At 38.9% G+C, this 288,358-nt stretch overlaps 2 protein-coding genes across 6 annotated transcripts; one reads left to right on the top strand and one right to left on the bottom strand.

The window, feature by feature from the left end:
- The first annotated feature begins 53,762 nt into the window (after nt 1-53,762).
- Nucleotides 53,763-268,835, top strand: Atp8a1 (ATPase phospholipid transporting 8A1). Of its 5 annotated transcripts, XM_042678098.1 has the most exons (37): nt 53,823-53,958; nt 82,139-82,253; nt 83,341-83,440; nt 84,151-84,249; nt 88,796-88,841; nt 103,271-103,311; nt 111,692-111,765; nt 114,294-114,363; nt 115,919-116,046; nt 121,655-121,766; nt 122,535-122,700; nt 124,345-124,472; nt 127,330-127,407; nt 128,797-128,885; nt 135,759-135,803; nt 143,340-143,412; nt 146,058-146,163; nt 148,164-148,246; nt 150,084-150,133; nt 151,625-151,694; nt 157,767-157,851; nt 160,893-161,032; nt 176,118-176,256; nt 178,568-178,632; nt 201,148-201,320; nt 225,698-225,881; nt 225,976-226,086; nt 232,732-232,806; nt 232,910-233,032; nt 236,704-236,782; nt 239,872-239,933; nt 241,337-241,393; nt 242,356-242,463; nt 258,742-258,830; nt 259,513-259,605; nt 266,665-266,756; nt 268,017-268,835. In XM_042678098.1, the coding sequence occupies exons 1-37, from the start codon at nt 53,910-53,912 to the stop codon at nt 268,112-268,114; spliced, it is 3,495 nt and encodes a 1,164-aa protein (XP_042534032.1). In that variant the 5' UTR covers nt 53,823-53,909; the 3' UTR covers nt 268,115-268,835. The 5 variants fall into 5 exon arrangements, with proteins under 5 accessions (XP_042534028.1, XP_042534032.1, XP_042534031.1 ...); XM_042678094.1 differs by lacking the exons at nt 111,692-111,765; nt 135,759-135,803 and adding an exon at nt 109,004-109,077 and having other exon boundaries at nt 53,763-53,958; XM_042678097.1 differs by lacking the exons at nt 53,823-53,958; nt 111,692-111,765; nt 135,759-135,803 and adding exons at nt 81,011-81,098; nt 109,004-109,077.
- A 9,949-nt stretch (nt 268,836-278,784) lies between these two features.
- Shisa3 (shisa family member 3) lies at nt 278,785-283,366 on the bottom strand. Its single transcript, XM_042678250.1, has 2 exons — nt 282,783-283,366; nt 278,785-280,133 (listed from the first exon to the last, which is right to left on the bottom strand). The coding sequence occupies exons 1-2, from the start codon at nt 283,057-283,059 to the stop codon at nt 279,694-279,696; spliced, it is 717 nt and encodes a 238-aa protein (XP_042534184.1). The 5' UTR covers nt 283,060-283,366; the 3' UTR covers nt 278,785-279,693.
- Nucleotides 283,367-288,358: the final 4,992 nt, after the last annotated feature.

The raw sequence follows: 288,358 nt of genomic DNA, 5'->3' as shown, positions 1-288,358 counted from the left end.
ACCTAGCCATCTTTTCTACCGCCATAGACTCCTACCAGTTTCCCAGGTTCCTGAACAAGTCAGAGCCTTTGTATTATCTGTAAAAAGTCCCCACAGGTTTGTTTTGCTAAGACAACAAAGGAGCTAAGATAACCTCAACTAGTGGGGAGCAGTTTATATTTTCAGTAAATTATTAAGCGAGCTGATCTTGGTGTCCATAGGCCCAGAGACTCACTCTTTTCATTCTCTTTTTGATTCTCATTGGGCCACACCCCACCTGGTATCAGATAAACATTTTCATCTCATGCTTCATGACTCTGATAAGAGTGATAAGAATGAATTATACCTTAGTTACCTATACATTCCTCTTTTGGAAGAAATAAGGGAACACATTGTCCTTTCATGTGGAAATCTCTGAATAAACATGTGTTGGATGAATGAATTAATGACATGGCTAAGATGTCCATCTTAGTCTTCAATCATCAGGTCAAAGTCCTCGAATCACCAGGTCAAAGGTTAAGTTTCCTCTACATTCCAGAAAACACAGACTTGTGCCTGTTTCTCAATTTTTACTTCTACGTCATGAAAAAAAATTGTAATAATCTTGGTTACTCCAAGTCAAGACACCACAATTTATTTTTCCTTCAAGGATCATTAGCTCAGGAAAAGAGAAAAAAAGATCAAAGTCCACAGGAGTCGCCTGAAATATTTAGAGTAGTATGCTTTTCTTTTAATACAATCAAAACCCATAGCACTTTAGAACAAGGTAGAATTATACATCTATAAAGTAAATACAAATAGATTTGGTTCCTCCATTTTTTTTAATTATGTAAGGAGACAGAAGAAAAGTATATTCAGTGAACATGATATACATAGTGTTTGTCTGGTTCAGGAACATAAAGAAAGGCAGATGAAGAAAACAGAGACATATCAGAGGTCTAGAAGATAGAAGGGGAAAAGAGAAAAAGAGAAAGAATAAAGCACAACAAGAAATTCAAAGGTAACAGTGTCTCCTAGTAAAAGCCTTTTAAGCAATTAAAACTATGTGCTATTAAAGTGAAACTCTGGCCTTGCTCTTTATGGGATTAAACAGGAATGCTTAATTTAAAACTATATAAAAAGTGGAATCAAATCCAATTTCCATTATTTTACAGGCATTAGTATAAGTTATGTATTCATACTTCAAAGGAAATCTGCTTTTCCTCTTCTATCCATTGGGAGTTTAGCTATATAGAGAGAAAATATGATTGACAATTATATAAACATATAATTTCCTTTTTCACAGAACAAGATGTGTAGGCTAAGATGACAGTAGCATGAATTCACTCAATGTTGTCACTGGGGATTCATTAATTCTTGTCTTTGTTACAATGCTCTTGCCATAAAGACTTCCTTCTCTAGCTATCTCTAGAAGAAGCTCCCGAGCCTGTAGTGCAAAGAAAGAACAGAACCCGGCACTCATGCATGTAATCTAGCTACTCAGGAGGCTGAGATCTGAGGATCACAGTTCAATCTGCAGGTGGAAAGTCCCTGTGAGACTCTGATCTCAGCCACTCAAAAAAAAAAAAATAGTGGCGCTGTGGCTCAATGTGGTAGAGCACTAACCTTGAGCAAAGGAGCTCCGGGTCAGCAACCAAGCCCATCACTGACCAAAACAAATAAAAAGAGAGAAGAACGGGACTGGAGGAAGGTGAAGAACAAGTGTGAAAAAACATTCTAGCTCAACCGTCCTCAAGAAAGCCAGAGCTTGCACCTGTATATCACTGGCCAGCACTACTGTTATATACAGAGAATGGGCTGTCTGTACATTGAATGACAAAACCAAAGTGTTTTTCTTAGTCATATTTTATTTATTTATTTATTATTTATGTTGTACTGGTACTGGGGCTTGACCTCATGGCCTGGGCACTGTCCCTAAGCTTTGTTGTTCAAGGTTAGTACTCTACCACTTGAGCCAGAGCTCTACTTCCAGCTTCTTGGTGTTTTTAATTGGAGATAAGAGTCTCACAGACTTTCTTACCTGGGCTGGTTTTGAGCATCAAGTCTCAGATCTTAGCCTCTGAGTACTGAGTACAGGCATAATACAGGGGCATGTGTCTTTCTCACTTTGAAAGTCACATCTCCACCTTCTTTAATGAAGAAGACCATAGCCATTCTTCTCTGGCAGTCATGTTCCTTGATCTGTTGACAAGCAGAAGAAGGATTTCCTTCCATGTGAAATTTTGCACGTGTGCAACTATACTAAGTCTTGCATTCATTCAATGCCATAGTCTAACTTACATAACCAAAGTAATAGCAAAGTTTCAAACCTTTAAAATTCCAAAATACAAGTATAATGCACAAAACTTTGTCAAATCTTGCCAGGTCTTTATAATTAAAAAACACCAAGCTGTTTTTGCCAAACAAATTCAGTTCTTAATAGATCCAATTTTTCATTTGGCCTCACAAGAGTAATAAGATAGAAGTATTTTCCTTCATGTATATTCAATGAATATGGCTCAACATGAATATTCTCTGGTTCTGTTATGAAGCCTCGAGAAAACACAGATGGTTTGTGAAGCAAATTATGAATTTTCTTTTCAGATTCTTTGGACAATGATGTATGACTCAAATTTAGGATGCCTTATAATTAGTTTTATTAATTTCATCTGTAAGCTGTCATAGAAAAGGATTTCTGGAAAGTATTCACAAATTTATAGCACTGCATGTATTTTTAACAATATTTTCTTGTATTCTTAATTATATGTGTATGTGTGTGTAAAATATTAGTCTAAAATATGTGACAAATCTAGAAAATTTAATAGATATGCTTTCTAATATTTTATGTATAGGTAGGTATGGCCATGTATATTCACTAAGCACTTTCCTAAAGGGGTATCCATATTTTTATCAGGTTACCTTCCCTTAGAAATGTGTGAATTTCAGTCTCTCCTGTCCGTTATAAGCTATATAAGATTTTCAAAGATTTTTTTGTATTTTATTTCTGTACCTTTATTTTCTAAAATACTGCCTAGATATTAGTAGGTCTTTATTGTTTACAGAATGAACTCATTTAAAAATATGGGTGTATATCAGATTTTTTTATTCAGGTCAGTGTCTATCCATTCTTTCAGATATTCTAACCAAGATTTGATGAGCCATATATGTTTTGGTGTCTGTACCAATAGATTAAAGGTGCTTCTGCTGTATTTTAGAAAGAAGAAAATAATGAATATTCACTGTTTTCAGATGACTCTGATAGCAGAATAAATTCACATTACTACCGCAGCCTTAGGTCTGATGATTATGAAGTATAAAAGGTTGACACAGGATGCTTACCTATCACTACTGTGGAATCAAATCAGAAAGCTACCTCAGAGTAATTCTGCCAGATGCCATTATTAACCTGACTATTGTTGTTTTAATTTCCTGTCCTGGGAGAAAGGTGACATTTTATCAACAGTTCTTACAGTTATTTGGAAGCCAAAGAAATGCTTCAGAAGTATAAAACTATCAGGCCTTGATTTGATTTACAAGCTAATAAATTCGCCTGTTGTTCTTTTCTGAATGCTTGCCAAAGAGATAAAACTCCTGAGTCAGAAACAAAAGGATTTTATTATCCATGTTGCAGCAAGCAGTAGGAACATCAACACTTTTGCCATAGATCCATGGTTTGGAAGCAGGGGTGGGGGAGGTGGGGGAGGGAAAGATAGAAGCTATGCTTGTAAAGTCTTTGTACCCCAGCTGAGGAACATTGAGATTGGGAGAGCCACTGAGTTTATGAGCTAAAGAAAAAAGTTGCTCCATCATCTTTCAAAATTATCAATTGCATAAACAACCATGAAAAATAGCCCCAGTGAAGAGCCATCAGGCCCTCCAACCTTAACATACCCAGCAAAACAAGAATGCAAAGTAGCCTACAAAGGACTCTCTCTCCCAATACAATTATGTAAATTTTAACCATCAACTAAAGTTTTCAAATTTTTTTGTTTTGTCTGGTTTTTCACCATTACTTCCTCTTTGGAGGATAATTTTGTATTCTGTAGGGAACGTGAAACAAACCTATTTCTTTCAAGTCCAATGATTGAATGCCACTTGATGTCTATCATTATTTTCTATACTGGGAGCTAAGAATAGGTGAAAGAAATATCAAGGAAAGTGCTTGTAGCAGAAGGCAGGGACAGAGGGTGAAGAGCTTTATATACTATGATGATAACTTTGGACTTAAAGAAAACAGGAAGTATTTAAGGGTTTAAGGTGAATGAGTGAACTGCTCTAACTTTATTTTAGATAATGGCTTGGAATTTGCAAAACTAGAGAAAAGGAGGCTAATTAGGGAAGCAGTTGAATGAATGTGGCTCAGCTCAAAATGTAGGTATTAGAGTGCAGACAAGAAAAGGCTTGGGAATACGTGAAAGGAAAACTATCCCTATTAAGAATGTAATTGAATCTAAGATGTAAGGCAGAAGAATTCCAGAAAAGTATGTAAGTTTCTGGCTCGAGCAACTAAGTGATGATAGTATTGTTCACTAACATAGAAAGCCAAAAACGAACTTGGAAGGTGAGAGCCTCAGTTCTTTTGTGGTTATGTGGAAATCTTTGGAATCATTTCTATGGAAGAGAAACTTGGGTTGAATTATTTGCCTCACTCTAGGACAAAAATGTACAAACTAGCATAAAACTGCAGGAAATCTGGAACTTCTAATCCATAATAAACTGTGACCTAAACAAAGTGCATTCTCCTAGATAATCCTAGGGGAGATTAGAAAAACAATAATCCCATATAACAATAAAAGAATATTCTATTCACTCTGGCCTTATTTTCAAGGTTTGAATACTTTTTCTTGATACAGAGTAGTTGATAAGAAGTTGGAGAAGTGAATTGCTAGGATCTTGTCAATAAGCAGCATGTCAATAAAAGATGTTAACTGATTTAATGAACAACCTATTTGCATAATTATGGAGAGAATTGAGAAAACCAAGCCAAAGAGGTAACTCCACAAAGCCTGATAAGGAAAGAGATGGCTGTCAAAAAGAATGGGAAACACTTTTCCAGCTATTTATGAAATAAAAGATTCATATCCAGAATATACAAAGAGCAGAAAAAATATTAAACACCAAAGGGAAAAAATCCATTTCATAAATAGATATATTAGATAGCTCTCAAAAGAAGCACAAATTGTTAATAAATCATATCCTTAACCCTAAAGAAATGCAAATCAAAATGACATTGAGACTCCATCTTACCCAAGTCAGAATAGTTATCATCAATAAAATGAATTTTACGAGCTGGTAAAGAGTGGAAAGGGAGGATCTCCCATACATTGTTGTACAGAAGTCACTGTACAAGTGCTATAACAACAACAAAATAACTTTCCATATGATCTTGCTATACCACTTAGGCATATAACTGAAAGAATGCAAGTCAAACACAACAGAGATGTCTGCACCTCCATGTCTACAGCAGCGCTATTCACAATAGACAAGCTGTGAAATCAACCGATATGTCCATCAACTGATGAATGGATAAAGAAAATGTGGTATAGAAGCACAATAGAGTATTATCCAGCCATAATGAAGAATGACCTTATGTCATTTGCAGAAAAGTGGATGAAACTGGAGATCATGTTAAGTAAAATAAGACTCAAACAAATACTGTGTGTTTTCTTCCTTCTGAAGAGATCTAAAGAAAATAATGAACATGAACATAACATGAACATAAACGGAGGTCTACCGGGAAGAACCAGCAGGCAGTAGAGGGTTAAAAGACAGGGTGAGGGGAGGAGAATGATGAAAAGGTCATAATGAAACCCATGTTAAAAATTTCAATAAAGATCCAAAAAGGGTTGGGAGAAGTAGACAGAGTCATATGATGAAATTATGTTTATTATATATGTATCACAATGAAGCTTCCCACATGACACAATTAATATGTTCTAATAAAAAATGTTTTTCAAGGGAAATCAAAGCATTTTAAAATAAAACTGAAATCTGTAGTTGTAGCAGCCAAATTTATTGGCCTTTTTTCATTTCCTTTTTTTTTTCTTGTGTCAATCATGGGGCTTGATCTCAGGGCCTGGGCACTGTCCCTGAGCTCTTTTTGCTCAAGGCTAGCATTCTACCACTTGGAGCCAAGCGCCACTTCCAGTTTTCTGGTGGTTAATTGGAGATAAAAGTCTTATGGACTTTCCTGCTTGGGTTGTCACCTCCTGAGTAGCTAGGATTATAGGCAGTGCCTGTCTATATTGGCCTTTGATAAAGGAATGCAGTCACTGCCAACCTTCTTGAAGAGGAAGCTGTAAAAAGAGTGAATGTCCTGTGTTCACGCTTGCTCTCCTCTCAGACCAAATGCTCGTGACTGCCAATAACCAAATCCAACCAACAGCCAACAAAACTTTTATGTAGTTCATACAGATCATAGTGCATAGAGAACCAAAGGAGAATGCTGGAAAGTGGACACTGAGAGGCCAGAGAAAGGAATCTAGAGGATAGACGATACACCTTAAAAAAGAAAGATGATTTTTCAATTATAATAGCAGAGAACATAGATAAGTACAGTTAAAGGGCAGTTGTATTCTTAGGAGAGGGGGTTAGGGGCCTTCCATTGAGTGAATTAAATTTTCTTTATAATCCTTAAAGTCATTGTGTGAAAATAAAGATAGAGTTGGTAAAAATGGGATTGACTGAATTGAAGTGTTGAGAAAAAGAAATTTGGACTCGTTCTAGCAGCAAAACGGGAAAACACATCATATAAATCAGTTCGATTTTTTGGCAATGGGAGCAGAGAATTAAGTGGAAAGACAATAGACTCAGAAGAACCCATCTTCAAGGCTGTTGGTTTTTCTCCAAATCATTGAGTAAACTGGATGCTCTTCCTCTAGCATGCACATGTTACTTTCTGAAAGCAGTTGTATACTTGAGAAAACTATTTTTATAGGTCAGGAAGTCTGGGTTTACTTGTAGGGAAGTCCCTGAGGAAGCCAATTCTTCAAAGTGAACTGGTATCCTGACTTGTGGTTTCCCTTGCTATGTAAACTTTCTGGTAAGAAGTATCACACAACCCAAACGAGGCTTCCTCAATACCAGTTACTCAAGTAATTTCTCTATCCAATGATGTTTCTCAACTTCCTCTTTAGCTAAGCTAATGCATTGTCAAGACTCAATTAAAGTCTTACTTCCTTCATGGCTTGTTCTCTGATACCCCCAGGACAAGTGGAAGGATCAATGCTGACTAACCAAAAATATACCAAAAGAATTCTCATTACAAATGAATGTCTTCTAATATTGTTGGTCAGGAAAAAGAATAGAAGGCCAGTGGTTATAATTGGAATGAATCAGCCTCATATGTTATGAATACATTTCATTGTTGGTGTATGTATTGCCATTCATTTTCTTTTTTGGGGGGGGGAAGGGAGGTCCGGTCGTGGAGCTTGACCTCTGGGCCTGGGCACTGTCCCTCAGCTCTTCAGCTCAAGGCTAGCACTCTACCACTTGAGCCACAGCACCACTTCCAGTTTTTTTTTTCTTTTTGCTTATGTGGTGCTGAGGAATCGAACCCAGGGCCTCATGCATGCAAGGCAAGCTCTATACCACTGAGCCACCTTCCCAGCCCCAGTATTGCCATTCATTTTCAAATGAACAAAATTAGTAAACTTGTGCAGTATATCAAATGTTATTAGTTCTGAGAAAAGGAAAGCAAGCATTTGGGAAGAACCAGTGTCAAAAACTAACTAGGAATATTTGTAAAATATCAACTAGTGATATATAATGAGCTGAGAAAATTAATTTCTTTCATTACTTTCTATTTTAGATGCTAATTCTTTTATAAATTTGTTTAGCTGAACTCCTGAATACTTAGGTAGAAATGGAAAAGATATTATAACTGGTTGCCAAAGAGAAATTGATATAAGGATATATTCAAATAAACTAAGCAGAATTGTAACGTTGGTATTCAGTGCCAAAATATCATCACATACTCATATAAGGAACAGATTTTAAGATCTTGTAACTAAACTCTACTAACAGGTCTTGTTGGTAACGTTTATCTACCATTGTGATATGCATTACTCGAAGAGCTACAACAGGCCAGAAATCAGAAAACTGTGAAGTCTTCAAGAATGCTTTAAGTGCAGGTTAGAGAAGCTAGAGGAAAGCTAAGTAAAAATGGAACCTATAGCATGATTAATTTGGGAGCTACATTCAGCTCTTAAGAAAAAAAGAAAAAGAGGTACAACAATGCTTTCTCCCAACAGCTACTACTCCAACTTGAAATCTCTTCAAGTTTTCCAAATTGAAATATGCTTTTCCTAGTTCATCTTAACAAATTCTGATTAAAACTCAAGCAAGAATTTGTGAGATGAACTAAGAAAATAATTTCTTGAAGTACTATTAGTGACCAAAAAATATAATAATCTATAAAATCACTGAGATTGTATCTGAGTCTCATTAAATCTCATTCTTATTTTTACCAGGCATTTAATCGACTTTTATTCATGGTCCCTCTCCTCTATGAGAATATATATGCTTTACATGCAAGATTTTTCAAAGGCCACATAATGTAGGGTTTCATGTATATGAAACATCCAGAACAGACAAATCTATAGTAATAGGAAGTGGCTTTATGGTTGTCAGGTACTGGGAAAATAAGGAATGAGTACTTTCTAAAAAAAATATGGCCTTTCTTTTTGGAACAATGAAGTGAACTGAAATTAGATTATGGTTCTTTTTATACAATTCTGTTAGTATACTATAAAGAGAATTAAATTATAGACTATAAGTGGTTGTTATGGGCTATGAATTACATTTCAATAAGGCTGGCTTTAGAAAGCAAAGAGTACCTTTTTCTAACTCACATGGAGCATCAGAGAAATCAGGACTGGAATCCATATTTTCCCAACCAATACATTCTATCCATCCTGTGCTGTTCTTGTCTCAAAGGTAGAACTGTTGGCTTTTTAAAGCCTTATTTTCTAAAAGTCCTCACTTTTTCCTTAGCATTTGGATGTCTGTGCTCTGTCCTCCTTCTTTCCTTCCATTCCTTAACCTCCTCGTAAGCTCATGTTCCCTTGACCAGCTATTTAATTACCTACTTTTAATATTCTCAACTCAGCTTTATTTCTGGTTTTGGCTGTACTTTAGGGCGACTGCTTATACTATTGATCTAGTTTCTCCACTCAGGAGATTTAGGGAACTATGTGTATGTGAAAGATGGTGGGTGGGAATTACAGGAAGTAGATGGCTTTAGCAGCAGGTGGGAAACCACTGGACAATAGCATGGCTCTGTTGCAGGAGTCTTATTACATTCATAGAAATGAGAGACTGGCAAGGGTTGTTTAACATGATACTCTTACTCAGGAGGTTGACTTACAGCCAGTGTGTAAGAAATGCCATTTTCCAGATGACTTCCACTCCTGTTACAAAGTCTGGCTGTGGTTCCCTGCAAAGTGCTGGATCTTCTCCATGCTCTGGTGTTGGAGACACTTATCTTGCTTTTCCCCTCTGCTGGATTTTTCCACTCATCTTTTTTTAATTTTAGGTTTCCTATTGTTGGAAGATTAATTATTCCTTTATGAGTTCCAGGTTTTGAATATATATATACATATGTATCTATATGTGTGTATATATATCTATACATTACAGTCATTGTGGTAATTCCAACTGAGATCAAAGGCATAAAGTAAATGTTAAAGAAAGTCACAAGGCAACATGTGCTCTCTCTCTGCAGACAAAGATGGAACTTCCTTGTCCATGACTATCAATATCTGAGGGAACCATGTTAATAGTTCTGTTTTCCAAATGAAGAGGTCAAATGTCATTTTCACTTGCATAATTTGTAAATTAGAGTTTTTTTTCCCTTGTTAAAAACATACTCTGGTTTCTTTAAACAGGTTTAAATTCACTTGTTCTCTGTTGTTAATTATGCCGCATTAAGACCAAGTTACTGGGGTAAGCTGTGAACGTCTTATTGAAAAAGATATGCTAATATTGATAATATTGTTCAATTTAGCATTCAATGAAGGACTGATTCCTGCCTTATTTCCCTAGGTCAAGCAGGACACCAGGTGTCCACAAACAGGCATGACCACATGCCTGTCTGGAAGGCAAGTTATTCCAACTTAAGCCTGGCCAAAAGTCCCCAGCACCCCAGGTGGGACATTCCATTCTGGACTTAGCCAAAAGTACCTGCCCTAGTTCCCCAGTAATTACAGCCTGATTTTTACTCCTTTACTGATTTTTACTTCCTTGTTAAGACCCATATAAATCTGGCTCCAAAATCCAGTCGTTGGCACAACCTCCAAGCCCACAGCAAGGTCTGTTCCCCTCGCTGGCAATAAACAGTCCTAGCCTGTTGACGATCGAATCCAGCCCATTCCTTTTCCATTCTCCTCCATTTTCCTAACATCCAATAGTAGTTATATAGTAATATTTGCCCAAATCTCTTGGGTGGTGATGGAGCAGTATCATGAGATCTGAGTTCAAATAATAAGAGAACATCAAAACATTTAAAAGAAATGCTCGCAGTCTGGAGGGTCCTTAGAAAGCTAAAGATTGACCTCCCTTACGACCCAGTCATACCACTTCTAGGCATCTACCCTGAACAACAGGAACCAATATGTTTATTGCAGCACTGTTCACAATAGCTAGGATATGGAAACAACCCAGATGCCCCACCACAGATGAATGGATCCAAAAATTGTGGTATCTATACACAATGGAATATTATGTAGCCATTAGAAATAACAAAATAATGGTATTTGCAGGAAAATGGATGGAGCTAGAAGGAATCATGTTGAGCGAGGTAAGCCAAGAGCAAAGAGACAAACGGTACATGGTCTCCCTGATAAGTGGATGCTAAATCCAAAATGTTAGGTGATACGACAAAATTAACAGGACTTAAGAAACAAAGAACTCCCACTCATCTGGTCGAACCACTACTAAATATCCCCATGCTGCTGATCACATGTATGGTGTATATGTGTACACCGTTATATGTTATAGACTGTGATAGACAATTTGCTCCAGGAAAGTTAGAATGAACTTGTGACTTTAAGGGAGCATCATGATTCTACAATACTATGAAATTCGGGAAATTGTGTAAACACTTAATCACAATCAAAAAAAAAAAAAAAAAGAACCTCGGGGAAGGTAGGGAGGGAAGGGATGGTGGGGGGAAAACAATGGAAGGGGTAACAATGCTCAATAGGAAGTGTACTCATTACCTTGCTCATGTAACTGTAACCCTCTGTATAGTATCTTTACAATAAAAAATAAATAAATAAAATAAAATAAATGCTCACCTCGAACCTTTCTCAATAAATATCTTCGTGGGACACCTAGCCCTCACTAGATAGACATCTATGCATCTTGTTTTGTGGCAGTGGAAGAACTGAGACCTAGTCCGTTTCGTAACTCATCAAAGACTATGCTCCTCATAAAAGGCAGAGACGGGATTCAAAGCCAGCTATGTCTGGTTCTGAACTCCAGGCACTTCCCTACTTGCTTCCCAGCAGGGCTTTGGCTTTGTGCTTCCAGCCTCCTGGACCTCAGCTGCTTTGTTGGCTCTGCATGGCTCAGGAGAAAAAGCAAACAAGAAACAAGTCCCTCGTACTCAACTGCCATTGAGAGTAAGCAAAAGAAAAGGCTTTCATGTATACTTCTCCTCCATCCAAAGGAAATATTTTCTGCTTTAAAAGGAGTAAAATTGAACCTTGCCTTTTTCTCTGTCAAGCTAAACTGGCTATTTAGACTATAATCATATCATTAAACTCTAACCCTGGGGATTTAATTCCCTTACTCTGTTCAGAAGAATTGGTTCATATTCTATTGAGCACACATTTCAAGTGCTGAAAGAAAAAGAAAAACCTGTCAATCTCAAGTTCTATACTTGGCAAACCTATCATTCAGTTAAGAAGGGAAAAATAAAAGTATGCTGGACTAAAGAAAAGCTTAAAGAATCTGTGTGACAGACTTACTCTCAAAAAACAAACAAACAAAAAATTGAATGGAACCCTCCAACAGAAAGAAAAATAAAATGATGAAGCCATGCAGTAAAGAGTAAAATACAATGGCCGATCTTTCTCTTTGTGAAGTTTTTTAAGCATGTTTAATGGTGAGTATATGTATAAATTATGATATCATCTGATGTGTGGCAGGAATTTGTAGAAGAAATAAAGTTTAAATAGAGGAAAACTAAGAGACTTAAAGTAAAATCTCTATACTATACCTGAAGTATAGAAATGTTATTTCCCAGTAGACTCTTAATATGATTACATACATTCACTGTAATACCTAAGCAACCACCAAAGAATCGATGTAACTGAAAAAGTTCATGTAAGGTAGGACCTGTGTGACACCTGTTAGTGTCTATCAGAAAAAACTACCTCAAGGAAGCTAGGAGGAGGACATAGAATCAGAGGGAAACAGGGGAAAACGTACAACAGAAGGGCCCATCAGCTGCACTGGACATTGATGAAAACGAACTAAGCAACTAAAGAGCAGCGATGGGAAGGAGAGAATGAGAGGGAAAGAGGGAACAGCTTACACTAAGCAAAAGGAAAGAAATGTACATACCACCCAATGTGGAAGAAATAATTGTATTGTCAAAGCTCAAGAATTCACAAACTTTATAGACCACAATAGTGACAATTGCCTCATGAAGGTTAAAATGTGTTTAAGACTTTAACTAAATATGACTATCTCACAATACTGTGAAATTTATGTAATCACTTAATCTTAATAAAAAATATAAAAAAAGAAAGACGACCTCAAAGGAAGAGGTGCTCAGCCCCAAAGTAAACAGAACAACTCAGTCTCCAGCCTCTGTCTTTAATCTCTCAGCTGCTCAAAGAGAATGGTCATGACGTACAATAAACATGCTGGTAGGAATGGGCCTCTATATGGACCCTCAACATGGGCTCCCACTCACCACAGCTGTTACCACTGGCCAGTCTAGCCTGTCAGGACTAGAGAACTAGGCTCCTATATGGTCCGTCTTCCACTGGGGCCTACCAGGAACTTGCAAAAGGGTCAGGGTCTCACCTTTCTGTGTTTGACATATATTCCAAAAATGATCTTGCCAGGCCTGTCATACGCATTCCATTAGCATCACTACTGAGCACTCACAGAATGCCCAATTTTCTCTTACAGGAGCTACATAACTTCAGCATGAATTCAACCAGGTACCCACTATACAGCAAATGACCACTGTTCTTACCATATACTGTACTGTCTAAGCTGCATGTAACCCCATAGAAGGTTGAAATGGCCTCTTATATACATATGGCCATATATAGTAGTGTATGGCATCTGCCTTAATCCACTGGCAATCATATGGTGCCATTATAGAGAGAACAAATAGAGCCAGCAATAGAGCCCAGAGATGGGAGGAATTCCACTTATTACCACTCCTGATGATTCACTTACGGAAATCTGCATGAAGGCCCTACGATTTTAGATCCTGTGAAACCTTTCCACTAAGGACACAGTAAAAGTCTCACTAATCTTTAAGCTGAATGCTGCTGCCTATTCAGATCCTTCTGTCAGTAGCGTAGCAAGAAAAGGTTGCTCTACTGAGTGAGCTAAGTGAGCATGGGCATCACAAACACTGACAATGAGGGGTGAGAGGATTGGGGAGGATCATTTGCAGGTACCCCTGCTGCTTCCATTCCAGTTGAAACCAGGAATGGACAAGTAGAGCCATGACATATTAATAGAGGCCCACTCCTTTCAGACATTAGGGTAGGGCCTGGATCACTTCAGTAGGCAACCTGCATGGGTGAGCAAAAGTGCCAGCCAATAGAGAGAGGATGTTAGAATCGGTAGTAGGGGCAGTACATTCATTATGACTGCAGGACAAACTGCCGCAGCAGGTGCTGGATTCATCCAAGTGACCCTCTCCTAAGTTTCCCCAGACCATGTGACCAATATGAAAGCTAGGGAAGCTGTGTCTGGATTCCACTGCATCTGAGCTCTAGAGTAGACCGTAGAAGAGGCTGGTGGTGTCCCATCCACATTGTGTAAACATGGTGGTCACCCTTTTTACCAGCTACTGTGAGGATTGATAACAACAAACGCCCTGAGTTTGGCCTTTGCCCAGATTGAAGCCACCTCACCTGGAAAGCCAGGAGCATTGCCACCACCCACCTTTCCTCTGGGAAGACAGTGGCATTGGCAAATGTCACTCATATGCAGTAGGAGTGGTTTTGTCGTGCAGTTTATTTTCACAACATCCCTTTGAGGGTGGAATCGAAGCTCTCTTAGCTGAAATTACATTCTCCTCTCCTCATCTCTCTTCTTCTCTCTTCTTCCTTTCTTCTTTTTCCCTTTTTCTCCTTGTCTCTTTTCTTCTCCTCTCCTCTTCTCTTTTCTTTTCTCATCTCTTCTCTTCCTCATTCTGTGTCTTTCTTTTTGCCTGTCCTGTTTCCTTCAATTTCTTGTCACCTAATGTTTTCCCAACCAATTGAGTAAGAATTCCTGTTCCATGTTCAAATTTCAGAAATTCATTCTAAGACATTTGTGAATCTTAGAGTTTTGTTCTGCTCTACATGCCCTATGAACCTTGATAGATCTCCATCAGATCTAAAACTCAAAAGTACATTGTTTAATTTAAATCTACGGATAACACCATCTGTATTTCATATTACTTGAGCTGGGAAACTACTGAGTTTATAGTACATGTAATGAAATGCTATTAATTCAGATGGGGCAGCTAGCTTTTGATTTCTGCTTTGATAATGTCTTTCCATAATCATTACTCTCAAGATAGAAAAAACAATCATGTAGAAAGCTGAACTTTCAAAATAGCTGTTTTTATGTTTAAAAATTATAACAGAAGTCATATACAACTGAAATGAATGATTTCTGAAATAATTTTCACTGCGTCACAAAATCTCTTATGCTTACATTAATACAGAAAAGTTTCCACAGAATTCCAATTTCTTTTAAAAAAAAACCTATTTCAAAACAGGTCACAATCCAGTCTTGTTTTGTGAAGGAAAATAATTCTAGAAATGATATATAGTATCATGGGTTCAAATAGACTAAACAAAGGGAGAAAATGCCAATTCATCAAAGGAAACAAATCTTAATTAAAATTACACTAAGTAAACTGATTGCCTTGAGTCTTTTCTATGAAAGCCACAGAACAAATGCACTATTATAGCTTTAAACTGGTTCTCCAAAGCTTTAAGACTAGAGCTTTATCATCTATATGCCAAAATAGAAATACAAGAGCTGAGGCTATAGTTCAAAGGCAGCATGCTTACCCATTGTGTGCAAGGCCCTGCATTTGATCTCCAGCACCACTAATGAAATATTAATAAATTAATTCTAAAATATTATGAGAAAGTTTCTAACCATGTGTTGTGGTACACCTGCAATCCCAGTACTAAGGAAAGAGAATCACAACTTTAAAGTCTATGCAGAGAGTACTAGGCCTAGGCTACATAGCAAGACCCTGGAAGGAAGAAAGGAAGGAGGGAAGGAAGGAAGGAAGGAAGGATGAGAAGAAGGAAGGAAGGAAGGAAGGAAGGAAGGAAGGAAGGGAGGAAGGGAGGAAGGGAGGAAGGGAGAGGCAGAAAGAAGATGAGAAAGAAAGAAAGAAAGAAAGAAAAGAAAGAAAGAAAGAAAGAAAGAAAGAAAGAAAGAAAGAAAGAAAGAAAGAAAGAAAGAAAGAAAGAAAGAAAGAAAGAAAGAAAGAAGAAAGAAAGAAAAAGAAAGGAGGGAAGGAAGGAAAAGAGAAAGGAGAGAAAGGAAGAAAGAGAGAAAAAGGAAGGAAGGAAGGAACAAAGAAAGGAAGAAAGGAAAGAAGAAAGGAAGAAAGTTCTCTAGTCCATCTCATGTCATGGGCAATGGATGAAAAATTCATAAATATGATGTGGGCAATCAGAGAAAGATTTCTTTTCTTCCCTTTTTTCTTTCTGGCAGTACTGAGGGTTGAACTCAGGGCTTCACTCTGACTCTAACACATGAGCCATACCCCTAGGTTTTTTGCTTTATTTTTCAAATAGCAGAACAGGACCCTGATCCTACTACTTACTCCTCCCATGTAGTGAGGATGACAGGTATATGCCACTTGGCAAAATTAATCTTTAATCTCTTTCTGGACCCAGAAAGTACAAAGCCCTATTACAGTCACAAAAGCTTTCCCCTACCTAGCGTTTCAACACAGTGGAAATGTATTGACACATTTTCTTACATATAATCCAATGAAGCCTTGAACAATAATCTTGTAGGAAGGACAAGATGCAACTGTCTTCCAGATTTTCTCCTCCACAGCACATATATTTGGCTGTGTGCCAAGTGTTCATTACCATTGTGTCAGAGAAGTAAGATCTTTCCCCTATTGAAAGAATAAAATCTTGTGTAAAAAACACACAAAGTAAAAGAAAACCCCACTCTAATATTCTTATAAGAGTACAAGTTAAAACTTGCAGGATTCATTGTTAAAGAAATAAAAAAATACATGTGTCTAGGCATCTAAACACCAGAGGGTTGGCTTAAAATCATCTTTGTATTGATCTCCCCGGTTCTCAATCCACTCTGCCTTAAGCTATTTGAACAACTGCAGCGAACATCCATCCTTTAGCCATTTCTGCTCAGTCATTGAGTGCTTCAGCAACATTTTTGCTCCCCTTCTTAACGGATTTCTGGAGATGAAATAGCAACTTTAACCAAAAAAATGCAATAAATTAAATGAAGGGACAGAGCTATTAACAAAATTCTAAGCATCTCTTAGATTCCTAAAACACATTACATTAGCCTGCCTGTAACTGTTAATCTATTCCTAAGATTATAATTTCATTCATTCAGTAGATAGGTTTTTAAGTTTGTCAGATGTTTTTTGCATCAACTTAAATAATCATATTATTCTATCTATTAAGAGGAAATCTATTGGGGGTGGGAAGGTGGCTCAGTGGTAGAGAGCTTGCCTTGCATGCATCAGGCCCTGGGTTTGATTCCTCAGCACCACATAAGCAGGGGAAAAAAGCCAGAAGTGGTGCTGTGGCTCAAGTGGTAGAGTGCTAGCCTTGAGCTGAAGAGCTGAGGGACAGCGCCCAGACCCAGCGTTTAAGCCCCACAACTGACAACAACAACAGCAACAAGGAGGAATCCTACTGATATACTTCTTTATGTTGAAGTCTCAGTGAATGTGTTTGTATGGAAAATAAATTATTGCTTAATAACCACTTGTCTAATCAGCCAGTGTTTCACTCAGAATATGAGAATGTGCATTCACAAGTGAAATTGGCTTGTAATTTTCTTTTATTGCCTTTATCTGATATTAGAATAAGATTCCGTTAATCTCACCAAGTAAACTGATAGCTCTTCTACTTTTACAGAAAAAAAAGTATAGACACAGCAGAAATTTCCTATGAAACAGACTAGGGACAACTGTAAAGTTTTAGTGGCCAAGGTCTTTGAGATCATTCTTATGTTTTCACTGATTACTGACCTTTTTAGCTGGGGTACTTTATATTTTCCTAAACATTTTATAATTCTTACAGTTTTCCAAGTCTATAGTGATTCATAATGTGTTTATTTAAAATCAATTATACCTGTAGTGATTTTTTTCCCTTTTTTCCTTTCCTGTTTCTTTGTGTGTTTTTTAAAGTCATATTATGTTTTCTTTGCTTAGTTTTGTTAGAGACTTATTGACAATCAGATGGGTCATTGTGCTCTGGTACAGTATAGAAATAAAGCCATGAACAGACACAAGAAAAAAGCAAGCAAACAAACAAACACTGGAACAAAAGAGAAAGCAAAAGTTTGCTAGGAAGAACAGACAGTAGGACCAGAAATAGGCAGTTAATTTTGACTGCTGAAGGTACCTCCTTTTATTCCCTTGTACCCTTAAGACCTATTGGTCAGTTTGAATTAGGAGCAAGGACTTGTTTAAGCAAAAGCCTATTGATCCTTTGAAAACAGGGGCAGGAGCTCAAGTAGGCCCAATTTCCCAATTCCTGGTTGGTTCTACTGTCTTCAAAGGGAACTAAAAATGTGACTGAATTAGCTAGAGCTGTGCCTCACCCAGCCACAAAGAAACAGTGAAAATGCCAAAGCATGAAAAAACTCCTTTGTGACTATCCTTTGCCTCTCAGAGGAAGTGCCTATCCAAAGGAACACCAAGTCTCTATTGCTGCTATTTTTCAAATAGCAAAATTGCTTTCTGAGGAAGGGAGAGAAAAACAATGTAACTGTCATAATTACTACCAAACAGGAAAATAGTTCTGGTAGAATTAACTGGGTTAAAACACAAACCCATACAAGCTGGAATAAAAGGGACAATTCTATTGAAGATCTTTTTAACTCCCAGACCCCTGGAGGCGAGTTACAGAACAACAATTGTATGGTTGCATTTTTTCCATCATTATAGTTTTGTTGAATTTTTCATGTTTTAGTTATTTATTTTATGAGCTTTTCTTTTATAGTTACTAATGCCTCTTTTCTTCTTTCTTTCCATTGGTTTCTTTTGATTTGATTTCACCCTCTTTGTGTCCTTGTAAATATATTTTACACTTGTATCAAGACATTTATACATGTCTTACAAATAATGACATGTAAGGTTTATTACTGTATAATTCCTAAACTTCATATCTTTTTCTCTGATTTCTTGTTTAACTGAAGGATTACTTATTCACATAAATCCTCACACTTAAGGTGATATAAATTATATCCTTTCTTTTTCAAACTTCCTAGCATTAATAGGTTATGGTCAAAGAACAGATCTATATGCTTTAGATTCTTTGGACTGTATTGAAGTTTCCTGCCTGGGCTTGTCAATTTCCCATATAAGAGAACATTTTGTAAATATGTGTGAGAATTTCTGCACTTGATTGCTTTGTTGTGTTCATGATTGCGTTGTGTTCATGTACATATCTGAATATCAGTGTTTTTATTTATAGCTTTTAAGGGGATGCAATTCAACTCAGTACACATAGCACAAGAGACAAAAATTTTGCCAGGAGAATATCATTTTGGACTATCTGAGGGATCCAATGTAATCAAGAAGGTAGAAAGTTAAATGGAGGGGAAAAGATATGCACTGGCTTTGGTGATGGAGGGAGAAATTCATTGGCTTAAGGTGCTAAACTTGTTGCCATTTGTTATAGCAGCAATACAAGATATATATAACTCCCTTAACTTTTCACTTCAAAGATCTTTACTGGGTTCCTTATAAATGCTTGATTCATTTGTTTCAACATGGTTCAACACATTACTTCTCTTTTGTGAACTATTTTGAAATCTAATTATTTTGGCTTGTGAACTGTATTCTGGGACAATAAGCCCATCTGTCTTGTAATGTGTACGAAGAAGAGGAATCCCAATTTATGTGACACTTGTTAATCCAAATGTAGAAAGCCTAGATACCACAGACATAATACAGATCTCTCTACCAGGAAATTCCCCCATTTCAAGGAAGGCTGTGAACTTGGAATAAAGCAATATTTGGGAGAGAATCTTCTATGTATATGTGTGAGCCAGTATGGGGGGTGAACTCAGGGCCTTGAGTTCAAGTTTTAGCTTGGCTTTATTACTCAAGGCTGTTGCCCTATCCACTTGAGCCATACTCCTACTTCTAGCTTATTGGTGGTTAATGGATATAAGAGTCTCATGGACTTTTCTGCCTAAGCTAACTTTGAACCACAATCTTCAGATCTCAGTCTCCCGAGTAGGTAGAATTACAGGCATGAGTCATCATCACAAGGCAAAGAAGAGAATCTTCTGATGCTGACTCACCATTCCTGGAGCTTGAAGGAGGAGAATACAGAGAGTAATGAAAACAAAAAGTTACGGTAGTCCATATGTGTTCAAATCAGCTTCCTGCTATTTCTGGTTGATAAGAACCAGTCGTTCCAGGAGACCTCATGTGGTAAGTGCAAATTTCTGAAAATATGAGTCAGGAAGTAGATATCCAGATGCTCCATGAAAAAAGGCAAATGAAAGACTCTTCCCAAGTCTCTTTTTCTATTGCTCTCTGGTCCCGCAGGGCCCAATATCTTCAGTATTCATAGTATTTTGTTTTCTTTTGTTTCATTTTCTGGCATTTCCTTAGAAAAAGTCCTCTCAATACTTAAGAGTAAAGCTTGAAATAAAGATCAAATAATCCCTGAAATTTCCATTTTGTCTGTTTTATTCTCTATTGTATCCTTCAAAACTGACCTAAAGTAGGGACAAGTGAAATGAGGGAAGGAGTGACATTATTCAAAAAGAAATTTCATGACCTTGCTTATGTAACTGTAACCCCTCTGTATATCATCTTTATAATAACAATAAAAATAAAATAAAGCTGACCTACAAAATACAGCTAAGTTATGCTGTCTATAAACCTGCAGGTAGTGATTAATGTGGGTATACAAGACAACATTCAAAGATCAGCGTTGTGTGTGTGTGTGTGTGTGTGTGTGTGTGTGTGTGTGTGTGTGTGTGTTGCAACGCTGAGTAATCACCATGGCCCAGGAAATTTAGTTTTGCTCAAAAAACCTGGATTCCCTCTGTTTATACTCCATTTCACTCCAAGTAGGCTCTTGTTGTGATCTTAAAACATTTTTGTTTGTATAAATTAATAATATTCAGATTTTTACAGGATTTGTTTGGTTGGCTTTTTACTTATGTTTTTATAAGAAGACCTATTATGAGCAATTTCTTCCAAAGGCATAATGCCAAAAATCCAAGCCACTCAGTGTCCAGATATGTGTATGCTATTTGTCTTACAACTCTCCTGTTTATAATCTATGAGTAATGCTATATTCAGAGCTCTGTTAGAATATTAAGCTACCCATAGAGAGCACTAAAAATTTTTAATGTAAATAAAAAGGGTTCTGAGAATATGATTTGTTATCTGAAAAGCTTTTCTTCAGACACTTAACCTAGTGAACAATGTCATTCAAAGAAAAGCAAATTTTTGGAAATGTAATTTTTGTCTTAAAGTATTTACAGTTTGATACAGTATTTATTATTCCAACCTTGTAAAGTTAATGAACATAATTATGTATATACCAACTCACAGAACAAAATAATGAGAGTCCCAAAAGTTTGTAAAATAAGGGTACCAAATAAAGTATATATACAAAGTTCCAATTGAACTATTGTTATTGAAACAAATAAGCCCAGTAAAAAGAATTAGGGAGAAAACCCCACAATGTATGCAAATCCAGTAAAAAGAATTAGGGAGAAAACCCCACAATGTATGCAAATTATCTAAGATTTCCTTCATGGTCTCCTTACTATTGCCACAAAACATAACTCAGGTTTAAGTGTTTACTAGTATGTTTGCTTAATGTACTTGTTATTGTATTTCAATGCAGTTTTATCACCTCCATATTTGAATCCCCAGTCCTTTTTCCCTTGAAAGCCAAGCCCAGAACAGTAAAAGATTTTCTTCCCCAACAAGAAGGCAGTAGAAGGAAGGATCCTACAATCATCCTTTCTATATCTTTTAGGCTTTCTTTACATAGCATGATTTCCTATGTGTTGAATGGTGACCAATTATTAGCACACCAAGAATTTTATAAACATAGAACGGTTCCTTCCTTTGCATATAAAAAGTCATGGTACCTTAGAACTAAGTTAAATATTATTTATTTCTAGTATTGTGCTGAGTAGCAATAATTACATGACACTTGAGATGAAGTTTACAACAGCAGTAATAAATGTGGGGACATAAGCAATGTATCTTTGCAATTTTATTATATATATATTTTCTTTAATAAATATTTGATAAGAATATTTCTTACCAGGCACTTGTGGCTCATTGATATAATCTTGGATACTTGGAAGGCTGAGATCTAGAAGATCAAATATCAAAGCCAGCCCAGGCAGAAAAGTCTGAGAGACTCCATCTCTAATGAGGCAGCAAAACATCAAGCTGGAAGCAAGCTTCAGATGGTAGCATATCAGTTGTGAGCAAGAAAGCCCAGTAAAGTCAATGTCTTGAATACCAAGAATTCATTTTCTTGTCACTCATCAAGAATTTTTTAAAATAATGAAACAAAGAATTATTTGAAGGTTAGTTTCACTTAACTAAATATATTCAGAACTCTAATTCTGGACATTAGGTAATCATTCGCCTTTGACTACTTCCCAGTTGTATATAGTGTAATTTTGTGGTGTTTTCACTTCTATCCTCACTCAAATCCACAAAGATCACCATGTGAGGTAAAGCTTTTCACAGCCATGAACCTAAACTCTGGACAGTCTCTCACTGCTCTGGCTTTTCCTCTTTTTGTCTTTTCTAAGATCATCTTCTTATCTACCCCTTCTTGTCCTGCTAACTATAAAATTGTCTTTGCCTTATTGTGGAGTATTCTACAGAAATCTGGATCTTTATCCTTGTCCTTATCACCAGAATTGCGTCATCATAAATTTGAAGCCTGCTTGGCATTGGTGCTCTCTCAAGTTATTCTTATTTTTCTTATAATCCATTTCAAACTTTAACAAATCCTTCTGACCATCTTGACTCAATTACAACTCTTTCTTTTGGTACCTATTTCCCTAGGGTTTATTTAGCAAAAGCTTAAAATATGGCTGTCAACTGTATTTCTATTGTCAGTCACTTTTCTTCACTGGGAGTGAAACCACTTAAGAGGAGAAAATCTTTATTTTTGGCTCAGGGTTTCAGGTATTCAGCCCATGGTCTTCTGGCATCATTGCTTTTATGCCTGTGTCAAGGCAGAAACATCATGGCAGAAGAGCTGGTAAAAGAAAGCTACTCACCTCATGGCAGCCAGGAAACAGGCAAGCTAAGAAAAATTGGGAACAAAGACATGCCCCCATCCCCCAGTTTTCTCCAACCTAATATGAACTCTTGCATAGATTAACCCATTGATAAAGTCACAATCCAATCACTTCCCAAAAGCTCATTCTTGGCAACCAGGCCTTCAACACAGAAGACTTAAAATTCAAACCATAATATTTATCTTTCTTATGTACTTCCACTTATGACACTCAATAAATTCCCTGAGAGCAGTAATCTGTATTTTTTCATTGTGTCCTCTTCCCCAAACCTCTCACAGTACAGGTTGCAACTTGAAGATATGCAAATATTTAATTGATACTTGATGGCTTAGGGGATAATAGGACCACAGGAAAACAATACTCTTTTGAATCCTCATTTTAACTACATTTTAAGACTATAAATAACCTCTGTACATTAGATGTTCTTTCCTAGTAAGTAAACTCTGAGATGATATCGTAAAATTATAAACATAATAAAGTAAAAGATAACTACCTCTTGTTTTTAAATTTTCAACATTTCATTCTTCCATGAAGTGAATTAACAGTTAATAACTACAAGTGTCATGAATACTACTGTCACAGGATGTAGGTGAAGGCTTGTGAAGTTTCCCTCTGAAAGGAGGGACTCTTCATGTTGGGTCTTTGACTTGGATCACAGAATAAGAATTTTTGAACAAGTCATATGGTAAGAAAACTTGGCAGCACTTTTTTGAGTGAGTAAGCAAGCAGGTAAGCAGACAAGCAGACAAAAAAAAAAACTCCAGACAAGCATAAAGGAAGGGGCATGCTCTAACAGTGTGGGTGCTCTCAACAGGAGAGAGACACACATTTTCATGTCAGAGATATTTATGTGGTAAAGGCAGAGAATTCGGCAAAGACAGATGTTTTATTTTTGCTCTAATCACTCCTGGTGTTACACTTTCTGGGTTTCTGGATATTTGGGCATGTCTTCCAGGTAAGAATGCATCCTGCCACAAAACAGATGCTTATCCTTGAGATACATTTGGGTAGGAGCTAGCTTATATTTAGGGGAGTATTTCTCTCAGGAAGGCATACACTCTGCCAAACAAATGTTAATTCTTGGGCTGAGAAATGCATCTCTCAAGGAATGCATCTGGTTGCTTTTCTTTGGAGCGTAGACTGTGCTTCTATGTTTCTAAAAACCGTATTTCTGAGATGCCTTCGCCAGGGAAGTTGCTTTCCCCAAGGGAAAATGAGTCAGGGATTAAATTAAGGGACCCAATGGCTTTGTTCCCTTAATTTTAAGGGAAGGAAATGAACATCTTCTTTATTTGCCTTAAGCTTAAATGTTTTGAATTCCTGGCAGTCATTTGGCATGCCTCATTTTCCCTATCTTGCCTCACTGCCACAAGTTCTAACAGGAACTGAGAAGTCAAAATGTTCAAAATGTATTTATTTTCAATACTCACTTTTGAGATCTTAAAAAAGTATCAGGCGAAGGATCTCTTTCCCTCGCAGACAGAATGTTTTCAGGAATATCCACTGTTAGGTACGCTCAAGGAAAATGGCCCCCTTCTCTTGTTTTCTCTCCAAAGGAAACTGCACATAGGCCTCTCCCGCTTTGTTCTCCACTGGGGACCTGTAACGCAGGAAACTGTCATACCCGGGGACAGGGGGAGGTCTCCCAGGCTCTGAGGTCACTTCCTCATCGCTCCATTACACCTCCTTCTCACTCTCCCCTATATAACCTCTCTCCACCATTAGTTTTCCCTCCACACCTCCATCTAGTGCAGGCCAGCGATTTGGTTCTCCAAATAAACTCTCTTCTGCCTGAACAACCCTATGAAGGTCTCCTTTCTCCAACCCTTACATCTACATCTTCTCATTTGTTTTGTTTGAAGTAGGCTTGATGCTTTCAATAATTAAAATCTAAAGGACTTTTGAGAGAACTGTGCTCACCTACCATAACCCTTAAAAGTAAAGTGCTTTCAAAGTACTTTGAGCCACTAGTTTGTACTGTTCTATTTGTTCTTCAGGCTCCTCAGACCTTTGACCGTGCATGACCCAAAGACATCTATGGTTTCTTCATTGTCCTGTTAAACTTGAGCATCTATAAAACCAGTTATGCTCATTTAAAACAAAAAGTCCTAAAAGCTAAATTTCCAGGAAGAAAGGTGAAGGCAATTTACTGACCAGCATTTCTATTTTTAGCAAATTAAATAACCATAAGTTAAATACAAGGGACATCAAAGCACCTAGGCTGTATTCATCCTTCCTAGAAAATAATACGAGAACATTTTGGAATAAGTTTTATCTACACATAAAAGCCTTTTAAAACACTTTTAAGCTCAAGCGTCATCAGTAAATAACACCCAATTCTTATAGCCATTTAAAAGCAGATGATGTCCCAGAGAAAAGGAAGATAAAATCTCAGAATCATTTTACCTCAACCCCATGAGTCTATCCTCTTTTCCATAAATGACCAAAAAGATATTGCTTGCTAGGAGCTCCTGTGGTAAAACAGTCACAAATGAAGTCACAAAAACTTATTATTCTTCCGTGTTTGAGGCTATAAACCTGGGGTGTTGGTTTCCTGCTCTCCAATAGCTTGTGAGCAACCTGTAATCTCTGTCTTTGGTGTAACTTACACTTAAGCATTGGGAGAGACAAGGTTGGGAGTTCTCCTTATGTTTCTGATTATATCTGAGTTTTCCCTCTTTGTAAGAGCACCATTGAAAAATGACATTTGGGCTCATCTTGCTTCAGTATGATCTCATTTTAATTAATTACATTTGCAGTGGCAATAAGATCACATGTTGTGGCCCACTAGGTTAAGACTTTAATATAGCATTGTCCCTGAAGGTCTCCCTCTTCTTTTCCTTTACCCTCTCCCTCCCTCTCTCTTGCCCCATTCTCTCTTTGGCCATGCAATCTCTTCTACAGGCTCCCTTAGGACACTATCTGCTCTGCATGTGCCATTGTGACCCTCTAATCTCTTTTGCATGTGCATTAGGTTTCTATAGGCCCCTATAGAGCCAAGTAGAAGTCAGCACCTGTCCCTTGAACCCTTTAGTTAGGTAAACCTCTGCTCTTCACAAAATTACACAGCTTTGGGTATTTTGTTATAGCAATGAAAACTGACTGATAAAACAATTTATAAGCCATCCTAGTTTAGCTGCCCAGTAAATGTGGCATACAGGTTGTTTGTCCGTGGGATTACATGGCTGACTGGGATCTGGGCCTCAGTACCACTGCCACTGCCACCGTCACAAGGTTATAGATTGTGTATATATCTGGCTCCACGAAACATAAAATTCAAAACTTCAAGTAGATGACCTACTGAAGGTATATCGTTCTTATACCATCATAAAATCAGGAATTACTAAGTTGAATGATTATAAGTCAAGAACCATCTGTATTAAAAATTTCTACTTCTAGCCAATATAACTAAAGCACAGAGATAGGTGTAACTTGCTTGAACTCATGCATATAATAACTGGTAGACTTTGTAGTCAAATTTCAAAAATTGGATGACAGGGCTGGAAGGCATGTCCTAACAAGCACAAGCCGTGGGTTCAATCCCTAGTACTACCAAACACACACACACACACACACACACACACACACACACACACACACACACACACACATACTCCTGATACATTTTCTTCCTTTTTTTTAACAAATGACTCTGCATTCCATCCAATAGAATGTCTTTGTCCAAATACTTCATAGTAGTTAAGCAATTCATCTCACTTTTTGTCCCACTTCAATATTTATGTAGAACTCAGCATTATTTTTTTCCTCCAAAAATAATACATTCTCTTGCTTGGTACTGGTGGTTCACACTAGTTCCTGTCTAGTCAGGAGGCTGAGATTTGAGGATAAAGGTTCAAAACTAGCTCTGACAGGAATGTCTGTGACAGTCTTTATTTCCAATTAAACACTCTCCCCCTACCCAAAAAAAAACCCTAAGTGGAACTGTGACTCAAATTGAACATTAGCCTTGATCAAAGAAGCTCAGAGACAGTGTCCAGACCCTAAGGTCAAGCCCCAGGACCAGCACTAACAACAACAACAACAATAATAATAACACATTCTCACCAAAATTGCCATCAAACAATTCAGATTTTATTAAAAATTTCAACTAACTGATTAAAGAAAGGATTTGTATCAAGACCAGAAGACAAGCAACAGTATTTTTATGGCTGTGAATATATTCATGAGGACTCTAATCATTCTACTCTACCTACTGGAAAGAGGATTATCCTATAGGAAATAAACATAAAATTATAATTTAATTTATTTTTTTTGTCAGTCATGGGTCTTGAACTCAGAACCTGGGCACTGTCCCTGAGCTTGTTTTTGCTTAAGGCTAGTACTCTACCACTTTTTCCCACAGCATCATGTCCAGCTGTCTGGTGGTTAATTGAAGATAAGAGTCTCATGGATGTTCCTGCCTGGGCTGGCTTCAAACCATCTTTAGATCTCAGCCTCCTGAGTACTTAGGCTTACAGGTGTGAACCATCAGTGCACAACAATATTTTAATTTTTATTACAGACAAGATTGTTCATATTTTATGCTACATCATAAATCCATATGTCCATCATTGGACCATTTGACTTTACATAAAATAAATGAGATACATGTTTTATTATGGCTTTTGTCTTAGGAATAGGAGAACTATTATTCTCCTTCTTTCTACAAACAGAGCAAGATAACTCTTGCCCCAAAAATCTTAGCACCTTCCTACTCCCACAGGAAAGCTTCTATCCTTTAATACACTCAGCTATTTAGTCCTGCTTGTTCCTTCAACCCTGCTCACCTATACTCACCATGAGGTTAAAGTAGAAAAGGTCTCTCCAGCTACAGAGGGAAAGAGAAAGCAATGGATCAAAGTAATAACATAAACTCAATGTCAGGTTGGAGCCAGGTTAGTCCAATTTGCAAAAGGGAATTGCTATATTATCAGGAAATGTGCAGGTGGTTCTTTAAACATAGTCATTACTAAAAATTGAAGTAAGTAAATTCACAAATAAGTAAGATATAGTGAAATGAAGATCATAAATCATCACAACTGATCATTTTCTAGGTTAGTTACTATATTACAATATTGTCTATGCGTTTGAAATTATTTATATCTACAGCATCCGAATAGTGAAAACATTTTATAAAGTTGCCATTTGGTAATGACTTCTCTGTGCTCAACAATGTTACAATTGAAAGCTTGATATGAGCCATGGTGAGTAATAGAAATTGACTAATAAAAATTGACAAAATTTACAAACTAGAGCTTCATTCTTTCCATAGAGAGCCTATTGTTAAATGTGTGTGAGCAAAAATTAGATTATTAGTAGAGAGATAGTAGATACATACAAAAATGTATTCATATATCATATACATAGATACACAGACACAGGTATATATACATAGAAATGCAGATGCCTATAAGACCACTTTCATATTTTATAAATTATAATTGTCTCTATTTTAACTTGGTCTCTGGCTTAGCCTTGCAACCAGAATTTGCAAATGATTTGAAAACTTTGTAGGTGAATTAATGAAAGTTCAATCATTTACATGGTAGCTGACAGTAAGTTCCAGATCATCATTGTGACAACATCTTAATATGGAGTGAACAAAAAAGGATGCATTGAGTCAGTTGTATTGAAAAGCACTCAAAAACCTCATGAATACCAATTTGCTGTACTGATATATCTATAGCTTCATTTTTGCTCTAAAGAACAAACATAAATGCTTTTAGCATCTTGTACGCTATAATTAGATGAAAGAACAGGCCATGCAGCAAATTTTGCTTACTAAATAACATAAATGGATGTGTGTACACCAAGGTAATTCTGGTGGTAGTTATGGATTCTCTGACTTTCTACCATATGCAGGTACTGCTTTTGCTCTTAATGAAGCACAAAATTCTGACTCCAACATTACTTGCTGCCTTACTGCCTTCTGAGGTTTTTCCAGGTGAAAAGTAATCCAGAAGCTTAGACTTCTAATACTTTGACGAATACAAAAGGAGAAAATTTACTCATAAATTTCTAGCATGTTTTCCAAACCAAGTAATTTCCCCATTAAACTCTATCCCAGTCTTTTCTAAACACTTTTTTGTTGAAGCACTCTCAGGACACTTAACTTAATTGTGACTTTTCTTCAGTATGTACTTAGCCTGCTGGTAATGCTGATTGTCAACTTAAGTGGATTAAGAGCTGCCTGGGAAAGTAGTAAGGCATATTTTTGAGTAGCTCTGAGAGTGTTTCTAGAAACAGCTAGAAATGGAGAAAACCTGAATGTCCAGAATGTAGCCAGCATTATATAATAGCATGGGGGTGGGGGCTTAAGAGCAAAAGCAGAAAGAGGAGGAAGCCTTCTAGCTCCGGCATTCTCCCTTTCTTGTTTCCTGGCTGCCGTAGAGTGTGCGGGTTCCTTCTACCATGTCCTTCCACCATCATGCAATGCTTCACCCAGCCCAGAAATTTGGATCCAGATTACTATGGACTGAAACTATGAGCCAAATTAACTTCACACTCACACACACACACACACACACACACACACATTCCTTTAAAGTGATTTCTCATGAGAAGCTCACTAATACATCTGTCACCTAAAGGTTTCAGAGCTCAGAATCACCTGCTTTTCCTGAAAAGTTAATGAAGTTTTTGTACTGAGTTGCTCTCACAATCTGTAGCAAGGTTGAGTGTGGGGATACCAATATTGCTCCAGATTAAAGCATGATTCTGCCATTCTCAACCTTTGAGTCAGGCACTGGTGGTTCATGCCTGTAATCCTAGCTACTCAGGAAGCTGAGCTCTGAGGATCATGGTTAGAAGCCAACCCAGGCAGGAAAGTCCATAGACACTATGCTATAAGTGGAGCTGTACTGCTACCCTTGAGCACAAAAGCTCAGGGACAGTGCCCAGGCCTTAAGTTCAAGCCTCAGCACCCACACTAAATAAATAAATACTATGGTAGCCCCCAAAATGTGAAGGCCTATGTTATTTTATACAAAAAGAACTATTAAACACAATAAATAATTTACACATTCTTGCCTACCATTATTGTTTTCCTTTTAGATAAATTATAAAGACTGGCTACCCTAGCTTTGATACATTCAAGATAAAATGAGTTTCATTGTTGTTGCTGTTTCTGAAATGTTTATTTGCTCTTGTTTTTGTATTCGTGGTTACCTAAAGATCTAGATAACATTCCACTGTAAACTGCACCCATGTCTGGGCTTATCATTGAGATATATCCTAAACAATCTTACCATAATGCATATGGAAATGTCTAGAAATATTGTCTGTACAAATGAGTAAAAACTCAGGCTGATACTCATTACTGACTAATGAAAGCTATGGCAGCCCTGGCACAGCTTTGATCTTGATCTCAAGAACACTCTCTGTAGAATACTGAAATAATTTCCTAAAGGGTTATTAATTTCATGTTAGACAAAATGCATTGCATGTCCTTTCATTCTCCTAAGCGTCTCAAAGACAGAGAAGAAGCCTGCCTTGATTAAAGCATCTTTTGAAAGTCCCACTGCTTGTTCACTTGATATTCAATAGTTAATGATTACATAATAGTTAAAGTTACATTACATTTGGAAGTGCAATATTGTATGAAGAACTGATACTTTAAGCATCTAAAATGCCCTCATCATTGATAAAACAATGCACTGATTTAAGGTATCCATTTTGAAAACAATGTGACAGTTGTGTTTCTTTTCATGAAAATTCATGCATAGAAATTGTTCTAAGTTTGTCTAAAGTGAAATTTTAGTCAGCAAAAGGAAATAGAATTGACGCCATAGGTTGCATTCTTGGCTACTGGAAGCTCACTCAATGATAATACACAGAATGAGGTAATTTATATACAATTGAGCACATTCCATATTCAAAGAGATTAAATAAATACAAATATTTTCCGTAGCCTTGTATTTTACTTTGAAATTATTTTATGCTCAAATCTTAAAAAAATAAAACCATTCATAGATTGGACTTCTGAACTATTTATAGTATGGTTGGACTAAATCTTTCATGGTCATGGAGTGAAATTCTTTTCTGGTGCTGATGAATTCTAGTTACCAATATTTTGCTAGGGAATTTTTTACATTTATAAGTCAAAATGTTCATAGTTGCATTTTGTACTATTTTGTATTATTTTTGTGTATTTGGGGCATCAGGGTAATAGTGGCTTCATAAAATGCATTGGTTTTACTGATTTTCTTTTTAATTTCAAATGTTATCTGCTTCTCATCTTATCTTCATTATTTCCTTCTTCTACTTAGTTTGATTTTATTTTGTTCTTCTTTTCTCCAGGCTCTCCAAGTGAGACCTTAGATCATTAACTTGAGACAATGCCTCCTCTCTAAATAGGTGCATTTAATGCTATAAATTTCCTTCTCACCATGATTTAGCTGAGTTCCACAAATGGTAACACGTGGTGAGTTTTTTTCCCTTAAGATTTTCTCTGTAATTATTTAGAAATGTGTTGTTTATTTTTAAAATGTTGTTTATTTCCAAGTATTTGGATGTTTCCTTTTCCAAGGCTCTCTGCTCTAAAGAAAATAATCATATTGGATTTGGGCCCATTCTATTCCAGTAAGTCTTACCTTGATTTTATTTTATCTGCAAATAATCTACTTTAAAATAAAATTACATTTATAGATTTCAAAGATTAGGACCTGGATATTTTGGGGAACCCACTATTCCATGTACCTAGGACTTTGTTTTAACTCTAGAACAAAATATTGGCAAAAGAATCGTTCTATTTTTCTTTGTTAAACAAATTCAAGCACTATCCTTTTACTCAGGTTTGTATAAGGGGTATAAAGAGTGATAGTTTGTGACATGCAGTAAATTGACAGCTGGCACAAGACTGATTTTAACTGTAAAGAATTTTTTTTGGTTAACATGGGGATAAATCTAGATAATTCCAAAAATGCACAATTATAACTTTGTGTTTCACACACACACATGTTGTCAATCATGGGGCTTAAACTCAGGGTCTAGTCTCTGTCCCTGAGCTTTTTTGCTCAAGGTTGGAGCTCTACCACTTGAACTACAGCTGCACTTCTGGCTTTTTGTTGACTAATTGGAGATATGCATCTCAGAGACATTTCTGCCCTAGCTGGCTTTGAATTGTGATCCTCAGACCTCAGCCTCCTGAGGAGATAGGATTATAGGCATGAGCTATAAATGCCCAGCACAAGCCTAACTATTTTTGTTTCATAGCATAATGAGATTTTGTGATTTATTAAATGTGTTTGGTGAATATTATTTTAAAAGCTGTCTTTTGCAGTTGAGATTATTGAGAGCAGGCATCTAGACGGCACTGTCAGTTCCCAGTACCCAGATGCTCCTCATAAATCTTAGAGTCAATATATAGTATTTAGATACAAAAGTGCATACCATAATATTTAGATATACTAGGTATCTAGATAGATATAAATATGGATATGGATGATCTTTATCTTAGGGATAAGCACACAGTGCAGTGCCAGTAGCTACTCAAATTCCTTTTACTGGTCCTTTAACTTGATCAGGATCAGTGATGGAGTCTTCAACTAGGAATGACACTAGTGCTGCTTTCACTTTGGTCCTCATCCAAATCATCTGCTCTAATTGGCTAGTGGTCTGCTCCTATTTAGATCCATAATGGAAAAACATTAACTATTGTTAATTCCACTTCAAGTAATAGCTACCCTCAACATGCCCACCTTTGCAAGTTGATGTCTCCAATATAAATGTGCATCATTTATTACTGTCTGTTTTGTAATTTTGCTTAGATAAACCAACCGGACATTTAGTTTGTTTTGTCTATTTGTGGATATTTTAAAAATATCTTCGAATCAAAAAACTCCAGGATCCTTCTTGGTGTCCACTTGCATTCATCCCTCATAGTACTGGAGTTGCTACACAATACCACCACTAAAGCTAGTGAGTTCCTGCTGAGAATCTATCTGCACAGAGATACAAGTTGTCCGCAAAGTTCTGCAAAAACTAATTAGAAGCACCCCCAACTTTACCTCGAAAATAAACTATGGCTAGGAAGTCACACTATCTCACTTTTTTCTAATTCCCTGAAGTCTCTCAACTTTTAGATATTTTTAATAATGTACCTGCCTTAAACTGGAATTATTCTCCCAAAACATAGGATGATTTTGAAAACTAAAATGAAAGTAACTCCTCTATATAGATTATTTATAGTGTATCTTTTTACAAGTTAAATTTTATTGTGAAGGTGATATACAGGGAGGTTACAGATATATAAGTAAGGTAATGAGTACATTGCTGTTTGAACAGTTTTATCCCCTCCCTCATTTTCTCCCACTTTCCCCTCTTTGTTTCCCCAGCCTTGTTTCTTTGGGTCTGGCTTACTTCACTTTTTTCCAAGTCTTTCCATTTCCTTACTAATGGGGCAATGCCATTCTTTCTGATGGAAACATAGAATTCCATTGTGTATATATACCACATTTTCTTGATCTATTCATCTACTGAGGAGCATCTGGAGCTATTCCATATCTAATCTGTGGTAAATAATGCTGCAATGAACATAGTTATACTGGTAGCCTTAGTGAGGCTTTGTTTGTGGTTGCTTGGTAAATGCCCAGGAGTGGGATTGCTGGGTCATAGGAAAGCTCTATGTTTAGTCTTTTGAGGAACCTTCATATTGCTTTCCAGAATGGTTGAACAGGTTTACATTCCCACCAAGAGCGTAGTAGTGTTCCCTTTTGGCCACATCCCAGCCAGCATCTGTTATTATTCATTCTTTGATAATGGCCATTGTAACTGGGGTGAGGTGGAATCTCAATGTTGTTTTGATTTTCATTCCCTCTGCCAACTTCTTCATGGAAGGGTCTTTCCATGGAGACTCAGGACAGAAATATTTGTTTTGTTTCCCTTTCTCTGGGCATTGATAAGAAAGGATGTGATGCCTAGAGCTACTGTGGTCACCAAACAAACAACTATGACGTCGAATTTTGCAAGAATCTTGGTTTCTGATAATTCTACTAAAACATTGAAATGAGCAATAACTAAGTGAAAGTATAGCATATCTCTAATGATTATATTTTTTTTTAAATAAAGTATCTCTTCAGATTGAAGGTTTCTCTGGCTGGAGTTCATCATTCCACATCTGATATGTTTATATATTATTTATTCTGGTTTGCTTGTTTGTTTATTTGTGCTATATTTACATAGATTTATCCAGTGGCATATATTATTTTGCTTTTCTAATCATATAATTCCAAGTTCCTAATACTATATAATTTTAAACCAGCCTTCATTGATTTGAAGTTGCCAGACTTATCATTCATCCTTACCAACCAAAGAAGTTGGCAGATAGCTCTGCTGAGCTTCTGGCTATAGAAATAAATCAGTTTAGGACTGTATTTGATTTAAAGTAATAGAAAATTCAGCTTTCAGGGATTTAAATAAATGCTTCCTTTTCTTTTTTCTTGCAACGCAGTATAGAGATAGGCAAAGAGCAGGCTTAGATAAATAGATAGATAGACAGACAGACAGACAGACAGATACATACATACATGCATGCATGCATACATATATACATACACACATACATTACATACAGGTTTATAATAGAAAACTAACTGAAGAAATGTCAGTTAGTCAGACCACAAAGTTTGGTGTAAACTGATGAATTGAACGACATTTAAGTTTACTTATTTCTGTTTACTATGAAACAGCTAAAAGAGCAAAGGGGAAGATAAACAGGAGATGAAAGGAACCAGAGAATCAGCATAGCTCCTGCTAAAGCCCACATTCTCACAGAAAGGCACCCACAGTGATCTATAATTTAACAGAGTGAAGATTCTATCACATAGGAGGAGGACAGTCTGTGAGCTCTCTGCCTCTGACACTGTTACAACAAGAAGTTCAGGAACTAATGATCTAGACTGTATCCACCAGAACAAAATATTTAGAAAGGTTTTATCAAGACAAAGTATCTTGCTCGGGCTATTTCTGTGAATTGTTATGCCTTCTACTGGACTTTAGAGCTATACAGATAAAACATGGGACTAAATTTGAAGAAATAGATGTAAAACAAGAAGGTAGATACCAAAGCACCAGGTCCCCGGGGCTAACGTGCTGAAGTGCAGTGACCAAGGCCATATCAGCACGGTATGCTTCATTGTTCCTGGCTAGGTTATCAAATAATCTTTGATAGCCCTCAAAATCAGAAAGTAGAGAGAACAGTGTGTGATTAGAGATGTTCTGGGGTTTTTTAATCATTAAGTTTAGTAAACATTCCCCACATTCAAATGAAAAAGCAGCAATATTCAAGGGAACAATTCAGGTGCCTCATTGAGTTACTGAACTAAACGCACCCACAAACTGAGTATGCAATGTCTACATAGTGATCTCTGCCATAAGACCCACAAACTCACTACCACGGGATGAGGGCTAGGCCAGAGGGTTGGAAGTGGCTATGTGTACATATTACAGTGCTGAACACAAAAGAATACTGTGGACTTTCAAGTGGCATCTGACAATAGAAACAATGAAAAACAGAATTGGCATGCAAAGCAGTCTGGAGTCATGTAGGACAGAACAGCAGTCTTCAAAGTGTGATCTCTGGAGCAGGAACATCAGCAACACCTAGAATTAGGATGCCAGCTCTCAGTCTCCACCTGTGGGCTACAGAAAGGGAAACTCTGACACACGTGTGTTCTAGAAATATGTGTTCTAACAAACTTTCTCTCCAGATCCTGATGTCCACTCCTATTTTTGTTTGTTTTGTGCCGGTCTTGGGGCTTGAACTCAGGGCCCGAGTGCTATCACTAAGCATTTTTGCTGAAAGGTAATGCTCTACCACTTGAGCCTCAGGTTCATTTCTGGCTTTTTTGGCAGTTAACTGGAGACAAGATTCTCATGGGCTTTCCTGTCCTGGCTAGCTTTGAACTATGATCCTCAGACATCAGCCTCCTAAGTAGCTAGGATTGTAGGTGTGAGAGCTCGTGTGTGTGTGTGTGTGTGTGTGTGTGTGTGGTTTTTTTCCCCCTTTTTGTCTTCTTTTTATTAATTGTGCAAAGGAGTTGCCATTCAACAAAGCTCACACTCATGTTGAGAGCTACTGCTGTAGGGAAAAGAAGTCCTACTACCAGGCAGTGTGACAAGGTGACCAAGGCCACAGGTAAGACATTACACAAGCCTGAATTTGCATCTCAAATCTATTTCTCGCTAAGTAAAGCTGTAGAGGTACTGATACCCCTAGACCTATGTATAAGTACTCTTCTTAGAGGTTCATTGAAATCTTTACCCAATAACATTCATGGAACCTACTCAGTAACCAATGTTAGCTCTTGTTTCATCAACATCATCATTATAGTGCACCCAAAAGGCACGATGATATTGTTTCTCTGAGACATTGACTATATTCCACGTCGAATATATTCTATAGAAGAAAATTAGAACTCCTGCCGGGTGTGTGATATATCTCTGTAACCCTAGCAATGAAACAGGAGGATTGTAAATCCAAGGTCAGACTGGATAATGAGATCCTGCCTCAAAAACAAAGGGAAAAAAGCAAATATGAAGGTGTATCATGTACTGTTTTATAGTAAGATGTGTATATTTATGGGTAAGTTAAAAGGATTTAACTCGTCTATGACACTATGTGATTAGAATCATTCTACATGTTGTATTGCATCTTCAAGCAACTTATTTGAGGACTTTTATTACTTACTAATAATTATCCTATTATTATTCTAGTTTGCCAGATGAAGAAATTGAGGCAAGAGAAGCTAAATACCCCAGATTACAAAGCTAGAAAGAGACACTGGGAAACTAAGCCAGACAATCTGTCTCAAAGTCTATGTGCTTCATCACTATATCATTTCTTAAAGTTAATAAACAAATTTTGGCCTTTAAGGCAGAGGCTTTGACTGTCTAGAATAATGTACTTAAAACATAAAACATAACATTGTCTAAGGAATCAGAAAAATGAAATTTTCCTGTCATCATTTCTGCTCTGTAAATTTCTCTTCCCTAAGCATGAGGCACAGCCAAAAACAAGCTAGTGGGCTGAGAAGTACAGTGACTGTTCCCACTAATATGGCTGGGAGAAACAGAGCCAGCAAGGGCTAGTGAGCAATGCACACAACGGGAAAATTCATTGTGTTTCCCTGCTTGCAATTGTCTCTGTGCAAGGGCATTCCAGGATAACAGAACAAACCACTGCCCTCCTGCATCGACATTACTACTGCTGTGTCTGAGTCAGATGCTCAGACTGTTGATTGAATGTACCAAGGAAATAAGAGCGCAGGGAAATAGCTGTGGGGGAGTAACAGACTGCGTTGCTGACTCTGAGTTGCCCTCTGTGGGCCTGAACAAAGTGTCTGGCAGCCTACGTGTGCATGAAAGGAGGCTGGCTCCTTGACCTTGCTTGATAGATTTTTACTGGGCATTTGTCAGGGCTATCCAAACTTCTCAGTGTCAAGGCAGGAGCATTCAGACTCCAAGACTGCAACAGAAGGAGCTAGTCTTTTGAATAGAAAGTTCTAAGACAGATCAATTTTACTTTTAACTTGTATTTGTATGCCTGCCAAATTCCTTAGGTCTCTTCAAGGTGACCAGTCCAAATAATTTACTCAAAGTCTTCAACACTCACAATTGCCAGGATTGTTAAGGCATACTCTGTTGAGATTGGGTAAGATGGGTACACTATTTATTTCTACTGCCAAAAAATGCCATGGAGAAAATGCACGATTTGCTTTTCTTCTTATTTATTTAGGATGAAATATTCACTGGAGCAGTTTTCTGGGAGAATGGAAATTTGAATAACTGCTCTTGTTAGCTCTTACTGGAAATGACAACTCATTTTTCACATGATCCCTCCCAAATATCTCATCTACTATGTTACAGTAAAAGATATTCAAAAGGATATGCCTACGTTTCATTCTAATAAAATTTTCCACAATCTAATCTAGAGAGAAAACAATCTAGAGAAAGAAATCTAGAGAGAAAGTAATCTAGAGAGAAGCAATAAAATTTCTAGTAGGTCAGAATAGTATTTCCTTCCACTCTTCTGGTTCATTTAGGTCAGTACTGAATTTTTCTACACTGAGAAAATGTCCTCCTACCTCACATCTAACTGACCTACAATGAATCATTGAGATGGGGAGAATACAGTCAAGAACTCAATGTATATCCTACAAAATTAAGAAACTGAGGGAAGAAGTGGGTAGGGAAGGGACAAAAGGGGTGACATGTATCAAGAGGGAGAATATTCATAAATTCTCTGTTAAATGGCAACTCTTTTGTGCAACTACTTACAAAGAAAATGTTAAATGGCCTAAAATTAAAAATTAAATGGAATTAGGTAAATTGGGGGATTGGGTGGGATTGGGGGAGATTGGGGAGAATGATAAATGGATGACATTTATCAAGATGCATTGTACTCAAAACTGACATGGTGAATTGAAACCCCTTTGTCTAATGACTTGAAGATAAGTAGAAATAAGTCAATTAAAAGTAAACTTACTTCGGAGTTTTTAGAAAATATGTAATGCTACTTACTGATCATGTTAGGTATGATAGCAGAATTTTATCTCATGTAGAAGTGGAGTTTCTCCAATCACAGCAGGAGGAATGTGCATGGTCTCCAAACAGTTGCCTGGATGTCTCTCTTACAAAGATAGTAGGTAAACTGTCTAACAGAAAAGCATGGAGAAATGCTCTATGTATAAAAGGAAATAACCCTGAGAGTTTTTTTCTTCTACCCTATCTAATTCTTGTCAGTAATTTCTGGAACTCTGAATGAAGTTTTGCATAGTTTTATAGTTGTGCATTGTGGGAACTGGAGAGACTGAGAGTAACCGAAACAGACAAGTACCTGCTTCACCATCAACACTGTCATTATCGACAGAGTCATGGAACTGACTCACAGAGCCAGAATGGTAGAGTTAATAACCAAATGGACAAGTGAGCAGTAGATGGAAGGTGGAGAGAGAGAGAAAAGGGTGAAATCACAAAATTTATTTTCCAAATACACGGGATAGAATTACATGTCAAACTGATTCGAAATACAAAACTAATTTCCCCTCCAGAGCCATCAATTTACAAAATGATAAATAGTAGCCTTACAGTGGAGAAATCAGGCAGCCACCACCCTAATTCAAGTGTTCCAAGTTAATAGCCACAGTAATGGGGATACAACAAAGGCCTCCCGGTAGGATGCTCTGACAAGAGCATGCCATTTCTTCTGATTCATTCTTGCTGGAGCCATAAGGAAACAACAGACAAACCCTCACCGGGACAACTGGCCAATCCCCTTCAAAATAATGTCATTGTCATGAAATCTAGGTTAGAGATTACAGAGACATGGCAAACACATGCAACACATGTGATCTGGAGAACATTATTGGAACAAATGATGGATTTTGCATGAGGTTTGTAGATGGGATAATTGCATAGCTTTAATAATAAATTCCTGATTTTAATTATCGTACTGAAGTTGTGGAGAATGCTAAAATATACACTGAAGTATTTACAAATAGGAGACTTCATGCCAGCAGCTTATTCTCAGAGAAAGAATAGAGGAAAGGAGACAAGGATAAAGAAACAAAAGTAAAAGAAATCTTGTTGGTTCTAGCAATTTTAAGTCTGAAATGGTGTCAACATAATGATCACTTTTTAAGATGGATGTGTGTCCCATAGAGGGGAGAGGGAGGTTGATTGAGGAGACCTGGGGGGCTCTCATTGAGAACACGCTCCAGTGTCTAGACTTGTTCCTGCCTTAATTCCTGTTCTTTCCTTCCCCAATAGTTCTTTCCTTCCCCAAATAGTCAAACTTTCTCAGTATCAACTTTCATTTCCTCTTAGAAAGCCATCTCTCCCTAGAGAGACTATAATGCACCAGACTCAGAAATCTTGTTCTGACCAATTCATTCTAGCATGAAATAAACCATCAAAAATGATTTCAGATGTCAGATGCCAGGGGATCATACTTGCAATCCTAGGTACTCAGGGGGTTGAGGCATGGAGGATTGTGGTTCAAAGCCAGCCTGTGCTGGCTCTTTTGAGTCTGTGAGACTCTCTCTCTGATTATCCAGCAACATGCCAGGCTAGAGGAATGTCTCAGTAAAGTGCCAGACATGAGTAAGAAAACAACAAAGGCATGAGACCTTGAGTTCCAACCCTTGTGTCAGCACATCTGCATACACACACACAGCATGCGCATGCACGTGCACGTGCGTGTGTGCGCACACACATACACACACAGGTGCACACACAACTGGTTTCAGATGACCAAAGGACTTGGACATGATAAATAATCATTGTACCAAATGGGTACATCCCTGTTTTTCCACAAGTGATTTTCAATGATAATACAGGATAGATTCATACTGAAGAGATGGTTTGCTAAAGCTTGGATCATCTTTCAAGAAAGGATCAGTCCCTTCTTCAGTTCCCATGAATAATGCCCATCCCATCTACTTCCCTGATACCCTGCTATTCATCTTACAATTTCCATCACGAAGAGAGGCTCACTAGCAGGTAAGTTGGGGGAGGTGAGGAGAGACAAAATCTTGTTTTTCCTCCTTTTTTGTCAGTTGTGGGATCCTGGCACTGTCCCTGAGCCCTTTTTGCTCAAGGCTAGTGCTCTACCACTTTTAGCTACAGCACCACTTTTGGTTTTCTGATGCTTAATTGGAGATAAGAGTTTTGCAGAGGTTTCTACCTGGGCTGACTTCGAACTGCTATCCTCAGATCTCAGCTTCCTGAGTAGCTAGGATTAAAGGTATGAACCACTGTGGAAGAAAGAAAGAAAGAAAGAAAGAAAGAAAGAAAGAAAGAAAGAAAGAAAGAAAGAAAGAAAGAAAGAAGAGAGAAAGAGAGAGAAGAGAGAAAGAGAGAAAGAGAGAAAGAGAGAAAGAGAGAAAGAGAGAAAGAGAGAAAGAAAGAGAGAAAGAGAGAAAGAGAGAGAAAGAGAGAAAGAGAGAGAGAAAGAAAGAAAGAAAGAGAAAGAGAGAGGGGGGAAGGAAGAGAGAAAGAGAGGGGGAAGGAAGGAAGGAATGAAGGAAAGGAAAAGAAAGAAAAAGAAAGAAAAGGAGAAAAAAAGGAAAGAAAAGAAAGCTCTTTTCTTACTTGAAAAATTTTGGACACAAAGAGTTCAGAAAGAAACATCTGAAGCACCAGGTTTTTCTACACTATAGGCAAGATGGGTGTCCCATAGGAGGAGGGTTGCCTCTATTCCTAAGAACTGCCAGGAGCATGCAGCCAGCTGCTCTGTTCACTGGAGGCTTCTTGAATGTGCTCCATGATGTGCTTCTCCCATAAAACAAGAGGGCCACACAGATATAGACCAAGGCCCTCACAACCATGAGCCAAAATATATCTTCTCTTTTTTTTTTTCTGTCAGTCATGGGCCTGAATTCTGGGCTTGTGTGCTGTCCCTTAGCTCTTCAGTTCAAGGCTAGCGCTCTACCTCAGTGCCACTTCTGATTTTTTCTGCTATGTGGTGCTGAGGAATCAAACTCAGGGCCTCATGCATGCAAAAGCAAGCACTCTACCATTCAGCCACCTTCCCAGCCCAGTCTTCTCTTTTTATAATGTTATTGCCTCTGACATTTTTGTTACAGTAAAAGAAAGCTAACTAGTATACCATCCTTCAGAACACAGAAAACTCCTATAGTCAAGACAGCCACCATAGATGATTGTGGAGAAAGGTGGTTTGTAGGGACCGTCTTAGGGAGTTCTTTTCCCATGAGTATTTTCCTTCCCAGTGCAATTTGCATAACTTCACCCTTCAGAAATACCGTTTTGGGGTTTTTCACCTTTCTGTGGTAAAAGGGAAAACGTTGAAAGGGAAAAATCTTGCTGTTTTTTATTTCCTCTATTGCTTATGATTGTCATATTCAAATAAAAGATTCTATTTGTTTTAAACTAGGAAGTCACCTGAATAAATGACTACCTCATTAAAGTATCTTCTGTGTCTGTTTTCTATTCAATACTATATTCAATTAGCACTAATCAGTTATTTGCTAAGTTCCATCAACTTGAAAACTTATTTAATCTAACTTGTATTTTTGGGATGAAGCAAACTTGTTTTTTTTTTTAGATAAACATTTTTAAAACATTATTTGAACAAAACATGGTCTTATTATGACCACAGAGAGTTCTGGGATTTTCCTCATGCAATCCTTACAATGACTTCTGAGATTTATTGGAAATGGTGACAGGGAAAATTGGATGTCTACCTGCAAATCCATTTTCTCCTTCCTTACTGGTATTAGAACCTCAGGATAAAATACCACATATTGCTAGTCACCAGTAGCTCATACCTATTAGCTACTCAGACTTTTATCTCCAATTTACTAACAAAAAAAAGCACTAGTTTTGAGAAAACAATAAAGGTTCAGTGACAGTGCCTATGTCCTGAGTTTTAAGCCTCAGGCCTGGCACACACCAATACACACACCAACACACACACACACACACACACACACACACACACACACATCTATTCTTCTTTTCAGCTAAATGTGGTCATGTGATGGTCACAAAAAAGTGAGCATAACTTTTATATGTGACTTCAAGAGCGGATATTTAAAAGAATTTATAAGGGATATATGCTGGGATCCCTTTTTATCCTTATAACTGTATTCATTTTTCCCTTTTCCATAATGGCTGGTTCATGAGAGGCCAGTTAAGACCATGAGGTAAACTTGAGGATAGATGTAATATGTAGTACATAGAGCAGATAAATAAGACTCCTGGACCTCTAACCCTGAGGTGCATCTTCATACTTTGAACATGAATAAGAAAAAAAGTTCTCCATAGCATATATTTGTAACAAGAGGGGATTTCATTGTAGCACTTCTATATGTACACAGGGTGCACTTTGAACAAATTCATCCCCTATGTAATATTCCAGTTCCTTCATCTTGTTTAAATCACTGCTACTTGAGACTTTTCCATTGTGTGCAGTTTAACACCAAGTGATGCATTTGTTTTAATATTTTAATAAATATTACCATCAAGTGTTCTGGAAACTAGTCTTTTGAAATGAATAGAATCCTGCTTTAAAATTATATATCCTGGCCAGGTACAGGTGGCTATGCCTATAATCCTAGCTAATCAAGAGGCTGAGATCTGAGGATCATAGCTCATAGCCAGCCTAGTAAGAAAGTCCATGAGACTCTTATCTCCAATTAACCACCAGGACACGGGAAGTGGTACTGTTACTCAAAGCCGTAGAGCACTAGCCTTCAGTACAAAATTTCAGGGACAGCACTCAGGCCCTGAGCTCAAGCACCACAAACTACAAACAAACAACAACTACATATATATGTGTGTGTGTGTACATATATATATACACACACAACACTATGCCATTTGTTTAAAATATTATGACTCAAGTAAGTTCATGCTATTAGACTACAAAAGTATTATTATATGCCTGGCATGTTAGTGCATGCCTATATTTCCAGCTACTTGGGAAGCAGAGGCTAGAAGATCTAATGTTTCAGGCCAGCCCAGGCAAAGATAGAGTGAGATCTTATCTCACAAACAAAATAATAACAAAAAAATAAGGCTGTGGGTATGCTCAGTGATAGAATGCTTGTCTAGCATGTGCAAGGCCTTAGGTTCTACTTTCCAGCACTACAAAAAAAAAAAAAAGTGAGTGGTGGAAGGGTAAGAAGAAAGAGGAAAAAGAGGAAAAAAAGAGGGAGGGAGAAGGGAAAGGGATGGGAGGGGATGAAGTAAGGAGAAAGGGAGGAAAGGAGGGAAGAAAAGAAAGAAGGAGAAGGAAGAAGAGGAGAGGGAAGGGGAAATTACTCTAGGACTTAAAACTCATTTAATTCATGAAACCGAATAGGAAAAGATGTTGGTATAGTAATAATGGCAGCTAAAATCTCTGTCACAGATTGCAGTAAACTATCTCCTGTTCTTCCCCACAATATTTTATGCTATAGGCATTTTAATTAGCCCCAGTTTACAAATGAGGAGTTTGAGAATGGAGTCTGTGAAGTGTGAGCTTGGAGATGTTGGTAACTTGCCCACATCTATACAGCTGGTAAGTGCAAACACGGATCCAAATCTGGAAGCTTGATGGCAGAGCCTGTATATTAGTCCACTAAGCAAATCTGAGGTTCAGAAAGGTTTTCTTAAAAATAGTATTCTTAAGATTAAAAAACCAAAAAATAATAATAAAAAGTGCTAGCACTGAGATGCAAATCCAGTTCTTCTGATTCCAAGGTTGTTGTTAAATTAATCTAAAAACCACTGCAATTTTTAGATTATGTAATCATACATATTTTTATGCTATTGAAAGCTCTAGTAAAAAAACTATCCAAACATTTCCAATTATTAAGCATATGCACATTATCATCTTTCAAGGGAAATAAGTAAAATAATCCCTCCTCTTTTACTTCTGATTCAATAGGAATTAAGCCAACATCTGAAAGTTCAAATACAGCCTGATTTACATGTGTAACCATGAGAAGAAGATTATCTGGCTATCCTATAGATGAGCTGATTTTTATTCTCCCGCATCTTAGAAGTAGCATGAGAAATGCCTCAGTGACATTCAAGCTTCATTTTTTTCTTGCCACTTCCTCTGATAACTGAATAACGGCTTCTCATCTCTAACCTGGTGTCCTCACTTGTGATCCATATTCTGTATTCTATTACCCTTGCAAGAATTACTTTAATATGCAATTTTGTTCTGTTTCTCAGCCCCTGAGACGATTCCCTTTCGTTTTGTTCATTCATTCCTATTGCCATTGTTGGTTTGCAGGGTCCTCCATTAACTTGATTCTTGTCTCCTGTATTGCTGGGATGGAACTCAGGGGCCAGGCATCCTAAACACACGTACTTGTCACTGAGCCACACACCCCAGTCTTCAAATTTCTTTCCTAATGTTTTCTAAACTACCGTTTGCCTTCTGTGCAATCATCTTTTAGACTGAAAAAAAAAAAAATCAAGCTGGGTGCTGGAGGCTCACGCCTGGAATCCTAGCTACTTAGGAGGCTGAGATCTGAGGATCATGGTTCAAAGCCAGCTCAGACAGGAAAGTGTGTGAGATGCTTATCTCCAATTAACTACCAGGAAACCGGAAGTGGTGCTCTGGCTCAAAGTGATAGAGTATTAGCCTTGAGTAAAAAAGCTCAGAGAGTGCCCAGGCCCTGAGTTCAAGCCCCATGACTGACAACAAAACAACAACAAAGGAAGCTAAAAGGGAAACAAATTAGATACAGAATCGAACCAATGCACTGAGGTAAACTTGGGGGCCTTTGTGTCCCACAGGTCACAAAGAGAGGGTGTGTGGTTCCCAAAGCCCAAGAGGCAGGCAGGAGAAGGAATCCAGGAGGATTCCAGAAACAGAAAGAAAAGGTATAAAATTAACAGAGGAAGGTCGGTTTTAAAGCCTTCAAGTTAAGTATAAACCAGGCAGGAGGGCACAGGCAGAAAATGGAGCTGCCCCTTGCAGTAGGGAAGAGGCAGGCAGATCTGCATCATATCTATCACCTCTGCACCCACATCTGGCACCACCTCTTCCCTCCAATGCCTCCAGCTTCCACAAACTTCCTTTGGCTTTATGTCTTTGCTTTAAAGTGTCTCCCCTCCTTCCAGCTTCCTTTTCTTTGGAGCAAATACCTGCATGTAATTCTAGATTAAATATTGACTCTCTCCATTTGGTGCATTTCCTTGGAGTTCAAAGTTGGCAAGAATCTACAGTGATAAATGATCCTTCTTTTCAACAAATGTTCTTTCTGGGTTTTGAGGGTTTAGAGGGGAAAAATAACATTATGATTTTCCAATAAATCTACTAAACACTGCAGTGAATTATGAACCTCTGAGCAGAGGAATATGTCATCCAAGTGGCCCAAATACTATTGGCAAATATTTCATATTTGAAAGCTATGGCTTCTTTCAATTAATCAAGAAACCATCTTATTTAGATCTGGCATTCTTTCTGAAGTCATAGAATTACAGAATTTGAATTTGGTAAGTATGTTTATCTCATTTATTGTTTTTAACAAAGGTTTTCTCCATGTTTTTAATCTTCGTTACTGGCGTTTATTTTCTGGAAAGGCACCTGGGGTAACATGGTAAGGGGGAAGGGAGAGGCTTTTCATTTCCAGTATTGCCTTTCTGGCCAACATCAGGGAATAAATCATAGCCATATTCCTTTTTATTGTTTATTGTTCTTCCCATACATCAAACAACTTAGTCTTTTCAAGATTAAAAGCCAAAAGATGCAACTGAAACAAAGTGGTTCGTGTACATGTTCGGACTTATGATAAAAGCCCATTGTATTAGGATTCTCTAGAGGAACAGAACTAAAAGAATAAACAAATAAATGCACTGACTGATTAAACACACAAATAAGTAAATAAATAAATAAGTACAATTGTAAGAGGGATTTATGAGATTGAACAAATATTGGATAGACCCTACCAGAGCTGCCTGCAAGTTCGAGAGCCAGAGAACCGAGCCAGCAGGAAGCCTTAGAACAAGGGGATCATGAATGCCACCCACCCCAGTCCATGACTGAAGGCCAGCAAGCTCCCGGGAGAGTCATGAATATGAGTTTCCATTGGAAGACTAAGCAAGTGGGAGTTTGATGTTCACACACTGTCTGGCTTCTTCCTTCTTCCTTTTTGTTCCATTCAAGCTCCAACCCCCACCTGTAAGATGGGGCTACCCACGCATTTGGAGCTAAGTCTTATCACCATCACCCCTAAATTGCTCTCCCCCAAGCCAACATTCTCTAGAAACTCCTTCACAGACACACCCAGAGTGTGTTTGGGCAATCTCCTATCTGGGACCCAGTTAAGGTGATTATCAGGATTAACTATAACTCCCACAGAAACAACTATGAAATATTCCAGATGTAAGTAAGAAAGCTCAGAAATATTTTGGAAATAAAACCAATGTATACAGATATAAAGAACCTTTCCTATAGCTTGTAATATATAGCCATGTTCTTGTGCTGACTTTTGTAACTCTGGTTTAAAGCTACTATCATGATGTGACAAGAGTTCTATAAAGATTTGGATTCCATCTGCTTTAGCTGTCCACTGAGTTATAGCTCAGTACTAAGAATACAGTAGGCGCAGAGAGACATTTAACAACCATACTGTGGAGTGAGTGGAGATTTTTGGAAGAGATGGGTAGGTGACAATGGCTAAGGGTATCACATATGAAAATTAAAAATTCCCCACTTTAAATATATGATAATTGTAAGTCAATCATGTCTCACTAATGCTGTTTTTTGAAGATGTTAATACTCATGTCAATACTATGCGAATTGAGTTATCCATAATAATGTTTTGCAGAGAAGCCAGTAGAAGTGGAATGCTCTTTGTTAAATTTTGGGGGGGGAAGCAAAACATTAGGTTAAGCATCCATTTTTCACTTCTTGGCTAAACATAGGACACTTCTAAAGTCCATTCACCCCAACCCCATCATACTTTTTAGTAAGTCTTTTATCATCAATTTGATATGATGCTATTCCATTTGAGAACTTGAAATTAGATACTGTGATAGAGTAAATTGCTTTTCCTTGAATGTGTATTTGCTATTAAATAAAATTCACAACAAATGTTTTTTCTCCTAATTTACACAATAATGTGTAAATTGAATCCTATTTGAAATATTGTGGGAGCACTTATTCTTTCCGCATTCTTACCGAGTTCTTTCATATAATAAAGATCTACATTTTAAAACTAGTTTCATTTAAACAAGAATGGAGTATTTTCAATTTAAACCTAAGTAAAAATTATTATACTTTTTTTCTTGGAAATTCCTAGTAGATGAAAAAGATAATAATGTTCCAAGTTTTCAGACTGAGTTAAAACTTTACTAATAATGTTCAGAAAGAGAATTATAGTGCTGGCATGAGAAATGAATCATAGGCATGAGAGAATACTGATTTTTATCATGATGAGTAATAAGTGGCTAAATTATTCATTGACAGCAAATTTAGAACTTTGGGTTGAGATCACATTGTATTTAAATTTTTATTGCTTCATTTTGACATTGTTTTTTGTCTTGTAAGATTTTTCTATCTCTGTAGAGTTACCTGTTTTGGACATGCCATGTAAATGGAATCATAGTGTGTGTGATCCTTGTGGGCTGACTTCTTCAATTGACATAATGTTTGTCATTCATGTTGTAGTACATATTGATGGTGTCTCATTTGTTTTCATTGCTGAATGATATTCCACCATATTTTATTTATCTATCAATCAGTTAATGAATAGTTTCAGTTGCTTTTCTCTCTGCCAAATAAGAATATTACTGCTATGAATGTTGAGATACAAATTTCTGTATGGATGTGAACAATTTTGTTTTCTTTAGGTACATATGGAAGAGTGTAATTGCTAGATCATATGGTAAGCCTATGTTTAAGCACTTACACAATGGTTAGTCTATTCCCTAAAGCCCCTGCTTTGATATCTGTAAATATAATTTACATTCATGTATGAAATACATGAGTACTTCAACTTCTCCACTTTTTCTACATTTGTTACCGCCTCATGTACCCATTAGGGATAAATCTGAAGATTTTTATTTTCTTGGATACAGATGTTGAATATCTTTCCATGAGCTTATTAGCTATTTGTAGGTCCTTACAGAAATGTCTATTCAGATCTTTTGTTAGTTTTTAGTCTTATTTGTCTGCCATACTGGGGCTTGGACACAGGGCTTTCCAGGAGTTCTAGAGAGTGGCTTGCCACAAGCTTGCTTGGCTTTTTCATAAAAGGTTGGTGCTCTACCATTGAGCCACACTTCACTTCTGACTTTTTTCTGGCAAACTGGAGATGAGAGTCTCTTGGATTTGTTTGCCAAGGCTGGCTTTGAACCATGATCCTCATATCTTAAACTCTGGAGCAACTAGGATTACAAGCATGAGTCACTGGTTCCAAGGGACATCTTTTTACTGTTGAGTCATAAAAATTATTTATAACCAGGTGCTAGAGGCTCACACCTGTAATCCTAGCTACTCAGGAGGCTGAGATCTGAGGACCGTGGTTCAAAGCCAGACAGAACAGGAAAGTCTATGGGACTTATTTCATATTAACCACCAGAAAACTGGAAGTGGTACTGTGGCTCAAGTGGTAAAGCACTCGCCTTGAGCTGAAGAGGTTAGGGATATTACCTAGGCCCAGAGTTCAAGCCCCACGACTGACAAAAAAAAGTTTTTTTAAAAATATATATTCAGGTACACTTTGCTTATCAGATATATGGTTTACAAAAATTAATCACTGGGTTTTCAGTTTCTTTTTTGTTATTATTGTTTTGTTTTGAGGAGTTGAGGGTTTTTTTTAACTTTCTTGATGTAAATGTTGGTGATAACCAGCATATCTGTGTTTTATTTTGCTATTTGTGCTTCTGCTGTTGTATATAAAAACTATAAGTAAGTTCACAAGGAGGAGCTTCTATTTTACTTCTAACTGTTTTATAGTTAATGGAACTTTTACATTTCAATCTTGGATCCATTTTATGCTGACTTTGGTATATTATAAAAAGCAACAGTCCAGTTCATTGTATCATTTATTGTAAAGACTTTTCTTCCTCCCAGTAAATTCTCTAGGTATGGAAAGCTAATATCTTTTTTTTTCTTTTTCTGTTTTATTTTCAATTTATTTTTTAACATTTTTATAAGTTTTTTAATAAGTTTTTTATTGTGAAAATACTGTACAGAGGGGTTACAGTTACATGAACAAGGTAATGAGTACATTTCTTATCAAGAATTGTTGCCTCCTCCTTTGTTTTTACCCTATCATCCCTTCCTTCCCACTTCCACAACTATACTTGCCCAACCCCACCCCCCCCAAATTGTAAAGTTTGCTTTTCAACATAGTGTCTTGTACATCTCATTGTTGCAATGAGTAAACTGCCTCTCTCTAATAGTTTGGTCCTTTTGCTGTATATTTCCCTTTGTTATGTTATTTTTTTGTTACAGTCAACTTTCTAAAGCTATAGCAAGATACTTGAGACTGAGTAACTGATAAAGAACAAAAGTTCTGTTTCCTGTATGTCTGAAGGCTGGGGGATCCAGTATCAAGGTTCTAGCCTCTGGTGAAGACCTTCTTGCTGTGTCATTCCATAGCTGAAGGTAGAAGGAAAAAGCACAGGAGAGAATGAGAGCATAGGCAGGAGCTGATCTCAACTTTTTTTTTGGGGGGGTGGTCTGGTCCTGGGGCCTGAACTCTGGGCCTGGGCACTGTCCCTCAGCTCTTCAGCTCAAGGCTAGCGCTCTACCACTTGAGCCACAGCGCCACTTCCGGCTTTTTTCTTTTTGCTTATGTGGTGCTGAGGAATCGAACCCAGGGCCTCAGGCATGCAAGGCAAGCACTCTACCACTGAGCCAACTTTCCAGCCCCCTGATCTCTACTTTTTAGCAAGCACACTTCAAGTTATCAGCATACTATCAAGGCACTGATGAGATCAGAACTCTCATTATCTTCCTCCATCTCATTAAGCTCCACTTCCCACGCTGCTAAATTGGGAATTAGGTATCCAGCAGCACATGAACTTTGGGGACATGTTCCAACCATAGAAACTATCATTCACCTGTGTGAATGGTACTTTAAGTTTCTGAAATTTGAATCTAGGACTTTGGACCAATCAAGTTCTAAGCCTGTCTACATTCTAACAGTAGAGTATGTTTATGTCACTTGGAGTTTCTCCAATTATTCAACAGCACAAACTATCTCCAATGAATCAGCAAAATGCTAGAGTGAAAGTGTGTTTCCCAAGCTATAGAACACCTGCCGTGAATAAGAACAGGGAATGAGAGGATGTTATCATCACAGACACACACACACACACACACACACACACACACACACACACACCTCACACACATAATTATAATAATAAAACTTGAGAAAATGTAGTGAATACTGATTAACATTTTAGGTATAGTTTTGTACAAAGTTAGAACTAGTTTTTATTCCCTATCAGAGCATGACAGTATTTGATTTATAAGTAATCACTTCTTATTCCTAATGACCCCTCAAGTAAGGTTCAGTTTTGGTTACTTACAAATAATAGTTATCTGAACAAAGTTCCAGAAATGGCCAGTTTTCTACAGGACAGCATGTTTATATATGACCCTCCTCACGATGTATCAGCAACACTGAGATCATGGGTCATTCATACAGGAAATGAAACATTTTTTTCATACAGAAAAGACCATATGCATATGATATAGCCATATATTTTCCCTCAAGTTATACTACAGCTCTATCTCTCATTCCTGACTGCTAGAAATCACACCCATTTTTATCATTTCAGAAGCTTGATTGGAGTTAGATAGTGCAGTCATCTGCACCTGCTTGGTTTTAGAGCTTTCAGATCTTCTCACCTTCCATTGTATGAGAAGTACACTCTGCCAACCCCTGGCAGGGAATCCTAGCAACATGACCCTGTCACAGAATCTGCAGAAGTCAGTTGTCAGCAAGATCATTTAAAATTGTTCAGTGCAGCTCCTATGACTACACTACTGATAAATTTACAAGGAAGAGTGCTACTCAAGGACAGCTTCTCCAAGAACTACTTAAAAAAAATCACTATCCACAAAATACAGCCTGAATACCTTACAAGTGCGAAGTGTTAGGCCAGAGTATGTTTTACAAAAGCACCAACTAGAAGCTAGCCAGCAGTGCAACAAGATCGCCAACATCTAAGCCCAATAGATAAGCAGCAACAAGTTCAGGCATTGAAGAGTCATCCCAAAGTCTAGGATGTCCAACATTGTTGAAGTAGATTTTGAATAGAAGTTGGGTCTATAGAAATGAAGACACTTATTTCCAGGTAAGAATGCTTATCACATAATAGATGGAGGAACTGAAAGACTGATTTGATCACAGTAAAGCATCTCATTGAGAATGGGTGCATGGAGACAAGCTATTAGATGTGGGTCTGAAATGTCATGCTAAGGAAATGTTTTCTTTGCCTCCTAAGAAGCCTTCTCCACAAATGGTGTTAAGAGTCTCCATATGCCCACTTCTATAATTAGGTCATTTTCTCTTTAATTTCTTCACAAAATTTATGAACTTTTCTGCACAGGCTGGCTAGGAACTGCAATATTTCGTTTATTTATTTATTTATTTTTTATTGTGAAAATATCGTACAGAGGGGTTACAATTACATGGGCAAGGTAATGAGTACATTTCTTATCAAGCATCGTTGCCTCCTCCTTTGTTTCCCCTTCCCATCCCTTCCAATCCCTTCCCATCTTCCCCCCACCCCCTCCCCCAACCCCCTCCCGCTATTCCCCCATCCCTGCCCAGCCAAAGTTGTAAAGTTCCTTAAGGAACTGCAATATTTCATGTCTCTGCTTCCTGAGCAGTTAGACTTACAAGCATGAACTACCTGTTCCTAGAACCATTTGCCATTATTTTTAAAGCTTCAAAAAATTCTTTGCTGTACTTAGCCTCTTAATTTGTTTTAGACACATGTTCATCAAGTCTTGCAAAGCCTGTTTCATTCCAGGAGCACTTGGGTCTTAGAAGGAATTAAATAGCCAGTAATGGTAGTATAATAAATTCACTTTTTTACTTGGCCATACTTTTAAATCATGATCATCATCTTTGAGTACTCCTCTAACCTGAGATATCCCATGAGCACTAGGAATACATTTCCTTTGTTCTAATCCCAGCCTCTGAATGAAAGCCATGTATAGTGGGCTCCTCATAAATATGTATTTACCGCCTGAGTGGCTATAAATGTAGGACAGTGTTCTGATTAGCAAATGCTACCTGCAGGAAGCAGAGGAAATAGCATAAACAGAGACAAGATGCTATTAGCAGATTTTATTTCATCTTTTTTTCCTGAGGCCTGACTTATAATCAACTCTCTCAGATCAAACCTCTCCAACATCTTTCCCTTCAGGATATGAAAGAAGCACAAATAAAAGGTCTCCATGGTAGCGCTCCTCCACTGGGTGCCAAGAGGAAGAGCTCAAGATGAAGGGAGAAGCTAATATCCTATAATCTAGTTTATTCCTTTCTTGGAAGTTCAGCAGCTCAACAGGATCTACACAAAACCTCACATCCCATCTCAAATGTGCAAATGAGTTACAACCACAATACCGTCCTTGTGCTGTCTACAACTTGTTAGCAGAGATCTAGTTATATAAAACAAAAGGAAAGCAGGCTGCAATAGTCCCTGAGACAGGGCACACTGCATGTACCATCTTTATGGATTTTCATACCAACACTCCACACTCCCTTCAAGAATAAAGCGACTGCAGCCCACAGAAGTCCGTTGGTGAACTACTTGGGCCAATCAGCAGAGAATTTTATTGCAGTCTGAGAGCTTTATCAGGCTGCAGGTTACGCACAAGCAGAACGCACCAGCCCCACGCGGGCAGGCCCAGAGGCACGGCAAGTCCCCCCGGAAGGGAAGGGCATCAGCTCTGGAGACCTCCATCTCCCCGCCTGTTGCTGCTGGCAGCAACCAGGGGGACAAATGCTGGCTCTGGCTTTGAGTCAAGCCGGGCGTTCAAAGGCTAGAACTGCAGGCCGACGGCGAATCAACAGTCCCCTTCCCTTACTCCAGCTAGGACCTAACCCTAAGCCTTGCAGACCCCTACGCCACCACCTTCCCACTCAGCTCCAACACCCCTTTACAGAAGGCAGGCTTCGCCACTGCAGGGGCGGGGGTGGTGCGAGGGGACTCGTGAGCCTACCACCGCCGGCGCACCTCGTTCCCTCTGCTCAACATTTTCAGGGTCGTAGTAGACAGGAAGTGGGCGAAGAGGATCGCTCCCTGAAAGACCGGGAACGAGGGCACCCAGGGCCCAGGAAACTGGAAGCGATTTCTCCCCCCACCTCTCTCTGATGAGTGGTACAGTCCGCAATGGGGCGGGGCCAGGAGCCTCTCCGGGGACTCTTCCCGCCCCTCTCCCGCCGGCCACGCCCCTCGCGGCCCTGGGAGCGAGTGAGCGCGCGCCCCGCAGCCCCCGCCCCCGTGCCCGCGCCCGGCCCCGCCCCTCCGGGCCGCCCCCTCGGAGGCTGCGGGGAGAAGCCGGCCCGGCGCTGCGGACGCTACCGCCTTCGCCCCGGCCGCCGCTTCCTCCTCCTCCCTGCTGCTCGGGTGCTGCTGCCCCGGGTGGGCGGCGGGCGGGGCCCGGGCGGCGGCTGAGCCCTCGGTGCGGGGCGCAGCCAGGTCCCCGAGCCCGCGCGGCGGCGTCGGCGGCGTGACAGGTGCAGAGTCCCCGCCGAGAGCCCCCAGCGGCCGCGGCGGCGATGCCCACCATGCGGAGGACCGTGTCGGAGATCCGCTCCCGCGCGGAGGGTGAGAGGCCGCCCGCGGGGCTCGGGGGGCCGGGCGCGCGCGCGCGCGCGGGGGGCGACGCCGACCCCGCCGGGGTGGGGGGCGCGGCGCGGCGCGTGTCCGTGTCTGCGGCTGGGCTGTGTTCATCCGGGAAGGGGCCATCTCGTCCCTCCGCCTCCTTCCTGGCAGCCGCACTGCCGGGTCTCCGGCAGACCCTCTTCCCCTGCACTGCCGTCTCTGCAACTCGCAAAGCCTTTCGGGGCTCCAGAAGCCCCCCCCCCAAATTCGTGTCCTGGGTGGGAGCCCCGAGACTCCCTGCAGCGTGATCCGTGCGATCCGTACCCCAATGCATATCCCAGGTCCCTCTCCCTCCCTCTCTCCCTGCCCACCAGCGCGCAAACCGGGCTTCCACGCAGCTGCCCCAGCCCGCCCCCTCGCCCCCTGCCCAGCCCGGCTCCCCCTCCTCCCCCCAACAAATCCCAGCCCGAGAGAAACAGGTTTGCCTTTCCCAGAAGGCAAGATCCTTTGATCCACGGTCTCCAGGCTGTCTGGGCGCCAGGAGCATTTCGTTGGGGTTGGGTGCAGCTCTGCCTCCCGCAGTGAGCGCAGCCTCTCCAGGCACTGGGCCGGTTTCGTTTCGCATTTCCTTTCGCCCGGAACCTACACTTTGCCCCGCTGAGCTGACTTGAGGGAGGTGGAAGCTATTTTCTTTGCTCCACCCAGGGCCAGCTGTTGAATGACTGACTGACTACACTTGTAGGCACTGAGCAACAGATGCCCCAAGGTGTCGATCAGGGAGCTTTGGGGAAGGCTGAATACTTCATCCTGGCCCTGCAGCCTTGGGCATCCTGTCTGGTGTGTGGTGTGTGGTGTGTGGCAGACCCTCAATGAATATCTCTTGATTTTTGCTCATGGCCAGAGCCAAGATCATAGAGCTCTGTTTTCTTTCTTTTGGTTTTGCGATCCCATAAATCTTGTCCTTGAACCTTGCCAAGGGTAGGGTGACATGTTTTTGATAAGTAGTCTGTCTTGTCATCAGTGATTCGCACTCTGCCATCCCATCCCCACCCATCCTAAAATGGGAGACAGATGACGCAGTGGTTAAAATTTTTTTTAAAATACATCGAAGTTAGGAGAATAAGATAATGACTATATTAAGACAGGCCATTTTAGTTTTCCTCCATATTATCCACCTGTCAACATCAGGTCTCTGAATTCTGAAGTCTAGGATTTTCTCATTGCAACATGAAAGTGTTATACTGTTTTGGGGAAAAGGCTATACACAAGAGTCAAATTGACCAGGGTTGGCATTTAACACATATTTCTATCTTTGCAAAATACTGAAAATAGAAAATTACAAAGAACAGTACAGGAATTTTGCATATACAGTTGAATAGATAACATTAAAAATACACAATAAAATTAGACTTTTTTCTTGTATTCTGAGTGAAATGAATGAATTTTGATCATCACCATTTGAGCCATGGGAGCAAAGAAAATCAATAGTTGGTGATGTAGAAAATATTATTGTAATAGGATGCTGTTACTTAGTGCTTTCAAGAAACAGTGATTAATGGATCATATGTTGTGGGGAATGGAGACAAGAGAAAAAAACCTAGAAGCAATTCACATGTACTGTATGAGTGGATTTGAAATATTCGAAGGCTGCAGTCTCATTTTTGACTGGAATATATGATTTTTTTCAAAGCACTTTTACAACAATTACCTCATGGGATCTCACATGACTCCTTGAAGTTGGTGAAGATGGCAGAGAAATATCTGATAGTTGAGAAACTGGTTTTCGATGGTTCAGTAATTCACCCAAGGTCAGATGGCCTGTTTGGAGTAAGAACTCTGGGAAAACCAGGGTTGGTTCTTACTTAATTTCTGTGTTGCCTGTATGTCCAACACAGTGTTGTTGGGCATGGTGGTGCTTGACAAATGACCCTTCCTTCCTATATTGCTTGTTTTCAGTTTATGATGTGTTCAGCATTGTGCTTGGGGCTGTGATGGAAACAAAATAAGTAATAACTCTGTGGGCTGGTGATGTGGCTCATTGCCTTTGCTTCCCACATGTTTGTTTGCTAAGGAATATTCTCCTTTGACAGGACCTGCTTCTTTGAAGGCCTTATATTGAACTGCAGTCTCCTAGACCTCAGTTAAGTGGATCAGGATGGGTTCCTGACCCAAAGCCAGTCCATAGGAGACTCATTCATATGTAACCTTGTGGCTTGGCAAAAAAAAAAAATTCTCTGTGCTATTATATCTCTGTTAGGAAGCATGAAGATTAGAGACAGGATGGAAATGGAAACAAAAAGGGGTCAGAGGTGAATGGGCTGGTAATATATTGAGAATGAATGGCTGCAATAGGTCATGTAAATAATGCTGATGTAAGCAAGCAAAAACTGAGTATAAAGATATCCAAGTGAATGAAACAGCTGGACATGAACAGATGCTGAGAGTGGTAGTCAGACCAGGGTCTTCTGACTTCTGTTACAAAGAAACTTTAAAAATAATCTTTTTTTTTTCCTCCTTGAAGTGACGAATGAGTTTCAGTTTCTTAAATCCAGATTGGTTAGATGCATGAATGTCTTGGTTGTAAATTGTTTACCACCAAGTTGGAGAGAAAGGACTTAAATGAAATAAGAAATAAAATAATCTCGCTATTGTTAATTAAACATTGTGCTTGCTATGAATGACAGAGGTTCTGTGGGAGACCAGAACTTTAGTGCCCACATAATAGGGTATGATTTGATGAGTCCTCTTGCAGTTATTTTTCAAACTTTAAGGTCCATAAGAATTACTTGAGGACTTTGAGTAAGGCTGGAGTAGATAATCTCTCACACATTGACAGATGATGCTGGATGCTGGTCTGTTGATAACAGACTCTAAAGGATACTCTTGTCTAATTCAGTAGTCTGGCTTACATCAGAGTTCTTAAGGAAGTTGGCTAGAAGCAGAGGGAAAACCTAGAAGGCGGAGAATATCAGTTTGGGCAGGTAGAGATGGCTAGATTACAGAGAACTTTTGGATGCCAAAATGAGTCATTTGGAGTTGAATATTCGAACAAGATCTTAGAGTTCATTGAATTTCTTACTTGAGTTTCTCAATGCATCAAAAGTGACAGGGCTGGGTTTGGAGCCATTGTCAAGAAGGAACTGCTGAAAAGAACTCAGATTAATTCAAGAAGTGTGTGGAATGGTGTAGAAGAACAGGCACCATAGATAGTTTGGACTAAAGGAGAGAGTGAGACTGGGCAGGCAGGAGTCCCAGAATTCTGGTGCTGATGAGGCATATTTTGAGGACTTCTCCTTTATAGTCTTCAACAGATCTGGGTGAGAAAGTCTGCTAATAAAGGTGAGGAAATTGAGGAGAGTTAATACAATAAGAGATGATCCTTTAAATTGTGAAATTATTGTGGGAAATCCAAATGAACATATCTCAGAGGTACTTAGAAATTATCCATGTGACTGGGTGCTGCCTGTAATCCCCAGCTACTCAGGAGGCTGACATCTGAGATCTGAGGATCGGTTCAAAGCTAGTCCTGGTAGGAAAGTCCATGAGACTCTTATCTCCATTTAACTACCAAAAAGCCAGACGTGGAGCCAGGCTCATGTGGTTAACTCACTAGCTTTGAGCAAAAATGCCCAGAGAACTAGCACAAAAAAGAAAGAAAAAGGGAGAAAGGAAAAAAAAAAGAGAAAGAAAAGTTGTTTCACATTATGGGAGAAATCTAAACTGGGAACCTTAAAGTCAGGGATAATACTTGAAACTCTTAGAGATAAATTTGTCTGAGAGGCAGTGAAGTTAAAACAAGGCTTCAACTTGGGGCATGGCTCAAGTGGTAGAGTGCCCACCTAGCAATCATAAGACCCTGTGTTCAAACCCTACTACTAAGACAAAGCAAAACAACTCCAGAAAGCTAGATGTTTTTGATCTCTTTTTTCATACCCCAGCTAAATCAAGTAGGAGTGAGTACAATGTTAATAATGTAGAAAGAATTGTTTTTCCCACTTCTACACTAGTATCAGCTGTCAGCTACTCCTGCTACACAGAGCCGTCAGGAATAATGGCCCATTATTGCCCTTTGGCTTTACTGTCCTGAGTGGATGACCCATAAAGTTACAATGTGGTTGATAGATGCCAGCTATCTATATCAGATTTCCAGGCAGGAAAAAATGGAAGGGTGAAAGACAAAAGGATTTTTTCCTGAAAGTGCCACGTAAGGCAGGATAGACTCCTATCTGGGGAGAAGCCGGGAAATGGAGTTTTCCAGCTGAACATATTACTTAGTGAATATACAAAAGAAAGAAGGGAAACAATTAATAGGTAAATAACAGCCCCAATCATAACCAGGTACTCATATTTCCAAAAATTCTTGAATAAAATAAGTATTTTAAAGTTCATTCTTTAAAAACTATTTTTGTTGTTGTTGTTTGGTTGTTTTCTTTTTAAACTGTATTTTTTTATCTTTTCTTTTTTTTTTTTTGGTACTGGGGATTGAACCCAGGATATTGCACTTGCTAGGCAAGCACTTTGCCACTGAGCTACATCCCAGCCCTTATTCTTTATAAACTAGTAAGCATTAAATTGTCCAAAATGAAAATGCACTTTAAAAAGTCCACCATGGTTTGTGTTTTCCTCTGCTGAATATTCTGATGTCAGAATGTAACAGTATTCAAGGTTGTTTGAAACATGTTAACTGAGAAATTTAGAACTTGTTATGAGGAACCAAATGCCAACTTAAAATGTTTACAAGTTACAATAAAATAAATTAAAATAAAAAATAAAAAATGTTTACAAGTATGTATCATACTATATTTACTTAAAAGGAAACAAAGGGAGCAGGAAAAGTAATTTCTTGTTAAAGGAAAACAAAAATTAGGAGGTGATTTTAGTTGCCCAGACCAAAGATAATTAAGGACTTTCATTTGACAAGCATGTATTGTGCACCTGCTGTGACCAGCTAACTAGGGGTGAGACCCCAGTGCTGCCATTGAAGATGAGTTCATGGTTTATAACTGAATGAGAATGAGTGTAGTGGTCCCTTATATCATCAATATTTGAAAAATTTCTAGATGCCAGTTCACTTGAGTGATGCTGGATTATTAAGTGCATTAGGACTAAATTCTGTTTTCTAATCCATAGTGCAAAATTCACCCCCCCCCATTCTATTGTTTCGAAAACAATGAAAATTGAAGCCTGTGACGTTATAACATGGGAAAGTTAAGAATTATGAAGCCAATAGTTTTTACTTTCATTTGTACCATAACCTAAATCTTTCAATGGTCTTACCATCTGCATTTTGTGTGTGTGTGTGTGTAGCATGTGCTGGTACTGGGACTTGAACTCAGGGTCTGGGCACTGTCCCTGAGCATTTTTTGCTCAAAGCTAGCATTCTACCACTTGTGCCACAGCTCCAGTTTCAGATTTTTAATGGTTAATTGAAGATAAGGGCCTTTCCTACCTGGGCTAGGTTGGAACTGTGATCCTCAGATGTCAGCTTCCTAAGTAGATAGGATTATAGGTGATTTTGTCTGTTTTGCTCGCTGATAATGTTGCTCCCCTTCCTGAAGCACAGATACCGGGTGAATGAGCAGATGATCCTATGATCCCAGATTGCAGAATACTTAGAACTAAATGCAGACATGGTAAATATAGACATGTACATTCCTGCTGAAACTTAGCACCACACACACACACACACACACACACACACACACACACAAAAACTGTGTCTTCATAATACCTGTTATGCCTACCACATAGTCACCACTCCACGTTGGTTAAAGAAACAACTGTAGGCTTTCTTCTTGATGGAAGAGTTCAACTTTGGGGTTTTTATTTATTTATGTTTAATTGTTGTAGAAGTAGTAGTTGTAGAAGTAGTACTTATTGAGAAAACTCACACCACAAAAATATTTCAAAGGGACAATAAAATCACTACCCAGAGAGGCCAAACAAATATCACCAGATCATAATTATGAAATTATCATTTTAGTGTATCTTTCTGTTTTCCAGAAAAGAAGAAAAACGGTATCATACTATACAATAGAAGTCCTCGTTGGCCATGATTTTTGTCTACTTTTCCTACTTGTATTCTCGGTGCCCAGAGCAGTGACTGGCACATATCAGGGGCTCAATAATACTTGTTGAATGCACAGTTTGATGCCATTCATTTTTGACAGTTGGGAATTTTTATATTAGCATGCAGTTTACTAAGGAATCTCCTGTGGTCAGACCTTTTAAGCCATTGTAGCGTTTTGTATTGTGACTTTATTTTTGAGCTTATGTTAGGTGTAAGAAGGGGAGGGTGGTTTCATTGCGACACATATTGACAGTGAATTCCAATCAGTCACACATTCACTATCACTTGCTCTTCTCCCCCTCACCTTCTCAAAACAATTTCGACATTTTCACTGTTCTATTTGCATAGCTGTACTTCCTCCATATTCAGCCTCTTTCACTCTCCTTGTTGCACAAGTACTAATACTCTCCCAGTCTATTTCTCCTTCCTTGTCCCCCTGAATTGTTTCGTGTTTTTGACTTTTCAAACAAATCCTGAAGAAGAATCTTCATATATCTTTGTTCACTTTTCAGATTATGTTTCTGTGCAAAGTCCTGAGAAGTGAGATGTCTATGTCAAACATGTGTCACTTTGTAAATTTTGGTACCAATTTCACAATGGTTGGAATGAGTTACGTGACTTTACAGTTTTACAGAATTGTAACTCCCTGCTCAACTCTCACTGCTCAGCATTGGGCATTGGGTTGTGTTCTTTTGTTTGTTTTTATCTTAACGATACACAGCACAGAAAATGAAATCTTTACATTTACTTAGCTGCTTTACTGATTGTACACATCTGGTTGTTAAGTTTAGTGATTGACTGTGTCTGACTTGTTCATTCATGTTCTATACAAAGTTGGCTTTATATCGAATGTCTTCTTTTCTATTAGTGTATGTCATACAAAATAATGGAGTTTATTTTGATATTTGTCTTAAGTATAACTCTACCACTTGAATGACTTTCCTAGTCCCATTGTGACATTTCCACACAAATATATAGTGTGCTGTAATTACATTCACCCATTTTCCTTTTATTCCCTTCCTGACCCCCATGTCATCCTTAATATTCCTCTCACATCTGTTGTAGATTTCATAAGAGAAAGTATGTGATACATGAATTTATTTATTTGTTGGTACATGACTTTTTCCTTGAAGTTTTTTCTTTAATGTAATATTTTAAGCTTAATATCTATTTATGTAATACCCAAGTGTTTAGTAAATCATTTTGACATACTAATTTGAACAAAAATCATTTTGCATGATACTTGAGGTTTCTCTGATGTCCCTCCTACTCCTTCTTTTCCATTTTTCTCTATTTAGTCTGTCTCTTTGGTCCTTTAATATCAATTTCTTTATTGTAACTAATTTTTTAAAGTTCTCATGACCTCACTGCTGTTTTTTCTAAATTTTCTGAATTTTCTCACATTTATTTTTCCATTTGAATTTATGAATGCATCATTAGTCAAAGATGTGTTGGAGTATTTACTTTATATTTATATTTATACTTGCGAGAATGAACATATTTCTGATTGTGAGTTATTTATGCTTAGTTTCTCTCTCCATTTATCTTAATTTTCTTTCATATACTAGGGATGTTTTCTTCAAATAAATCTTACTGATTTAATGACCTGTTCCTAGATGGTTTATATTGTATGAAAACACAGTGAGCATTTTTTGTTCTTGCTTGTGACAGCATGTGTAAGGTAAAGCTATTGATTTTGAAGCCAACTATTGGTCTGAATTCTTTCAGACCATTTAAAGTAGCTTTTGAGTTAACACTCATCTCCATAAATTTTCAAAGTGTGTTCTATATCATAAAGCATTTTAAAGTACTTTCAGTTAGTTCTTCTTAACATTCTAGATATTTGCTCATTTTTATCACTAAAAATTTGTAGACTCTGATTTCAATGTACTACAAACTTTCACATAATGGCCCCTATGTCAGAACTGAGAATATTACTATTTCTCATCCTTTTTACTTGGAATAAAGTCAGAATTTTGACTAGCTAGCATTTAACTAATGGTCTCACAAAATCTACTTACGTCAAATTGGCATTTGTATCTCAGATCAGCACTAAGAGAAATAAAATGGGACCCACAAATGCTAGATGCATGCTGGTTAAAATAATCCAGTGGCCACATTAAAAGAAATGTAAAAGGAAGTAGGTTACCATGTGTGTAATAATCTTTCTTATTATAAATCAAATATTAAATATATTAAGTTATGCTATGACATGTAGTATCAGAATAAAATATTAATGCATGATAAGCATGTAACATATTTTCTCTAATCCTATACATCCAAAGTATTCCATTTTTTAGTTGATATAAAAGTTGAAAACGTAGTAGTTGCCATTTGTTATTTGTATTAAGTTTGGTGTGTTTGGCAGGAGTGCTGTATTTACAGAGCACCTGTAGCACATGACCCGTGGCTGCAGTCTTACACAGCCGTAGGTTTTACCTCCAGCATGTGCTAACATGGTAACAGCTAGTGGAATGTTTTAGTCTATAAAATTTTACAATGGAAATCCCAAGTAAGCTCTTGAAAAATACATGCAAAGATATACTTCTCTCAAGTAGCAACTGAAGCCTTTAGCTTCGTTTACAACAGAAGGCAGACAGACACGTGTGTCCTTATAAAACCTTACACGTGACATTAGTGCCTATTGAACACAGATTTTTGACATAGCCCACATAACAATGTAGAGCTTTAATGAGAGTAGATGATAGCTTCTTTTGAGGACTGTTCTGTTTCTGTTTTTTTTTTTTTTGAAAATCTCTTTTTAATAAGCCAAAAAAATCTGCCTGTAGTATTCGTTTTCATTCAAATGTGAACATAAGTGAGAAACAGAACTTTGAGTGGTGTATTTTTATGTACAATGTCCCCATCACTTTTGTGGTCTAAATGGACTTTGGAGCTGAGCTTCATGGATTATTTATGCCTCTAATTGACTTGGCAAAGGGAAGTGTTGGTTTTAAATTCAGCCTCTCTTCATTATATTGTGTGAGATTTCTCTGAAGGATGTGACTGATCTCGACCCATCTGGAGCTCTATTTAATAGCATCAAGTTAATCGGGTGACAGTTCAGGCAGACTGCTACTGAGCAACCTACTTCTTGACTCAGGAAACAATGTTGGTGGCCTAGACCTGTTTAGGCTTTTGTGAGCAAAGCAAATAAATAATAGTATACAGTGTTGAGTTAGGGAAGTGGTTTGTTCTGACATCAGTCTGGAATAGCCGAGCTTCTATTATTGGCTTAGGACTTTCTGATAATTTATCCCTAGAATAAGCTAATTTGGTGTAAAAAAAAAAAAAAAAAAAAAAAGCAATTTCTTTCCAAGTTCTTTTTTCTTTTTTTTGTCCGTTTGTGGGGCCTGAACTCTGGGCCTGGGCGCTGTCCCTCAGCAATTCAGCTCAAGGCTAGCGCTCTACCACTTGAGCCACAGCGCCACTTCCAGTTTTTTTCTTTTTTGCTTATGTGGTGCTGAGGAATCGAACCCAGGGCCTCATGCATACAAGGCAACCGCTGTACCACTGAGCCACCTTCCCAGCCCTTTCTTCCCAACTTCTGCAAGATATTTTCCACCTTTTGCAGCCTCAGCCACATGTAGATAGAGCACTGTCCAACTCCTGAAAATCTTTGATGTAGGGGACATGTAAAGAGCTACGACTTAGCACTCTAAAGACATGGCATGAGCCCCCTGCCACTGCTTGCTTGACCCTCAGTGCCTCTCAAAGCAATTCTTAGCTCTCCGGGACTGGGGGCCCCTGCCTTAATCAGAAGAGATACTGGTTCCTGACCCTGGGGTAGACTCCTGGGCCCTGCTCATATGAGCAGTTCTAATGCTAAATCAGGACAGCGACGGTTTCTGAAGAGCATGAGCTCATGCTTTCTTCATTGTGGCTGTTGACCAGCTTATCCAAACCAGCTTATTGCCCCATGTAGGAGCTCCTGGATTCTGAGAACGTCTATCCTCATGACCACATATCCTGGATCTCTTGCCTGCTGTATTGTCATCCTAATGGTGACTAGTAGATCCTTTCCAGTTCCTTTCTAGTTTATCTTACTCTACTTTTTAATTAATTATTTATTTTTTCCTATCTCAGGTCCCTTCTCTGACCAAATACATAAAACGAATCTTTCTGTATAAATTTCATCCAAAGTTGATGTACTACTCTATATTTCAAGCATCTCTTTGGTGCATCTCTCTGCCAGAATGGTAGTGATAAATATTCTCAGATAGACTCAGTCAATTTTCCTGAACATTTTCCCTGTTTAGGGTCAGAGTTAGAGAAAGGAAGTGAAGATGACTGCCTGCCATCCTTAATGTAAAGCGTGTTCAGTAGAAGCTCTTCTGTAGTGTCAGTACTTGGTTTTCACTAGCTTCCTTATTTTGGGATTTGTAGTGATTAGTACTTTTACTCATCTTGTATTTTGTAGCCCTCAAATTGAGTCTTTTGTAGCTAGGCGTGGGGGTAGCTTAACAACTTGGTGAAAGTCCTTGAAACTTCTTTTTTTGTGTGTGTGTGTGTCAGTTGTGGGCCTGAACTCTGGGCCTGGGCGCTGTCCTCAGCCCTTCAGCTCAAGGCTAGCACTCTACCACTTGAGCCACAGCGCCACTTCCGGCTTTCTCTGCGTATGTGGTGCTGAGGAGTCGAACCCAGGGCCTCATGCATGCAAGGCAAGCACTCTACCACTGAGCCACCTTCCCAGCCCAGTCCTTGAAACTTCTTTGGCAACTTTCTATTTCCATTTTTTCCATTGTTTCTGCAAGTGCAGATTAATCCTACCATGGTATGAAATATTCTTTACTGTAGGTTATTGTGGAAAATGTGAGAACTTACCACAAGTCCCAAATCACTTTACTTCCCTGTTTACTAATTGAAGCTACATTTTGAGACTCTTAGTTTGGTGAGGCTCTTAATCTGGCAAGTGTGGCTTCTGGATGGGTGGTGGACCCTGGCTTCAGGATGTAGGTGAAATGACCATAGCTGGTGGTAAAGATTGTCATTTGATGCACTGAGGAGAAAATGAATGTCACATTGCATGCATCATGTCCAAACAGTGTGATATTTTATAAAAACAGTTCTCATCCACCTTCATTTGTTTCTGCATCTAGACTTTTCTTTGTTAGACAATAACATAACTTGTACTTTTCTTTTTTCTGTAAAAACCAAAGTTTGACCTAGTAAGGAGAAAAAGTTGAACGTTATTGGTTCAGTTTAACCCCCGGTGGTTACTTATCTTTTCTTCAAAGCTCAGCAGAAGGAAGTTGGCTTTTTGTTAACTTCTAAGTGAATATAATTAGTAAAGGAATTTCTTAAAAAAGAAAAGAAAGCCATCTTAATTTCCCCAGATGCCTAGTTGAATTTCCCCTGATCTTATTAAGTGATTGTCCCTGGGGAATTCATCTTTGTTCATAAAGCACTCTCTTACATATTTATTTATCTTTACTAAGCCTGAATGCCAAAGACTCAGTCTGAACTTCATAGTTTTCTTTATAAGTTGTCAGACATCTTTCTATACGTTTAACTGGAATTGTCAGGGTTGTTTTTTTTTTCCATTGAAGCAAGATAATTGAATCACTCTTTACTGTTTGTACCTCATGCACTCTTGGCCAATCTGGTTTCAGAATACTAGACATGGCATCCACCTCACAAGTAGACTGCTTTTCACTCCCATAGGGCTGCCCTCTCTCTCCTTAGTACTTAAGCTAATTCCTTATAGACAACTAATTTGAGAGAAAGTTAAATGAGAGACTCAGAGTTCTATATTGGCCTGGAGTGATGAGTTTCAAGCTGTGTGGCCTTGAGAGTTGTTTAACCTCTGAAAATCCTATTTTCTTTGGTAAAGTGGTCATAATCTATCAGGGACATATTTGCTTATTGGATAGCCAAAGGCAAAGCTGAAATTTCCTAAGGAACTTGAAACACGTGGCCCACCGATTCCCATACCAGGGATTCCACGAGCATTTTGGGAATTAGGGTTGTTTCTTTGAAACAAAGAGAGAATGGTATGTACCAGTGGCAGTGGTGAGAAGTGTCACTCGGGAAAGTCTGAAGGAGGGCCTGAGAGACTTGTTGATGGAGAAAATGTGGAGTGTTAAAGAGGAAGAGGTCTGGAAGTGGAGGTGTGGCTCAACAAGTGGTAGAGTGCCATCCTTGAGTGAAAAAGCTTGGGCCCTGAGTCCAAGCCCTAGTACCAGCACAACAACAATGAAAAGGGGAGTCAGGGAAGAATGGCTAAAGTTTGGGTCCCTGATGCCAATTGATAACCACTGATATAGAAAACGTTATGATGAAATGGTAACCCCTCTGTACAACACCTTAATAATAACGATAGAATTATATTTAAAAAACCTACTGAGATGCTGCCATGATGGCACACACCTGTAAACCCCACTCAAGAGGCAGAGGCAGGAAGATTATACATTCTGACACCACTATGGACTACATAAAAAAAATGGAAGAAAAGAAAGAATGGGAGGATGTGGGGGAGGGAAAGAACACACTAAACTGTAAAAAAGACTGAAACTCTGCTCACATCTTAGAAAAAAAGAGAAAGGAAGCCCTCATTTGACAGCATACATATGATTTTGAACATTTCTTTTATTCTTTATTGCATTAAGGCAGATTTCGGAATTGCTATCCTCTCCTCCAATCTTTTCTCTGAAGATTCTTGTGTGTGTGTGTGTGTGTGTGTGTGTATGTATGTGTGCGCGCGTGCGCACGTGTGTGCGTGAGTGCGTTTCAGTCCTGGGGCCTGAACTCTGGGCCTGGGTGCTGCCCCTCAGCTCTTCAGCTCAAGGCTAGTACCCTACCACTTGAGCCACAATGCCACTTCTGGCTTTTTCTGCTTATGTGGTGTTGAGGAATCAAACCCAAGGCCTCAAGCACTCTACCACTGAGCCACCTTCCCAGCCCTCTCTGAATATTCTTTAAAACTCCAGTAAACATCATTTAATTAGTGTCTGTTTGTTTGTTTGTTTGCCTGCTGTGGTTGTTAGGCTGTAGGATTTGTACAGAATTGTTTGGGCTAGAGAATTCTCTCCCCAGGACTCTTGGCTCTGTAATCAGAGTTGATCAGTGTTTTTCATGTTTTCACTCTATTATTTTGGCCGTTAAAGATGCTTCGGAACCGCAGGGACATTCTCCAAAGTGGAGAGGGCAAATGAAAGCCCTTGCTACAAAATAAGGTCTAAACAAATCCTATTTGAATCTCCTGAGTGATAGTGATATGATCAAGCTGTTCAGATTTTGGAAGCTAAGGTTTGGAAATGCTGGAGCAATTCTGAAATCTAATAGAGTTTCCTTAGTCTCCCACACAGAGGCCCATGGCTCATTGCTAGACAATGGCATAGATGTGGCAGCAGATATAGGAGTCTGACCTCATTCTAATTGGTGAAGGTAGCATCTGGAAGTAATTGCATTAGGAGGTTCTTTCTACTCTAGGTAACTATTATTATGGCTCTTGAAACTCCTCAAAGCCTTTGTTCCGTCTATTTCCATCTCCTATTCTGCCTGTGATTTTTGGGTAGGCTGTGGCAATCTTACACACATGTCCTGGCTTTCAGGACACTGAGCTGGGTCTTTGGAGTTTTTCAGCCCACCAGCTGTCATCCACAAATTTCAATTTAATCTATTTAATAGCACTTGCTGTCATTTTTTTTCTTTCCCTAGTCACATCCAGATAAACTAAAGGATGCTGGCTATTCCTTCCTTGCTTGCATGTACAGGCTCTTAGATCTTCCAGCCTGTCCTGTCTTGTCCAACCAGTCTCGGTAGGTTCTTTAATCTTGCCCATATGGCAAGATTAAAATCATCTTGTGGCAGACCAGCCATCCCAGTGCTGTCCCCTTTCTCAGGGTCACACAGGGTGTGAGGGAGCTCCTCCCAGGGATCATGGTGAGTTTTCTAGTTTTTGAACCTTGTTTAATGGACTTGTTGGGTGCTTTTCCTGCTTGGCTTCAGGAGTGCTGGTCATAAATAGGTCAATGTTGAGCCACACCTCTTCTTATCCTGGGTGGTGTTTATTGGGCAAAAAGCTACTGCTCCAGTGTGCGTGTGGTTTGTTGTGCTATGTGGTCTGTGCTGATGTCCTCACCAAAGTCATAATTGGCAGGTAGGCTTTAGTCAGCTGTTTGGCTTATTGAGGTTGTTAAAAAATAAAAGGTACATTTTAGTTCTCTTTCACACAACGTCACAATGGAAGGAAAAGCAGGTGCCAGTCAAACTCCTCTGACTCACTCTGATAATGATATGGCAACCCAATGATGTTAATTTGGGTATTTCTGCTGCTTTCACTAAAAGTGAGGACTGGTTTGTGGGAACTATTTATATATCTGCCCATTTGTCTGTTATAAAATGCATCAATAGGTCTAAAAACAGAAGGCTGTAGATATAACTACTAGCTTTCACGGTAGCTTGTTAATCATTTTTCTGGGCGCTTTGAAGGGCTAGCTCATTCAGAATTATAGTTCACTCATGTCTTCCTGTGAAGTTCACTCATGTCTTACTGGATGCAAGCTTTTACAGCACGTCAATCATTTTTTCTTTGTGTGAAATGATAAAAAAAAAATTGCCACCTCCATTGCCATTTTACAAGTGGTTCACTGATGACCACTTAAAATTCTTTTTGGTGGGAGGGATGGGGGAGAACAATGAAAGAGGTGACCTTGATCAAGATTCATTGTACTCACAAACTGACATATTAAATTTAAACCCTTCTGCAAAGGACTACTTAAAGATAACTTAAGTAACTTTTTAGAAACTAGCTACCAATAGATCATGCCCACAGTCCTAGTTTCTTAGGAGACTGAGATCTGAGGATCATGGGTAAAAATAGTCTCTCAGACTTTGATCTCCAATTGAACAGTGAAATGCCAGAAGTAGCTGGAGCTCTGGTTCAAGTGGTAGAACATCAGCCTTAGTAAAAACAAAAGCCAAGCAAGAACTACTATCAGGCTCTGAGTTCAAGTACTAACACAGGCATGCACGCACATACAACACAGTGCCTTTTTGAAAGGTTAAGATCATAAAATCCAGGGCTGGGAAGGTGGCTCAGTGGTAGAGCGCTTGCCTTGCATGCATGAGGCCCTGGGTTCCATTCCTCAGCACCACATAAGCAAAAAGAAAAAAGCCAGAAGTGGCGCTGTGGCTCAAGTGGTAGAGTGCTAGCCTTGAGCTGAAGAGCTGAGTGACAGAGCCCAGGCCGAGAGTTCAGGCCCCACGACCGGACCAAAAAAGATCATAAAATCCTAGAGGTAGAAAGGAACTTAGAAATCCTTTCTTGTAATAAAGCGTGTGATACAGATTTGTGACTGATTATCACTTTTCTCCTCAAAATCCTCTGGACAAAGGGATCACACCTCGTAACACAGACAGCTCATTTTATTCTCATCAACTCTAATTTTTAGCAAGTTCTTTCCTGCTAAGAAAGCAACACATTTATTTTCTACACATCTTGTTATGTCGAATGCCCCATTATTTGCTCAGTAAACTAAGGCCTAAATAAAGGACCTTCAATTAATTCAGCTTCTAAAAATCTTGAATTCGGAGTCTTTCGTGTCATCTATCATGTCATATATGTCCTTATCCTGCCACAGGAACTCAGGAGTCTGGCTCCAAAGTCCTCACAACTCCATCTGAGGAACCCTCTTGAATCAAAGCTAAGGCTTATGGATTTGGATCTTTGGGATTTCTCACTGGGTCCAGTATTGCCCTATTTTTAATATGTGTGTCTCCTGCATCCTCATCTTCATATCTTTGACATATGTATTAGTCCATTTTCATTATCATAATGAAACAATGGAAGCTGGGGAAGCTTATAAATAAAAAGGTGGATTTTGGCTCATAGTTCTTGAGGCCCACAGTCAAGTGGCTACATCTCATGATGGCCTTCTCAGCCATCCATGGCATGATAGGGCATCATTTGGCAAGAGACGGAACTCTGTGTGTGTGTGTGTGTGTGTGTGTGTGTGTGTGTGTGTGTGTGTGTTTGCACGCACATGCGCGCGCATGCATGTGTGCGTGTACTGTGTACTCTCCTCCTCTTTTTTTTTTAAGGTCAGTATCTAACCACAAGGGCTCCATCGTAATTATCTGATCCTACCCAGCTTCCACTGGCCTCACATCTTAAACTCCATGATCACATTAAATTTCCTCTTTCCAACCGCCTCATAATGAAAATTAAATTTTAACACATGACTCCTCAGGATACATAATCAAGTCCTGTCCAAACTATACCAGCATGCCTGTGGCTTCAGGTACCCTGACATGCTCCGGCCTGACTCTCCATGGTGGTACCTGTGCAATGCTGGACCATGGATTGCAAGTCCACATTTCCAGGAGTATCTGATTGTCCTGCCTGCTCAGGTGAGGATTAACAGAACCGAACTACAGCTCTGGTATGAGCTTCCCCTGCACATTAGCTAGGCAATCATGGAATTATCTGTTGTTTTAGGATGGGACCTAGCCAAAAACCTCCTTAAAGTCCATTTGTTAGTATTCTTGCCTCATTCTCTTTTCTTGCATCCTATCCTATTTTCTCTTCTCCTTCTTTCCCTTCTTCTCCCCTCCCTCTCTTCATCAGTGCTGGAAATCGAACCTTGAGCCTCATGCATGGTGGACATGCTCTAACACTGAGCTATATTTCCAGCCCTGGATGCTAATGTTTCAAAAAGGTAGGAAAGGAATTTAGTCTGTGGAAGCATGCTGGTGTAGTGGTAACCACTTCTCTTTAAACCATCCTCTTAATCTTCTACACATGATTTCTGAATGGCATTAACGTCACTCTTGTTGGACAATAATGGGAGTGTTTGGATTTAGGGAATGTAAAGAGTCCTTTTAGAAGAGGAACACCTTTTAATCTGAAAATGTATCCTGTGTTCTGTATATATTGAAAAATAACTTTCAAAATAATTAAATCCTTGCTCCATATTAACTGAATTCTCAATGTGGAAAGTAAACAGTCTTTTAACTGCAAGTTAATTATTTTCATAAATTCTCCATAAGTCTTTTAGAAGCAATACATCCCATTGTATAAATCTATGAACTTGGAAATTATGTCTGTATATTTCTATCTTAATAAACAATGGTTTATAATATACAAGATGTGTCTTTCTACAACCCTTGGACAGTGTCTTCTTCATCTTTTCTAGCCTCTTTCATTCACTGTAATTTTATGGTTTGTGACAGATCACTTAGCTATCCTATAGGTACTCAAAAGTTTTGTAGATTGTTATGTGTGCGTGTGTGCGTGTGTGCACCTGTGTGTGTGTGTGTGTGTGTGTGTGTGTGTGTGTTACTGTAAGATGAATTCTTTCAGAGCAGCTAGGTGCTGGCTTTTGGTTTTTCCTTTTTTTAAAAAAAATCATCTCCTCCATTCCATTTTGCTTTAGTTTTTCCAACTAATAGTTGTTCTAGCCTTTTTGATTCTAAGATGCTACTGCTTATTAGATGATGAAATCAACAACAAAGTGTTTGATGATGATGATGATGATTTTTTTAAAATTTGTTAACTTTCGTCTGTTTCCACAACTAGCCCATCTCATCAATTCCTTGCATTCAAGTTGAAAAGAAAATTTGTTTAAATACCTTTGCTCCATTCTCAGATGTCTGTTCATCTGCTATTATTTGCTGCTAAACATCCGAGCCTGTTTCCTGTCTTTCCCATGGCTTAACAACAAATCTCCTCTTACTAATTCAACGACTTACTGTGGGCCTGCAGTGGCCTCTGAGTGCCCTCTCTTTCCCCTGGTCAAGGCCTTGCACAGTGACCATATTGTCTTCCATGGCCATCTGGGCGTCTGCCTTTTTTTTCTTTTGGTCTTAATGATAACTTGAAATGTATCATCCAGAAGTCTGGGATGCATGTCTGTCTTGACCTGTCATCTCCTCGTTGGCTGTCAAAGCTCTTGGATAGAGTTATGTTTCGTAAGTGTATCCTTACTACTTTACCATTTGTGCATTGATTAGAATTCAGGAGTAGTTCTCATCTTGTTCTCAGAGATGACCTGATGCGAGGGCAAGTCGCCAATGTTTTCAGCTGTTCCAGAGTTCTGACTGATGCGTAGTGGATGTTTGGTAGGTGAAACCCCTTACTGCTAGTGCAGTCTGCCGCTGCCATGGTTGTGAAATCTGTATTAAGATCACAGAGTTTCATTCCTCTTATCAGTCCAAGTGATCTATGGGGTGTCTCCAAGGATAAGCCATAATATTCTTCTCTCTCTCATATTTCTTGATTTTCCAGTTAAGCATGATTTAGCATTAGTAAATACTTTATTGTTATTTCCAAGTAACTCAGCATACCCAAGAAAATTATTTTTCTAGGTTAATATCCAAGGCTGCTTGCCAAGGAGATCAAGGACTTACATGTTTGAGGCCCAGCACTAGGCATACCATAGGTTTCTATGGAATATGGCTTTAGATTAGCCTTTTTTCTGAATGTCTGGAATAATCCTGTAATCCTAGCTACTCAGGAGGCTGAGATCTGAGGATCTAGGTTCAAAGCCAGCCAGGGAAGGAAAGTCCATGAGACTCTTTTCTCCAATAAACCACTAGAAAACCACAAGTGGCGTTGTGGCTCAAGTGGTAGAGTGCTCACCTTGAGCTGAAGAGCCACATGGACAGCGTCCAAGCCCAGAGTTCAAGCCCCACAACCAACCAAAAAAAATTATTGTCTTTAAGTGGTTGTTATTATCTTTAAGTTCCCATTCTACAAAACAGTATATCTGGAATACTTTTATTACTGCTTTCCTCTTAGAATTTGTAGTACTACTTCTGGAGCTTGCTGAAGTTCAGCATGACTGCAGGAAGTGGTAAGCCATTATTCCTTTCCTGTTTTAGACAAATGCCATTGATGTGTTTTCACACTTGTTTATTTTTAGATCAGTTTCTACAAAGGCACTTAAAGAAAATACTATTTACCATATATGGTAAGTGACAGATCCCAGTGGGAAAGCATATTAGTAGGTAGCAGAATAGGGCAAGATTATAAACTTGTAGTACATATGGAAGACTTTCCTATAATAATAGGTATTGCATTTCTCTGCATTACAGCAAAATACCTAATAGGTCCTTATGCCTGATCCATTTTGAGTACCCAAGTTATGTTCCTCTGTAACATCTCTTATTCTCCATTGTGATGTACCTGCAATCTAGATACATGTAGGTATTGCTCAGAAGAGTAATATGAGAGATACCACCAATGGTATTTACTCAAAAAATAATGGTCAAGAAACAAAGTTTGGTGTTTAGTAGAGTCTAACAAGCCTGAGAAGTTAGGGGAAGCTCATAATTGGAAAACTGTGTTGAGGTACAATAGAATCAGAAGAGGAGGAATAGACGTTAAGGGAGAGATGATGTCAATTGTTGAATGAATGAACAAATAAACAAATGTGTCTATCTGTCCATGCATCCATCTGTCTGTCTGTCTGTCTATCTAGATAGAAGTTTAGAGATAAGGTGGTCTTTATCAATTTTCTAATAGTGAGCTGACTCTGGTGCTTACTGGCTTTCTGAGCATGAGATGAGCAAGGTTTCTTTGTCTTCATCAATTAAAGAATAATTCCTTTAAAAATCATTTCAGCTTATATAACGGAAAGTAAACAACCCCCTGTTCTTTAGTCAGGCAACCATGTTTTATATTATTGGGGTAATTGTCTCTGTTACAGCATTCTGTCGTAACTTTGAGGGTAATGAGCAAAGGCCACAGTTGCATGAACAAGGAGGTAATTGGAGGAAACCAGGGATGTGGAGAGTCTTGGCTGTTGTGCAAACTCCTTAGAGTGACACCTCACCATCAGCCCAGAACATGCTGGCCTCAGAGTGTCATTAGATCAGCTGTAACATGAGAGGCAATCTAATCGGGCAAGTTGGGCCTGCTAAGGAAGGTTTCAGCAGCCTGGGAATGTCTTGAGCAATAGAGTTGGAGTGTGGTTCCAGGTCTTCATTCCATGCTAAACAGAAAAGCCAGTGGTGGTTGAGGTATAAAACACAGCTGTGTTCTGCATTGTGAATAGGCCAGGAAGCACCAGGTCAGGTGTTAATGTCCACTTATTACTTGATCACTGGGACTGGACTTGGCTTCTAGAAGAGTACTGAAGTGTCTTTTTTCTAGAAGCTGAGCCTATACTTTGAGCAAGTGGAGTCATTCCTAGAATCAGATGAAAAGATTTACAGAAGAGCCAGTGAGGATTCATGGAAGTCTGACCAAGGTTAGATGTCAGAATCAGACTTACTGGCACTCTGCTCTCTCATCTACCTAGATGGCTAATCTGACTGGCTAAGTGTAAGCCCCTGCACCCACCTTCAAGCAAAACAACAACAACAATAACAACAAAAACCCAAATCACAGGAACTTAATGAGAGCAGCCCCCAGGACTTCCTTCAGGGGAAGGGGCTCTCCAAAGGAAAGCCAAGGACCATTTCCAGGAGAAGCATGCATTGAACTGTAAAGAGCACAGATGTCCACTGCACAGAGCCCAAAGCAACACCAGCAGCAGGAATGAGATATTAATGCAACTGAAAATCTCATTTCCCCTGGCTGCTATGTCTATGGTTTAGAAAATTGAGAGGTATGGCCGAACCATTTCTGTTTAATTTCCATACTTTTTAATGGTGTTTCATTTCTGTAATGCCATGTTTGAAAGTATAGTATGTAAGCCTCAACTTTGAAAGCATCCAGCATCATTGTTGGCACTTCTTCTGTGCTATACATCTTTCACTAACGGCTGTTAGGCTAACCATCAAATATTTGAGATGAATGTTCTGCTCTGGCTATGTGGAACATGGGATTGCAAATGTCCTCTGTAGCTGCCTTCCTAACTATGTATCTAGGTGCCTCTTAAGATAACATTAAAAGTAAAATACAAGCATCTAAATTAGTTCGCCAAAGATTGCTTTGGTGAAAGAAGATTGGCTGAGGTGAGGAGGGAGAGAATATATACATATATATGTACATATATACACACATATAGCTGTGTAGGTATGTAGGTATGTATGTATGATGGGGACTTTTAATTATGTTTTCCCAAAGAACTGCCTTTGAAAATCATGATGGATAAGGTTCATCTGTAACTTGAATCACACCTAAACTCTGCTTCTAACGTCTCTGACTTGTCAGTTAAAATTCTTTTATTCGGTTCTGATTCTTGCAAGCCTGACTTTATTTAATGACCTCAATCTAAAACAAGAATCATGAGCAAAAATACTGTGGTCTCTTTAATGCCTAATACTGGAAACCATTTGACTCTGCTGAATATGTTGAGGTGATAATAAAACAGATGTTCTGATTCCAACTGCAGCTTTACTTACAATCGTGAGAAAGTTGAGTCTGCAGAAACTTCATGGCTTTCTATAAGCATATTACCAGGCAACAGAGTGATTTTGTGTCGTGTTCTCTTCTGCCTCCTACCTACCCACCCCTGCATTTCTGTTGCATAACTACACTGATGATGATTTGCGAGAAAAACATGTACTTATTGAATATTACTTACAAAATTGTAGACAAAAGTTCTTTAATTTTCTATCTGTGTTGGTTCATACTGGTCATTGCTTTACTTAAAAATGGTCCCAAATGCCTGTCTTTAAGACTTTTGACTTTTAAGACTTGATTTTTTCCCCTGTATCAAATATTTTGAAAGCGAGATTAATTTTATCCTCTCTGGGGAGGATAGGATAACAGGAGCAGTTTGAATGACAATTACCATAATGGCATTCTTGCATTAATAATATTTATGGGTGAGAAAGCTAAAGTTTGGATGATAATTCATTTGCCTAGTGTTTTATAGAAGTTCCATAAGCAGAATTTGAACACAGAATTGGCTTCAAATTTCCTTCCCTTGCCTTCACAATCTGCTTTATTAATTTGATGATAGAAAGTAGAAGTAGAATGTTTGTATGTATGAGGAGCTGGCACTGTCTTAAGTATAGCTAGATAAGTGATCCCCACAATATCTGTAAGAAGATCAAAGCTAGCTTATTTGTTTCAAGTAATTATAGCTCATAACTGACTGACCGCTCACTCTTAGGTCCTTATAATGTTGTCCTTGGCTATATTCAATATATAGAATATTGTTGATTATTATGTTACAGTGAGAAAAAGATGTATGGTAGCTAAGATGGAATTGTTTGGCTATAAAGAGAAGTGTTTTCATTAAGTATTCAATTACTTGTATTTAAAGTCTGGCATTAAAAGTAATGGGTAAAATTAGGGTGGAGAGTGCATTTTATTTAACCCAATATATCTAAAATGTAAAATTAACATATAATCAAAACAAAATATTTTTTAAAGTCTTATATATCCTGGGCCTTTTACTTGAAGTAATATCCTATAGTAGGGTCAGAATTTTTCTATTTTTTTTCTTTTTTTTTCCCTTCCTCCAACTTCTTCCTTCCTCCTCCTTTTTCTCCTCCTCCTCTTCCTTCTTCTGTCCAGGAGCTTGAACATATGGCCGGGTTGCTGTCCCTGAGTTGTTACTGTTTTGTTTTGTTTTTTCCCTTCAGGGCTAGTACTCTACCTCTTGAGCCACAGCTCCATTTTGGCTTTTTTTTTGGTGGTTAATTGGAGTTAAGACTTGGAGTTCCAGGACTTTCCTGCCTGGGCTGAATTCAAACTGAGATCCTCAAATCTCAGCTAGGATTACAGATGTGTGTCAGCCACTGTTGCCCAGAAGAGCTTTTCATTTTGCTGAAGAGTTCTGACTCCTTACTTGGGCTCACGAATTGACTAAAAGCAGGAGAAAACTTGACCATCTCTTTCTCCATTTTGTATCTCTATTATTCTGCACTACAGTCACTTTGTGATCACCTGGGACTCCAGAAGGACAGGACTGGTCAGTAGCACCTTTTACAGCAAGGAACAGAGGAACTCCCCGCCCCTCCTGGAAAAAAAAAAAAAAGGAACAAAAGCGCCTCTGTGAGGACAGACCACCTGCCAGGCAATAATAACTTTCTTTATCCTGACCACATTGTTCCCTCCATGAAGATAGCAATAACACACTCAGAACCCTATAGCTCCTCAATAATAATCATCCAAGCCATTCTAAACCAGGACTTCAGAATAATTGTGCATTCCTACCCCCCCCCCTTATTCTTTCCCTATTTAAACTTAAAGCTCATATTTGTAATCAGAAGATTGGCTGAAGTGTGCATTTGATCTCTTCTGCAGCATTCAAGCAAAATAAGTCCTCCTAATACATCTTTTTCCCTGCCTTTCACTGTTACTCATTTCTTTATTTGGTGTATTGGAGAGAGTAGCTACCTGACTTGCAGAACTACTAGAATCTGGGTCTCTGGCCCACAACTCTGGTTTAGGAGTATGTGGCACAATACACTGATAAAATGATCATGAGAAGCCAGGAGCAGTGGCTCCCATCTGTAACCCCAAGCTGACTAGGAAAATCACAATTCATTGGCAGCCCAGGCAATAAGTTAGTGAGACCCTATCTCAACCAGTAAGTCAGGCTTGACAGCAAGGGTCATGCTAGACCTACCCTTCCTTGAAATATCGTGTGTACTTCACTTCCTTTCATATCTGTTGCCACAATCTTGCTCAGCCCTTTCCATCTTTTACTTGCATTAGCATATAGTCTGAAATGATCTTTCTGCTCATTCCTAGGGCATAATAGCAAGTTACTTGCTATTCCTCCCAGTCTGGCCCTGTTTCTTTTTACTTCAGGTTTACCTTCTTTATTATTACTGGTCCTTATTCTCCTGGAAATCCAAGAAAAGGGCATTGTTCTGCCTCTCTCTCTATTGAGTCTATTGTCATCAAGAACTGAACTCAGGCTCCTTGAGAAGCCTTTTCTAATCACTTGTATAAATCAGCGGCAGCCATCAGAAAAGCATCCACAGCAGTGAAAATGGCAACTTGCCAGACACTATCTTTTCCCTTTCCCTCATTCTATCTCACAATCACTGAATGATGAAGCTAAAGCATGAAGCGGTCTACCAACCATTCTGCCAATCGCTTGTTTTATTTCTTTCCTCTCCCCGACTCCGATGTGTAAATTATCCTTATTCTTTTTCCAGAAAATCAGCCCCTGAGAGGGACCTTATCTTCTTTTCTGCTGTCTCTATAGCATTTTTTAGAGCATGTTGAATGAATGAGTGAGCAAAGGATTGAACTAAAGAGATCTTACTAATTGGATTGTATGTGTGATGAGAAATGGAAAGCTTTGAGAGATGATGCTTCTGTCATAGTATGAGCAGAACAATAAAGCCTTCCACTTAAATGTTGAGCGTTTTTCTTCTCTGGTGCATTGTACTGTGTGCATACAAGCATGTGCTACATCTGGACAGAGGCTGTCAGGTGATTGCTGGCAGCAGCTTATAACCACTACTAAGCTCTTCACATACAGAGATTTACCACAGTCACAAAGCAGCATTTGACTGTTGAGGTTGAGTCTTGGCTACAGATGAGGGTAAGTGTTGTGAAATGTCTTAATAAAGATTCAAATGAGGGAATTTTTTATTTTATTTTTAAATTTCCTTGCTTGTCTCAACAAACAGGCTCTTGACTTTCTCCTGCCAGGTGTCTAGTGGGTACCAATTTCACTGGATTGTAGCGTTAGAAGCGGATATCTGGTTATCAGCCTTGCTTCTTCCTCTTACAAGGAAATGACGTAACACTCCAGGGACCAAGTGGTCTATGGGGGATGACATCTGTAGTAGCACTTCGTCCTCTCACAGCTGGCATGTGGGTCTGCTGATCCGCACTGTTCCAGGAAGAGGAGCACTTGTTCACTTCAGAGTGACATTGGGATCATCATTTCTTCCTCTCAGCAAACTTCATCTTGAGCATGCCTTTGGAACAAGAGGACTTCTGATGGGACCTGGCCAGGTAGACGAGAGCCAAGGCTTTGTTCATCTCTCTTCTGCTGCTTGAAAAGCAACTCAGGTCTCAGTGGTCCTTAGGAGTCAGGACTGGTGGATTAATGACATATTTGAACAATTTCTATGAATTAGGAAAAAATATCTTAAGGAACTTCACTTCTCCTTAAAGCAAAAACAGAACCATGTAGGTGGGAAGGAATAGTAATAGTGCCTTCTGAAGATTGGCTTCTCAGGAGATTCTCCCTATCCTGCCATCATTATGTAACTAATGAAGTCAGAGCCCCTCATGTGGCCATCGTGGCTGATGACGATGGTAATTTACAGAGAAAATAGTCATTTAAAAAAACAGAGGCCTAAAAAGTTTGTTTCATTCATGTTGAGTAGCTAATTATTTGCAGGCAGGGAATATGTTTTCATGTCTAAGTAAGAAGTTGTCATCAAAATTGTTAGCCACTACTCGCAAGATTGCTAGTCACTGTTCCCAAAAATCAGTTATTAACTTAAATAAAAGGACCTTCCCCCCCCAATGGAATATACATTGATAGATTATCCATACACTCAGGCCTAACTTGCCTGTTTCCACAATGTAAGATCCGTGTTCAACCAGATTACAATAGTTCTTATCTCTTACTTTCCAGCTTAGCAAAAATGCAGGTCTTTCTCCCAGGTTTCTTAATGAGAATAATCCTCAGAACTGATTAGATGGCTCGCTGCTAGAGTTAGGCATTCATCAGGAGATTAGCTGCAGTGAGCTTGGTAAGACATGCAAGCTCTGGTCTCCAGACATCTTGAGCCCGGCCTCATATCCTTGTTGGGTCTCCATGTAACTGCAAGCTCTAAGAGCCTTACTGTGCTTAAGAAGTCAGAGGAAAGGTGCCTGCCATCTCCTACTGGCTAAAGCTTTCACTGTCTGCTTTTGGTACATAGCTCCCTCTCATAATATACATCTGGTCAGGACATTCCACAACTCCACGAACTCGCCATAAATTCAGCTTCATACACCATTTTCCCCATAGTGTCTATGTGTAAGGAAGCTTTCTGCAGCTGCAATATTCTGTGCCTAGAAACATCCAGGTCTTTCATATCACTACTTTGGGTAACAGGTGCCCAGTTTACGCCTATCTTCCCTTTTTGGTATTTTCTTTTTATAAGTCCCTTACTATCTGATCTTGATTGGGACCTTGCTAATCCATTAAGATTAGTTTACCTACTCTAATTCTTATTTAAGAGAAAAGGTTGATTCAAGCTCCTTTTGTTCTAGGAGTAGACATTCATTGGTATGAATTGAGATGAGGGGCAGATGAGATATCCAACTCTCTCTGGCATTGAGACCCAGTATAAATGGATTGCCTGGTGAGGCAAAGATCAACAGAGGGCTCGTGATGTTTTGTGAGCCATACCCTTCACCCCTGAGCTGAGGTCACCAGAGGGCTAGGCTACCCTAGGCCACTCAGAGCAGAGAACAGATCAGAGCAGATTTTCTTGAAGCTCTCTTGTCTAAACTATTAATCACAAATACTACATTCTGGCTTTGTGTTATCATGGAGAATAAAGCATATTTAAAGAATTTCTAAAATTGCTACGCCTCTTTGGATAATCCATTTATGAAATTTTGAAGACACGAAACAAGGGGACAAAAGCTTGTATTTAGTGATAGATCATCACTAACCATGTGACTATGGGTAAAACTGAATGTGTCTAAAAAAACTATAAGATGGGGGTAGCAGGATCTAGTTTGGAGCCATGTGCCCTCCCAGGTGCTGTGAGTGAAATTTGATTCTCATCCTGAAAAATCAGTGGTTCTCACTGTTAGGAATTTGCTCCAGACTTCTTCCCCATCTTGGGAGGTCTTCTTGAGCTGACCTGGTACTTCCTTACATGGTGTCCTGCATTAATCAGCATTAATGCTTTTCATCTCCCTGGCTCTCTGTTCTGGCCTTCAACTTCATAGAATATCTCAGTGATTCTCTGGCTTCCAACAGTGTCTGCATCCCACAGGCATCTTTTCTTGTACCATCTTCTACGAGCTCTTGTCTGTTTAGTGTCTTTATCAGTGGGTGGCAAAGCTTTTGCCTACCCCCAAAATAACGGCCAACTAAAATCTTGTCATTTGGCATGTATTTCTTGGGCAAACATTTGTTGTGTACCTGCTGTTTGACTGGTGTTAGGAAGATGAACAACGTATCGTCCACCGCCCCAGGGAATTCCTATTCTGGTAGGGGGAGACTGACTCATAAATAGGCAGCAGGAAAACCCGGTAAGTCTTTTGCTGGAAGAAAAGGAACTCCAGAAGGTTGTGGGACCAGAAGAGCTTCACTGACTAACATTATGGAGCTAGAGGGGAGACCATACATCAGCAGATCTTATAGGAGGTTCTGAAGAGGAAAAGACAAGAAAAATGGATTTTTCAGGTAGTGTCAGTATCCCTTCTAGCAAAAGTGTAAGAGATCGATTTAGTCCATCCTCACTTAATTTTCACTAGAAAATACAATAAGCAATTTAAACTGCTTTCAGCTCCTTATCAGTTCTTGAAGAACTTAAACATCATTTAAAAAAGTGGTGTGACTATTGCAGCAAAGTGCTCAATTGAATCTATTGCATTGTTCCATTGATTGCATTGAATCTATTGCATTGTTCCAATGAAATGTCTTGAAGTGATCTTAAGAAATGTAAGATTCCTTTAGGGACATAAATCCTAGTTGACAGAATGATGAGACTATGGTAATAGTGCTCTCTTTTATGTTTTCATCCAAAAAGAAAAACAGAAGAATGTTATATGTATATACTTAGATATTTTTAATATATATTTTTTATTGTAAAGATGCTGTACAGAGGGGTTACAGTTACATGAGTAAGGTAATGAGTACATTTCCTGTCGAGCATTGTTACCTCCTCCTACTTATATTTTTAGTATATTTATTAGTTTCATCTATGCTCTCAGTCTAACATTATTTGCTTTTGAGCTTTTTATTTATACGTTAAGATTATTATTTTTAAATTTATCATCTGATAACTTTATATAAGGGATGTTATGTTACAATTTTAGAGATTTAGAGATTATTTTTAAGAGATGTTACTTTTTTAAGTGAGTCCATTTTTATGTGACTATTCAGTATTACAGTGTAAATCTAATTGAAATATTAATTAGAGGGATTTTATGATTTTTGTTGGAAGATGAACAAGACAAAACCAAGCATGTGTTTTTTAAATCAGATTTTACATTGCAGAATAGATATGAGATGAGTGTTTGTTCTGGGTAACATTTCTCATCAACTAAGAAGACTGTCTCTTTTGAAGGTTATGAGAAGACTGATGATGTTTCAGAGAAGACCTCATTGGCTGATCAGGAGGAAGTTAGGACTATATTCATCAACCAACCTCAGCTGACAAAGTTCTGCAATAACCATGTCAGGTAGGAATTGAATGCCACAGGAATACCACCCACCCAGAGTTGGACAAGCAGACCGAAAATGTTTATAAGGAACTTTCAGTTCAGTAATTAATATTTGGTAGCAGTATGACTTCTGCTGTTTCTGCATCTTTTGTCCAGTAAAGAATATTAGGAAGGTATATTCAAATTCCACCAGTAGTATGTAAAGAGACTGTCATGTTTCTGTTAACAGAGCAATGTGTTGGTTTTGGTTAAAAAGTTTTAACATTTTAGAAAACATCTTTGCAATCCTATACCAAGAACTTTTTGCTTTTTTATTTTTTTGACTAAATAGTCTTTAAGTATTCTTGGTGGTTGTGAAATTTAGGGAGTATAATGCTGTGAGACTTACTATATTATTTGTTTGTTTTCTAACAATAGTATAAAATGTATCTATGTAAGCACTAGTCACTAGAGTGGATAGGAACTTCATCATTTCTCTAAGTGGTATAACTTCTATATTGAGGGGTGCCATTTCAAATTAATATTTACAACTTGAAATTCTTGAGCAATACCAGTTTGGAAAGTATGAGGTATGAACTATTGTATCCTCTAGTCTCTCTTCCATTTGACAACTGAGAGGAAGAGCTGTCTGTGGCCATGTCTTACTGACTGTGAGTAGTGTGAAGTCTTTGCTTCATGCCTAAAGTAGCCTTGAGGACAGTTTAAGCTGAACCCTAGGAAATTCTATTTACCTGCAGTTACCCAGGAAGGTAGGGGGTCTGATCTCCTCAAATTGCTGTCATTTTTCTTTTCTTTTAATGTGTTATCTCTTAAAATGTTAGTAACCTCTTACCTAAAGCTGTTAAGCAGAGTAATTGGCCAGAGGATGAAGATCTCAAAACAAACAATAAAACCAGAGAGATTTACTCAGTAGAACTTTATTTTGCTATTTCCTTACACTGCTTCATTTAAGTTAATGATCCCTTGCAATATTCTCCCAGTTTGACACAGTGAACAAAGATTCATCATCTACTTTTTTTATGTAGTGGCTAACAGAACTTTCTAACTGTGGGTGCTAATTGCCTAGTAATTAAGTTTTATGGTACTTTTTATTTCTGTTTTCTAGCACTGCAAAGTACAACATAATCACATTCCTTCCGAGATTTCTCTACTCTCAGTTCAGAAGAGCTGCTAATTCATTTTTTCTCTTTATTGCACTGCTTCAGGTAAAGTCATATCTTAAAACGTTAGTTCAGAGTCAAGTGCTAGGAAAGGTTTTTGTTAAGTCCATGACCCTTCCCTGTGGAAAGCTGGGCTGATTTTGGCCTGTAGTTTTTCTGTGACTGCCACACACAGTGAGGGATTCCACTGTCTCTGCAAGCCTTTGGGATTGTTGGGATGGGCTTTGTTTTGCTTTTTAAATGTAAGAGGAAGGCCCTGGCTTTAATCCTCACTACCACCAAAACAAAAAGGAATTGGTTACAGCAAATGTTTTGGGAAAAAATTTATTTAAATATAGCCTTAATCATTTATAAAAAGAAAAGAAAAAGCTATAAAACTAAGCATAAAGAAAAAAAGTAATTTTTTTTCCTAAGTCTACCATCAAAGGTAATGAAATATAAGATCCCTGTGGTCTTGCTTTCACCCTGGTTAGCACTGTTTATGGATTATCATAGGTACATAGAGCATGTGTTATTTTGTAATCTGCATTGTTCCTATAATGATGAAGAGACATTTTCCTCACTATTCATTGTGTTTCTTAGATATTTCAGTTGTCACGTGTTTTACTATATAGCTAATGATATTTATTTTTAAATTATGTATTTAACCTCCCCTGTTTTAGAAGGTATTAGGATTTTGTTGATTCTAGATTTATAATAAACCTTCTTCTTCTCATCAAATTTCTCTTGATTTTTTTTTTTCCTTCTTCAAATAGCAAATACCTGATGTGTCACCAACAGGTCGTTATACAACACTGGTTCCTCTCTTATTTATTTTAGCTGTGGCAGCTGTTAAAGAGATAATAGAAGATATTGTAAGTATTGAAATTTTCATTAGTATAAGTGTTTCCTACACATAATAATCTTTTCTTATCTTATTCATAGTACAGGCTGTTAAAACTGCCTATTAACTATAAAAATATAGGGACTATGTTCCTACCATCAAAGTTAATTCCTATTAGATTACAATGGTACCAAGAGTCAGTGTTCTCTTGTGTTTGTAGTTTAAGAATCAAAGTTGATTGGAGTGTGGAACCCAGCACCAGTGGCTTATGCCTAGCTACTCAGGATGCTGAGATCTGAGGATTAAAGTTCAAAGCCAGCCCAAGCAGGAGAGTTCATGAGACTCTTCAATGAGCTATCCAAATTGCTAGAAGTAGAGCTGTGGCTCACGTTGTAGAGTACTAGCCTTGAGCAAAAAGCTCAGAGACAGTGCCCAGGGTCTGAGTTCAAGTTCTAGAATTGGCAGAAAAAATAGAAGTTAGTTGTAATGTAATGATTTGCTTAAAGAGGGAGCTATATTCAAACATTACTTTCAAGGAAATTAATTTTTCTTGAAGAATTTTTTTGCATTTTTCATTTTAAACTTTTCTTAAAAAATGACATTACCCCATTTGTTAGGAAATAGAAAGACTTGGAAAAAATTATACTAAGTGAAGTAAGCCAGGCCCAAAGAAACATAGGTCCCATGGTTTCTCTTATTTGCAATAACTAGTACATGTCTAGGACAAACAGAAAAGGTCAAAAGCCATGTACATATGACCATATAAGATGAGGTAAGCGAAATGAACCCCAAGACAGGGACACAAGTGGTTTTTTCTTTCTTGCTATTGTTTTCAATGTACTTATAATGCACTATGTGATTCTTTTGTTTCTTTTAGTATAACCCCTATTTTCACTGTATCTGATTCCGGTGTCCTGCATCTTGTATACACATTTTTTTTCTTTAAATTTGGGGGAGGAATATAACAAAATGCTTAAATAAGGATACAGTTGACCCATTGTAACAATGAGATGTAAAAGACACTATGTGGAAAATGAACTTTACAATTTGGGGCGGGGAGGGAGGAGTTGGGGAGGTGGGGAAGGAAGGGATGGTAGGGGAAAAACAAAGGAGGAGGTAACAATGCTCAATAGGAAATGTACTCATTACCTTACTCATGTAACTGTAACTCCTCTGTACAGTATTTTTACAATAAAAAATATGTAGAAAAAATTTAAGTAGTTGTACAAAGGGGTTCAATTCAGCATGTCAGTTTATGAATATAATCACCCCTTCCATTGCTCTCTGCCCCATTTGTCCCAATTCCAGCCGTCTCCTCGAGTTACCTGGTCATTTATAAACTCGTAGTACCATGATTTTTCACTTTATGAAATGCCTTTAATTTCTTCTCATTTTATTTTAGTAGTTCTGAGTTTCCTTTCCACTTGTTTTAGGAAAAAGGAAGTTATTTTTAATGTTCTCGATTCGTAGAAAAAGAGAAGTTAATTTCCCCTTTATAAGACAAATTCCCCAAAATAAAATGGACCTTCCCCCCGCTCTGTTTTGTCTATTTTAACTGTCTTGCTTGAGGGAGCCAACATTTTCTTTTTTATATCCTTTTAAAGTACTTCTTTATAAACCCTAAATGACCTTCGATCAAACCATAATAAGATGGTGAAATGTGAGGAAAGGCTCATGAAGTGTTTAGGAAACTCTGATTTAAAATTTCATGAAAATTGCTATGGTTTCATTAACAGTACTAACAAAGAGGACATGAGCCAAGCCACCACATTACAAGGCCCCTTAGAAAGGGTCATTAAGCATTTAGATCAGCAGTCTCAAAAGCATCCTAGTGTCTAAGAGTAGCTCTGATGGTTATTCTATATGTATAGATAGGTCCTCTTGCTTGGAAATGATGTACTTCATGGGATCCACTAGCTGAGAAATTTTGACATGGTTTGAGAGGCTCTGGAGACCATCTAAGAGAGATGTCAAAGAGCTTAGATATATAACTATGAAACTCAAATGAACCTCTTGGTCTGAATGCCAGCACTCATATATTGGTAAGAAAGAGTTGAGCTAGGAAGATGATACAGAGTTGGAAGTGTGGAAGACCAGGCAGGAATGAAGCTGTGAGGAATCTCATCATGGCAAGACAGTGGAGCAGAGAAGATAAGAGAGGACCAAAGTACAGGTGGAGAAGCTGGACATTCCGTACTAGTTTTTTTTCTTCTGGTTGTGGAGCTTAAACTCTGGTCTGGGCACTGTACCTGAGCTCTTCAACTCAAGGCTAACACTCTACCACTTGAGCCACAGCTCCACTTCGGGTTTTCTGGTGGTTAATTAGAGATAAGAGGCTCATGGATCTTCCTGCTGGGGCTGGCTTTGAACCACAATCCTCAGATCTCAGCCTCCTGAGTAGCTAGGATTGCAGGTGTGAGCCACCGGTGCCTGGCAAAACTGGACATTTCTGATACGAAATGCCTAAAGAGAAAAGGGCTTCCACTCACTTTATTGGGCAAGTTATATGATCTCTGTAAGACTTAGCATCATTTCTTTTAAATGCAACTCTAAAAGTTATCATGGAAATTAAATTTCTGAAAAATCAACATCACATATGTATCCTGAAGTTCGTGGCACTTTATATGCATTGCAATTCACGGCTACACTCCTCTCAATTGAAAATTTATGGTATTAAAAAAACACTAGCTCTCACTGAGTATTAAATTATTCACTAGCTCTCAGTGATGGTAAATGAATTTTAATTGTAAGACAGTGGAGGTACTTCCATCATAGAATAACCTCTTTTTTTCTGAACTATTAGTATTGGAAGGAATAATGATGCCTTTATGATACAAAATTAGATGTTTTCTCCCTGCAGCCTAGATCTTCTTGTATATCCAACACATGGCTTTTTGACAATTAATTTATTCAGGGGAGTGAGAGAAAGTTAAGGAGAGATGCTTCCAGTGCAGATGGAAAGTAACATCCAAGTCAGCCTGAAGTTCCATCCAGATTAAGTTTCCTGTTCAGAGTGACGGGTTTCACCCATTCGCTTTTATTTGTCCCCTTCAGTTGAAAGTCTTCCCATCACTTCTCCGGAGGTGCCTTACTTTGGAAATATTTGCATCTCCTTTGATATCCAAATTTACCTTGGAATATTATTTTGGGGTCCAACTTTATCTTGAATTACTTTCTTTTCATACGATCTTTGTTACCAAAGAAACAATAAGAGCAAAAACAAAAAATTGACTTTGGGAGTTTTATCATCATTGTCTCTACTGCTGCTACACGCTCAATAGAATTTTTTTTTAATTCATTTAAGATTGTTTGGGGAAAAGTTGTGCTTTGTTTTAGAAGCAAAAAAATAGGCCTAGGAAATGTCTACATTAGTATACATATGTAGTGAGCGTTTTGTACCAAGAAAGAATGATAGCATGTACTTGGGTAGATAGTATAAGAACCACAGATTTTTCTGGTTTCCTTTTCATGCAGTCTAATGGCTTATAATTTGGATGGACTGAATTTACCCTGCCACTCTAATTTTTACTCCATCCGCTGTTAGGTGGTGCATAGTGACTCAGAGGAAGTGCTCATTTACTACTCTGCACATTTCTTTGAGAAATGCACTGAGCTTCTAAACACCATGTCTTTTCTCAATGAAAAACTTAGGTCCTCATTTGTTTTATATTTGTCCCAACTTACTTTATAGTCAGAGACACACAACTAAGTGTGACCTTCGACTTTATATGACAGAATCTTTGAGCAAGGGTGAATTACTTTTATGAAACATTAATGGAGTCTGATGTGTTATACTCGATGCTGTAAGTTTAGACAGAAGCCATGGAATAACCTCCAGATGAACTATACAAGAGAGAGCTTCCCTTGGCCCCTCAAATTCTCACCTTTCCTCTCCCCTTGCTTCATTCTCTTACTCGCTGTTATGCAAACCGTGGCTTATGTAACCCTTCAAACTCACCTGGCTAGACTTAGACAAACTCACCTGTTCACTATTTAATTTTGTAGTCACTTTGAGGAAGGATGCTATGAGTCAGTGGCTTGTGTTTCTAGTGGGGGGGGGGTGGGATTTTGAGGAGCAGTGAAAAGAGGAGTATGAAAATGGTAGGTGTATTTGGTTCTAGTCATTGACAGATATCAGCATGGCGTTAAATTATAGAAGATGTACTCAATTAGATAAAGAATTTATCTGGAAATATTTCAATACCATTTATTAAATGCTTATTATAGATAATTCTCTTGAGCAGTCTTCATCTTACTGAAGCATCAGATTAAAACAGACTTTCCATTTAACTGTTTTTATTCCATTAAATTTTTAATCTTACCTATGTGTTCGTATATGCTCCTTGTGAGGTACACAGCCTGTGCTATTGGAAGAGAAGAAATGTGAAGAAGCTGTGGACAATGCTCTCAGGCTTGAGTGTTCTCTGTTCCTCCCCCCCCCCCCCCCCCCAGCACTCCACCCATGCACACCCATACCAAACACATAACCTAAATGAGAAAAGTCATACTGTTTCTGGGGTCTATTCTTAGTCTGGTCTATTTTTTTATTGTGATTATTTTTTCCTTTTAAACTTCAGAAACGCCATAAAGCTGATAATGCTGTGAACAAGAAGCAGACACAAGGTAGGAATTTTATCTTACTTCTGTTTGTCACATGCTCTCATAATCAGACCTACAAAACTCTTCACTTAAGTAGATGTTGATTGAGAATACTGTGTATCTCTTCCAGGGGAGATTGCTTCTTGCTTTGTAGCACTTATTAGTACAGTACTTAAAATCACATTGGCGTGATATACAATGATAACACTTTGGAAAGACAAGTTTTAATATAATAATAAGTGCCACCTAGCAATGGAATTCCAAGTACTATGCTTGAAGTCTTCAATGTTAGAAGCTGTAAAATATGTCTTTATTATTGTTGTTTTGTAACCCATGGATCTTACTCTTGAAAGGATTCATAGAAAATAACCATTACCTGGCTGAACACTGTATTGTGATTACTCTGAGTTATCAATGCAGATGAAATATATCCTAGGAATTAAAAATAAGATTAAAACAGACCAGCCTCTGGGAAGGACATTGCATGTTGGCATGGCTCTTTTTCTGTGGGTTTCATTTTGATGGAACCCAAACCAAAATCACCTTTAGTGTAAGAGACCACCATACTCTCAGATTTTTTTTTAATACCCAAGAATTTGCAAAGCAGACATCTTACTCCATCCCTGAGCGGGATTCCTCTGAAAGTCTCATTTCCCTCTTAAGTTCTCTCTTGTGACCAGCCATGACTGCCAAGATTACTTGCTGATTAAAAACTGTTTGTAGATGGATAGGTTTTGTGGGTGGTGGTGGTGGTGGTCTTTGTTTTTTGGTGTTGTTGTTGGTGTTGTTGTTGGTCATGCGACTTGAACTCAGGACCTGGGTGCTGTCTCTGAGCTTTTTTACTCAGGCTAGCCCTCTACCACTTTGAGGCACAGCACCTCTTCTGGGTTTTTGTTTGTCTTGTTTTGTTTTCTGGTGGTTAATTGGCAATCCATGGACTTTCAAACCATGGCTTCAAACCACAGTCCTCAAATCCCAGCCTCCTGAGTAGCTAGGATTATAGGCATGAGCCACCAGCGCCCAGCATCACTATTATTTTATGGGACCATATTAATGAGATCGGCATCATTTTTAACACTTCTCACCCAAAGCCTTAAACTTATGAATTTTTGTCTTTACACTGTTGAGGAAGGTACACTTAGTACCCTAAAATTTTTTACAGAATACTTACTTAGAGACTTATTATGGGATATAATCAAAATAATAATTAGAAAGCTTAGAAGAGTTAGGAATATACCCTAAAAAATAATGAGGAATCTTAGATGCTTATTTGTTAACATAAGTATATGGAATAAAAACATAAGGTACTTAACTAAATAAGAGATGTTTTCTGTGGGAGGTGAAGAATTGGGCTACATAGTCTTAACATGACATTTGTGTTAAATCATGTGACCAATGTCCAATGCATTAGAAATTAAAAAGGAGAGAAAATCATGGAAAATCATGGGAGAACTATGAGCTGCAAAGATTATGGGAGAAGCATTTTGCTTGGGGCTGAGAGAAAAAAGGAAGAGAGGAGACTTTGATCAGAGAGGAAGAAAGAAGCCTGTTGGGTTGCTTTATTGAACTGTGAGTAGAATACCATGTTCAAAAAGGAGATTTGTATTAGGGTAAACAAATACAAACAAAGAACCTTCCAACTTTTTTTTTAATGTACTAAGTAATTATTTACAGGTTTATGAGCTCTCAAAAGAGAAAGAGTGAACATTTAGGCTCAGGATGGAGAAACAAAGAATCTAGAGTAGGGGACAAAATTTAGAGACAAAGCTACTCCAGGAGTTGATATGTGCAGGACAATTATGGGAATTAAACGGTGAAAAAAATGTTTCAAGTATAAGTATTTTGGGACAACATACAGATATAACATTTATTGCCATGTTGTTCAGAATATTCAGTAACAGCTTTTTTAAAAATGTGTTTTATTGTAAAGATGCTATTCAGAGGGGTTACAGTTACATGAGTAAAGTAATGAGTACATTTCCTGTTGAGCATTGTTTAGTAACAGCTTTTGAAACAGAAACATGTCAATATTTGTGCAATGCATAATATAGACAGCTCCTATCTTCAGAGACTCACAATTGTTTATTTTCAAACCTCAGCCCAAGAAGTCAACAGATCATCATCAAACGATGGCTTCTATAGCTGGGATGATTGGAGGCCACCGTAAATAACTGGGCATTGACTTCCTCCCCAAAATGTTCCCTTCAGAGAAAATAATTATTCTTGCCTATCAGTCTTAGTTCATTCATCCCCTTTGTACAATGACAGGATTTCTTCTAAGGAAATGAAGAATAAGCAAGTGAGAGGGAAGGCTTCTATATTAAGTGGGTAGAAAACCCACTTCAAAAGTAAAATATGGACTCAGCCATAAAAACCTTTTTCCCGCCAAGCAAAATACTTGGAAATCTCATATATTCTAGAAGTTATGACTTTTAGGTCGGTATTTGTAATTGTTTTCTAAGAGATTGTTTTCTTCCTTTTTTTTTTTTTTTTTTTTTTGATCATTGCCTGTTTGAGCATTGGTATGCTTGGCTTGGCCATAGATGGGAGGTAACAAAAATGTTTGAATAGAATATTGTTTGCTGTCAAGGAAGTCCAATAGCTGAATAGGAAAGCCATCTGTTGTCATTAGGCCAGAAATGAAACTCAATTTACTTTCCTGAACTGAAGCAGTAGTGGGTGTGTGGGAGTAGGAAGGAAGATATTTATGACAGGTAATTGATTTTTTGGAAGAGATTTAAAGAATTAAACTTCAAATTTTATTTTCTAAATGCTTGCCAAGGCTACATAATATGAAAGAGGATTTTTCTCTCAGATTCAGATATTAGCTGTTCTATCTTCTTATGGAAATGAATATTTTCTCTCTGTATTTCGCATTAAGGCACTAAAGACTTTTTCTTTGCACTAGCATTCCTTAGAGACCAGAAATATAAAATGTGTGATTTATTTCCATCATTTTCAACTCTAACTATAGATTGGAGCCTGCCAGGCACCTCATTTTTTACTAACAAAATTGTGGTTGAGGCCTAACTTAAAAATTCAGGTAGACTTTATATTTGAGTTCATCCTTCAAATCTGTTTTTTGTGTGTGTGTGTGGGGGGGGGTGGAGTGGGGAACACTTCTTGTTTTATTGTCTTGGAGACCTCACTGCAGAAGTCCAGGTACCTGAAAGAGCCTGAATGTGCTTGTGGTCTCTTCTACTCAAAAAATGCTATTTTTCTTTGTTCCTGTTGTTGTTGTTGTTGAAGACATGTGATAGTTTGTACATCCTAAATGAAAACATTTCCAAAGATAGGGCCAGCTTCTTAAGTCACCTTTGTGCCTCTTTGTATTTTGGATAGTTCCCAGCCCATGTCCTATCTTAGCAGGTGCTCTTATGCATGTGGCACATGATTCACTTCAGAAATTGATTCCCTAGGGTGAAAACATGGTGAAAAAAAATCAGCATTTTTATAACTGTTTCATAGGCACTAAGAAAACATTAATGCTGTGGAAATTCTTGCCACTTTCACCTTCTGTCAAAGTCATTGTCATTGCCTCTAGGAACAAAAGGCTGTGTCCACTTTTTTTTTTTTTAACTGTCTCTGAGCTTTTGCATTCAAGGCTAGCGCTCTACCACTTGAACCACAGCACCACTTCTGGTTTTTGGATGGTTAATTTCAGTAAGAGTCTCACGGACTTCCCTTGTCTAGCTGGCTTCAAACTGTGATACTCAGTTATCAGCATCCTGATTAGCTAGAGTTATAGGCGTGAGCCACTGGCACCCAGCTTGAGTCCACTTTCTACTTCTATTACTCACAGTCCAGGACCCCTCCATCCTCAGAGCGCCCCAGTTTCCCTTGCTTTTCCTCGGATTTCTTCTCAGTATTTGACCTTAGTTTTTTGTTTGTTTGTTTGTTTTTTAAACATACCTCCTCCACACATATCTCACACACAGACTAACACAGACACACGCGCGTGCGTGCGCACACGCGCGCACACACACACGCACACACAGGGCAGTCTCAGTTTTCCTTGAATTGGGTTTTACCACATTTATCTCTGCAGACATTTTTAGATTCTAAATTTGTAATTGTGATTATAATATGTAAATTGAAGTCAGTCCTCATAGGAATTCGTTGTGGTAGTTGAGCTAGTTCTCTTTTTAAATTGGAAAATGGTGCTTTCAGTTTTAATGAGATGTTCTGAGGGTAGCATGACGGTATTTAAATGAAATGAAAGTTTTTACCTAAAATCATAACACAGAGGCTTGGTTAAGGATGGAGTTCAATTGCAGACTGAGAATGGAAGTGCTTTCTACAAATCCTAGGTTTAAATAATTGTCTGGAAGGATTTAGGGTGCGTGCATGCCTGCGTGTGTGCGTGTGTGCGTGTGTGTGTGTGTGTGTGTGTGTGTGTGTGTGTGTGTGTGTGTGTGTATTCTTTAAGTGACAATATGGGAGATACTCTTGATCACCTGGTTTGATGCTCTATTTGAATGAGGGCCCACATGATCACAATTAGTTTTATTGTGATAGTATTATGTCAGAATAAGTCTCTGTTAATGAAGTAGTTTGGTTGTGTAATTTAGTGCTTTAGAAAAGACTACATGAAATTCTTGTAAATTAGGAACATTGCTAAAAATAACTAATTGTATTCATCTCCAGCTCTAATTTCCTGTCCAGAGCCATACTGACCTTCTTTGGATGTTGGTGATGATTGATGGTCACTTTCCCAAGGCACATGATTGTTCATCTCCTATAAAACCATTCTACCTTTAAGGTCCTGTGAAAAAGATGGTCAGGAGTGTGGGTGAAATGTGTTCCAGGTTATTCAGCCTGAGGTGACCTAATAGTAAGGCCAGTTTTTAGTCTTACTGGCTTAGCTGTGTCAGTGTTATACAAGGGATATGTAACACTCAACATTAAGCACCCTAAAATAGCACCACTTTCCTGGCCTGATGAAAAACAGTACCTCCTTTGTCTGGCCCGACATGTGAACCATGGGCCTGAACATGTACTCTACCTCATGGACATCAGCTGACCTGCAAATAGTTGTACGAAATTGTGTTTCCTAGGGCTTAAGTTTACATGCAGAGTCTAAATAACTTCAAACATCTGAAAGTCTGATAATGTCTTTATATTATTATGCACATCTCAGGATTATATAAATTGATCTGGCTAGAAATCCTCAACCATAGCTCTAGATAGGAAGAAGGTATTTATCTATGGAGAAATACAGTGTATTTCATTTGTGCTAGAAATCAAAGTTGCAAAGAGGGGAAAACCCATGGAAGAAACTGAGGAGTGTAGGATGTCAGGCTGGCTTTTGTTTTTGGCTCCCTTTTCTGTAAGTGTAAACGTTATACACTTTGTATTCTGTTTTTTCACTTATGTTCCTTTTCTATGGGTATGTTCTCCAATCTGTTTTAAGCAAACCCAAATAAAGTTGCATATCCAGAGTTCCTGAGTAAAACAGATGTGATTCAAAGTTAGAGCGTTAGACCATGTTTTAATTGTACAGGTGATATAGAGAGGGATTACTGTTATATAATCAGGTATTGAGTATATTTCTTTGGGGGGGGGGCGGGGGACCAGGGGGCTGGTCATGGGGCCTGAACTCTGGGTCTGGGCGCTGTCCCTCAGCTCTTCAGCTCAAGGCTAGTGCTCTACCACTTGAGCCACAGCGCCACTTCCAGCTTTTTTCTTTTTGCTTATGTGGTGCTGAGGAATCGAACCAGGGCCTCATGCATGCAAGGCAAGCACTCTACCACTGAGCCACCTTCCCAGCCCCCTGAGTACATTTCTTTTTGAACAATGTCACCTCTTCCCTCATTTTCTCCAAGTTTTTCCCCTCGTCAGAGCATTTGTTGAACATCATCCTTGTATAAAACCTTTTACAGGGAAGAAACAACTCTTCTTCATTATTGCCATACAATAAAGTATAATATGGAAGGAAACATAAGATGAAGCAAACTAATACATAAAAGAGAGATAGCGGTGTAAGGTAAATTCAGTGCCAAGATACAGAGAGTCACATTGTGAGAGCTGGAATTGGAAGTTTTTATTAGACAGCCAGCGTCTGCAGGCAGACTCCTGCAGTCCTGTGAATACACTTAGCACTGTTAGAAAACTGAGCCATGAGAGCCAGAGAGGAAAGAAAAAGCAGAAAAATAACACCAACAAACCAGATCAATTCCAATGGCGAGCTGAAGTGGGACACCGTGTTGACCGGAGAAGAACCAGGAGACAGGAGATCGGAGCACGAGGCCTGGTGTGATGGCAGCTGAGCTGGTCTGGCCCTAAATGCGGTCAGGTTCAGAGGGCAGGGTCACAGGAAACGCTAGAGTCTCCCAAGTTTAAGGCACAGGACTGACAGGTCTAATAACCCATCATCCTAATCCCTGCCCCTGCCTCTAGGAATTCAGGCAAGCCCTTCACCTGTGAAGTAGGATTTAACTTCCTCCACCATGAAGACAAGATGGCCCCAATTAAGCCCAATTCCCTATTCACCACATGGCCAAGATGGTGCTGTTTAGACCTAGCATCCCTACTTCAATAGAGGACCCAGAAATGTCATTAGAGAGGTTCATCAAGGATGAGAATTATTTTGGCAGGCAGAGAGATTAAGATGGTAGCTGAGAGCAAGAGACCAATGTGAGCGTAACAGTGGATGTGAGAAGACATGAGCGGGGAATAATAGTCTATTTTGGCAAGAGCATAGACACAAGACAACAAGAACAGGGAGGCAAGTTGGAGCCATATTTAGAAGGCTTTTGCAGACCAAGGTGCAAAATGGAATTAATGCCAAGTGTGGCTAGCATCATAAAGCACAACACAGTGAGACCAGGATGGCAAATAATAGGAGAAGGCAAAGGAAACTATGGCATGGATAGCTTCAGCCTGAGAGCCAGAGAGAAAACCTACGAAATACCCAGTGGTGTGCACTTGAAAGAGGACCAGGACTGAGATACCTACTAAAGCCTGCATCTTAGAAGTAACAATGCTTAATTGTTCTTAAGTAGGGTTCTATTTCTTCACAGGCAAGTTGAGAAGTGAACGTTAAGATCCCATTGTAGGGAATTATGAAATCATTGGTAAGACCAGGGAGGGAGATTCTTCTTTTTTTCTTTCAGGAAAGTTAACTGACAGAAAATTGCATGATTTATGAGTTTGTGAGCAGAGATGAGGGAACGTATGTTGAAAGCAGGAAATTGCTGACCCTTGAGCTCTTACCCATGTAGTATCTTAAATAAGACATTGAGTCTCAAACTCGAGTGGGCCTCAGAATCCTCCAGAGGACCACTTAAAATGTCTAGAGTCCTTCTGGATTCTGGAGGTCTGGTGTAGAAGAAATTCCTAGTGATGTTGGTGTCGATGATGGACACTTGTCAAAAGTTTTATAAATGAATGTCAAGAAATATTATGGAACAATTCCATAGGAATATAAATAATAAAAGAGAGAACTTCCCTTTGCCTTGGTGTCACTGGAAGACAATGATTTGGCCTCTTCTGTGTAGTGATGTAATTTGATCTATGGACAAGTTCACCCAGGATACTCTTGTGTATTGTTGGTTTGCACCACAATAGGACTTTTACCTTGGAACTACCTTTAGAAGTTAAGAGTCTGCATCAAGAATGAATTAATACTTTAATATGAGTATACTGGTTTTCCTTATTGACCCAGGCCAGAAACGTAGTCTCAGCTGCACTCTTCACCTTTGGGATAATTGAAAATCCCACTCTACTGCAGGCTCCCAGAGAGAAAGTTGGAGCATACAACCTTTCCTGTGGTGTTTCTGTCCTCTGTGACATCCTTTCTGATGAATTGCCTTTTCTTAGCCACTTAAGAAGGGACTGATTTCCCAGAAAGGCAAGCCAGTGACTTTCTGTGCTGTCTCCAGAGACAGACCATGTTGATTGGAGAGGTGGCTGGCACATTTACATGCTCCCAGCAGAGCATGTAAATGAGCACCTGCAGCTGTGGTGTTGATTGAGCCCTGGGAGCCTCCTTGGGGGCCTTTGATGAGGAATGTCCCAGGTCCTCTAACAGAATGTTTGCATTGCAGTGTAGAAACCTACTACAACAAAGCTGCTGGCTGGTCTTTTGCTAAGTAAAAACAGGTTCCTCTTGAAGGTGTTTGTTTAAAGTCTGAGCCCTCCCTTGCATACTGTCACACTAATTAGTCTGTGTGTAAACTTTAGCAGGTGTGTTTGGATGGAACTGGAGAGAGGCAGAGGAGTTTGCATTGAAGAGTGAGCTGTTGTGGCACCCAGGGGCCATTCTTGCTTCCGTCCTGCCTCATTCTCACTCCGCTTCTCCAGGCAGCATTAATCATCTCCCTGGAGGAAAGCAGAGTAGGAGCTCTGTTGCTTTTGGCCCAGGAAAGCTAAATAGAATCTTAGCTACCGACCCCACATTATTTCCTTCTTTCTCCAAAGTTGGAACTAGGGCAGAGGAGCTCACTGATTAAAAATAACTAGGTTCTTGTTTCAGTCGCCAGCATAGCAAATGTGATTGTGCTTATTTTAATTGTTCTAAGGATGGGGTATTTGAGAACCAGTTCCAAAAGACAGACACCAATGAATAATATGATTGACAGATATCCTTGGCCAGTCTTCAAGTCTTAATTTGTACACTTCTTTAAAATGCTGTAGCAGATTATTTTTTCCTTCACCAGGATTGCTGGTGTATGGCTCTCTATAGTCTTAAAAAGGGTCCAGCTTTATTGGTAAAAGCTGTGTTCCTTCTTTTCTCTTGCTTTCTTGCTTTCTTTGTTTCTTTCTTTCTTTTCGTTTTGTATTTCAAATACAGAGTAAATGAAGGGAAGGATAGCAGTGTCCAAATCTGTAACACTCTCAGGAAAATGCTATTCTGTTTAGATAGCATTCACCTTGATTCATCAAGGCCCCAGCAGATAACAGAGTAGATACCAGCTACTAGTCACACAGTGACAGAATTATGCATATCTGGACTTTAAGTCAGTGAAACTTCATATGTTCCCTGTGAGTGTGGCTGTACTATCATTGGTGATGGGACAAAACATTGAAAACAGAATCTTATGGAAGAAATGGGTTCTTGCCGGGGACCTGACAGGGTGATGCTGAATGAAGCCCAGGATAAGGACAAGACAGATTCGCTGATGATTTATAATGGAAGGTTTTAAATTCACATGGAGGCACCCAAGACAATGTCTCTGCTTAGTTTAAGGATGTTTGCAGATTAATGGTTTATCTGGTTTAACCAGTTGCAGTCTGGTTTGATTAATGGATTAGAAGATGTAGAAGATCCTCCTGGTAATTGTGACCTCTGTGAAATTAAGATTTCTTGTTCTATCTTTGAGGTTCAAAAATCTATGTGTTGGATGAATGAGAAGGAATCTATGCAGCTGGGGCTCCAACTCTGTCAGGCTCCGGATACCTTTTTGCACTATCATTTTCCCATCATACCACATTCATTTCCTTGATTAGACCTGATTGTGAATGCAGCCTATGTGGCCTTGTGAGTCCATTCCATTGTTCAACCCATTGGAATTGACACATCCATTCAGTGCACTAATTTTTCAATGAAATGCATTGTCTATGCTTTATTCTGAAAGTATAAAATATCAAGTGGAAAAATAAGTTGCAGATAGATAAATTTTAAAAAAGAGGCCCAAAGCAAATATATCCATATATATCCAGATAGAGGAGTGTAATTAGTTATTACCTTGACCAAGGTAAGAACATTGTCTTATTGGAAATGTGTGTTGATTTTTGGGGGGGAGTGGAGAAGGGAAGGATTGGTAGAAAATGTCATCGATTGATTTTGTACTTTTAAACTTTAAAATATTGTGCTGGAAGGCATATTTTCCAATGTATCTCATCAGTCATGAGCTGACCGAAAACATTTGTGTCAGAGTAGAATGTACTGTTTGGGGAGGAGGCAGAGATTTGAGAAAGGTCAGCTGGAGAAAGGAAGTGAGCAGCTTTGGATGGACAGAGAGAAGTAATTAAAATAAGGTGGAAGAAATGAGCATATTTACAAGATGAAGACAGGAAGTAGCCTTAGAGGGATTACTCTTAGTGGTCTTTCAGGAGAGTACCACTGGCCTCCATTCTCTTGAGTGAAGAGACTTCCTGCCATGGTCTGTTGGGCCGAGCAGTCTGTTGTAACATGTTGCATGCAACCAGCAGAGCAGGCCAGGGTTATTTTTGGATGTGAACTAGCAAACAACTGTGAAGTGGCAGCATGTCAAGGAGGACTAGTTTTGATGTCAACCCTGGAAGGGGTGGCCCTGAGCTCACCTCAGAATAGAGTGTATTCATTCATCTGACAGTTATATATAACCATCTCTAACTGCTGCTACAGGAAGTCTCTTTACTAAGATAAAACTGAAAAATCTATTAAAACAATGGTCTAAATACCTCATCGGCATCTTTGTATAGCTATTTTTTAATTTAATTTTAAACTCACACACTGTAAAGTTTACCATTCTAAAATGTGCAGTTTTGTGGCCCATTAGTGAGTCATGAGGTTGCATGCCCATCACTCCTGCCAAATTTCAGAGATTTTTTTGATCACTACAAAAAGAAACACCATGTGTGTAAATAGTCCTTCCTATTCTTCCCTCTCTCTGCTAACCAACTTGCCTACATTCTGTCTTATTTGTCTACTATAGACATGATCATACAATCTGTAGTCTTTTGTGTCTTGGCTTGTATCTTCAGGGTTCATCCATGTCATCTCCTCAGCACTTAATTCCTTTCTGTGGCTGAAGAACATTCCATTCCACTAAAGAACAGTCCAGGTTTTGTTGATCTTTTCATCAATTGATGGACAGTTGGAAGTTTTCCACTTTGGGGAAATTGTGACTATTGCTGCAATGAATATTCATGTGTAAATCTTATGTGAGATGAACTTTCCATTCTCTTAGGTAGTGCTTCCGAGTGGAATTTCTGGATCATAGTGTAATTCTGTGATTAACTCTTTGAGGAACTACCAGCCTATTTCTGCCCCCCATACTAGTGTATTAAATGCTATGTGTACATGGTTTTAAACTACGGAATGGAGTTTTATCCTTAGCAAACCTATGTAACTACTACTGCAGCTTCACATGGTTCCAAATACACAGGAATATTAGTGACGGGAATTCTATCCAGCACATACCTACTTAGTAATCCTCTGCCATATCCCTAGGAACACAGCAGTGACCACAATAGGGGAGTTTCCTGTTGCCATGGCTTTGATAGTCTTAGAGAGGAGGTGGCCCTTAAATGATACCCTCTCAATTAAGTAGATGGTCCAACTGGGATCTGTGCTCCCAAGGAATAGTGCAGATTGCTCTAGCAATCTAACCCAGAGGGAGTGCCAAGAGATCAGGTGTTCATAGACTGTCTCCTGTGAAACTAAGTTCTGGAAGATACGTAGGATGGAAAAAAGACTTCCAGTTATGAAGGTAAGTATAATGGTTCAGAGGCTGGAATGGGTATGATGCTTTGAAGAAGACAAGATCCAGGAGGGTGCTGAAAAAGTGTGAAGATGTGAGGAAGACTTCTTTGCAAACAAGAGTTTTTTTATTTCAACAATGTGAGTTGATTTTTGTTTTTTAATGAGACACATGAATATAATAAACCTACCACAAATTATGGTATGGCTTTTGTTTTAGGTTGTTTTTCCCCTTTTCTGGTCATATTTAGTCACAAACTGATGGATATGGTAAAGACTCAGATCTAGTTAGCTTAGTTCATGGGTTGAAGATATCATTGGAATATTCATAGTTATCCCCATTTACTTTTGTTTTTTAAGACAAAATAATGTATTTACTAACATAAAAAATTACACTGGCCAGAGCATTTTTAATAAATACTATTCTTTATTCTTTATTCTCTAGCAATGCAGTGTAATAGTTGTGAACATAATATTTATAGTATGCTAAGTACTATAGACATGTGGATGAATTGAAGTGTTTGGGAAGATGTGTACAGGTCATATGTAAATAGTGTACCATTTTATTTAAGGAACCTGAGCATCAGCAAATTTTGATATCCTTGTGAAGGGAAGGTCTTGGAATCAGTTAATGGTGAATTGTATTTAGTCACTGTGGAATTATTTTATCCATCTGACTTTATATGTTGTTATTTTGGATAAGAATATTTAACATCTACTCTCCCTTCAACTTTTAAGTGTTTAATGTAGTATTGTCAGCTATAGTCACCATACTTTTCAAGATAACACCAGAATATTCATCCTGTCTGACTGGAAGCCTTTATTCTCATGTTAAATTGCTTGATTAGACATTGATTTTTTAAAAATTTGTATCTATTTATTTATTTGTTTGTTTTGTTGGTCATGGAGCATGAACTCTGGGCCTGCATGCTGTCCCTGAGCTCTTCAGCTCAAGGCTAGCACTCTACCTCTTGAGCCACAGTGCCAATTCTGGCCTTTTCTGTTTATGTGGTGCTGAGGAATTGAACCCAGGGCCTCGTGCATGCAAGGCAAGCACTCTACTGCTGAGCCACCTTCCCAGCCCCTAGACATTGATTTAAAAGAAAAAACAGCTAAATGTTGAAATCAGACTAATGTTAATCAGAAGGAAATAAAGAATTCTAGATATTATTGGAGAATTCTAAATATTTGATGATGAAAATTTTTAGCCTAATCATAATAGTTAATATTGGCTAAGGTGTTTGGATAGTGACAGATTCTGTATACATTTGACTTAGATTCTTGGATCCTATCTATTTGAGTAGTTTTAAAATGTGAATTTTTACTTTACTGATATAGCTATAGATACAGTACTGAAAATAATTTCATTTTAGCCCTTCAACTTGAAATGGTTTGTTTGTTTTTGGTCGTGGGGCTTGAACAGGCACTATCCCTGAGCTCTTTTGCCCAAGGGTAGCACTCCACCACTTTGAGTCACAGTGTGCCACTTCCCTTCTGGTTTTTGAGTGGTTAATTGGAGATAAAGAGTTTCACGGGGACTTTTCTGCCTACGCTGGCTTCAAACTGTGATCCTCAGATCTCAGCCTCCTGAGGAGCTAGGATTATAAGCATGAGCCACTGGCACCCAGCTTGAAATTGTTTTTTAAACTAAGGAAGTTGGCTCACCAAAATGAATTATTCTTCCACTTGATTCTTGCAATTAATAAACACTATTTATTCTTGGATTTGTTTATTTATCTGTAAGCATTTGAATGTCTTATTGCCTGGAATACTGCTCAAGATATTAGAAATAACAAAAGGAATAAGACATACCTCTATATTCACAGAGTTTTGAAACACAATACTATATTTAGATTTAAATTATTTATATTGTAGTATTTGTTTCAAGACCTGTTAGGGGGCTGGGAATGTTGCTTAGTGGTAGAGTGCTTGCCTAGCACATATGAAGCCCTGGGTTCAATTCCTCAGTGCCACACAAACGGAAAAAGCTAGAAGTAGCACTTTGGCTCAAGTGGTAGAATGCTAGCTTTGAGCAAAAAGAAGCTCAGGGACAGTGCCCACGCCCTGAGTTCAAACCCTAGGACTGGCAAATTATAAAGACCTAATAGGGTATAATTACTATCAAATTTGCTATTGAACATTTGCTATCTAACATTTAATAAGAATATTATCATTATAATCTCTTCCCAGTTTAGCTTTTGTTTTTCATAACATTAAAAGATAATTGATATAACATATTTGTACTTGTAACTTACCTGTTTTGTAAAATATTTATCATTTGTGATGTGGTTTTCAGGGAATGTAATGTTAAATAATAACTTTGCCCTTGTGGAATTTTCGGGCTGGATGGTTTATTGATGGGCCCTGTTTGTTTTTAAAGTTCTAAGGCTGTATTATCTACTTCCCATTATGCCTTTGTCCTAGTTTTGTTTTCTATTTTTGGTCTATTGGTATATCTAGTGTTATGTCAGAGACACACAGTGGCAAAGGAAAAGACACTGAGTGACTTTAGTATTGTGTGCAATAAAAAAAAAACAACTCTGGAATACTCTCCCTTCTATCATAACACAATAATAGCCTCTTCTTTCATTGTTTTTCCCCAGTAAGCTACACTGGGAAATGTTTTTGTGCATTTTTATGAGTCTAATGATGCAATTGTTTTTAATGTTGGCTTTATGTGTTAAACTTTTACTAATTGGACAGCTATCATTTTGCTGTTTGAGTTTCTTTTTTATTTTGTTTTGTTGTAGCATCTGAAATAACTGCACCCTTGTTACGTTCCTTTTCACATCACTTTCTTGACTCTCTCCCCCAGTTCAGCCCTCTCCTGTGTCTTGTCACTCTTGAAGCTGAAAGGAACATTGAAAGTTTCTGTTTCTTTACATAATTTTGCATATCCTTGCATTTACAAATACATCTTAAAGCTGTACTATTGCTGCTACCCATTTTGTTTGAAACTATTCATTTATAAACTGATCTGTTTCAACAGAAATAGCCTTCTCATAGTAAAAACAGGTTCTTAAAATAATACCTTTTCTCTTTCCAGTTTTGAGAAATGGCGCTTGGGAAATTGTTCACTGGGAAAAGGTATGCACTGATTTTTATTTTGCTAACAAAGAAGTAGTAAATGTATACTCGGAGATGTGTTTGATATACACAACATAGGAAAAGTCAAGAATTCTTCTAGCATGAAAACTATTTAGTAATAATGTCAACGTTCATGGCATCTTCAGTCACATTCCCTTGAGTATTCTAAAAAGACATCTTTTGAAAAGTAGTATCTACAACTTTTTGTTTCTTTCATAGCATTTTGAGTACTGTTTTCATAGATTTTATTTAACCATGAGCTGTTTTGTGTTGTAAATTTTGCTTTAATCATCTACTGTCCAAGTAAAATAAAAACTAAGAGTTCTGATTTCACATTTATATATATTTACCTCAAATTCATACAGTAAGACTAATCACATTTTCATACTATGAACTTCTATTCTGAAACAGTCTTACAAATGAGAATTTTCATTTCCGAATGGAAGAAAACTCAGTCTTGTATCATTAGAAGTTAATGCACTCAATCGAACTCTGATATGGCAGTGAGTGAACCACGTCGCTTTCACAAATGTTACCCTAGATGTTCATTCTTTTCAGATCCCAATTTTAAAAAGTTAATAGTTATTACTAGCTCTCCCTCAGTTCTGGAAGACTTAATCTGTAGCAACAATTGTTGGCTAGCCTCTGAAACCTGGCCAGGCCAGGCCAGTCCATTCAGGGAATTCTGTGTTTCCTGGGATTTGAAGACACTGGAGGTTGTATTTCATAGAATAGTGTCTTCCTAGGCCAATAAGGATGTCACCTACAGTCACCACTTGTTCTATATTATTGCTCAGTCAATTGAAGTCCATTCATTTGATATTTATGGTATTTATAGTCACCTTATTTACCTGTCGGCATAAGTGTCCCCTGTCAATAAAAAATTAATTGCATTTTTATTTATTTTAAATGAGTGGCTATAATAGAAATTTCCATCTACCAAATGAAAGTTCACCTTCTCTTTTTGTCTTTGACATAAGAGTATCAGCGAGGAAAATACCTTGATTATGTATGTTTTATTTGTATACTGGTCATCTGTTTCAGAAGAGTAAAATAACAGAAAAGGTAAAAGTAATAATTTTCTTTTATGATTTTTTCTGGTACTCATGGACTTAAAACATTTTAAAGAGAAGACAGATAGGATATAATCAAGTAAGATCTAAAGGAATATTTTCATGATGAGATACCTGTGTAGTAAGTATAAATTCATATTATGGCATTTTAACACATTAGTTTCTTGTTACTTAGACCACTTGCTCAGGAACCAAATATTTACAAAGGAGGTACCAGTCTGTTACTTCACTCTAAAATTAACTTTTAATGTTTCTCATTTCCCCAACAGACAACCATTAGTTGTTCAAGATTACACTTATCTCTATGAATTACTTTAAATCTTCTTTTAAAAATTTTTACAGGCAAAAATACCAAATCACCAATTTTGATTAACTATAATAACTGTATTTTCAGTCATCTTGGGAGTCAGAGACATGCTTCAAATGGACATCTTATGTTGAGAAACAGAGAGATAGCATTTAATTTAAAGTGGAAACAGTAGTCACCTAGCTAAGATGAGCTTATATCATGTAGAGTTACAAAGAGATGCTTAATTAGAAAATAAAGTTTGTCTCCATGATGAATTCTGAATATCCAGACATCAAAAGCATTCTTCAGTGAGCAATATCAAGTTAGAAAATGGGAAGAAAGATCATATTGCTGATAACATGCATACAAATAAAATATGCATACAATCTAAAGAAATCATCTATAAACCTGAAGTGTCAAAGATCCACTTAAATGTACATATTTCAAATTATTAATGTAATTATGATTCCCAGGAAATTATCCTTTTTAACCCTCAAGAGTCGATTAAATTACTAGTCTGATTTCTTCAAAATTAAATTGTTGAGAAAATAGAAGACTATGGAAACATGAAGAAGAAAGTACTAGAGTTAATTGTAAGTAAATAAATGGGAAAGTTATTTAAATAGTATGAATATAGTTTAAAAACAGACAATAATGAACAGAAAATCATAAATAAAGATAGCAAAGAATAGAATACAATGTTAAAGAAAAAAACTTTTAAATATTTTATAGACCAGACAAAAATAAGTGGTAAAAACATTAATTTTCTTAAACATTAGTAGAATAATGCTTGAATATTTAGTTTATAGCTAAGTGACAGACTATACCAAAAATAAGTTCAGTTGGCTAAAAGCTTACAACATTGTTTCTGAAACTCATACAAACAGTTTTGCTTGCTTGACTGATATTCTACCACTTGAGCCACTTCTCCAACCCAGCCTGGTGTATCAGTTATTTTGGAAGTAGCCATGGACTTTTCTGCCCTGGCTGGCTTCTAACCTGATCCTCCAGATCTCAGCTTTCTGAGTAGCAAGGATTACAGGTATGAGCCTCTGGCTCCTGGACTATTTCAGAATTTTTATATTTTATTCCTATACCATTGTGGATTGAGAATCATAGAGGAGAGTTCTAGGAATTTATCCAAAGAAAGTAATCATGAAGTGGGAGAAAATCTTTACATATATAAAATATGTGTTCTAGCATTATTTATAATAGATAAATATTAGTGTACATGATATACAGTGAGGAACACATTTTATAAAGAAATTAGTGCATTCTACACTCATGGCAAGTAAGCATTGTCACTTTATGTGCTATGACAACACAGAAAAACTTTATACTCTGTATTCAAAAAGTACTTTTTTACATAAAGGTACCAAGCAGTGAGCTCATCACAAAGAAGAAACACATAATAGAGGTTCTTGTGTTGTAAAATAGAATCATAGATAAACAGAGCAGGACCATGAACCCTGAGATTCCTCCGCAGAAGCAGCATTATATCAAGCAAGTGGTCAGACACAAAGCTGACTTTGGCTGGATTGGGCATATTATGGAGGCAAGTTCTTTCCTTGACTTATGCATTTTGTACAATTAAAAAACAAAACCAGGGCTGGGAAGGGGGCTCAGTGGTAGAATGCTTGCCTTGCATGCACAAGGTCCTGAACTCGATTCCTCAGCACCACATAAGCAGAAAAAAGCCAGAAGTGGCACTGTGGATCAAGTGGTAGAGTGCTAGCCTTGAGCTGAAGTGCTGAGGGACAGCACCTAGGCCCATAGTTAAGGCCCCACCACCAACAAAATAACAACAACAACAACAAAAACATTTCTTTATAAATAAATATTTACATTAGAAACAAAACTTTGTAATCACTTATTATACAGTATTTTTAAACTTTAATTATCAGTACTATTTTCTCAATTAAAGTTATTAATGCCAGGCGCTGGTGGCTCACACCTGTAACCCTAGCTCCTCAGGAGGCTGAGATCTGAAGATTGCTGTTCAAATCCAGCCTCAGCAGGAAAGTCTGTGAGACTCTTATTCCCAATAAAGCACTCAGAAAACTGGAAGTGGCTCTGTGGCTCAAGTGGTAGAGTGTTAACCTTGAGTTGAAGAGCTGAGCAGTCGTGCCCAGGCCCAGAGTTCAAGCCCCATGACCAACAACAACAAAAAAGTTATTATTAATAATGCACTAAATTTTAACTTGAGAATGTAATACCATTTAATAAAAACAAAATGAAATTTCAGATTTAACATTTAATATTTCATGGTTCTAAAAAATCCCTAAATACATTATGTTTTTATTCACAAAAAGAAACTTAAAAAAAAAAAGTAACAGTCAAGTGTAGTAATGTATACACCTATAATCCAAGCACTCAGGAGGCTGAGATAATAGGATCTCCAGTTCAAGGCCAACCTTAACACTGCAAGGCATGGTCTCTAAAGAACATACATGCATACATCATACACACATGATATGTGCATACATACATATGCTCACAACCAACCAGCCCAAACTGAGAATGTCATCTACATGCCAGGATCATGTGAGAGACATCACTTTGGGATGCCTTCTTTGCCATGCATATGCATAGTGATTGTGGTTTCTTTTTTAATGGTCCTCAGAGGACCTACCAATCCCACAGTGTCCACCTAGTCCTTCACAGATGGGAAGATTCACTTCTCAGACGTTAGGTATTCATTCCTCCAGTTGTTGCCCTGAGGCTTTTTTTTTCTGAAATGAATACATTTTTCTGGCTTCATGGGAAGCATGGCTTGTGAGCTACCTACATGTATAAAAGCCACTGTGTACAGCTGCTTTCATGAATGAAGTTTCCGTTATAAAATAGATTATATAGACAAATACAGTCTTGGTTTTATGAAGCGTATAATGTAACCGAAGTAGAAATATCAACACATGGGAAGCAGTTAAAGAACAATTCAATGGTATCTTGGATTACATCCTCTACATGCCATGATCACAAAGAATTTGTATTTTTATAAGATTGTGGTCATTGACTGCTACCGGTACTATTGCAGTCTTTTAAGGGCTGATTTGCATTTACACTTACCATTTTGTTTGTTTGTTGTTGTTTGCTTCATGTTTGCCCTTTTTTGAAGTAGGAAGTCGCTGATTCCAAGGTCTTAGGTGTCATATGTCAGTTTCCAGTAGTCCAAATGTCTTTTTTTTTTGGGGGGGGGGGTCCGGTCATGGGGCCTGAACTCTGAGCCTGGGCGCTGTCCCTCAGCTCTTCAGCTCAAGGCTAGTGCTCTACCACTTGAGCCACAGTGCCACTTCCGGCTTTTTTCTTTTTGCTTCTGTGGTGCTGAGGAATTGAACCCAGGGCCTCAGGCATGCAAGGCAAGCGCTCTACCACTGAGCCACCTTACCAGCCCAAATGTCATATTCTTTAAAAAAAATCAAGGTACCCAAACAAACCTCTACAGTTTCCAGATTATAAAGTAAAAGGGAGCAGCGCCACCTCTGCACAAATTTATTAGATGTATCTATTAGAATACTATCTCTCCTTTCCCCCAGCAAAGTTTTTTTTTATTTTAGAATTCAAGGGAAAGTAGAGAGTATGAAGAATAAAAAGGTTATCTGTCTACTATGAGATAAGGGATCATTCCTGAGGCAGTGGGGGCGGCCGACATCTGAGTTGTCAGATGGTTACTGAGTTAGAGTTGTGTGGTTTGCCAAAAACAGTAAAACATACCACCTAACACAGAAATCACTTCTCACAGCCTCTGATAAGGTCCGAGGGCACCTTTAATTTGTCATGCCATGCTCTGAAAAAATGATAACTGGTAGTAAAATTGAGATTATGCTGTGTTTTTAAATTCTTTTGAGTTACAGCAATAGGTTCAGCAAATTTACTTATGCAAAAATCAAGCTTTGCATAGTCAGATGTGGATTTGAGTCTAAGCTTTTCTACACTGCTCCTGAGCAAATAACTTAGAATCTCAAATTTATTTTCTCCCTTTCCATATTATGAGTAATATTTGTTTCATCAGGGTCAATGATGACATACATATATCATAACATCTCTGGTAATGTTCAGATTTCCTCAAGTTTGATAAAGATCTCAATGGGTGAATTCCTCCTTTTTATTTTTATGTCAAAGAGAGAGAGAATATGAGAAGGTATGTAATTCATTTTTTTGAAGCAATTCCCCATTCCTGTCTTCATCCCTAAACAATTATATGCCATTTTGTGAAGATAAGTGGTTCTTATTTGCCATTCTCCTGTCTTCTGTGCTTTAATGCAATGGTTTGTGTATTTGTAACAATCTTTACATGCAGATAATTAATTGATTCCCAGTTTTCTTTCAGGTAAATGTTGGAGATATAGTTATAATAAAAGGCAAAGAGTATATACCTGCTGACACTGTACTTCTCTCATCAAGGTAGAGATACCTACTGATGCTCAAACAGTGTAGAGGACAATTTCTCTACCCTGCATTGATCTTGTGATTTCTCCAAGGAAATAAGGAATAAACGAAGAATTTCAAACCTCTCTGTTTCTTAATCAAGCATTCAAAAATTCGACTTAAAGGGATCTTTCATGATAGCCATATAGAATAAGTAAATTGGTGTGATGTAATTCAAAATTCAGTCTTCTCTTTCTCTCAATGTGGGCAGATCTGTGTGTGTGGACCCCTAACTGTCTAAGATTTCCTGTCACTTAGTTTCTATCCATGGATTGAGTCCTATTAATTTTTATCTTTCAGTCCGTGTCCATCATAAATTCTTTTATGATGTAATCATCTATCTCTGTAAAGTTTCCTGATCCTTGGGGTGAAATGGTAGAAGAAAATGGATAAGGGATTTATTTTTGTCATCGTACCTTTTCAAATGCCATATTCTTCCAACCGAAAAAAAGTGCTTTGCTCTTTCTTCAGTGCTTTCTGTTACTGAATTTAGATAAATTTTGTTCTGCTCAGATTTAAGAGAGTCGTGAGTTAGTATTCAGAAACATATGGCATAGTTACCCTTTAAAGAATGTGATTTTTCAAATGGTTTTAGGTTTAAAAACTGTAAAACTAGTCCTACTATAAATTACAAAGAAATGTTTTTAATATCTTAGAGGTTGTTTATCATCATTTCCTTGGACAGTTTTATTTGTAAAAATCCACATATAAATATGGACAGTGTCCTTTTTTCAAAACTTATTTAATCAGGTCATGATCTAAAGTGATTGGAATTTTGACAAATTGGTGCAATTTAATGAGAAAACAAGACATTATTTATATATTTTGACAGTACTTGGATTTGGAGAGTTATTTATAGAAATAAATAACAGGTTAATGAAATAACCACAGGTGGTTATATTTTCTATATTTTATAATCGGTACCGTTTGTGCCATATGTAGAAAAGGGTTCTTTTGGGCAGAAAAATGATTTGAGAAACAAATATGGATGGTTTCATACTGGAGCTTGAACTAAAACCTCAATCGCTCACTTGGCTTTTTCTGCTACAAGCCTCTACTTTCAGCTTTATGGTGGTTTATTGGAGATAACAGTCTCACCAACTTTTTTTTTTCTACCTGGGCTGGCTTCAAACTGTGATCCTCAGATCACAGTTGTTAATATTACAGGAGTGAGCCACCAACCAACATGTGGCCCTTAAGGGATTTTCACATTACTTAAGTCTTTGAAAACTACTTTAATCCTAAAAATTAGTTTTTAAATCATTTAACAGAAAGAGAAATTTTGACATTGTTTTCTATTTAGTCACTAAACTGTAGCTAATGATTAAGTCAAGGTTGGAAAACTAAAACTAATTATTTTCATTATGCCACACAGTCTGCTGCCAAGATAATTACACTGTGGTTATCACCTGCAAGCATGAATTAGCAGTAAAAATTTTGAAAAATATTTATTATACTTAATTTCCGTTTTTATTCAATTACTAGTTATTAGTTATATATCTTCAGTAAGGTAGCTTGAAATTAAAGCATGAACATGGTTGGAAGGAAGTTACTATGTCTTACTGATTTTTATGAATACACTGAAATATTAGCATAGAACAACCAATCCAGTAATGTGTTGAGTGATAAAATAAATTACTCAAGCTATTGATTCAAGTCTAGGTGTATTTTTGGCATGTCTATTTTGCACATTCCCTGAAAATTTTTCTGGAGATTCATACTTAGCTCCTGCCCACCAGAAAACCCTCACAGTGTATTACTTGGATTTTATTAATTACTAAATATCTCTTAAGGCTTTAATTATGCCTTCTAATATCCCAACAATCTTCTTTCTTCAGCTTTCCACTTAATCCAATAAGATACTTACACAGTTAACATTGAAAATAATTTAGAATGAGAACGTGTGTGTGTGTGTGTGTGTGTGTGTGTGTGTGTGCTGGAGCTTGACCTCAGGGTTCAGCCACTGTCTCTTAGCTCCATTTCTGACTTTTTACTGATTAAGTGGATATAAGATTCTCACAGACTTACCTGCCCAACTAGGCTTCCAACCCTGATCCTTAGAATTTAGCTTCCTGAGTAGCTAGGATTACAGAAGTGAACCACTGGTGCCCAGTTAGAATCAGAACATTTTCAAGTATCTTAATATTTGGGAGGAGTCTGGTGGAAGCAGGAATCGTTAGTGTAATACACTTCGTTTTCAAGTGTCTAAAAATTAGATGCAACAGTTATTTCTTGGCTTTTTGGTAGAAATGGACATACTGTGCATAGCAGGTTGAAGAATTAGAAAAAGGGAAATCTGCAAGAGAAAGTAGCACTCTTCGTAAAACATATTGAACATAAACATTTGAAGTATTCTCATTAGAAAATGAAAGTTGGTCTTAAAAGCAAAATAAGCAATTCAGTATTTTCTTATACATTTCAGCCTGATCAAAATAAGTTTTGAAAAAATTAACACTAGACATTTTTATTAACATGTATTATTTTCTATAATAATTTCAATCTTCTGTCTCTTTTGTCCATTTGTTTGTTTGTTTTTTCTCTCTGTTATTCATTTTCCCCCATTTTAATTATTTTACACTGGGACATGTAGGTGGCAGTAGGGGAAATAGTCAAAGTGACCAATGGGGAACATCTCCCAGCAGATCTCATCAGTCTGTCCACAAGGTTAGAACCATGGAGCTGTACAGGATGTGTGTATGTGGGTCCTCACCCTAAACCAGAGAGCCATTGCACCCAAATATGCTTGAGACCTGTCTCTGTCACTTTTTATACTTTGTGATAGATCTTTCATAGATGTTTTAAAGGTATTTAATGAATCCCATATGGGTAAAGTTTGTCCCTCAAATGGGTAGATTTCAACTCCTATTGTTTCCAGTGGGAGTCTAAGAGGTGTGCCCAGTAAAGGTAGATGGTATTTCCAATACATCATTGACATGTATATTCATATTTTACAACATGCTTCAGTATAGGCTTAACTTATTACATCTCCAGGGTATTGTTTTGAACAGCTTAAGCTTTTTATGCAATAGTCATTGAAAAGTGATGACGCGTTAAGCCTGTCTTCTTATTCTCATCTAAAAGATGAGTTCTACAGAATCCTTCCCACGATTATAATTGTAATTTGGGCTTGGATAGGGTTTATAGAGGACCCCCTGCACAAAGCTGGCTGTTGTACATTTTTGTACCGCATGCTTCGGGATCACTCCTTATCCCACTTGTAACTCGTGACAAAGTGCACGTTATTGTGATCATTTCCAAACTGTCTACTAGTGTCTGTGTTGTGATTTGCATCTCTCGTTTCATTGTTTCTTTTTCCACTTACTAATCAAAAAGCCTGCTTTGCCTCTCGGACTGTAGTTTGTGTTTTGGATGTCATTGTAATTTGCTGAAACATTTTTGATCTAGCATGATTCTTGACTTCCTGCTACCTTTTTGCAGCTCTGTTAAGTACTGCTTCAGTCACAGCTATCTTCCGTGATATATTAAGAATGTTCTGAGTCTCGATGTCATTTTTATTTGCCCCACTTCAAAAAGTCCCTCCATCGAAAGTTCTAGACAAGTTGTTTTGTGGGGGAAACAAAACAGGAAATGTTACTCTCCATAGGAGACTGGCCTTGGATAAATAGATTTATCAGTAACAATATAATGTATTTTGCTGCAAATATATGGACTTAGTATTGTCATTGTGCATTTTACTTTTCATCATATTATCTGAAAAGAATATTTTTTTGTAAACTACTTCTATTTCATATGTATTTATGCATATATATATATATATATATACATATGAAAATTACAAGTTTGAAACAATTATCACAGTAAAAATTACCACTTGAGAGTGATTTAAAGATTAGGGTTTTTGAGTAATAATTGGCAGGGTGAAATTATTAATATTAGAAGATGACAGTTGAAGGGAAAATTACCAGCCTTTATAAAAGAAAGCTCATGGAGCAAGTGGAAGAACGTACAGTTACTATAAAATGAATCTCAAAAATATTTGATTAATGTTCATGTGTTTAAGTGATTTTCACAAATCTTGGGGGCACAAAATTAAACTAAATACCCATTTCTGAAACCTTAAATAGTCTGTTTTGCACATGTACAAATTGGAAGTTGATTAGAAAATTCCTAGTGTTTCTGTCTTGCCACTGTTTTTCCTTCTAACTCCAAGTGCCCATACTTAGTAGGAATTATATTCAGAGTAACCTATGTGATGTTAGTAAGATAGGATTTAACTGAAGTACTAATGAGATTGGTTTAACCTCAAATTGCTTTTCCATGCAACTGAGAATCAAATTATATAGTAAACTCATAAGTGCAGGGCACATAAAGTCAGCATGGGAAGGAAAAGAATGTCAAACAATTTAGGCTGACATGCTGATGATAAACTAGAAAAAACAGACCAACCTATGATGGAACTGCACACCAAAGTTTGCTTTTCCATTCTGGTAGAGATGCATGGAGTCGATTTTCTATGTTCAGGGCAACCTAGATATTGACCAATTGGGCTAATTTTCATTTGATTTTTTTCCTGCCTCAAGAATCACTCAAGGAGAGCAGGAATGGAACAAAACCAAGGGAAAAACTTGTATATCCAGTTTTACTGTAATATATGTCCATGCAGCTTTTCAAAGTAGCCTTAAATTTTTAATGTTACATGGTCCATATGGCCCTGTTTATTCTCACTAAAAGGGTAGATAGAGGATAGAGGAGTAGGCAAGTTTGTGGCAGTGGCCATCTGGAATTTTCTAATCAACCACTTTCATAACCAATTTACATGTGGGCCAGGAGCATGGAAATCTCATTTGGTATTTCAGAGCTAAAGATAAATTTGGACACAAAACTGCTTTACATTTCAAATACAGTCTGTGTTGTGTCTATATGGATGAGCAATTTAAAAATAATGTGACAGATCTACTCATTTCATTATCTTGAAAACCATTACTAAGTATTGTCAGGAAATTGCTTTTGGGTCCTTCTGGCTGGACAGCTGGTCCATGACTTGTCATGCATGGGTTTTGCCTCACAGCATCTTGCTATTAGAATGAAAATCTTCAAGAAGCTAGGTGACTGTAGCTTTGTTTAGCACAAAAGCTTCAGCTTTGGTGAGTGAGCAATTGAATAAGGTATTGTTATTATTCTGCTGTCCTTCCCCCACTAAATCTCTTTTTCTTCTCAATTCTAAACGACAGTGAGCCCCAGGCCATGTGCTACATTGAGACATCCAACTTAGATGGTGAAACTAACTTGAAAATTAGACAGGTAAGTTTAATAGGAGTTCATATAATCATTGCTGTTTTATTGCATGCAATCAGTAGCTTTGTTAATGGTTTTATTGTCTTGAGTTGAACAAATTCTGCTCAGTTACAACTATTCTCTCATGGAAACACTGTGAAGAGGTCTCGAGAACTGGTCAAGTATTATAGAACTCAGATTTACTTGCCTTAAAAGTGGTCCATCACATAAATACTGTTTATAATATTTTTATTATTTTCTGTAATAGCCAATACCCAGATGATTCTAAGTGCTTTGACACTGGTATGTACGATTAGTAGTCATTCTAAGTGCATTGACAATTGCTAGCTTATTTATTTTTCCTATTTACCTAGCCCAGATTATTATTTGATTTTGCCATATCAGGAAACTCTAGTATACTTTGCTATTCTATAACTCATTGATCTTTAAGGATTTAGATTACTTTAGATTTCTCTACTTCGCAGAAAAGAACTGTAAGGCTTTTATTATTCAAGTTTAAAGGGGGAGTTAAAGTTAAGCCTCAGTGTTTCAAAGTGTAATCATAGCTACTCAGGAGGCTTGAGGTTAGAGGATTATGGTTCCAAACTAGCCTGGGCAGAAAAGTCCATGAGACTCCCTTTCCAAAGAAACCAGCAAAAACCCAGGCCAGAGGCATGGATCAAATGGTAGAATACCAGCCACACAAGCAAACAAGCCAAACAAGAGTGTGAGACCTTAAATTCAAGCTATGGTACTAGCATGAATGAATGAATGAATGAACAAATTTTATGTGTATGCACGTGCGGAAGTGTGCTCACGCGTGTGCGCACACACACACACACACACACACACACGCACACACCTTTGGCATCTTGATGAATGAGTAGAAATGTCATGGAAGGAATGCCCTAGGAAGAGAGGTTGTGTTCAGTGGCAGCCACTCCTAGGGGATGTTTCCCGACAACCCCCCCCCCCCCCCGCCCTGGGAAGGGAGAGGGGAAAAGGAGGGAAGGCAAATAAAACTGCTTCTGAACACAGCCTTTGCCCATACTTTAGCCTTTGTTCAGATTTAGCAGGCAGACTGAGACTGCATAATACCAAGTATTAACTTTTTTTTTTTTTTTTGCTAGTCCTGGGACTTGAACTCAGGGCCTGGGCTTTGTCCCTGAGCCTCTCTGTGCTCAAGGCTAGCTCAAGGCTAGCATTCTACCACTTGAGCCACAATGCCACTTCCAGCTTTTTCTCAGTAATTTATTGAAGATAAGATTCTCATAGACTTTCCTGCCTGGGCTGGCTTTGAACTGGGATCCTCAGATCTCAGCCTCCTGAATAGCTAGGATTATAGGCATGAGCCACTGGTAAAGTTAGGAACCTGTCTAATTTTTTTTTTTTTAAGTAAACTTGTTGATAGTTACTATAGAACTTTCTCAAAAGCTATTACGATTGGACAGAGAGTGGTTGTGTAAGGAGAGCAAATTACTCATGAAATAGTGGGACCCCTTAGAACCTAAGACTTGGATGAATCGACTGCCTCAATGCAACTTACTTAATGTACTCTTCGCTTATTTAAAAATGTGAACAGGGCTTACCAGCAACCTCGGATATCAAAGACATTGACAATTTGATGAGAATTTCTGGCAGAATTGAATGTGAAAGCCCAAACAGACATCTCTACGATTTTGTTGGAAATATAAGGCTTGATGGACATGGGTATGTAAACCATTCATGACATTCACCATGTCATGAATGTCTTGCAAGTCTGGCTGCATACTATATTCTTCTACTCCAAGATGGACCACTCGAAACCCTTGTTTTAACCATGTATATATTCCAACCCGAGTCTTTTTGTGAAAACACTAAATCATAACCCCATTTATGTGGCATAACTGAAGTCTTTCCCAGGGTTCTTGCCAATCTGTCAAGTGGATATTTTTAGGGATATTTTAGGGCTTACAGCAGATTGTTCAGTTTGTAAATAATCTGTGGTTTATTCTTTGACCAAAATACTGCTTATATGCTTTAAGTGTCTAATCTCCATGGCTGGGGGTCCTTTTGTATGGTTTCCAGATGTCCCAATGAGTTTAGGATCTAACCTCAAGAGGTTCATTGTATTGGACAATTTCTTATCTCCTTTGTGTAATTCTATAGGCTGTCTTGTAGCCCATGTTATCATCTGTAGTCACCTTTTGTTCTTACTGATTCCTGTCTTTCTCTCCTTACCTCTTTTCTACCATTTCCCTAACTCTTCCCTCATTCATTCAGTCAGAATTGATTATGTACCTAGTGGGCCAGGCCATTTATAAATGGTAAGGAAGCAACTGTGAACAAAGCAGATAAATATTCCACCTCTGTGTCTTTACTCGTTCAGGTTGCTTTAATAAAATTCCTTAGCTGGAAGTTTTGTGAATACTTTAAATTCATTGTTCACAATGTTGGCAGCTGCAAAGTCCAAGGTCAAGACAGCAGCACACTTGAGCTGGTGACCTTCTGCTCATAGATGGAGCCTGCTTTGTGTTCTTTCATGGCAGAGGCCCTCAGTCCTCCTGTATAAGAAGGACATACATTCCGTTTGTGAGGGCAGAATTTTCATGACTTAGTCACTCCCTAACCTAACCTCTTAATATCACTATATTGAGGACTAGGTTTCAATTTATAAATACAGGATGGGTGGGGAAACTAACATTTAGTCAATGGCATCCTGTGAGCTGTATACAAGGGAAGGGCAAACAAACAACTAAGTGTCCATGAGAAAATTCAACCTTATATTAGAAAACAAAACTTCTTTGGAAAGGAAGATAGAGTAAGCAACATTAGGACTCCTTGGGAGAAAATACATTATTAATTAGACCGTTAGGATAGTTGAAGTGGACTTCATTGAGAAGATGGCATTTGAGCAATGTTGAGTAAGAGGTGAGGAGCTTAACCTTGTGAATGTCTGCAAGAGGATTTCACACAAAGGAAATAGTAAAAGTTATTAATGATTACATAATGCTAAAGTGAGAAAATACCTGGAATAAATTTGCAATGATAGTGATCTGGGTGGAGTAATGTGATCAATAAAAAGAGTAATAGAAGAAAGGCCAGTAGTGGATAACAGTGGACCAGATCGTGTAAGGCCTCGAAGGCCACTGTGAAGGTATACAGTGAGTAAAATGGACATCCATGGGACGGTAATAAGGAAGGACAGTCACTAGTTTAGTTTTGGACTCACTAAATCTACAAAGTCCAGGAGGCAGTTGAATATATAGGTATAGAAGTCTCTTAGCATTGACACATAAATCTATGGAACTAGAAGAAACCATTCAGGATAGAGACAGTAAAGTTAGAAAGCCCAAAGATGGTTCTAAGACTGCCAATATTAAGAAGTTGAGAAAAGAGAAGGGTCTATTAAAAGAAATGAAGACCATGTTTGTGGTAGGGAAACGAAGAGAGAGTGAAGAAACTACCAGGATTGCAGGGGGTGGGGGGTTAGGGGGGTGGGGAGGAGACTACAATGAGTCAGATATTGCAGATAGCCAAGTACAGTGTAGTTGAACATTAATGATAACATTACAAGTAGAAATCTTGTGCCTTGATCAGAACAGGTGGAGCTTGATGAGCTTATTCAAGGAGTTTTGTTTCAAAGAGTAAAGAAATGAGGTATAACCTAGCAGAAAGAGTAGGACCTTTCTTGCCTCCTGCCTTGTTTTCTCTCTTCCAACTTTCCCTTCATTGCCAGCATGCTCTCCAATATATCCATCTACCAGACATTTATAATGACTAGCTAAATGTTATCTAGATAGGTGCATTAGTTCAACCAGCCTTGGAGAATGTCATTGGTGCTTTCATTATTTCGTGATTGCTTTATTGGACATTTGAAGGTTACTCTGAACTGTTGTCTTTATTTGAATCCACCAGAAGCTTTCTCATAATCTTTGATGTAATTATTGTTCTAAAGTTTGCTCAGAGTGATCTTTCTCTGAACATATGGTTATACACTAATGATAGATTGAACCATTTACACAAGTAATATTTCTTCAGTCTGACATTCGTAATTGGCCAGCTTCCATTTCTTACCAGTTCCCCCTAAATTGATGCCAAATTAATCCATGCTGTGAAGGAAAAATTTTGTGTAGTGGTGCCAAGATTTAGGATACAGATACCATTTACGTAAGGTGCTTTATTTTACAAGAAGGTGGAAGTAGCACATTTGGCGTTGACAGTGATTACTCAGTATTCTTAGAAACCATTTGGAGTGAGAATACTTTGATTACTTCAAAGATAAGGATCATTGCCTAAAGCCAGACAAGCTTTGGAATTCCATCTGGGAAGCAAACTAACAATAACTTCTTTAGCCCTACTAATTAAAAAGTAGCATATTTCATTTTAGAAAAATTGATACCTATTTCCATGCAATCCACAACACAAATGCTGTTGGTTATAGTAGGGTGGGGCAGTGGTACACCTGGCATAGCTCAATGACTTCTCAAGAACTTCGTGGAAATCTGCTTTAAACACAAGGCCCCTTCCAACTCTGAAATGTACCCCAAATCTTAATACATATATAAGATTGATATTTCTAAAAGGCCATGGGTTGGAAGCTTGGTCCTCAATGTACTGGTGTTAGGTTGTAGCTCTATTAAGATCTCCTTCAGAAAGGCTTAATGGCTGTTTTCCTGGAGTCAGGGAATAGATTTGCTATTTCTAGTCACTGTCCCATGCACTCCCACAAAGTGATGCCACTGAGATTACAGTGTCGCAACCCACTGTGACCTTGGACAAGTCAGTCATGGAGATGGATTGTGGAATTGAGGTTTGGGGCACCAGGGGCCTGAAGCCTTCCACCAGGTGTCCAAGGTCCTTTTTACAAGGTATTTATTGAGTAGGGTACAGGGGTGTGTGTGCAGAAAGTGAGGTATGGGTATTCTTGAAGTCACAAACATCCATCATGTGATACAGTCTTGATCAATATCCTTGAAGTCACAAGCACCAACTTGTGATATAATCTTATGCTAGTGATAAAGGGCTTCCTTATCTTAGGAAGCAGTGGTAAGCAGTAAATGACTTACAATTTGCACAGGCTTTTGTCTATCCCCAAGCTCTCAGCTGGCTTTTCAAACTCTCACATTACAGCAAATCACTAAGCCCTTGCCACGTGTAACCACTTAAGCTTGGACTTTGCAACCTCTGACACTGAATCAAAACCTATTATATAAAGTACTTATAAAATGACCTGTCTCAAGTGTTTTTCATAGTGGCAAAATAGTCCAAGATAGGCTTCCATCCAGATGAGCCCTGAGGCATGCTTGTTGTGCCTAAAGAGGGAAAGTTGTGTTGTGTCCTTTTTGGAAACTGAAATGCACTACCTTCAAAGGATACTCACTCTCCTTTCTGACTGTTGACATCAGAGCCAGTGGAACTTTGGTTATTCCTGAAAGAAGATCCCAAACCCAAGCTGCCACTGACTTCTGAAGCCTTCAGAGCCATAGAAGGCCGCATCAGTTGGAATTCGCTGACAAATTCTATGTTCTCTGTAAAGTTTTCTTAAGGAATTTGTTTTCTTCTTTATTTACAGAAGTCTGCCCTTTTTTTGACGAGTCCTGGGCCTTGAAGGCCAGCATTCTACCACTTGAACTGCAGCACCACTTCCAGCTTTTTCTGTGACTAATTAGAGATAAGAGTCACACAGACTTTCCTGCCCAGGCTGGTTTGGAACCATGATCCTCAGATTTCAGCCCCCTGAGTATAGAAGACTTTTTAAAGTGCATTTTCAACTATTTTGCTTTTATTGTTATTAAAATGAAGGTTAGATCATAAGAATTCTTTTTTTTTTGGGGGGTCCGGTCGTGGGGCCTGAACTCTGGGTCTGGGCACTGTCCCTCAGCTCTTCAGCTCAAGGCTAGCACTCTACCACTTGAGCCACAGTGCCACTTCCGGCTCTTTTCTTTTTGATTATGTGGTGCTGAGGAATCGAACCCAGGGCCTCAGGCATGCAAGGCAAGTGCTCTACCACTGAGCCACCTTCCCAGCCCTCATAAGAATTCTTAAGGCCATTAAATTATATGTTACATTCCTATCAAATAACCCAATATATCTATGATAGTATTATACCCGTCTTATTTCTCCAATAACCTATTGTAGAGGCAAGACAGATAACCCACAAAAGATCCAGTTTGACTTTTCTTCATGAATAACGTGGTTGAAAGTATAGGATAATAAATGCTTCGAAATGCTTACCATTCATTGGAAATGTGTTTGCAATTCTTAGAAAACTGAATGTTATAGGTAAAGGGGCTTGTCTTGGGACAATGCAAGTTTTATGTTGAAACCTGTGTGTTTTTATCTAGTGTATTTTGAACATCTGTAATCTAGAATACTTGTTTTAATTGGAAGGAGGTGAGGAATCCCTTAGCCTCACAACTTCCAAAAAAAAATTTTTTTTTTGGTCAGTTGTAGGGCTTGAATTCTGGGCCTGGGCACTATCCCTGAGCTCTTCAGCTCCAAGTGAGCACTCTACAGCACTTAAGCCACAGTGCTACTCCTTGTTTTCTAGTGGTTAATTGGAGATAAAAGTCTCATGAATTTTCCTTCCAGGGCTGGCTTTGAACCACTATCCTTAGATCTCAGCCTCCTGAGTAGTTAGGAATACAGGCAAGAGCCACCAGAACCCCCCTACAACTTTAAACTTTTTAGAATCCTAAATTTGTATCTTAATTCAAGAAAAGTAACAAATAGGTTGAGAATTAGCCCTTGAAATCACTAAACTTTTTTCTGCAAATATAGCATATTTATTTGCTCAGGCTTCAAATACAATACACCATACATAAATAGATGGCTTTAATAATAGAAATTGATTTTTCTGGAAATGAAAGACCAGGGTAACAGCATGATCAAATCCTGATGAAGGCTACTTTTGTCTGGCAAAAGATGTCTTCTTGATGAATCTTAATACAACAAAAATAAATCTCTCTAGTGTCTCTTGGCATACAGGCACTACTCCTATCATGAAGACCCCACCCACATGTCCTCTTCTATATCTGTTCATCTCTCAAAGTGGCATCTCCAAATACCATCACATTGGCTTCAGCATGTAAATATTTGAGGCCAGGGTCACATTCAATCCCACACTTCAAATATAAATTATGGGAATTATTAACTTTCTAAAACTTTCTAAAAGAAGTTCCTCATTAAGAAAATTATTCTTTTTGATAAGAAATTTACTTTCTTTCCAAAAATAAAATAAATTGTAAGACGGGCTATTTTGGAACTATATAGTGGCTGTGCCTCTCTTGTGCATTTCAGAAGATGTCATTCCTAATGTCAACATAATCTTTCCTAGCACCGTTCCCTTGGGAGCAGATCAGATTCTTCTTCGAGGTGCTCAGCTGAGAAATACTCAGTGGGTTCATGGAATAGTTGTCTACACTGGACATGATACCAAGCTGATGCAGGTGGGAATTGTATCTGCAAATGCTTTTGGGCTTAAGACTTTTATAAGTGTATTATTTGTAGCTCTAGGTTTAATCTCAAACAGGCCATCTGTTATGATTTCTGAGCCCCACTCCATCTAGAATTTGATACTTCAGCGGGAAAGGTTTTGAAATTCCCTCTAGGAGAAGGACTCATTGCCAACAGGAGCACTAGAAACTTGCACCAGAAGTCATCCATTACGTGTGCTTTGAGTGATGGTGTGTGTTGGTCTTTTGACAGTGTACTTTAACTATTGGTGATCTTTTCAAGTAGTCAGTGTAACAATACATGCTCTCTTGAATGCTACCAGAAAGTTTGAAAAGCAGAAATCCTTTCGATGTTGCTTTACAACTTTAGGATTTCTAGGAGTCATGGGTGCCTAAGGCCCTCCTCTCTGCTATTGTCTTCCAGCAAAATCCCTTGAAACTCAGTTGTTCGATATAACCTTTCTCACTTAAGTAGCCAAGCTTATTTTATTTGTCATCATGTCACTAAGAAGAATATTACTTTCTTCTCTTCATTTTTAAATAGCATTTTAAATCTCACAGAAATCTTTAGATGGTGTAGTAGTCTTAAGAAGAAACGGGCAAACACTGACACCTTGTTATACTTTTCATGGGTTTCCCGTAATATTTATATGTACATTCTTGTTTAGATAATGAGTAGTAACTTCATCAGCCTCATCAAAGACTGGACGCACATTCCTAAGGTGTTTCTCTACATTTTTTACTACTTGTTTCTTCTTACAGAATTCAACAAGTCCACCGCTTAAGCTCTCCAATGTGGAAAGGATCACAAATGTACAGATTTTGATTTTATTTTGTATCTTAATTGCTATGTCTCTTGTCTGCTCTGTGGGCTCAGCCATTTGGAATCGGAGGCATTCGGGAAAAGACTGGTATCTCAATCTAAACTGTAAGCAACAAAGTGATGACTTCACTTACTTTTTCCTTTTTGTGAAATGTGTTCTTGTTTCCCAATTGATTGTGGTTAGTTTTATAAAATGTCCTGTTGTTCTAACAAAGAAGATACTGTTACTAAGATAACTGGACAATTTAATCTTTATTTTTTCAGTGAGATTTCCTGACTAGAATTCTAGTATCTCTAAATTTCAAAGTCCTTTATAGTAATATAAAGTATTCAATATATAAAGCCATTCATATGATATTCATTTTTAAGAGCTAGTTTTTAAACACATTTTTAACACAAGTGATTAGCTGTTAAAGCAAGTAGATTGTGTGTGTGTGTGTGTGTGTGTGTGTGTGTGTGTGTGTGTATTATGTATCTACATACCAGAAAGTAGCTTACATGCTTTATAGATGCTTGAACTGATTATACTTTGCATTGCACTTGGTAGTAGAGAGTCTGGTGTTAATGCCATCAGGTTCCAGGGAAAATGTTATTAAATAGTTTCCTTTGGAACAGGTATCATAATGCTGTGTGATATTAATGTACCACCCATGGGTATCAAGTGAGTTTAATTTCCATTTTATGAATACTTAGCCAGTAAACACTTAATTTCCCAGATGTGTTAAGTCTATTGTAAAATCTTAGAGCAAAAACTTATTCTTAAAGCTTTTTTATTACATTTATTTAAGTGTTATAACTTTAAGGCTTTATAGTCATTGATTCAGTATTTCAACGTAAAATGGGCTGGTACTACCACCACTTTGTTTCTTCATATTCTTTATGGTATATCAGGTATGTCCAGTTTATTTTCCTTATTGGGAGGGAAGGCTTGTTTACCTAGGAAAATAGTTTACCTGTGGATGAATGATGTTCATACAATCTGGATTGTTTTTGCTGCTACTGTTTGATTACTTTAATAGCATGCTTTAAGAAATGCTTTTCACAATTCATATGGATGTGATTCTATTCCATTAAAAATTTGCTTTTACACACCTTCAGTCCTACCTCTAATATCTCTGAGCTTCCTAGTGCTTGGTAGTTCTTTCAGTTTTCAGTACCATTATGCAACTCCTAATAATTGGATTAACAATATATTAAATGCCAGTACTGCTGTTTCTCAGTGTCCTTGGGAGATCGGTTGTAGGACACCTTGAGGATATTAAGGCCCACAGATGCCCAAGTCTCTTCTATGAATTGGTATATAACTTGCATATAACCTACACACATCCTCCCACAGACTTTAAATCATCTCTAGATTGCTTAATAGACTTAATACAATGCACAAGCTAAAATAAGTACTGTTTATTTACACAGTATGATTTAGGGAAATGACATAGGGGAAAAGTCTACATGTTCAGCACAGGCACATAGTTTTCCTTTATACTTTCAGTCTGTGGTTGAACTCACCAGAAACAGAGTTCTATTTTGAAGAATGAGTTTGATAATTACATATTAAGAAAAGTAGAAAACTTTTTTATTCAAGTATTTGTACAAACTAGTTGCCATTCAACAAAGTAGTATGTGAGTATAATGAATCTTCCCAATTGATCAAGATGTGCTATATAATATGGAAAGTTCTTGTTATGCTGCTTTTATCAATGCAAATAAAATATAAAACTGTACATATTTTTCTCTTACCTCTTCCAACAGATGGTGGCGCTAATAATTTTGGCCTGAATTTCTTGACTTTCATTATCCTTTTCAACAACCTCATTCCAATCAGCTTGTTGGTTACATTAGAAGTGGTGAAATTTACTCAGGCATACTTCATTAATTGGGTAAATGTAAATTATTGCCTATAGTCTAAGCATATAGTTTCTCTTTTTTAAATAGTAGGGTCTTTTGCTATCTCAGAGGATAAAAATATCTTAATTGTTCCTGCTGTTTTAAAACTACATAATGGCATGTCACCTAATAGAATTCTAGCAAAGCCTCTCCACTCAAAATCTTACAGGTTTTGTGCGGGGCGGGGGGGGGGGGGGGAAGGAGAAGGATTGGGATTAGGGGGGGAGGGGGGAGGCTGGGAAGGGATGTGAAGGATAAACAAAGGAGGAGGCTGCAATGCTTGGTAAGAAATGTACGCATTATCCTGCCCATGTAACTGTAACTCCTCTGTACAGTATGTTCACAAATAAAATTAAATTAAAAAAAAATCTTACAGGTTTATAAATAGACATTTTGAGGAAAATGAGTTTCAGAAGACCTATTTTGGGATACAGCGTGATCGTACAGGAAGTTGGGTATTAAAACACCTAGATAGTGGTTCTGGTGTTACAACTTCCTCCATCAGCAAACTTTGCATGACCTTTGACTTCTTTAAAACTCTATTTTTGGTACACTAGCATACATACAGGTAATAACATCTCCTTTATCTACATCTCCCAATGGTTGTACAGAAGAAGGAACCTCTTGACATAGCATTCATAGCATTAAGCTTTGTAAACAATGAATCACTTCTACACACAGGACGGTGTTTGCAACTGGTAATGATCATTGCCTCTCATGTTTAATCATCTTTTTAGTTTATTTTTTCACACTTTTACTGTGCATCAATTTTTCTTCTGATTATGTTTTTAATTTTAAAAAACCATCTTTAAAAAAACTCTTTAGATCTGATTAATTGATACACAAATATAACCAATGTAACCTTTGTAACTTCTCACGTCATGAGAGCTAGTTTTGTAACCTTTATGACAAATGTTCCCCTAAACTGTTGGTCTCTTAACTCTCTGCTAAAATATCAAAGTGCAATTTGCAAATCTAAAATGAGCTGCAGGTACACCTTCCTTCATGCAGGGATTGTGTTGGTGAGGAATCATGTCGTGTGTGCAAACACACTTAAAGCTTACAGAAGAGTTCTCACAGAAAGGATTAGGTAATTCACGCTGCTGTTCACACAACAAACTCATCCAATTCAAATTTTTCATTTGGGTTTTCAGAAATTGTACTTAATTATAATTTTAGTTTTGGATGAAGCCAGTCCTTCTTCACCCACCCTTCTAACCTGCAAGGTTTATCACATCCCTGACAGATGGAAGACTGCCTTTCCTAACCCCTCTCACAGGGGAGTTTCTTCCTTGTGTGGAAATGAGATTGATGATTTTTCTTCCTGTGATGCTGGTTCTACCTAAAGGACTATGAGGAAGATCTTTAATCTTGTTTCTGAATAATACCCTCATTCTATTCTTCTGTCACATCCTTTTTTCATTAAGGACACACCTCCCATCTTCAGTTGGTCTTCATTTTTGTGGTTTTCAAATTAGTTCCTATTGTAATTACTCTATGCTTTTCTCTAAATGTGGTACACTTGGATAAATTCTCTCATAAAAACATGGCATATAAAACTCAGCAGGTCTATTCAAGAAGCCGATATTAATCAATTCAGAATATGTACATGAGACACAGAGTTTTTATTTCAATTTTGGTCTTCTCATTTGCTACATGAAAACTAGTAAACTACAGCCATTATTTGTCAACTCCTAATTTTCTGTTATTTGAGCTGGCACAAGTGCAGTTGTTAGTACATGACTAACATTTTCATTTTTTAGTAAGTAGACTTTTCAATGCTAATAAAGCAGATTTTGCTTCCAGTGTAAGGTACTATACAAGCCTAGGCATAACTACTACAAAATGGGCTGATTAGTCTATAACACATTAGCTATTTTTTATTTATAAGCATAGTAATATATCTGCTTGTAGCTTTCAACTAGGGAGGGAGGAAAAGACTTAAGATGTCTGAAAAAATATTCTACTATAGAAAAATAGTGATTTTCTTGGATCATATGGACCATAAATAAGAACAAATATATAAATTTTGGGTTTGGCTTTTGAGAGGAACATTTGTTTTCCTTTCAAATAATGCAATATAAGAGACTTGGCCCAGAAATTATAACCAGATGGAATGTCTTAGATAATTTTTCAGGGACTTGAAGACCTAATCATTTGAATAATGTTTAGTTGCTCTTTTCCAACTCACGTCATTAAGCATTTACCATGTGACAGACACTCTAGAAAGAACTTCACATGTGTTATCTTAATTCTTATGGTAAATTGAAAATGTTAGAATGATAGTAAACCTAGATTGCCTGACTCCAGAGACAAGCTGTAATTGGCATGCTGTTTTGCCCTAATTGAGATACATTCTATATTGAGTTATCCTGAATTATTTTTTTTCTTTTTATTATTATTATTTTTAAATAGTTTTACAGGGCTTGGAATGTGGCTTAATGGTAGAGTATTTGCCTAGCATGCATGAAACCCTGGGTTTGCTTCCTCAGTACCACATAAACAGAAAAAGCCAAGTAGTGCTGTGGCTCAAGTGGTAGAGTGCAAGCCTTGAGCAAAAGAAGCTCAAGGACAGTGCCCAAGCCCTGAGTTCAAGCCCAGCAGAGGAAAAAAAAGTTGTACAAAGGAGTTGCCATTTATCAAAGCAGTTTCTGAATACAGTATATCTTGGTCAATGTCATCCCTTTTAACATTCAAGGAAATTAAATGACATGATATAGAGATAATAAGAACCTGTAGTAGTTACATATATCTTCTACAAGTAGAATGAAGATACTAGTTGTTTTCTTTCCAATTTTACCCAGTCCCTTATTTTTAGATGTATTCAATGATTTCTTTATTTATTTAAAGGATCTTGACATGCACTATGAACCCACAGACACTGCTGCTATGGCTCGAACATCTAATCTGAATGAGGAACTTGGCCAGGTAAACTTTTACTATTAGTTACTCAGTCAGAAATTAGATTTGGTATAATTTCTAACTTAATGTGGCAAAGTCAGAGGTGCTAACAACTCTTAGTTAGTTTTCCATTATTTGAATATTTGGCGTATATACATGTGTTACAACATGACTAACATTTTTATTTTTAATAACTGGAGATTTCAAACACTATGTAAAGAAGGTTTTGCCTGCACCAACCTAAGCATGTCCCTTGGTACGTGGTCAGGGTATTATATAAAATATTGGCTGTTTTTGAATTATAAACACAGTTGTTCTAAGCCTTCAGCTTGAATTAAAGGAAAATGTCAAGATGCAACAGTCCAGTCAAACAAGGGTTTAGATTTGTAATTCGTGCTACCTTTACCTATCACACGACAGGGATGCATTCTAAGAAGCGCATTGTTAGGTGATCTTATCATTGTTAAGACATGGTAGAAAATACATCAGCACACTAATGGCTGTGATGTCACTAGCCAACATAATCGTATAAAACCACGCTCATAAATGCAGTCCTTCACTGACTAAAACATTCTTATATAGCACATGACTATGTATATTTTCATAATCCATTTATATATGCTATCTGATAAAAGAATTCTTGTGATACCATTGCCATTTTCCAGCTCTTACTAATCAAAGAACATTTAGGATAGAATTATTCTTTTTCTTACCAACTCAGATGTTGTTTGATGTTCATTGTATTAGCTCATGCTGATTGTACATTGAGGAATGTGAGTAGATCTCCTAAGGTATATTTCTCTAGTTTTTCTAATACCTTAGTAGACTTTCGTACTCCTCTATAAAATAATTTTATTGCTGCAATACTAAAAAAGGTGAATATTTTCCTTGATGAATGTGTAAAAAGTAATTGATAATGTTCATTGTACCCCAATAATGGAATAGCATTGATTAAAAAGTATAATTTACACTCTTAGAGAAGGAACCTCTGGTCATATAAAATATTTATTGAAATAAACTCTAGGAAATGGAAACAAGAGGGTTTTTTGTTGTTTTCCTTGTTGTTTTTGTTCCCTTTTCATTTTGTCTAGTTTATCTTTGGAAGGGTATGGAAGGGGCACAGAAATATAGTGACAAAGGGTGAATAAATGCAGCAATGGTAGTCACTAGACACTATGTTGAAAATGAACTATGCAACTTGTGGTAAGGATCGGAGGGAAAAACTGGGAGAGAGTGAGGGGAGGGGTCACATTGTCCAAAAAGAAATGTGCTCTGTACCTGACTCATGTAACTGTAACCCTCCATACATCGCCTTTATAATAACAATAAAGTATTTTAACAAAAATATAAGGATGCTTTCCCCTTCTACAAGTTTTATGAAATGATACTAATGAGGAAATTTTAACCTTTTTTTAGGTTAAATACATATTTTCTGACAAAACTGGTACCCTGACATGCAATGTAATGCAGTTTAAGAAATGCACCATAGCAGGCATTGCTTATGGGTAAGTTTTGTTCCCTTCTAATTAGCATATGATATACACAGTTAATTAATGCTAATAACATGGTACATTTGGGAATTAATATTACAAGAAGGTTTAGTTTAACCTTTTTTGTTCTAGAAAGCAGCTGCTCTGTATATGTTTGGTTTTGTTTGCACTGGGGATGACATGAACTAGGGAGGGTGTGGGCCAAATGGTTTTTTCAGTGTTTAAAGTTGTGGAAGGTCTGCAGGGGGCCCGGCCCAGTAATGAAGAACGAATACATTTCCCTGAGCATGGAAGTCAAGAGTACAGCTTCAATGAAGGAAGAAGATGCATTTAGAACTTGATTGGTTTTTGAATTAAAATGCTGTCATTTCTCTAGTGGCTACCTTTTCAATGATTTTTTTTTTCTCCTGATTCTCCTCCTTTCAGTCACAGCAAGTTAAAATTGTGATGAAATGGAAAGATCTGGAAAAAAAATTGTTATGGGAATTAAGTCAGGCCAAGTGAGACAAAGGATGAATGTTTTCCCGTATTTGTGGAAGCTAGATTGTTGTAAGGCGCAATTATTCCAGAAGCCACATTTTGGAAGCTTAGAATATTGGAGTCTTTATTATACTTCCGGCAGCCAGTTGTTACAGAGGTCTGCAGGCCCCAAATACACATAACATAGCTAGGAAACAAGCTAGAGAGAGAGAAAAAAACAAAACCAATACTAACAAATCTTTTCAGCTCCTATGGAAAGCTGAACTGGGATGCTGTGAAGACCGGAGACAAGACAGGAGACGGGACATGATCACTGAGACACACGTGTCTTGGTATAATCGTGCCTGTGCTGGTCCAAGCAGCGAGCAGGTCCACAGGAAATTCCCAATCTCTGGCACTGGACTGACAGTAACCTATCAGCCAAGTACCTGCCCCTGCATCCCTGGTTCACAGCACACCCATCACCTGGTGATGGGTAGAGACATTTCCTTCTCCCAGCATGAAGACAAGATGCCAGACCCTGCCATTTACCATGTGGCCAAAATGGTGCTGGCCAGACCTGACCTCCTTACTTCAGACTTAGCTTATAAACTTATAAGTAAATATGTTGGGTGGTATGTAAGTGTACAAATGTTTTGACTGAAATATGATTGATCCGAGGGAGCTCTCAAATTGTGTAATTCCTTAGAAAGGCAAAATAAAAGCTCAACAAAATAAAACACTAGGAGGCAAATATTCAAACGAGTGGTGTGGGGTCAAGGGGAAAAGGGTAGACGAATGAAGGGAAGAAAAGGATCCAATGTATGTCCTACAAAATTAAGAAATGTAAGGGACGGTGTAGATAGGAGAGGGATAGATGAGGATGTAGAAAGGGGTGACTGATCAAGATATATTGTGTTCTGTTGCACAGTAATTATACCTTAAATCAGGTATATAAATCCAGTCACGAAAAATAGAGAAGCCACATTTTGAGAGGTCAGATTTTTGGAGTGCTAGTGGTATGCAGGCAGCCAATTACAAAGACCTGCAGCCCCAAACCAAGCTTGTACCGAGCTTTTAAAGACAAAGGCCACATGTTGGGTGGAGATAGGAGCAGGGCTCCCTTGGGGCTAAACAATACCAGTATTCCCAAAGCAAGGCCCTTCTGGCTCTACCCATTGCGCCAGCTATCTGCTGTTCAAAAGATGGCTTGTCTTACCTCTAGGCCTGGGAGCTAGGTAGGCAACCCCCCATCTCCTGGTTAGGACCAGAATGGCTATGTGAACAACAGCTCCTGGCACTTGGTGCCTGGATGTCTGTCACTCAGTTTCTCACTTCATCCGGCCCAACTGCGCTTAGGTACATGAAATCAAATCATTGATTTCCTCACTTCAGCTGAAGCCAGGCACCAGTGGCTCACACCTATAATTGTAGCTAGTCAGGAAGCTGCTATCTGAGGATCACAGTTATAAGCCAACCTGGAGAGGAAAGTCCATGAGACTCTTTATCTCCATTAAAAACTTCCAAAAGAGCTGGCACAGCAGTTGTATAGCTCAACTGGTAGAGCACTAGCCTTGAACACAAAAGCTCAGAGACAGTGCCCAGGGCAACATTTCAAGCCCCAGGACCAGTAAACTAAATAAATAAAAAGGCATCTTTATTCATAAACTGCTTTATAAAATAGCAACTCCTTTGTACAACTACTCAAAGATAATAATTTTTTAAAAGATGAATACAAATGGTAAAAGATTGACTAAAGATTGTGTTTTATGGTAGGAAAAAAAATGGCCTTACTGAAGTGAATCACTTAAATTGGGAAGATGAGGAGTACTAGGCTGTTAATGTCTGTTGTTAGGCACTGTTAAGTTTAATTAGGTAACCCAGAGGAGAATACCACATAGTATTCAGGCAAAAAGAAAAGTTTTATTCTGAATTGCTGCTCAACCATGCATAGTAGAAATGCATGACCAAAGGTCTTATCTAGGGGAGAAATAGAGGGAAGGTATGGCCAGGTATGGCCAAGTAGGGGGAAGGTGTGGCCATGCCAGATTCGGATGTGACTTCTGAGCGTCCCTCCCACAGTCCAATGAGAGGCATGACTGGGGGCAGGATGTGACCTCAGCGTAGGGGGAGGTGACTGCCTCCAGGTGTGCCAGGTACCCAGGTAACACAGGTACTAGGCAGAGACTTATGAAGGAGGGGGCAGGCTTCTGCACCGGCCCTGTATAATAAACATTAGTTATCAGATGGATGGTGATGGTTTTTGCACACATTGTAAACCCATTCCTGAATATCATTTCTACAGTGACCTGCTTAAAAGCTGATATCCTTCTTGTACTTTGTCCAGCTTTTAAGTCAATAAGGAAGTTCTTCAAGTTAGTGATTATTGACTGAAATAATCAGAATAGAAACCTAAAGTGCTATCTTTTTTGGAAAAAAGAAGTTTTATTGTTATTATAAAGGTGATGTACAGAGGGATTACACTTACATAAGTCAAGTAAAGAGTACATTTCTTTTTGGTAAAATGGGATCTTGCCTCATTTTTTCTTTTATCAGGTTTTCAGCTAAAAAGCTACTCCTATTAGGCATGTCTAGGAAGCAGTCTTCTTCTGTTGTGTTGGTGATGTTATTATTAAGAGCTAGGAGAAGTAGCTTTGAGCAACCTCTCATTGTAGATTAAATTTTTTTTTGGAAATAATTTTTCTTAACAAATAACTTTTACTTGGTGTTGTCATAGGCACAAGTTCTAATCGCTCAGATTCATCATGTGAACCTAGACTATTCCTTTGCAGATATTCCTGACTCTTTCTAATTTAATAAGGAGACAGACCAGATTGTCTTTAAGATCCTTATCCAGATACAAAGTTCTATCATGTTTACAAAAAAATCCTTTTGTTTACAAAATTTAATTGAGTATTGGAAATGTCTCATCTTAGAGTATTGTGCTATATTCAGTTAAATGAGTTAACTGACTTCCAGTATTCATATATTATTTGTTTTAGTCAAGCATAATCCTGATACTGTTTTTTTTTTTTTTTCTGTTGGTCATGGGACCTTGGCACTGTCCCCCATCTCAAGGCTAGCACTCTACCGCTTGAGCCACAGCACCACTTCTGGCTTTTTCTGCTTATGTGGTGATAAGGAATTGAACCAAGGGCCTCATGCATGCAAGGCAAGCATTCTATCACTGAACCGTCTTCTTAGCCCCCTGATACTGTTTTTAATAAATATTCCCTGTCCTATATTGTGATGGACAGTTTGTTAGCATTATGAAGGATTGTTGATGGTACAGGCTTTGGAGGAAGCATGGTTGTCTTCTGACCACATGCTTATACATCAGAGCACACAGCCTGTTGCCTGATTGTAGCCAGACTCCATCTACAATTGAAGTATAGAGGAGAATGATTACTGTTAGCCAGCTCTCTTCAGGGATTTTTTTTTAATGGGTACTCAGCAATTATAGGAATCTAAACCCGTCCCTAGTGGTCCCATAACAGTGGTTAATGTATATTTAATATATAGGGCTCAACTTTGTGACAGGCATACCTATGATTAAACCTGTTGGAGGGCTGGGAAGGTGGCTCAGTGGTAGAGCACTTGCCTTGCATGCTCGAGGCCCTGGGTTCGATTCCTCAGCACCACATAAGCAAAAAGAAAAAAGCCGGAAGTGGCGCTGTGGCTCAAGTGGTAGAGCGCTAGCCTTGAGCTGAAGAGCTGAGGGACAGCGCTCAGGCCCAGAGTTCAAGCCCCACGACTGGACCAAAAAAAAAAAAAAAAAAAAAAAAAAAAACCTGTTGGATTATTTGATTAGCTCTTTTTTGTGGCATAGTTGGCAGTGAAGTGTGAATATCTTTCATATGTAAGCTTAACATATTACAATTGAGAAATCCTACTGTTGAGCATTTATGGAAGTGTCAAATTCCAGCAAATCTCCTCATGTAAAATTGCAGGTTTTATCACAGGTATTTTCATCTTAGCAATAGATAAGAAATTTAATATTCAGTGGCTGAGACTTTTGATACTATGAGGATTGTAGGACATTTTCCCTCCACACTATTATTTGCCAACAACTTAAGACTTTAATGGTCTTTGATGCTAAGAAAACTTTCTAAGAAAACCAAACTAGGATTTTTTTAAATTGGTATGAAAACAAATTATATATATTTTCCTTTTCAGAAAAACAAGTTTAATATATATATATATACATATATATGTATGTGTATATATGTGTGTGTATGTGTGTGTGTGTGTGAGCATGATATACGAAAGGAATCCTTCACATCCATCCCAGGGGACCTCGCAGAGGCAGGCAGGCACAGGACAAAGATTATTACAAGGTTTATTAGAGGGGCCATATTTCCCCCAAGAGGGAGCACATGGCACCTGTCCCTATATAGGTGGGGGGGGGGAGGGAGGGAAGTGAGGGAAGTGAGTATTCAGGTCGGTCTGAGTAGAGAGAGGGAGTGGTCAGCTGTAGGGCCGGAATTCTTGGGCAGGGAGGAGCTCAGGTATGGGTGGAGCTGAGGACCAAAGGTGGTCATAATTTTGTTTAGAAATGTATACCTTCTCTATAGCTAAGAAGAAACCTCATGATTATCATAATTCTTTGCCCCACGAGTAGATGATGGCTAACCATTGATTTTATTGCTCACCAAGACTGGAGTCTATAATAACTAAGATAGAGTATTTACTTACTTATTTACATGCAGACATCAACAGATGCTATCAGACTCCTTCTGTGACGGAGATTTAGTAACTAACCAAAGTTCACCTGGTTCCTACTATATCATAAAGTTCACAGTCTAACAGAGATTAGAGATGTTAAGTAATCATACAAAGACAAAATCCTAAAGTAGTACAGGGGTCCCTGTAAGGCAAATCTAATCAGGAAGGTCTAGGAGAGGTAGTGAGATAGTGATGTTTGAGTTGAGATTTAAGAATGAATTTGATTTAAGTGAGATCTTACTGAGCAGACTGGACAGGGCTGGCATGTTCAAAGGCACACAGACACACCAGGGCTGCTGGATCAAAGGCAGATTTGCACATCACCTGCTCCCCATCTCTGCTCATCACCCTTCTAAGAGAGCAAAAACTAGGGCCCCAATCCCAGTGCAACTTGGAAGATGATTGGCACAGGTTTTTCCATCAGGATAAGCTCCCAGGACCACAGTCCTAGGACCCAATCTCGAGGTTGATCAGAAGTGACCCTGGTCTGCACTGTGCTGCAGCCTGTTTCCATGGTGCTTAGCAGCAAGGCCAACCTCTTTTCTGGGAGTGCAGCCCACAGTTGTCTTGGTTATCCCTCCCTCCTGCTTGGCATACACAGAGAGAATGGTGAGTTAAAGGGACCCTTTCTTTCCCAGTGAGCAGAGCACTAGAGTGGATACTGCCCTGGAGGTAATTCATGTGTTGGATCCAGGGGAAGTGACTCTGGAGGGTGAGGTTCATGTCAGGGCCAGGTAGAATGAAAAAGATGAAAAGAAGAAAAAGAGTAAAAAACAAGGGGATGGAAATTTAGGGAATAGAAGGATTACATGAGGGTTTGGGGGGTATTTTTTTAAGCAAAATTTATGCTATATTCTTCAGAATGGTGACCTTTCATTTGTACTCAGGACTGCATCTTTAAAAATTCAACTTACGTCTAATAAGTTATTTTAAAAGATTATGAATGATCCTAAATAATGAAAGAAAAGATTAATAAGACAAATTTGCTCTGACATGAACAACCATCTGCTTGACGTGAAATATATCAAATGAAGTAGTGGATAAATTTAAAGTGTTGAGGAGCACATTTTTGTTTGAGATAGAGAATGGATTAATGAGTGAATTGACATTTAAGTGAACATTTTTGTATACCAGTTAACCTTTTAAGATGTGGCTTTATTTAATCACAGACATGCAATTAACCTTTATTTTTATGTATCTTTTTAAGGAATTATTGTTTCCTGGTAGCTAACGTTCCTTCTTAAAAATGTATTTATTGGCAAGTTTTATTGGTGTGATTGTTCCTTAGGTATTAGCATATTGGTTTTGATTAAAACATTTTACTCTGGTTATAAGACACATGTGTTTAGTTTCCATTGGCTTTAGTGCAAATTTAAGTTGCTAAGTTTATTGTTGAATCTTGAGTTCTGTGCATAAAAATCAGTGAATTTTGTACTGACTGAAAGGCAAATTGGTCATCCAGTTATGAGCTGGATAATGTCATATAACTTAATTACCATAATCCTTCACGTTCTACTTACAGTACTAACTGTCATCCTTTTAGACCCAACTAAAAGTTCATTTCTTTACTTTTTCAGAAACCCACCTTTCAGTACTACCCTGATTCATGGTCTTTTTTTGTTTGTTTGTTTCTCCCAACTTTTCTGTGATTACTTTTCCCTCTTTTTCTCTTTCTCTCTGTCTTTTGCTTCTTGCTTTCTGAAGCCATGTCCCTGAACCTGAGGATTATGTATGCTCTCCTGATGACTGGTAAGCTGTGTGGACGCTTCTGTCCCATGGATGTCTTTAAACAGTTTGTGTCTTCCTGTTTTGTTAGACAAATTACACTACTTTTGAAAGAAGCATTGCTTAGCAGATTGGGTGATGATGCTCTGACGTAGATTATTTATTGAAATCTGTTGAGTGTCCTTGATTTCATATTCAATAACCTGTCTAAACATTTAATACAAAACTGGTTTCATGTGACATTTTTTTTGTAGCTCAGCACTGCCCCCTTCTGCCCCCGTGGCTCTCTGCAGCTACAGAACAGAATGCTTGACACATGGCCTAGATAGGGAAATTTCCTTTTATAGTTCTCGTCTTACGAAGTCTCTTCAGAGGCTAAAAAGTGAATATTTTTAATGAAATTAAGTGAGATTATTTCATGTAGTCATTTAATAAATTCAAATTAATGACATTTATTTACTTCAATAAATTAAAGCAAAGATTTAACAGAACTTTTTCAGTAAACCTCATAATTCATATCATTACTGAGGGAGGCATTTGCTTGATTCATATGACAACTGATGTGTTATTTTGTGCTCATGTTAATGTCATGCATTTGGATATCTTACAAGCAACTATAATTTTTAGTAAAATTTAAATACGTAAAAACAGCATGTTTAGCTGTGTATAATTCAAGTTTAACATTACACAAGTCCCTTTGATGATGTAGTTAAAATTTGACTCAAGATGCTCCTTGATTTATGATGGGTAAGTTTTAAGTTCAACTTTTGTAAACCCAACGCTATTTGTATCTCTTATTATTTATTGCTTCTCTATGGCAGCATGTTTCTATTGATTCTAAGCACTGTTCAGTAGTGTCATTGATGAGTATTTTCTCCAAGAAAGAAAGAAATCACTTTCACTCTATTTTATTTAAGATTGGTATTTTACTTAAAATTGGGTAGGAATGTGAAAAAATGGCATTAAGATATCCTATTTTCAGTAGAGAGTTCTGTGTTTGCAAAATGAAGACTACACTTGTTCCTATTCTCCCAGTTCCTGTGATACATTATTTCATACAAAATAGAACATTTCCTAAGCTAGACCACTGCAGGCTGCATGAGTATGTCTCCTGCCTAGGGTGATGGACATGACCAGATGTTTCATAAATTTAATCACTGTTGGAAGAGAGGATGTTATTTTATCTAGATTAATTAACATTTTAAAAATAAATACAACACCCTTTTAGAAATTTTAATATTCTAAACGATGTAACTCCAAATAAAAGAGGGCCAGAATTTTATAACTTGTTGATATATTTCTACTTGTCATTATATATAAACTTAGGTATTATTAAAAAGTAAATATTCTAAAATAAAAACTTTTCTGCCTCTTTAATAAGAATTTTGCACATTCTTAAATCTGACATTTGGTTTTTGTTAGGTTTTTGTATTGTTGTTGGTTTTTTATGCCAGTACTGGGGGGGTCGAATTCAGGGCCTGGTTGATGTCCTTTAACTTTTTTGCTCAAGGCTGGTACTCTACCTCTTGAGCCCTAGTTCTACTTCCAACAGCCTTACTTTTATATACATGTATTTTCCACCTATGCAATTATTACCTGTAGACCTGAAAAGATGAAGGAACAATCATTACTTGAGTTTCTATTTGGTCCTGAGTCATGTGAATGTTGACCTCAGACCCCACTTTGGAGGGGTCCTCTATTATTAACTCGACAGGGAGAATATGGATGAGTAGTACTTACATCATTAGGAAATTTTGAAGATCAAATAACTACTGTTTTTAAAATGCTTAGAAGAGTGTTTAGACTTAGTAAGCCCACAGAGTACTACCTCTACTTGATTTCACTCTTCATCCCATAGCACTTTTTGTGGGCCTCAATTAATTGTACAAAAGTATTCCATTTTAACATGTCCATTTATGTCAGGATCATTTTAAAGTTGATAAAATTTAGGTAGAGACTCTGGTAAGTAATTTGTCCACAGAGAATACAAGCTGCAGAGTCCAGAGTTAAAATTTGGTCTAGCCCAGGCATAAAGTATAAGCTAGTTATATTACATTGTATGGATTTTGGAATGTTAAGAGTACCTGCTTTTAGAGCACAAGATAGTCTTGCACCTTCAAAAATCATTCTCTTTTTCTAGTGATTTCCTTTAGCATTCTCAATCTTAAATGTATTTCAGTAAGTTTCTGGTATTATTGAACAAGTACAAGTACAGAGGTAAAATTTTGACTGACTCGAAGAAAGTTAGTATAGAGAACAGAAGGACCCACAGTTTTTCACATTCGTGCATCTGGCATTTGCCCAATCTCATCCAATTGGTTTTTATGCAAAGGAAAGCAAAGTCATCAGGTGTAATCCTGGTCGAATCCTGTTCCAGGCATGTTCCAGGCATCCAGATGTATTTTATGCTCCTGGGCATCAGGAGCACAGTGTAGATGACTCTGTAAATCACAACTACAGCTCTGAACATGTGCTCCAGGCCAGCTACTCCATAGCTTCAACTTTCAGCATGAGGCTCCTTGGATTCTAAATGTAAAGCCTGTGAGCTGTATGTATTTTACGGCTGTACCTGAATTAGTATTCACTACAAAAGTGTCGTTATGATGGCTCACCCCTATAATCCTAGCTACTCAGGATGCTGAGATCTGAGGATTGCAGTTCAAAGCCAGACAGAGCAATTCAACACCAAATAGCCAGAAGTAGAGCTGTGTCTCAAGTGGTAGAGTGCTAGCTATGAGGAAAAATAAAGCTCAGAGACAGCTCCCAGGCTGTCAGTTTTAAAGGCAAACATGTAGTACATTATCAAACAGATTTTGTTGACATTAAAAGTAGTCAGATGGTGACTGTATTTCTGCTGTTAAATATTAATATATTTAATATATTTACAATTAATATATTTACAATTTGCAGAGATAAAATTACGTCATAACCAGCTGCAGCTTACTCCAAAATTGTATTTTTCATATCATCACTAATAACTATCAGCTAGCAAATAACCTCACAGATAAATTCCTTTCTATTAAAGACCCCTTACTCTCTACATTGATAAAAATATTTAGAGTATAAAGAAAAACAGTCTTTTTCAACCTCCACGTAGCTAAAAGAAATGCTTATTTTTCCAGCACTGTTTCCTTAACAGTTTTTCTCTTTCCTTAACGTTTCTTGTGGAAAATCTTAAGCATAAACAGTAAAGAGGAAATATGCCATTGCTAGCTTCAATAATACACACCCAAGCCGAATTTCAGTGCATCTTTGTCTTTCCCCCATGATTATTTTGAAGCATATCCCACATAACATATAATTTAGGGTTTGATTAACTATCTAATATAGTTCCCTAGTATACCTTCTGGCAATTTATTAAGTAAATTATAATGGTGATGTCTCTCCAGAAAGATTACTTTTAAAAATGTTCTGTGCTTAGTCATTTGTGGTTTTATTATTCAGATAGTATGATTTTCTGTTCTCCAGTCATTTATTTTCTTGTTTCATTCTGGCCTATAATTATATGTGAAGTGAAAGGTATTTTATTCTGAGGCAAGGGCTAGCTTCACTAAAACATTTTTCCGGGTGTGACCATACAATAATGAGATCTAACACATCTAAATTAGCATTTGTCTTCAAAGCAGTCCCCTTGGCGGGTAATTTATTTATCCAGTGATGCAGCCTTTCAGAGAATGTTTTTGGATTGCCTCGTTTGTAATTGCCTTCAGAAATACTTTGAGTCACACAGAAAGCCAGGTCTCATTACTTTGGTCAAAACCAGTGTCTAGCAAAGAATATTATTGCATTTAAACACTAATGTACATTTTTGGATTTAACTCTGAAGGCCAAGACGCATGACAAAAAAGTTAAATTTCCCAGCCAGGAATTCTGATTTGAAATCAATGATACCATTGAAAATCATTGCAGACCATGGGCTCAACAGGGCTGGACTTCTAGGGCCAGAGGACCCCCCCCCCCCATAGCACCATAGAGATTCCCCAGGTTGGGGGAAGGGGCCATAGTCCTTCGGTTAGAGAGGGTATTGACTGGGGTCAGGCTGCACTCCTTCACTTGGGGGAACCTCATCCCATTCAGAAAGTTGCACATATCCTGCTGACAACAAGTGCTAGTAAACACCACGGAGGAGTCTCAGCACTGACCAGGACTGGTGTGCTTTGTGGTGACTGTGATCTCATCTAGACAGCTGACCTCGCAAAGTCACAGTGTTGCACTGTGAGTCTAACCAACCAGGTCTGTGAATGGCAGTGTTCAGGAAGATGTTTTTGCATGGGTCAGCCTGAGAGCATTGCACAGCTCTTTACTAAACAGCGGCTGGAGATCCCTCTGTCCAATTGTCGCTATCGGTTTCTCAAAAGAGAAATTCAAGCATGTGCTCTAAATTCCTGCTAGTTATTACCCAGAAGAAGGTTCACCTGACACACCCAGGTACGGCAGTGGGCAGGAGAAAATACGCTCTCCCAGAGTCAGTTAGGAGCCGGTACCTGGTTGTACACAGGGTCTAGAAGACATCATGGCTTTTGCCTGCCCCACATTGGAATTATCAGAAGAAGGCAAAAGAAAAGCTTTCCTCACTCTGTGTGAAGAATGCCAATAGCAAGTTGAGGGCCACAAAGAAAGCCAAGATTGACAGTCTAGTGAATAACTTGCCAAAGAGCAAAACGGGCCAGAAAAGAGCGACAGGTCGAGGCTGTGAAGCCAAGTGGCAGACTTGCACTTGGGGTAGTCCCTGCAAAGATGCCCTGTGCCAAGGACTGAAAGTCACCCCACAAAGCCACACAGGTCTCAGGGCTACACTTCATACCTCCATGAAGACAAGCACTGAGCACATAATTCTGGAAATATAGTTAGTTCTCACTGCAGAAATCAGCAACTGGACCAGGGGAGCAGCCATAGTTATGAGTCGGAGCAGCCTGGGTGCACAGAAGGGAATCTTGAGGTTGGCCTCAAGATTCTTCCCAGAAAACTGTGTCCTTTGACACTTCCCATCATGCACCCTTTACCCATAGTGGCCCTGCAGCTTTGACTTAGACCTTACAACGAGGTTGGAGAAGTAACTGAGGAGAGCACAGGTGTCTTCAAGTCTAGCCAGGAGCACTGCACACACCTGTCCCAGTAACACCTGCCTAGTACAGGACCCACCTCAGCTGCAGCCTGTGGCTAAATGCAAAAGCAGACACAGATGTCCCTTCTAATGTGACTTGATGCTAGGAACAGGCTGTCTCTTTTAGTATCTGTCAGATTGTACTGACATACTGATTTTTCAACATTTCACATCAGAGAATGGCCTTGCTATAAGCATGTGTTTAAAACTACTAAAAGATACATGAAGCAATAGAGAACTTGAATTTTGACATCTTAAAAGTTACCTTTAATTTCTACCCTGGGGGCTGGGAAAGTGGCTCAGTGGTAGAGCGCTTGCCTTGCATGCCTGAGGCCCTGTGTTCGACTCCTCAGCAATACATAAGCAAAAAGAAAAAAGCTGGAAGTGGCGCTGTGGCTCAAGTGGTAGAGCGCTAGCCTTGAGCTAAAGAGTTGAGGGACAGTGCCCAGGCCCAGAGTTCAGGCCCCACGATTGTACCTCCCCCCCAAAAAATAATAATTTCTACCCTGGCTGGGGGGGGTGGTACTGGGGTTTGAATATGAAGTAAAAGCCTTTATCAAAGAATAGAGAAAGGGATATATATCTTAATTATAAATATATGCATCTAAGTGAATTATACATTTATTTGAAAGTTACATTAGTGATAGCAACTGGAATTTACAAAAATAAAAGAATAATTGGTGAGATTAATTAAACATATTCTGTAATTCTTTGGAAAGGAAATAGACTTTGTTGTGGAAGATAGGAATATGAATATTCCTTATCATCTCAGTTTCCTAAAAAGTAAAGCAGAAAATTACAAATAGGAACCATAATACATCTCAATAATTGAAATTTTGTAAAGCCCCAATATAAACTTTTTAATATGTAATAATATTTGTAGGAGAAATGCATGGTAATTTTTCTATCTGAGTGTTGATACGTCAAAGTTCTTGGTTCCCCCCCCCCCCCAGTGTTAAAACTAAACCAATAATACCAATGATAGTTTTGAGAATTAATAGACCACTCCATGTAAAAAAACAAGATGAATTTTATTATAAACATTCTAAGTTTACTCCATTGGTTTGGGGGAGAAATGTATCTCATTGAAGGTGCTGTGTGTGTTCTGTTCCTTCATCCACTATTTTCTTCAGCTGTTTCTTCTTTCTTTCAAGCTTCTGGTTTTAAAATATGATGGTCTTGCTAGCTGACACATAAGCCTTGATAACATTCTATAGAACGCATGAGCTTTCTGGATTGTAATTATTTTTGGTGATATTATTTTTTCCTTGATGAATTCAGAAATTTTTTCCTCCTATGCACAGAAGTTTATATATATATTTTCATTGTACATTTCAAAGATGCCTTTTGTTTTGGCATTCCCACTTACATGTTTCTCTTCCTTTTCCTTTTAATCTCACAAATATATCACCCTGAATCTAATAATAGCTAGATTATAAAGGAAATACCAATACAGTGCATCTAATAATCTGAAGGCAGCAACAACGCTAAAAATACAGAGATGTGATATGCTTATAAATATTTGTGCAGGTATTTGTCAGGGAAAGATATTGATACAAGATGTTAACAGCTTACTCATGTTTTTGTATGTCATATAGCAATAATGAAGTATTTATCACTAATATAACAAGTCATTTAGGCTGAAGTAAAAGGATTAATATTTTATGCTAACTTCATTCATCAGAATTCAAAAAAATGAAAATATGGAAATTGAAGAAATTTACTTCTAGGTGTTACAGAAATTTTGTTATATTAAAAAAAAATCAGGGGCTGGGAAGGTGGCTCAGTGGTAGAGCGCTTGCCTTGCATGCTTGAGGCCCTGGGCTCAATTCCTCAGCACCACATAAGCAAAAAGAAAAAAAGCTGGAAGTGGCGCTGTGGCTCAAGTGGTAGAGCGCTAGCCTTGAGCTAAAGAGCTGAGGGACAGCACCCAGGCCCAGAGTTCAGGTCCCACGACCGGACCCCAAAAAAAAAAAAAAAAATCAGCCAGGTATGAATAGCTCACACTATAATCCTAGCTATTCAGGAGGCTGAGATCATGGTTTGAAACCAGTCTAGACAGAAAGCCAAGAGTCTCTTGTTTCCAATTAATCTACAAAAAAGCTGCAACTGGAGGTGTGGCTCATGTTATAAAACAACAGTTGTGAACAAAGAAAAGCCAAAAGAGAATAAGAGGGTTTGAGTTCAAGCCCCAGTACAGGCGCATTCTCTCTCTCTCTCTCTCTCTCTCTCTCTCTCTCTCTCTCTCTCTCTCTCTCTCTCTCTCACACACACACACACACACACATATTTTAGAATGCTTCAACGTGTCATATGAAACAGCCATGATATCTTATTTAGAAATTCAGGCTGAGTTATATTTGATTCGTCAAAGGCATGCAGGCATAATGGTTTGCTTGATATGAGATTGTTGGCATGGTAGAATGAAGCAGGTTTGCTTTATTCTTCCCCTGCAGGCAGAGCCCACAGACTGCAGATGAGAAGACATTCAGTGATTCGTCATTGCTGGAAAACCTCCAAAATAATCATGTAAGTGACAGAAAACCATTTTCTTCATTAATGGATGGAAACGAATGGATGTTTCTCAACTCTCTTCCATGTTTAGATATTTATTTTCTCAGGATCATTTTAATAATTACCAAAAACCCATTATTGCTAAATCCTTTTCACATGGCTGACATGCATTTGTGGTAGTTGAAAATGTAGTTGTAGTATTATCATTAATCAGTACTCTCGCTTTTCAAAGAGCTTAATTTTAAGTAATTACGGAACCAATTCGTAAGAAGCAATGTTGTTAGCAATCCTGTGTGTGTGTGTGTGTGTGTGTGTGTGTGTGTGTGTGTATGAGTTACTTGGCAATATCCTAAACTAGTGCAAAATCTGTAACAACAACTGAAGATGTCTGCATCCAATGTGAACATATCCTTATGCAGTCACCAATAATTCTTCACTCCATGAGATTAAAGTACCAAGTATTCTGGAATTTAAACAGTTCCTCAATACCACTCAAGCTCGGTATTTCAAAACTTAGATATCATAATCATTACCCAACAGTTTCCATTCTAGCCACAAATGGACTTATTGCCCCTCAGTAGGGCCATATCCCTTGGATCATCAACAAAATATAGCTTCAGGATCCACAAAAACCTCACCCTAATACAGCTCTTCTCACTTGTGTCCTCAGTTTCAGTAAAGTATGCCATAACCTGTCCAATTACTCCTTCTAAGAATTTAAGGCCTATCCTTAGTCTCTCTTTTTTTTCCACTGTCCAGATCTCCTATGAGCCACCAAGCCCTTGTCAGTACTGACAAGTGTCAAGTGTCTGCTATAATTCATTCTCAACATTTTTTCCCTTTGTCTAGACCACAGCAGCCCCAGTGTGGATTTCAGCCATAGCCTCCTAATCAGTTTCCTGGTTTGCCTTTTTCACTCCTCTCCAGTTGTTGCAAATGGTGGACAGAATGATACAATGAGAGTCCAGTCCCTTACCTGCCCTGTACAAGATCACTCTGCCTCCCTCTTCCTGCTCAGAGTTTGGTGATCAGGCCCCCAACCTGGTCTCTACTCTCTCCACCTGAGTTCCTTTTTACCTCTGCCTCCTGAGACCACACTGGCCTTCTTTGATTTTTCTCAAACACGCTTCATTTTCTCCTTCTTCAGAAGCTTTCCAGTTGTAGGCCATTCCTTGCTGCTCTCAGTTCTCTGTGGTCAGCCACATGAATATGTGTTTGTCTCAAGGATCGTTAGACTCCCTGAGACACCTCTTGTGATTTTCCCATATTCTCTTTAGAATCCTTAACACTCAGTAAATAAATCACACTTGTGTTTACTCATGTTCTATCTCCCCAGGAGTCTAAGCTGCCCATGGCTGGAACCATCTCTTAGATAGAACAGTCTCCCAATCTTCTGATTGACCTTTCCATTCATTTTATTTATTTTTTGTTTTTATTTTTTACTCAACATATGTTTGTTGGTTTTTATTTTTTTTAGTATAATTTGAATGACATTCCTTTTCATCAGAAGTTGGACAGGAAGCTGTTTAATTTTAAATATCTGGCTTTTTTTCTTCTATGAACTCTTAGCTCCTTAAAGGAGCTGCTTTTCCAGGCTTAAGGTAAAAGAGTTCATTATACAGGAATTCTCCCCTGTTCTTCTTTTAGTTAAACATGCAGCAGGTTAAGGTTACCATTTTTAGAGATAGGCGGGCAGAGCATTACAAAAAAATCCTGTTATCATTCCCCCCAAAAAGTAAGATCAGATACCTGAGACTTAATTCCTATCTGAAATTATAACCATGCAAGTGGCCATTTTAGAATTTCTCTCCTATCCACAAAGGATAGGATTCATCATCATTTCCCACTGTACTAGCTTTAGTTGACTAGTTCTAGTTGTATAAATGTTCAGAAGGTAAGCTAGGCACCTGTGACTCATGCCTGGGATCCTAGCTCCTCTGGAAGCAGAAATCAGGAAAATTACTGTTTGAGAACCAGCCAGGTTAAAAAAAAAAAAAGTTTATCTCAAAAGCAAAAGTTCGATGTAATGGTATATGCCTTCCATCCTAACTATGTCAAAAAGCATAAATAGAAGAATCACAGTACAAACCAGCCTGGGCAAAAAGTGAGACCCTATCTCATAAATAAACAGAGAAAAAGGGCTAGAGGTTTGGTTCAAGAGGTAAGAGCACCTGCCTCCCAAGTGTGAGGCCCTGAGTTCAACTTTGAGCATTGCCCCACCCTAATTATCTGGAAGGTGAATGAAGAAGTACAAGTTATAGTAATTTGGGTGGAAATATACTTTGTTCATAATACATGTTGGCTCCCTACAACTAATCTCACATTCCAAGCTTTTGTGTGTGTGTGCTGGTCCTGGGGCTAGAACTCAGGGTGTGAGCACTGTCTCTGCTTTTGAGCTCAAGGTTAGTACTCTACCTGCTAAGCCATAGCTCCACTTTGACTCATTCTTTCATGGTTACTTGGAGATAAGAGTCTCATGGACTTTCCTACCCAGGGTTGGCTTCAAACCATGATCCTCAGATCTCTTCCTCAGGCATCAGCTACCAGCACCCAGCCCAAGCTGCATTCTTAAGAGCTAGATGTGAAATAATATAACTATCAGAGTGGTGTTGAAGTGGTTAACTGAAAAGAATTAAAATTTTTGTGTTCCTTTGTCACAGCCAACCGCACCTATCATATGTGAATTTCTTACCATGATGGCAATCTGCCACACAGCAGTACCAGAACGAGAGGGTGAAAAGATCATCTATCAAGCAGCATCTCCAGGTACAAATGAAACCGCCCATGTAGTACTTCTGTGTGGAAAATAGTTCAGGAAATGTAGATTTCAAAATATGTATTTAATATGAAAAGGTTATAAAACAAAATTGTCTTTTTTTAAGTAAAATTTGCATTTACTAATAAGAAAAATCTCACCTTTCAGGATACATGTTAAAATGTATAACAAGATACAGGTCCTTTTTGGTATACAACATGAAGGGAGGTAAATAATAAAATTCATGTGAATGAATATATAATCCTAATTTCCTCCTTTTTAAATAAGTTTATACTAGTTATAAGTACCTTTTTCACAGAAGCAGATAGAACGGGAAGATCTGTGTACCTAGAAATAATGATTTTAGAACACTGATTTTTCCTTTCCTCTTTTAAGAATAATAGCAGGGCGCTTGTTTTCTTTTTGTTTTTTTTTGGGGGGGGGGGCGGTCTGGTCGTGGGGCCTGCACTCTGGGCCTGGGCGCTGTCCCTCAGCTCTTCAGCTCAAGGCTAGTGCTCTACCACTTGAGCCACAGCACCACTTCTGGCTTTTTTTTTTTTTTTGCTTATGTGGTGCTGAGGAATCGAACCCAGGGCCTCAGGCATGCAAGACAAGCGCTCTACCACTGAACCACCTTCCCAGCCCCAGGGTGCTTGTTTTCTATTTAGTTGAGTAAAGTTTTATACACTTTAAGAGATTGCATAAAATATTTATAAATTGAAATATCAATAGTTAACATGTAGGTTTCATTTTCAAAATATGATTAGGTAAAAACCAGTTTGATAACTGAACCTGTTAGGGAGAAGGGTATACATTTGGAAAGGGAAGCACTTTACTTTGACTGTGTAAGCCAGTGTCTGACTTGTACAACATGCTGAACTCCTACAAAGAAAATTTCACATTTCATCTGGTTAGCATAGAATCTATGGTTTGTTTTCTGATTTTTGTTTTGTTTTGTTTTGGGGGTCTTTTTATCCTCCAGTGTCAGTCACAGGGTTATGATTCATAGCCTGGATATTGTCCTTGAGCTTTTGAACTCAAAGATAGCCACAGCTCCACTTATGACTTTTTGGGTTGTTAATGGGAAATAAGAGTGTCATGGACTTTCCTGCTAGGGCTAGCTTTGAACTGTCATCCTCTCAGCTTCCTGAGTAGCTAGGATTACAGGCACCCTGGATTTGTTCCTATGTGTTTTCTTATCCCCACACCCTCTCTTGATCATGAAAAGTCTTTAAGGCAATAATGAAAGTAGTTCATATATAATGAAATATCCATTTTAAGCAATCTTCAATGACTAGTATTAGCTTTTCTGCATTCAACTTTATAGGAAGAAAAGATACAACTTAAGACTATTTTGTGCTATTCATTTGGAGAGAAGTTTCTAGAGAATTTTCTACACTAAGGGGCACTATTCTTTTTAGGTGCTGAGGACTGAACTCAGGGTCTTGCAACTGGTAGCCCTTCCACTGAGCTAAATCTCAACCCTCTAATTGGGTACATGACTAACAGTGAAGCTTACTAGTCAGAAACAGGATGCCAGGGTCTATATGTGTTTCAGAGACTTCAGACTATTATCTTTCGAAGGTTGGGGATGTCTGGCTGTGGGGCAGCATTTGCTTAACATGTACAAGGCCCTGAGTGCAGCCCCTAGCATTTTTTATTTTTTTTTTTTTTATTGTAAAAGTAGTGTACAGAGGGGTTACAGCTACAGGAGTAAGGTAATGAGTACATTTCCTATGGAGCATTGCTACCTCCTCCTTTGTTTTCCCTATCATCCCTTCCCTCCCCACCTCCTCAACTCCCTCCTCCCCCACAACCCCCAGCATTATCAAAAGAAAAAAAAAAAGATTGTTCTCTCATTCCTTTGGCATTTGTGTAGTTTAAAAAGATTTTACTAGCAGGTGCCAGAATGGAAAGACTTTTGATGAAAATGTATTTCATGCTCACATGAGTGTATTTCTCTGTCTCTCCTGTCTCTCGGACTTCCTTCCATCCTGCTCTCCTGAAACAGATGAGGGAGCACTGGTCAGAGCCGCCAAGCAGCTGAACTTCGTCTTCACTGGAAGAACACCTGATTCGGTCATCATCGATTCAGTAAGTTACGCATAATATAAGTTCCTTATTAAACCAAGTGATACATGTGCAGAGCTTCCAAGAAAAGGCTGTTAACTCATCGATTCAGTAAGTTACGCATAATATACGTTCCTTATTAAACCAAGTGATACATGTGCAGAGCTTCCAAGAAAAGGCTGTTAACTTAAGGATCCTAATAAAATAGAAGCCCACCCCCCAATTCTGTCCCCACAAGCAGTCGCCACATTCTCTTCCTCTGTCTGTTTCCTTAAGCATTTATACATCTCACCTCAAGTTGTGTTTCAAGCAGCAGGCTTGCACAGAGATGCCACAAAAGATCACAGCTGAGAGGTTAGGAGGCTTGTGATGAAACTTTATTACTCAGAAAGGAAATGCAGAACCACACGGACATTCTCTACACGCCCACCTAGAAGGCCATAGTGAAAAATATTGACAATACTGACTGCCAAAGAGAATGTGGAACCAGTGAAGCCATTATATATGGGTGTGAATGTGTAACATGGTACAATCCTTTCCTAAAACATTTTTCAAAGTTTTCTAATAATGGCAACCTTACACCTGACCCTACAACTATAGGACAATTACGTCAGACAGATTAAAGTTCCCATCTATCCACCAAAAGACTCGCAATGGAATATTCCTAGCATCTTTATGCACAGTAGCCAAAAACTGGAGACAAACCAAATGCTTATCACTAGGAGAATGAAAAAATCACATTGTGATATATTCCTACAAAGGGAATGGCTAAACAATGAAATGGAATGACTTACTGATTCAGCAGTGTGAATGAATCTCAAAAACATGATGTTGAAGAAAAAAAGAAGGCATACACAAAAGAGTGCATTTTTAATTTCATTTATATGCAGCTTGACATCAGGCAGAAGTGATTAATGGTGATAGAATTTAGAGCTGAGGTTGCCTCAAGGCAGAGAAGAGATTGATTGGGCAGCTGCACAAGGGAATTTCTGGATGGATGGATGGATGGATGGATAGATGGATGGATGGATGGATGGATGGATGGATGGATGGATGGATGGATGGATGGATGGATGGATGGATGAAGAAATGCTTCATATCTTCATCAGGGTGGTTTTTGCAAAGATAGTGCCTTTTTCAAACAGTTCAGTTTTCATTGAACCTTATATCAGAGATCTAATTGAACAGTTATTATCTCTTTTAAAAAATATTGTTATTTCTATGACATTCATACCAGTTTTCTTAACATCTTTATATTCAGTACTTATTTTTTTTGTACCAGTACTTGGGCTTGAACTCATGATCTTAGACTCTTGATTACATTTTTCATTCAAGGCTGGTGCTCTACCACTTGATCCACACCTCCATTTCCAGCTTTTTGCTGGACATTTGGAGATGATAGTCTCTCACATTTGTCTATTCAGGCTGCCTTTGAACTTTGACCCTCAGATCTTAGCCTCCTGAATAGCTAGGAATATGCTCATGAGTTATCACTGCCCAGCTATTATTTTTCTTCTGTGTTTTTCTAACTGAAAATTATTTCCTAAAGGTACATTATTTTTCCTTCAATACCTAAAGATAAGTCCTCTGCTTTTTTTCACTGCACTGTTTTGTTACCGTGACTAAGTATCTTCCATACCTTCTCGGTATATTCACACTGGATCTACTGCCTGTTGGAAAGTCTCACTCTTCTCACATATCTGGGCCCATGGTTTTCTTTCTCTTGTTTTTGACTGTTTCTATTAGCCTGCAATTTTATGTATGTTGACATTGTTATAATAAAATTTCATGACCAGTAATTATTCTAAGAAGCTAGAGTTATTTCCAACGCTGTATAATCTTATGTTTCATTCCTTCATAGCTGGGGCAGGAAGAACGATACGAATTACTCAACGTCCTGGAGTTCACCAGGTAAAATACCTACTCACCTACTCTGATTTGCCACAATAAGTTCCTGTCGATTTTACTTTTCCCCTTTTAAATTAGAATATGTGCTTTGGTTTTATTTATGCTTTGTTTAGGTGAAATGTTCCAACTTTTTTGTGGGGGTGGGGACCAGTCCTAGGGCTTGAACTGGGGTCCTGGGTGCTGTCTCCTTTCAGAGACATTTCAGTTCCAAACTATAGCAGCTACTGATCTGGCATGTCATTATACCCAAAGTGCCAGGATTTATGTGTAGTTAATGTGAATGTGGTGTTCTGATTGTGTGATCCCAATGTCTATTTGTCTTCAGGATAATGAAACTGAAGGAGATGAGCTGTCATCTAGTAGGAAGAAAGGAGAAACAAAGTGATTGGTCCCTCGCTTCCTTCCTTCCTTCCTTCCTTGCTTCATTCCTTCCTTCCTTCCTTCCTTCCTTCCTTCCTTCCTTCCTTCCTTCCTTCCTTTCTTCCTTTCTTCCTCTCTCTCTCTCTCTCTCTCTCTTTCTTTCTTTTCCAGTTATAGGGCCTGAACTCAGGGCCTGAACTCTGGGCACTATCCTCAGCTCTTCAGCTCAAGGCTAGCTCTCTGCCACTTGAGCCACAGTAGCACTTCTGGATCTTTCTGCTTTTGTGGTGCTGAGGAATTGAACTAGGGTCTCATGCATGCAAGGCAAGCACTCTACCACTGAGCCACCTTCCCAGCCCCTGGCCTGTTTATTTCTTAATGTCAAATAATAGAGGTCTTCAGTTAGAGCCTCTATTCAAGCCTTCTAAGGTATGCAGTTTCCCACCCAGTGTACATTCTTAGCACAGCTACCTTCTCAGCTTCAGGGTCTTTTAAGAGTGCATTGCCATCATAGGATAGCTGTGATCATAGAAACCAAATGATAGATGCTTAGGTAATTTCTGAAAGTGTTAGTGTTTTCCTATATTAAAATTAAAATTACCACTTATTCTTACTAAAAATCTATACACCAGTGAGTATTAACACTTGCTGGTTCCTAGGGAACCATGTTGTAAATTGCTACTCTGAGGTGGTAGATGGTACCTTTAAATATGTAGTATAAGCTAGGTGCTAGTGGCTCACGTCTGTAATCCTAGCTACTCAGGAGAGTGAGATCTGAGAATTGCAGTTCAAAGCCAGCTCAGGCAGAAAAGTCCCCATGATACTGTTACCCCCAATTAACCACTCAAAAATCAAAAGTGGGGCTGTGGCTCAAAGTGTCAGAGTACTAGCCTTGAGTAAAAGAGCTCAGGATCAGCACCCAGGCCCTGAGTTCAAGCCTCACAACTGACAAAAAGAAGTAATGTAACTTTCAAAAGTATCCACATGAGGGTACATGTCTATATGTAGAAGAATAAGATCATAATTTGTTGGAATTTATTTTTTCACTGTGAGTATTAAAATATGTGAGGCATGATAAACATACATGCACATACTCAGGCTGATGACCCATTATGGAAAACTTCTTTCTTTCAGTGCTAGAAAGCGAATGTCAGTGATTGTCCGCACTCCATCTGGGAAGTTAAGACTCTATTGCAAAGGAGCTGTAAGTTTTTATTTTTGTCTTTCACTGTTTTGATTTATGGTGGTTTATAATGTACGTGTTAGGCATTCTGCTGTGAAAATGTAACACAGATGTTTAACATGAAGTTGCTGACATCCATTTTTGTTGGTGTTTTATAATAATAGTTTTCAGCCTCTTCTGGCAAAATGTGGAATTCCTTCTGGGTAAACTTGGGGTGTTGAAACAATTTGGCTTGGGTTATTTTTATAGTTCAATTTTTGATACCTAATATTTGAGGGTTATGTTATGTAAACTATGTTAGTTGATGACTAAATACAGAAAGTATTTTTAAATTGTATTAGAATGTAATAAGACACTGGTAGTTTTAATCTAATTGTTTAAAAACCATAAAAGTGGTATAAAAAAAATTTTGATCACACAGTTGCTAGAATTTCTTCATGTAGTAATTACTGTTTGCTTTCCATTCTAATTATAGCAGAATTTCTTATTTTTAGTTGGTTTCGGTTTATTGGCAAGTTACTATGTTCAGAAAATAATCGTGAGTTTTCCTGGTTAAATGTACATTTACAGTCGAGGAAAAAGGAGAACTCAGCTGACCAGGGGCTTTTTTTTCTCTTTGGTGGTGGTGGTGGTACTGGGGTTTGAACTCTGGGCCAGGACACTGTCCCTTGGCTTCGTTACTTAAGGCTAGTACTCTACCACGGAGTCACAGCTCCACTTCTGGCTTTTTTTCCTTGTTTTCTTTGAGAGTTAATTGAAGATAAGAGTGTCACAGAGTTTCCTACCCTGGCTGGCTTTCAGCCTTGATCTTCAGTTCTCACCCTCCTGAGTAGACAGGATTGTACATTTGGCACCTTGCTCAGGGTCTCTCCCCTCCCCCACTTCGTTGTTGTATTTTCCTTCTGACTTGTCTTTTCCAGTTAGTTCCTTTAGATTTACCAGCTGGGAAGTTTACAGCTTTAACTATTTAGAATCAACCATTTTGCTATCTCACAGAAACTAGGAAATTAAACTTGAGAAACCTAAGCCTTGTTTCAAAAGTATTGAAATGCAGTTTTGAATACCTTGGTTTTAGAAGCTTTGGGAAGAATTATTTTGTTACAGAGTTCTTTTGGTTTGGTATTCCCATTGATTCAAACATATATCGTTTATTCACTGAAGATTTTTATATCCCCAGAGGTGGAACTGGATTTTTGGAGATAGGAAGATATTATATGAAAAAGGTCTCAGGAGTTTAAGACTAGCTAGGATATATATATACATACATACATATATATATATATATATATATATATATATATATATATATATATGGATAGATTAGAATAAAGTATTAAGGTACCTTATAAAGATCTTCCACATTCCAATGATAAAGTACCAAATGACAAGAGAATAAAAAGAGCCTTTAAACCTCTACTTTAAATGATAAGCTATCTCCCTGGTTTCCAACAGCCAAATTCTTCTTTTTAACTTTAGTGTTGAATGGTCTTTGGCCTAAAATTTCTTGTTTGGGAAGTTAAATCATTGAATAAAGAAAACTGAAAACTTTGGACTTCCTTTTGTGATAACCGTAGAGATGATTTGCGTACATTAACTTGATCTCCTATTGGCTATGAACTATGGTGCAGTAGTAAATAGGTATCTACAAGTGAAACAGTGAGGAATGTTTAAACACTGTCTGTACTTTGTGGTTTGGGGAGGAATAGCTGACCATGAGGCAGAAGGGTGAGTGTGTTGAGTAGTTGTTTTTCTTAATTCTCAAGAGCTTTCTCTTGAGAATTAAGATGTCCATTGGAAAGATGATTGAAGGCTGAAAACAGATGCCTGGCACAGCAACCATTGAGCTACTGATAGCTGTGCAGACAAGTGTGGATAAGTGTTGTGAAGATGAACTAAGGCAAAGAAGACTGAGAAGGAAGATTTAGGACTTGGTAATTGACTGCCGTGGGTGCTGAAGGGAAGGATTATCTAGGCTCATTAGGAGATTTCTACTAGGCTTAGGGAGTAGACTAAGTGATAGCCCATACCATGAGAAAGAGTTGAAAGCCACATTTGGGCCATAAAGCAGAAAAGCCTGCACTTCTCCAGGAGAAGCTGGGGGATGTGGAAGATAGATACAGTGTTAGGACTTAACAAGTGTGGCCGGAATCTAAAAGCAGGGAATTTTAAAAAATATTTTTCATGGTCTTTAAATAGTTGTACAAAGGAGTTGGTACTCAGCAAAGCAGTTTATGAATACAGTGCTCTTGATCAGTGTCACCTTCTCAATACACCTTCCACCTCACCCCGTCCCTCGCTTAATTTTTAGGTTATGGATTGGATTTTCTTTTTGGCCATTTAGCAAAGCAGTTTATGTATACAGTGCATCTTGACCTCGGTCATAACATCTTGAAGAAAGAAATGTTAGCCTGAGATCAGAAAAGAAATGAAAAACACAAAGTAGAAGAAATTAGAAAAGCATATTAAATTTTGAAACAGGATCTACAGAGCCTATTGATTTGTTGATAGAGTGAATAATCACCAGTTTTCCAGCAGAAAACCTAGACAATAAGACTTCATTAAGAAGACATTTCAGCTACTCAGGAGGCTGGGATTTGAGGGTTATGGTTCAAAGCAGCCTGGGAAGAAAAGTCCATGAGCCTCTTTTCTCCAATAACTATTCAGAAAAAGCCAGAAGTGGCACTGTGGCTCAAGTAGTAGAACACTAGTCGAGCACAAACAAATTGAGGGACAATGCCAGGCCTCGAGTTCAAACCACAGGACTGGCAAAAAAAAAAAAGAGAAAAGAATACATTCCAGCCAAGTAACAGTGGCTCACACCTATAATCCAAGCTTTCAGGAACCTGAGACTGGAAGCCCATGAAACTCCATCTCTAAAAATACCATCAGGGCTGGAGGCATGGTTCAAGTGGTAGAATGCCAGTTGAACAAGTAAGCAGAGCAAATGTAAATCCTGAATTCAAACCCAAGTTCCACCAAAATTTGAAAAATAATATATTCCAGGCCAGTATGATGATTCTCACCTATAGTCCAAGCTATGCATCAAGGAGAAAGAGGAAAATCAAAGTTCAAGCCTGAGCCCGAGGAAAAAAAGAAAAAATGTCAAGACAATATTTAAAAACAGGTTGATTATGGTGGTACACATCTTCATAACTTTAGTCCCACCTACAAAAGTGGCAGAGGTAAGGGGACTAAAGTCATTTCGAAGCTGGTCCCAAACAAAAAGCACAAGACCCTATCTGAAAAATAAATTAAAGCAAAAAGAGACTTCCCTAAACACACACCATGACATCATCCACTTACATGGACTCATTTGCTTGGACTTCAGATTGTATTTGGTCATAACAAAAGCCCAATAACCAATTGCTAAGTGAAAATTAAAGGAAGAGAAGCATGGCTTTTGGGGGGTTTTACCTTACATTAATTATACAGAGAGGGGTGTCATTATGACTTTTTTTAAACACTGAGTTCAAACCCCAATGCAGAAAGAAAGCACCTTTACAATGAAATTAAAAAAAATAGAGAGACAGAGCTGGGAGGGGAAGGGAATGAAAGAAAGGAGGGATGGAGGGAAGGAAGGAAGAAGGGAGGGAAGGAGGAAAAGAAAACATTCTAGCCAAGATAGCATAAATGTTCATCTATCACTCTATCTCCTCCATTCCAGAGCCATGATGGATAAAGTTAGTATAAAAAATTTTTTTTAAATAGGCAAAATCCAAATGGCTCATTAGACTGAAGTCTTGAGCTGGGTGATTGGGAGTCCCAGTTGTAGGTTTGGAATCCTGAGTCTTACTGTCCTCAGAGTTCTAGACTCTCGCACAGTGAAAGAAATTCATGCTTAGAATATGGGAAATTAACTTCTGCCTTTCTTAGACAGAATTCTAAGCATGAATTTCTTTCACCCGTGTTATATGCCTCGCAGCATCATTTACTGTGATTCTCTACTTTTACCTTGCTGAGGGCCAGGACACAAGACAATTCAATCCAGTGAGGATTTTTTTATAACCATAAATTCTGAATCTGATCCTTTGTTAGTATGTATTTTAATATTGAATTTTAATATTTTTGTTATTGGTGGAGCTTGAACTCAAGGCCTGGACACTGTCCCTGAGCTTTTTTACTCTAGCCCCTTGAGCCACATCTCCAATTTGGGTTTTCTTGATTAATTGGCAATAAGAGTTTCACAGGCTTTTCTACCTGGGCTGGTCCTGAGTAGCTTGGACTATAGGCATGAGATACCAGCATCAGGCTGGAAACGCCCTCCCCCACTCCCACCTTTTTTAGCTCCTAGTTACGTACCACATATTTGATGTAGATGAAAGAGTGTTACCGTGTATTTTTTCACAGGTAAGCATGGCCATCTGATTGTGGTGGTTATTTAAAAACCTAGAATCCATGTACTCTAGAAGGTCATATTTTGGTTCTCTGCTTTTTGTCAGCAGGAGTCTAAGAAAGGCAGAAGTTAATTTTCCATATTCTAAGCATGAATTTCGTTCACTAGGATGTTTGGATACACTTACAGCAGAAGTTAATCTCCCTAACTTTATCCCATATCACTTCAGTGTTCATGTTTTTAATTTTCAGAAGATTTTCTTAGTTTGGAAATGGGCTGTATTAATGTCATTGAAAATTTCCCTAGCCTCTGGGGGGAAAAAGAAAGAGTTCATAAGTTATACCTCCCTATCCCAGAAAGGGGCCAAGAGGGGAATTATTATCATTTCCTCTTGCTTTATGCCCTTCCCCATTACACCATTGAGAAATGAAAAGAAATTCATAATTGGGGCCTAGGAAATCCCACCTGCACTGAGGTCACTATGTTCTGTTTCTCTCAAGGGTTCTAAATCATTCTCCATTAGCCAGCTTCCAAATCTCAGCCCTGAGCCTAGAGACCCCAAAGTGGGTAAGACCACTGAGAAAGCAATTGCAGGTAAATGATTTATTTTTTCCTGGTCTAATAAAACCGTGAAGGCAGAATACTAAAATTCTTTTTAAAAAAAATTAAACCAAAGCCAGAGAATAGCTAAGAACAAATAGGCAATTTATAAAGGAGTGAAAACTAGAGAAACATAAATGGTGCATAAAGCTGAAGCTGAAAGAGACTTAGACAAATGATCCGGTAATTTTATTTTATACATCAAATCAACAGAGTCTGAAAGTGGCACCACCAAAAATACTCAGCTGTATCAGGAATTTACAGTTAGTCTGAAGGGTTCCTCAATGTAAATGTGTTCCTCCATGAACATGATCCAGTTAGAGGCGTTATGGCTCTAAAAGGGTCTGTGGTCAAGTGAGGTTGTGGAATGTATCATGTAGCCTTCTGAGAGTTCTGCTATGCACCAGGACATTTTAGAGACCCCATGAAGTTTTGCAACAGATCAAGCTCTTAGGCTTTGTACAGTACAGCATTTCCCAAACTTTCTTGAGTTCTGGACCATTCTTCCTATGAATACTTTTACAATTTTCCAAAACCTGCAGGAAAGTGAAATCTCCCTGTTTGTAGGAAGCAAGTGAGGAATTGGTAGAATATGAGGTTTTGAACATCGGAGTAACTAGACATTCTGAAAGAAGATGAAGATAACAAAACTAGAATCTTCCCACAGGATCCCTCCCATAGTAGCCACAGGTGATTGTTTCCAGGGCCCCCACAGACACTAAAATCCATGGAAGGTCAAGTCTGCTATATAAGATAGCCTAGCATTTCATATGTACCTGTTGTTCTTTAAATCCTATCTAGATTACTCATAATAGCTAATACCGTATAAATACTATGGAATTATTCCGTTATATTGTATTGTTACTAAAAAGAAGAAGGAAAGTTTTGTACAGACACAACCATTGCAGACCTAACTTTAATTTCTGTCCATGATTGATTCAGTCCATTGACAGAAAACCCTGGTATTCAGTGTTATGCTGTATTTCTTCACGTCTTTGCGGAATTAGTGCTGTTCATCAGTGAAAATATTCTGACTTAAAAAAAAAATACGACAAGTGATGGATTGCTTTTATACAGACTTGCTACTAAAAAGGTTGCCAACATCAACTTTATTAAAACTCAGAATTCTTAATGAAGTACATTATGCATCTGTTTTCCAGGACACTGTAATTTATGAGCGACTTGCAGAGACTTCAAAATACAAGGAAATCACCTTAAAGCATTTAGAACAGTTTGCTACAGAAGGTGAGCATTTATATGGGGAAAAAAGCTGGGTTATTACACAAAGAAATCATATACTTTTTTTTTTCTTCTGTTGGTCTTGGGGCTTGATCTCTGGGCCTGGGCGCTGTCCCTCAGCTCTTCAGCTCAAGGCTAGCACTCTACCACTTAAGCCACAGTGCCACTTCTGAAATCATATACTTTTGATGTCTCACAGGGTCACATATTATTTTACTTAGAGATTCTAAAGGAATCAGTTATTATTGTTAACTGAGCTTCTACTGTGTGCTCTTCCCACTCTTTTTTTTTTTTTTTAACTTTTCTAAAACTGTTTTTATTAAAATGCTGAAGTGGGGTACTGGTAGCTCACAGCTGTAATCTCAGCTACTCAGGAGGCTAAGATCTGAGGATCTCAATTCAAATCCAGACTGGGCAGGCAAATCCATGGGACTCTTATCTCTAATAAATTACTAAAGAGGAGGAAATGGAGCTGTGGCTCAAGTGGTAGAGTGCTAGCTTTGAACAAAAGCAGCTCAGGGACAGAGCTAAGACCTGAGTTCAGGTCCCAGGACTGGAACACACACACACAAGTATTATGAGACTGTATCCCCTTGTTTTAGGTGACAGGAATTAAAAACATATACTTTTGGGAATGGATCCCATTTGTAATTGAAATATTTTACCTTGCAAATCAAGCAGTTCCTTGGGGAAAAACACTGGAGTCCAAGAACTGGGATAGTCTAATCTGAGTACAGGAAGGAGATAAACTTAATGACCATTGAAATAGTTTGGCAGTTTAGTTTCAACTTGGAACAGTTTAGCTTTAACCACATGGCTCTCTGTGGGAGGCCTAAGAGTGCCTGGTAAGTGAAGGTAGCCTTGTCTCTGTCTTCATGGCGTACATGTGTGAGGCAAGCAGCATGTGGTCTGGAGAGATGATACAGACAAGATGAAGGATAGTGCAGGGCAAGCATTAGGATCAGTTACTACAAGAATTTCTATGTGGCAACCGGGGCTAGATCTAAATCCCCTGTCTTGGTTTTCATTCCTCTTTCAGCTAAGAAAGTGGCCAATGGTCCCAAACTTGATCCCCAATCAATTCCCCATTTCCTTCTTATCCAAGCTTGAGTAAAGATAGGAATGTTGTTTTTAAAACTAGATAGATAAATAAACTCTATGGGAAAACAAGGGTGGGCTCTGAGAAAACAAAAATCCAAAGATCTTTCTCCTAGTTCTAAAAATAAAAGCGTGTTCCTAGTGTCCCTCAAGGTCAACTTTTCTCCACTGGGGATGGCTGGGTCACACCACCTGACACACAGGATTGGCATGGGTTGTGTTTTGTTGAGGAATGGAGACACAGTGGGCATCCGTGTCCGTTCTGATCCTGGTGATACCCACACACTGGCTCATTGACAAAGACTTGAATTAGCTTGGTCCCATCTTCACCCCAATGTCTGTGGCTCTAGGATGAATGGACACTTCTATATATATCATGGCTGCCCCCGATAACTTTTCCAGCCAAGTTTCCCAAAAAGAAAATGCGGACTCACAGATTTCATTCCACTCTCAGTGACCCAGTAAGAGGGCTGGGTACTCCACGTTCTTTGCTTCTTGTTTCTAATGTGTTCCCCTGATTATATTTGATTGGATTAAAGGTCACAAGGTCTGGAGTCTAGTATTAGTCATTCTGAGATAAATGACTAGGCGTGAAGGTTTGACTTCTTCCTTGGATGACTGACAAATGCTCTGTCTGTCCTCACTTCCAGTCCCAGTTAGCTACTTTTGTTTGTTTTTGTTTGTTTGTTTTTGTTGGTCATGGGACTTGAACTCTGGGCCTGGGCACTATCCCTGAGTCCTTTTGCTCAAGGCAAACACTCTAACACTTGGAGCCACAGCTCCACTTCCTGCTTTCTGGTGGTTAATTCGAAATAAGAGTTTTACAAACTTTCCTTCCGCCAGTTCAAACAGCGATTCTCAGATCTCAGCCTCGTGGGTAGCTGGATTAAAGGCATGAGTCACCAGCACTTGGCTCTCTCTACTTTTTTCTGGCTGAGGTGAAGTGAGTCCTAAGGGGCAGTTACTTCAGGCAACAGTCTTGACTGTTCTGTCAGTCTGTGTCTCATGACTACTCTTTGCTGCTCTGTCTCTCAACTATGGTCTTGTTACGCTACCTTTATCGTGGGAGAGAACAGAAGTAAATATATTTGAATAGCCAAGTAATAGGAAGGTAGATCAGGTAGATCCTGCCAATGGTTTCTCTCTTCCTTCCCAATTAGCATCTATGAATCCATCAGTCTGGCTCAGCCACTGTGCCCAATATTGGTTATAGGTATATGGAACTATATGGGTCCCTGCCATCCAGGAGCTTCAACCTAATAGAGGAGGCCCACAAGAAAAACGATAGAACATTGTCATTCCTGTTGTAGGAGTGTTTGGAAATTTTTGCCTGTGGAGGCTAAGGGAGAGGAGAGTGCCTCAAAACAATGCTTTAAGAACTTGTTTTTGAGACTCACTATGTTGCTCAAGCTGATGATCCTCCTGCCTCAGCCCCTAAATTCTGAGATTACATTAAGCTAGACCACTATGCCCAGCTTAAAGTTGAGTCTGAAAGTAGATACAAGTCTTAAGTAGACAGTGTAATGATGTTTGAGGGTGGATTGGAGGGCGAATGCTCGTGCCGAGGCTGTGACACAAAGGAAATGAATGGTAGAGAATGGGGCAAAGCACTGACTAAACTTGTGTGAGCCATACTCTGGGGTTTAGATTTTATCCTGGGGAATAATGGAAGGATTTCAAGCAAAGGAAGAGGTTGATAGGATTCAGATTTTTAGAAAAGTCTAATTGTGGAAGATGGAAAATAAAAGCAAGCTACCAATTTTGAAAGCTGGATGAACATTCCCCCAAAGCAGACACGTACAGTTTTTGTCATAACTGAATTCGACTTCAGCAATTGAACTGAAGCCATCTTTTCAGAATGAAACTTGTTTCTTATCATGGAAATGTTGGACTTGGATTTGTGAATAAAGTCTTCCTTGGTATGTCGGGGTCTGTGCTGCCTTTTTCAGGGCTAAGAACTTTGTGTTTTGCTGTGGCTGAGATTTCAGAGAGTGACTTCCAAGAATGGCGAGCTGTGTACCACCGAGCATCCACATCTGTGCAGAACAGGCTGCTAAAGCTGGAGGAAAGCTACGAGCTCATTGAAAAGGTGCGTGGGGGACGTTTGTATCCTACAGTAGGAAGTTAGGTTTCCAGGAACTTTCTTTCTGGCAGGGACCAACAGAATGAAAAGCAAACTAGTTTGACACAACATCCAATGTTGATTCTCAACTATGCATGAACATAGTTTACATTTTGCTGTAAAATCCCTGAGATTGGGTATTACTGTGCAGTGTCTTTACTCTTTCCAGGTTAGTCTCTGTGCCAGTGTTTTTCCATTGGGCTACCCTGCTGTGTTCCTGGGTCTCTGTCATTTCTGTATGACCTGGAGATATCCTTGTTTTCCTGATAAAAAGTCTAAAAGTGATGGATGTCCTGTAACTGGTGCTGTACCAACAGCAAGAAATTTGCTTGTTCAGTTAACAAAGACATTTTGTGTAGAATGTCTAGTCCATTGGAATTTTAAAAATTATTCCTATTTCCAGATGAAGAAATCAATGAAATAGGGAGGTTAAGTGATTTGAAGCTTGCACAACTCCTCATGTTCCCATGTTCATGCTTTGAAGCATTCAGGCACCTTACCTCAAGCATTCCAGTCTCCATTAAGTAACAACCTATTGGCTGAATTCCTCCAACTGTTCTCCTGCTTATGCAGCATAGAATCCCGCCCTTGAACTCTGGTTGACTTGATCTTTCTCCTGATAGGTCAAGGCTGACATTTGTTTTTCCTTCTTGACTATTAGCATAGGTACTTCTAGCACATCCTGTCTGGGAGGCAGCCACAGGATTGAGCTCCAGGACTGTTTTCCCTCCAGCTTCCCATGTGACTGCCCCTTTACTACATAACATCAACTTCCTGCCCCTTCGTGTAACTAGTCAGTTCATGTTCTAGGACAGATGGTTTTCTGTCATACACATTTGACACATGTAACTCAGTATCTTGAGAACACTTTTAGAGAAGGTAGTTTGCATCTTGCATTATGTTTTATGGTATACATCCCTTCTGTTTTATGTATTTTATAAGGGAAAATATCCAGGTTCATATAAATGTGGCCATTTATATAGAAAGTGATAGGTATGTACATATGTATCTAAATATCACCCCCTAATATTTGAACTCAGTTTTTATCCTGTCTCTAACATGTACAATAGCATATATGTGCCTTCCCCCTGCCCATACTAGATTTTAGAGGTATATACAGAGTTGCCCTCTGCCTTGCTCAAGGGGCTCTAGGAATAAAAAGCAAAACATCTCTATACAACACTGTGATTCTCCTTTCATCTAAGCAATAATAAATCTTATCTACATGTGTGTGTTGCTATTACTAATTAAGGAAGCAAGAGTTCTTGCCACTGTTAACAAACACCCATTGTAGTGTATCTATTACTTTCCAGCTGAATCGCCTTGGTTGCTTTATCTGTAAAATTAAAATGGTTATAGTTTTGATAGTGCTTGTTATCAATTGACTTAATGAAAATGCCTTTATAACTAGAGCATGTGCATACTCAATCACTGTGGTGGTAGGGACAATATGTCTGCCTCTTTCTTGATACTACCTCCCAATATAGTTATGTTTATTTCTTTGAAACTTCATGTGCTAAAATAAAATGATCTGACCCCAGAACTCACCACTTTTAATCTTTTCAACCAAAATCCTATGTATTAAAGTATATTCCAGTTGAAGCACAGCATAGAAAATCCTGGGGCTAAATGTTTAGTGTACTAAAATTCTTCCTCCTAGAGTTTACAAATTAGATGTTCTTGGATTAACAGTTGTTATGTGATCTAAAATTTTAGGACTTCCTATTCACTGAAGTAGACATTCAATCTTCTTCCAGCAGATGGCGATCATGAGTTACATTGAAATCTGAAGTTGCCAGAGAATCTCTATTAAAGCAGTATTTTTTTCTTTCATTTAGTATCCAAATAGAGAAACCTCCCTTATGACTTTCCCTTAACTAAAAATAAGTTAAATGGGGAAATTAGAAATAACTCATTTTTATTTTCTGATAAGTCATGTGCTGTCATTCTTGAGAAATCTGAGATTTGCAAAGCTAGAGATTGGGTCCCCTTAACTCAGCCAGCCTGTTTGTTTTCTCTGTCCTTTCCTACTCTAAGATCGGGTTCTCATGTATTGTTTCTTTAATTAACCCTCATTAATCAATTAAAATGTACTAATGTGAGAGCTGCACAAGTATAGCCCTTTAGGTGACATTCTGAGCAAATGCCCTAAGTGAAGAATCCTGAAGAAGGAATCTGAGGAGGGACTAACAGACTTGGTTCAAAAGATGCTTTTAGAGATATAGTAACTCAGCATGGCCCTCAAAAGGTTATTTGACCAGTTAAGATGTGAGCAGAATTTTTTTTTTTTTTAAGGAGAAAAATTGCATAGGGGTCTCTGTGACTGAGCTATTTTTCTAAAAAGTACTTCTGCCAACTTCTGGTCCTTTGAAGATTTGCAGGGTTGTTAATATGTCACTTTCCTGGTCTGAGCTCTCCTCTTTGTTTTAATCAGCTGGGGTTGGTGTTCAGTAGCAGCTGTGGTTACCACCATGAAAACCACCCTAGGGAGGCAAATTTCAACAAATCAGACCACCAGTCTTTCTGGGTGCCACCATGGCTTTCTATTTAACTGTCACAGGCTTAGAGTGTCTCCAGTTTGCTTTCTTCCTTACCCGCTTTAACTGAGACATGTTGATTATGCAATCTTTTTTTACGTTCTTGGAACCTGCTTTTATGCAGACCATAATTCTGGATTTGGTATCTAAGATGGTGAATTTTTAAACCATGAGACCACCTTGTCCTCATGGTGGTCCTAATATGGTTTTCACAACTCCGGGGCTCTGTGGAGCAGTTGGAAAGCCATAGAATGTTACGTGTGAGTGAACTTTTTTAGAAAATGTACTTCCCAAACATTCAGAACATTGGAGTGACCATACAAGATAATTCTGAATGTATTTGTAGTAATGAAGCAAAATGCCCTCTACATGGGAACTAATAATTACCTCTAAAACATTCAGAAGGTTTATACAGATTCCCAACAGCCCCCTGCCCCAGAAAAAAATCCAGAAATATATTATAAAATAAATGAGCTCTTTATAGCGTAATTAAGGTTGTAATTTAAGTGTTGTTCACTGTCTCTTATCTCTCCCATATGTGTTCAAATTCATAATTTGGTTTTTCTTTTTTGTTCCTTAGTAGACAAATTTTTTAATTTTTTTGTTTTATTTATTTATTTATTTTATTGTGAAAACACCATACAGAGGTGTTACAATTACATGGGCAAGATAATGAGTACATTTCTTATCAAGCACTGTTGCCTCCTCCTTTGTTTCCCCTTACCATCCCTTCCCATCTCCCACCCCCCTTCCCGCCTCCTTTCCCCCAGCCAAAGATGTAAAGTTGGTTTTTCAACATAACATCTTGTACATCTCATTGTTGCAATGGGTCCACCTGTATCCCTATTTAAATGATTTGTTTTTTCCCTTCCCCTCCACAAATTATACCAATATCAAATACAGTGAAAGCAGGGGTTATACCATGGGGGAGGGACATACAAAGCAACAAAGAAATCATCCTATAAATATGTTAGAAACAATCACATGAAAGAAAAAACATTTGAATACTTATCTTGGGGTTCATTTCGCCTAACATCAACTTATCTGACCTTTTCTGCTTGTCTCAGACATACACTAATTATTGCAAATAAGGGAAACCATGGGACCTATGTTTCTTTGGGCCTGGCTTACTTCACTTAATATAATTTTTTCCAAGTTTTTCCATTTCCTAACAAATGGGGCAGTGTCATTCTTTCTGATGGAGGCATAGAATTCCATTGTGTATATATACCACATTTTCTTGATCCATTCATCTACTGAGGGGCATCTGGGTTGGTTCCATATCTTAGCTATGGTAAATAATGCTGCAATAAACATAGTTGTGCTGGTAGCTTTAGTATGGTCTTGTTTGTGATCATTTGGGTAAATGCCCAAAAGTGGGATTGCTGGGTCATAGGGGAGCTCTATGTGGAGTCTTTTGAGGAACCTCCATACTTCTTTCCAAAGTGGTTGAACAAATTTACACTCCCACTATAATCAAGAGTTCTTGATTATAGCCATTCTAACTGGGGTGAGGTGGTATCTCAGTGTTGTTTTGATTTGGATTTTTTTTTATGGCTAGAAAGGTTGAGCATTTCTTCATGTGTCTATTCGCCATTTCATTTTAATTGAGGCTTTATTCCTTTCGGCGTTACAACTCACACATATGCAGGAAAAAATATACCCAAATAGGCTGAAAAATAGAAGAAAATATTGGCATATGTCTTGGGTTCAGTGCTTCAGGGCACTGAAACATGCCACCTTTCCTCCAGCCTCCCACCCAGAGAGCTACACGAAAAGAAGAGAATGTGGGAGGTTTGAAAAAAAATCCTCAGGATACTGTTGCCAATACTGAAAAGCATTAAGAAAAGAGAATTGGGGGTTTTTAATAAACCTACTTATAAAATACCGTCATCCTGTCCGTTACTAGGATGCACTGCTCATGCTCCAATGTTTGAATTCGTATGGTAAACGTTTTAGAATAGTTAAAATTCTACTTCTACCATTACAATGCTCATCAAATAATTCAATTAGCATTAGATGCTTCAAGAATTCATTACTGTAGCATCTCCCCCCCCCCTTTAGTAAAGATAAGGCAAGAATGACACTTATTACTAGAAAAGTGTAGCTTATCGAGCAGCCATAAGAATGTTGGCAGAGATGGCATGCAAAAGGGACCACTGAGAGTCACAAGCCGCCGCCATTCTCTTGACCCACTTGGAGGCAGAGGATGGCAGCTCCCCGCTGGGGACCGTGGGCAGTGACACCTCCAGGTCTCTCCATCACCACCTGAGAGAACTTACAGTTGTCTCACTCTTTTGACGACAGACCTGACCTCTTTTGTCTTCCTTAACCTCATTCTTTTGAGAGATGCTGATATATATTTGCACGCATCATCTAAATTTAAGACACGGCTTGCACTATTGATCTACATTTTGAAAAAATCAGTGACGACTTTGAAAATAAACTTAACTTAAAATTGTATTTATTTGTACTTGTTCTGGAAGAAGTATAAACAATGTAATTAAAAAGTGGTAAGTTTGGTAGGCAATAGTTTCTCAGAAATTTCTCACCTTTTTACTTTGATCTGTCACTTTAATTTCATTCTAACGTGTTGCTAAGACACATAAATTATTTTCCTCCTAGTTGTGCTATGATACTGAATTCCTTTGAAAATTAATAGCACCGAGAGGGCTCTGATCTTACTGTCTTATATAATTGGTTGATATATGAAGGTGGACCTTCATGCAAAATATAGTTGACTGAAATTTTTGCATTTATTTGATTCAACATAAAGTGCAATTGTATCTTTTAACCCGCTACACATTACCTATTGAGCTGTCCTTCCTTGGTGATAAAAGTTTTACTTCTGTGATTATGAGATGTGGTTTTAGAAGTACATTTTCAAAAAATGAAAACTTTTCCTATATATTTATTTGGTAACATTTTAGTTTTAATAGAGTGTGGGTCAGGGAATTATTTCTGGGCTTTCCTAGCTATACTTCTGGCTCTCCTTTGTTCATATAACAGTTGTGTTTTGGATACTTTTTGTAACTTGTGATTAATGTAAATCCTCCACTGGCTTGAAGCTTTATGAGCAGCAACCATAGTTTTCATTCTCATCACTGTATCTCCAGTGATAAAGAGACTAACTATCTGGTCTGTGCTAATCACTCAATAAATGTTTGATGAATAAGTGAATTGCTCGGTTAAATCAATTATTCATAAGCTGGAGCTTAGTAAGTGCATACTTAATGAAAGTCTAGTCCCTGGTTCTAATACAGTTGGTTCATGCTTTCTCCACACTGATGAAGGCCTTAGTATCAAATGTGTTGTCACTATAGATTCATTTAGGAGAGAAAAAGAGCTAATAATTTTGACACAGGGCATTCTTTTGGTTAAAACAAAACCTTGTCTTCCCAGTTACCTACAGAAAAATGTAAGAACATAGTAAGAATGATTGCAACAATGAACGCCTAAGCCCTAGCTCAGTAGCTAACTCTGTTCTAGGCTCTGGGGCATAGTTGGGCAAAAGAACAGCAGGAAGAACTCTTGACTTTGTTTTAGCGATTATAGAGGAACAGTAAACCAAAACCTCTTAATTCCAAGCAGATCTGTGTCCTATGCACTGAGATAAGGCATCCAGACACTCCAATGACCTTCAGATCTTTTTTTTTTTTTAGACTGGTTGATATATTGGGGATGTTTAAAGATTGCATTGATGCGGTATAATATAGATCGATAATTGCACTCAGTGTGACTAAGCACAACTGTTAAGCATCCTTTGCACATATGTCAATGTTAAAAGCTTAAAGGATCCCTAGAGAAATAGGAAACCTAATAGAAAACATAACTTTTCTAGAACATGGGTGGCTGCCAAGCTCACGGAAACTTCTATATTATAATGGAATGCTTTTTCAGATATAACTACCACAACTCTTCTTCCTTAGTAGCTGCAGATATCACTTTCACTTGAACTAAAAGAAATAGATGAGAATTTACGTGATGTGCTGGTGATTTTTGTGGTTTACAATTCTTGTCATTTCCTGTGGTCCTATTTGCTTAAGAACATCTGAGCTAGTTGGCTCATCTACCACTGAGACCTGCCACTTTTACTAAGCTCTAAGCCTTCTGCTCTTCACCCTGATTATTTTCTTTCAGTGCTGGGGATCAAACCCAGGCCCTCACACAGGCCAGGCAAGTACAGTACCTCCAAGCTATGTTCCCCACCTCCTGACTCTTCATTTCATGAGCTTCCAAAGTAGACATCATCATTCCAATTCTACTTCAGTGAGAGGAGACTGTTAGACTGCTAGACTCTGTTTCTGTTTTTAGATCTTTTTCTATATTTTATAATGCACATCATTTATAATATTCACAACAAATATGTTGTGTGACTGTACAGCTGTGTCAACCTTTTTTCCTAATATAGCCCTCCACAAAATAAAGTCTGAGATGACTCTTCTCATTTTATTCCCACTACAAACAGTAGTGATTTTGCTGTTGTAGCAAACTGATTCTATTTTTAATTCCAAGTCTCATGTTAATAAACCATAGTTTAGGCTGTCAGCTTGGTTTAGAAGAAATCAAGAATGCAGAAAAGATATTGGAGACTTGAACAGCAAAATGTAATGAAGTGTGTGGTTGTGTACTCTTTGTACCAGCATGTGAGTGGAGGCATCAGCATGTTTGATAACCCCTAGCTGCGGAGCAGTTTCTATGTACTCCAAGCTGTGGATCCAAGATTCCTTACATATAAGGGGGTGGGGATATTTTTCATGATTTCTCTTCAACTTATCTTTAGATTTTGATTATAAAACTTCAGATTTCCTTATATGTCTAATATCTCCCTCCTGGCATGATAGATCCCTTCTTACAAGCACTATCCTAGTAGATCCACATTGGATAAGTCTGTCTTCTGACTCAGAAAAGATGGATGTGTTGTTTTTGCAAGCCACACCCAGTCACTACTCAGAGCCTGATTCCTTTCAGCTGTGTGCGCAAATTCTAGCCTCATTTGCTAAATCGTTGGCTTTGTGAGTTCAAATGTGATGTCTAGGATTCCAAAAGCATCAAGTTAAAAAAACTCTTAGCCTTAGAAAAATTAACCAGTCGCGTGATTTCTCCAGGAAGCAGCAAATGAGCCATTCCAGCCGCCTAGTGATCTCAGCCTGTAGGCCTGTAGCCTAGCTTGAACTTCAAGGAAAGGAGGTAAGGAATTCTCTTTTAAATGAGACAGCATCAGGAAGTGCTGGAAGATGCTGAGATGAAAAACCACAGAAGCAAATACTGCCAGCAGCATGGAGCCCAGGGAAGAGCCTTTGAGTCTTTAGAAACAGCACTGCGGCATAGTTCTGAGAATTCCACAGCACATCCAGATTCCGAGATCACCAGGAGCCAAAGAGCCATAGCCAATGACTAACTTGCTCTTCTAACAGCCAATCTTCCTGACCCATCCCAGGTCACCTCTAGTGAACTTTCCGAAATGCATATCAGATCCTGTGTCTCCCTTTCTGAAATTCTCTACCAGAGAACCTTCAGCTCTGTTCCCTGCTGGCTTCTTCAGCCCTATCTTCCCCGCCACTTTAACTCATTCTTGTACTGACTAAATAGCAACTTCAGAAGTATCATGCTTTTCCATGCCTCTGCCTTTGATGTGATCTCTTCAGTCATACCCAGATCCTCCCGCCTCAGCTGATTGTTTGCCTAAATCTGAATTCATTGTTTAGGACTTAAAGTCATATTAACACATGTTGGATAAGGTATTGGTTTTGGTGGTATTTTTAGCTGTCCAGACAAGGGAGATATTTTTTCTCTCTTCATCACTGTATTCACTTAAAAGTAAATATGAAAATTTTCTGGACATGGTGGCTCATGCTTGTAATCTCAGCACTGGCTCACACCTATGAGTCTAGCTATTCAGGAAGTTGAGATCTGAGGATCGCAGTTCAAAGCCAACCCAGGCAGGAAAATCTGACTCTTAGCTCTAATTAACCACTAGTAAAGAAGTCAGAGGTGGGTTGTGGCTCAAGTGGTAGAGTGTTAGCTTTGAGCAAAAAAAAAGAAAATGAACAAAACTCAAGGCAGTACCCAGGCCCTGAGTTCAAACCCCAGGACCAGCCAGAAAGAAAAAGTTACATCTAAAAGAGAGAACATAAGATTGAGGGCTTCAGTAGATGAAAAAATATTATTTCATGATTTTTCTGTGATAACAAAGTCTACGTTATGTCAAAGAGTCATTAACTTGACCCCTTTATAACTTTCAGCATGGTGACATTTTGAAAGTAAAATTAGTGTTTAGCCTTTTTTTTTTTTATTCCAGAAATGTCATGGGAATTTTATCATGTTTCAGCACACTGACTATGTAATTCCCATAATGCCCATTAGCGGCCATCTGTGTAAGCGAATCCATATTTGGGGTGAAATTGATTACAACTCGAACACGCCAGTGTTATGATCAGGAAAAGCACGCAAAGTTCACATCTTTTTTTTTTCTAATGATTGCTGTGTAGCTGAAGATATTAATTTCCAAAGGCAGAGCCGTCCATCACTCAAGATGCTAATCTCACAACAAAGGACTCCAGGGTAAAAGCACAGGCAGCTGCAGAGCTTTCCACTAAAATGAATAAGGACCCCTGTTCAGGAATCTCTCAGGATAAAGGGAAAAATGAAGAGATGTTTAGAACACGGTGTTTCCTTGATGCACATTGACGTATGTGAAATTCCTTCATCACCGCTACCAGCACGCTTCATGGTAACCTACATGTAACTGTTCTTAGCATCCCTTATTGGCCCTATGTCTGTGCTCCTGCACTGTTGCTTAGCTTGAAAATGTTTGCTCTTGCCTGTGCAAAATCAGACACTTCCCTTCTTTTAAATATGATTTCAACGTGATCTCTCCAATGAAGTCATTCTTTGAGGTTTGTGTGTGGTAATATGGAGCGGTGTAGTGTCTGAGCTTATATCTCCTCTTGGAGCAGAGCTAGAAAGTTCTTGAGTATATTTATGTATTTCTAACAAACAGGTTCACATTTTGGATCTTTGGCTATCTGGTTACCCCAGTATTTTACAAAAAAAAGAAGTGAAGGAAAGCTTTTAAAAAAAAGTTCAGCACCCGTGGCTCATAACTAGAATCCTAGCTACTCTGGAGACTGAGCCTTAAGGATCATGGTTTAAAACCAGCCTGGGCAGCATGATCTCTAGTGAATCACAGAAGAAGAGGAAGAAGAAGGAGAAGGAGAAGAAGAAGAAGAATAGGAGGAGGGGGGAGGAGGAGGAGGAGGAGGAGGGGGAGGAGGGAAGAAAAAAAAAGAAAGAAGAAGGAAGAAGAAGGAAGAAAAAAGAAGAAAGAAGAAGAAACAAAGAAAAACCTGGAAATGAGGTTGTGGCTCAAGTGGTAGAATGCTAGCCTTGAGCAAAAAGAAGCTCAGGGACAGCACCCAGGCCCAGAGTACAAGTCCCAGAACTGACAAAAAGAAAGTAAGTTTGAGCTTGGGCTTTACGAAATGAACCAGCTTTCACTAGGCAAGATGGTGAGACATGGAGCTCTATTGATATGAATGCTGGGTCTTCATACAAACACCTTGCAGATGCATGCCTATCTGCATGCTCTTGGTAGCCAAGACTGTTGACTGGCTAACATCCTCATCCCTTTCTTCCTTGACAGCTCTATTGTGGAGGCTGGAGAAGCTAAATACTAGCAGTAAGAAGTAGGCCTGTAACACAGGCTGGGAAATTGACTTCATTTAGAAACATTGGGTTGGAGGTTTTAGGAGCATTTCTGCTTTTCTAAGAAGAATCAGATACACTTGGTACATTTTGATTTTTTTTATTGTTCTTGTTTTGGGTGGTACTGAGGTTTGAACTCAGGACCTCAAGCTTACTAGCCAGACACTCTTTCACTTTGACTATACCCCTAGCTCCATTTCTGTGTTAGTAATTTTTGAGACAGTGTATTACTTCGAGGCTAGACCAACTTGGACTGTGATCTTCCTATTTGTCTCCCTGATGCAGTGGCAGGTGTGTACCATTTTGCACAGACATTGGTCAGGATGAAATCAGGCAAACTTTTATGCCTGAGCTGGCCTTGACCCAGAGGTCCCCTTGTCTCTGCCTCCAAGTAGCTAGAATTACAAGCTTGAGCCACCACATCTGGCTTACCTCCTTATTTTTATCTTCCACATAGCTGTTATAGTTGTATTTGTACAGCTACTCTGAGCCAGTCAGAGAAACTAAGAGAATAAATATGGATAGTTAAGCTCCTAATCTAATAATACCCAGCAGTGTCTCTCAGCTCTACTTAGGTTAGGAAAGAAAACCTTCACTTTAGCCATTGTTAGTCATCGTTTTCTATTACTTGCATCCAAAAGCATTCTTAATTGGTACAGGCCTAAATCCTACACATGTAGATCAAATGTGGTATTGCCATTTTTCTAATGGTGGGTGCACTTCATGGCTTCATGTTATATCTTAAGTATTTTTGTAGTATTTCAAACTTTGCTGCACCAAAATTACATTTGTGATCTGTGGTCAGTGATGTTCATTATTATAATTGTGTGGAGGTGTCAGGACCTCACCCATATAAAGCAATGGATTTAATAAATGTGTGTATTCTGATTGTCTCACAACTTAGCTGTTCTCCATCTCGCTTCCCCCTGTAATCTATGCTCCCATTCTCTGGGATACAGTAGTATTGAAACTGCACTCTATTATAACCCCCATGTATTTAAGTGAAAAGTAGAGTTTCTCATTTAAACTCAAAAGCCGGAGATGATTCCATAGTGAAGTTAAGGCCAAGACCAACTGGAAGGGGTGAGGGCTCTGGCACCACACAGCCAAGTTGTGAATGCAAAGGAAGAGTTACCTAAGGAAGTTTGAAGTGCCGATCCAGTGAACTCACAAATGATAGGAAAGCAAGACAGTCCTGTTGTTGATATGGAAAAGTCTTAGTGGTAGGGATAGAAGATCAGACCAGACATAGCATTGTCTTAAGCCAAAGCCTAATTCAGAACAAGGCCTGAACCCTCTTCAGTGCTGCAAAGACTGAAAGGGGTCAGAGAGATCTGTGGAAGAGAAGTCCAAACTGACTTAAGTTGTTCATTGCTCATGGGGCGTAAGGAAAGAGGGCATCTCCATCACATGGAAGTGCGGGGGGCGAGGAGGCAGCAGGTGCTGCTGTAGACCCCTACAGCAGGTGGTCAGGAAGGTATGGGGAGATCACTGGTGAATGTGGCTACACTAGCAATAGATACTCCTGGAGACCAAAGAAAATGCCCACTAGCACTTTCATAGCCAGAAAGGAGAAGTCAATATCTGATTTCAAATGGCAGACTGAATCTTCAGAGGGGACTGAATCAGCCAGGAACATTAAGTATGCTCATTTGGCATTCTGAAAATCCTAGAGCCCTTTAACTATTACATGAAATCTTCTCTGTAACTCTGCCCATGCTCCATAACTGGAATAACAAAGCCTGTATGTTATATCTATTTGTAATGTAGCTTCCTGAATATTTGAGGCATATTACTGGGTTCTACAGCCCAGAAGAGGGAAAAGAAAGATTCCTTTTGAAATATTATTGTTTATTGATAGTGTACCTGGTCACTCAAGAGTTCTGATAGACAAAAACAAGAATTACAAGTTCATGCCTGGTAACATAATATCCATTCTTCAGTCCATGGAATAAAGCATGATTTCTACTTCCAAGTGGTATTATTTAATAAGTTCTTTCCTGGAGGCTCTAGCTGTGTAGGCAGTGTGGTTCTCTCATGGGTCTATCTAGGCAAAGTAAATTGAAAACAATTTGTCATTCTCGATGGCATTAACATTTGTGGTTCATAGCAGACAAAAATATTAACAGGGGCTTAAAAGAGGTGGATTCTAACTTTCATAGATGACTTTGAGTGAGAAGTAAAACAGACATGATAGACATAGCAAATGAACCACAATCAGAGCTGGAGCCTGAAGACTTGAAGAACTACTGCAATCTCATGATAACTCTTTAATGGATAGGGAGTTGTTTCTTAATTTTTTTTAAGAAAAAAAACTATAGCAGGATTAAAGTGGGGAGAAATAGAAAAGGAGAGAAACATTTCCTGCTCCCCATACAGGAAATAGAAGTTAAAGACTCCAGGAGTACTTTCTTAAGAGTGAACAAAGAAAGCTGTTTCTTGAAATGGAATCTCTTCCTGATAAAGATGCTCTGAACATCGTTGAAATTCCAGCACAGTATTTAGAATATGACAAGAAACTTAGTTCATAGGGCAGTAGTAGAGTTTTCTTTTGGTTTTGGTTTTGTTTTGTTGCTGGTCCTGGGGCTTGAAGTCAGGGTCTGGGGGCTGTCCCTGAGCCGCTTCTACTCAAGACTAGTGTTCTACCACTAGTGCCACAATGCCACTTCTGACCTTTTCTGAGTAGTTTATTGGAAATGAGGCTGAAGGACTTTCCTTTCTCAGCTGGCTTTGAACCATGATCCTCAGATCTCAGCCTCCTTAGTAGCTAGCATTACAGGTATGAACCACCGCCACCCTGCTGGCAATGGTACATTTTGAAAGGATTTTCTCCACCAGGGTAGGATGCCTCAAGCCTGTCATCCTAGCTTCAGAAATAGAGATTCCAGTTCAAAGCCAGCTGAAGCACAAAGAAGTTTCTATTACTCCATCTCAACCAATGCCTGGGCACAGTAACACATGCCTGTTTTTCCAGCTAGCATAATGGTTGGATGCAGTGGTACATGATTTCATCCCAGTGACACAGGGAAACACAAGTAGGAGGATTACAGTCCAGGCAGGTCTTGGCATGAAATGAGGCCTTGCCTTGAAAATAACCAAGCAAAAAATAATGGTTAGAGATATAGCTTAAGTGGTAGAGCACTTGACTAGCAAGCGTAAGGCCCTGAGTTCAAGCTACAATACCAAGAGTGAATGATTGACTTCAGTTTTGAAAGAACTTCTATTGTGAATAGAATACTGTCAAATTGCAGCATCTTTTGCAGAGAAAATGTTTCATGAAAGAAAATTTCATTCCCTGTGGATTTCGTTGTTGTCTTCTGTTATGAAACTGGCACAATCATTAACATCAAAGCAAGACCCTTCACCAGCAGAAGCATTATAACTTGCTAAAGGCACAGATAACTATTAGCATTTCTTAGCAGCAAATTACTTTTTTTGGTAGTACTAGGGATTGAGCTCAGGACCTGTCACTTGCTAAGCAAATGGTCTACCATCTGAGCCAACCTCAAGTCCTGTTAACTTTAGGGTGTCAAGCTTTTGCGCAGGCCGGCCATCTTTACACCATGACTGGAATTACAGCTTGTTTTTGAGATAAGTTCTTGCTTGCTTTTGCCCTAAATTGTACCAAACCATGATCATACATTTTCTACATCCTGAATAGCTAATATTACAAGTATATGCTACTGTTCCTGGCCTCACAAATTACTTTTTTTACTTATGTTGGTTTTTTAAGTATAGTATTGCTACATACTATATAGTATAGCATGAACTATAATATATATATGTATATACATACATTATATATACATACATTATATATGGTATGTATACTATATACTATGTATAGTATATTATGTACACATATACTATATATAGTATAAACATGTTTTATATTCGCTGGGAAAACAAAAAATTGATGTGATTTTTTTCCATTGTGTTTATTTTGATCTCTAGAAGTACCTCTAGAGTATCTCTGAAGTATTGGCTGTATTTGGTCTTACATGAAAGATCCTATTTAATGAATGAGGGATTTGTGATAGCCTGGACTTCTAACATGCAGTTGTTCAACAATGGGAAAAACACTCCTTTTATTTTTTCTGGTCCTGGGACTTGAACTCATGAGTTTTTTGATCAATGCTAGTGTTCAGCCACTTGAGCCACAGCTCTGCTTCTGGTTTTTTAATGGTTAACTGGAGATAAGAGTTTCATGGGCTTTTCTGCCTGGGAGATCCTCAGATCTCAGCCTTTTCATGGATAGCTAAGATTACATTAATGAGCTACGAGTGTCTACCTTATTTATTTTTTCTTTGACAGATGAATACTATCATTTTGGTTTTTGCTGTCTTCCTCATATTTCTAATTGTATCCCGTATGTACATTTCCTGACATTGTATATCAAAAGTAATAGTTAATAATATTTGCATATTATCTTTACACTTAAGTGAATGAAATTGCTTCTTCATTGTGTTAATCTTCCACTGTTTTGTTTTTCTTAGTAGCTGTCTGCTTCTTTTCAATTGACTTTTTATTTCCATCTGTGGGGGGCAGGGGCTATGTTTGGGGAAGCAATCAACCTTAGGGAGAGGTAAAGTTAGACAACTTCAGAGACTCTCACTCTCATGCCAGAATTATTGGATGAAAATCAAGAGTCTTTAAGAGCAAAAACTCAGTGGGATAGTTGGAATTTATACCAAAATCCATGAATTACTGTTATGCCTGTAATTTTGAAACAAATACATCCTTTGGTTTTTGCTCTTACACAACCTAAAACTGGTTTTCTTAACATTTTTCTCATTCATTTTCTCCAGAATCTGCAGCTACTTGGAGCTACAGCCATTGAAGATAAATTACAAGATCAAGTACCTGAAACCATAGAGACACTAATGAAAGCGGGCATCAAAATCTGGATCCTTACAGGGGACAAGCAAGAAACTGCCATTAACATAGGTAATCCGCCTGATTCAAGTTTTAAATCTGGGTGCTTTTTAACAGGTTGGTACATTTTAGTAAAATGGATTAGAGACATTTTGAGATTGGAAAGATTTTTCCGGATCTGTAAGGTTATTAGGCTTCTCACTCAGTGTCCTTGTGGCGCCTTTGAAAGGGAAGCGATCTCTGTGCAGCCCAGCTTTATCTCCTGCAGCAGCACAGACCTCTCACCTTTGTATCTCCACCTACCCCGTCCTTCCTCCCTTGGTGACTGGAGCTCTGGCAATGCTTCTGCACTATCACTGCTGGGTGACTAACACTTGTTTCTAAGTTAAGAAATAAAGTTGGCCAGTTTGCCTTCATGCTACTTGCTCAACTCCCAAATTTTTTAAAAGACTTCAGGTGATTCAGTTTAAGTTTCTGTTACAGATTATCATAGACTGGGTGGCTTTTAACAGATATTTCTCTCTCACGGCTCAGGAGATTGAAAATCCAAAGCCAAGGTTCCTGAAGTATAGCTCTCTGCTGAGGCTGCCTATCCTCGTTTGCAGAAGTTACTTGCTCATTAGGTCTTCACCTGGCCTTTCTTCTAGCATTTGTACCCCTCTCTGTCTTATAAAGATGCTAGTCCTATTACTTCTGAGCCCTGCTTTAGTCCCTTTGCAAGACTATAACAAAAATACCCTAAACCCAGGGGCTTAGAAACAACAGAAATTACATCTCATAGTTCTAGAGGCTGGAAAATCCAGAGTCAAAACCTCAACAGATCCAGTGTCTGCTTCACACATCTCTTTGGTGTCCTTTTGAAGGACACTGGTCTCCTTCATGATTGGCTCAACCTTTGTGACCCAATAACCTCCCAAAGGTCCCACCTCTTATTATCATCACATTGGTAGTTATATTCCAGTATATGAATTTTGGAGAAGCATAACTATTCAGACAATAGGAGGCCTCACCCTTATGATCCTATGTACCTCCTCATGGGTCCTGTGTCTAAACATAGTCTCATTGGAGTTCTGGCTTCAACATGTGAATTTGGGGGCAGGGAGACACAATTCAGTCCATAACAGAGGTCTTACTAAAAAGAAAATGAGTAGTCAATGTTGTGGTACCAACAGTATACAAAAAGAAAAATTGTCTACAACATGAGACCACAAGAAGAGAGAGAGGAGAGACAGAGAGAGAGAATATTCCAAACCATGCAATGGAATGAGATCACAAATGGACTTGGTAGGGTTCCCTGTTTTTCTCCAACCACATTCCACTGTAGCAAGCTGGCATTACAGGCAGAGATGGATGTAGGAAAGGGGAGGTTTGCGATAGTCAGTTTACCATTGCAAAAGAAGACAGGCAGGGAGAGATGCTGCAGTGTCCCTAGAGAGAAGTGGCCAGGAACCTGGATGCAAGGGGTAGCCATCCTCTCCTCTTCCACGGTGATTTGGAAAGCCATTGGTTTCTTTAGCACTTGCTGTTGGCCATTAGGAAGGATGTCCATATACATTTGGTACCTTTAAATCAGTGAGAATCCTTACCACGGTCTCTTCTGTAGTGTTTTGAACACAGCTCCCTCCTCTCCTGCCAAAAAACAAAAAACAAAAAAAACTCCCTGTATCTTATCTCTTGTAGCAATTAAGAGAATTTTATGGTGTGTGTGTGTGTGTGTGTGTGTGTGTGTGTGTGTGTGTGTGTGTGTGTGTAATGAGGCTTGAACTCATGGCCTGAATGCTGTCCCTGAGGGGTTTTTTTGTTCAAGGCTTAGTGCTCTACCACATGAGCTACAGCTCTACTTCTGGCCTTTTGACGATTAATTGAAGATAAGAGTCTCATGGACTTTGCTGCTTGAGATGGCTTTGAACCACAACTTTCAGATCTCAGCATCCTGAGTAGCTAAAATCCAGGCTTGAGCCACCAGTGCCCAGGCAAGGATTTCATTTTTTTTTTTTTTTGGTCGGTCGTGGGGCTTGAACTCTGGGCCTGGGCACTGTCCCTCAGTTCTTCAGCTCAAGGCGAGCGTCCTACCACTTGAGCTACAGCACCACTTCCGGTTTTCTGGTGGTTTATTGGAGATAGGAGTCTCACGGTCTCTCCTGCCCAGGCTGGCTTTGAACCACGATCCTCAGATCTCAGCCTCCTGAGTAGCTAGGATTACAGGCGTGAGCCACCAGCGCCCGGCAAGGATTTCATTTTTAACTTCTTGTAAACCTAGAAAAACCATTACTCCCTTTTTAAAAAAATAAATCCTTTTTAGATGTTTTGATAGTATCATTACTTTAATATCTCACTTCCCTGGAAACATTAATTATATCCTCAATTTCCTCTGTGTACTCAGGGCATTCCTGCAAACTGCTGAGGAAGAACATGGGAATGATCGTCATCAATGAAGGCTCCCTTGATGTAAGTAACATTGTTTCTCAAAACCATCTGTGCCAACTTAACTACCTTATATTATTTTATTCTGTGTTCACATACATGTGGGAATACATTGTTTTACTGTCACACTATTTTCACACTTTGATGTAACTTGATGAAAACTTTGTATCTGTGAAGGCTAAAAGAAATGGCCAGAGATCTCCTTAATATTGTAAGATGGAAAAGCTCCTTTAGAAATCTCCTTGTGAAGACCCCCACCCCCCACCCCTAAACACCCTGTTAGACCAACCTCTCCTCCCCATCCCTCACCCCTGGGTAGATATTGCTGGCTGACTGGGGCTTGTTCCTATCTGGGTTTTCTATTTTGCAGATTAAGCATTGTATATCTGCTTTATATGTATTGCTTCTTTTTAAATTTTGGAAACAGTCAACACTAGTGACTCATTCCTGTAATCTTAGCTACTTTGGAGACTGAGATTCAGGCAGAAGATATCTGCTAGGTTCCATCTCCAAAAATAGCCAGCATAAAGAGGGACTGGAGACATGGCTCAAGTGAAAGAGTGCCTGCTGAGCAAGCAAGCAGCACAAACATAAGGCCCCCTCTCCTTAACAACGCTGTTGAATAGTACAAAATAGCCATTCCTCGCTGGCTTGAGCATGTAATTCTAGCTACTTTGGGGGTAGAGATCAAGGGATCATACTTCAAGGCCAGCCCAAGCATAAATGTTTTTAAGACGTCATCTCAGTCTATAGCTGGGCATGGTAGCACGCACCTACTATCCTACCCTATGGCTAAAGCTCAGTGGCTAGATTCAATGGTATACAGCTGTCACTGTCACTTTGTCAGTGACAAAGGTAGCATAAATAGGAGGATTTCAGTCCAGTCTGACCCAAGAAAAAAGCAAGATCCTTACTGGAAAGTAATGAATGCAAAAAGGGATTGAGCCAGGCACCAGTGGCTTATACCTGTGATCCTAGCTATTCAGGAGGCTGAGATCTGGAAGACTCAGTTTGAGTCCAGCCCATCTTCAAAACAACTAGCAAAAATCAAGATTGGAGACATGGCTTAAATGGAATAACACCAGTCAAACAAGCATAAGACCCAAAAGAAAAGGAAGGAAGGGAGGAAGGAAGGAAGAAAGAAAGGAAGGAAGGAACAGGAGGAGGGGGAGAGATTGGCCGAGTGGCTCAGGTAGTTGTATTACTTTAATATCTCACGTAGAAAGTGTGAGGCCCTGAGTTCAAAGTCCAAAACTTAAAAAGAAAAAAATAATCTAAGAAGGAAGATCTATTGTTTCGTTTTTGATGTGTTTTGTTTTAATGTTCTAACTTCTGGAGAGAAAAAATATGAATTCTTAGGATGCTGTTTTTATTGCTATAATCACTTGCTGTCAATTTGGAAAAAGGATAAAAACTTACCAGGAATACAGGTATAAAACAGAAGTTAACAATATAATGTGTAGGTCAGATGACCTCTTGATACTCTAAAGTCAAGGTGACTGTGATGGAAGGTGGAAGACAGAGCAGGAGAGGTGATGATTATGCAAGTGCTTGAAATAACCATTGTGACGCAGAGTGGAGCAAGCCTGATAATTAGGGCTGTGGGTGAAGCTGAAGGGCTAGCTATGCAGAAGGGTTGGGGATGAAGGGGCTGAAGAACATGTTTAGAAGTTAGCGATGGAATGGAAATTCTCTGTAATAATTGTTTGACTTCAGATTTTTTTCATTAGAATGGTGATCTCTTACTTCATCCTCAAAACAGTCCTCTGATACTTTCTTTTCCCCTTTCTTGGAAATCATTGAGCAACTTTGTAACTTAAAGAATGGTAGATGGTTTTGCAGCTGTCAAAATTGTTTATGCCTTTAATTATTGAACAAGCGCTATTGTGAATCAAAACCATAATCCTAAAAACACAAGCTGGAAACAGAAATTCCACCAGTGAGTAGACATACTTCTTGTTTACTCAACAGGCTCTGTGCCAGGCACTGAGAGCAAAATACTAAATGGCATTGTAGCTTTCAGTTGTCTCCATTCTCCACCCTCACATGTATGAATTTTCAGCTATTACAGCCAAAATTATGACTAAGACCGCCCAGGCAGAAAAGCTTTCTAAAAGCTTACACATCATAAGGGAAGCAATAATGTCTACAAATAACAGTATAAAACTGATATGTAAACAAGGCAAGATTATTCACTATGGGACAACTGCGAGGTTTAAGGCATATGCTTCTGAAGAAAGTGAAATCAAGTTACATAGAAGTGAGAAAGTAAGGAAGGGAGACTCATAGAAAATTCTCACAAGTAAATCCAAGGCATATGTGCTTAAGTAAATCTAAGCACCTACTGTCCAATTTAAGTTGCAAAGAGGGAAAATTACATATGGTAGAAAGTGGATCTCCCACCTAAAGACCTGAGCTCCAGAGTTGCCTCTCTAGGGATGGCCATTTGTTCCAGAGTCTTATGTTTATCCTTGGGTGTGGTGCTGTACCTAAGGGATGTGATATGCATATCCATTATTGCTAAAATAATGATAGCACAGTGGATCTTATTAAAAGTTCTGTACTTGCTAGTATGTGTAAAGATACCTGATTCTTTTAAACTGCACTAGGATAATGACAAGGTACCTATAAAGAAAGAACAAAGAGTTAGAACTGAAAAGGTGATCTCAGGCCAACCCATAGCAAACTGGGCCATTCGAGAATATGCCTGCAGAAGAAGAAGAGCAGTTCCATAGTTGGTGCATAAGAGGTATGATGTATCAGGATGATTGTACGTAGGAAGTTTGGAGGGATAGGGAAGTGTGGACCAGGTGAAGGGACCAGGATCAGTAGGGGAAATGTCATGTATGAAAGGGGTTCAGAGACTTATTCCACATGGCCCTTGAGAGTGGTTACAGAACTAGCTTACACTTGTTCACTGCACTGTGAAAACTATATGGAAATAGTCCCATCTCCCTGGTGGCCTTCATGCTGTTGTCAGTAACACAGCTTTCCCAACACTTCAAGGAAATCAGAGATTGGACCAGTGGTGTTGAGCCCTGGTGATTTGACAGGGCACCTATTCACCTCAATTTATGCCTTTACCTACAGTGTGGCAACATGGCTTCTTTTTCTTTTAGTCTAATCCATATTTTTCTCTCTAATTCATAGATATATGTGTTCTTAAATGTTTTCAGTATCTTAGTGTAAATAGTAATCTGAAAAGTCAAATATAAAAAAAATTACACAGGCTGTGTTAGTGTGTGGTTGACAGTCACATTTATTCTCATTTGAGACCCTAAGGTAGTAAAAATCAGTTAATAAACACCACAAAGGTAGTGTGTTCCCACCTCTGAATGCACAATTTCATCAGAAATAGCGACCGTGCCTGTCTGCTTTTGTTCATCATTCTTTCCCCAGGCACCACAAATTGTCTAGGACACAGTAAATATGCTATAAATATTTCAGAAGTGAGTCACTACATAAATTTAAATTAAGGGTTTCCCTTTTTAAAAGTTGTATATCGGTTTTATATTTGGTGGTAACTCATCCTACCTGCTATTTTTAAAGTAAGGTGGTTAAAAGTGTCCTGATACATTCAAACAGCAGTTTGGGAGACGAAGCACCACACTGTGTTTCTCTGGTTTCACACTAATTTGTCCAGACCCCAACCACCAAGCCTTCGAGCCCAGCAGTCTGAGGAAGGTTTCTTCTCCCTGGGAGCTAAGTGGTAACTTTACAAATCCAGCTTTTTAGGGTTAGACCTACTGGGGTACAGTCATCTGTTTCTCAGCAGGAAAAGAAACATCACTTTGCATTGTGCTATCCAATCTTGTGTCATAAAATCCACAGCTGAGATTTCAGGCAAATCACAAAAACTGCTAGAACGCCTGTAGGTAAATCATTATTTGTTTTCTTCATTGCTAAACAAAAGAATGCATCCTGTCTGTGTTCAGATTGTACTGGTAGATAGTAAGAAAATACAGGATTATCACTGCATGAACACAAAGAATAATTAACAAGCAATAAACTTAGGAACATAATGTCTCAGGAAATAAATTATGGGTGTATGTTTTGTTAAGTGACAATTTTAATGAGTACATTGAAATTATTCTCTGAAATAGCTTAGTGGTTAAGACCATAGTTCAGCCCCAGGCTGACTGTGGGACCCTCAACAAATTAAAATCAACTTCTCTAAGCCAAAGTTTTACTGCCTATAAAGTGAATGCCACCTTTGGTATGGCAAAACACTAATTGGTATGATACAAGTGCATAGCCCATATATAAATGAGATGTCATGAACATTTGTAGAAAGAATAGTATTCCAGGAGGATTCAGGCAGGAGGGGGAACGTGGGAGAAAAATGAGGGATGGGCTAACAAGTTCAACAAGAAATGTAAACATTACCTTACATATGTAACTGCAACCCCTCTGTACATCACCTTGATAATAATTTTTTTTAAAGAAAGAGTAGTATTCCAATAGTTTGTAGCTTGCTTTGTGTGGTGAACATTTTCATTATGAAACATATATTTGTTTTCCATCTTTTAATCTTCTTCCTAAGGTGGCAAGTCATTGCTATAGATTGCCTTTATGTATATGAATATGCATACGTGTATATCCACTATATCTATTGTTAAGAGCTGTTCAACTTTTTTAACCAAATACTGTTAAAAATTAAAAGCTGAGTCTCTTTTTCTTATATTTCCCCTTAATAAAATACGGTATTTGAACTTCTTAAAAATTCACATAGTAAACCCTTTTCCTAGCCAGGTGTGGTAGTTCATGCATGTAATCTCAGCACTCAGGAGACTGAGGCAAGATTATGAGTTTGAGGCCGTCTTGGGCTGCATAGCAAGACTGTTTCGAGGGAGGAGAGGGGATCAGAAAGGAAGGGAGGCAAGATTTCCTCCTAGTGATCCTACTAATGGAAGTCTTTGTCTCTCATAAAATGAAACCATTACAAAAAAAAAAAAAAATCCTGGGCTTGCTAGTAGCATCTTTTAAGTCTCAAGTGATTATACTTCTTGGGGAAAAAAACTGTTGAGCAATTTTTAAACCTTTAAATAGATGCATAAAACCAACTGCTGTTGAGGGTACATACAGGAGTCTCACATATAGGAGTCCCACTCTACAGAGCTGACGTGGGAAGCTGAAGGTTTCTTGCCTCCATTTCTTCCCACAGTCTTTCTTTGCCTCCTTCCTGGGTACTGCCAGGATATTGCGTACTGACTGTCCTCACCCAAAAGGCTCTTGTAGCATGGTATCAGTGTCAATCAACATTTCTTAGGCAGAAAGTCTCGTTCTTAGAAAATAAGAATTTCAACTGAGAAAAATTATCATTAAGAATCGCCGGGGGTTGGGAAGGTGGCTCAGTGGTAGAGAGCTTGCCTTGCATGCATGAGGCCCTGGGTTCGATTCCTTAGCACCACATAAACAAAAAGAAAAAAGCCAGAAGTGGCACTGTGGCTCAAGTGGTAGAGTGCTAGCCTTGAGCTAAAGAGCTGAGGGACAACGCCCAGGCCCAGAGTTCAGGCCCCACGACCAGACCAAAAAAAAAAACAAAAAGAATCGCCGGTGGCTTACACCTGTAATTCTTGCTAATCAAGAGGCTGAGATCTGAGGATTGCAATTTGAAGATAGCCCAGGCAAGAAAGTCTGTGAGACTCTTATCTCCAGTTAACCACTAGAAACCAGAAGCAGCTCTATGGCTCAAGTAGTAGAGCACTAGCCTTGAGTGAAGAGCTCAGGGATAGTGCCCAGGACTTGAGTTCAAGCCCCATGACCTACAAGAAATTTAAATGAATAAATAAATAATCATCTATGGGCTGGAGATATGGTTGAAGTGAAAGAGCGTTTACCTAGTAATGCAAAGCCCTGAGTTCAAACCCCAGTATTGCAAAATAGAAAAGGAAGAGAGGGAGGGAGGAAGGGAGGGAAGGAAACAAAAGGGAAGGGAAAGGAAAGGAAAGGGAATCATCTAAAAGTTGGTCAAAAAATCCTTTAGGTATTTACTTAAAAATTGTTTTAGATGCTTTGTATAATTTGTGTGTACGTGTGTATGTACATGTGCATGTGTGTGTGTACCTATCCTAGGGCTTGAACTCTGAGCCTGCATGCTGTTCCTGAAATTTTTTACACAAGGCTCTCACTCTGCTACTTGAGACACAGCTCCAGTTCTGGGTTTTAAAAGTCTCATGCACATTCCTGCTTGGACTGGTTCAAACCATGATCGTAAGATCTCAGCCTCTGAAATACCTAGGATTACGGACGTGAGCCAGCAGTGCCAAGTGGTTTATATAATTTTTTGTCACAGTACTTTGAACCACTTCATGAGGAATTCTGATTATGCTCTTTATCTGAGACAACTCTCTCAGATCTGCAGAGCAAGAATTTCAATCTTTCAGTTTGTCCTAAACTAAGTTGTTCAAAGTCAATTTGTTAAAAACTGTATGCATTTAAACTGTGAGCTAAGAACTAAGGAATCTCATGCTGTGACCTGTCTATAACTCCCAATTTCTAATTAAAATCTCTTTAAAATGACCTAAGATAGTACATACTGGGCCGTTGTATAATTATCCAAGTATCTCATGCATTCCAAGCTCTGAATCTCTGGAAGTACTTCCAGCCAACTACATGTGTCATTTTTTTTTCCTATTGGTTTGATCTAACCGTCTACATGATAGAAACAGTACTGGAGATGTTTTGCATTGAGATAGCTCGGGGTTTCGTCACTGTTTTATCTTTTAAGTGACGTATGAGGGACTATCATTTCTTAAGCCATTAACTCAGCTGTGTGACTTAAAGGACCAAAAATGTTTTAAAAGTGCCAAAACCATCTTTCCTGAGTCCCCTATGGTATACTCTGCATCTCAGTCTCACATGCCCTAAGCATCTTTTTTTATGAGAGGACTTGTGGAATTTCTCCCTCGAGATACAGTTAGATTTTAAGTCTAATTACTGTTCTGTTTCCTTCTTTCTACTGACTGGCTTTGGGGGAGGGGATGGGAAAGCAAGGAGGGAGAAATATTCACTCTACATTTATTGAATCAACAAAAGTAATATCTAGAGAATAATTTTTCCCTGCTGAATCAAAGACTGTCAGTGTTCCATGTTTAACTCCTAAGGAGTCCAGGTGATACGGACTGTGACTTTTCTAGACTGGCCGTGCTGCTGTGGATATATATATATATATATATATATATTAATATATATATATATATATATATATATATATATATATATATCACAAATCAGAAGTGGGGAAACTGCACCATCTCTCCCCAGGAAAATGGAACTTTCTGACTTCATATGAGAAGGGCACTGTGCCCCTTTGGCCTAGGTGCTGTGCATTGCTATTCTAATGAGAATAGAATCAGAAGCTTCCATTTACAAAGTGCTTTCTACTTTGTGCTGGTCTAAAGACTAACCAAGAACAATGGTATTTACACTTGGAAATAGGAATAGGCAGATACTATTATGCCTCTTTTTACAAGTGAGAAGTCAGAAAGTATCTTGACCCAACACAGGTAGGTTACTAGAGAGACATAGCTCATTATTTGATTCTGTAGTAATAAATGAACCTTTCTTGACCCCAGCTGCCACAGTTACCAAACAAGCATAAAGAACATATACACCCCTTTAAGGTGACGTAAGAATTAAAGCTGTACCTGTTGAGCTAGGAGCAGTGGCTGGCATGTAGAAAGAAAAATGAGAAGTGTGAACATGCCCATGAGCAGTGCTGTTTGAGAGTTCTTCATGGCCAGTATTTGTAAGAGATGACTTTAAACAGCAGCCCTGCTCTTAAGCTAATTGCATTTCTCCATTTCATTTGAGAATATGGCCTTAGACCAGCCATACACTTGATTATGGATACCATTATTTCCCTTCAGTGATATATTTTACAGAAAAAATGAATGGGTTGGCCACATTGGACATTGCGTTAACAAGCATTAAAATATATAATTTTCAACACCATAGTAAAAGAAAACCCTTTATGGAATTGCTAAAAAAAAATTTTTTTCGAGCTGGATTTTACTTTGTAACACCATGTAAATTTCTACTCTAACTTATAAGACATTCGGGACATAAATGTTGAAGTTGTCATCTGTACCCTTTTAAGTTCAACTTATATGTTTTATGCAGACAAACCTCACTGTTTTGGGAACCAGCCACTGTTGAATGGCTTCTGAAAGACATCCAGAATAAGCAAGTAACTGACTTGACTCCAGAAAAGAAAAGAGGGGGGAAAAAAAGAAAAGAGAAAAAAAAGAAAAGAAAATGTGGGCTACTTCAGGTTCTGTTTTGATATGTCCCCTGGGTCTAATACAATACATTTTGTATTGCTTTGAGAAATAGTTTAGACAGGTTTTAAACCACTCCTGAATTTTCCACTTGAAGTACTTGTGCTTCAACCATTGGATTTTCTCTTACCATTAGCAAAAAACTGTGGCAGCTTTGGGGCTTGAAATATTAAGGGCTTAGTTAAATTTCTAAAGTGTTCATGTTTCTCTCTCAGAAGCAAAGATACTTTTCAGTAATGCTCACATGATAGGAAGATTGCTGGCACCAAACAGGCTTCAGGGAAGGTAACTTTCTTACCTCTGAACGAATTAAATTGCTTTTTTTTAAAGTGGAAGCATTAGCAAATGTGAAAGCATTTGAAGAAATCATCTATTTCCCTTTCTGCTGCAAGCCAAATATATGTGGCAGAAGAAGTCACATGAAACTCATTGTTTGGTCTCACAGACCTAAATGTGTTCCCTCTTGTAAACACAAAGTAGCGAATCCCTCCAGGGGGCAGGATCCAAAGTGAAATTGTTCACAAGTTCAGAGTGTTTCTGTTTCAAGAAATTCTTCCTCCCTCAAGCCTGAATATTCTCTACCTCATTTTGGCTAAACATCTGAACTCTTCCCTGAGACCTAGAATTACATGTAAGTGCTTTCTAACCAGTCTGCCCTCCTCCTGTTCTCCCTAAAAGCTTGTTGACATTTCTGAGGGGAGTGAGCCATGCCTTCTGCCTTTGTCACATGCTCTCCTGCTCCATACCTTTGACACAAACTGTAAAAACCCAGCACTGCCATCTATTTAAAAAACCTATGAGGCACATAGGCACACGTGATTCTCCATTCCCATAGAGCTATTTGTCCCGTTACAGATGGAGCCTTTGAGTTCATGTAGCCATGGAGCCATGTAATCTTAAACTCCCATCTTGTTGGCTCCAGGTCCAGAGCTCTGCTTTTACCTGGCTGTTTTCATTGTTTTAAAACCAGTAGAGCTTCTTTTTTCTTTTTTTTTTTTTTTTTGGGGGGGGGGGGGGGTCCGGTCATGGGGCCTGAACTCTGGGCCTGGGCGCTGTCCCTCAGCTCTTCAGCTCAAGGCTAGCGCTCTACCACTTGAGCCACAGCACCACTTCCGGCTTTTTTCTTTTTGCATATGTGGTGCTGAGGAATCGAACCCAAGGCCTCAGGCGTGCAAGGCAAGCACTCTACCGCTGAGCCACCTTCCCAGCCCAAAATCAGTACAACTTCTTTTGTGATAGAATGAGTCAACCTCAAGAAATGGCATTGTAGGGAACACTAAGTAGCGTAGCCACTGAACAGCATTTCTATATCAAACTTAACAACGTATTTTCACTAACTCACCCTTTTCCTTTTCTGATTATCACCAAGGCTGCAGAGCAGCTGAAAGAATGATACTCTGCTAGAAAGGGGCACATCTGGGCATCCGACAGTCTCAGAATTTATGGATACAACTGTGCATGGATTTTATTGCATGTACACATGAAATAATGGAAACTGAGCACATTTGGCCTCTGTACTGAGAAAACCTGGCCAATAATACTTTTTTCAGTACACCTGCATTAATTACTTCAAATCATTAATAACATTTATCCCAGGAACAATTTTCTCGAAGGCACCATTGATTTGGTAATTTGCTTATTTTCTCAAAACCAGTTGTATATTGTGAGCAACCTCTTCGTGACTGAGTGAGACCTGACCTACAAGTGACTGGATGTCTGCCAACCCAGTTCCTCCAAGAATGCTGCCTTCCTTTCACACTTGAATCACACCCGCCACTGGAGAATATTTAATACCAAGTTCCAAATAAGTGTTTAGGAGGCTTTCAGTGGCGGTTTAAAATAATTACCATGAGGGCTTTGGTTTTAAAAAAAAAAACAAAAAAAAAAACCACCTTTTATCCACAAAACTATTTAAATTATATAATGATATCCTCTACCTCATTCTTCCTTCCTTTCCCTGGATTTGGGAGTCTGCAGCAAAGCAAGTCTAATGCTGAAAGACAGACTGGACACAGATTTTACAGGTCTCTGTCTTCCTCTCTGTTGTACTCTAAGTGAGACTAGATGCTTCATAGGAATTATTTGCCTGATGGAACCTATCATAATTCCAAATCCCCAGTCCTTGCTCAGAGGCCAAGAGCAATTTGCCCAGTGCTACAACTTCCTCTTCTTACCTGCTTCATTTTGTGACCTGTGACCTTTTCCACATAGCATGGCCTTTCTGGCAGATTGGACTACTTCCTCAATTATAGCACCCCATCTCTCCCCTAATTCTGGAAAACCCATATCTATGTCCCAACAAAGTATAGATTTATTTTTTTGTCTCGTTTGCTCTCCCATCATCTTTAGCATTATATATTGGCTAAATGCATTTGTTTGGCTATTTTCCACTAATCTGTTTTGGAGGGCCTCTCTGACCATGTGTTTTTTAATGACTTCACCTTCTGTCTGCCCGTACCCATTTTGGAAAAAAATTATATTGGTTTGGCTCTCTCTCCATATGTTTTTAAATCATTATGTTCTAGTTTCGTATAAGGAATTTAGGAGTACCAAAGATTTTTGATCAAAACCTGTGTGAGGGAGCTAGTAATCTTGGGTGAATACAGACCAAATGAACAAGCTATATGTAAATAAAGTTCCTCTCTACTCTTAAATACATGTTCTTTTCCTGCTGCCCACAGTAGCTGGGAGAGCAGCTGATGTAAGTATTGTGTAGGAGTATGTGGAAAGTCCACTGTTCCAATGAAGAAGTAACACATTGTAGGAAAATAAGTAATAACTAATAGTTTGCCCAGGTTGTTATTGTGGGAGTCATAACTCACTCTTTAAGAATGTGCTAACACTGTCCACACCTGATATGGTCATAATGTATTAAGAATGCTCTTGGAATGCTCTGTTAATTCATAGCATAAATGTGTGAAAATTTAGAGGATGCAAAACTAGAGAAAGAATGGGACATCATTTAGTTATAAATGTCATGTATCAAATGATTATGAGGTGGAGCCATATGCCACCAAAACAGCGAGTACAGTATGTGTAAGCTTCTTTTATATGTCCTCTTATCAGACATTTTAAATTAACTGTAGGTTTTTAAAAGCAAATCCATATCAAACTGAAGTCCCTCCCACCTACAGATAAAATATATTTCTCTGCTTTAAGAATAATCAGTGCGAGAAGATTATCTTGATGTGGAGCTAAAGAAAATAGTGGCAAAACAAACTCTATATATAGTTTTCTTTATTATCATTTATGATCATAAATGACCATATTGATATGGCCATCTATGAAAAAACTAAACAGTAAAAACAAAAAACAAAACTTTTCACATGAGTCTTAACACATGAGACAACAATTAATGTCCTATCACCATGTACCAAGAGATATGTTGCCATCTAAGAAGAGATAATGCTCTCATTCTTAGAACTGAAGGACAGATTGGCTTCTAGATATTGTTTTACTTACTAAAAATGGCTTGTAGAATTGAATATTAGTAGTCAAATTGTCATTAGGAGATATCATAAGAAAATATAAAGTGATCCCATTAATATGCCATCTGGATTTTTACTGATGTGCATTGCTTGACAATACATAGTTTGTCTTCCTCTGTGCCGCTACCTCTGTTGGACTTACTACCAGAGGAGGGAAAAGAACTAGTCTTACTTGCATACCAATCATGTGCCAAGTACTAGGCAGAATCTTTTATTCTCAAGTAAAGGAGTCAGCACATTTCATCCCTATACTCTCTCTATGAAATAGTAGTCTTCTTACAAAGGAGAAAAATTGATTGAGAGGAGTCAGCCACCCTGCCTAAGGAAAGAGCAAGAAAACTTTTTGAGGTAGTAATGGAAAAGATATGAAAACGGAGGAGCAATTAGATTGGAATACATATGGCTGACAGAAAAGTTTATCAGTCAAGAAGTGAACTTTCTCAGAATCCTTTTTTCCACAAATATGACATGATCCTTTTTGAACTCTGAGCCTGTGTGGGTACCTAATGTAATCGAAAACAGATTTAGTTTTTGGAGCCTCAAGTTAGTGACTGAACCTATTCCTTATTTCTTATTGAATTTTTTTTCATTAAGGACTTTTTTGTACAAAATAACAATCCTTTTCAAAAAATGTTTGATTGCCTTATCTTTGCTGTGTTTTATACTCCCAATTGAAGTTGAGAAACACCTTGAGTTCTGAGGATCAAATTCTAGAACCAAGTTCCTTATGATGTAGTATCCCCATTGTGTTTGTCTTACATGCCACCAGTTTCCTTGTTTGTTTGTTTGTAGCATCATTTTGTTTGTTTTGCTTGCCGCCAGTGGTCCCAGAAGCATGACATGAGCCTCCACAGGCCAGCCTCTATTTTCTTACATCTCCCTTGTATAGGTTCTGCATAGAGAACCCTCTCCATGCTGACCAACAAGGTCAAAAAAGTCCTTTCCTAGTGGCTCAGCCTTCAGACAGTTGTCCTGTTTTAGCAGAGTCTCCACCTTGGTTCAACAACATTCTCGCAGGAGGTTGTAACACTAGGTTGCATTTTTGCCTTCTAAGGAAAGAAACCTGTGTTACTGATGCCATAATAAGAAGCATAGTCCTCATAAACTTCAGTCCCTCCTGACAAAGATGAAAATTGAACATTTTCCAAAAACAATCCATCATTAGCCCCCATTCTCTTCTCGTCTATCTTATTCATAAAGAAAAAGAACAAATCCAAGAGCAACAAAATTGTTTTTAGTTCAATCCATCTGTTGTAACAAAAATACCATAGACTGGGTGGCTTCAACCACAGACATTTCTTGAGTTCTGGAGGCTGGAGGTCCCCACATCAAGGTGGCAAGTGTTTTGAAATATCTTGAGTGCCTGCTTCCTGGCTTATTGAGTGCCTTGTGCGTGTTTATATGGCTGAAGGGAAGGGGCCCTTCTAGTATCTGTTTATAAAGGCATTAATCCCCTTCATGAAATCTACATCCCATGGGTGATGATTACCTCATCTTAGGGGGTTCGGTTTTTGACATATGAATTGGGGTGGGGTAGGAGAGCACACACATTTCATCCCATGACAGACTATGTTGCTAAATACTATTCAGAATTTCAATATATGAGTTTTTACTATCTGAGAATAGAACCCTCCTCATAATATAATTGCATCGTTTGATGTGCACAAGTTAATAGATGCCTAGGGATAAGAATAAAAGCTGAGTTCTTACTTTTATTGGGACCCAAACTCCAAAATAATGCCTTGATAAATAAGAATGGATACGCTTTATTGCTTTCAATATTTTTTATTTGAGGTTTGCCTGGCTGATTGACACCCTCTGGGCCAGTGATGAGTGTTCACGTATTATTTCCTGTCACAGCAAGTGAGTAACTGCAGTCCCAGGGCAAGGCGTACACCCAGTCCCCTCATCTTGTCTAGTAGACTATTTACCTACAATCTCCACCTCATGGCTGCTCTGTGAACCCTCCACCAACTACTGTTCTTTGCCTTTCCTTAGGGACCTTTCCACATTCTCAACTGGGGTGTTCCTTGGATTTATTCCTAAGTAAAACTGTCTTTTCCTGTAACCGCCCCCCACAAAGGAATTTTTTTCAAAAACATTGAAAGCAGAAAGGCTAGACACTGCAGAGGGTCGTTTGTATGCAGGTGCCCTCTGTGGCATTACATTCTGGGCCATCACAAACATAGTTCTTAGGTGGTCTGACATGGTCTGCAGATCTAGCCTCGAGGTTCTTCAGGCTGTTCCAAGGGAAGTCTTGCCAGAATGAAAATGACAAGTTTCGTACTGTGATACTTTCCAAACAAATCAGGGCTTCCGGTTTATTTCACGACAAAACGGTATCCGATTTCATTGTCCAGGATGTTCTCTGTAATTTTTATCCAGTGCTTCCTTGTTGCAGGTCATGTAAAAGTATTGAAAAGGATTGCCCCAACTGCCAGTCTTGGATTTCTTAAGCTATTCTTAAATTTCTTAAGATTGCCATTGTATTGCTTGTTCTTATTTTATCGGAGAGTGTTTTGTGAACATGTTATCTATCTGTTTTGCTAAATTCAAGTGAGACTTCAGGAAAGCCCCTTGTCAGTGATTGCTGTGAGGAATTCTGACCAGCATAATTGTCCATCTGTCTGTCTGTCTCGTTCTCTCTCTTTGTGTCTCTCACTCTTTCAGCTCTCCCCTCTCTCTTTCTCTCTCTTTCCCTACCACACCACTCCTCCTCTCACTTCTCTCTTCTCCTGCCCCCCTTTTCTTTTTCAGAAATGTTTCTTCTGAACCTGGTAAATATTTTTTGTTTTCCTTTTGTCAACTGGTGCACAAGCTGGCCCAGTCATTGTGTGTCCAGCATTAGCTGTTCATTCTGTTAGGTTCACTAGGCAATTTCTCTTATGTGAAGTAGAAGTGGATGTTGGAACATATTTACCTCTTTGTTCCCCATTTCCTTTATAACAAGAGGAAGCTGACTTTTTCTCTATTACAGTTCAGAGTATCCAAGATTATACAACATTTTTACAGGAAGAGAACAGTCTCTTCAGAGTGGTGCCGTGAGAAAAAAACATTTTAATTCCCCACAAGGTGTTATCTGATCATTAATAATTACTTATTCTTTCAGGACATTTCATTCTTTATTCTCATTCAGTAACAAAATATAAACAGGGATATAGCTAGAGATACAAATAGATAAGCTGTCATATATCATGCTGTGTTGTACAAGGAGAAACCAACAACAACAACAAAAAAAGAGTGGAGAATCCAAAAAGTGAAAGTATTTTTAATCCAGGTGTTGGTGGCTCACATCTGTATCCCATCTACTCCAGAGCCTGAGATCTGGAAGATCAACATTCAAAGCAGGCCTGGGAAGAATGAAATTCTGTCTTCAGAAGAAACCTGTAAAAAAAAAAAAAAAAAACAGGGCTAGAGATGTATCTCAAGTGGTCAAATACCAATTCAGCACCAATTTGTTTGCTGTAGGCTTAAAGAGAGCACAGAACAGCACCCATCAGGAGAGTAAAGATTTAGAGAGTAAAGAGAAGACAGGCAAGCAAAGTTCAAAACTGAGGAGATTAGGGGAAGGGAAGCTTTAAGGGCAAGAAAGAAAAGTTGAGACAACTTTCTGGTATGAATGTATAAATGCTCTTAGTAAGGCTAGTAGATGTTTACTGAGTGAAGAGGACAATTTCCTATCATGAGGAAAGGTAAAAAAAGGTCTGGAGTAGCCTCCAGGAACAACAAAACCTCCCAGGTCTGGGTGAACATCCAGCCCAGCAGGTCTAAGAACTAAGAGCACTGGAATCAGCTGCCCTTCTGGAGAGATGGCCTGTTTCCTTTTGCGAGGACCTAGAACCAGGAAGTGGTGTTGGTTGTGGCTCACAGGTTGTAATTGATAACACTGAGGCAGAAGGCACAGCAGGAGAGGCAAAGGGCCTCTGGTGAGCGCTGGACTGTGCTGGGTGCTGGAGTCCTGGGAGAGGTGCTGGCTGAGATTGGGCCTCACAAATTCTGCTTTCCCAGTGGCTCCCTCCTCTATCTGGCTGGTCATCACAACCTTGATCTTTCTCCTGCTCTCTGCTCTGTCATGCTCCCCAACTGCCCCAGCGTTGAGGTGTGTCTCATGCCCCTGTTTTACTCAGTACACAAATAAAAAGCAGTGGCAAAAGAGCTTAGATTGTGCGGAGCAGCGCCGTCTTTGATCCTCTTCCTCATTTAGCTGCTCATTTATACATTTTCGTGTTCACAAGTCAGTAAATTTAAATGTTTAAACATTTTCCCCTTCGGTAGCCAAAGAGAAAACAAAGCAGCCTCTAATATGGTAATAAATTTTTATCTGTGGCTACAGGAGATAGGCTCCAACACCATCCAGCCAGAAAGTACAGCTCTGAGCTTAGAAGGAAAAGCAAGCAACTTTCATAAATAAAAGAATTTTAAATATTCCCAGCAGTAAGTAAGGATTACAAAAACCCCCAAAAACTTGTAACTTGCAGTACACAGCCAACAACAGAGCTCCTTCTAACAGAAGACTATTGAACTAAAACAAGAACATGTTCGCAGCTTTTCAGGGGGTGTGAGCTTGCACCCTAGGTGGGCGACAAGCATTCACTGTGGAAAGATTTTCACTCACCTCCCCAGAATGTTACTTGTTACATCTCCTGACACCTCTTGATTGGCTGAAGATCTGTGATAGTCACCAAGGAAACCCAGGAGTACTGATGCCACAAATAAGAGTTTTTGTCAGCTTTTAAGGTGTTGGAGAATGCCTGAGAAGGGAGGAGGAGGGGCACTGCTCCCACAGCTTGGTTAATGAGGACCTTCCACAGTGCTGGGGTTAACTTCATTCTGTCTTGTTTTGTATCTGATCGCAGAAATCTTCCTGGGAGTCCTTCTCAGTTTCCCTTTCAGGTTTTCGGCCCTGAAATCACTTGAACAATAGCTTTTAAAATAAAAATCAGAGGTGTAGTCTCATGTGCAGTTGGTCTGTCTATATGATAGTTTGGGGTTGTTTCCTAGGAAATTAGAACAAGGAGGGAAGACTATTCATATCTCTCTCTCTCATTCTGTCTTTCTTTTTCTTCTTTCCCTCTCCCTCCCTTTAGCCTTCCCTTTCTTCCTCCCTCCCTCTCTCTTTCTTTTTGTCTCTGTGTCTGTGTGTGTCTCTCTCTCTGTCTCTCTGTCTCTCTCTCTGTCTCTCTCTCTCTGTCTCTGTGTCTGTATCTGTCTGTCTGTCTGTCTGTCTGTCTGTCTCTCTCTCTCTCTCTCTCTCTCTCTCAGTGAAAATAAAAGGGAAATGGAAGGCTGCCAAGAAAATGAAATCAGAACTTATCGAGGCTTTCATTCAATAACTGTTTCCTGAGCATGTGTAATTGCAGGCATTCACTTGCTTCCTGGGAACAGGTTATTGGTGGTCTCTCCCCTCAAGGAGCTGAGGGTTTGCTGGCACAGGCTGAGTTGCACCAGGCTGCGTAAAGCACACGTGGGAGCTGGGTGGGTAGGCTTACTCTGGAGGAAGGGCTCTTTCAGTGGTGAGGGTTGTGAAGGAGGCAGTGGTGAGAGGTAGTCAGGTTTCCATTGCCGGGAAACTTCAGAAGATGTGGTAAGAAATCTGGACTTCATACCATGTCAGCTCTAGGGATCCCAGGAAAGATTGTAGAGCAAGGAGAGACGTGATAGATGTTTTAAAAAGAGAACTCTGTTTGACAGAGGAGAGGAGAGGAGAGGAGAGACACATGATAGGGCCTCAGGGAAAATAGAAGGAATAGGAATAGGATGAGCATCTGCCTAGAACTTTCTGTGCCTGATGCTGCTGAAGTTCAGTTCATTTTTCTGCCTTGAGAGGACAACAGGCTTGAGAAGATGAGCTGGCACAGAGGTTTAACTCCGGGATGGGTTTTGCCACTTAGGAGGCAGCTTGTTGATCCCCTGCAGGATGTCAAAGTCAAACCTATGCTCATGGTGTCAACTTCAAAGCTGCATGTCTGCATATGGCTCTAGACCCAACGTAGCATGCAAAATACGGTTTTGTTTTGATCAGTTCATTGACTTATTTTTCCATCTAACCTATTTGAATTTGCTTTTTTTTTTTTTGATTACATTTTTAATTTAATTTTTATTAACAAATTATACAATTGGGTTTCACTGTGATATTTTCATACATGCATATAGTATATTTTGGTCAAATTAATTTGCTCTATTAGTACTTATTTCCTGTTTCCCTTTAAAACATTCTTAGTGATTTCATTGTTATTTTCTTTTTTTTTTTTTTTTAATTTTATTTTATTGTAAAGCTACTATACAGAGGGTTACAGTTACATGAGTGAGGTAATGAGTACACTTCCTCTTGAACATTGTTACCCCCTCCATTGTGAATTTGCTTTTAAGACATTCCAAGGTTAACACACTGTAGATGGCCACTAATAAGTTGTATTGGCAGAATTTGGCTTTTTTTTCTCCACCTTCTTTTATTCATTCCTCTTGCAAAGACCTGCAGCCAGAAAGAGAACGCTTAGAAATGAAACGGCTGATTGTCCCCCTTTGAAGTAAAGTGTAAATGGAAAATCTTGCAAAGAAATTTGGTCCTTTGTGTCACTGTGGGTAAACAGAATGGGAAACAATTGAGTGAAATGCCAGTACTGGATATCTGGCAATCTTACTTTACAGCACAACATAGTCTGTGTGATTCTAGAACTTACAGATGAACTACATATGTACACAAGTACAGGAACACCTTTAAATTTTCCCACATTAGCTGGTAGCTCACAATTATAATCCTATCTACTCAGAAGACTGACATCTGAGAACCCTGGTTTGAAACCAGCCAGAGAAGACAAATCTGAGAGATTCCTATCTCCAGTTAACCAGGAAAAAGCCAAAAATAGAGTAGTTCAAGGCCCAGTAGAAGCACAGCACCAAAAACAAAAAAACAAAAAACCAACGACTCCCACATATATTTTATTTAGCAGTACTAGGGGATTTTTTTTTGTTTTGTTTTGTTTAGCGGGGGTGGGATATGTCTGCCAGTCCTTGGGCTTGAACTCAGCCTGGGCACTGTCCCTGAGCTTTTTTTTGCTCAAAGCCACTACTCTACCACTTGAGCCATGGTACCACTTCTTGCTTTTTCTGTGTATGTAGCACTGAGGAATCAAACCCAGGGCTTCGTGCATGCTAGGCAAGCACTGTACCACTAAGCCCCATTCCCAAGCTAGTACTAGGGTCTGAATTGAGCGTTTTGTACCCATCCGACAGGTACTCTACTTCTTTTTTTTTTATTGTGAAAATACTGTACAGATGGGTTACAATTACATGGGCAAGATAATGAGTATATTTCTTATCAAGCATTGTAGCCTCCTCCTTTGTTTCCCCTTCCCATCCCTTCCCAGCCTCCTCCCACCCCTCTATCCAATCCTCCCTGTCTCTTCTCCCCTCACCTCCACCCCCCCCCCCACCCCGCACCAAAGTTGTAAAGTTTGTTGCAATGGTTCCACCTGTATCCCAATTTAAACGATTTGTTTTTCCCCTTCCCCTCCACAAATTATACCAACATCAAATACAGTGAAAGCAGGGGTTATACTGTGGGGGAGGGACATACAAAGCAACAAAGAAATAATCTTATAAATGTGTTAGAAACAATCGCATGAAAGAAAAAAAACATTTGAATACATTTCTTAGGGTTCATTTCCCTAATATCAACTTATCTGACCTTTTCTGCTTGACTCAGACATATACTAGATATTGCAAATAAAGGAAACCATGGGACCTATGTTTCTTTGGGCCTGGCTTACTTCACTTAATATAATTTTTTCCAAGCCTTTCCATTTCCTAACAAATGGGGCGATGTCATTCTTTCTGATGGAGGCATAGAATTCCATTGTGTATATATACCACATTTTCTTGATCCATTCATCTACTGAGGGGCATCTGGATTGGTTCCATATCTTAGCTATAGTAAATAATACTGCAATAAACATAGTTGTGCTGGTAGCTTTAGTATAGTCTTGTTTGTAAGCATTTGGGTAAATGCCCAAAAATGGGATTGCTGGGTCATAAGGGAGCTCTATGTGGAGTCTTGTGAGGAACCTCCATACTGCTTTCCAAAGTGGTTGAACAAGTTTACACTCCCACTAACAATGCAGTAAGGTTCCCTTCTGTCCACATCCCCTCCAGCATCTGTTGTTATTAGAGTTCTTGATTAAAGCCATTCTAACTGGGGTGAGGTGGTATCTCAATCTTGTTTTGATTTGTATTTCTTTTATGGCTAGGAGGTTGAGCATTTCTTCATGTGTCTATTGGCCATCCTTCTTTCCTCTTCAGAGAAGTTTCTCTTTAAGTCTTTAGCCCACTTGTTTTATTGGGCAGTTGTTTCTTTGAGGATTTGTTGTTGGAGGATTTAATTTTTTGAGTTGCAGGTATATTTTAGAGATGAGACCCTTGTGTGTTATACGACTAGTGAAGATCTTCTCCCAATCCTTGGGCTTTCTATTGATCTTGCTAGCTATGTCCTTTGCCATGCAGAAGCTCTGCATTTTCATGCAATCCCATTTGTCCAACCTTTCTTTGATTTGTTGTGTTTCTGGGTCTCTATTAAGAAAATTTTGGCCTGTGCCAACAAGACCTAGGGTTTCTCCTATTCCATCCTGCAATGTTTTCAGAGTGTCTGCTTTGACTCGGAGGTCTTTGATCCATTTGGAGTTGATTCTGGTGCAGGGTGATATATAAGGATCTAGCTTTAGTTTTCTACAAGTAGTTAACCAACTTTGCCAGCACCATTTACTGAAGAGGCTGTCTTTCTTCCATTCTATTTTTTTAGCTCCCTTATAGAAGATTACATGGCTATAGGTGGTCTGTAGGTTCATTTCTGGGTTTTCAATTCTATTCCATTGGTCCTGAGGTCTGTTCTTGTGCCAGTACCAAGCTGTTTTGATTACTATGGCTTTATAGTAGAGTTTGAAATTTGGTATTGATATTCCTCCAGCAGTGTTCTTTCTGTTGAGGATCGTTTTTGCTATTTGGGGTCTTTTATTGTTCCATATGAATTTTTGGATTGCCTCTTCTATTTCCTTGAAGAATGAGGTTGGAATTTTGATAGGTATCGCATTGAATTTGTAGATAGCCTTGGGAAGTATTGCCATTTTCACGATGTTGATCTTTCCAATCCAGGAGCATGGGAGTTTTTGCCACTTTCTAAGTTCTGTTTTGATTTCCTTTTTCAAGTTTTTAAAGTTTTCATCATAGAGGTCCTTCACTCCTTTGGTTAAGTTAATTCCTAGGTATATTATTTTTTGTGGGGCTATTATGAATGGAGTTGCTTTCCTAATTTCAGTCCCACTTTTCTCATTGTTGGCATACAGAAAAGCCCTTGATTTTTGAGGGTTAATTTTATACCCTGCTACTTTGCCAAAGTTTTGAATCAGCTTGGGTACTCTACTTCTTTAGCCATACCCCTAATCCTTTTTTTTCTGGTTATTTTTGAGATTGGCCTTTTTTTTTTTTTTAACCTTGGCCTACCCAGACTGTGATTCTCCTATTTGTGCTTCTCACTATAGCTAAAATAACTGGTACATGCCACCACACCTAGCTTTCTTTGATAGAGATGAGGTCTTATAAGCTTACTTTCCCCAGGATGACCTTGCACTGTGACCCTTCCAATCTCAGCCTCCTGAGTAGCTAGGATTGCAGGCATAAGCCACCATCCCTATCCTTCACATATGAATTTAATTACCTGTACCTTTGCTTCCCTTCTTGAGCAATGACTGGACACATTCTTAAATTGGAACAATAATTATATCAGTCTTGAATAGAATTAAATTTGTTCTCTGTGTATTATATTTTTATCATTGCTATATTTTATTGTATAAACATATACTTGTATTAAATAACTTCAACAAACAATAATCAACAAAAACCTAGGAGCGGGACTTGTTCTTCATGGTGCAGAGCCAGTGTTGTCTTCCCTCAGAATGTTGGGGCTCTGTGGAATGGGAATAGGAGGAAGCAAGTAAAAGAAGAAAATGTTGTATTTGGGAAGGAAAAGTCAACATTTTGAAACTTCTTCCCTTTGAAAAGCCGGATCACAGTTCTTGCCAGAGACAGATACATCTCTCTCTCAAAGTTCTCCTTGACACTAAAGGTTTTCACTATACCCAGGAAGCGAACTATGGAAAGGCATCTTTTATTTGCTCAATAAAGATGATCAAGCCACATGTCACCATTCCCAACTGAAATATAGCATCATGAAATCATGATTACAGTTATAAAAGTCAATTTATGAAGTGGCAGGAGACTACAAACCTTGCATTTCCTCCTTCCTCTAGGTTCCTGGGAATTAAATTTCAATAGCGTTGAGTAAGTACTTTAGAAAGAATATCCATAAATTATTTCAATTACATTCCCCAATTTTTGCCTTTGTTCATGGTAAACCGATTTGAATAGTCCATAAATTAGAACAGTGGAATTTTTTAACAAGATAATTTACTTGAAATCACTTTTACAGTGTGGTGATTGTGTGGTTAGAATAATAAGCAAAGACTGCCAGGTCAGCGAGGGGAGGGGAGCGTGTGCCAGCTCTGCTGCACACACACACGTGTGACTTCATGGAGTTCTCTGAGAACGTCTACCAGAGTCCCCTCGATAAGGCTGTTGTGCCAAACCAAATGAATGAAGGTTTGTGAACACAACTTGGAAGCTACAAAGCACCAAAAACAACTGTATAGTTAACAAACATCCTGCAGGCATTTTAGTAGAGAAAATGGAGTAAATGTGGATGTCTTTGTTTGCTATTTCAGGGAACGAGGGAAACTCTGAGCCGGCACTGTACCACCCTTGGGGATGCTCTTCGGAAGGAGAACGACTTTGCTCTCATCATTGATGGAAAGACCCTCAAGTATGCCTTAACCTTTGGAGTCCAGCAGTATTTCCTGGATTTAGCTCTCTCATGCAAAGCTGTCATTTGCTGCAGGTAAGTTCTCCTTAACTTTGTCAGATTTCTCTTTTTTAATACTTTTTTATTGTAAAAATCCTGTACAGAGGGGTTACAGTTACATGAGCAAGGTAATGAGTATATTTCCTATGGAGCATTGTTGCCTCCTCCTTTGTTTTTCCCCTACCATCCCTTCCCTCCCCACCTCTCCAACTCCTTCCTCCCTCCCTCCCAAAAGTTGTAAAGTTCGTTTTTCAACAGTATCCCTATTTAAGCATTTTGTTTTTTCCTTTCCCCTCCCCAGATTAGAAAAGTGTGTATACAATATGCAGGGCACTGACATCAAATGCAGTGAAAACAAGGGTTATGCTGTGAAGGAGGAACATATAAAGAAACAAAAATTCACATGGTACATTATAAATCATTAGGAACGATAGCAAGAAAAAAAAAACCACTTGTGTCCCTATCTTGGGGTTCATTTCACCTAATATCATCTTATCGGGTCATATGTACGTAGCTTTTGACCTTTTCTGCTTCTCCCAGACATAGTTATTGCAAATAAGGGAAACCATGGGACCTATGTTTCTTTGGGCCTGGCTTACTTCACTTAATATAATTTTTTCCAAGTCTTTCCCTAAGCAACTTGATCCTAAAATGTTCTGCTACTTGAGTCACACTTCCAGCCATTTTTGCTTTAGTTACCTTTTTAATAGGTCTCACTTCTTTGCCCATATGGGCCTAGACCTTGATCCTCCTTGTTTATCCTTCTCATGGAGATGGGATGGCAGGCCCATGCTCCTAGGGCTAGCTTTTTATTGGTTAAGATGGTGTCTCAAGACCTTTTTGCCTATGGTAGTCTCAAAACCTCTGATCGTAAGTTCTTAAGTTTTAAAAATTCTGCTATACTATCTAGAACTCTAAATGTTAAAGAACTTAATTCTTTCAGTCAAGATCCAACGTTCACTACCTGAGATGGAATTTGTCAGCAGAGTTTTTAAGTCCACACACATATTTAGTAAGTACTGTTCATAATTTGAATTCATAAGTTTCTGGACAATTACTGATAGCCAGGCATCAGTGATTCATGACTTAATCCTAGCTACTCAGGAGGCTGAGATCTGGGGATCACTGTTTGGAGGTAGCCCAGGTAGGAAAGTCCATGAGATTCTTACTTCCATTTAATCACCAAAAAGATGGAAGTGGAGTTGTGGCTCAAGTGGTAGAGCAGTAGCCTTGAGTAAAAAAAAAGCCCAGAAACAGGGCTTAGGAACTGATTTCAAGCCCTAGGACTGGAAAGAAAGTGGTATTGGTAGCCAGACATAGTGATACAAGCCTGTAAGCCCAGCTACTTGGGAGACTGAGGCAGGGGACCACAAGTCCATGGCTAGTCTGGGCAATTTAGGGAGACTCCGTTTTACAATAAAAACATTTTTACAATCATAAAATTGTAGCTCAGCCTGCAGAAGCTTCTGGATTCGGTCTCCAGTACCCCCCTTCCAAAAAGAAAAAGATTATGTACATTTCCATCTTGGTTGGTTTCTGAAAGATTCTGTTTTTTAGACTGAAATCTTTAACCTGATTCTAGTATTAATTTGGAATGGATGGCATATTAAGAGGTGTAAATGGAGTCATTCCCTAAATAGCTGGACATTTTTCTGAGGGATATTTATTGACTATACAGTCTCTCTTGTATGATATTGCTTAAAAAATCTGTTTTGAGTGATCAAGGCCTAAACCATAAAATTGCCAAAATGGAACTGCTTAGCTGCAGTCCTGCCTGAGTTTCTGGACTTGGCATCTTCCCCACCACTGTCAAAAGTGCTAAAATATTGTCTTTTAAAATGTGAAGTATATGTAGGAAGTCTCCTCCCTCGTGATCCCCATGAAATCCAAGGACTTTCCTCTTTGTCATCAACTTACTGAATTGTCCCAGCTGGGCACAGGAGACGGCGGGTAACAGACACTTTCCCAAATGGATTTCTCTTCCCTGGAAGTCAAAATGTTAGCAAGCCTTCTGAAAACCAGCTCTGAATCTGTCCCTGAGCCTCTTTGTGATCAAGACTAGTGTTCTAACACTTGAGCCACAGCACCACTTCTGGCTTTTTCTGAGTAGTTTATCAGAGATAAGAGTCTCACGGACTTTCTTGCCTGGGCTGGCTTTGAACCGAGAGCCTCAGGTCTCAACCTCCTGAGTAGTCAGGATTACAGGCCTGAGCCTGGCTTAACCCCTTTTTAATGTAAGTTTATTTCTTTAAATATTCTGTAGATGATATTGTCTCTGAACACCCAGATATAGTCCCTGAAAGATAATTTAAACCATAGTCATTAAATCTGCTATACAAGTATCACTTTGACTTACAAATCTTCCATACTCTGACTGTTGTCTTTTAGCAAGGTACCAGTGGCTTATATCTGTAATCCTAGCCATGTGAGAGACTAAGAAGTTTGTAACTCAAGGTTAGCTTAGACAGAAAAGTTGGAGAGACCCCCCCCCCAATAGCTATGGCTATTAATCACAACCTACATGAGCGACTGAAATTGAGAGGATCATGATTCTAAGCTAGTACAGTACAGAAAAGTACCTGATACTCTCTCTCAGAAGAGGGAAGCTGGACTTGGTGATATATGCCTGGGAATCCAGGGACATTGAGTAGGTGGGTTTCTCACCAATTACTTTAAGGATAGGTTTTCACTTCCCATGGTAAATGGAAACCTATCCTTAAAATAGTCGGTGAGAAACAGGGATGGAGCAGTGGCTCAGGAGTATCAAACCACCCTGTGACCCCAAGTTCAAACCCCAATATTGATAAATAAATAAATAGTTACCTATTATTCCCAGGAATCCAATTATGTTCATCATATATTAACAATATATGATCTTGACCAATATAATCTACAGATCTACAGATGTTTAATGTTAGCCAACAATCAGCCAGGCTTTTTGCTCAATCATGAAGAAAGAATTGGAAGTTATCTTGGCTCCTTGTGACTTGAGTGTCCTCGTGTGCTTTCTAAAATCCGCTTCTGCAGTGACTTTTCTTGTTCCCTGGCGAATGTTTTGACAGAGCTTTACTGACGTTCAGCTCTGACACTCTTCCATCAGGATAATTTTGTGCCAGATCTAACCACTCAATCACTTTCACTAATGGGTTCACAAAGATCAACAGAAAACTGCCCCAAAGCAGCCGAGTGGTAGGAATGTTGGCTGCTATTTAGAAACAACCCAGACCAGAAGACAGCACAGTATAGATAAAGCAGGCGGTTCACTGGCTAGACCTTCTGTGGCCAAGCACAGGCCTCTTAGGAAAATGAGGAAGACTTGCTGCCTCCCCTAGCCTCCATATCCCATATCTGTTTTCAGCAGAATCACAGTGGGTTTGAAGGATGTGGGGGGCCAGTTTTGATACTCTAGTCACTGCAGCTGAGCCTCATTCTTAGAGCATTGCTTAACTTAGTACCTCCCCCCATTCTTCAGAAACTTGAACCACAAAATTAAACAATAGCAGAGGGAGAGGAAAACTAGAAAGCAGAATCAAGGGAGAAGAAATATGTTCTGTGCTTGTGAAATTCTGTCCCTGAGATACCTGTCACGGATGCTGATTCACATGGGCCTTGGGCTTGGGGCCCCAGTGGAGGGAAGAAGCAGGCTCTATCATTCACGTGCAGCTCAGCTCCGAAACTGAGCTTGTAAGGTTGTATGGAGCCCTTCCTTCCTCCCATGTTCCCATCAGTTCTGTTTTATGCATGTCTGAGGACCTTGAACTTTTGTATGCAGAGTTTAGGGGTTTGTCTGTTTTGTTTTTAAGTAAAATCTCTTTTCCTCAATTTTTTTTCTTCTTCTAATTAACTTCATTCACTTTTTTATCCCATGAGGGCTGTAGTTCAGCTTCTGGCTCAGTTTTGAGAATTGTTTCTAAGCCCACAGTGAGCTCAGAGCCACTACTGGGGTTGTTTGTGCACCTCCTTGGCCTGGTGCCCCAACATTTAAACTACTGGCACAAGACTGTCTTTTTGTCATGTGGCATACTGACCTCCAAGTGTAACTGGCATGCTAATGCTCCCATCACAGATAAGATTTGGGGTGGGGGGGCAAACCTGTCTATCATCATTCATGGTGATTAAATCCAAGCGTCGGTCCTCATTTCTCAGATGATTACAGCCTTCCGGTTTCAGGAAATTCTTTATTTTACTTCATTATAAGATAGATGCTCCAGATAAATACTGAATATTATTTCCAAGTACAATATAGTACTGTTTCTCAAGTCCATTTATGTTCCTACTGGCTTTCTGGAATTTTCCCTCAAGTTTAAACTCCTTTCTAATCTACTGCTTGTCAGACTACTTGCACATGAAGATAACTCAGGGTCAGACCCTCCGCCACAGGCTTCTGTTTAGCTGTAGCCAGAGTGGAAGCAAGGGGACATTATCCCTTTGTGGATAATGAGGCTTTTCGTATTCTGTCCATCTTTAGGATTACATCAGCCACTTTTTTCCCTGACTTTATCAGCATCCAGGGCAAAAGTCAGTTCTGTGAGTATGTGCATGTGCACACGCACGCATGTGCGCACACACGCATATGCACGCATTTGTCTAATTGCCATACTTATAAAGATGAGCCTTTTCCCTCAAGAGTCTCCCACTGAATAGAAAGAAGCAGTTGTTTTCTGTCAGTAGTCATTATGTCTCTCACTCACCACTGTTCTCTGAAGGGAATATTCAGAGACAGAACTAATCCTCTCACCCCAAAATTATCCAGGGCTTTTGAGTCCTGGTTTTGGTTTACAGAGCATAGGTTGTATGTTACACCTCGAATATTTTTTTGAAGGATGAAAACTCCAAAGGAGACTTTAGTCTGTTTTTATCAGCCTATCAAATTCTGTGTGTTCACAGATATTATACAACTTTTTTTTTTGTTTTTGGGGCTTTTTTCTGGGTCCAGTCGTGGGGCCTGAACTCTGGGCCTGGGTGCTGTCCCTCAGCTCTTCAGCTCAAAGCTAGCACTCTACCACTTGAGCCACAGTGCCACTTCCGGCTTTTTTTTCTGCTTATGTGGTGCTGAGGAATCGAACCCAGGGCCTCATGCATGCAAGGCAAGCACTCTACCACTGAGCCACCTTCCCAGCCCACAACTTTTTGTTTCTTTGTTTTTTTATTTATTTATTGTTATTATATGGGTAATGTACAGAGGGGTTGCAATTACATAAGTTGGATGAAGAGTACATTTCTTTTTGCTCTCTCCCCATTTTTCCCTCCTGTCCCCACCCAATACAGTGTTTAGTGAATATCACTGCTGTATTTGTTCACCCCTTGTCCCACTATTTCTATGTCCCCCTTTTATTCTTCCAAAGACAGATAAATAGGAAGGAAAAGACAAAAAAGGAAAAGAAAGCAAGAATAGCAACAAAGGGGGAAAAACTTTTTATTTCCTGGAGTTCGTTTTAATAAATATTATTTTATATGATCATACACACATAGCTATTGTGCCTTTGTGATCCTCTCCTAAGAATATCCTCCTTTGATCTTCATGTTTGAATGCCTAGAAACCTGTATAATTTATCATGTTCCAGTGTATTTTTTTCCCTTTTACTATCCCATGTGTTTACTTGTAGATTTTTAGGCACATTTTAGTTACAACAAATGAAGAAACCATGCAAGCTATGTTTCTTTGGGTCTGGCTTACTTCGTTTATTATAATTTTTCCAAGTGTTTGAGTTTCCTTATAAATGGTACAATATCATGCTTTATAATGGATGAGTAGAATTCCATTGTGTATATATATCACATTTTCTGGATCCATTCATCCACTGAGAGTCATCTGGGTTGATTCCATATCAATGCTGCAATGAACATGGTTGTACTGGTAGCTTTAGTTTGGTCCTGTTTGTGTTCACCCAGCACCAAAATAAATTCAAAATGGATCTAAGGCCTCAATGTAAGGACAGATACCATGAAAAATATTATGGAAGGGGTAGAAGAAACACTAGCTAAGCACAGGTCGAAACTTCCTAAGTAAAGATCCAGAATCACAACAAATCAAAGAAAGACTGAATAAATGGGACTGCATCAAATGGAAGAGTTTCTGCTTGGCAAAGGACATAGCTAACAAGCTAAATAGAAAGCCCACAGAATCAGAGAAAATTTTTATCAGCTATGCATCAAGGGCTTTATATCTAAGATATACATAGAACTCAAAAAAATTAACCCCCCCAAAAACAAACTCTCAGAGAAAGAACAACTCAATAAATGGGCTAAAGACTTAAAGAGAGACATTTCAGAAGAAGTTGTAAGAATGGCCAATAGACTCGTGAAGAAATGTTCAACAACTCTGGCCATAAATACAAATCGAAACAACATTGAGATTCTACCTCACCCCAGTTAGAATGGCTATTATCAAGAAAACTAACAATAACAGATGCTGGTGGGGATGTAGCCCCTCAGCTACTACACTGTTGGTGGGAATATAAACTTGTTCTAAAAATAAATAAATAAATAAACTTGTTCTACCACTCTGGCAAGCAGTATGGAGGTTCCTCAAAAGACTAAACATAGACTTTCTTTTGTTTTTACTGTCCTAGGTATTTACCTGAATAACTAGTGTCATTAAATAGGACACTCACCTATATTAAAGGTAGTTTCTGGTTATAAACATAGACTTTCCTCTTTTTCCCCTGCTCAACTTTGCTGATTCTTATTTGGTGTGATCACAGATACGGGGTGTGTGTGTGTGTGTACGTGTACATGTACATGTGCATGTACATATGTGTACATGCCCCATTGTGGTTGAACTCAGAACCAAGACATTCTTCCTTAGCTCTTTCACTCAAGGCTGCCACTCTACTACTTGAGCCATACTTCTACTTGTCTTTTTGCTGCTTAGTTCGAGATAATAGTCTCACAGACTTTTCAGACCTGGCAACCACATCTTTGGATCTTAGCCTTCTCCATAGCTAAGATTATAAGCTTGAGCCACTGGTGCCCAGCATGATCACAGATAGTTTTGAAGAACAAATGAAATTTCTATGCCACCTCCTCCAGAGAAATGCATAGGCACACAGTCACCATTTAGGGGTCTCAGATATCCTAAAAGGCCTTAGAGGAAGAGTTCAGGGAAGCAACTTGCTCTTAGACTCCAGGAGATTTATGGATAAAGATAAAATCAAGAGCTATTCTGAAGTTCCAGATAAATAATTCCTGATCTCAATACTTTATCACCCAAAGCCCTTAGGGTTTTTTTTGCATAATTGTTGTGATGACATTTTTAGGTGGGGATTCAGGAAGTACATGATCCAGTTCTACCTATCTGGCACTTGGGATATCTAATAGAATCTTTCTGGCATTGGTTTCATGGCCCATAAAATGACAAGATTAGTGTATGGCAGTGATAGAACAGCCCCACAGAAAGTGGAAAAACCACACACGCTCATCACACTCGCAGATTTCGGATGAACTCTCTGTTGTCCACTCTGTGCTAGGACCTCCCTGCATCTGGGGACACAGCTGCTCTGCCTCTTGTACTCTTTCAGAAGAGTGGGAATGTTACAGTGAAGTTCTGCTGTGTGTTAAGTAGTGTGTGGTTTCTGAGGTCCTCATCAGTTCACATAACCCAGCCTTTCAAAGAATTTTACATTTTTTCCTGCAGTTGTCAGTTTAGTTTAAACATATTTTGAAACTTATGTTCCGTGACAGTTGGTTGAAAATTGGCTTAGAGCCTCCAGCTTTTAGACTGTCTAGTAATCACCGTTCTCCTCCATAATTTATGTACTCATGTCTTCTGAAAAGCAGAAGTTAAATTGAAGTAAGCATTTTTCCCCCTACTTGCGACATCTCTAATCAAAGTTTAACCCCCTTGTAGGCCATTTTCCTCATAGGGGATTTGAAGAAAGAAATACTTGACTTCAGTAAGTACTGGAGCTTGGGAGTGACATTCCAGGCGAAACCTTTCACCTTGCTCTACTAAGGGGTTCCCAGCAGAGGTCTGTAGGGACACTTGGAATGATTTCTGTCACAGCGCGAATACACTCTATACCGGTCAAGCTAGATGTCCTTCTTGAATCTTTGGAGCATGGCTTTAGTTTGAAGGATTTCACTAAGTAAATGCTGCACTTAAAAGGTAGCCATTGAGCACAAGTGAAGCTAATAAATGCTCAGTGGACATTCTTCTACAGAAAAGAACTCTATGAAAACCATTGGGTGCCAAGCAGATGTTTGGCTTTGAAAGGACAAACTGTTAATGAATGTCAACCCTAGATATTCTTCCAAGAAAATCTGAATCCGTGTTGGAAACGTTTCTTTCATACAAGTATGCTTAAAAGAGGATACACTGAATAAATTTTAAAGCTTTGTGCAATGCTCATGTTCACGTTCACATAATAGTATCTACTCAGTCCTGCCTGTTTATCTCATTTCCTGTTCCAACTCTACCACAGAATGTTGAAGGAACTACATGCAAGTATTACCGCCTAGTAGCCTGTCCTGATGTGCTCCACCAGAGAATATTGGGCAGTTAAATATCTAACATATAACCTGAGAAATCTTCCAGGTGTGGGGATTCATGCCTGTATTCCCAGTTGTTGAGGAGGTAGAGAGGATTGTAGTTCAAAGACAGCCTGAACCAAACTTCACAACACTATCTCACTCAATAAGTATAACAAATGTTCTCAGCTTCTTCAGAGGCTGTAAGTAGAAGAATCTCAGCCTGAGGTGGGCCTCATACAAAATACAGTTCTGTGCAGGTGATTTGCACATGTAATACAGGAAGCTGAGCTCTGAGGATCATGGTTCTAAGACAGCCCAGGTAGACAGAACTGAGAGACTCTTATCTCCAATTAACCAGAATTAAGTCAGAAGTGCAAGCATGGTTCAAGTGGTAGATTGTCAGCCACACCTGGCCCTGAGTTCAAGTCCTAGTACCAGCACCAAAAAAAAAAAAAAAAGACCCTGCCAGAAAATAAATAAATCAAAAAGACCTGAGAATCTATCTTAAGAGGTATAGCACCTGCTTGAGCAAGTGCAAAGACACCAGAGTTCAAACCTCAGTACCACCAAATTATAATGATAATGATGATGATAATGAGAACAATAATAATAATGAAGTAAAATATACGAGGAATTAGTGTACCACAAAAATTCCACTGCCATTCAACACTGCATAGATTTAGTTGTGACTCTTCCTAGAGAAACACCATCACCAGTGCAGACACACATTCACACACCCCTCAATCAGAACAGCAGATTATGCCCTTCTGATGAGATAGTCTTACGCTGGAAGATAAGTGAAGCATACATGCATGCACACGTCACCCCAACATCACCATTCTCCCCGCAGCCCCCTCATGCTTCCGGTACTTATTAGCCTTTCAAAGTAACTGGTCGTTTGGGTCCCATCACATCCTTCTTGAATCATACCTTATTCAATCTATTCCTTTTCTGTGCAGTTGTACTAACTTTGAATATGCATTGATATCGCCCACCCCTACATCCAAATTCTTGGTAATGCTTATCAGCGATTTTAAATGCAAAGCTCTGCAGCTTTCCACTAAAAGCTTGCCTAACGCTTTGCATAAATCAATAAGCCACCTCTCCGGTATGCTCTGTGGTCAAATATAAATCTGCCTGGTGGATTGCTTCCTGTGTTCCCTCAGTGGTGATTTGCTAAGGACATAGTACATAGAACCTATACCATTGCTCTGCCCTGTCAGTTTGCTGATGCTTCCATGTAGAACAGGGAAGCAAACTACATTTGACCCAACTGCCTCTCCATTAACTCATAATAGTTTCCCATGATTACCTTCAGTTTTGTAAATGTGTCTGGGCCATCCCCATTTAGCATAAGTTCAAGGAATGCTGAGTTTAGAGCCATGCTAGGGTTCTAAGAGTCAAACCAGCTGATCTTCCTTCCAGTAGCTGTGGCATGCACAGCAGAGAAAGTCAAGAAAGCATTCTAAGGGAAAGCAGAAGATGTGTTACCAAGGTGACAATCAGGGAGTCAAGAAATGGGTTTATAGTGGCTTTCAGTCAAGGCTTATGAGAAGGAAGTGGTTACAGGTAACATCCTCCAAAAAGGAGAGGTATTTGATGGAGTAAGCATGCGCAGACAGGTAATATAGAAAGCTAGGCAGAAAGCAAGGCACTGGTGGCTCACATACCACGCCAGTATCCCACGTGTAGTTGCTGATGTGTGTGCATGAACTGTAGCAATTGATAGACATCAGACATCAGACAGATATGTGTGTGTGTGTGTGTGTGTGTGTGTGTGTGTGTGTGTGTGTGTGTATGTTGATGGCAATGTTGTCTGTAATCCTAGCTACTCAGGAGGCTGAGATCTGAGGATCATGGTTCAAAGCCAGCCCAGGCAGGAAAATCTGTGAGTCCCTTTTCTCCAATTAACTGCCAGAAAACCAGAAGTGGAGATGTGGTTCAAAGTGATAGAGCACTCTCCTTGAGCACAAAAGCTCAGGGACAGCTCCCAGGCCATAAGTTCAAGCCCCACAACCAACCACAAACAAACATAAAAAAGCTGGATAGCAAATAGTACAAGGCTTAATAACTGCTATGTCAGGACTATTCTAGACTATTCTTGTGGAAAGAAAGCAGCTCTAGAGAAAGCAATGACAGAAAGACAGAAAAGAAAAAGGGAAGGAAGGAAGGAAGGAGGGAGGGAGATGGAAAGATAGATAGATAGAGTCCCTGAGTTTAGCCCTTGGACCTTAATCTTCCCACCTGGTATGAATGTATATAGAAGGGGTTGTTTCAGATAGAATTTTCCTAAACTGCCCTAATTTCTAAAACTATTCTTCATCCCAACTTTGGAAAGTGAGTCATTTGCCCATTTTTCCTCACCTAACAATTTTCCCCCTGGACTTACAATAATGGGTATTTCTAGAAGTCATTTGTCCAAATAGGGGTCAATAGATATTAGCATCTTGCAGCAAAAGAGAAGATGAGAACCTTGGGGAAAATCTGCTCCTGCTGTCTTTCAGGCAGTGCTTGCTGCTGCTGTCCTTTGGGGGAGTGCCAGCAACATGCTAGAGGTCTGGAGCCAGCCCGCCCATCTCGCGAGATGCACAGTTGGCATATTCAGCACCTGCTCATGCAGTGATCATACTAGAGCTTTGAACTCAAGCCAGGACCTCCTTGATCTTTATATTTTGCTATTGCCTCTCTAGGCTATATCACAACAAAGGGATAAGAACAAGGATATTTGACTCTGTATGTGTGTATGTGGGGGGCTATATATGTATTTCATTTCTGTCAGAATGGCCCAGTAGCAGGCTGCGCTCATGTGAACTTCCAGATCTGTGATGAGGGTTGTTGTTATCTGTCCTTAACACCAACACTTGGCATTCCAGAAGTTCTAACTTCTCCAATCTGATGGCACCTTTTGGTTTGGTAATCATTTCTCTGATAGGGAATAGAAGTATTTACCACTATGAACTTCTAATTTTGAAGTCCATTCTTTCACTTACTCAAGAAGTGACTCTTGAGCATCCACCTTGGGCCAGTTACTAAAAATAGAGTGGTACTACAGGAGGAATAAGCCCTGCCTTCACTGGTAGTAATTGTCCACTAAAATAAACATATGCCATGCCAGTATCCTGCAGGTAGTTGCTGATCTGTGTGCATGAACTGTAGCAATTTATAGACATCAGACAGATGTATGTAAAGTCAATGGTAATGTTGCTATAAAGAAAATGTCGGGCTGGATGCCAGTGGCTTGTGGCTGTAATCCTAGCTACTCAGGTTGCTGAGATCTGAGGACCTTGGTTTGAAGCCAGCAGAAGCAGGAACACCCATGAGAATCTTATCTCAAGTTAACCAGCAAAAAGCCAGAAATGGATCTGTGGCTCAAGTCCTAAAACACTAGCCTTGAGTACAAAAGCTCAGGGACAGCATCCAGGCCCTGAGTTCAAGCCATAGGACTGAAGAAAAAAAAGCAAGCAAGCAAGCAAGAAGGAGAGACAGAGATAAGGGAAGGGAAGGAAAGGGATGGGAAGGAAAGGGGGCAGGGAGGATTGAGTTCCCATGTTTTTCTGCTTATGTATAAGAATTCTTTGATCTAGATATTGGTATTGTGTTGATTTTTAATACAACAAATATCCTCCAGTCTGCCTCGCTTCTTAATTCTGCCTTTGCTGTTCTTTCTGGAACAGAAATTGTTGACATAGCCAAACTCAAGTAAGTCCACCTATGGCCAGTGGGTTTTGGAGTTCTACTTAAGCAGATTTCCTCCTATATTATCTTCTGTTAGCTTTCACAGCTTTATGTTTTCCACATAGGTCTTTGTTCCATATGGAGTTTATTGCTGCATATGGTGTGAAGGAGGAGCATCTTGTGTGATTTGTTTCTACACAGTGAGCAGATTCTCCCATTACCACTTACTAAGCAATGCATTCTTTCCCTCTGTTTATAATGCCATGTGGTGCAGCATTCAGGCACTAGGGCCACAATTCCTAGAATCTAGGCTCAGTTTCCTAGGTGCTGAGTGACAAATTACTTAAATTTCTCTAGATTTATTCTCTTTCTCTTCAAAACAGAGATAAAAATAGTTGCTCCCCTAGAGTTACAAGGAATAACTGAGTTCATACACAGCAACTATTATTAAAAATTTTTCTTTTTTTCTTTTTTTATTGTGAAAATACTGTACAGAGGGGTTACAATTACATGGGCAAGATAATGAGTACATTTCTTATCAAGCATTGTAGCCTCCTTCTTTGTTTCCCCTTCCCATTCCTTCCTATCCTCCCCCCGGCCCCCCCCACCCAATCCTCCCCCCTCCCCCCACCCCACTCCCCTCCGGACCAAAGTTGTAAAGTTCGTTTTCAACATAACAACTTGTACATCTCATTGTTGCAATGAGTCCACCTGTAACCCTAGTTAAACAATTTGTTTTTCTCTTTCCCCTTCACAAATTATACCGACATCAAATACAGTGAAAGCAGGGGTTATACCATGGGGGAGGGACATACAAAGCAACAAAGAAATAATCTTATAAATGTGTTAGAAACAATTTCATGAAAGAAAAAAAACATTTGAATACATATCTTAGGATTTATTTCCCTAACATCAACTTATCTGACCTTTTCTGCTTGACTCAGACATATACTAGATATTGCAAATGAGGGAAACCATGAGACCTATGTTTCTTTGGGCCTGGCTTACTTCACTTAATATAATTTTTTCTAAGCCTTTCCATTTCCTAACAAATGGGGCAATGTCATTCTTTCTGATGGAGGCATAGAATTCCATTGTGTATATATACTACATTTTCTTGATCCATTCATCTACTGAGGAGCATCTGGGTTGGTTCCATATCTTAGCTATAATAAATAATGCTGCAATAAACATAGTCGTGCTGGTAGCTTTAGTATGGTCTTGCTTGTGAACATTTGGGTAAATGCCCAAAAGTGGGATTGCTGGGTCATAGGGGAGCTCTATGAGGAGTCTTGTGAGGAACCTCCATACTGTTTTCTAAAGTAGTTGAACAAGTTTACACTCCCACTAACAATGCAGTAAGGTTCCCTTCTGTCCACATCCCCTCCAGCATCTGTTATTAGAGTTCTTGATTTTAGCCATTCTAACTGGGGTGAGGTGGTATCTCAATCTTGTTTTGATTTGCATTTCTTTTATGGCTAGGGAGGTTACGCATTTCTTCATGTGTCTATTGGCCATCCTTCTTTCCTCTTCAGAGAAGTTTCTCTTTACGTCTTTAGCCCACTTGTTTATTGGGTAGTTGTTTCTTTGAAGATTTGTTGTTGGGGGATTTAATTTTTTGGGTTCCAGGTATATTTTAGAGATGAGACCCTTGTGTGTTGTACGACTAGTGAAGATCTTCTTCCAATCCTTGGGCTTTCTATTAATCTTGCTAGCTATGTTCTTTGCCATGCAGAAGCTCTGCATTTTCATGCAATCCCATTTGTCCAACCTTTCTTTGATTTGTTGTGTTTCTGGGTCTCTATTAAGAAAATTTCAGCCTGTGCCAACAAGACCTAGGGTTTCTCCTATTCCATCCTGTAATGTTTTCAGAGTGTCTGCTTTGACTCGGAGGTCTTTGATCCATTTGGAGTTGATTCTGGTGCAGGGTGATATATAAGGATCTAGCTTTAGTTTTCTACAAGTAGTTAACCAATTTTGCCAGCACCATTTACTGAAGAGGCTGTCTTTCTTCCATTCTATTTTTTTAGCTCCCTTATCGAAGATTACATGGCTATAGGTGGTCTGTAGGTTCATTTCTGGGTTTTCAATTCTATTCCATTGGTCCTGAGGTCTGTTCTTGTGCCAGTACCAAGCTGTTTTGATTACTATGGCTTTATAGTAGAGTTTGAAATTTGGTATTGATATTCCTCCAGCAGTGTTCTTTCTGTTGAGGGTCGTTTTTGCTATTCGGGGTCTTTTATTGTTGCATATGAATTTTTGGATTGCCTCTTCTATTTCCTTGAAGAATGAGGTTGGAATTTTGATAGGTATTGCATTGAATTTGTAGATAGCCTTTGGAAGTATTGCCATTTTCACGATGTTGATCTTTCCAATCCAGGAGCATGGGAGTTTTTGCCACTTTCTAAGTTCTGTTTTGATTTCCTTAAAATTTTTCTTGCTCTTACAAATGGTATCTGATTTTCCTTTATATAGCCTAATGAGAAGAATACTAGCATACATAAAATATTTCTCTCTGCTGGGTTCAGTGACTCACACTTATAATTCCAGCTTCTCAGGAAACAGAGATTGGGAGGATTGCAGTTCAAGGCTAGCCAGAGCAAAAAGTTAATGAGACCTCCATCTCGATGAACAAGCCCAATCTGGTGATTCACTCCTATAATTCTAGGTATTTGGGATGCAGAAAAATTGTTCCTGAAACCTATCTTTAAAGAACAAGTTAGGCATAGTAGCACATATCTATCTTCCCAGATATTCAGAAGGCACAAGTAGGAAGATTGTGGTCCAGCCCCAAGCAACAGCAGGAGCTCTCTCCAAAAATTAACTTACACAAAAAAAGGTTAGGGATAATTCAGGTGTTAGAGCACAAGTTCTAAATTCAAAATCCAGTACCAAAAACAGTAAAATCTGACCATTCTTATGTGTCCTTCATGCTTTTTTGCCTAATACAAACATTGCTAATCTGGCTTTCCTTTGTTTCATATGTGTCCTATCTTGTTTTCTAAATCTTTGTTTAATCAATTTATACAATTAGTAGAATGCTGTGTCTAAACTGGACATCAGTGGTTCAGGGCAATACCAGGGGTTGAACTTGACGTATCACACTCATGGGCAAGTGCTCTACCGCTGGAGCCACAGGTCCAGCCCTATTCACTAGATAATTTTGAAGTGGAAAGAAGCTTATCCATATGGGAGAGAATGTTTTTTAAAAGGCAACTGGCTTCCCCCAGGGCCGAAGAGGAAGATGGAGGAAGAGCCAAAGAGTTTCTAACACTCAAAAAAAATTTAAAAGTAGCTGCAAGCTACTTGGGGACTGAAAATGAAAGAATCACCATTGAGGATAGCATGGGAAAACAAGTTCATTACACCCCTTCTCAACCCATAGCATGGCACAATGGTGTTCACCCATCATCCTAAGCTTGGGAGAATGAACCTAGGAGAGTAGACCAGGCACAAAAGTCCACACAACTCCATCTCAAGGGAGAGAAGCTGGGTGCAACTGTCACATTCCTCTCATCCCAAAAATTATGAGAACCTAAAATAGAGGAATCAGAATCCCTTCCTGCCCAAGCAGGATGCTAGATCCTAACTTAAAAATTATTACAGGATGGCGAGGAGTGTGGTCTAGTGGTAGAGTGCTTGCCTAGCATGCATGAAGCCCTGGGTTCGATTCCTCAGTACCACAGAAACAGAAAAAGGCAGAAGTGGCGCTGTAGCTCAAGTGGTAGTGTGCTAGCCTTGAGCAAATGAAGCTCAGGAACAGTGCCCAGGCCCTGAGTTCAAGCCCTAGGACTGGCAAAATATTATTATTATTAGAGGGAAAACAGAACTTGCAGATTAGCTCAGTGGTAGAGGCATGCCAGTCAAATACAAGGCCTTGAGTTCATACTCCAGTGGCACCAAGAAGTGAAAATAAATTAAACTACAGGCCATATGTGATGACTCTCTCCTAGCTACTTGGGAGGTAGAGAGTTGCAAGATCCCAGTTCAAAGCCAGCCTGGGAGAAAAAAAGAGTCCTCTATCTCAATGGATAAGAAAAGAATTGGATACAGTGATGCATGCCTGTCATCCTAAAGCATACAAAGGGGGATCACAGTCCAGACAGGCATAAATACAAGGCCATATCTGAAAAAAGAGTTTATGCAAAAAGAAATGAGGATGTGCATCAGGTCATGGAGTACAGCTTTAGGAAGCTCATGGTCCTGAGTTAAACACCTCCTCCCCCCCCCAAAAAAAAAAAATTAGATCCAACCCTATCATACCTACCCAGATTCAATAAGAAAAAAGAACAAAGTGACAGAGCTCTGGCCAGTTATCAGGAATAGGAAGAGATGAGAGGCCACAGTCCTACTGCTCTGAGAGCAAGGATGTAGAAGGCCGAGGAACCAGGACACCATCCACTTTCTTGATCAGGAGTGCTTCACACTGATCCAATGGGCAGATCTCCCCAGGCAGGAAGAGGTATCTGGGCCTCAATCCACATAAGCAAAAGTTTCTCTCCCACCGGCTTCCTTCTCTTCAGAGCAGGAGTCTGTAGACCACTGTGGTACAGATTTTTGACATCAACCTTCTGAGACATTAGTTCAATTAAAGTGCTTAAATTAATAGCTCCTAGGGGCAGGAGGAAGGCTTCTACTTTCTTCTCCCTATAGGGACTCCCAGAAAATGTGGCTCATATGCTACAGAATAACTAAATGCTTGGTTTAGCATTGCGGAGGGAGCAACACATCTCAGCTCTGCTCTTTCAAGCCCAGCTCCTGCTTTGCAGACAGCACACAGCAGGGATTCCACTGGGCTCTCCCACTCTTATTTGGCTTCATAAGGATGGAGAACTTTCCTGATGCTTCTCCTCCATACCTCTCTATCCATATGTACACTGTCATTTCATATTTTGAGCTATCCAGATTAATACTTGCAGATGCTGTTTTTACCATTTTCTTGGTTGTCTCAAAAAGCTTCTGGCATGTTCTGTCCCTTAGAACTAGCTGTGACATTCAGAAGTGCTTACCCTGACACACAGGCCACCCTGCCGTCTGGTGCTAATCTATTCTGAATATCTACTTTTCTTGAAGAAGTAGATGTCTCCCTTCCTACCTACTATTTTTTGACCTATCTTTCCCGTCCATGAAAAAAACCCAGAATATGCAAAATCCCTTACATACTTTTCTTATACTCTAGAGGGATTCGATTGTACAGATCTGGTTTCTAGCAGCAAGCAGTCAAAAACAAATTATATAGGTTGTAAAGTTAGTAGTGTGGGGATAATGAGATGAATTTCTCTTTCCTACAAAATTTTCATCCAGTCTCATTACCGTATTTTACATAAGCCATGTGCTACAATGCAGTGTTAGGGCCATGACTAGATTATGTCCCATTAAGAAAGTGACTAGCAGCATTGTGGATAAAGCCTATAGTAAATGTTTCTGCTAGGAAGAGTGTTTTTTGTCCCTCTTGCAAGGTGTATTTGCTGTGCACAGTTTGGGTCATCATGCATGCACTTTTGTACATGTAGCCACAGACTACCAGTAGGAACAATCCTTATTTAAAATAATTTCTTACTCATTGAAATAGAAAGCAATCTAGTATTTTACCTCTGGAATAACATAAATTTCACAAAAGAAGTTTTGCCCCTGAGATGCACTACAGAAAGGAAGTCTATTTTGAGGTTGCTTCTCCTCTAATTTTTTTTATACTAGCTGTAGAAAGACTGTGTTTTATTTCTGCAGACCCCATCTCTAGTATTGTAAGGTCTCTGTGGTACCTGTGGCTGCAGGATATGAGCTGATGTTGTTTTTGGAGGCTAGTAGAGCACTCAGTCATCAGTCATTTGAATAGCCGGTTCTCCTACCTAGAAATGGCTGACTGTTTCATTATATACCATATGCTAAGTATCAGCTTTAGGATTTGCTATATAGGCTGCTGTTTTCATTCCAGTAATAAATTCATGGTGAGTTCCTAACAGAGCTCTAATATGGGTGTATAGCGGAAAAGTTTTTTTGGCTATGTTCTATCAAATGAAAACTTTATACATAAACCTGACACATTTTGATTCAAAAAGATTCAGGTAAGACCTCATCAGTTAGACTTTCTTTTTGGTCTTTTTGTAACTTCTCTACTGATCAGTAAAATATAGCTCAATGGAGAATTGACTGATCATTACAGAAGAAACTTAAAGAAACTTGTTGCAAAGGAAAATGGAGCAGATCCTGACCTCTAAGTCATCACCAGAGCAAACTTCAGGCTTCATAGGATAGAGCCAGCTTACTGTACAAATGCCACAGGATAATTAAGAAATACTCTATTCTCCTTGTTCTTAAGGGTTTTTTTTTTTAACCTTTCTCTAAGTAGCCAAAGGAATGCAATAGTTCATCCTGCTGAATTGTGTTTAGGACTAATAACCTAAACATTTCACTTATATACACTTAAAATTCTACTACTAATATTATTACTTGTAAGTTTGCAGTGTCTGTCTTTTGGCTACCTATAAAAAAAGTCTCTCAAGTTTATGCTTTATTATTTGTTTGTATACATGCATCTCTATTTAATCTCCATCCATTTTCCATTTAGAAAGGCATTAGTTAGTCCCATTATTCTTCTTGTATAAAATGGACTACCTATGTACTTCTGGCCTTAAGTGGTAAAAATTTCTGTGTGCTCTGATCTATTGTTCATAGCACAGTGAAAGTTACTAGGTAGCAAATAAGAAAAAAACAATGAATAAGATGTCAAACTATGGCTGAAGGATATCTGAAATGCACATTGCACTCAGAGCTCTCCCAGGCTGTATTACACAGGGAAGGAAAAACGACCTTTTTGATGCATGCTAGATCTGATCTATGGGTTATATTGTCTTCTGTACAGCTCTGGAAGAAGAAAAGACACCAGAGGAAGAGAACTGTGAATAATTTCAATCCTGAAACAGACATACAGGGGCTAAATGTGCATGCACACACACACGTGCACACACACACTCACACACACACACACATCTAGGAGAAAAAAAAATAATACTTCTTTTGTGATGCATCCAGATTATACAATTGGTTGCTGTTGGTGCTGGGAAAATTTTAAGGTTTACATATCCTCAGCCATGGTCAAGCGGTTTTGGCTAGGCATTGGGAAGAATCAAACATAGGAACAAGTGGCCCAAAGCCAAAAAATATGAATTCTGATGAGGGGAGTAGTAACCTTTTAAGAGTTAGAAACACATCAGTAGAAGGAGTATGTTCTGAAGCATTTCAAGTGTGTGGAAAACTAACGTGCTATTTCCTTTACAAGAAAAGAACTCTCCTTGTCAAGGCCAGAGCCAATGCTCCCTTGCCCAGGTAGCCTCTTATTTGGAGTAGAAATATATATGTTATATGATTTCAGATTTACCTTTTATTATAATCTCTACAAAGAACAATTTCTTTTAATTGATGCTTTGAAAATAGTACAGGCTGAGTTAGCTCTTAGCCAAAATGCTTGGAACTGGAATATTTCAGGGTTGTTGTTTTCTCCTTCAGACTTTGAAAGAGAGCAAGTCCACCTATTTTTAGATTTATTAAATGTGGTTTTTTTTTATCAAGCACAGATAAATGCATAGTTAATTTCAAAACACAGTTTCAAATTCTCATGGCCACATCACACAGCTCAGTTTATGCAGAGAAGCAACCCTCATCTCCATTACCACCAGTTACGTTTAAAACTGTGTCATCTGCTGAGCCTTTCCCTGCCCTTAATGTGGAAAAGCATGCCTCCCAGAAAGCAAATGGTGCCCACAATGCAAGGCATAAGTGAAGAGTATAATTGAAGTGATAAAGTGAAAATGGGAGATTTGTTGTCTCTAGCGGGAGTTGTGTGGCATTATGGGAGGAATGAATTAAGCATCCACATATGAACTCCTCTTTGCCTGCAAGGATGTACATGCCTTCCTTGAAGGCAGTCTTCGTGGAATGATTGGATATTCATAGTGAGTTATCATGGAGATAGAACCAAAGTCTAAAACAAGAAGTTAGTTCATTTTCCGCATAAACCTATTGACATAGCCAGAGGCTGAGTTTATGCAATATTTTGAGCGTGCCTGTCTTTTTTGCAGTGACTTATTATACAAGATCAGGTGCAGAATTTTCCACGTGGTAGCATCATTTCAGCAGCCTCAAAAGTTTTGGGTTTGGGAGAACATTACACATTTTGCTTTTTTTTTTGGTCGGTTGTGGGGCTTGAACTCTGAGCTTGAACGCTGTCCCTCAGCTCTTCAGCTCAAGGCGAGTGCTCTACTGTTTGAGCCACAGCGCCACTTCCAGTTTTCTAGTGGTTTATTGGAGATAAGAGTCTCATGGACTTTCCTTGCCCAGGCTGGCTTTGAACCACAATCCTCAGATCTCAGCCTCCTGAGTAGCTAGGCTTACAAGCATGAGCCACCGGCGCCCGGCACACATTTTGTATTTTTGTGTTAAGAATGCTCAATTTGTAGAAGATCTTTTTAATTAACTTTAGTTTCACTAACCTGAATCCTTTTAAAGCTTATTTCTGCTGGGCCTATGATCTAACTAGTAGGGACTGAGATCTGAGGGTTCTGATTTGAAATCAACCTGATTAGAAAAATCTGTGCGACTCTCCAATTAACCAGCACAAAACTGAACTACAGGGATAGCTCAAGAGGTGGAGTGTCAGCTATGAGCAAAAAAAGCCTGGTGAGACCATGTGCCCTGGTTGACACATGGAAAGAAAAAGCTCATTTCTTCCCTGAGACTTGCTATCATGGGACCTAGCACCCTGGGCCTTGAGCCTGAATACTGTAGCACATGCTTACACTTTTGCTTCCATGAGTTAACTTTTAGTTCTTAGAGCAATCATCATTAATTAAATATTTCATAAAATCATTCAAAAAAAAGTTTTGCTAGTAAACCAGGTCTACTGGTCTCGAAACATTTGGAGTTGTTTTTGCCTTTGAGGGGGAGCTCAAGCTGGGATGGAAAGAATCATCACATTCTGCTCCACTGGAGTGAAACAAACTGTGGATTGGGTCTCACACGTGAGGTTTGTGCAACAAAAACTGTAGACTTTCAACCAGCAAACTTCCAGGCAAAGTAAGGTTCTATGTTCTACATCACAAGTTTGGCCACTTATATTTTGAGTTAAATGTTTTAAGAATACATACTTTTACTTTTCATGAACCCCCACTTAAATCCAACATCTAGGTTTAGCTACCAGCTGCTGTTTCAAACACATTGGATATGAGAGCTCCCATTGTTTCTTGAATGTTCTTCCAATCCAGTAGTCTATATTTCAACTTGGTAATGAGAGCAAATGATAGTTATGCTGCATCTAGAAAAGTACACTGTGACTATCACTCTATCATTGCTTTTTTTAAAAGCCCTCATTGTTCTGATAAGTGTATTTCCACTCTTGTTTTTTGTTGTTGTTTGTTTGTTTGGTGGTGTGGGTGTGCGTGTGCACGCACGCGTGCACGCACATTGATACTGGGGCTTGAACTTGGGGCCTGGGTGCTATACCTCATGGCTCCACTTCTGGCTTTTGTTGTTATCTTTGTTGTTTTGGTGGATTACAGGTATGAGCCAGTAAGCCACTCTTTGTTTCTAATAGTTGAGTTAGCCATTCCTGTGGCGTTGGGTAGAAATCCTCAGCTAATTTTCCAGTTAAGGATATTGAAAATTGAAGTGTCAAGTAGAAAAAACAATGACTGACCATAATCACCATGAAGGAAAAAAATTTAGTATAACCCCTTTCTGACACTCCTTTAACTAATTTTAGCTCAACGTTAGTTCATGAAAAAAGTCTGATCATGCCCTGGCTTCACAGAGTCCTTGGTGTAACTCATAAAGCATGTATACCACAAGCCCATTAAAAGGAGTAGATAAATATTTTTGAGTGCTTTTCTCTCTTCCTGCCCATTTCCCATTTGCTTCTTAGATAGAGCATTGCTGGAAGCTTTTTTTTTTCTTTTTTTACATTCACTCAATGTCAACTACAATCCATGTTTAAATTTGTTGGCTTAGAGCCACTTGGCTTACCAATTTACATTAGCCTGTTAAGAAAAATTAAATAAAATGTGAAAATGAGATGAAAATTGCTCTGAAGAGAAATGGAGGCTAACAACAGTGAAATGGCCCATTAATGACCTGATATTCAGCCCCTTGCTGAGTTCACAGTTGTGTCGTTTTGTATTATTGCCAGACACTAAATGGAAATCCAAAGGAAAAATTAAAATAATTCTTTCATAGAGCAACCATTTATTAAAGTGCCTATTCTGGGTCAGGAACTGGAGTATGAAAAGCAGGAGACTCCTATATTCTGCCAGCAAATCACAACCTCATGCAGAGACTTCTTGAAATAAAAGCCAGAGCTACTATTGCTCATTCCACTCCATTACATCATGAAGACATATACTTGTACAGAGTATCCAATGGTAAAGATTTTTTTTCCTGTGGAAATAAGCAAGGGAAAATCCCAAGGTGTATTGGAGTGGGTGTGGGTGTGGGTGAGCGCGCACACGCACGTGCGCATACACATGCATCCCTAACCATAAGTGACCGAACTCAGAGCCTGGGTCCTACCCCTTAGCATTTGCACTCAAGGCTGGCACTCTACCACTTGAGCCACAAACTCCACTTCCACCTTTTTGGTGAGTAATTGAAGATAAGTCTCACGGACCTTCCCCAGGCTGGCTTCACATGGTGAGGCTCAGATCTCACAGTACTGATGGATCTTCAATGTTGAATAAGTAACAAATGATTTTCCAGAAGTGTCAGCAGATATTTACTAGGCACCTATGCAACCTAATCTTGAGTTAAAAAAGAAAATTACCTCTGAGCCGATTGCTGGTAGCTCACACCTGTCATCCTAATTACTCAGGAGGCTGAGATCTGAAGATTGCATGCAGTTCAAAGCCAGCCTGGACAGGAAAGTCCATGAGACTTTTGTCTCCAATAAATCAGAAAACCAGAAGTGGAGCTAGGGGCTCAAATGGTAGAGTACAAGCCTTGAGCAATAAAGCTCAGGAGTAGCACTCAGGCCCTGAGTTCAAGCCCAGGACTGGCACCAAAAAAAAAAAATACCTCTGAGATATTTTTCTTGTTCATTAGAATTATGAATTGTGTATATTGTTTCTTACTAATTAACCATTAAATTGTTTCCAACTATTGCTATCTCAATAGTTCACCGGACCAAGTCATTGTTTAGTCTTCTTGTCTTGCTCTATAATTCCCAGAAGAGTATGTACAATATATTTAGTTAATTATACTTATGTTTTCTGTCTTCAAACCCTTCTATCATTGTCTTGTCATTGATTTCTCAAGTGGCTTTTTTTTTTGGTTGGTTGTGGGGCTTGAACTCTGGGCCTGAGCGCTGTCCCTCAGCTCTTCAGCTCAAGGCTAGCACTCTACCACTTGAGCTACAGTGCCACTTCCAGTTTTCTGGTGGTTTAATGGAGATAAGAGTTTCACGGACTTTCTTGCCCCGGCTGGCTTTGAACCACGATCCTCAGATCTCAGCCTCCTGAGTAGCTAAGATTACAGGCATGAGCCACCGGCGCCGAGCATCAAGTGGCTTTTTTTAAAGTGTGTTAAAAACTGCCCCTGAATTGAGGTTTGAACTCAGAGTCTTGAGCTGGTTAAACAGGAGCTCTACCACTTGAGCCAAGCTTCCTGTGAAGTTTAAAACCAAATATGATTTGAAAATAGATACTTATGTCTTCTATTCTGAGTGAGCATCAGTCATTACCTTTGGAAGAAAATGAAGCACTTGAGCAATAATCAAGTGTGTAATATAAGTAGAAAACAACCCAATTCCCTTCTGTTAAGGAGAGTTTTAAGTCATTTTACGCATAGTAAATATATTATGGAAGACTAGCTTGTAATAACATCCAACTTATACTTCCTAGGTACTATAAAGGATTTAGTATTTGGGCTTCTGTTCAATAGCCCGTATGATTTTCTTTTTGCTTCAAAAGTGAATAATTAGTTATTCTGATGATGTTACTTGTTGAGAAGTAGTGGAATTTTACTTGTTATTTAACAACTCAACGCAGCATTATTACATCTTCTGTCATGAAATATTTGCTTTTAGAACTTTTTTCCCCTTAAAATGGCAACCAGATTAACAGAGAGCTAAGACTTTCCAAACTTCAGACTTTTCCATAAATGGTTGTTTGGAGAACTATTTATTTTGAGTTTTTTACTCCTTTGGTTCTTCCAAAGAATGACATTTCAAGCCCCGCCCCTCCCGAAAACAGAAAGTAATTTAACATTTGTCCTAATTTAAGGGTTTCTCCTCTTCAAAAATCTGAAGTCGTGGAGATGGTTAAGAAGCAAGTCAATGTGATAACTCTTGCAATTGGAGATGGCGCCAATGACGTCAGCATGATTCAAACGGCCCATGTGGGTGTGGGAATAAGTGGCAATGAAGGCTTGCAAGCAGCCAATTCTTCGGATTATTCCATAGCCCAGGTAAAGCATCCTTGTTGTGAATCACTGCCATTCCTCCTAACCAGCTAGCTCTGTGAGGAGGGACAAATACTAACGTTTCTCACTCTTCTTGCAGTTCAAGTATTTGAAGAATTTGTTGATGGTTCATGGTGCCTGGAACTATAACAGAGTCTCTAAGTGTATTCTGTATTGCTTCTACAAGAACATAGTCCTCTACATCATTGAGGTAACAGCAGGTTAAACTTAAAATCCTTGTCACTTATATCCATAATGTTACTTATCAAGGCCTTATTTTCTCATTATTTTCATTAATATTTAATTTGCTCACTTTCTTTTCTAAGTGTGTTCAAATAAATAATAAAAAGATTGTCAGCTATGAAAAATAATTCATATTCAATTGGCTAAAAAGAAATGAAAAAACATTGTAATACTTGGGTGGAAATTAGACTTGTGAATGAGGTAAAGTTTTCAGTTTTCAAAGAAACTATAAGGTAATTTGTTTTGTTTTGGGTTTTTTGTTCTTTGTTTTTGTTTTGTTGGCCAGTCCTGGAGCTTGAACTCGGCCTGAGCACTCTCCTTAAGCTTTTGTGCACAAGACTAGTGCTCTCCTATTTGAGCCACAGCTCCACTTCCAGGATTTTGTGGTTAATAGTCTCATGGACTTTTCCTGTCGTGGCTGGCTGAGTAGATAGGATTACAGGCATGAGCCACCAGTGCCTGGCTCACTGTAAAAGCAGTGCTGCCATTTGTAAAGCTCAAAAATGTATCAAAGGCCACTGTACACTATGGAGGATAGTATACATATGGACAATTCTAGGTACAAAAAAAAAATGAATGGTTCCAACCACACAAAAAAAAAAGAAAGAAAATTTAAAAAAGAAAAGTTGGAGGATAACAAAACTGAGGATAAGAGTTCTAATTCTAGGAGAGGCAAATAAGTAAAATCAGGGAAAAACATAACAATAGCTTTGCCAGTGTTGATTTTGTCCAGTAGTAATTTTTTCAAAACTCAGACCTTCGTTATATACAGCTATCCCTTGCTATCCAGATCTGCTCAGGTTTCCTGAGTTTTGTTAAGTATGAGTAAAGTAAGTTAGTAAGAGTTCAGATAATAAGCATTTGTCTAAAAAAAAAAAAACCTCCAGAATATTCAATTCCTTTGTCTAGCTAGCCAAAGAATTTCATAATCCTTTCATGGAACAATTTTAGCATCATTGTAAAAATGAAATTTAAGTCAGCAATACCACTCCTTAAAAAGATGTATGTTACCTTCCAAATATTTTGGGTACACCTACCCCATGCCAAGCACCAAGCATAGTCCAGCAGCTATGAAGTAAGTCAAGTACGATCCTGCCCTCCCAGAGCCAACCAATTGGATGGCAATGGAAGCCACATGTGTAATTCTAAATCTCCTAGGAAGCTGCATTAAATGCTAAAGCTAAAACCCAGAATGATTTTAATACCCTGCTCTAACTCAATTTTATTCAAATTATTATAATTTTTAACATGGAAAAAATTAATAATTTTTATATCCTACACACTTTTCTCCATACTAAGCGTCCAACATCTGGTGTGTATTTTGCATCCATAACACATCTCAGTTTGAATTAGGTGCCTTTCGAGTGCTCTAGAGCCCATGTGGCCAGCAGCTACTACACTGAACAGTATAACCCAATGGATAAATATGTGATGGTTGTAACTGGCGGTTACTCTGGAAGTGATAAATACACAATTTGCTTTTGTTTTAACATTTGGCCTTTGAATCATCAGAAGCTCTATTACAGTAATGAAACCCCATGTGGGATCAGTTTCACTGTAGCTCTGTGGAACATAGCAAGGAATCCCAAGAGCTTGAGAACCCCCACCCCCACCCCCATGCTCATGAATCTGCCAAGGGCTCTCTTATAGATCTCTGTGCTTCTTTGCCCTCTATTCCTATCTACTCATCTGTTAGGAGAGACATAACCTGACCATTTGCTGTATGGATCCCATATTTTACACCAGAGGAAAAAATCATCAGATTCCACAGCTATCCTGTTACTTGGAAATTACTAGAGGCTTGGCTTATCAGTTTTTGTTCTCACAGAGTGCCTGTCTCCTTATTAAAGTGTTGACTAAGCATAGGACTTCTTTGAGTCATTTTAGTAATATTAAAACTTAATTTTGATATACTAAAATAGAATCATGAAAGTATCCATAGGTTATAACCCACTAGATAAAAATGACCAAACACAAGCCAGATAGAGTGCCACACACCTCCAACCCCAGTACCACGGAAGATAAAGCATGAGTTTGAGGCCAGCCTGGCCTACATAGTGAGACCCTGTCTCAAAAGTCCAAAAACTAATTCACAACCGAATATTGGCAACATAAGCAAGATACTTTATGAACTTGCTGATTGTTCATTTTGGTGAAATTTGATCTGTCATAATCTGTGCTTTAAAGCAAAATGCATCTCCAAAATAGTTTATGAGATTAAAAAAATCTGTTTTATGTATAAGTTTGTGATTATTTTCTGAAATAATTGGAATGGAATTTTGACTTCTGTTCTCCTCTATATATCTAACTTTTGTCAAAACACTGACATTCAAAGGGTATTATATGATTTATTTACATAGAGTTTTGAAGACTTTTAAACCAAGAGTTGAGAGCCACTGCCAGCAATAAATCTGCTTACAAAAAATTAATTTGACAAAATGACTTAAGTTAAGATTATAAATCTTGATTGACAGGTGCTTTTTAAATCAAGATTAACTGACAATCAACAATGAAGTGGACAAAATTTACGTATAAACAGGAGAAGTAAAATGTACTAAACTCAAAAGAAAACTAAAGCTGCACACTCTATTTCAAGCCCAAAGTTATGTGACTTGTGGTTGATTAACCCTAAGTTTCGCTTAGCTTTGAATTTAAAGCCTCTTCATGAGATATTTAACACTGATCACATTCTTCACACATTGAAAAGGAAGTGAGTTCTAAATTTTACTGGAAATCTCATCTTTATTTTCTTTTAGCACTTTATGGAAATGTATTTTGAATATAATTCAACTGTCTTGGAAATGAATCGACTTTTAAAGCAGTTCCCAAACACCCAACTTTTGCCAGCTAAAACAAGTTCTGCAGATGTTAATGGCTCATGTCAATACTATGAATGAATAGACAGAAAACACATCGCTGAATGTCCCTAGTGAGGACAACTGCCAGTCTCCAATCTCTCCTTTCAGTTTTTTGTGCTGGTCAGGCGTGGGAGCAGAGAACTCATTGAGTATTTGTAAGCTGCTGTTTAATATGCAGAAATGCTGCATCAGGAAAATGCCTGCGGTGCCTTAGCTGCCACGCCTCTTCAGAGATGTAGAATATGGAAATAATTCCAGAAAAGCGGGTCTGGGGTTGCTTTGCTAATAAAGGAACCATCTTGAGTACTATGGGTTTTGTAGACTTTCTGCAAAAACTGTTTTACCGTTGTTTCAGTGCCAGGAATATCACCATCTAGCTGCTCGATTGCTATAAATGATCCCAGCCTAACAAATAGATTCAACAAGAGGCTGGTATTGAGCTGTTACTTCGAAAGCTGTCTGGGGGTGAGATTTGGTGGGGTTTTGTTTGTTTGTTTGTTTCTTAAATTATTGACTTCTTCGAAAGAGGTTTTTCCCCCCTCTCTGAAACTTGTGACTTCTTAGCAAAATAAGACCTTTTCCTTCAAATGATTGGTTGTATACAGGCTCCCTGGTAAGCTATTTAGAACAGTATTTCTAATTTCCAGAAGTGTTAATTAAAAGTCGGTAAGGTGATGATTTCTCAGCAAGTTGTGCTGAGAAACAGATTCCCTGTGGATCTAAATAATGTAGATACCTCCTCAGGGGCCTGGCACTTTCCTTCTACGGCTATAGTTCATATGTGTATGGTAATTCAAGTGTTGTTTTACTGAGCATGAGATATGTTCCTAATCTACCACTTCACTGCAAACCACAGACACACATGAAAAACAGACCTCTGGTGGACTGCATCCCTGTAAGCCATCTTCTCTTTATCCTTTAAAATAAGTAGGACTGGGCTGTAGCTCAGGGGCAAAGCACTTGTCTAACAAGTGCAATCTCCTAGGTTCGATCTCCAATACAAAAAAAAAAAAAGAAAAAGAAAAAACAGATTAAAAAAATAAATAAACTCATTGATCAAGATGTGGTATATTCATAAATTGTTGGGTTGAATTGTAACTGCTTTGTAGAACTATTTAAAGATAGAATTTAAAAATTAAAATAAGCACACAAATAATAAATAAAATAGGTAAATGTGTATGCCAGCATATACGTGTGAAGATCTAGATACTGTATTAAAAGGTTCTGTTCTCACTTAGACAGCTCTACCTCCTTTGAAAAAAAAAAGAAATTAGAATGCGATCTTTTAATAATACAGAAAGTAAATTTCTAAAAACATTATGTTCATCTACTAACTACTAAGAAAAATGAGATGATAAAACAGTTCTTCACAAAAAAAAATTTTGCCATACACCGCAAATGCATACTTTTGGTTTATTTGCAAGTTGTTTTAGATTTGAAACTTTCTGCAAATAGTCATTGATTTGAGGGGAGGGTCTAAAATTTTAAGTTCATAGTAACCTTTGAATCCAGCATCAAATGTTATGTATAAAGAACCGAAAGAGGTACTCACATTGACAAATGTTTGCCTACCGTGCACAAATTTATTACTATGACCTTCTTATAATACATAGAATTGATGACTACAAATACATTTAAAACTATAACTTTTGAGCTAGATCATATCCATTAGATGAATTAAATGTACAGAAAGCCTTTCTGAAGACCAACAGGCTGAGCTGGGCTTCTTAGCAAAAACACCAGTGAAAGTCTGGGTTTTAAAATCCTTTGTATTTCCATCATACACAAAATTCTAAAAAATACATAGAGCCATCAGCTGGAGTCTGTTTTATCTAATTGTATGTAGTTATGAGGAAAAAAACAAGATTGTAGTGTGTTTAGATTTTAATGTTTACACATATGAATGATCTGGCTCCTTGTCTTAAGGAAAATGTCCCAGGTTTTTCTGCAAATCCTTTAGCAAAGCAACTATTTGACTCCTATCTCTTTGCTTTTGTTACCATCATTTGTCTGTTACAATCTTAACACAATCTGAACTTCTTTTCATGTGTTATCACTTCTTTGTTTTTTTTTCCATCTCATATAGCAGATGTTTATTTTCATACACACTCATCCATTTTTCCCCATTATAAAAGGGAAGAAGATCATTGATGAGTACATAAACTGTTTGTGGAAGGGCCAACCTGGGTACATATTGGTAAATGGTGAATTTGTGGCAGTACATGTTTCCGTAATGAGATTAAATGAAACACGAAGTGTAGCCTAGTCCCTGTGACACTTACTCTAATTCCTCTAGGCCCATGTTCAGTACCACTTTGTTGGGACAGTTTTGTAGTTGTGTTGTACTTGTATTTATGTAATCTCATTGCTCCTCTCACCTTTTTCTCTCCCAGGCCAACTTGATTTTTTAAAATAATAATATAGCTATTACTGACTTACTAGACGTCACTTTAATTTTTTGTATGTTATAAACATGTTGGAGAAAATGTTTATATTACTCAAATTTTGTTTCTACACTTTCTGTTTTAAAGAGAATTTTAAAAATATCTGATAACTTTAGGTTCTAGTAGCTGAGGGTTAGATTTTTTATCATAGCTTAAAACTTAGGTTAAAAATATTTTATTAAAAGGAGGAAGTAACAATGCTTGATAGGAAATGTACTCGTTATCTTGCTCATGTAACTGTACCCCCTCTGTACAGTATTTACAATAAAAATGTGTAAAATAGAAATAAAATAAAATATGCTCAGTTAGGAAAAAATACTTTATTAAGTAGAATACAGTCGAGAATTCATTGTTTAGACCACAAAACTAAGAAAAGTAAGGGAAGATATGGGTTGAAGAAAGGTTAGAATGATAAAGGAGGTAACACTGATCAAGATACATTGTATTCATAAACTTTTTTGTTACATGGTACCTCATTTGTACATCTACTTAAAGATAATACATTTTTAATTAATATATAAATTCACATGACTAAAAACTATTAAAAAGAGAACAACTTTTATACATTGACCAATTAATTCTACCTCAAGAATTCATCCTAAGAAAGAAAAAGAGATATGTAGTCCAGAATCAATTCTAATAGCCAAAAAAAAAAAAAATTCTATAAGCAAGCTAAATGTCCAAAACAATAGTATCTACACTGTAGAAATTCTGCATCCATCAACAGCACCTTAAAGGACATGTAACAGCAAAGACATGTTTTGTAATGTTAAGGAACAGGAGTAGGATGTGACAATATATCCTGTAAGTTCCAAATAAAGTAAAATTTTGAATGTGCTTAACCAGCTATGTGGGTACATCCAATCTGGAAGAAAATAGTGACTCTCTTACTATGAAAAAGTATTTTATAAGTGTCACTTCTATAATAAAAGTGATCTTTAAGCAGCTAATCCTAATATTTTCAAAAGGAATTAAAACTGCAAAAATCAAATGATATTTAAATATATTCTGGTTTTAGAAACAAGACTGCATCTACTTGTTTTAATCTAGGGTTTCTTGTTCACTGTAGTTCTTTTTTTTATAATTGGACAGGTAGAACAAATTTTTACTTAAACAGGAAATACCTTATAAAAGTATAGAATGCCATTTTTGTACAGCAAATGAATGCCATTTTTTACGAGTATCCTGAAAACAATTATGTTGATGCTGCTGCTTTTTGTTGTGCTTTGTTTTTAAGTAGCATTTACAACAGATTTGAAGCCATGCATTGATGTTTTTGTGTTCTAATTTTGTGGGTGATTTTCTTCCTAGATCTGGTTTGCCTTTGTCAATGGCTTTTCTGGACAGATCCTCTTTGAAAGATGGTGTATAGGTCTTTATAATGTGGTAAGTTTAGCATAATTGATCATTTCTACTTTATTTAATATTCTGAAATAAAGATTTGCCTGGCATTTGGCTGCTTGGGATAATGACCAGTTTGTTATTTTAGATGTTTACGGCTATGCCTCCTTTAACTCTTGGAATATTTGAGAGATCATGCCGAAAAGAGAATATGCTGAAGTATCCTGAACTATACAAAACATCTCAGAATGCTCTGGACTTCAACACCAAGGTAAGAACTGTGTCTGAGCACAAAGTCATTCTGCCAGATTTATTGCTGTTCCTATGTGGGGGCATCTCCAAAGCCAAGGAGAGTCCAGCTTGGCACAGCTGCAGAATGGACAGCATAGCAAGCCCCTGTTCTAAAGGTTCTGCTACGTCAGGAAAAGGTGTTTTGTAATTAGGTTGTGTCGGTTTATATTATCAAACTAAAGAGAAACCTCTGTCCACTGGAGTTTTTGAGCAGCAGAAAGCTGGTAAAGCAGACAGAAGCCACTGTCCTTTGGTCCTCTGGCTGTCCATTTCTCTCCATTTCTTCTAGCCAGGCTCAAGTCGCCTAAGACACAAAGGCTGGCTTTACAGGTATAAAGGGGCGAGAAGTTTATATCATTCCTGGCCAATTTCCTATTTCCTCAGATAACTTTGTCCTCATTAGAATTTTAGATCAATTGTGTCAGACATTAAAATTCTAGTCTCTGGGAAGTAACTTACCATATAATCATCGTACTCAGTTTTTCCAAGTCTTAAAATTAAAAATACATAAAATTTCCAGCATTTTCTCTGAAATCAAGTCTGGGCTTATATTCTATGTAAGTCATAGGCTATCATCATCTGCGATGATCCATGTATTGATTCACTCCAGTGATGAAAAGTATCTGATTTTCTTCGTACTTTCCTGCAAGTGTAGAACCTAAAATGTTTTCATTGATATTTGAGGGAATAATTCAGGCCTCTTTTTAGTGCAGATCAAGAGGGAAAGTTTTCTTTTCCCCCATGTATTTTTATTGTTGTTATAAAGGAGGGGCTACAGATACATATATCAGGTAAAGAGTACATTTCTTTTTCAATAATGTCACCCCTTCCTTCTCTCCCTCCCAGTTTTTCCCTTCCATCCCCACCCACAAGTTGTATACTTCATTTTCAACATAATGTCTAGTGAGTACCACTACTGCATTTGTCCCACCATTTCTGTGCCCCCCTTACCCCCCCCCCAAAGACAGATAAATGAACAAACAAAAGGAAAAGCAAACAAAAATAGCAACAAAGGAAACTTCTCTCATTTCTGTTTCCTGGAGATCATTTCAATAAATATTATTGTATATGATCAGATGCACATAGGTATTTCTCCTTTGTGTTCCTCTCCTAAGACTATCCAAAGAAAAGTTTGAATAATTTTTTTTAAAGAATCCAGGTAGATGCTATTTTTAAATGAACATTCAGGTACTTGACTGGTAGTATCATATAGCAAATATGTCATCACCAAATTGTTTCCCTTTGATATAGGGCATGTTTATTAGCATATTTCTGATGAGAACATGTAACCTTGACTACATGTAACATTAATTCAGAGTCTTGAATTTAGGAGTTAATATTTTAATATTAGTTTTAATATTAGGAAACTTTTAATATTAGTTCATGAAGCTCTCCAGTAACATTTATTCTCAGTATACCTAGAATACCAGTGAAACAGGTATTCCATGACCTCCCATGATAAATGATACTAAAGAATTCAGAGCTAAGAAGTCATTCTTCAGAGACTCAATCTCCATGAACAGCCAGCTATAGGCACACATGTAACTCCGTGCCTTCATTTGGCTAATTAAAATAACAAACACACTGAAGAGTTCTTTAGCTTATTTATAACACTGGTTCTGAACAGGACTCTTTTTTTATAACCTGTAACAATTTATAATATCAGTGACTAAGCAAGTATTTGTAATAAGATTTGGGGGGAGGGAACTTTAAAATTTATTTAAGATGCCCAGATTATATGGAGTCCAATCACATGGTTGTAATGCTTTTAATTGCCTGGGGCAGTCAGGTTCCAATGATGGAAAACTGTAGTTGAGGGAATTAAATACGTGTGATCTGGAAGCTAAGAAAGCCCAGGCCTTCTTAAATAGGAGGATTATTGTAGACCAGCAATAAGTCTTACCAGCCTAGACAGTTGTATGTATCTCGGCCATAAGTTTTCTCTATATAGTTCAGGCTCTGTGATGCGATCTCAGGAGTTAACTTCCCAGCCACATACTGGGCCATGTCACTCTGCCTTAAAAATGTGAATCAATCCTATTTCTTCAGCATCAGATCCTTTCATGACCTTTGTACATAACAACTGGACCCAGTTTTGTGGCCAGGAAAGGGGCAGAACAGGTAGTATATAGTTTCAATATGGAAGCATTACTTCCTATATCATTTGTTGTTGAAAACCTATGTGATTATCCATATATCCCAGGCATTTATTGAGAAAAGTCTCGAGATCACTTTAAATGGATTGTACAAATTCCATATCTACCTGAATACTCAGAGCTCTTAAAATGCAAGTTGCCAGACATTTTTGTAGGGCTTATTGATTTCTCTAATGATTTCACTGAAACTTTTTTGACTGCAGTCATGGAAGTGTTTTAAAATTCAGGGACAAGTGGCTACAAAATGCATAGCTGTGTCCACAGCGGTTGCTGTGGGTCCCAAGCAGAGAAGCATTGTATCCTTGAATGATGATGCTTAACATTTGTTATGGTAAAAAGGGTCAGAGGTTCTGAGGTCCTGACAGAGGTTAAAGGATTAGCATGTGACAATAAGTATTGGTCAGGAAAATGGAAAAGTAGAACTAATTTTTCTTGCACCCACCTGTGCTTTCTGTCAAATAAAAACTTGGGGAAATGACATAGCGAGGAGAAGCGACAAAGGTTAATGAGTAACACAAGTTCAAATGTGTAATGTATTGGAGCGTAAATTGGATCATACAACCCAGTGTGGCCGTATGAACTAACAAAGGAGATTGAGATCACAGTGGAAAATTTTGCGAGGCAGGCAACTTAATTTCTGTTGTTTGAACAGCTTAAAACTATTAATACGTGCCAATTTCATTTAGCCTGAGTTTTGTTTGCAAGACGCACATCTACACGACAAAACTACAACTGTGCTGGCGGTCCTGCCTGAGAATTCTGAATAGTTTCCTATAACTTAATCTCTCACATCCAGGATACAAAGAAAGTACCAGTGATCCTTGCTCTCTTGTTCTTAAAATGCAACTGACATTAAAAAGTACTAGCTATTAAATGATGTTGTAATGATGTGACATTTGGTGTTGACCAGTTGGTATTGAAGTATTGATAAATTCAATGTTAGGCACAGCATTTTAATGCTTATGTGATTTAACTGTTATATCTACTATTTAAAAATAATATATATGCCCTTGTATGTTTCTAAAGCATGAGAGAAAGAAAGCACCAAAACTTGTTACCATTGAAAAAGTCACAGTTGTACTGCACATGGAGGAAAAAAAAAAAAAAAGATTTCACCCAAATTACAGTCTTCTTAAAAGTCTGTTTTTCTGGAAATAAGAAAATAGTTCCAACAATTTTAGGATCCTGCATTTATTGTAAATTTTGTTTTATTTTTTTTTCAAGCAGAAATGGAAACGTCTGTTACTTTGGCTTTTAAAATGTAGGAAAAGAAAGTTCAAGTGAAGCTGAGAAAAACATTTTGAGAAACATAAAAATAAATAAATGACCCATGAAAGTCTAAGAGGCAGAAAAGTGTCTGTCAGTTCTATTAATTCACAGTGGTGGCCTGACAGAAACACATTTTGTGCATCTAGCTTATAGATAAAAAGAAAGGTCAGAGTTCACAGAACTAGTTTATCGCAAATGGTTCTCATGGATTTTTGTTTTCCCCCAGGTTTTCTGGGTTCATTGTTTAAATGGCCTCTTCCACTCAGTTATTCTATTTTGGTTTCCACTAAAAGCCCTGCAGTATGGTAAGTAGAAAGGATATGAATACTATGAGATGACTTTTTGCTTTCTTTATTTTAAGTAAAGTAACTCATTATCATTATATGTTAAAGTTATAGCAGTGTTTCATTTTATGGTATTTTCCTTAACTTAATCTGCACACATCCAAAGTTGTGCACACTTTAAAGATTTTTTTTTATTATTCCCGTGGGAGCAAAGTGATTTAATGTATGCAAAGCCTTTCTTCTTTACTTCTCATGGTTTCCAAACTTGCAGAGAGTTAAATTTTAGGACTCTGTTTCTCCCCTCAGTTGATGCAGAGTGTAAAGACAATAAGTGCTAATATTTTATGTAGTCTATTTATTATACCTATGAGACTGTAACAAGCACTTTATACTGAGCCTAATCAGACATGCGAGTATTTTTCAAATGGCTTTTGAGCTGACGTTTGGGATGAACTTTTTTTTTAATATGTTTTTTATGGTCATCTTGGAGTGGAAGCTTTTTTTCTCTGTTTATTTCAAGACAGTGATTTTATTCTTTCGGTTCTGGAGATAGCATCATGGTGTCCTTCCTACACGCATAAATATGATGAAGTAACCTCTGGGGAAGAGAGCCTTGTTACTCTCAGGCTGGTGTTTCTATGTCCCAGAGCAAGTCTAGTCCTGAGATGCTGGGGTAGACAGACAGCCATTCTGTGCCTAGGCTCCAGACTGAAATACAAAGTAAAAAGATGGTGCATTCTCCACCCAAGGGCATGTCAGTTCTTCCTAAATTCTGGCACTTCTTGTCTCTGACTTTACAGTTGCCAATAACACCACATATGCCAGTTGCTCACTCCTGTAATCCTAGTTACTCAGGATACTGAGATCTGAGGATCTTGGTTCAAAGCCAGCCCAAGCAGGAAAGTACATGAGATTCTTATCTCCATAAACTACTCAGAAAAAGCTGGAAGAGGTGCTGTGGCTGAAATGATAGTGAGCCTTGAGGCTCAGGGACAGCACCCAGGCCCTAAGTTCAAGCCTCAGAACCACCAAAAAAAAGAAAGAAAGAAAAAGGATAGCATACAGCTTGCCCTTCCCTGGCTATGGCTTGTTCTCCATGGGAAATTGGAATGATGCTTATACACTGTGAACCAAATCATGTTACCATGCTTAAAACAGTATCCTTCACCTCCATACTCCCCACACTTCCCCAGATAGGTGAGCAGGCCCTTCCCATCCTCCTTGAGGGTGTGCTGAGAGGCCCTGCCAGATCACCTGGCCAAAAGAGCTTCCAACACCCTACACCTCTATATTTCTTCAGAGGCATGTGCAATATGTTGATCTCTTTTGTATCACCTTTCTCCTCTGTTTGAGTCAAAGTTTCAGTAGATTAGAGAACTCATTTGTTTTTGCTCTGCTTAGAACTGTGCCTAACTTCTAACAGGCCCCTGAAAACTGTGAATAGATCAGCGGAAGTATACTACATGAGTCAGTGTTATACCAAAGGTAATATATGCAGGGCCTTGCAGAAATTTTAGTCTCCTTCCTTTATCAGTGTTCAGAAAGTTATGACCATAAATACTTCTCACTTTCCAGGTGATCGGAATTAGTGGAATTAGTTTGTTTTTGAGATATACTATACTGTAAATTTTAAAGTACAACTCAGTGGGGTTTTTTGGTATATTCATGCTTGAAACTATGCCAAGTATCACCAACATCAAATGCTAAAATATTTCACCATCCCATAAAGAAACCCCAAACCCATTAGCAATTGCTCCCTGTTTCTAAACACCCTTTCCCTGCAGTCTCTTTGTAACCACTATTTTTTCTCTCTGTAGACTTGCCTATTCTGGACAGTCATATAAATGGAATTGTATAAGTGATCTTAGTTCGTGTACTTGGCAGCATGAATCAGTATATCATTCCTTTGTCTAACTATATAATATTAATGTCCAGTATATGTAAATATTAGATAAGTTCTCTAGGTCAAGCTAATTTTCAAAATGCAACATCAATATAAGTAAGAAAGACAGAACACGTCCTGTCTATTAAATTGCTGTTTCAGCATCCTAAAAAAGAAATATAATCTCGAAAGTAGCTCAGACTGTGTAGCCAGCAATATACCTTAGCACTGACAGTATTTGAAAGGATGACTTACCCTTCTGAAGAGCAGATACTAGATCACCCCAGGCCTTTTTCTGAGAAATGGCTCAAGTTATCCAGTTTCAATTCATGTTCTTTATAAAGGCTGCTACCGATGAAGACCAAATGCAACAAAATCTAGAAGTTATTTGATAATTTTCCTCAGAAGGTGAGGAAAACTACTGTACTTTATGTTCTACCATTTTGATATGAAAGGGATTTGTAATTGTCTTACTTTATTGTTTACCATGCTATATTTGAACCCACTTTGACCTTGCCAACTAGACTTTCAATAAATGTCCCTAAACAGATACATCAATATTATTGCATATTACATATTACAGTGTCATGGGTTTAAATTTTTTCTATAACACCAATGATTTCGTTATTTGATCATGTTTTTATACTGACTCAATTTTTTTACCAGTAATAATTTTTCTTTGTTGGCTGTTAAGTTATTGCCAGAATAACAAAGGTTTTTTAAGTGTCCCTAAATTGAGCCAAACCCTCAAAGGATTGTGTGCCTAGAATCCAACTGGTGCTCCTGAACCTTTCTGAGTTGCTTACTGTGAATCCTAGTGAAAGATAATAAATAGATAGCAAGACAAGTCCTCAGACCCTGGTCATGTTGAGGGTCAAGATGCAGAAGGCTTTCTAAGATCTCAATGCCCATAATGACTAGTTTGATTTGTTTTTCATATTTTTACTTTCTTTTATCTTATGGACTCTGAAAATTGGTCTGCAGTATAGAATTTCTGCTTCCTATTTGCTCTTGGAAATTTGTTTTTAATTTGTGTCCCATCTATAGCAATATTATGAGACTTGTTAAGTATGGAATCTGGATTTGTTGTTGTTGTATGGGGTTTTTTTTATCTCTTTTCTGACTTTACTGTGTGTCTTGTGGTTCTTCTTTTGTTCAGAATTTAATTTATTTATCTTTCCTGGACCTTCTTTACTTTTTCACTACTTTTTCTCTTCTTTTCTTTCAGGTACTGTGTTTGGAAATGGGAAAACATCTGACTACCTGCTTCTGGGAAACTTTGTGTACACTGTGAGTGCAGGATTTGTGCTTGTTCACATACAGAACCCAAACCTTTTTGTCTGTGATTTTCAGATTTAAATATGTGACACCAGCCCTGGTAGTGCAGGCCTATAATCCCCACTATTCAGCAGCTATAGGTAGAAGGATCAAATGTAATACAAGCTGGGCACTGATGGCTCATGTCTGTAATCCTAGCTACTCAGGAGGCTAAGATCTGAGAATCTTCAAAGCCAACCTGAGCAGGAAAGCCTGTGAAACTCTTATCTCCAGTTAACCACCAGAAAACTGGAAATGGAGTTGTGGCTCAGAAGTAGAGCACTAGCCTTGAGCAAAAAAGCTCAGAGATAGCACCTAGGTCCTGAGTTCAAGCCCCACAACTCCCAACAAAATGTAAGACCAGCCCAAGCAAAAGGCATGAGAAGACCTTATCTGAAAAAAATCAGGCTTGAAGGTACAGCTCAATTGGCAGCTCACCTGACAAGCAAATGCACAGTCCCAAGTTCAAATCCTAGTACTCTCTCAAAAAAAGTAAATTTAAATGTGAGCATTTCTGGATTATATACGGTTGCATTATCTTTGTTCATTTGGAGGTTTGGTGTGTTGGTTTGGTCTTTCACGATAGAATCACCTGTGTAACCCAGACTGGCCCTATCATTAGCGATCCTCTGGCCTCATCCTCCAGAATGTCCATCACCATGCCCATCCTATACAAGGCCCTTAGTTAAGCCTTTCTTCCTCTCTAGAAATGTCCTCACAGTGGCACCCAAGGTGCTTCTCAGTCAATTGACAGTCAAGGTAAGCAGTAGGTAAGCTTTATCAGTCCCAGGTTTGAGATGAAGAAGCTGAGACACACACAGAGGAGGTAACTTGTCTTGTTCATTAACCAAAGCAGTTGTGTAGGTAGGTGACGTTATCTTGGATACAGAAAGCCTGATTCCAGACAGGGCATTTGCAATAAGAAGCACAGAATAGTCAATATGCTATTGTTTCACTTTTAGACTTTATTTTTAAAGTTCAAGAAATTAAGACTTCAGTGTGAAAGGTGGTTTTAAATTAGGTTAAAGGAAGCTTGAAAATACAAGGTAGCGTAAGCATGTGCTTTTGGTCACTATTTGTACAGATGCAGGCAAACACATCCTCAGAGCCTTGCCCGTGGCCTGTGAGGCTGGGATCATGAGCAGGCAGGAAGGGCAGCAGGAGGAATATTCTGTGCCAGCTGTGATCAGCTACATCCTGATGTGGCCACCTGCCTTATTCATTCATTGCTTCTCTTGTTGGGCATAAAAAGCAAGCAGCGAATAATCCAGTATTCCCATGGTCAATTCAACACTGTTCTTTCGAAGTCTCCCTCTTGATCATTTTATCAGCCATCACATTTATGAAACAAATAATATTTCTCCTTTCTGTTTCAGTTTGTAGTGATAACTGTGTGCTTGAAAGCTGGATTGGAAACTTCATATTGGACATGGGTAAGATTATCTCTAGTGACAACCAAGAATTGTCCCATTTGTCTACATGTTCTCTCCAATTTTTTGGTTATTTTCCACTTTAACTTGGTGTCTTCCTTTATCCCAGCCCACAGGTTGGTAATTGTGGAGTGTTAGGGGGTGGAGGAAAGAGAACTGGGGATTCCAGTTTGGAAACATTGTTAAGCCAGCAAGTCTTATTATCACAAGATTTCACATAGCCTTATATAAATATATATATATGTATGTATATGTGTATGTATATGTATACATACATTCTCTATTTTAAGTTTTATATATTGTGACTTTGGAAACGATTTTCACTTATATACCTATTCTTAGACATACCACAAGATTGGTGTTCTATAGACAACCTATGAGAAAACAATGTTGAAGGCCAGTAGTGTTCCTGAAAGATTTGTCCTCAGATATGTATGAATACTCAATCTGTATAAAACAGCTTCTATTGCAGCATAGCCACATCCACGTAGAGAAAGCTAGTTAAAACAAAAGAATGAAAATAAAGCTTGATGGTGGGTAATAGAGAAAGCTAGTTAAAACAAAAGAATGAAAATAAAGCTTGATGGTGGGTAAGACTGATATAAGAAATTTGGATGTGACTATCATGGGCATCGCGGTTACTATGTCTAGCATCTCTGAGTGAGAGCATGTACAACAAAACTAAAGGAGACTGAAAGATACTAATACATTTTTAAGCAAAAGTAATAGTAAGAGGAACGATTCACCATGAGCAGCGAGTTCTAAATTCTATCCTCAGACATTCTGACTGTTGTAGAAGAAATGAGCACTCAACTCAAGAACCAGTGAAACAGGTGCACACATGCAATCGCGTAGCAATGCCCATGGCCCAGAGTTCTGTGCATGTAATAAAAATAAGTAAATGCATTTGTGAAGGTTTCATTAGTGTTTGTGTAATGTTGTTACTTGGATTTCCTTCTTCACAGTTCAGCCACATAGCAATATGGGGCAGCATTGCGCTCTGGGTGGTGTTTTTCGGAATCTACTCATCTCTGTGGCCTGCTGTTCCCATGGCTCCCGATATGTCTGGAGAGGTAACTATGCTAATAACTCATGATCCAACCAAATCTTAAAAATTGGATCCTCCTTAAGAAGCCTTCCTTGTTTAGTGTGGTTTTCCATTTTGTTGATTTATCTTCAAATGGCATTTGACCATTTAAAAGCTATTTTTAGATTCCACCAATGGGAGTGATAAATCTCCAAAGAATCTTTTTAAGTTGAACATTTCACTTAAAGCGGACTTATCCCTTCTTAAACATAGCTGGAACAATAAAATACGGTTGTCAGGAGCTTGAATTATCTAGGAATATCCATATAGAAGATGATGCCATGTTAAAATCAGACCATAAATCCACAAAGTATATTTTGGATAAGAAGTCTGGGGTTCTGTCCTTAAGACAGTCTATCATTTCTTCTGTTATCTCTTTTTCTAGAGAAAAGTCTGCTGTCGCTGAATTAAATGCACTTTCAGAGTTCTCTTAATGACATCGGTTAGGGACTCATTTTGAAAGAATTAGGGAATGAGACATTTCAGCCTTATCATAGTCCATTTTCAATTCTGTCTTTCAGTTTCTTGTTGCAGTGGTAGGAATTGAGTTATTAGGTGTTCGTGGGGGCAGAGTCAAAGATCTCCATTCCTTCAGAAGAAAGGCCAGCAGTAGGAGGGTTTATGATTTCAATTGCAGGAAATTTGACATAAAATGTATAAAAGAAAATGTGGAAAACATTTCAGGATTTCCTGTGACCTCACAGTAACTTGCAAATCAAGGTAACATGAGCCCTGTTGCAGTGCATTGTTTTACCACAGTCACATGAATGATTTCCAGTGGTTTCTATGTATTTCTTGCCCCTAAGTACTGCCTGAGAACCTTTCACTTTTGACAGTCTGGTTTATAGATCATTTTCATGAAATTTTATCTGACGGCATCCTGCCTTTTATAAATTAGCAGCATGCAGACACATTTTAAAAAAATTTTATGGTTAAATTTATTAGAGAGAGGCATTCTATACTATTACAGCAAAACCAGATGATTCAGAAACATACGTTTCCTTCTACCAAATGGAAAGGCATCTTTTGAAATGCATGCTACAAACCCTTGAAAACTTACAACACATATTTTAAGGGGAACAGAGAGAAAGCTGTGAATGCTTCGCCTTACAGCCCCAATTTCTGAGTCCATTTTTTTCTGAAAAAGAAGAGAAAGGTTACCTGTATATGTATAAGTTTGTATATATCTTGGCTGGTACCACGTGGGAAATCCAGTTCTATCTCTGTTTCTCATTGATGTGCTCTGACTGAATCTCCTTCTGTTCAAGGTCAATTCTAACCTATTATCTTTTCGATGAGACGTAAGTCTTTGCCTCAGTTTTTCTCATTTCTCATGTTTATCTTCTAAGTGAGTGACACAAAAGATTTAGAAACCTATATAGTTTAAGCAACTGTGACCACTAGATTTGATGACAAGAGTTGAGTTTTTGACCACCTACTTCTAGAACAAGTGTGAAGTTTGACTGGCTTGTTGCCAACCAAATATAATTCTACCCTTGCCTGCAGAATTCCCAGTATTACCCAAATGTAGAACTTAATATCGTCTCTTGAGACATGCGGTGATGCTGTGTTTAATTCACAGTGAAATGAATGTCAGTACTCTGCCACATTTTTGTTCACTCCATGGACAGTGGGGAGTGCTAACAGGGATCCGTTTCTGATTGTTTTAATACTATACTAATAATATTGTTTTAATATATGTATTAAAACACTTGGAATTTAAACACTTCGAATAAAGTGTTTAAATAGTAGGTACTTCATCTAAAATATAAAGAATGAATTAATTCAGCTGCAGGCTCTACTAGCTTGTCCAAAATGTAATGCTACTTTAAGGAATTCAAAATGGAAAAAATAGTACTTTTAAATTAATGTAGTATTTTAGTGCTTGTAAAGCATTTTACACTGGTGTGTATGTGTGTGTGTAAAGGAACATGACAACTTCATACTAATGTCACTCAAATTCTAAGGAATAAATCAGATTTTATTCATTGTTTCTTGAGCCTATGTAACTGCATTCAATTTTAACATCTTCATTATAGACATAGAGTTTTTAGTTATAATGACGCAAACAGTTGCAGGATGAAATTGAGTATTTTGGGGTTTGCTCTAATTCTGTATGTCAACCAAGAGGTATAGTCAAATATACTTATACATATAATAAAATATTGCATAATTCATTATCCGTATGTATATATATGTATATGTGCATTTCATCATGTGTAAATAGATATACACATGTATGTATGTGTATATATGTATGTATATAGATATACACATGTATGTGTGTATCTATATGTATATATATATATATGTATATATATATATATATATATAATTGGCTGTTGTTTTATTGATTTAGGTATTCTTGCGTGAGGTCTTTGTTTGGCTGTGACAGTACTGAAGCTTGAACCCCAGGGCCTCATGTTCTCATTCTGCTTTTTTGTATGTGTGTGTACCAGTCCTGGAGCCTGAACTCAGGGCCTCACTGCTGTCCCTGAGCCTCTTTCTGCTCAAGGCTAGCACTTTACCACTTGAGCCCACAGCACCACTTGCAGCTTTTTGTGAGTAGTTTATTAGAAATCAGAGTCTCACAGACTTTCCTGCCAGGGCTGGCTTTGAACTACTATCCTCAGATCTCAGCTTTCTGAGTAGCTAGGATTATAGGCATGAGCCAGGGGGAACTGGCTCATTCAGCTTTTTTGTTTATAACTGGCATTCTACCACTTAAGTCACATCTCCACCTCTGGCTTTTTGCTACTTGATTAAAGAGTTTCCTACATTTGTCTTCCCAGACTGGCTTTGAACCTTGATTTTCAGAACTCAGCTCCTAAGTTTTAGGTTACAGGTGTGAACCATTGTACACCCAGCATTGTTGGATTGCTTTTGATTTTTAGTGTTTTATTTTATTTGAGACAAAGTCTCACTGTGTAGTGCAGGCTACTCCCAATCCTCCTACCTGTTCCTCCCAATTAATAGGATCACAAGAGTTTGCTACTGTGCCCAGCCAAGCTGACCATTTTAAATAAAGCCCTTTCATTCAGCTAGCTTTCATAGCCATATATTCTTGTACAAAAGTCAGACCTGATCTCCCACTAACAGGAAGTGGCAGAGAGGATTTTTCCTCCACAGTTTGATGCCAGAAAAGAAACTGAGCTGTTTCTCTGATGCTAGTTAGTCAGAAGATTTGATCTAGAAGTAAAGTATGCAGAGACACACTTCCAGTTCACAGGCAGACTTGCAGAGGAGGAAATCTGTCATCTTTCTGACCCAGAGTGACTCTTCTACATGTGTCTTTCTTTCCTGTTCTTTTTACATTAGTATACATTAATTATGTAAAAGTGTTGGCCATGGTATTTCACAAATGCACACACTGTACATTAGGCAGATTAACCCCTCGGTTGCTCTCGCTTTTCCCATCACCCCTTTTATTCAATATCTTCTAGAGAGTTTCCTTATGCCATACTCATGGAACATTCTCAGATACTGTTTACCCTCCATCCTTCTCTTTCCTTCTCTCTCTTCTCTCTTCTTTGTCTCCTTAAACAGTCCTACAATTCTAGTCACCTTTTTGTTTTCTTTTTTGTCAGTCATGGGGCCTGAACTCTAGGCCTGGGCGCTGTCCCTCAGCTCTTCAGCTCAAGGCTAGCACTCTACCACTTGGGCCACAGCACCACTTCTGGCTCTTTCTGCTTATGTGGTGCTGAGGAATCGAACCCAGGGCCTCATGCATATGAGCCAAGCGCTCTACCACTAAGCCACCTTCCCCTTTTGTGTGTGTAGATGTATGTTTGTGTAGATGTATGTCTTTTAGGTATATACTCTGCCTATGATAAAATGTCTGCCTCTTTCCTTCTGACTCTATATGACTTTGCTTAACATAATGTTCTCCATTCCCATCCATTTCCCTGAAATGGAGTAATTTCATTCTTCTTTTTGACTAAATAATAGTATACATTGCACACATCTGAGAATGTGTATGTCCATATATTTAGGAAATTACTACCTATGCATATAAGTTCCAGTGGTTTTCCCCTAAGTTTTCCTGTAGTTATTTCAAAGTTTTGTGTCTGACATGAAGGACTTTGGATCCTCGTTGGATTGATTTTAATACAGAGTTTGAGCTGGATCTACTTACAGTCTTCTGCATGTAGACATCTCATTTTCCCAGCATCGTTTGTTGAAGATGCTGTCTTTTCCCCTTGGCACCCTTGTCACACATCAGCTGGCTGTACCTGTGTGGGCTCAGGCCTGGCTCTTAATATCTCTACCTTTTCCATCCCGCGGCAGCACTGTGGTCTTCTTTCAGTGTCTCAATGGTATGCTGAGGTTGCGTCTTCATTTGTGTGCTCATTTGCTGAGACCTGACCTGGCAGGCTTGGGCTCTGAGTATCCTGGGGTGAGCACTGACTGCTAAGTCAAAATGTTGCTTGCTTGCTTTGTTGTGGGCAGACTAGCAGCAAGGTGGAGGTTACAGAGGAGCAGATTTCTGCTCAGCTAAGTACATCTTTCCCCTGTCTCCTTCAACTCACCCTCCCTCTGGGCCCCTAAGGTACACTGAGGCCAAACTTTCTCCTTTCCATACCACTAAACTTGTCTTCTACTTCTCAGGGTTTCCCCTCTTGTGGTTTCTCCTTGGAGCCTCTTAAGTGTGAAAACAATGCAAACTCTTGCTCTGGTTAATAGGATCTCAAGGTGCAAATTATACATGTCAGGCGATGGCAGGTGTAAGGTCACAGCATCTCTCCAAATTCAGCTCAATGCAAATTCATAGATACATCACAACTTTCATTTTTTTTAAATTTTTTGTCAGTCATGGGACCCGAACTCTGGGCCTGGGTGCTGTCCCTCAGTTCTTCAGCTCAAGGCTAGCGCTCTACCACTTGAGTTACAGCTTTTTCTGCTAATATGGTACTGAGGAATCGAACCTAGGGCCTCATGCATGCAAGGCAAGCACTCTACCACTGAGCCACATCACAATATTTTTTAATCAACATTTCCAACTTGTTTTCTTGGTTCATCTTTGCAGCTCCTATCTGAAGATAGAGCCATTCCTCAACAACAGGCTAAAAGAAAATCCTTGCCTATGCAGAGGAGAGGGAAGAGAACCAACACTTATTAGTACCCACTGTGTTTTCCAGGCACCATATTTGAAAACAAATGTACCTCGTTTGAATTAAATCCATAGAGCTAACCACCCAGAGAGTTCAACCCAGGACCTTCTCTTCAAATATGATTAGTTCCCTCTCCTTCAGTCTGGGGCTCTATGCTGCTCCTGATCCTGATGGGCACTCTTGATTTTCATCTTTCTACATTCATTTCATCTGCCTCTCCTCAGCTTCCCAGGACCTTGAACAGTGTCCATAAGATAGCCAAATATAAAAGTGCTCCCATCTCTTTTAAAGTGCCCAGATTTCAGAGCTCCATTGGTCACTGACACTCATAATCCTAGCTACTCAGGAGGCTGAGGTGTGAGGATCAAAGTTCAAAGTCAGTCGGGGCAGGAAAATCTGTGAGACTCTTTATTTCCAGTAAACTACCAAAAAGCTTGACATGGTAGAGTGCTAGACTTGAGCACAAAAAACTCAGGAACATCATCCAGGCTCTGAGTTCAACCCCAGGGCTGTCACCAAAAAGGGAAAAAAAAGTGAAGAAGTAGAAAAACCAGTCACCCCACATCATTGGAGAATGCATGGTGGACACTGAGTGGCAATAGGGCTTCAAGCACCGAGAGCCTACTACAGTACTTTTCATGTATTCTGTCATTTAATCCTCATGGCAGCACTGAATAGTGTGTGTCACAGAGTGGTTAAATCACTTTCTCACGGTCACACAGCTATAAGCCCCTCTTGCCATGCACACTGGTGTCTGTTCCTTTACATTTATTCTCTCACCTTCTCTTTCCCCTCCATGATGGTTTTTCTCCCAACCTTATCAACCTGAGAAGTTTAATGCTGAGTTGGTAGCAGCCCTAGGTCAAACTTCCTCCATCCAGTCTGTGAATCAACCAGTCTGTTAACTGCACAGAAGTATTTCAGCTGCCCTTAGCTGCCTTTACCACTGATGGAGCTTCCTTTCCTTCTCTCCTGTAACTTCTTGCCTTGTTACTTCAGCTCATTCTCTATGCCTACAGCTGCCCAAAAGAGCGAGTTCCCACTCCAACCCCCAATACCTCAGTGCGTGTGCAGCATGGACTATAAGCTACTCTGGCCCAGGCCCGAGCCTGGGTGTTGGCGCCAGTGTTTTCCCATTGGGAGAACACATTCCTTCACAGAATCTGCACTGCATTTCCATTACTGTGATTCCTTACCTCTGCCCTGACTAATCCAAATAATAATGATGAACCAGGAACTCAGGACCACAAATTACAAAGGAATTATAAATGGCATGGAAGTGAAGGGAGAACCATGATAGAGTTGTGTAATGGAGGAGGAGGAGGAAGAGAAGGAGATAAGAGTTAGGGAAGAAAAATAAAGGGAAAACAGGGTGCCCAGCTCAGCTGCAACCTGGCATGTGTTTGTCCTCCTCACCTCTCACAAATATGGTTGTGATTTAGGAGAACTTTTTTTTTTTTGGACCTGACTTGTATTTTTTCACCCCACTCACAACAATTTATGGGGCACAGTAGGCCCTGGGGGAAAGTGCTATGTTATATAAACACACACTGGCCTGCTTTTTCTGGCTTGTCTAAATGATAGGACGAGGTACTTTTTTTTTTAGTTTCCAGAAAAAAAAAATCTGTTAGCCAATATGATTAGTAAACCAGATTAAAAAGTAAGCAAACAAGCTACATCAAGGATCATTTCCTATCAGGATTAATACCAGAAGCTCCGTATCAGCAAAAAAAAAAAAAAAAAAAACCATGGAAATTTATTACAGCAGGGCGGACACACACTGTAAAGTCCTCGCGAGCACCATCTGTTCTTGCTCCCCTGGCCTAAGGGATCTATAAAACTACTGAAGGAAATTGAAGTTAAGGAACGAGCATGTGTTTTACAGAATTGCAGATCTCTTGATAGAGGTCTGTAAAGTCCGTCTGAAAAACAATAAAAATCTTTGTGGGACCCTTTCGTGTCACCCCAGTAGGAAAGGTATTCATAAACTGTAGTGGTGAAAAGATTTTCCTAAATTATGCTGCTCCCTGTTTTATCCAACATAATAAATCACCTTTCCTAGGAGGAATTTCCCAGTTAAAGACTTACCTATCAGCTTTGGATTACCTAGATAATGTCTAATAATTTATTGGTCTTAAGATCAGCACTTGATGATGGGGCAGGGTGGTGGTCTGATAAGGCTGAGTTTTACCTAAGATTACTGCGTTAAGAAGTGCGGAGAACAGCTCTCCTAATTTCTGTCTGACGTTCGCTATGGAGCCAGCACCATCCAGTAACCCAGACTATTGGCCAGTCCTTGTGCCTCTGACAGTGAGATCATTCCTAAGACAGCTGGCTGCTTCTGTTGTTAAGAGAAGTGTGTCTAGAAATGCCAAGAAGAAAAGAGGGACCTGGGTATGAGAAAGGTTAATTGTGATGCGGGCCGTTTGTACACACTTGAAAGTTACCACTCTCCTTAGGATTATTGTAAGAACCAGCCTTACGCTGGCTTTGAGGGCACACACCTGGAATCCCAGCTACTCAGGAAGCAGATTGAGCAGAGCGTAGCTGGAAGCTGACCCAGGGCACAAAGTGAACATGACCCCATCAGAACAGACAAGCCAAGCGTGAGAGCATAGCTTCCAGCAACTGGTGATGCCAGCTAACGTGGAAGGCATAGATAAAGGATTACAGTCTGAAGCCAATCCAGGCAAAATACATATGATCCTATCTGCAGAATAACTAAAACACCAAGGTCGAGAGGTGTGCATCAAGGAGTAGAGTACTTGCCTGACAGCACATGAACCCAAGTTCAAATCCCAGCACCCACAAAGAAAAGACTGGCATTGATTTGTATAGCCTGAGCATCTTTTCCTACTATAGAAAACAGATACCATGAGCATGAGCAAGGTAGAAGAACAAGACAAGGCCGTCCTACACATGCCTCCAGCACAGCAGAATTCAAGCCACTTCTGAGGCTCAATTCATCCTCACACTGTTCTTGCCATAAATATGAGTGGAGGGCTTAGCGGATACCATACCCTACTCAGAAGGTCCCAGGTTCATTCAACAGCACCCCACTGCAGTTCCCAAGGAGGGAACCACAGCAAGATCCTTTTTACCAAGTAGTAAGTGATGGGGGAAAAAGCAGGGTGATATACAAGGGGTCAGGATGCAGGGCCCTGGGAAAAGGTCTTTCGGGAGATAGTATCATGTGAAGAAGAGTGTTTTCTGATCAAGAAGTCACAGGCACTGGAGGGTGGATTAAGTGGTAGCATGCCAACCCTAAGCCAGGGAAAGCATGAGGCTCATAGCTCCTGTCTCAGTACTGTGTCACACAAAAAGAGCCCATCATCTATTATCCTTGATGCAACACCTAAAACCTTTAAACTGAGACAGGAAGGAATACTCAGTAGGGTAAAGTAAAGGGATTATCTGTTGGTGAATGGTCTAATATATAACCAAAGCTTCCTGGCACATTTATGGATTAGTATGTGTTTTTAGTTCTTAAGGAAACCAGATTAAATAAGATAGAAGCATCTTCCTCTCATGTATTAGTCCAGGGAAAAGCAGGCAGGCATTCCAGGACTGATGTGACTTTTGCACAACCTCCAGATACCAGGTTTCATTTTTTGTACTGTACTGCCAGCTTTCTTGTACTTTATCATAGTCTAAAGTGGCTGCTTGAGCACTGGCCATTTTGCCAACTAGAGAGGTACAAAGGGTTAGCCTTCTCTCCTAAAGGTCTATCTCTAGATCACCAGTGGTTTTCCACTCAATCTGATTGGCCAGAAGTTAATTACACGACCACAACTTGTGGAAAGTGAGCCAGAGGAATAGTGTCTTTCAGCTAATGGACAAGGACAGAAGTGGTTGTGGGTACAAAAGATGAGGGAAGGGATGGATTGAGGAATAACTAGAAGTCTTGGCCATACAAGTCAGGCCTTTTCCCCAGGAGCTGTGCGTCCACTTATTCTATGTCATTCTCTAGGTGCTTTTGAAATTGAATTACTAGTAATCAAGCAATTAGTGCTTTATGGAATTTTTTAAAAATAAAAAGATAAAAGTACAAAATCACAGGAAAATGATGCATCATGTAAAAATATCAGACATTGTTATCATGCACCTTTTTTGTTTGTTTGTTTTGTGCCCATAATGGAGCTTGAACTGGGAGCCTGGGCATTATCCTATCCCAGAGCTTTTTTCCACAAAAGGTTAGCACTCTACCACTTGAGCCATAACTCCACTTGAGGGGACTTTTTTATATTTCTGTTTGGGTTGTTGTTTTTGTTTTTCTTCTTAACTGGAGGTAAGAGTCATGGACTTCCCTGCCTTGCTTGGCTATGAACCAGTGATCCTCGGATCTCAACCTCCTGAGTTGCTAGGGTTACAGGTTTCAGTCATCGATGCCCGGACTTGCTCATTTTCTTTCATAGCTTACCCAGTCATAACCTAACATTCAAAATCCTACTCCTCATAACAAAAATATTTTTGTCAGTAACTCTGTCCTCATTTTTAATGGCACTTTTAAGTTTTTAAATAGCACAATAAAGGAAATTAAAATAAAACAACAAATCCTGTTCGTTATTTTTACTTTTCAGGGAACTGTATTCCTAGAAAATAACCCTTCAGAGCCACACATTTCCTAACACGTGCTCAGTGTCTTTTTAGAAAGAGTGTGTTTTTGTGTTTGTTGTTCTCAGTTTGTATGATTATACAGTCAAATTTTACATAAGGGTTGGGGGTTAACTAGTGATCGATCCCAGCTGGCAAGCACTTGCTGTGTTTCCTCCGAGCATATTCCTTAGTGGCTTACTTTCCCATTGCTCATTTGGTCATAGAGATGCTAAGTCATAGAGTCATAGAGATGCTAAGTTTCTTGAATCACAGGGCTAGCTTGCAGATTGGTTGTAAGTCTCACGGGCTGGCCATCACCTCTCTCCTGCCCCTGCCCACACTCGGAAGTATCCACAGGAAAGCAGCACCAAAATGCTGTGTGCTGCTATCTAATTTGCATATTTCCTAAGATCTTTGTTTGTGTGTATGGAGTAACCCCCAGCCACCGAGGGGTTTCTTTTTCTCTGAGTAATCAAGAGCTGCTGGAAATAATTGCAAACATACCAGGGTTTATCCAAAATGCCCTTCTCTCTAGTTATTTTCTGAATGTTATGCTCTGTCTATTTTTATGGAGAAAGTAATAATTCATCCTATATAAGAGCCCAGTTCAGCTCAACTCCACTGAGATTTATTGAGTGCCTGTGTGCCAGGGTCTATACTGGGTGTCAGTGAATCAGAGTTTTTAAAAGGGCACATTCTGAGAAGTAAACCCACCAAGAATGAGAGTGTAAGAGGCTCATCATTGTGACCAGGTGCATGAGGCTCATGAAGGAGAGAGCACTTGACCTGAAGCTGTGGCTTGGAAAAGTTACTAAGTACTCTTGTTACCTGCCTGAATCAGGGAAGCTGCTCCAGATGGGGACTGAGAGGGAGAGAGTAGCCCAGCAAAGATAGAGTGTGGTGTTGGTGTTGTTTAAAGACTACTTGGAGCTAAAACTCTAACAAGCAAAGACCAGGTCACACAACTGTCTTTACTCTGTGTGTGTGTGTCTGTTTGTCTGTGTGTTTGTGTGTGTGTGTGTGTTTGCACACATGCACGTGTGCATGTTGGTCCTGGGGCTTGAACTCAAGACCTGTGTGCTGTCCCTGAGCTTCTTTTGCTCAAGGCTAGTGCTCTACCACCTTAAGCCACAGCTCTACTTCTGACCATTTGGTAGTTAATCACAGATAAGAGTCTCACAGACTTTTCTGCCTGAGATGCCATCCTCAGATCTTAGCTTCCTGAATAGCTAAGATGTAGGTGAGAGCCACCGGTACTCAGCACATCATTACTTGTTTATCCAGCAACTGTGTATTGAACATGTGCTTGGGAGTTGAGCACTGGGTTGTGAGAATTAATTGAGATTTATGTCTTCCTCTTACAGAAACTTTAGATTATAGGCTACTAGATTACAGGGGGACAGACGGAGCAGTAGAATAGGCAATATATGGACAGATGGAGCAGTAGAATAGGCAATATATAATAAGAATGGGAGATGAATATAAAAAGGGGACTGTCCAACAGAGGTGAGCAGGAGGGAAGGGGGAGAGGAAGCAATAGTAAGAGGTGAAGAGGATCAAAGTACAATGCATTAATATACATTATAACAAAGTGCACCAAACACTGAAGAAAGGCAAGAGAAGGAAGAGCAGGAGCAGGAATATATTGCACACTGTACATACACAAAGGTTCATCATAATGAGACCTTCTTGTATTATTACTGGATGCTAATTCAAAAAGAAAATAGTTTTTTAAAAAATAAAATGGATGACAAATGCCAACACAGTGGTAGCTCCCATTGTGTAGTAGGATCAGTCTGGAAAACATCCACCTTTTTTGGAGACAGAAGTTATATATCCTGTAACAGACTCCTGCCAGAACACCAGAGTTTTTAGGCCAGACCCTTCCAAGTAACCGATGGGCAGCATCTTGAACAGCTTGGATAATATTCTCTTGTACGGACAATGCATTAACTCAACCAGCCGTACAGTGTACTGGTTAAGATTTTACATTTCCCAAAGCTAATCCCAAAAGCAGTACCGATGGGAGAGTGTTCCATAATCAAGCAGTGTGTCTGAGAAGCCTTGAATTAATACAAATATATATACAAATATATGTGAGATATATATCGTGTGTGTGTGTGTGTGTGTGTGTGTGTGTGTGTGTGTGAAAGAGAGAGAGAGAGAGAGAGAGTGTTCAAGAGGCAGCTACCATGGCTTGCCTGCTCTTTACTAAACCTCAGGCCAGGGGCCTTGAAGTGGGCAGAGTATTTTCAAAGCAAGTGGTCATGGAACAGTTTCATGAGAAACTAGCCTAGAAGCAAAAGTGTGGCCTAAATTTTAACACATAGTTCAGAAATAGGATTGTCTAATTAACAGGAATGAATGTGTGTGTCTTTGAGACTTTCCCAAAGGCTAATACATTCCTGGTGGAAACATAAATTGTGAAAAGTATCCGTTAGACGCACACTCACACATTCACGCATGGTAATAGTGATTTTTTTTTTAATCTGAGCTAATTTGGTAGAGAGTTTATGACTACAGAGAGTCATAATGTTACTGGTTACTTGTAGCTGCTTCCTGAACGTTCCTCTGGGTCCCCTGCCTATCTCTCAGGATCTCATACATTCTTAGCAAGACAAATGAACTACTTCTGTGACCAAATATTAATACAGAATTGCATGTTTTTGTAAGGTTCATTCTCCAACTTTCTTGTTTGTCACTGACTTTTTAAATTACATTCTCCTTAGACATATATGTAGAAGCTCTACATTTTTATGAATCAGGTCTTTTGTAGTTTTTAGGGAGGTTTTGTTTTGTTTCTTCTTTTTTTGCTGTTTTTTAAAAAAAAATTATTGTAAAGGTGAGGTACAGAGGGATTACAGTTACGTAAATGAGGTAATGAGTGCATTACTTTGTGAACAGTGTCACCTCTCCCCTTGTTTGCTTTGCTGTTTTTTAGCTTAAAAGCTATTGTATTAAGCATTTTCTAGATACCGCAAACTAAATCCTCCTTGATTGTTGTGTGTGTGTTTGTATTGCTTTTATTGTACTGTTAGGGATCAGCCCAGAGCCTTGTGCAAGCGAGGCAAGTATTCCCTGTAGATCCTCAGTTATACCCTTTCCTACTTCTTGGGGGAAGGGGAGGAGGGAGAGTTGTTAGGAATTTATACTACTCTCTCTTTACTGAACTCCCCTCCACAAAAGTATATAAATAGCCAAATTTTGTGGCACTGTCCTATGAATAATTTCCCTTCCCAGGTTAATATATATATAGTAGTTGATATGAAAACATAATTTGTCTCCATTCCCTAAGCTAGGAAAAGTTGAGATAAGTGGCACTTCATTACTGATCAGCTCCTTTGATATATATTTCAGCATCACCCTTCAACATATCCAATAAAACACACCTATATTGTGATATGATTATGATAAAACCTACCACGTAGAAATCTATAAACTGATTCAAACTTAGTTGGATAATGTGATTTTTTTTTAATTCCTTCCTTAAAGTTCATGGGGCAGATGGCTCGGTAGAACAAGAGGTAATCAAAATGACAATGAAGAATGGGAAATTCCTTAATAATCAGTGTTAATAATTTCCATAGCCACATTATTATGATTTATTCTTACAAGTTATTTATGGCTGAGGAATCTGAGACTGAGAAGTTTCTTTCCTGAATCTTGGTAGCTGGGATGAACATAGGCTGAACCATTTCAGGGCTGTTTATCACCTGACCTGCTCTATTTGGGTTTCCCCAGTATAGACTGAGGGTTCTTCAAAGGGCTCCCCATTATAGAAGGTATCTGCACATTATCTGAAAGGAAGAGACTGCAGACTCCAATGTCTAATGTCCAAGTCGAGATAGACAAGAAATGTGTTGCTAAAGGTTGGGGACAGTTGGCCATTCTCTTTTTTTGTTTTTTGTTTTTTGTTTTTTTTTTCTGTAAGGCTGACCTTGGGCATGCAGAAAGTGACCACATGCTCTTCTCTGGTGCCCAAACATTAGTATCAAGGCCAAGGGTAACCTTGCTGTGGGCCCGAAGTGAGGCCCTTCTTTTCTGATCATACCCCTTGGCTTGGTTGTGCGCACAAGAAACTCATATTTTCGCAAACCCTTTTTCTCTGCAAGTTCACATGGAAATTTCAGGACGTCTTTGAGATTGCATATTTAGTTAGCGCTGGTTTATTTTGAAGCCCTCTCGGTCTGATTGGGAGCCAGTGTCCTCTGTAAAGACAAGAGGTCTCTTGTTCCCCCAAAAAGGACTCAGGCCCTTCACTTTCCCAACTTTACAGCCCCCCCCCCAGCTGCCTTGGCTGATCCCTTCCAAAGCACCCCCTCCCAACTCCACCCTGGGAGCCACTTTTGTGGCGGATTCCATTTGGTTTCACAGAGCCTGGAGGGGGGGGGGGCGGCTCTTGGCACTGCCCACCAATCTCCCACGTCCAGGACAACGTACAAACCCCTCTTGGAGGGAGCTTCTGCCCACCTCCTCACACAGGCTGCTCCTGTTACCACCATTGTCTGCAGAACACCCGTCTTTTCCCAGCTGACCTGGCCTGCAAGTGGGGAGATATTTCTGTAGAGCCAGGGGACCTTTCTTCTACAGAAAGGAAGGAAATATCTCTGTGGGATTTTATTTTTTCCCCCTCTTCATCCAAAAAACACAAAGAGACTCTGTCTTAAATGCGAATGTCGGCTTTAAATCTTTTAGGTTTGGATTAACTCTGCAAAAGAAAAACAAAATCTGACAGGCTTTCAGATATGAAGCCGAAAAACTTCTTTCCCCTCAATTCACGTTGTGCATTTGTAAAGCCAAAGGCAAGTGGACTGAATGGTGGGTACTAGTTGCCCCCGCCATCATCGTTAGCATCACAATGGTCAGAATTAGCAGCCTTCAGTCTCTCCGTTTGCCTTTTCCCCCAGCCTACATTTAACTCAAGGTGGTGAAGGCCAGAATAAATCTTTCTTCTCTTATCCCCTCCACCAACATTAAAATATTAAAAGGTAAGCCAAGGAAAACAGGCATTTTCTGCTACAAAACTTAAAATCGTATCATACCTTTTCCCCCCTGGAAGGGAAATGAAATGTGGCTATATCACAGCTATACCTTACTAGAAAGCGCCCTTCACTCTAAACAAAACCCACTGGGCTTAACAGATATTTCTTGGTTCATAGTTACTGTTGGTTTTCACTCTTGAGGACATCAGCAAGCATGACCAAGATCATGTTTGCCTTATTAATTAAAGTGACTTTTATGTGAGTTTTTCATCATGTTGGTGTCACAGATGTGAGGGCTATTTCTTGGAATCTCCTGTGTTAAATTTTATTTTTTGAAATTTTTTATACTAGCAATTTTTTTATTTTAAATATGTTCAGGGCTATTAAGTTCTATCTCACAAAATGCCTTTGCAGACCAGTAAGCCCATGTTCAAGTGGGAAAAATTTTAAATAGTTCCTGTCCTCATTGGTGAATCAAAATGAATAGGTAATCGAAAACATAATTTAAACCTAGTTATTTTCTGTTTAATGAGGATTAGGTTCTTAGGACTGTGCATAATTATGAAGCTGTCTAGAAGAATGCTGTATCATTTGTAATTCCTGAGTTCATCCTTCAATTCTCATTTTAAAAATTCTGTGTGATCTATTATAAAATATATGTACATGTATTGTCTACTTTTTAATGAAATTATAACAGTGCATTTATGGAATTAAGCCCTGAAGATTTGTTCTTTATAGACACATAGACTCAAGAAAAATCTATTTTGTTTCATTTCAAATTCTGTATGATCTAATCTATTACAAATATTTTATATAATTATAGACAGCTAATACAACTTTTAAAATCACATTTGTGATTTCATAACCCTAAAGGTTCTGATATAGCAATTTGAGACTTAATTATAAGAATTATGAGGAATTATAAGAATTATGAAAGTTGTCATAAATACATTTATTTTTGTTTGTATATAAAATTCTTGATTTGACATTTTATAATTATTGAACCAAAATTAAGGTTGTTCCTACCCAATTGCAAAAAATAATCAAATTGTTTTCATTCATTGAGTTTGATTATATCATCATCAGGATTTATCTAGATGATTTCTTAATTTCCTGCAGTATTACAAAAATAAAAACTAATTTATATATGCCAGAATTAGTAAGCTCACTTTCTAACTGGGATTTATTTTATATTCCATGTAACTATAATTTAAACCAGAGTATATTTTGTTTCCTCAAAAAGATTGATGGTGATATTCTAAGTTATATAAGAAGATCAAGGTTTCCTACTTCATATGTTGAACATGACAATAAAATTCCATACATGAAAAGATTTGGTACATGATACAAATTTTGTCATATTAGCTACTTGAGGACAAAAAGAATAATAAATATCTTTTAACACATTTGACTTTTAATTTCAAATTTTATACAAGTTTGAATTTAGGGTTATTGTGTATCTTCCTTCTTAGAATGCTAGCCTTTAAAATTATTTTACTGGAGTCCTGTTAAAAACTAAACACGAAGAATAATGTTTCTCAGTTTTTAACCTGTCATTCCTGGTGGTTTGCACAGGCAGCCATGTTGTTCAGCTCTGGAGTCTTCTGGATGGGCTTGTTCTTCATCCCTGTGGCGTCCTTGCTCCTGGATGTAGCCTACAAAGTGTAAGTGTGTAATCCTTGGTTATGGACACAAAAATGGAAAGGTTTTTTAACTTTCAGGTTTGCCTAGTAACACACATCAGGCATGCAAAGCTTGCAAAATAGGAACCAGAAGTATTTATCAATTGTAAATAACTGAAAAGGGCATGCTTCTGAATCTAGAAGAGTAAATTTGAAAGATTAAGAAAATGAGCATGTTTTAAAAACCAGTCTGTAACTCTGTACAAGGTGAAAGAAAAAAAAAACTTCTGTTTCCAAATGTATTTTTAATAACTCTGAAAAGAAATTGTTTGCTTTTCCTGATTGTAAGCACACATAAAATACAGAAATGAAGGAACAAAAAGTCACAGATTTTGCTCAAGAGCTGTAAATTTCAAAATGCTATCTCTTTCCACAGAGAAGTCATCATTGAAGTTAATTGCATGATTCTTGGAATAACTACGAGATTAAATGCTATCATTCTAATTGCTTAAGAGTATTTTTCATATAATTAGAATAATGCATAAAACCATTATACTTTTTTTCGATTCCATTTGAAAATTACGTTGGACTCTTGTACTTATCAATAATAGGTACTTGTCAATAAAGCAGACATCTATAATTTTTTTAAAACGAAAAGATGTTTTGTAAAGTCTTCATAGGAATATTTCCATGCAAACTCTTTCTTTCTCTCCCACCCCCCCAGCATCAAGAGGACTGCTTTTAAAACATTAGTAGATGAAGTTCAGGAGCTTGAGGCAAAATCTGAAGACCCTGGAGCAGTCGTACTTGGGAAAAGGTAAGTGAGCCATGGAGTGTATTCTTTTACATTTACCTTTTCCTAGTGGGTGTAAGCAAGCAAGAAAAACTTGTATTTATGGTGGTGTTGCTCACAGATACAGGCATCAGAAAGTTGCATATTTCATTCAAATCTGTCTACTTGCTAAGCTTGGTGTGGCCTTACCCAAGGGCCTTAGTTTTCTCATCAATAAAATGGGAATCATCAAGTCAGCCTAAAATAGTGGTGAGACATGGGTAAAATACTACAGAAAACCTGAACCAAGAGTTCAATGATCACTAAATAAATGATAGTTACAAATATTGTGTCATTGAAATGCAAAGGAAAGAAAGCTTTTAATTTGACACTGTGTTAATAGATATGCAAGACAATTCATAGTTTGGCATCGGACAAACTGCCCTGTAATTGTACTCATGGCTCATTATGGTATAGAACCTGACTTGGATATAGAAGATATGCCTTCCACGTTCTCTTTCTCACCACTGTCCTCCCCTTAAAAGAGGAACGTTAGAAGTCCAATTGCATTAACTCAATTCAGAAAGAAATACTGAAAATGAAAATTAGTTTAAAGCAATCTATAATAAAATACAGTTATACAGATACTCCTAGAAATGTGTCTTTTTGTTTTCTTCTTATCCTTCTGAGCTGAGCTAAGGTGTTGTCTAAGCCATAAGAAATATTTTGTTCTGGTGTATGAAATCTTCATCATGATACAGTGTGACCCAGTGGAAGAGAGGTAACACTGAGACCTTGACCTCTACCTCTCACTCCCCAACTTAGGCCAAAGAAACCTGGCTATTGGTGAGCACTCAGTACCTGCCAGGTACTTTTACCTGCAGTTTGCTTAGGCTGTCTCATTACCAATAAGTGAAATTGAGGAGCATCATCTCTATTATTTTTTTTCAGATTAGGAAACTGTGTTTGGAGAGGCTTAAGTTCCTAAAGCCAATCAGTGAGGGAGCCCAGCCTTCAGTCCCTGCTAACTTTGTACCTAAACACTTGAATCTTGCTCTAAAGCATGAATCTTGCCTCTGCTGACTTTTCAAGCATCAAGTGCCGCCCCCCCAGAACCTTGCTATTACATCACCTGAGGGACACATTAGTGTATAAGTCTGACTTCCAGGGCCCATGTACTCTCCTCCTTCCCCCTACCTTCCCCTTCATCTGAAAAGCTGCATCACAGGATCCACCTTGCAGAAGCACCTGTTCTGTGTGGCCTGGCACCAGCAGTTCTTCTGTTACTGTTTGCCCCGCCCCCACTGTGAAAAAGGGTTGAGAGTTCTAGCTTACAAAACTATGAGCAAAGCCATGTAGTCGGAACTATTTGGGAAAAGCTACTGATACTACTATTCCTACCCTTCCAGGTAAATTTCTCAGCTTCATTAGTATGCTACTAAAACTTACTTTGAGTCCCTTGCCATGATGTTCAGTCTGCTTGGTGTGTATAGAGTGTAGCAATGACTTACAATTCAGTCAGGCTGGGGACTGACATGCTGGCCACCAGATTCAAAAGATTCAGTGAGAAGATGATATGCCCTCCCCCTTCCCTAAATAAATCTATGAGTCTAAAGAGGAAAGAAAAAGATTCTACCATAACTGCCCACCAACTTCTCCCAAGAAAGTAAATTAGTTATGTTTCCTTCCTGCTGCCCAGCTCTTTTGCTTAAAATCGCTACGCAGGAATGAGCTAGTTGAATATCACACACAGGAACCCAGGGGCTAGCACAGACCTCATGGTGTGGCTGCTCCCCATTGGTGACCAGAAAGTTGCAAATCAGCTTAAACATGGCATCTTCCTGCAGGGGGGCAGCTGGAAGAACTGAGGGGAAGGATTTGGCAAATGAGAAAGATAATGAAAGCAATGACGTTTAAGTCGTCATATTAAACTAATCCCATTCTAAGGCTCTTAAGGAATTATCAGGTTGATTTTACTGTCTGAATTATTTTTTAGGATTCTCCGGGAGTAAGAGAAAAAAGTTAACATGTGTTATCTACATTTTCAGGAGGGAGAGATATTGAGATTTCTGTATAGTCTAGTTCTCTCTCATATCTTTGAGTGCTAAAACACCATGCCTTTCATTCTTAGCATATGCTATCCCCTTGTCTGCAGGCTAACATCCATCTTACAGTCTCCTTCCTAGCTTTTAAAACCCAGTTCAGATGTAGTTTTGTCAACTTTTCACACATAAAGTTAATTATTTTCCAGCATGCCATCTGTCCTTTTTAAAACATGTGCTATTGAATTTATTGGATGCTGTATAATGCAACATTTACTTACCCTGTGTGCATTTCTTTCCCCTTTTGGGTTGAGCTCCTTGAAAGAAATGGCTTAGAGTCCCCATCAAATGCATAGCTCAGCTCCAGGAACTTAGCACCACTGGGTAAACATTTGTTGAGTGGATGAATGAGTGATCAAGGGAATAAACAGGAATAATTGGAGGGGTGAAAGGATGATTGAGTGGTGAGTAGAAAATCAATGATTGGCATCTGGGGAGTAAAATCAAAATCTGATACACAAAAATGGAATTATGCTTACCAAAGTAGGCCATACATAAAGCAGAAATTGCCTACAGTGTTGTAGAACAATGTTATCCTCAAGGAATCTGTAAGTTGCACATCATCATCCCTAAACACTAGTGTGAACTTGAATTATGTATACAATACAGATGTGTGAAAGAAACAGTAAGTCGAAGTTTATATAAAAGTAACCAATTGCAGTGATTTCTCCTCTTTTCCATTTTTAAAAATCGAAACATTTCTGTTACAGTAACTGGTCATTTTTAGTAGAATTAGTACATCTCATACCATAACACCCAAATTGAATATATCCCATTAAATTTTAGGGGAGAAAGTATATTTTATCAACCTAAGTAGAGAGCCTTTGAGCCATGATGAAGTTAAAATATTGGAAGACTAGCCCAAGCCTTACTCCTGGTGGGCTGTGTGAACTTGGCTTCTTGTTTACAGTGGAAACAAATTACTCTCAGTTATGAAGCTTTGTACTTCTGTGTAACCATTATGTGGACAGACTCCAGCACCAGTCGCCAGAAAAATTCACAAGGCCTAAAGCCCTCCCCCCTCGCCCCCAATTCTGCATTCCAGCTTTTGTGTTCTACGTGTTTGGGGCCAACATTTACTGGGAAAACCTTAATCGTTGTCGTAGAGAAATACACACATATACACATACAACTTTAATAGTATTTATTCTCTCTAATACAAAAATCTATACATTTTCTAGGAGACATAAGAATTTTTTTTAATATGGGCATCCCAGAGCCCACATAGGTATTACAGCTGTCATTTGCATATAAAATTTTACCATTTATAAAACAAACACAGAGCAGGAATTCAAAACCAAAAGTTTCTAATTAGAGATGCTGGACCCACTGGGTGCATTAAGACAGGACCACTGTTCAGGAGTTATCATTGGAGTGTGTGTGATAATAGAGTATCTTACAGACACACAGGCAAATATGACACTGAGACTCATAATTTTTTTTTTCTCGCTATCAACATTAGTGAGAAGGGAGCTCTTCAGGTCCATCCTCACTGTCTTTTCTATAACTATTGATGGACAGATAGTCTCAGCCTAGAAGGAGAGGGGAATATGGGAATATGGAGTTAGATAATTGTACATGGTGAGTGTTGATAGTGTTGTATAGTCTCTCTCTCTCTCTTTCTCTCTCTCTCTCTCTCTCTCTCTCTTCTCTCTTCTCTCTTCTCTCTTTTTCTCAGTATTCTTTATAGTCATGGAAAGCAACTTGAACATTGCCTCTGAGCTAACAGAAATTATATTTCTTTACTTTCTCTCTGGATTTTTCTATCCAGTCTACTTGGATAAATGTTGAACACAGTGCTAGATCAAGAGTTTTCCTTAGTCTATCATCATTTTGATGATAATCCTTCCCATCATTTGGAAGGAAAAGGCCCAAAATGGTGAAATGTCATCCCTTACAGTGCGAAGGTTAGCTTGATGTCATTGTTCATTCTCCTGTCACCCTTGCTACAGAACAAAGGAGAGCTCCCCCATGCTGTGCAGTGAACCATCCAGAAATGAATTCTGACTTACTTTCAAGAGATCCATTTTAATGAGTCATCCAAAGTAGCTTGCCAGCCCAATATATAAACAAATTCAAGCTTACTGCTTTCAAAGATCACTTGAATTACCTTAAGACTATACGCACAGCACATTCTGTGACTATACATGGGTTTGTATTAACTTTGTCTTCATGTTTCTAAATGAAATATTATATTTCAAGATTATATCTTTCCACTCACCTCTTATAGAATACCTAAGTTGCAACATTTCCATGGGCTGGGACATAAAAGAGCAATACTTAAGTGGTAGTTTCTGTGTAATTGCATTAAACAAACTCGCAATGTGCATTACGTGGTATGTAAATGAAAGACTATATGAGAACGAGCAAAACTACTGGCAAACAATTGTGAATAGATGTGGTTGGAATGAGAAGGTATCTTAGCCTTTTCCCTTTTTTTCCCTCATACTGTCAAAGCTGCCCAATAAATACTGAATATTTAACACATGTACTAAGATAAATGTTATCAGTATATTCCATATACTGATGGTCACAGCACTCCCCATAAACATGGATGACAAAGAATTGTATAAACTTTTAAATGGTAGATCATTTCCTCAAGGTATGACATGGATAGAAAGTACAAAACAGCTCACTGTTACTTCTTTATTCTGAAAGAGAATGTTCCTCACAAGAACTTGCTTCTAAAGCAAGAAGCTCAAAGCCACTAAGAAAAAACAAAATGACAAAAACAACAACAACAACAACAAACCTAGTCTTTTTTGGCTTAGTAAAGAGGTGAAATGAGAACGTTGGAAAAGCTAAGCTCATGGCAGCACTGAGCTACAGCTGAAAAGCAAGGCATCAGAAATGATCCTCACAAAGTACCTTTTGTGGTGATCTGTGCTAGTTGCTTTTTATAATAGATTCCCGGGGATCCGGGGCACTGAGTGGGAGTGCCCAGCATTTGTTGAGTACTTCCTAATTGTCAATCACTGCGCTGTCAAGTTGCTAAACCCTCGCAGTCAGCCTGAGAGTTCCGTATTGTCTCCCTCCTACAGTGGCCAACTAATAAGTAGCAAACTCATAATTGAACCAAAGACTCCAAAGCCCATATCTTTCTTGAGGAATGTACTGTTTTCCCCAGAAAGAGACCTTCTAACTGCTGTGGGGGGAAAAAATACATCCTTTTATGCATTTCAGTTGCCATAATATGAAAGATATACTTCTCCTCTGCCTTCTCACATTTGAGTGTTAGAATAATAGAGTATTTATTTAGGAAGGCTAACCTGAAACCTGGAAAATGTATTTGGGAAGAGGACGCTGGCATAATGATGCATTGCCATTCTCCAGCCTTTACTCAGACTTTAAACACCAGACACTTCCAGGCACCCTGTTCTTGGCTCTGCTAAGAAAATCAGACCACCTGCTGATGAAATTGTCTGACTTCCTCAAAGCGGTTCCACATTTTAGTGTTCCTTGGGGTCCCCCCGTCTGTCATGTTAGATCATTTAAATAGGAGGGTGAGAAAAGTGACTTGGTTAAAATGGCCCTTTTTCATCTTTATATCTGTTTAAGTCAATGTCCAAAACAAGTTTCACATCTAATTCCACAACCGCAGGAGTTTAGATTAATTAGATTCTTGTTTCAGTGCAGCTAATTCCCAGTGACAATAAAATACATCTAATAAGTACTAGTTACCATTCCTAGACTTAGAAGAAATATATGTGGAAGATTACTGCAAATGTCAGCATTTCTAAATATTTTTCCTTTGGTTTTTGCCTAAATGTGTGACTCATTTACATGATGGCTTCCTTTTTGGGAGATCTTTTTGTATATAATAAATATTCCATTTCAGAAATAATCTTTGCAGAAATGTTGGCAAGATACAGAGTGAACATCACTTTCAGCAACTTAACTAAAGCTTTTGTAGTTGAAAAATAAAATTGACTGAGTCCGTTTCGGTTATTAAAAGAAAATTATATAAACATTTGCTACAAAGCATGTGGATGGCTTGTTTTGTTCCTTATCCTTATTACATTCTTTGGAATCAAAGCAAAGTTTAATAAGCCAGCCAGACAAAAAATGATATGATTGGGAAGATTGAAGAAGTTTATAAGTGTGTTTCAGAATTGCTCAAATTTGCCTATTCAACCAATCTTTGATTCCCACTGTAAGAAGAAGGGACACCGTTCTGTCTGCCAAGGATGGCAACGTGAAGATCTCTCCCCATGTATTTTTTAGAACTTGCATATTTCATTATGTGGATTTGTCGCTATGAAGATCATCCTAAAAACATATGTGGAAAAAATCAATATTCTTCCTGGTTACTTTACCTATTGTGATTATTTTCAGAAAAGACTTTATTTGAAAATGAAATGAAGGCACACTTTAAACCACCTTACAGCAGCAATGCAGTGCCCTCAGAAGTTTATTTTTTAATGTGTTCTTTCTAGAACTTTGAGGATTTCTTTCATGTAACTAATAAGTAGGTTGTACCAAAATATGTGTCAAGTGTGTAAAAGATGTAATAATAGCTATAGTATTTTTAACTGTAAAATGGCAAGATAATTTTACACACACACGCACACATACATGTACACACACTCACACGCGTGCACGCACACACACACACAGTTAACCTAGGTCATAGGAGCTAATAATACTATCTGGTAATTTTTCATTATTAAGTAGTGAATAATTAATTGTTTTGTATAGGTTCTATTTCTGTTTAACTACATAGATATCATGGGATGGGGAAAGGATTGAGGAAATCTTATCCTGGATTATTATTTGGGACAGAACTCTTCCTTAGCCATGGGGAAAATGGCCTAAAAATGTGTGACTAAAGTCTTGAGATCCCTTTTGCCATCTGAGAAAGTGGAGTGCAAAGAGTCCTGAGGCTGCAGAATGCTCAGGCAGGCTTTTGTTTAAGTATCATTCTCCTTGGCGCTCCTGAGGGCACTTAAGCGGGCGGCACTGAGTTGATCATTCGTTTCACGCTGTTGCACCTATTCCACAGCCTCACGGAGAGGGCACAGCTGCTCAAGAATGTCTTTAAGAAGAACCATGTGAACTTGTACCGATCGGAATCCTTGCAACAAAACCTGCTCCGTGAGTACTTGAGCTTATTTTAAACAATTTCTCAGCCACTACTGGATCGTGGCATTTATCACAGCAGTACTTTGACTTGAAGGCTAGTTAGCTATTTTAAAATGAACTCCAAACACAAGTAGTAAATATCTGCATTGTATTATTTAGCCGACAAATGCATGGTTAGAAAATCCATGACCCACAACCATCTCACTTTTTTTCGAGCATTTCAAAATCTTGCTGTTTTTCCTTTAGAGAAAGACAATAATATTTCCACATTCCTTGCTTCCTTAAATCTTAAAAAGAACCAGCAAGATAAATCTTCGCTCTTAAAGCTGCCTCTGCCTTGTTATCTTTTCTACTCGGATAACTTTGCAAGAACCTTTTCAACTTTCATACAACACAGGAAATATACAGTTTTCCCTTCAAAAATATTTATGAATATTTAGAGTTGTAAGAAATTATTAGATATCTTGACTTCTTAACATTTCAAGGATCTAAAAGAGAATATAATATATAAAGCCCTGTAGCAAATCTGTTTGTGTTAGTAATATATCTTTTGTTTCATGTTGTTCCTACATGTAATTTATTTCTATTTATATATGTATGTGTATATTCGTGTTTAATGCTTTGGCTAATTATACTTCAAGAGGCCTTTTCTAAGGATCCCCTTAGGGGTCATTCTTTATTTCTCTCTCCCCTCCAATCACATAGGAAATCAGTGAGTGTATTTTTTGATGCCAGAAACTAAGGAGAATGTCACCAGAAGAAGCTGGCCAGTTTTTTACCATGAGCAGCTATCTGTGTCCTCTTCCTCGATGATTTTTTAATTGACAAATGCTTGTATATATTTATGGAACACAATATGTTTGGATTGGATTAATTAACCAATCCATCTACTCACCCATCCACCATTTTTTTCCATCTCTCTCATCCACCTGACCAATAAAAACCTATAGGCATGCACTTGACTAGATACCCTGACATCTTCCAGCAGTAAGTAAACAAAAGTTAGGACAGTAGGCTTGAGATACAGAGCAGAGGATTAAACAGGCTTTGAGACCTCTGCTTAGCTCTGTTGGGAAGCAGACCTCATAGAATGCAAACTGGCATGTCTTCCCACTCTCCATTTTGCTGCTGAAATGTTTACAAAAAATCAGTGTCTCGTGCTTTTGAAGGTGACAAGGATGCATCAGTTCCCCAAGTTAGACAATGAATACAAATAACAGTGATTTCTAGCCAATTCCTGATGATAATTTGTGTTTCGTCCTTAACTTACAGACGGATATGCTTTCTCCCAAGATGAAAATGGAATTGTTTCACAGTCTGAGGTAATTAGAGCCTATGATACCACGAAACAGAGGCCTGATGAGTGGTGATGGGTCAAGGGCTGAGAAGCAGGCCCTACTGCATCTCTAAGGAGAGCTCCCACAAGCTGAGGTCATCACCACAATCTGCTGACCAGTTCTACTCTGGTCCCCGGAGAGCAAAGGTGGATCTGAGCTCATCTCATGGATGGACCTTCAGATTCATGTACATCATAGACATAAGCACTGTGCAACTACTGTAACACCATCTCTCACAGATTTTTTTAAGTGTTTGCTAAGGTGTGTGAACAGAAATTGAAAATGACCTTGGTACTTTGCCCAGTATTCTCTCCGGCTGAGGACAGGTCAGTGCTCTCAAGCCATGGCTCTGGATCTGTAACTTAATTTCTTGGTGATACCACAAGGCAACCATCCTTAAAAGAAAAATTCTAAAATGGTATTAAGTTAAAGGGACTCTTGATATCCAGACTTCGCTTTCAGGTCATGCTGAAACAAACCAGCTTTCTTAAGGAACTGACTCACTTTACTGAACATTTCTAAACAAGGCATTAATACATGTTTGTGTCAAAAATTGTCTTGCTATATGTTTGCCAAAGAAGTTCAGTAAGTGGATTTCTCATCAGTAGTCATTTGCCCAGAAATTTAAGAGAAAGTTGACTCCAGTGCTGCTATGAGATCTGCATGCTTGACTTTTCAAATGTGAGAGTGATTTGCAAAAAATGAATTCTTTCCAGGCATTTGCTACTAAAATTTGTGATGTGGCACCTTTCAAGCCTTACGAGTGCTTCTTTATTATTTGTCTTGTTTATTTGTTCTTGTTAGAGGACACAGGTGTCAATGTGAGTTAGTGCTATAACACTGATTTTTTTTTTGAACTTGTATTTGTGTCTCGGTCATTTCTGATAAACTTGGATCATCTTTCAGATTTTTCTAAAAAATTCAGCTTCGGCGATAAATTAAGTGATGTCATTTTGTCTACAAGTTTTCCCTCTTAAGAAAATTATGCTTCCATGTTTATGTGAGATTTCCAAAGTTTCAGTATGTGGAATAACACATCAGATAAATGCATGGGCTTTTGTAATGTACATAGGCTCAGCTATTGTAAGGTGTTTGGGTTCTCGACTGATATGTTGTGCACTCGGTGTATGGTGACTGTCCATGTACTTCATACTGGAAATTAATTCACAGCTCGCTGCTCCAGCAAATCCCCATAATTAGTTATGTTCTGTTTATTGAGACAAATAAGTAGGGCCTCCCCCCTCCCGCCCCAACTTTCAAAAATATCTACTTTACTAAGTCTTGTAACTTTATAATCAAAGAACATTTTTCATCAGAATAGGGCTTGTTAGTATGTTTTAAAAGGTACATTCAGTTGAATTCTTTTCAACATTTCCATGACCTCTCCCGAAAATGCCTATTTTGCTACCAACAAGAAATGGCGAAGGGGCTGTTTAAAAAAAATTACAACCAGTTTTCTACACTATTTTTAAAATAATACTTTCATTTAAAGCGTTAAATAAGGAATTCTAGTTTTCAGATACACTTCAGAGATTGAAGCAGACTTTTTTGCCTTCTATTCTAAAGCCTGTTTGCCTTTAAGTGGACTTACCAGCAAAATAGGTTAGATAAGACTCTTGTATAACGTGATCGGGATGGAAGGTGACTGGGTGGGTATGCCTTCTTCGCCACATAGTCCAATTTTTGAATTATCGACTTTAAATTGGTCTCTTAAAAGTATAGAGAATTGAGAAGAGAGATGATTGTTAAAATTGTCCTCTGAGTCTCATCATTGCACATTATTTTCTTTCTTCTCAATTTAAAAACAGAATACGTATCTTTCCCTTCTCTGTATTTGTAGCTAGTTGCCAGTATGCTACATTTTTGAGAAATGAGGTTGTCACACATATGCATATTTCTAACCAAAAGGGAAGAAAGAGTTTAATACTTCACTTCTCAGATCCTTCCCATCAGGCTCCAGATTAAGAGAATCATGAATCAGAACATCTAGCAAAACTACAGACGTGCAGTCTCAAATTGTCTTCAAAATCCTAAAAGTCATAGTCTTTCCTTTTACCAAATAGATCTCCAGAGTCTTGCTTCTCCTGAGCTTCTCAAGGGTGACAGGTGAAGTCAGACCTCAAAAATTAGAAAGAATACAGTGCATTCCTCCAGAGAAAAGCCTCACATCCATTACACCAGGGGAACCCTTCTCCAGCATTTTAATATCAGAATGGTACGAATAAAATAGAACTGAAATTTCTGGCTAGAACATAAAAATTTTAAGTTAGATTTTCATCTTGAAACATGAATCCTTTTTATGATAGTGTTCCACATGAAACTATTTGTGGTTAATTGTGATCTGAAATGTACTGCTTATGCCATTGTATCCCATGGAGCTATATTTCTGAGTTATCAACATTGAGTTAATAATCTCTTTGCTTCTTGGATTGGGATATGTGGAATAGGGTAAGGGAGTCACCACTTGGAAAATATAGCACTGTAATTACAGTGACTTTATAGAAAAGAGAGGAAAATGCTCCAAGTTTTTATCCTTCCTGAATTGGGGAGAGGGGACAGAGATAACGTGGTTTACTAGGACTTGGAAAATCAACCAGTCAGAGTGACTTTTTTTTTTTTTTTGGTGCCAGTCCTGGGGCTTTAACTCTACTGGGCACTGTCTCTGAGCTTTGAAATCAAAGCCCTACCATTCTGAGCCACAGCTCCATTTCTGGCTATGTGTTTTGTTTTGTTTTGTTTTTGTAAGGTGAGAGTAGTTAATTGGAGATAAGAGCCTCAAAGACTTTTCCTGCCCAGGCTGGCTTTAAACCATAACCCTCAGATCTCAGCCTCCTGAGTAGCTAAGATTATAGGTGTGAGCCAATGGCTCCTGGCCAGAGTGACTTTTAACATGCATTTTTGAACAAAAAGACACAAACTCTTCAATTACCAGTTTCCTTGTAGGGACTCCAGCAAATATCATGGTCATTTTTACAATGTTTACAATTCAGAAAATACTCCTTAGAGTAGGAAAAAAAATCTTCATTTCTCTAGCATTGAAAAGCTGGCAGTTACTTCTTTAATGTTGAAATATGATATAGTATTGTATGGACTTTCTAAATATTTTATATATACGTATAAAAATCTATTGGTATACTTGCACACAGAAAGATGTTATCTGGTAGGATTTATTAGCAGGAAAACAGTGTTTCTCAGGAACAGAATAAACTTAAAGGGATAAGTGTATTTTCATGGTCCACCTCCAGTCAGTGTTGTTTCTGAGACAGTATTGGTGGTGTTTCCAACTTATTGGAAAACTCCCTCATCAAGGCAGGTGAATGTGTGTTCCGCTAAGTAAGGTTAAACATTTACATCACATTAATGATATGGTCCTTTTATAGAACCAGTGATTCCTCTTCATTTCCAGGTGGGGAAATGAATGAAAGGAACCAATCAGCATTTATTCTGATCATTAAGTTTTATATCTTAATTTTTCAGTTCAGCCTCCTAAAGATCCAATATGAAAGTTGCATGGTAATTTGTTTTACACTTTATGCACTGTCATTTAAAATGTTCTTTCCAAATAAGAATGTTAATTGGAGCACAATAGATTGCATATTCATACTTTTTAAATTATTTGTCACAGTATCCTTAAGAGCTACATAATCAGTAGTCTCCTTCTGGTCTTAAACTTTTCTTCATGAAATCTTTAATTTATAAACAATCATCTACAAAACTTATCAAGAAAATGCCCAGCCCATACCCATCATAATAACCAGGTTTATGGAATTCTTTTTGTCAATTAGTTATGGTTAACACCCTGCAATTTAGTGCCTAATAACTGCTTTTTTAATGATGACATTTCCAGAATGCCTCTTAAAGACACCATAGACTGATTTTTCTCACATTAAAATAATTGAAGTCACTTGTGAAACTTAAACTTTGCTGCATTTTTAATTAACCTTCAACAGCTATTAAGCTGGAATGTAAGCTAAATTTGGAAGGAAAGGAAATAAATGTTTTCCATTTTTCATCTTGATTTATTTTCTGTATGAGAACAGCTATGTTTTCGATAGGTTTATGGTTTGTATGAACTAATACGTAGTGATTGAGGCCAAGGCATGGCTACTGCTGTAAATCTTGATGTTTATTTCTGCCTTATAAAGTTTTATCATGGTCTACCTGAAATTTAACATTCAGTGGGCAAACTAATTGGTCCTTCACACAACTTTTGTTTTAAAAGTAGATTCTTTTAACAATCATTTGAACAAGTTTAGTCGAATCGTTGGTGAACTCGTCTATAAGAACCTTTTCTTAGTAAAGTTCATGAAACTTCTCAGCAAATAAATCTTGCTTAAGTAGGGAAAAAAAAGCTAAATTTCATATTTGCTTACTTTTGAATTAACAGCAACTTTCCATAGGTAAGTCTGCTCTTCCCGAGATGTGAGCAGATACTTTTGTGTCCCATGGTTCTAGAATAGAAGCCATAAATGCAGTAAATGCTGTGTTCCTGAACCGCCTCAAGCTTCATTTTTCACATTTTCAAGTTTATTAGGTTAAAAATAAAAAGGCAGCCTTGGAAGGCAGTGGAAAGCGTCCGTTTGCATTAAAGATGGAGACCAATTTTCAGCTCTGTGAAAAACCATTCCTGCTGACGCTGCTGTGGAAATTGTAAAGCTGCATGAATGGCGAGTGTTAGGTCTGTGATTGTCATAGTCTCAGGTGTGTTTCTCTTGAGTTTCATGCACTGTGTTATAAACAGTTACTAAAGGAATACTCATTTCTATGCAGTGTTACATGTCATTGGCCTTTTGTGAATATGCATGTTTTGAATTGCAAATTTTAAACATTTTGTTCTCTAATTGTTATTAAAAATAAAATAAACTTTACCATGGCTTAAAGGAAACGGTTGACGTTTTTATTGCTAGTTTTAGAAGTTACATTGCTCTAAAACCAGGCTTGATGGCTCATGCCTATAAACCCCAGCTTAGTTCCAGTTTAAGGCCAAAACAAAAGGTTAGTGTGACACCCCACTCCCAACCCAAGCTTAATCAAGCCAGGAATGATGGCATGTAACTTTGGCCCTAGCCACATAGGGTACATAAGTAGAAGAATTGCAATCCAAGGCTGGCCTTGGGGGAAGGGGTGGGGAGACCCTACCTAAGAAATAACTAAAGCAAAAGAACAAGGGATATGTCTCAAGTGGTAGAGCACCTACCTAGCAAGCACAAGCACAAGGCTCTGAGTTCAAACCCCAGTACTTCTGAGAGAGGAAGGGGGAGGGAGGGAGGGAGGAAGGAAGGAGGGAAGGAAGGAAGGAAGGAAGGAAGGAAGGAAGGAAGGAAGGAAGGAAGGAAGGAAGGAAGGAAGGAAGAAAGGAAGGCAGGCAGGCAGGCAGGCAGGCAGGCAGGCAGGCTGGTTTAGACTTATAAAAACCTTCAAATCTGTAGTAATTACAGTATGGGAAGATATATCCATTGAATAGTCTTTTGACATTTTTTTATCTATAATTCCAATGATATACAAAATATCCCTTCAATCCATGAAACATGAAATGGAATGTATTAACTCAGGTTTGATAAGAGGAGCTGTTTTGGTAATTAATAACTTTTTAAAGAAAATTACAATATTTGACTTTGGTCAGGAAAAAATCCAGCATTTTTCCCATAGCATACCCAAATCAGTTTGCAAGTAAATGGCAAATTTATGGTTTCATCCTTTTATGTGGGATGAATTTCTTAGGGCCCACCATTTACAGTCATGAGAAAATGTCCACATTTTGGCCATCTATATTTGAAGATTAACCATAGAATAATAAAATCAATGCCGTAGGTAAAAAAAAAAAAAAGTTGCGAACACCCTAAATAAGAGTACTTACTCTATCAAAAGTCAGTATCCAAGCTGAGTGAGGTGCCTCACACTTGTAATCCTGCTTGCTCAGGAGGCAGAATTGGGAGGATCAAACTTCAAGACCAACCTGGACAAAAACGTTAAGAAGATCCCCATCTCAACTGGGGTGTGGTCTTATCCACTGTCATCTCAACTATGTGGGAAGTGTCAATAGGAAGATCTTGGTGCAGGCTGACCAGAGTATGAGACTATTCCAAAACAGCGCAATAGGCCGAGCATGTGGCTCAAACTAGTGGCTTGCCTGAGTGCAGACCCAGTACTGCTAGCCCCCCGACCCCCCAAAAAAGTGTCCTTTGTTAAAAGTGAAATCAATAAAATTGTGGTTTGGTAAATTGCTAGAAGAGGATTCGTTTACAAGCAGGCACTAGAGGAACAATATGAGAAGCCTCTGATTTTATTTTGGGCCACTTGTGTTCAGCTGTCTGGTGTCCTTTGTCCTGCTCTTCCAGGGACAACATGTCTCCATACAAACCACAGCAAGACAATTATAAAGAAGTTGACTGATTCACATGGTAATTTTCACACTCAGTGCCCTTCCTCTTAAAACTAACACTGGGTTTATATGAACACATTAATTAAGATACCTTCTATTACTACTATAAGGAAACAGCACATTTGAAATGTATCCCCATAAATTCAATACACTGCCCCATTTAAAGTTTGTTTTTGTACACTTATGGAATCCCTAACCTCAAACTTCCATTTCAGTTACACAGTCACCTCATAGTAATGAAGAAAGGTCTTCCTAACCTGGATAATTGCACAAGTAGGCTAATAAAAATAGTTGGAAAATCTGAAGTACTTCATAACAGTCTTGCTTACTTTCAAATACAAACTATGGAACTCACAATTGAAAGAATTCTCTATCAGAACAATTTCAATCATAAGGAATGTTTAATTGCAATTTTAAGATAGCCATATACAGATAAAATATGTTAACAATTTGTTCCCTACATAGTTTAACATGCCTGTAAATTATTATTTTTCCTGAACATGTGCTAAATAAATGATGCAAAAATCAACTGATCCCAACCAAATGTCAAATGTCACATTCCTTTCTTTTTTAATCTCATTTTAGAGAGAAAATTCCCGATGGATTTCAGTCTACCTGGTAAAAATTCCTATTTTACAAATGAGGGGGAAAAAACAAACAACTGGAATAAGTGGCCCAAAGTCATTCTTCTTTTAGTGACAGAGCCTAAAAATGAATCCAAGCACTATGGCTCAAAATTCATACTAAATCACCCTCTAGTGTCTCTCATATGTTAAGGGAAGCACATTTATCATCAAATGTTTCTTTTCATGGTTCATTTCATGTTTCCTTAGCATCATACAAAAATCTACTTATCATAACTTCCTAGCATCTATAGGGTATGTATGATGCTAAGCATTTAACCATTCCCCCTCCCCCGATAGATTTTCTGTCCATTGTATTATATATCCAGAGACCTAATGTCATAGAGAATAGAAAGCTGCAAAGGAGATAGTTGAATTCCGATTTGGGCTGTACCATTACGGTTTGTTGTTTAACCTTTCTGCCTTGATTCCTTTGTCTACAAAACTGGTTGTATCCCTCCCTACAGTTCCTGATGCTCAATACAGTTATTTAGTTACTGGAATAAGTACCTTCCAAAACAATTCTATTCTTCACAATAAACATATTTCAATGGTATTGGGGCTCAAATTCTTCGTGAATGCAACAAAAGTTTCAATCAGACATGTTTCTACTACACTTTATTGTTCTGGCAGGTTGTTATGAGCATGTGCTTGGAAATTTCAAGTGACCCAATTGGATCTTTGCTGTCTAATCTAAAATTCAGATGCCATCCAATGACTGTCCCCTGTAAAACCTATCAATATTCCTTCTTGCGTTTCCTATATGTATTATGACTTTGGTGTTCCAGAGCTCCAGTCAGCCCCTACTTATCTCTCTACCTTCATGCTTCCACTGGACTGCCAGAGGAATGTTTCAGAATGTTTCTGGTTCTTTTTGAGTCATGGGTACTTCATGTCTACTCTTCTCTTTATTTCCAGAACTCTTTTCTCCCTCAAAGCTCCTTTTTTCCCACCCCTGCCCCACTTAAACCCCACTTACCTCTCACAGGTCAGGCCCAAGATCAGCCCCACCAAGATGACTTAGCACCCATTTGTATCCTGCATTCCCCATGCACATCATCACCATGATTATCCATAGTGCATAGTGTGTGCTAAGTATTGGTTCATGGACTCATCTTCCGCTGCCTGACAGTAAAGCCCCCAGAGAACAGGAAAGGTAACATGCCTTCTAATCAAGTACCTGTAACAACTCATCCCAAGGATTTGTTGTCATGTATGTGCCCATTGTGGACAGCGGCTTCTGTGAGCCATAGTGCTACTCCAGTGGCTTCTTCACATTTCATTCATCTTGGTGTTCTCAATCTCTCACAAAGTGCCTGACCCATACCTAAGGACAGTAGTCTTAAGGCTCGTTGATTGAGACAATGTCTAGCAATCTGGACTTGTTCCCTGAAAATTATAAATCATAGCATTAACAGCGACTTAGCTTCCAACAACAACAACAAAAAAGACACACCATGTATGCAGGGATATGATTTGATTTGGTGTCATTAAAATGCCATGCTACAATGAGGTACACCGTATCTCCCTGATCTCAAGCAATGCATAACCAGTTCATTTGATTGATGGGAACATCCTACTAAAGCAGGGAAATTTGCAGGCAGGAGCTCTCCTTGAAAGTTGTTAGCATTAGTCTAACAGACACTAGCTGCTCTTGTAAGGAATGGTGAATAAAGGTACAGCCATTAGAAAAACCTGACAACCTGCATGAATCTCAGCAGGGTCAGTTTTACCCTCTGGAGGACATCGTGGAACCGGGTAGGAAATTGATGTTAGAATGATTGAGAGATGCAGGCCTGTGTGCAGCCCACATTCATTGTGAGGATCTTTCTTACAATAGAGCTCTACAAGCAATGAAGTCATCTGCACGGAGACTTTACAGTGTCCTACCTAAGAATGGTAAAAACAACACTTCCTGCTTGATCTAGAAAGTAATTTTTGCCTTGCCTTAGTTTACACTGAATTTTCCAGGTATACAATCAACGGGAAAAATCAAAGGAAAATCAAACTTTGAAAATTTTCTATTAACAGCAACAGTGCAACTGTGTTTGAGTTTCCAGTCTCAGAAACCTACATATGTCTGGAACTGCAGTTGTCACATGATTGATTCTGCATAAGAGGTTAGCATCTAAGTCCTTCATTAAGTCCACCCAAGCTGTCACACTGTGTAATTAGTGATCTTTTTTTCCTCCTATTTTATCAGAACATTATATTGCCTTTAGAAAATTATGAGTATCCTGTGTCACATTATCTATGAATATCATTTTAAGCTGTTAAAAGGATGTTACAAAATAGTCTAGGGGCTGGGAAGGTGGCTCAGTGGTAGAGCGCTTGCCTTGCATGCATCCAGGCCCTGGGTTCGATTCCTCAGCATCACATAAGCAGATTTAAAAAAAAAAAAAGCCAGAAGTGGCGCTGTGGCTCAAGTGGTAGAGTGCTAGCCTTGAGCTGAAGAGCTGAGGGACAGCGCCCAGGCCCAGAGTTCAGGCCCCACGGCCGGACCCCCCCCCCAAAAAAATAGTCTAAGGAAAGTTCATAGACTCTCAACAGGAATTCACCACTTTGAAGACTGGCCCTCTTGCTTTTGAAATCTCCAATGAATGATGAACTTGGGTCCAACTTTCAAAGTAGCACAGGACATATTATCGAATGCCTTAATCTCAGCACCAAAAAGGCTGAGGCAGGCGGTCCCCTGACATATGATGTTTGCATGCCAACTCCAGTATTAAGTAGCTGTGGAGCCTCCAGCAGTAGTTTGAAACATTTTTTTTGTGCCTCTGTTTCCAAATCTGTAAAACAGAAATTACAGCACCTCCCTGTTGGGGACTGGTTGGAGGACTGAGTGAGTTAATACATGCAGGTACTTATACGAGGGTGTAGCTCATATAAAAGCTCAATAGAGGTTAACCTCAAACTAGAAAAAGAGCAGCATAGAGACCATATAAATAAAATCAGTCAGATATTACAGATATTATAGGAGTATGTCCTAGAGCAGGACCACAAACATTTATCCTTTTCTACTCACTGTTTGTTTCATTATTTTGAGTAAGCAGGGTTGCCTGGAAGGCAGCCCCCTTTTAGATATGGGAGAAAACCCACTAGAAGTCACCATCCCTCACGGGCTTCCTGGAAAAGATTTAATGTCTTTCTAAAGATTTCCCCAGCTGGGAAATAAAACATGGAAACCAATCAGCTTTCTGAGGCCCAAATTCTACCTTAAGGCAGAACTCTTGAGGGTAACCTATGACAGGAATTTTGATAAGCTAGGTTTCCAAGCCACCTTAGTGGAGCTAGGTAAGAAAACTGCAAAGAGATAGGCCAGGGGATAAAGACCAAGCAGGAGGCTGGCAAATGGTAGACCCCTTCTGTCCCCATGGCCATGAAGGACTCCTGGCCATTTGTATCTTCTGTGTATCACAAGAAGTCAGAAGTCTTGATTCTTATGAGAAATGTCCAGATGTTTAAACTCTACAGGCCAAATGACACATCTGAGGGTTGCATGTAACCCACAGCCTGAGATCACTGTAAAAATTTACCTCCTTGCTGCTTTCACGAGCCCTGATGCAGAAAATATTTCCTCTAATTTCAAAGTATGAAGTGTGTGTTAAGTAAAGACATTTCCTTTTATTGACTGGATGGCAAAGAATTATCATTAAGGGGATAAAACAAAGGATTCTGATTTCAAATCTACAAAGGAGTTCATGAAAACGTACAGCACTTTATTTATTCTAAACCCAGCAGGAAATGTGCGCAAATACATGGCCATCAGACATGGAATTCAGTGGTACCTGCCATTCATAATCTTACAAATGGTTCTACCAATAACTGGACTTTAATCATCACAGTTCTTAACATAAAAATTACAGTGTAACCACTAAATAATTAGTACCGTCAATGTGGTAAATACATTAAATTACAAGTCTTTACATTTATACATTACTCGTTTTACAAACAAGTGTTTTAAGACAAAAAGTCTGCAATAAATATTCCCTCAGGTGTGTGGGGGAAGTGATTTTTATATAGAATGTGTTACAATGAATGTCTTAAAACTTAAAACTTCCCATGTGGCTACTGAAACATTGTATTCTGAAAAGAGGAAACTCTTAAACAAAATTCAGTTATTAGTTTGGAAAGTAGATGTTCTTATCATACTAATATTATTCAAGGTTAGGTTACTCTCAGAATTATAAATAAGTGGCTCCCTGTCCCCAAAAGTTTATTTAATAGTTAGTTTTAAGTGAGTCTTTACAATTACTATTAGGTATTTTCCCTCCATATTTATGAATATGCTTGTATTATAACTCAATAAACACAAGAAAAGGAACTCAGAGGCCTTTTCTAGGCAGTATAACTGAATTGTCCCCACAATTCTGTCAGCCAATTGCAAACTGAAAGTCAAACTGCTGCTTATTTTGAATAAAAGTAGCATAAATTGCAATGTAAGGGTCATCACGTTTGCAAAGCCAGACCTTCTATGTTGGAGCAGGAACCTTTAGAACAGAACAGGACATCTAGCATTCTGTTGCAGAGAAATTTCTTCAGAAATGAGTGCGGCCACAGTAACTGTCTGCCATTTGACTACATCACAGATTTCTTTCCATGGCCTGTCAACTGGAACTGAAGTCTGGACAGCTTTTCCCAGGCAGTGGGGGCTCCTGCTGGAGGGGGTAAGCAAAATATTGGGGTGACACCAGAAAACCAGATGGCTGGGTCAGGTGTATTGGGTGGCCCGTGGTATACGGTGGGGGTGAGGAAGGTACCAGGCAGCCTGGCTCAGCCCTGGCAAAGGAGAATCTGCGGATGGAGCCGCCTGTGGAGCTGGAGCTGGTGGCTGTGCTGGACTGTCTGGACGGTGCTCTGAGGCTTGTGGAGGTCAAGATCATGGGCAAAGTTTCTGTCTGATAGCTGCGGAGCGAAAAGCGGATGGGCTGCTGTGAAGGCTCCTTGGGTCTCAAACAGGTGCAACAATAAATAGCCACTAAAGAGCCCAGGATGATGAAGGCAATGAAGATGGAGCCGACGATCAGGAAGGGGACGTAGACAGGCTCTAAAAGGCAAAAGCAGACAATCACAGAAGCTTGGAGCAGTTTCCTAATTTCCAGTCTCTGCTTGGTCAGAGGTAGGGGTGAGACTCTTTTTTACCACTTTTGTCAGCTCAACTTTTCAAAGCTCACTACTGCTAATCTCCAAAGTGCAAACCACGATGATTAAATGTTCATGCTACTTCTAGCATGCTACTTCTAGCAGGGAGAAAAGCAAACTGATACTGTAGCCTCTGGTAGCAATTAGCCATCTTATTGCACATCTGGAAGTCAGAAAAGAACAGAATCTTTCCTCCTGTTCATGAGCTGGAGGAACAGGGTGAGTTTCGAGGGTCACTATAACTTGAGGTTTAAATCCAAGTTTTAGTAGTTTTATCACGGTAGGGCACTTAGGACTTTGACCCATCTCTTAAGCTGACAATCCATCTCCGGCCCTAGAATCTCCCATCTAAGCAGAGAGACTGGGTTATTAAGTGAGACCCCCCCGGGATTTTATGAGGCTCTAGAAAGAACAGTATAAAGAAATCCACAGTGGGCCCTAATTTAGCGTGTCTCCTACTGCATTGCAACTTGTCAGCTGTGGTTGCTTCTTTCCAGCAATGATTTGGGGTGCTACTCCAACTGCCATACCTCTGTCTCTGAATTCCCATCCAAAGTCTGGCAAAGTCAAGCTGGAGTTTTGATAATGATGCAATTCTTGCTGTTGGTGGCCCAGACATTTCCTAAGAGCATCTCTCGGCCAGAAGAGACTTCATTTCCCTTATCTTTCTCCAAGACAGACATAAAATCTGCCACCCAAGAGTTATCATAAGCAGTTGTTCAGGTTTGCTCTTCCACCCTCTCCAGAACCACATGGAAATACAACCTCCATCTTGGATGTAGTAGATAGAAAGTCTACATGATTAAAGCCTTACTGTGTGCCTGACTTATTTTTGCTTTATCCAATTTGATTCTCACAGAGACCCTGTGAGATAGACAATTCTCTTTTCCCAATGTGGAAATCTGTTTGGGTTTTTGGTTTTGGTTTTTGGCTTTTATTAGCTATTATTTTCCCAAAGAAGCTGCCATGATGAGACAGGTAACTCTCAATTCTCAATCTCCTAGGTGCAAGGTGTTCAGTGACCTACTTTCTTGTGCAAATAACACTGACGTGGAAAGACCAGCAAAAGTGACCGAGAACAGCACTCTGAACACCGTGCTAACTTTCATCCACTTAACTAAGCAACACAATAACTCCTATGAGAGCAGTATGCCTGTTTGAAATTGAAAGGAGATCCCGAGCAGTTAAGTACCTTAACAGAAGTTACACTCCTGGCCAGGGACAAAGCTACTGTCCATGCAGTGTTTGGTGGATCCCAGGCTCCAGTGAGTGAGCAGGCTGACCCTTTCCTTTGGCATCCTGGGGTGAGTATGTGGTATACCCAACAGACAGGAACTGGGTCCCCCAAGGCAAACAAGCAGGGAGGGTGCAGAGAGAAGAATCTAATGGGCCAAGATGGCCTAGAGTCTCTGGCTTTCCACTGAAACTACCCCCCAAATTCCTCCAGATCAGAAACTGACACCCCCCTCCCCCAAATTAAATACAGGAGAATTTAATGGTGCCGTGGTGGCGGGGGGGGGGGGGGGGGGGTGCGGGGAACCAGACCACTCTTCCCTCTGGGTTATCAGTTTGGGGAACCGGGTTTCGGGCACCATTCGCGATCTCCTCACTTTCTCCAGTCTTCCCCCCCCCCTCCCCCCCGCAATCTTCCGTTCAGTCCTCCAAAAGGCCTTTGCTGTGCTCTGGGATACCCAGGAGTCACCAACTTCTCCTGCATCTCCGATTTCCAGGCCATAAAACCATCGCCTCCAGCGCTAAGAGGTTTCCCTGGTGTTTGGATTCGGGTGGAAAACTTTTTTTCCCAAGGTGTAAATTTCCTCTGCTGGGGTCTGATTTATTCAGCTCTTAAGTGATTGGAAATTTGACCCACATTTTCCGACGTGAGAAAAGGGCGTGAGGAAGCCCCTGCGACCCTGGTTTCTTACCATCACCACCTTCTCCCCCCCCCTCGCCCCCCACACACACACGCCAAGACCTGGGTACTTCTGAATAGCGTGACAGTTTGGGGGGGGGGTTGGGAAGGGTAATTCGATGCGGAGAAATGAAAGGAAGTGGGGAGAGTGGGACCGCCACCCAAGAGACGAAAAGAAAAAGTAGATACGAGTGGCTGAAGTTCCTTAGCCCCGAAGCCCATCTTCGGCAGAGATGAGCTCTTGGTAAATGTACACCCTCTCCCGCCGCCATCCGCACTTCCCCGGACTTCCGAAGTGATCGAGAAGCGCCATGGGGGGGGGGGGGGGGGCAATGGCGGCGCCCCTTGAGAACCCAAGATTGTGAGTAGAGCTGCCCCGTGGGTCTGTTCTCGGGCGCTCCAGCTGTCCGCCCCAGAGCCAACAGGCAGGAGCAAGCCCGGCAAACCTCTTCTGGGGCTGCCTAGGGGAGACCGCGTGTGACGCGTGGGGAGCCAGAACGCAAAGGAATGAGGGGGTTCCCCTTGCCTGCAATGCGATCGACCACCCACTCTTCCCCTGATCCCCGCTACCCAGCTGCGTCCTCTCTGCGCATAGATCCACGCGCGAGGACGAGGGCCTGCCCCCTGGGGTCCCGCACTTACGCGCCGTGATTCCGGGGTGCTCCAGTTCGCCACGATCGTTGGTGCAGCCGCCCTGCTCCAGCCTGGCGTCGGCTGCAGCGCAGCAGTAACGGAGCGCACAGGAGCCGCAGCAGATGGTGGCATCCAGCGTGTCGAAGTCTTCCGGGCACTGGAACCCCTCGTGGTAGTTGCCCTGCACGTCCACCCAGCCGTGGCAGTATTCCCCGGGCTGCTGTGCGCCCGCGAGGTCCCAGCGCTGCCAGCCCAAGAGGAGGCAGAGCGCCAGCAGCGCCCCCATCGCCCTGGGTCGCCTCGGGCTGCCGGAAGGGGCGCACGGCTGGAGATCCAAGGGCTGAGCCCGGGATCCTGGGCACCACGGTTCCGCCTCTTCCCAAGGCACGGAGCAAGCCGCTGCCACGTGGGTTAACAGGGGCCGGGGAGGCCGGGGGTCAGCGTGGTGCGCGGGGGCGACCTGGCGAAGGCGCGCGGGAGGTGCCCGCGGAGGGGCTGCGCGGGCCGCCGCGGCCGCCCTCCGCCCGGCTCATCGCGCTCCAGGAGCCAGGGGAGCCCCGAGTCCGCCGCCACCAGGGCCGCGCAACGACCACTTAAGGCTGTCACCAGGTCCCAAGTGGAACCCAAAGGAAGAACTGGAGCCCCACGTGCGGGCTCCCCACCCCTCCCACCCCCTGCCACTCAGCCCCCACCCCGGTCTGTCATCGGGGCCCGGGAGCGACCAAGGAAGGTCTCGCCGCCGCCGCCGGTGGCTGACAGCTCTGCGCGCGCCTCTGGCTTAAAAAGGGAAGAGGGAGGAGGAGGCAGTGAGGGTTAAGAAAGAGTCCGCCCTCCGGGGCGCAGCCGGGCGCAGCGAGGGTGCGGGTGCCCCCCGCCCTCACTCCATCCCCAACGCGCGCCCCCACCACGTGGCTCCCCACCTGAGGGATCACTCCCCATCCTGGTTCTGGAAGCGCACGGAAAACTCTGCAGAAGGAAGGGGAAGTTGAGAACCCTCGGGATCCCTGCATCTGTCCACGCGCGTTGGCTCGCGAGTGGACACGCCGGCTTTGCTTTTACGGATTTCTTTTTCTTAATTTAAGGAAACGGCGTGGAAGCTCAAGTTTGTTGAATCGTCTGTCGTGATAGGGCACAGACCGAGGTTGTTCCTGAGACCCTGATTCTGGGGGTTTGGTTTGGATAACATGATTTTTCTTTTGTTTTTTCAATTTTATTTTAGGAGATCGCCAACATACGCGCCGAACTTTCCATCGCGTTTCCACAAGTATACGACACGCGGGCTCGGTCTCTGCCCCCCCCCCCCCCCCCCCGTCCCTAAACTCGGTGAAGAATTGCAGGTCACCTCCCGCCACTCAGAGCCAGCTTGCGAAAACCTCAAAGAGCCTGACTCCTCCGCTCACACCCTCGCAGAGGAAATAAAAGAACAAAATTAATGATAATGGAGCAGATCTGAACTTCTGTGCGGGCAAAGAAACACATTCATTTCAATGATGTGTCCCCTGTGTGCTATTTTCAGGGGGGCACAGCTGCTTTTGAGGGGCGAGGGCCTTGTGAAACCGGTGTTATGTGAAACCAGAGCGAAAGTCAAGAATTTATTTTTACTGCAGCCTGCACTTCCTCTCATCGTTGATCGGTATGTGTGCGCTCCTCGTATCTCTGCCGATTTGTCAAACACGCTGAATACCCGTGTCATTGATTTAGATGTTGGCAAGTTGAGCGACACAAAAGAAACAAAGCAGACAGGGCACCAGCAACACAAGTGCGCAGTGGAGACCATTCGTTACACCCACCGCTGCCTGATTGTCACAGTTGCTTCGAGAAAGGAAAAAAACAAAACAAAACTTTTGGTTAATACACAATAAAACGATTTCTTTTAAAAAAGAAATCTAAATTACCTTCCAAGTAAAGAATGACTTCTGATTCCTAATCTTAAATACTGAGATCGCCATTTAATTATGACTGTAAAAACAAATAATCCAACGTGGCACACATGAAGCAGGACTGTGTAAATATTTAACTTTTAATGCTGTCCTAAAAATAGATATTTCTTGGGAAAACGGTGAGCTAATCAGCTATTTAACTAAAAGCAAATTAAGTTTGGGCCAACAAATAATGGCATACTTTAGTTGACTTCAAGAACTTCAGCATATGGAAGTTTTGTTTTTGTTTATTTTGCAGAAACTTTTTGGGCACTGTGTTTTTATTTACCAAAATCTTCTTGCCAGTCTTAAAGGCTACTTTAAAGAACAAAAGTTAGCCAGGAAATTGGGTAAGTGGGTGGGTGGCTTATACATATAATCCTAGCTATTTAAGAAGCTGAGATCTAGGTTCACAGTTTGAAGCCAGCTGGGACAGGAAAGTCTCCAATTGACAAATAAAAGCCAGAATTGTAACTATGGCTGAAGTGGTAGAACCCTAGTCTTGAGTGAAAAACCTAAAAAAACCTGCCATGATCCTGAGTTCAAGTCCCAGTACACACACACACACACACACACACACACACACACACACACACAGAGTCTAGTTGGCTTTTAAAAAAAGAAACATTGTTTAGATTATGAATACATCCTGAGCAATAAAGGGGAAAGTATTTTAGAACCACAGTAAAAAAAAAAGTGAGATACAATGATCATAATAAGATGGTGGAATTCAAAGACATGCTCACTGCTAATAACTTTCCCAGAACCACACCTCCTAATGATTTAGAGGAATTTCATTACATCACAACTGCACAGTACTGTACAGCAGCTATAGCTACCTTAGCTATCCCCCACGGGTCAGGTTTCTCTCATTATCCAGCTGTTCTTTGATAGCATTAATATTTTAAGGAGTGATTTGTTGGCACTCACCTCCCATTAATTACATTCTCCATGCCACAGCGGGGTTCTGGTCCTTAGAACACCAGCTATAAGTAATTTCCCCCTGTCTATTTGACTTATTTGGAGGGCATTTTACCCAATTTAGTTGGATGATCTTTGTGAATAGAAAATAACCAAACCTCCAAATTAGCTGATATTCCAAATTGTGAGATCATGCTTCCCTATCAAGATCCGGATCCAGACGACTTTAGAACCATTCTAACGGCAGGAGAGAGAGAGGGATGGGGGGTGGGGGAGAGAGGTGTCTGCGCAGGGGAAATATGTGTCTGGTTTCTAGCCATAGAAGAAAATTTCCTCAAACTTTAACTGTCAAGAATAAGAATATATACATCTCCTTTTAGGTTTATAAACATCAAAAGTTTCTACTATTTTATTAAACTGCTTATATAATAAGAGTTTAAAGTCCTCAGAGAAGTTCATGGAGTTAGAAGATAAAAATCTCTAAATCTGAAGTATTATGTAGAGGTTGTACCCATGTCAGTTTTTTAATATCTCAAGTAACACAATTCCCTATTTTGGTGAGGAACACAATCACAAGAAATCATTTGGCCAGCCATCTCACTCTTGTGACTTTGCCTTTAGGAAATTCAGTAATAAATGAGTTATGATATGATGTCTGAGATTTGCTTTAAGAAACACTAGAGGAGTGGGGTGGGAGAGAGGAAGAGAGAGGGGAAGAAAGGAAGGAGGTAAAAGAAGAGAAGCAGAGAGGAGAAGATGGGATATATGAAAATACAACATGAATGGCAACAGATTGATAATTGCAACTGGGAAGAAGGAACTTATATAATGAAAATACATTCTGCTTTATGCATGAAAAAAATTGCATGCTTTTGATGGTGCTTGGAGGAGGGTGCAGCTTGAACCCGGGGCCTTGTACATGCTTAATATAAGCTGCATCACTGAGCTATACCTCGAATTCCATAGTTACTTTTTAATCTAGAGGACTCACTACTCTGCCACGACATAATCTCTTGAAGTAGGTACTGCACCATACTTCTATCTATTTGTTTTGCTCACTGCTCTCTGCTTTCTATGTTTTGGAGCAGAATGCTTTGAGTAAAGCAAACAACAGGAAAAAATTTAAAAAAATATTTAATGGATATATCATAAAGGGATGAGGACCAAAGAATAGTAAGAAAAACGGAAGAGAAAGCCAAACCAAAATGCCTTTCAGAAGGGAAGAGGATGACTCACTTTGGGAATGGAAGTGTGTTTCAGCTTATTTGCATTGGACCCAAACAACATGAAAAAAGAAATTCTCGACACTTCATTAATCCCTTCTCTGGAATAATTTGTTATCACTAATTTTAATTACTTCCTAGAGACTTAATGAATCTCTTCCTTGGGTCACTCTCTATAGATCTTTTCTTCCAGACCGCTGTTAATCTGAATTATTTGGAAGATACGTTTCCCCCTCAGATTTGCTTTAGCACCTATTTGCCACCATGTGAGACTAGTAAACCGAAAGGACGTATGGAAATACAATTTTTACATGCAGGCAGCTTGGCCCTGCACCAGCCCCTGCCCCCTCTGTCCAAACACTGGCTCTCCTCGCTGTCTTCATTTATAAAAAGAGGGGATTAGACATAGAGCCTTTAGTGTGCACCAGATTCACTTAGGATTGTGTTAAATCACAAGCTTTGATTCATAGCACCTATGTGGAGGCCTGAGGTTCTGCATTTCTACCAAGCTCCCAGTTGGTGCAGTGGTGCTGAGACATGGAGCGTCTTCTGAGCCCCTCTGGCTCTCCTCTGCCCTGGTCCTTACCCACTGGGAAAGGAGTGAATAGAGCTAAAGGCATATGCCCAGGCATATGCATCAAGCCCTGATTCCAGCCCCTCCCTACTCAAACAGACCCAAAGTTGCTTTTTACAAGTCAACAGGGCTTTGTTGTAAGGGCCTTGCAAGCAGGAGGTACAAATTTGTACATGCAAGTTGAGGTGTCCAAGCGTGTATCCCCGTAGTGTCAGCAACATGGGATGGATTCAGAGAAGGGAAGAGATGTGAGGGAGGAGCAGATGCAGGCTGGTGGTATCCATTGCTTTTTCTCGCACTAGTTCAAAAATGGTACAGTGGTCCTGTTGTCTAACAATGAATGAATGGATAAATGACAAATGACTGCTTTAGTAATTCGGTAGCATGCACTCTACACTGTAAATTCATGCTAAGGTGTCTGTCTTCTGCGTTAACCTCGCCCCCTGTTTCATTACTCTGTCTTGGAGCCTGGCAGATTAGCTGGCACCTAATAGGACTTAGCAAATGTTGAATAAATGACTGCAAACAATGCACAACTGGTTGAAAACATGTTGCTATTTAATGGTATGTTTTCACAGCTGTACAGAACTGCAGCAGAGGAGATGAGGTTGAGCTTTCAGAACAAGAGCGATAGAAAAGTCAACTCTTGGTGATCAAATTGAAACATCCAGTGTGACATGTCTGAAATAAGCAGTCGTCTGCTCATCTCCCATGGAGACGATGGTGATGCTTGCAGAAAGAGCAGAGGGCAATGACACAGAGAAAACGGCCCAGCACTGTGGAGAGGCTATTCGGATTTTGAGTCAGTTGAGGCTGGGTTTCGGTGTGCCTCTCTTGACCCTGAGTAAGGTCATTTTCACTTACTTACCTGCAGCTTCCAAATACCTCAAATGAAGAAGATGAGAGCAACTAATGACCACCTTGAAGGACTGCCCTAAGGATGAAAAC

This window comes from Dipodomys spectabilis, unplaced genomic scaffold, assembly GCF_019054845.1.
Source record: "Dipodomys spectabilis isolate Male_0828 unplaced genomic scaffold, ASM1905484v1 ptg000043l, whole genome shotgun sequence".
NCBI classification, from domain to species: Eukaryota; Metazoa; Chordata; class Mammalia; order Rodentia; family Heteromyidae; genus Dipodomys; species Dipodomys spectabilis.
The sequence above is the reverse complement of the archived record's forward strand: the minus strand, read 5'-3'. Positions and strand labels throughout refer to the sequence as shown.

What these genes read in the sequence shown, in the direction of transcription:
- Shisa3 (XM_042678250.1), bottom strand. Translation starts at nt 283,059, where the DNA reads ATGGGGGCGCTGCTGGCGCTCTGCCTCCTCTTGGGCTGGCAGCGCTGG. An exon ending in GCACCCCGGAATCACGGCGC is followed by an intron (nt 280,134 to 282,782) that starts GTAAGTGCGGGA and finishes TTTGCCTTTTAG; the next exon opens with AGCCTGTCTACGTCCCCTTC.
- Atp8a1 (XM_042678098.1), top strand. Translation starts at nt 53,910, where the DNA reads ATGCCCACCATGCGGAGGACCGTGTCGGAGATCCGCTCCCGCGCGGAG. An exon ending in AACGTCCTGGAGTTCACCAG is followed by an intron (nt 150,134 to 151,624) that starts GTAAAATACCTA and finishes TCTTTCTTTCAG; the next exon opens with TGCTAGAAAGCGAATGTCAG. An exon ending in GCTACGAGCTCATTGAAAAG is followed by an intron (nt 161,033 to 176,117) that starts GTGCGTGGGGGA and finishes CATTTTCTCCAG; the next exon opens with AATCTGCAGCTACTTGGAGC.